At 39.4% G+C, this 288,358-nt stretch overlaps 2 protein-coding genes and 2 pseudogenes across 2 annotated transcripts; 1 reads left to right on the top strand and 3 right to left on the bottom strand.

The window, feature by feature from the left end:
* Positions 1-120,753: 120,753 nt before the first annotated feature.
* LOC121484749 (zinc finger and BTB domain-containing protein 14-like) lies at positions 120,754-122,594 on the bottom strand. Its single transcript, XM_041744384.1, has one exon. The coding sequence runs from the start codon at positions 122,428-122,430 to the stop codon at positions 121,081-121,083; it is 1,350 nt and encodes a 449-aa protein (XP_041600318.1). The 5' UTR covers positions 122,431-122,594; the 3' UTR covers positions 120,754-121,080.
* Positions 122,595-126,466: 3,872 nt separating this feature from the next.
* Positions 126,467-131,048, bottom strand: LOC121477041 (annotated as a pseudogene).
* A 19,682-nt stretch (positions 131,049-150,730) lies between these two features.
* On the bottom strand, positions 150,731-284,247 carry PTPN20 (protein tyrosine phosphatase non-receptor type 20). Its single transcript, XM_041731215.1, has 11 exons — positions 284,165-284,247; positions 254,684-254,836; positions 213,250-213,347; positions 210,562-210,665; positions 204,224-204,226; positions 180,543-180,691; positions 177,937-178,027; positions 163,233-163,567; positions 158,734-158,949; positions 152,175-152,237; positions 150,731-150,796 (listed from the first exon to the last, which is right to left on the bottom strand). The coding sequence occupies exons 2-11, from the start codon at positions 254,726-254,728 to the stop codon at positions 150,731-150,733; spliced, it is 1,170 nt and encodes a 389-aa protein (XP_041587149.1). The 5' UTR covers positions 254,729-254,836; positions 284,165-284,247.
* LOC121484870 lies at positions 268,348-268,909 on the top strand (annotated as a pseudogene).
* Positions 284,248-288,358: the final 4,111 nt, after the last annotated feature.

Genomic DNA, 288,358 nt, shown 5'->3' with positions numbered 1-288,358 from the left:
TTTACCCCAAAGATACAGATGCAATGAAACGCCGGGACACCCGTACCCCGATGTTTATAGCAGCAATGTCCACAATAACCGAGCTGTGGAAGGAGCCTCGGTGTCCATCGAAAGATGAATGGATACAGAAGATGTGGTTTATGTATACAGTGGAATATTACTCAGCCATTAGAAAAGACAATTACCACCATTTACTTCGACGTGGATGGAACTGGAGGGTATTATGCTGAGTGAAATAGGTCAATCGGAAAAGGATAAACATTATATGGTCTCATTCATTTGGGGAATATAAAAAATAGTGAAAGAGAATAAAGGGGAAAGGAGAAACAAGAAGTGGGAAATATCAGAAAGGGAGACAGAACATGGAAGACTCCTAACTCTGGGAAACCAACTGGGGGTTGTCGAAGGGTAGGTGGGCAGGGGTGACTGGATGGCAGACACTGAGATGGGCACTTGACCGGATGAGCACTGGGTGTTATTCTGTATGTTGACAAATTGAACACCAATAAAAAATAAATTTATTATAAAAATAATTGATTAAATAGGAGATTAATGAGTATATTTGTTGTGATGATCACCAGGTGATGTATGGAAGTGTTGAAGCACTATACTGGGCACATGGAACTAATATTACACTGCATATTAACCTGGAATTTATATAATAACATTTTAAAAATGTTAAAATTTATCAAAACTTACACAAAACTTGCAGACTATAGTGGCACCATTTAAAATTGAGGGGAGTGTAAAAAGATGTAATGATGCAGTATTAAATCTCAACTGTGTAAGATGAACTGTGGGTCATACTCTAATCACTGTAGGTCATACTTGGCTCTGATAACATTTCTTGCCACCTCCTGTTGCTATTGTCTTGTGCTCCAGTTGTATCTGCTTAGTGGGAGCTAAGTGGGAGCCCCATAATATCTTAGTGGGAGCTGTTCATCTATCCTGGAAATTGCTTATCATCCTAAAAAGTGAAATCTTGCGGTTCTTGAGTACTTCTCATCTTGTTGGGTGCAGTGCCATAAACCCCGAATAACACCATGGAATGCACATTAAGTGCCACTGGTGATGCTGAGAATGCTCCTAAGAAGCTGGGAGAAGTCATGACATTACAAGAAAAACTTGGATTGCTGGATGTGTACTATAGATTGTGTGTGCATTAAAACAATGTTTCTGAATATATCTGTATAAACATTTTTCCTTTGAAGTGAAGTTATGTAGCATAATCAGAGACAGGTTTTTAAAGATTATTTATTTAATTCTTTATTTAAGAGAGATGGCACACATGAGTGGATTGAGGGGCAGAGGGGGAAGGAGAGGAAGGGGGAAAGGTCCTAAAGTAGACTCCATGCCAAGTGCAGAGCCCAATACAGGGCACAATCTTATGACCCCAGAGTCATGAACTAAGCAGAAACCAAGAGTCAGTTGGTTGACTGTCAGAGCCATTTATGTGCCCCCAGATGGTTTTCAAATTTAATTATTAACTATTTATTAATTTTCTTTTTTTAAGATTTTATCTTTTAGTTACACTATTTTTATCACTCATTTTCTATGACATGAATGTAACAGATTCAAAAGTAATGAAAAAAATTCTACCTCTTATTCCTGAAAATATCTGGTCAGACTCCCATGAAGACATATAAGAAGCTTTTCCCAAAGTACGAATTTTGATTAAGTTCTTCAACTTAACTATAGTAGGATATGACCTCATCTGCTCATTTGGTTTTAGAAACATCGATATGATGCTTCCATCTCCATATGAAATTTAGTTTGGGGAAGAAAGCCTACAAACTTGAATAGCTAGTGTAGTAGTAAAAAAAATAGGGAAAAACGATGAGTCTTGGAGTAATTTTCAAGTACTAAATTTTTTTAAAAAGATATTATTTATTTATTTGTGAGAGATAGACAGAGACATAGGCAGAGGGAGAAGCAGGCCCTATACAGGGAGCCCAATGTGGGACTCGATCCTAGGACTCCAGGATCACGCCCTGGGCTGAAGGCAGGTGCTAAACCACTGAGCCACCCAGAGATCCCAATAATAACTTTTTAATTGATGAAAATTAAAATAAGGAATGGAGGAAGTTTAAATATCACTGTTTCAGGTCTTCCTTAGAAAACAGAATCAATCTTTCCAACTCTGAAAAACTTAACTCTTAGAAATAAATAATTAGTGCGTAAGCTATTAACCCTCTGTAGTTAATATAAAGTTAAACCCTAGGAGAATACAAAATGACCAAATTAATTTAATCTTCTGCAAATCTCTTAGTGCTAGATCCTTAGCTTTTATGGAAAGTTACTACCACATGTCACTATATTAAGTCTTCCCTTGCACGTAGTATAAACATATTATCTGCCCATGATAATAAGCCCTATACAGGAAGTTATCTTTAAAATTTAATGCTAAGAAAACTTTGCTTTTTATCATGTGTTGGTATAACATTTTTTTTCTCCAAGAATACAAACAAAATAAAAAAATGCAAAGACTACTTTCCTGTTCAACCTTGATTGTCATACCTTCAAGGAGCATATTTGAAGCTAAACCATAGAAAAGATTCTCAGTAACCTATATAAAGTTTATACTTTCGGGGATCCCTGGGTGGCGCAGCGGTTTAGCGCCTGCCTTTGGCCCAGGGCGCGATCCTGGAGACCCGGGATCGAATCCCACGTTGGGCTCCCAGTGCATGGAGCCTGCTTCTCCCTCTGCCTCTGTCTCTGCCTCTCTCTCTCTCTCTCTCTCTGTGACTATCATAAATAAATAAAAGTTAACAAAATAAATTAAAAAAAAAGTTTATACTTTCATTAGTTTTGTATAATACTGTCATTTTTATTTTGCTGACTATAAACATGAATAGTAGTTTATTGGTTAAAACGGTTGTTTGAAGCCACAATTCCTGGATTAGAATTTGGGCTCCTCCCCTTTATATTAAATTGCTCTGTTTTATCATCTCTACAATGGTACAAATGGTACATAAGCCATAGTGGTCAGTTGTTAAAATTGATTTGAGAAACAAATAATGCAGTCTGTGTAAAAATGCCTAGAAAAGTGTTTGACACTACTTTTGTCAAAATATTTTTCACTACTTTTGTTGTAAGTTACTCCATATTATTTTAGAATAAGGAGATACAAATTCATTCAATCAATAAACAATAAATGGGCATCCATAATGCACACTAATTGCAGTAAATGCTAGAGGGCCTTATAGAGAAATTCATTCCACCTTAAGACAGCAGAAAATCCAGCTGGGAATGTCAGATGATATGCACGAGATAATGAAATTATACTGAGTTACTACAATATATGGGGATAACTATAATTATATTGAAAAAGCATGTGAAGAAATGGTGCCAAAATTGGATACAATAGCAAACAATGGTATAACTTGGACAGATATATACTGAATCTTAGATGTTGGTAAGATTTAGAACTAGACTCAAGGAGAGAAAATTGAGGATAATTCACATCAGCGTGCGAACCCTAGATAGAGCAAGGTGAATGGATGCAAAGTGAGGCAGCCCATCAATTTCATGAGGTCATAGTTTGGAGAGTAGTAGGAAGCCTAATTTGCTGAATATAAATTGAGAACTTACAAAATCTCTTAGAAAAGAATGACATGGCAATGCCTGGGTGGCTCAGCAGGTTGGCATTCAACACTTGATTATGGCTAGGGTCATGATCTCAGTATTATGGGATAAGACCCCATGTCAGGCTCCATGCTCAGCTCTCCATGGAGTCCGCTTGAGGTTCTCTCTTCTTCAGCCTCTACCCCCACTCACACTGTCTCTCAAAACTCTATCTGAAAGCTTGTAGAAAAAGTTGCACATGTCGAGGGAGAGAAGAGCCCATGTTGTGTAACAAAGGAGATGCAGAGATATGATTTTGGGGAGAAGTGGATCACAATCGTGTGGAGGAAGGTGGAATGTCAAATGATATGCACGAGATAATGAAATTATACTGAGATACTACAATATGTGAGGATAACTATAATTATATTGAAAAAGCATGTGAAGAAATGGTGCATAGGAACAAGGAACAAGAAAATGCATGGCCAGTGGTGGCCACCATCACATTACTCACTGTTGAAATAGGAGGTTACAGATCAGCAAAGGAGACAGTGGGGATGAATTGTGTGATACAGGATTAGACTAGGGGACATTGGTATGAACTCATCTTTAGATTAGCATTGATGCAGATGAGAAGATGCAGAGATAATGATAGTTTATGTAAACATACGTGTGTGTGCTTGTATGTTGAGAGTCAAGAGGCAATGACACCTCAGTAGCAACCAGTATACCTAGCAACGTGATTCTGGTTTCTGATCACATTCTCCAGCAAAAGAAAGCAATTTGATTGCACAAATGGCTGACGCTAGGGTTGGGCAGGGAACATTCAAGATGATCGTGAAGAGTCTTCCTATGCCAGACAGTAGGGGAGTCCTTAAAACATAAAGAAAAGCATGGGGCATTTTAAAAGTACACAGGCATCAAATTGAAAGAGGTCCAATGACCCACGGTGGAACCATTTGAGCATAAAATAAAGAATATGGTATTGTATGATAACTCAAAGTGTAAGATAAATAACAAGTACACAATACATAATAATTTGAGAAATAAAGAAATCAGAGGAGACAAATCTTCTGTACAGAATTCCCAACAATCTATGTAGATACCTCCAACCTCAAGAGAGTGGGCTTAGCCACTCGAGTCTGAGATGCCCTAGGTGAAGTGCTGGTAGAGGGTTACGGAAGCTGTGAGGATAGTTTGATAATGAAGGAACCTGAAAAACACTACCTGGGCCCAATGACCACAGTTTATGTCATCCTGTTGCATCCTGTTGATAGTATCAATTTGCCGGTATGAGGTGACAAAAAGGCCACTTTTTCTCTATGAGTTTTCTTCTCAGAACCCACACTCTGTTTAAGGACTTCATCCCTTGAGTTTCCTTGGTTTCTACACAATTATATAGCTGCTTCTCTAGTCTTTTGATCCACTCAGTTTAGGGGGTTAAAGCATCAAAGGAAGCCAAATGGAAGGACATTCTGTAAAATACTTGATCAGTGCCCCTCAAAACATAAGGTCATCCAAACAAGGATTGAGGAATTATCCTCAATTTTAAGGAAATTGTCTGAGTGTAGCAATGCCTGGGAGAGATGAGAATTAATGTAGTATCCTGAATAGAATCTTGGAACAGCAGAAGGACTTTAGAGGAAAAAATGTTTGTGAAATCTGAATTAAGTGTGGAGTTTAGTTAGTGGTAATATACCATCCTTGCTTCCTATGTTGTGGCAAATATTCCATAGTGATGCAAGGTGCTAACAATGTAGGAAACTTAACAATGGATATGTAGTAATGCTCTGTACTCTCTTTGTTGTTTTTTTCTAAATATAAAACTATCATAAAAGAAAAAGTTTATTTAAATAATGAGGGGCACCTGGCCGGCTAAGTCAGTAGGCATGCAACTTGTGGTTTGGGGGTTGTGAGTTCAAGCCCCAAATTCAGGATGGAGCTTATGCAATAGAGAGATGATGATGATGATGATGATGATGATGATGATGATGATAGATAGATAGATAGATGATAGATAAATACATAGATAGAAGATAGATAAATGATATAAACATATCCTTAGGAAGGGGAAATTAACATCAAGAATATTAAATTAAAAAAGAACCAGTCCAGCCCACTACTCTCTTCTGAAACATGTATTTCTGCTTCTGACACCCAGCAATCAATCTCGGGACTGTCAAAATCAAAAACAAAATAAGAACCCTTCAACTCTTTGTAAAAAGAGAAAAATATTTTGCACTTCCTACATTCAGAATAAAGTCAGAATTTTTGGATAAACCTACATGTTTCTCTAATTGCATTTGGCACCTACCCTGACATATTAGCATCTGTGGAATAGATGGTAAATTTAACTGCCATTTACACATACCGTGAATAGAAGGAAAAATGAAGAGGAAAGAAGATATATGGCACAACAAATAATGAAAATTAGTAACTATACCATTTTAATATTTGTAATTGATCTGGAGTCCAGTGCTTGACTTTGTCCAGGTTTACTGGGATATTCTGAGACTTCTAAGATTGGTTTCAGTCACTCATGCTAATGTCTTATATCCATCGGTGTCCAATGTCCATTGTGTCCAGTATCTCGTTCACTAACCATTATGATTCGATATAATAATAGAAAAGAAGGTAACTTAGATCACATTTAAAAATCCAAAATTTTTCCTTCTCTACCTTGTGGCAACTTCTCTATTCCCTTTATATTCAGTTAATCATCTCAAACACTTCATCTAGTGGCATTTAGAAAATAAAATGAGTACACATGTGAGTTGTTGCCTTTAATTCAACTGAAATGCATTATGTCTCTTGGTAGGAGTATTTCTTCAGTGGGCCCTAAAATCTCTAGAGGCCTCCCTAGACATAAATCTGATATTTTTAGTGGATCTTTTGGTATAAATGAGAGGTACCACCAATAACTCTACTCTTTATTCCTCAGAATGATATATTCTGCTTATCAATGTAACAGCATGATGTCTGGTCATAGAATCAGAGAAAATAATTGGACAAAGATCTTACTCATAAAGATGTGTCTCTTAGCTGAAGCAGTAGTGGTAATTCAACAGATGCTTCCATTTTGTAAAGTTATTTCTTCTGAGCAGTTAGGTACTTGAGAAAACAAGGCATCTGGAAAGCAAGCTTGATTTTTTCCTCACTAAGTTTTTCATAAAAAGTCTCTCAAAGAGCCATAGATGTGTGTTAATAAAGGTCCAGCCCTGAGGCAGATGCAGGGAAGTTGGTAGTGTGACTACCCTGTTAATAGAAAGTGCTTATGATGTCAGGATCTGTTAGATTTCAGTTCCACTAAAAAACATGTGTGATTATAGAGAACTTTTGTAAATGCTCACTTTAGAGTTCAGCTTAAAAAATACCGTATAAGTGAGGAGCTCATGTTCCAGGGTTGCCTGGTGCATTATGACCAGGCATTCAGACTCCACTAGAGCCCAGTTGAAAAGAAGATTTTTTCTCAAACTACTACTTGAGTTTTGAGGAATAAAGAGCTTTATTCAAAATATAAAGTTCTTTTCATTTGAAATCTTTTGGAGGGCATATTATTGTTTCTATGGGGCAAATTGATCTACAATGAAAAGTTATAGCTTTACTGGACTTACAAGACCAGAAGAGCCATAGCAGAGCCTGTACCACGTGCTAGCTCATTAGAAAACATATTCAGGTAGGTCAAGCCTTTTTCTAGACACCTCTTAGTGAAGATCACAGGAAACAGTTTGCTTTCAACTGGAAAGCCCAGCAGTACAGGTTCAACACTGTCCTACCTCAAGGGTTTATCAAGTCCAGCCCCTTGTCATAATTTAGTTTGCATCTCCCATTCTGGGGATGTCAGTCAGCATATTTGCCCAGGCTCTCCTGACTTTGGTACAATGGCCAACGTGACACAATAGCCATGGTAGCAGGGATAGAGGTTATGCATGGGCTCAGCCACACAGACTTCCACTCACCCGGGTAGCTCTGTACCAGCAGCAGAGACCAAGACTGAGCTCCCCATAGGGCCTCAGTCCCCTGGGTGGTCAGCCAGCTGGTATCTAGAGGCCGGTTGAGTTCACTGGCCTGCTTTTGTCATGGAAGGGGCAAAGTTTTGTTCTTACCGGAATAGACAACCTGCATATGAATTTACGTCCCCTGAATGCAATGCATCTGCTACAATACCAGTCATGGAGAAAGAGAGGAGCTTGTCCACCACCCGGCATCACATACAGCTTTGCTTCCGATCCATGAACTCGCTTCATAGCAAAAGGAGCCTGCAATATGTCCATCCTCGGTAATTATCTGGTCTTCCTGTTTCCCACCATTCCGAAGCAGCCAGTTGGATCGTTGGAATGGCCTTTTGAAGACCTCGTAATATGAACAGCTGGGCGACTAAAACTTGCAGGGATGGGGTAAGCAGCTTCCAGAAGTTACCTATGCTGAGGCAGCCTCCAGTGAATGATGCTGTTTCTTCCATAGCCAGGTTCATGCTTCCAGGAATCACTGAGTGGAAATGAGAGTGACATTGGTCATTATTGCTCCAAAGAACCTTCCAGAAAACTTTTAACTTTCTGTTCTTGTGGTTATATGATTGCTAGTGTGTAGGTCTTCAATCACTGGGCATGTTTGGGATCCTGTGGCCTTGGAGGTGGGCAGAAATCTGACTCAGCCTCAGGATTCTACACTAGAAGTCCACTTTGTTGTCCTGTGGTCTGAGCCTCCTGGGAGGCTTTAGATTTGTGCCCAAGTGTGTGTTCTGGCCTCATGGGGTCCCCCAAGCTGCAGTCTTTGGATCAGAGCCCTTTTCTTAAGCCTGGCCCAGCCACTTGGGAGAGGTTCTGCATGTGGCAATGCAGGAAAGAGTTGGCAACTTGGGGGAAATGACCTACGGACTGATGGGCTGTTTGATGTAGTCAATCCATGTTTAGTCTGAGACGCAAATGTCTTGCAACATTTTTCATTGGGGAGCAGTGTTTCTGGCACTAACTTTGTTGTCTAGGAGTGAAGCTAGACCAGAGGTGTGGAGAGGGAGAGGCCAGCAGCAAAACAGACCCTTGTCCTGAGTTTCTACCTGGTTCCACAGCAGAACTGGAAATGATACTGTCCTGGAATGTGGGTAAGACTCAACACAAACAGAAAGTAAAAGAAAGAGAAACTTGTGGGGTCGGGGCAGTAGTTACAGTGAAGCAGGCAAATTGATGGTGAGGTGACAAAGTTGTATGTTTTGCTGGTGGATTAAGTGAAGCCCTTTGCTTATAAGAAGGTTCCTACCAGGCACATGCGGTGGCTCCATCAGTGAAGCATCTGAGACTCCACTTAAATGTATCATAGAGCTATTGACTGAGCCCCACACATCCCTTAGCCTCATGTTTTTATGTTCTGTCTTGATTTTGGGCACCCATTGTGTGCTTGTCTTCCAATCTATATTTCCAGGTTTCAGCTGCTGGAATGATTTCATGATTCCATATTATAATGTGCTTACATTGAGAGGTAGTGGCTATTTCTGTTAAGCTCATTTATTCTTTTGTGCTGCTTTCAGATATCTATTGTAATTACCTGTACTCTGGTTTCTCTTCAGATCGCATAAATCTTTTGCCTTTTACTATTGTAATTACTATAATTTCATCATTTTATTTACTTTTCTATTCCCTTGAACATACCATTTATAATAAATGTGATCATAATATCATAACTCTAATTTCTATATCATTTATTATTTTTTCTCTTGTCTTTCATTGGTGTTATAACTATTCTTTTACTTATGTGTTCATATTGAATGTCAGACATTTTTTTTTTAAATCCTTGTGTGTTTCTGATAAGTTGGTGTTTTCTTTGCTATGAAGGTAGAGGTGAGGCTGATTGGCTTAATCAAAGAGGAATAATTGCCTTGAATTGAAGCTGGTTTTATTTCGATAGACCCAGGTCACTCTCATAGCTAGTAGGTGACTCTCCAAAAATTCCCATTAATACTGTGAGCTGGCGTTGGGGTGCATCACTTTTTAGCACACAGAATCTGTACACATATCAGAAATGTAGAGATTAGGTTCTTATGAGTCTCACTCTAGTCATCTTCAAACTTTGGCAAATAATTTGAGGAAGAAACTGCTCGATTTACTTAACTCACTAGTCCTCCCACACAGCTTTAGAGATTAGCACAGGTCTTTAGGAATAAAATTTGCCATTTTTTGGAGGTCCTCAATTTTTCAAATTTTCACTCTATCTTGCACTACCAAGAGTGTCTTTGATTTGACACTCTTTGATTTGAGCACAAAAGTGCTCCTCTACTTTGGCTAAACCCTCATTCTTATCTTTGACCAAAGGTTGGATGTAGCAAACAATCCACGTGAAAAACACCTGTACACACCGGTCTTTCTCTGAAAGTTTCTTTTCTTTGTGGAATTTTAATTTCCACGTTGCTTCTGCAGAAATCTGTCTCATTTAAAAGTAGTATTTCCCCTTGTCTCACATCTGGCTTTCTTCAGAACTGCCTGCTTTCCTCCTACAATGTCTGGGTACCACCAGAAACAGAGGAAGAAGCACGTATATATAGATAGATGAACTTTTTTTATAAGTTCCATAGTTGTATATGGTCAACTAGGATTATTCTTAAACATTTTATGGAGGCACCTGAGTGGCTCAGTTGGTGAGTGTCCAGATCTTATTTCTGTTTAGGACAAGATCTCAGGGTCCTGAGATTAAGCCCTGGGTAAGGCTCTGCACTCAGCGTGAGGTTTGCTTGGGATTCCTCACACACACACAAACACACACTGCATTGTGGCTATTGCAGTAGGGGAAAGAGAACAAAAGTCAGTCTGACTTTAACTCTGCTGAAGCAGGGGTGATAGAACAGGAGGCGAACTAGGGGTGGTGGAAGGCGAGGAGGGCGGGGGGTGGGGGGGAATGGGTGACGGGCACTGAGGGGGACACTTGACGGGATGAGCACTGGGTGTTTTTCTGTATGTTGGTAAATTGAACACCAATTAAAATTAATTTATTAAAAAAATAATAAAATAAAAAAAGAACAGGAGGCAGAGAGGTGATAGAATTTGTTTAAAGATTTTATGTATTTGAGAGAGAGAGAAAGAGAGAGCATGAATGGGGGGAAGGGCAGAGGGAGAGGGAGAAGCAGACTCCCCGCTGAGCAGGAATCCTGACCTGGGGCTGGATCCCAGGACCCTGGGTCATGACCTGAGCCTAAGGCAGATGCTTAACCGACTGAGCCAAACCAATGTTTTTTTATATTTAAACTGAGGTTACTGATCATTCATTTTAATTGCTTTTCTCAATTCAGTCTGATCACATTTATCTCTAGTTTTTGTTTTTCAATAACTGTTACACACTGTTCATCATAGTTTAACGTATGATTTTCTTTGAATCTCTTTGCCTTTTTATCATCCATCAATTATCTAGCATATGCCTATCATCTGTGATCTATCTATTTTTGTAATTATAGTTTGCTTGTTCACATGGAATATCCTGGGAGGTATCTGTCTTCTCCTCCTCTCCATTGCTTACTTTCTCTACTGCTGCACCTGTGCTCCAACATTGTAAACTCTCTATTATTTGTTTTCCACATCTATTAAATTATTTCCTGACATTTAAAATCATTCTGAATTTTGAAGAAGCTCCTTTATGTGTACTCCATTAATTACAGCTTAGAAATGACATAACATCAGAATGTTGGGATTTTTTATTCATTTGACTTGTTCTTCTGTATAAGTTTATATTTTGGTGTAACTTTCTTGTACTACTAGTCTTTACAATTATTTCTTATATTCTTGGTTGGTTTTACTTTTTAGTATTGTTTTCATGATTACATTGTTCTTTGTTGCATGGCTTAATATTTAACTTTTAAGTAAACCCTGTGTGTTTGTGTGTGTGTGTGTGTGTGTGTGTGTTAAGACACCGAAATTTCCAAGCTGTCTTTCATACTTTATTACAGATTCATGATTTTTCAGAAGTTGCTTTTCCTTTTATTCTCTTCTACTTGTTACTTTTTAAAAACTTTTTCTTTTTCTCTTTTCTCCTTTCTTTTCTGTCCTTATTTCCTTTGACCTTTATTTTTTACTTTTGCATGTGTGGGATGATAATTAGTTTTTTTTAAACCTAATAAATTTATTTATTTATTTATTTATTTATCTATCTATCTATTTATTTATTTATTTACTTTAATAATAAATTTATTTTTTTATTGGTGTTCAATTTGCCAACATACAGAATAACACCCCGTGCTCATCCGTCAAGTGCCCCCCTCAATGCCTGTCACCCATTCACCCCCACCCCCCGCCCTCCTCCCCTTCTACCACCCCTAGTTCATTTCCCAGAGTTAGGAGTCTTTATGTTCTGTCTCCCTTTCTGATATTTCCCACACATTTCTTCTCCCTTCTTTTCTATTCCCTTTCACTATTATTTATATTCCCCAAATGAATGAGATCATATAATGTTTGTCCTTCTTCAGTTGACTCATTTCACTCAGCATAATACCCTCCAGTTCCATCCACGTTGAAGCAAATGGTGGGTATTTGTCATTTCTAATGGCTGAGTAATATTCCACTGTATACATAAACCACATCTTCTTTATCCATTCATCTTTCGATGGACACCGAGACTACTTCCACAGTTTGGCTATTGTGGACATTGTTGCTATAAACATCGGGGTACAAGTGTCGCGGTGTTTCATTGCATCTGAATCTTTGGGGTAAATCCTCAACAGTGCAAAGGCTGGGTCGTAGGGCAGGTCTATTTTTAACTCTTTGAGGAACCTCCACACAGTTTTCCAGAGTGGCTGCACCAGTTCACATTCCCACCAACAGTGTAAGAGGGTTCCCTTTTCTCCGCATTCTCTCCAACATTTGTTGTTTCCTGCCTTGTTAATTTTTCCCCATTCTCACTGGTGTGAGGTGGTATCTCATTGTGGTTTTGATTTGTATTTCCCTGATGGCAAGTGATGCAGAGCATTTTCTCATGTGCATGTTGGCCATGTCTATGTCTTCTTCTGTGAGATTTCTGTTCCTATCTTTTGCCCATTTCATGATTGGATTGTTTGTTTCTTTGGTGTTGAGTTTAATAAGTTCCTTATAGATCTTGGAAACTAGCCCTTTATCTGATACGTCATTTGCAAATAACTTCTCCCATTTTGTAGGTTGTCTTTGAGTTTTGTTGACTGTATCCTTTGCTGTGCAAAAGCTTCTTATCTTGGTGAAGTCCCAATAGTTCATTTTTGCTTTTGTTTCTTTTGCCTTCGTGGATGTATCTTGTAAGAAGTTACTGTGGCCGAGTTCAAAAAGGGTGTTGCCTGTGTTCTCTTCTATGATTTTGATGGAATCTTGTCTCATATTTAGATCTTTCATCCATTTTGAGTTTATCTTTGTGTATGGTGAAAGAGAGTGGTCCAGTTTCATTCTTCTGCATGTGGATGTCCAATTTTCCCAAGACCATTTATTGAAGAGACTGTCTTTCTTCCAATGGATAGTCTTTCCTCCTTTATCGAATATTAGATGACCATACATTTCAGGGTCCACTTCTGGGTTCTCTATTCTGTTCCATTGATCTATGTGTCTGTTTTTGTGCCAGTACCACACTGTCTTGATGACCACAGCTTTGTAGTACAACCTGAAATCTGGCATTGTGATGCCCCCAGCTATGGTTTTCTTTTTTAAAATTCCCCTGGCTATTCGGGGTCTTTTCTGATTCCACACAAATCTTAAAATAATTTGTTCTAACTCTCTCAAGAAAGTCCATGGTATTTTGATAGGGATTGCATTAAACGTGTACATTGCCCTGGGTAACATTGACATTTTCACAATATTAATTCTGCCAATCCATGAGCATGGAATATTTTTCCATCTCTTTGTGTCTTCCTCAATTTCTTTCAGAAGTGTTCTATAGTTTTTAGGGTATAGATCCTTCACCTCTTTGGTTAGGTTTATTCCTAGGTATCTTATGCATTTGGGTGCAATTGTAAATGGGATTGACTCCTTAATTTCTCTTTCTTCAGTCTCATTGTTAGTGTATAGAAATGCCATTGATTTCTGGGCATTGATTTTGTATCCTGCCACGCTACCAAATTGCTGTATGAGTTCTAGCAATCTTGGGGTGGAGGCTTTTGGGCTTTCTATGTAGAGTATCATGTCATTGGCGAAGAGGGAGAGTTTGACTTCTTCTTTGCCAATTTGAATGCCTTTAATGTCTTTTGTTGTCTGATTGCTGAGGCGAGGACTTCCAGAACTATGTTGAACAGCAGTGGTGAGAGTGGACATCCCTGTCTTGTTCCTGATCTTAGGGGAAAGGCTCCCAGTGCTTCCCCATTGAGAATGATATTTGCTGTGGGCTTTTCGTAAATGGCTTTTAAGATGTCGAGGAAAGTTCCCTCTATCCCAACACTCTGAAGTGTTTTGATCAGAAATGGATGCTGTATTTTGTCAAATGCTCTCTGCATCTAATGAGAGGATCATATGGTTCTTGGTTTTCTCTTGCTGATATGATGAATCACATTGATTGTTTTACGAGTGTTGAACCAGCCTTGTGTCCCAGGGATAAATCCTACTTGGTCATGGTGAATAATTTTCTTAATGTACTGTTGGATCCTATTGGCTAGTTTCTTGTTGAGAATTTTGCATCCATGTTCATCAGGGATATTGGTCTAAAATTCTCCTTTTGGTGGGGTTTTTGTCTGGTCTTGGAATTACGGTGATCCTGGCCTCATAGAAGGAATTTGGAAGTACTCCATCTCTTTCTATCTTTCCAAACAGCTTTAGTAGAATAGGTATGGTTTCTTCTTTAAACGTTTGATTGAATTCCCCTGGGAAGCCATCTGGCCCTGGACTTTTGTGTCTTGGGAGGTTTTTGATAATTGCTTCAATTTCCTCCCTGGTTATTAGCCTGCTCAGGTTTTCTATTTCTTCCTTTTCCAGTTTTGGTAGTTTGGGCTTTACAGAAATGCATCCATTTCTTCTAGATTGCCTAATTTGTTGGCGTATAGCTGTTCATAATGTTTTTTTTTCATAATATGTTTTTAAAATCGTTTGTATTTCCTTGGTGTTGGTAGTGATCTCTCCTTTCTCATTCATGATATTATTAATTTGAGTCTTCTCTCTCTTCTTTTTAATAAGGCTGGCTAATGGTTTATCTAACTTATTCCTTCTTTCAGAGAACCAACTCCTGGTTTTGTTGATCTGTTCCACAGTTCTTCTGGTCTCGATTTCATTGAGTTCTGCTCGAATCTTTATTAACTCTCTTCTTTTGCTGGGTGTAGGATCTATTTGCTGTTTTTTCTCTAGCTCCTTTAGGTGGAGGATTAGCTTTTGCTTTAGAGTTCTTTCCAGTTTTGAATGGATGCTTGTATTGCAATGTATTTCCCCCTTAGGACTGTTTTTGCTGCATCCCAAAGATTTTGAACGATTGTATCTTCATTCTCGTTAGTTTCCATGAATCTTTTAAAACCTTCCTTAATTTCCTGGTTGACCCTTTCATCTTTGAGCAGAATGGTCTTAACCTCCCCGTGTTTGAAGTCCTTCCAAACTTCTTGTTGTGATTTAATTCTAATTTCAAGGCATTATGGTCTGAGAATATGCAGGGGACGATCCTAATCTTTTGGTATCAGTTCAGACCCGATTTGTGACCCAGTCTGTGGTCTATTCTGGAGAAAGTTCCATGTGCACTCGAGAAGAATGTGTATTCCATTGAGATTGGATGTAAAGTTCTGTAGATATCTGTGAAATCCATCTGGTCCAGGGTATCATTTAAAGCTCTTGTTTCTTTGGAGATATTGTTTTTAGAAAATCTATCGAGGGTAGAAAGCGCTAGATTGATGTCACCAAGTATAAGTGTATTATTATCTAAGTATGTCTTAACTTTGGTTATTAAATGATTGATATATTTGGCAGCTCCCACATTTGGGGCATATATATTGAGGATTGTTAAGTCCTCTTGTTGGATAGATGCTTTAAGTATGATATAGTGTCCCTCTTCATCTCTCACTACACTCTTCGGGGTACATTTTAGTTTATCTGATATAAGGATGACTACCCCTGCTTTCTTTTGAGGACCATTTGAATTTTAAATGGTTCTCCAACCTTTTATTTTCAGGCTGTAGGTGTCCTTCTGTCTAAAATGAGTCTCTTGTAGACAGCAAATAGACGGGTCCTGCTTTTTTATCCAGTGACACCCTGTGCCTTTTGATGGGGTCCTTAAGCCCATTCACGATCAGAGTTAGTATTGAAAGATATGAATTTAGTGTCATCATGATATCTATTCAGTCCTTGTTTTTGTGGATTGTTCCACTGCACATCCTCTTAAAGGTGAATTTGAAGAGTCCCCCTTAAAATTTCTTGCAGAGCTGGTTTGGAGGTCACATATTCTTTCAGTTCCTGCCTGTCTTGGAAGCTCTTTATCTCTCCTTCCATTCTGAATGAGAGCCTTGCTGGATAAAGTATTTTTGGTTGCATGTTTTTCTCATTTAGGACCCTGAATATATCCTGCCAGCCCTTTCTGGCCTGCCAGGTCTCTGTGGAGAGGTCTGCTGTTACCCTAATACTCCTCTCCATAAAAGTCAGGGATTTCTTGTCTCTTGCTGCTTTAAGGATCTTCTCTTTATCTTTGGAATTTGCAAGCTTAACTATTAAATGTTGAGGTGTTGAACGGTTTTTATTGATTTTAGGGGGGGATCTCTCAATTTCCTGGGTCTGAATGCCTGTTTCCCTTCCCAGATTAGGAAAGTTTTCAGCTATGCTTTGTTCAAATACATATTCTGGACCTCTGTTCCTTTCGGCGCCCTCGGGAACCCCAATTAAACATAGATTTTTCTTCCTCTGGCTGTCACTTATTTCCCTTAATCTATCCTCAGGGTCTTTTAATTGTTTGTCTCTTTTTTCCTCTGTTTCCCTCTTTGCCATCAACCTGTCTTCTATGTACTCACTTGTTCTTCCACCTCGTTAACCCTCGTCGTTAGGATTTCTAGTTTGGATTGCATCGCATTCAATTGATTTTTAATTTCTGCCTGATTAGATCTAAATTTTGCAGTCTTGAAGTTTCTTGAGTCCTTTTTGCTTTTTTCTAGAACCACCAGTAGCTTTATAATAGTGCTTCTGAATTGGCTTTCTGATATTGAATTGTAATCCAAATTTTGTAACTCTGTGGAAGAGAGGACCGTTTCTGATTCTTTCTTTTGAGGTGAGGTTTTCCTTGTAGTCCTTTTGCTCAGTGCAGAGTGGCCAAAAACAAGTTGTATTGGGAAAAGGAGAAAAAGAGAGAGAAGGAAAGAAAAGAGAAAAAGAAAAAAGAGAAAGAAGAAAAAAAGGGAAAAAAGAAGAAAAAGAGAAAGAAAAAGAAAGAAAGGAGAAAAAAAGGGGGGTGGGGTGGGGGAAGCAATCAGAAATCAAGGAGAAAGAAAAAAAACATAAAACAAAAGAAAAACAAAAAAAAAAAAAACAAAAACAAAATAACATGGGGGAGAATCTTCCGATTCTGTATACTTTATTTTATTTTTTAAATTTTTTTTATTATTTATTTATCATAGTCATATATATATAGAGAGGCAGAGACAAGGCAGAGATAAAGGCAGAGGGAGAAGCAGGCTCCATGCACCTGGAGCCCGACATGGGATTCGATCCCGGGTCTCCAGGATCGCGCCCTGGGCCAAAGGCAGGCGCCAAACCGCTGCACCACCCAGGGATCCCCGATTCTGTATACTTTAAAAGTCCCTTGACTTCCCCTGGAACTGGTCCTTCTAGCTGGTCTTCTGGGGGAGGGGCCTACTGTGCTGATTCTCAGGTGTTAGCACTTGGGGGAGCTGCTCTGCCCCTGCCTGGTGCAGGGCTCAGTGGGGGTTGTTTACCCCGTGGGGCCCCGGGAGGAAGCCACAGTGGCGGGGGCAGCTCTGGGACCCTGGAGTCAGCTCCCGCAGTAGCTCCGGGGCTCTCCGTCTGCAGGGCCTGGGGCTCCCGGCGGGGCCGCTGATCTGTTCAGTTCCAAGCAGGAGCGTCCTTGCTGACCTGGGCCCTCCCGGCCTCTGCCTGTCCCGGGGAGGCCAGATCCTGGGCTGTGTCCCGGCGCCCTGTGCTCCGGGGCCTGCGCTGTTGGATTCGCGCTCCCGCCCCGCAGCCCCCTCCGTGGAGCCGCCGCCCGAGCCCCTCCGAGCTGTTCCCGGAGCCGCGCTGCCCCCTCCACGCGGAGCTTCTTCCTCCGCCCGAGCCGCCGCAGCTGAGCTGTTCCCGGAGCCGCGCAGCCCCCTCCGCGGAGCCGCCGCCCGAGGCCCCCCGATCTGCTCAGGGTCCCGCCAAGCACTGCAGCCCTTAGGGAGCTCGGCGCATCTCCCCGGGCGCAGTTCCTCTGTTACTGTCCCAGGGAGCCCGAGGGCATCCCCGCCTTTCTGCGGATCCTGCTCCAATTCCCCGGGAGGCCTTTCCGCGGGGAAGGTTGTGCAGCTCCTGCTCCTCCGGGACGGGGCTCTCCTGTCCTGGGGACACTCGCCCCGGCCTCAGCCTGGCTCCTCGCGGGGCCCCTCCCCCTTGGAGGCCTTTTGTGTCTTTATTTCTTTTTCCCCGTCTTCCTACCTTGATAGGAACTCTTCTCACTGTAGCGTTCCAGCTGGTCTCTCTTTAAATCTCAGGCCGAAATCGTAGATTTTCAGGATGATTGGAAGGTTTTCTAGGTAATTTGTTGGGGACAGGTGATTTGGAGACCCTACTCTTCCGCCATCTTGCCCTTCCTCCCTCTATTCGAGTATTTTCGATTTGATTCTAGTATTTTCATTTCGATTCGATTTGATTGAAGTATTTTCGATTCGATTCGAGTATTTTCGATTTGATACGAGTGTTTTGAATCCGATTCGATTTGATTCGATTATTTTCGATTCGATTCGAGTATTTTTATTCGATTCGATTATTTTCGTTTTGTTTCGAGTATTTTCGATTCTATTCCACTCGATTAGATTATTTTCGGTTTTATTTGTTTCGATTCAATTATTTTCCATTTGATTCGATTATTTTTGAGTCGATTCGAGTATTTTCAATTTGATTTGAGTATTGTCAATCCGATTCGAGTATTTTCGAGTCGATTCGAGTATTTTCGATTTGATACAACTATTTTCTATTCGATTTGAGCATTTTCGAATGGAATCAATTAATTTTCATTCGATTTGAGTGTTTTCGATTCGATTAGATGTTTTTCAATTCGATTCCACTCGATTCGATTATATTCGATTTTATTCAAATATTTTCGAGGCTATTCGAGTATTTTCAATTCAATTCGATTATTTTCGATTCGATTTGACAATTTTAGATTCGATGCCATTCGATTCGATTATTTTTGATTTGATTCGAGTATTTTAGAGTTGATTCGAGGATTTTTCTATTCGATTAGAGTATTCTCCATTCAATTAAAGTATTTTCGATTTGATTCAATTATTTTGGTTTCAATTCCATTCAATTAGATTTTTTTCGATTCGATTCCTGTATTTTCCATTCCATTCGATCATTTTCGATTAGATTCGAGTATTTTCGTTTCGATTTGAGTATTTTCGATTCGATTCGAGTATTTTTGATTCGTTTCGGGTATTTCGATTCTGTTCCATTCGATTCGATTATTTTTTATTCGATTTGAGTATTTTCAATTTGATTCGAGTATTTCCGATTCGATTTGAGTATTTTTGTGTCGATTCGATTATTTTCGATTCGAATCTATCATTTTTGATTAGATTCGAGTATTTTCGATTCGACTATTTTCTATTTGATTCGAGCATTTTCGATTTGATTCGATCATTTTCCATTCGATTTGAGTATTTTTAATTCAAATCGATTATTTTCTACTCGATTCGATTTGATTCGATTATTTTCGATTTGATTCGATTATTTTCGAATCGATTCGAATATTTTTGATTCAATTCGATTATTTTCGATTCGATTTGATTATTTTCGAATCGATTCGAGCATTTTCTATTCGACTCGATTACTTTCGATTCAAGTATTTTCGATTCGATAAGACTATTTTCTATTCGATTCGAGCATTTTCGATTCGAATATTTTCATTTCATTTTGAGTATTTTCATTTCGTTTCATGTATTTTCAATTCGATTCGATTCTTTTCGAGTATTTTCAATTCGAGTATTTTCGATTCGATTTGAGGATTTTCATTTCAATTCGAGTATTTTCCATTAGACTCGAGTCGATTCAATTATTTCTGATACGATTCGATTATTTCGACTCGATTCGAGTAATTTCGATTCTAATCGAGTATTTTCAGTTCGATTCGAGCATTTTCGATTCGTTTTGAGGATTTTCGATTCGATTTGAGTATTTTAGATTAGATTCGAGTTGATTCAATTATTTTCGATATGATTCAATTATTTCAATTCGATTCGAGGATTTTCGATTCGATTTGAGGATTTTCGACTCGATTCGAGTATTTTCGATTAAATTCGAGTCGATTCAATTATTTCCAATATGATTCGATTATTTCGATTCGATTTGAGGATTTTCGATTCGAGTATTTTCAATTCAATTTGATTCGATTCGAGTATTTTTGATTCGATTCGATTATTTTCGATTTGTTTCTAGTATTTTAGATTCGATTCCAGTATTTTCGATTCGATTTGAGTATTGTCAATTCGATTAGAGTATTTTCGATTCGATTAGATTTTTTCGATTCAATTCCATTAGATTCGATTATTTTCAATTTGATTCGAATATTTTTGAGTCAATTCGAGTGTTTTCGATTCGATTCGATTATTTTCAATTCAATTCGATCATTTTCTATTCGATTCAATTATTTTCCATTCGATTTGAGTATTTTCGATTCGATTCGAGCATTTCCGATTTTACTTGTGTATTTTCGATTCGATTCGAGTATTGTTGATTCCATTTGCGTATTTTCGAGTTGATTCGATTATTTTCAATTTGATTAGAGTATTTTGCGTTCAATTCGATTATTTTCAATTCGATTTGTTCATTTTTGATAAGATTCGAGTATTTTCGATTTGATTTGAGTATTTCTGATTCGATTTGAGTATTTTTGAGTCGATTCGATTATTTTCTATTCGAATCTATCATTTTCGATTAGATTCGAGTATTTTCGATTCAATTCGACAATTTTCTATTTGATTTGAGCATTTTCGATTCAATTCGATCGTTTTCCATTCGATTCTTGTATTTTTAATTCGGTTGGATTATTTTCAACTCAATTCGATTTGATTCGATTATTTTCGATTCGATTAGAATATTTTTGATTCGATTCAATTATTTTCGATTCGATTAGATTATTTTCGAATCGATTCAAGCATTTTCGATTCGATTCGATTATTTTCTATTCGATTCGAGTATTTTCCATTCGATAAGACTATTTCCTTGTCGATTCGAGCATTTTCGATTCGATTATTTTCATTTTGTTTCAAGTATTTTCAATTCTATTCCTCTCGATTCGATTATTTTTGGTTTTATTTGTTTCGATTCAATTATTTTCGATTTGATTTGATTATTTTCGAATTGATTTGAGTATTTTCGTTTCGATTGGATTATTTTTGATTCGTTTCTAGTCTTTTCGATTCGATTCGAGTTTTTTCGATTCGATTTGAGTATTGTCGATTCGATCCGAGGATTTTCTATTCGATTCGAGTATTTTCAATTTGACTTGATTATTTTTGATTCCATTTGAGTATTGTCAATTCGATTTGTTTATTTTCAATTCGATTAGAGTATTTTTGATTTGATTCGATTATTTTCTATTCGATTCGAGTATTCTCAATTCGTTTCGTGTATTTTCGATTTGAGTCGAGGATTTTCGATTCTGTTTCAATCAATTCGATTATTTTTGATTCGATTTGAGGATTTTCGATTCGATTTGAGTACTTTCATGTCGATTCGAGTATTTTCGATTCAATTTGAGTATTTTCGATTCGATTCGAGTATTTTCGATTCGATTTGAGTATTTTCGATTCGATTTGAGGATTTTCAATTTGATTTGAGGACTTTTGAGTCGATTTGATTATTTTTGATTCAATTCCATTAGATTCGATTATTTTCAATTTGATTCGAATATTTTCGAGTCGATTCAAGTGTTTTTGATTCGATTCGATTATTTTCAATTCGATTCGATCATTTTCTATTTGATTCAATTATTTTCCATTCGATTCGAGTATTTTCGATTCGATTCGATTATTTTCGATTCTATTCCATTCGATTAGATTTTTTTCAATTTGATTCGAGTATTTTCGATTCGATTTGAGCATTTCCAATTTTACTTGTGTATTTTCAATTCGATTCGAGTATTGTTGATTCGATTTGCGTATTTTCGAGTCGATTCGATCATTTTCAATTTGATTAGAGTATTTTGCATTCAATTCGATTATTTTCAATTCGATTTGATCATTTTCGATAAGATTCGAATATTTTCGATTTGACTCGAGTATTTCCGATTCAACTTGAGCATTTTTGAGTCGATTCGATTATTTTTTTATTTGAATCTATCATTTTCGATTAGATTCGAGTATTTTCGTTTCGATTCGACAATTTTCTATTTGATTCAAGCATTTTCAATTCGATTCGATCATTTTCCATTCGATTCTTGTATTTTTAATTCGGTTGGATTATTTTCAACTCGATTCGATTTGATTCGATTATTTTCAAATCGATTTGAATATTTTTGATTCGATTAGATTATTTTAGATTTGATTCGATTATTTTCGAATCGACTTGAGCATTTTCGATTCGATTCGATTATTTTCGATTCGAGTATTTTCCATTCGATAAGACTATTTCCTTGTCGATTCGAGCATTTTCAATTTGATTCGATTATTTTTGTTTTGTTTCGAGTATTTTCAATTCTATTCCTCTCGATTCGATTATTTTCTGTTTTATTTGTTTCAATTCAATTATTTTCGATTTGATTCGATTATTTTTGAATCGATTCGAGTATTTTCGTTTCGATCGATTATTTTCGATTTGTTTCTAGTATTTTTGAGTCGATTCCAGTGTTTTTGATTCGATTTGAGTATTCTCAATTCGATTTGACTATTTTCAATTCGATTGGAGTATTTTCGATTCGATTCGATTTTTTTCGATTCAATTCCATTAGATTCGATTATTTTCAATTTGATTCGAATATTTTCGATACGATTCGAGTATTTTCGATTTGATTCGATTATTTTCTATTCGATTCGAGTATTCTCAATTCGTTTCGAGTATTTTCGATTTGAGTCGAGGATTTTCGGTTCTATTTCAATCAATTCGATTATTTTTGATTCAACTTGAGGATTTTCAATTCGATTTGAGTACTTTCATGTCGATTCGAGTATTTTCGATTCGATTTGAGTATTTTCTATTCGATTTGAGGATTTTCGATTCGATTTGAGGACTTTCGATTCGTTTCGATTATTTTCGATTCTATTCGAGTATTTTCCATTCAATAAGACTATTTCCTTGTCGATTCGAGCATTTTCAATTCGATTCGATTATTTTCGTTTTGTTTTGAGTATTTTCAATTCTTTTCCTCTCGATTCGATTATTTTCGGTTTTATTTGTTTCGATTCAATTATTTTCGATTTGATTCGATTATTTTCGAATCGATTCGAGTATTTTCGTTTCAATTCGATTATTTTCGATTCGTTTCTAGGCTTTTCGATTCGATTTGAGTTTTTTCGATTCGATTTGAGTATTGTCGATTCTATTCGAGGATTTTCTATTTGATTCGAGTATTTTCGATTTGATTTGATTATTTTTGATTACATTCGAGTACTGTCAATTCGATTCATTTATTTTCAATTCGATTATAGTATTTTTGTTTTGATTCGAATATTTTCTATTCGATTCAAGTATTCTCAATTCGTTTCGAGTATTTTCGATTTGAGTCGAGGATTTTCGATTCTATTTCAATCAATTCGATTATTTTTTATTCGATTTGAGGATTTTCGATTCGATTTGAGTACTTTCGTGTCGATTCGAGTATTTTCTATTAGATTTGAGTATTTTCGATTCGATTCGAGTATTTTTGATTTGATTCGAGTATTTTCGATTCAATTCAAGATTTCTCGAATTGATTCGAGAATTTTCAAACGATTCAATTATTTTCGAGTCAATTTGAGTATTTTCATTTCGGATCGATTCGATTTGAGTATTTTTGGATCGATTTGAGTATTGTCGAATCGATTAGATTATTCTCAATTCAATTCGAGTATTTTCGATTTGATTCAATTCGAGTATTTTCAATTCGATTTGATTCAATTATTTTCAATTTGATTTGATCTATTCGATTACTTTCATTTCGATTTGAGTATTTTAGTTTCGATTTGAGGATTTTTGATTCGATTCGAATATTTTCCAATTGACTGGAGAATTTTCAAACCATTCGATTATTTTCGATTCGATTTGAGGATTTTCATTTCGGTTCCATTCGATTCGAGTATTTTCGATTCAATTCGAGTAGTGTTGATTCGATTCGATTTTTCTCGATTCGATTCGAGTATTGTCGATTCAATTCGAGTATTTTCGATTCGATTCGAGTATTTTTTATTCGATTTGATTATTTTCGATTTGATTTGATTATTTTTGAGTCGATTCTAGTATTTTCGATTCATTTCGAGAAATTCATTTCGATTTGAGCAATTTCGATTCGAATCAATTATTTTCCATTCTTTTCGTGTATTTTCGATTTGATTCAATTTTTTTCTACTCGATTCGATTATTTTCGATGCGATTCGATTATTTTCGGTTCAGTTACATTCTATTCGGTTATTTTCTATTCGATTCAATTATTTTCCATTCGATTCGAGTTGTTTTGATTTGATCGAGTATTTTCCATTCGATTTGATCATTTTCGATTCAATGCCATTCAATTCGAATATTTCGAGTCGAATATTCTCGAGTCGATTCGAGTATTTCGATTTGATTCGATTATTTTCGATTCGATTTGAGTATTTTCGATTCAATTATTTTCCATTATATTCGAGTATTTTTGAATCGATTTGTGTATTTTCCAGTCGATTCGAGTATTTTCTAGTAGATTCGATTATTTTCAATTTCATTAGAGTATTTTTGATTCAATATGATTATTTTCGATTTGATTCGATCATTTTCGATTAGATTCGAGTATTTTCGTTTCGATTCGAGAATTTTCGATTCGATTCCATTTGATTTGATTATTTTTTTTGATTCGAGTATTTTCGATTTGATTCCAGAAATTCAATTCGATTCGAGCATTTTCGATTAGAATCAATTATTTTCCATTCGTTTTGAGTATTTTCGATTCAATTCGATTTTTTCAACTCGATTTGATTATTCTCGATGCGATTCGATTATTTTCGATTCGATTACATTTGATTCGATTATTTTCGGTTCGATTCGATTATTTTCTATTCGATTCAATTATTTTCCATTTAGTTCAAGTATTTTCGATTTGATTCGAGTATTTTCAATTCGATTCGAGTATTTTCTAATTGATTTGGGTACTTTCAATTCGATTTGAATATTTTTGAGTCGATTCGGTAATTTTCTATTCGATTCAAGTATTTTTAATTCAATTCGAGTATTTTCAATTCTATTTGATTCGATTCGATTATTTTCGATTCGATTCAAGTATTTTCGATTCCATATGAGTATTTTCAAGTCAATTCGATTTTTTTCAATTTGATTAGCGTATTTTTCACTCAATTCGATTATTTTCGATTCGATTCGAATATTTTCGTTTCGATTCGAGTCTTTTCCATTCGATTCCTTTCGATTCTATTATTTTCTATTCGTTTCGAGTATTTTCGATTTGATTCCAATAATTTTTTTTGATTCGAGTATTGTCAATTCGTTTTGAGTATTTTTGATTCGATTCGAAGATTTTCGATTCTATTGGATTATTTCGGTTCGATCTGATTTGAATTTTTTTGATTCGATTCGTGCATTTTCATTTCGATTTGAGTACTTTCGAGTCGATCCGAGTATTTTCGGTTCGATTTGATTTGATTCGACTATTTTCGATTCGATTCGAGTATTGTCGATTCAAATCGAGTATTTTCAATTCAATTCGATTCGAGTATTTTCGATTCGATTCGAGTATTTTCAATTTAATTCGAGTATTTTCAATTCGATTCGATTCGATTTGAGTATTTTTGATTCGATTCGAGTATTTTCAATTCTTTTCGAGTTTTTTCAAGCGATTCAATTATTTTTGATTCGACTCCAGTATTTTCAATTCGATTCGATTATTTTCGATTCGATTCGATTCTTTTCGATTCCATTCAAATATTTTTGATTCGATTGGTGTACTTTCGATTCGACGAATGTATTTTCGATAAGATTCGATTATTTTTGATTCTATTCCATTCAGTTCGCTTATTTTTAATTCGATTCGAGTATTTTCATTTCTATTCGAGTATTTTCGATTCATTTGACTATTTTCGATCTGATTCAAGAACTTTCCATTATTTTCAATTCGATTAGATTCAATTCGAGTATTTTTGATTCAATTCGATTAATCTCGATTAGATTCGAGTATTGTTGATTCCATTCGAGTATTTTTTATTCCATTTGATTCGAGTATTTTCAAATCGATTCGAGTCGATAATTTTCAATTTGATTTGATTGGATTCGATTATTTTCGATTCAATTCGAGTATTTTCGTTTCGATTCGAGTATTTTCGATTCGATTCGAGTATTTTCGAATCGATTCGAGAATTTTCAAACGATTTGATTATTGTCGATTTGATTTGAGTATTTTTATTTTGGTTTGATTCGAGTATTGTAGATTCGATTCGAGTATTGTAGATTCGATTAGATTATTCTCGTTTCGATTTGAGTATTTTCGATTCAATTCGAGTATTTTCGTTTTGATTCGATTCGAGTATTTTCCATTCGATTCGATTCGATTATTTTCAATTTGATTTGAATCGATTTGAATATTTTCGTTGAGATACGAGTATTTCCCATATGATTCGATTATTTTCGATTCGATTTGAGTATTTTCGATTAGATTCTAGTCAATTCAATTATTTCTGATTCGATTCGATTATTTTCGATTCGATTCGATTATTTTCGTATCGATTTGATTATTTTCACTTCGATTCGAGTATTCTCGATTAGACTTGAGTCGATTCAATTATTTCCGATACGATTCTATTATGTTCGATTCGAGTATTTTCGATTTGATTCGAGTATTTTCGATTCGATTTGAGTATTTTCGATTCGATTCAAGAATTTTCAAACGATTCGATTATTTTCTAGTTGATTTGAGTATTTTCATTTTGGATCGATTCAATTTGAGTATTTTTGGTTCAACTCGAGAATTGTCGATTCGATTCAATTATTCTCGATTCAATTGAAGTATTTTCGATTCGATTCAATTCGAGAATTTTCAATTCGATTCGATTATTTTCAATTTGATTTGGTTCGATTCTTTTACTTTCATTTCGATTCAAGTATTTTCGATTCGATTCGAGTAATTTAGTTTCGATTTGAGGATTTTCGATTTGATTCGAGTATTTTCGAATCGATTGGAGAATTTTCAAATGATTCAATTATTTTCGATTAGATTTGAGTATATTCATTTCGGTTCGATTCGATTCGAGTATTTTCGATTCGATTCGAGTATTGTTGATTTGATTCGATTTTTCTCGATTCGATTTGAGTATTGTCAATTCAATTCGAGTATTTTCGATTCGATTCGATTCGAGTATTTTCAATTCGATTCGATTCGATTATTTTCAATTTGATTTGATTCGATTCGATTATTTTTGTTTCAATTCGAATATTTATGATTCGATTCGAGTATTTTCGATTCGATTTGAGGATTTTCGATTTGATTCGTGTATTTTCGATTAGACTCGAGTTGATTCAATTATTTCCTATACTATTCGATTATTTCCAACGCGATTCGATTATTTTCAATTCGATTCAAGTATTTTGAATTCGATTAGAGTTTTCAATTCGATTTGAATATTTTCGATTCTATTTGATTCGATTATTTTCAATTTGATTTGAATCGATCGAATATTTTCGTTTAGATACGAGTATTTCCGATACGATTCGATTATTTTCAATTCGATTCGATTATTTTCGATTTGATTCGAGTATTTTCGTTTCTACTTGAGTATTTTCAATTTGATGTATTTTCGAATCAATTTTAGTATTTTCAAACGATTCGATTATTTTTTATTCGATTTGAGTATATTCATTTGTTTCGATTATTTTCTTTCGATTTGATTATTTTTGATTCGATTCGAGTATTTGATTTATTCGATTTTTGATTTCGATTCGATATTGTTATTCGATTCGATTCAGTTATTTTCGATTCGATTCGAGTATTTCATTTGGAATATTCGAGTATTTTCGATTCGATTCGATTTTGATTTCGATTTCATTTCGAGTATTTCAATTCGATTCGATTATTTTCTGATTCGATTCGAGTATTTTCAATTCATTCGAGTATTTTTGATTTTTCGATTTATTATTCTTGATTCATGATATTTTTTCGATTCGATTTCATTCGATTATTTCGATTCGATTCGAGTATTTTCGATTCAATTCGATTTATTTTCATCGATTCGATTCGATTTCACGTTCTATTATTTTCCATTCGATTCGAGTATTTTATATTCGATTTTCGATTCGATATTTTCGATTCGTATTCGAGTATTTTCATTCGATTCATATTTTCGATTCATTCAATTTTCTGATTCGATTCGAGTATTTTCGATTGATTCGATGATTATATTTTCGATTCGATTCGATATTTTTTCGATTCAGTATTTTGATTTATTTCGAGTATTTCGATTCGAATATTTTCGATTCATTGATTATTTCATTGATTCGATTTCATCGATTCGATATTTTTGATTCGATTCGTAGTTTTTATTTCGATTCGATATTTCGATTCGATTCGATTATTTTTATTCGATTCGAGATTTTGATTCGATTCGATATTTTCGATTCGATTCGAGTATTTTCGATTTCGATATTTTCGATTCGATGTTCGAGTATTTTCGATTCGATTCGAGTATTTGTTCGATTAGATTTCGATATTTTCATTGATTTTGATTTCGATTCGATTTTTGATTCGATTCGAGTATTTCATTCGATTCGAGTTTTTTCAATCGATTCATATTATTTTTCGATTCGATTATTTTTATTCGATTCGATTTTTTGATGATTGATTATTCGTATTTTTATTCGATTGATTCGATTCGATTGATATTTTCGTATTCAGATGTTTCATTATTCGATATTATTCGATTCTATTTCATTCATTCGATTATTTTTGATTCGATTCGAGTTTTCGATATTTCATTCAGTATTTCGATTTCAATTTTGATTCTTTTATTCGATTTCGATTCGATATTTATTCATTCGATTTTTCGATTCGATTCGATATTTTCAATTATTCGATATTTTCGATTGATTCGAGATTTTTCGATTCGATTCGAGTATTTTCGATTTGATTCGATATTTTCGATTCGATTCGATATTTTCAATGATTGATTCGATTCAGATTTATTTCGATTCGATTCGAGTACTTTCAATTCGATTCGAGTATTTTCGATTCGATTCGATTCGATTCGAGTATTTTCGATTTGATTTGAAGATTTTCGAATCGATTCGATATTTTCAATTTGATTCGAGTAATTTCGATTCGATACGAGTATTTTCGATTCGATTGAGAGTTTTATTCGATTTGATTATTTTCGAATCGTTTCGAGTATTTTTGATTCGATTCAAATATTTTTAATTTGATTCGAATATTTTCAATACGATTCGATTCGAATAGATTCTTTACAATTCCATTGGAATATTTTCGAATCGAATGGAGTACTTTCGATTCAATGTATATATTTTCAATAAGATTCGATTATTTTTGTTTCGATTCCATTCAATTCAATTATTTTCAATTTCATTCGAGTATTTTCGTTTGGATTCGAGTATTTTCCATTCATTTGACTATTTTCGATTCGATTGGATTATTTTCGATTTTTTTCAATCAATTCGATTTGATTCGAGTATTCTCAATTCAATTAGAGTTGATTCGAGTATTTTCGATTCGATTTGAGTATTTTCGATTCGATTCGAGTATTTTGGAAAGGATTTGAATATATTCAATTCGATTTGAGGATTTTCGAATCAATTCGAGTATTCTGGAATGGATTAGAGTATTTTCGATTCGATTTGAGGATTTTCGATTCGATTTGAGTATTTTCTATTTGAATTGAGTTTTGTCAATTCGATTCGATTGGATTCGCGTATTTTATATTCCATTTGAGTATTTTTCGATTCGATTCGATTATTGTCGATTTGATTCGATTCGAGTTTTTTCGATTCGATTCGATTGTTTTCAATTTGATTCGAGTATTTTCAATTCAATTGGATTATTTTCGATTCGATTCGATTCGATTCTATTTGAGTATTTTCGATCGATTCGAGTATTTTCTATTCTATTCGAGTATTTTCGATTCGATTCGAGTGTTCTCAATTTGATTTGATTCGATTCGAGTATTTTCTATTTGATTCAAGTATTTTCGATTCGATTCAATTCTATTTGAGTATTTTCGACCAATTCGAGTATTTTCAAATTGATTCGTTTTGATTCGAACATTTTAGATTCGATTCGAGTATTTTCCATTTGATTCGAGTTTTTTCAATTCAATTCGATTCGATTCGAGTATTTTCGATTCGATTCCAGTATTTTCTATTGGATTTGAATATTTTCGATTCGAATCGAGTTTTTTTGATTCGATTCGTGTATTTTCGATTCAATTCGAGTGTTCTCAACTCTATTCAATTCAATTCGAGTATTTTCTATTCGATTTGAGTATTTTCGATTCGATTCTATTTGAGTATTTTCGATCGTATTGAGTATTTTCTAATAGTTTCGATTATTTTCAATTCGATTCAATTCGATTTGAGTATTTTCAATTCAATTCGATTCGACTATTTTCAATTTGATTTGATTTGATTCGATTATTTTCTATTCGATTTGATTATTTTCAATTTGTTTCGAGTATTTTCGATTCGATTCGAGTATTTTCGATTCTATTCGAGTATTTTCAATTCAATTCGATTCGACTATTTTCAATTCAATTCGAGATTTTCGATTTGATTCGAGTATTTTCAATTCAATTCTATAAGATTCGTGTAAACTACACGAATTCGAGTATTTTGGATTCAATTCGAGGATTTTGGAATGGATTCGACTATTTTCTATTCAATTCGATGATTTTCTAAGCCATTAGAGTATTTTCGATTGGATTCGAGTATTTTCGATTGGATTTGAGTATTTTCGATTCGAATCAATTTTTTTCAATTCGATTCGAGAATTTTCGATTCGATTTGATTCTATTTGAGTTTTTTCAATCCTTTCGAGTATTTTCTATTCTATTCGAGTATTTTCAATTCGATTTGAGTGTTTTCGATTCATTCGAGTATTTTCTATTCAATTCGATTCGAGTATTTTCGATTCGATTCGATTTTATTTGAGTTTCTTCCATCGTTTCGAGTATTTTCGAATAGTTTCCATTATTTTCAACTCGATTCGATTCGATTTGAGTATTTTCAATTCAATTCGATTCAAGTATTTTCAATTCGATTTTAAACGACTATTTTCAATTTGATTTGATTTGATTCGATTAATTTCAATTCGTTTCGAGTATTTTCGACTCGATTCGAGTATTCTCTATTTGATTCGATTTGATTCGACTATTTTCTATTCGATTCGAGTATTTTCGATTCGATTCGACTATATTCAATTCAATTCGATTCGATTCAAGTATTTTCAATTCGTTTCGAGTATTTTTGATTCGATTCGAGTATTTTGGAATGGATTCGAGTATTTTCTATTCGATTCGAGGATTTTCGATTGGAATTCAGTATTTTCGATTCAAATCAATATTTTTCTATTCGAGTATTTTCGATTCGATTCGAGTATTTTCTATACGATTCGAGTATTTTCGATTCAATTCGAGTATTTTCAATTCGATTCGAGTATTTTCAATTCAATTAGATTCGATTCGAGTATTTTTTATTTGATTCGTTTATTTTCAATTCGATTCGATTCGATTCGAGTATTTTCTATTCCATTCGACTATTTTCGATTCGATTCGAGTATTTTGGAATGGATTCGATTATTTTCGATTCGATTTGAGGATTTTCAATTCCATTCGAGTATTTTCGATTCGAATGGAGTACTTTCGATTTCATGAATGTATTTTCGATAAGATTCGATTAATTATGATTTGATTCCATTCGATTCGATTATTTTCAATTCGATGCGAGTATTTTCGTTTGCATTCGAGTATTTTCAATACATTTGACTATTTTTGATTCAATTAGTCTATTATCGATTTTTTCAATTTATTCGATTTGATTTGAGTTTTTTCAATTCGATTCGAGTGTTTTCAATTCAATTCGAGTATTTTTAATTCAATTCGAGTATTTTTGATTGGATTCAATTCTCTTTGAGTATTTTCAATCGATTCAAGTATTTTCTATTCGATTCAATTATTTTATATTCGATTCGAGTATTTTCGATTCAATTTGTGTATTTTCAATTCGATTCGATTTGCGTATTTTCTATTCCATTTGAGTATTTTTGATAAATTTCGAGTATTTGGAATGGATTCAAGTATTTTCGATGCAATTTGAGGATTTTCGATTCCATTCGAGTATTTTCGATTCAAATTGATTCTTTTCAATTCCATTCGAATATTTTCGATTCGAATGGAGTACTTTCGATTCGATGAATGTATTTTCGATAAGATTCGATTAATTTTGATTCGATTCCATTCTATTCTATTATTTTGGAATGGATTAGAATGTTTTCGAAGCCATTTGAGCATTTTCGATTCCATACGAGCATTTTCTATTCGACTTGAGTACTTTCAATTCAATTCGAGTATTTTTGATTCATATCGATTTTTTTCAATTCGATTCGAGTAATTTCGATTCTAACTGTGTATTTTCGATTCGATTCGTGTATTTTCAATTCGATTCTATTTGATTCGAGTATTTTCTATTCCATTCGAGTATTTTCGATTCGATTCGAGCATTTTGGAATGGATTTGAGTATTTTTAATTCGATTTGAGGATTTTCGATTCCATTCGAGTATTTTCTAGTCGAATCAATTGTTTTTGATTCCATTCGAATATTTTCGATTCGGATGGAGTACTTTTGATTCGATGAATGTATTTTAGATAAGATTCGATTAATTTTGATTCGATTCCATTCGATTCGATTATTTTCAATTCCATTCGAGTATTTTCGTTTGGATTCGAGTATTTTCGAATCATTTGACTACTTTCGATTCGATTCGCGTATTTTCGATTTTTTTCAATCGATTTGATTCTATTCGAGTGTTTTCGATTCAATTCGAGTATTGTCAATTCGATTCGATTATTCTCGATTCGATTTGAGTTTTTTTCGATTTGATTCAAGTGGTTTTAATTCGATTCGAGTATTTTCAATTCAATTCCAGAATTTTCTATTCGATTCGATTCGATTTGATTATTTTCGATCGATTCGAGTATTTTCGTTTCGATTCGAGTATTTTGGAATGGGTTTGTGTATTTTCGATTCGATTTGAGGATTTTCGATTCCATTCGAGTATTTTCAATTCGATTCGAGTATTTTCTATTGGATTTGAGTATTTCCGATGCGAATCGAGTTTTTTCAATTCGATTTGTGTATTTTCGATTCAATTCGAGTGTTCTCGATTCTATTCGATTCGATTCGAGTATTTCTACTCGTTTCGAGTATTTTCGATTCAATTCGTTTCGATTTTAGTATTTTCCATCGTATTGAGTATTTTCGAATAGTTTCAATTATTTTCAGTTCGATTCAATTCGATTTGAGTATTTTCTATTCAATTCGATTTGAGTATTTTCAATTCATTTCGATTTGACTATTTTCAATTTGATTTGATTTGATTCGATTATTTTCGATTCGATTCGATTATTTTCAATTTGTTTCGAGTATTTTCGTTTCGATTCGAGTATTTTCGATTCGATTCATGTATTTTCAATTCGATTCAAATCGATTCGAGTATTTTCGAGTCGATTCGAGTATTTTCGATTCGATTCAAGCATTTTGAATGTATTCGAGTATTTTCGATTTGATTTGAGGATTTTCATTTCCATTCGAGTATTTTCTATTCGATTCGAGTATTTTGGATTTGATTCGAGTATTTTCATTTCGAATCGAGTATTTTCAATTCAATTCGATTCTATTTGAGTATTTTTGATCGATTCAAGTATTTTCAATTCGATTCGATTATTTTCGATTCGATTCGAGTATTTTCGTTTCAATTCGATTCTATTTGAGTATTTTCGATCGATTCAAGTATTTTTGAATAGTTTTGATTATTTTCATTTCAATTCGATTCAATTTGAGTATTTTATTTCAATTCAGTTCGAGTATTTTCGTTTCGATTCGAGTATTTTGGAATGGGTTTGAGTATTTTCAATTCGATTTGAGGATTTTCGATTCCATTCGAGTATTTTCAATTCGATTCAAGTATTTTCTATTGGATTTGAGTATTTCCGATGCGAATTAAGTTATTTCGATTCGATTCGTGTATTTTCGATTCCATTCGAGTGTTCTCGATTCTATTTGATTCGATTCGAGTATTTTCTACTCGATTCGAGTATTTTCGATTCAATTTGTTTCGATTTTAGTATTTTCGATTCGATTTGAGGATTTTCGTTTCTATTCGATTATTTTGGAATTGATTAGAGTATTTTCCATTCGATTTGAGGAGTTTGGTTCCATTTGAGTATTTTATATTCGATTCGAGTAATTTCTATTCGATTCGAGTATTTTCTATTCGAATCGAGTTTTTTCAATTCATTTGGAGTTTTTTCAATTAGATTCAAGTATTTTTGATTTGATTCGTGTATTTTCAATTGTATTCTATTCGATTCGAATATTTTCTATTCGATTCGAGTATTTTCGATTCGATTCGAGTATTTTGGAATGGATTCGAGTATTTTCCATTCGATTTGAGGATTTTCGATTCCATTCGAGTATTTTAGATTCGAATGGATTCTTTTTGATTCCATTCGAATATTTTCGATTCGAATGGAGTACTTTGTATTCACTGAATGTATTTTCGATAAGATTCGATTAATTTTGATACGATTCCATTCGATTCGATTATTTTCAATTCCATTGGAGTATTTTCATTTGGATTTGAGTATTTTCGATTCATTTGACTATTTTCGATCGATTCGAGTATTTTCGATTCGATCCGAGTATTTTGGAATGGGTTCAAGTATTTTCTATTGGATTTGAGGATTTTCTATTTGAATCGAGTTTTTTCGATTAGATTTGTGTATTTTTGTTTCAATTTGAGTGTTCTCAATTCTTTTCGATTCTATTCGAATATTTTCTATTCGATTCGAGTATTTTCGATTCGATTTGATTCTATTTGAGTATTTTTGATCGTATCGAGTATTTTCAAATAGTTTCAATTATTTTCAATTCAATTCGATTTGATTTGAGTATTTTCGATTCCGTTCGATTTGAGTATTTTCAATTCATTTCGATTAGAATATTATCAATTTGATTTGATATGATTCGATTGTTTTCGATTCGATTCGATTATTTTCAATTCCTTTCAAGTATTTTCAATTTGATTCGAGTATTTTCGTTTCGATTCGAGTATTCTCAATTGCATTCGAGTGTTTTGGAATGGATTTGAATATTTTCGATTAGATTTGAGTATTTTCGATGCCATTCGAGTATTTTTGATTCGATTCAAGTATTTTCAATTGTATTTGAGTATTTTCGATTCGAATCAATTTTTTTTCGATTCGATTCGAGTATTTTCGATTCGATTCGACTATTTTTGATTCGATTCAAGTATTTTCAATTCGATTCTATTGAATTAGAGTATTTTCTATTCAATTCTAGTATTTTCGATTGCCTTCGAGTACTTTCATTCGGTTCGATTCTATTCGAGAATTTTCGATTCGATTAGAATATTTTCAATTCGATTCGAGTATTTCGATTCGATTCGAGTATGTTCTATTCAATTCGATTTGATTCGAGTATTTTCGATTCGAATCGTGTATTTTCAAATTGATTCGATTCGATTCGAGTAGTTTCGGTTCAATCCGAGTATTTTCAATTCGATTTGATTCGATTCGAGGATTTTCGAGTTGATTCCAGTATTTTCATTTCGATTCGAGTATTTTGGAATGGATTCGATTATTTTTGATTCGATTTGAGGATTTACGTTTCCATTCGAGAATTTTCGATTCAATTTTAGTATTTTCAATTGGATTTGAGTACTTTCGATTCGAATCGAGTTTTTCGATTCGATTTCTAGTATTTTCGATTCGATTCGTGTATTTTTAATTCTATTTGATTTGATTCGAGTATTTTGTTTTCTATTTAAATTTTCAAATCATTTCGAGTATTTTCAATTCGATTCAATCCAATTCGAATATTTTCAAGTCAAATCGAGTATTTTAGATTCGATTCGAGTATTTTGGAATGTATTCGAGTATTTTCAATTCGATTTGAGGATTTTCATTCCATTCCAGTATTTTCTATTTGATTCGAGTGTTTTCGATTCGATTCGAGTATTTTCGATTCGATTCAATTGTATTGGAGTATTTTTGAGTGATTCGAGTACTTTCGAATAGTTTCGATTATTTTTAATTTGATTCGGTTTGATTTGAGTATTTTCGATTCAATTTGATTGGAGTATTTTCAATTAGATTCGATTAGACTCTTGTCAATATGATTTGATTCGATTCAATTATTTTCTATTCGATTCGAATATTTTCGATTTGTTTCCAGTATTTTGGATTCGATTCGAGTATTTTCAATTCGATTCGAGTATTTCCAATTCGATTCGATTCAATTAGACTATTTTCGATTCGATTCGAGTATCTTCAAATAGATTTGATTCGAGTATTTTTGATTTGATATGAGTATTTCCGATTCGATTCGAGTATTTTCGAATGGATTCGAGAATTTTCCATTCGATTTGAGGATTTTCGATTCCATTCGAGTATTTTCAATTCGAATCGATTCTTTTCGATTCCATTCAAATATTTTCGATTCGAATGGAGTACTTTCGATTCAATGAATGTATTCTTGATAAGATTCGATTAATTTTGATTCGATTCCATTCGATTCGATTATTTTCAATTCCATTGGAGTATTTTCATTTGGATTCGAGTATTTCCGATTCATTTGATTATTTTCGATTCGATTCGAGTATTTCGATTTTTTCAATCGATTCGATTCGATTCGAGTATTGTCGATTCTATTCGAGTATTGTCGATTCGATTTGATTCGATTATTCTTGATTTGATTCGAGGGTTTTGATTTGATTCGAGTGTTTTCAATTCGATTCGAGTATTTTCAATTCAATTCGAGTATTTTTGATTCGGTTCAATTCTATTTGAGTATTTTCGATCGATTCGAGTATTTTCGATTTGAATATTTTGGAATGGGTTCGAGTATTTTCGATTTGATTTGATGATTTTCGATTCCATTCGAGTATTTTCGATTCGATTTGAGTATTTTCTATTGGCTTTGAGTATTTCCGATGCGAATCGAGTTTTTTCAATTCGATTCGTGTATTTTCGATTAATTCGAGTGTTCTCGATTGTATTCGATTCGATTCGAGTATTTTCGATTCGATTCGATTCGATTTGAGTATTTTCGATCATATCGAGTATTTTCGAATAGTTTTCATTATTTTCAATTCGATTCAATTCGATTTGAGTATTTTCTAATCAATTCGATTTGAGTATTTTCAATTCATTTCGATTCGACTGTTTTCAATATGATTTGATTAATTTGATTATTTTGGATTCGATTCGATTATTTTCAATTAGTTTCGAGTATTTTCGATTCGATTCGAGTATTTTCGAATCGATTCAAGTATTTTCGATTCGATTAGAGTATTTTGGAATGTATTCGAATATTTTCGATTCGATTTGAGGATTTTCATTTCCATTCGAGTATTTTCTATTCGATTGGCGTATTTTTGATTCGATTCGATTATTTTTGATTCGAATAGAAAGTTTTCGATGCGATTCAAGTATTTTCGATTCGATTTGAGTATTTTGGATTCGATTCGAGTATATTCAATTCGAATCGAGTATTTTCAATTCAATTCGATTCTATTTGAGTATTTTCGATCGATTTGAGTATTTTCTATTAAATTTGATTATTTTCGATTCGATTCGAGTATTTTCATTTCAATTCGATTCTATTTGAGTATTTTTGATCGATTCGAGTATTTTCAAATAGTTTCGATTATTTTCAATTCGATTCGATTCGATTTGAGTATTTTCGAATCAATTCGATTCGAGTATTTTCAATTCGATTCGATTCGTCTATTTTCAATTTGATTTGATTCGATTTGATTATTTTCGATTCAATTTGATTATTTTCAATTCGACTCGAGTTTTTTCAATTCAATTCAGTCGATTCATGTATTTTCGATTCGATTCATGTATTTTGGAAGGGATTTGAGTATTTTTGATTCAATTTGAGGATTTTTGATTCGATTCGATTATTTTGGAATGGATTAGAGTATTTTTGATTCGATTTGAGGATTTTCGATTCCATTCGAGTATTTTCGATTCGAATTGATTCTTTTTGATTCCATTCGAATATTTTCTATTCGAATGGAGTACTTTCGATTCCATGAATGTATTTTTGATAAGATTCGATTAATTTTGATTCGATTCCAATCGATTCGATTATTTTCAATTTGATTCAAGTATTTTCATTTGGATTCGAGTATTTTCGACTCATTTGACTATTTTCGATCGATTCGAGTATTTTCGATTCGATTCGAGTATTTTGGAATGGGTTCGAGTATTTTCGATTCGATTTGAGGTTTTCGATTCCATTCGAGTATTTTCGATTCGAGTATTTTCTATTGGATTTGAGTATTTTCGATTCGAATCGAGTTTTTTCATTTCGATTCGTGTTTTTTCGTTTCAATTCGAGTGTTCTCAATTCTATTTGATTCGATTTGAGTATTTTCTATTCGATTCGAGTATTTTCAATTCGATTTGATTCTATTTGAGTATTTTTGATCGTATCGAGTATTTTCTAATAGTTTCAATTATTTTCAATTCAATTCGATTCGATTTGAGTATTTTCGATTCAGTTCGATTTGAGTATTTTCAATTCGTTTCGATTCGACTATTTTCAATTTGATTTTATTTGATTCGATTATTTTCGATTCGATTCGATTATTTTCTTTTTTTTATTATTTATTCATGAGAGTCATACAGAGAGAGAGAGAGAGAGAGAGAGAGAGAGGCAGAGACACAGGCAGAGGGAGAAGCAGGCTCCATGCACCGGGAGCCCGACGTGGGATTCGATCCCGGGACTCCGGGATCGCGCCCTGGGCCAAAGGCAGGCGCCAAACCGCTGCGCCACCCAGGGATCCCCGATTCGATTATTTTCAATTCCTTTCGAGTATTTTCGATTCGATTCGAGTATTTTCGATTGGATTCGAGTATTTTCTATTCAATTCGATTTGATTCGAGAATTTTCGATTCGAATCGTGAATTTTCAAATCGATTCGATTCGATTCGAGTATTTTGAATTCAATTCGAGTATTTTCGATTCAATTCGATTATTTTCAATTTGGTTCGTTTCGATTCGAGTATTTTCGTGTCGATTCCAGTATTTTTGTTTCGATTTGAGTATTCTGGAATGGATTCGATTATTTTCGATTCGATTTGAGGATTTATGTTTACATTCGAGAATTTTCGATTCAATTTTAGTATTTTCAGTTGGATTTAATATTTTCAATTCGAATCGAGTTTTTCTATTTGAATCGAGTATTTTTGATTCGATTCGTGTATTTTCAATTCTATTCTATTCGATTGAGTATTTTCTATTCAATTCAAAATTTTCCTTTCGTTTCGAGTATTTTCAATTTGATTCAATCTGATTCGAGTATTTTCGAGTTGATTCGAGTATTTTCAATTCGATTCGAGTATTTTGGAATGTATTCGAGTATTTTCGATTCGATTTGAGGATTTTCATTTCCATTCGAGTATTTTCCATTCGATTCGAGTGTTTTCGATTCGATTCTACTCTATTTGAGTATTTTTGATCGATTCGAGTATTTTCGAATAGTTTCGATTTTTTTTAATTCGATTCGGTCTGATTTGAGTATTTTCGATTCAATTCGATTCGAGTATTTTCTATTCGATTCGATTTGACTATTTTCAATTGATTTGATTCGATTTGATTATTTTCTATTTGATTCGAATATTTTCGATTCGTTTTGAGTATTTTGGATTTGATTCGAGTATTTTCAATTCGATTCGAGTATTTTCAATTCGATTCGATTCGATTCGATTCGACTATTTTCGATTCGATTCGAGTATTTTCGATTTGACTTGACTTTTTTCAATTCAATTCGAGTCGATTCGTGTATTTTCGATTTGATTCGTGTATTTTGGAATGGATTCGAGTATTTTCGATTCGATTCGAGGTTTTTCAATTCCATTTGAGTATTTTCTATTCGATTCGAGTATTTTCTATATGATTCGAGTATTTTTGATGGGAATCAAATTTTTAATTTTGATTGGAGTATTTTCGGTTCAAGTATTTTCAATTCGATTTGTGTATTTTCAATTCAAATCAATTCAATTCGAGTTTTTTCTATTCCATTCGAGTATTTTTGATTCGATTCGAGTATTTTCGAATGGATTCGAGTATTTTCGATTCGATTGGAGAATTTTCAATTCCATTAGTGTATTTTCGATTCGAATCGATTCTTTTTGATTCCATTCGAATATTTTCAATTCGAATGGAATACTTCCGATTTCATGAATGTATTTTCAATAAGATTCGATTAATTTTGATTCAATTCCGATCGATTCAATTATTTTCAATTCGATTCGAGTATTTTCGTTTGGATTCGAGTATTTTCGATTCATTTGACTATTTTCGATCAATTCTAGTATTTTCCATTCGATTCGAGTATTTTGGAATGGGTTCGATTATTTTCGATTAGATATGAGGATTTTCTATTCCATTCGAGTATTTTCGATTCGATTCGAGCATTTTCTATTGGATTTGAGTATTTTCGATTCGAACTGAGTTTTTTCTATTCGATTCGTGTATTTTCGTTTCAATTCAAGTGTTCTCAAATCTATTCGATTCGATTCGAGTATTTTCGATTCGATTCGATTATATTTGAGTATTTTTTATCGTATCGAGTATTTTCGAATAGTTTCAATTATTTTCAAGTCAACTCAATTCGATTTGAGTATTTTCGATTCAGTTCGATTTGCGTTTTTTCAATTCGTTTCGATTCGACTACTTTCAATTTGATTTGATTTGATTCGATTATTTTCAATTCGATTATTTTCAATTCGTTTTGAGTATTTTCGATTTGATTTGAGTATTTTCGATTCGATTCGAGTATTTTCGATTGTATTCGAGTACTTTCATTCGGTTCGATTCTATTCGAGAATTTTCGATTCGATTCAAATATTTTCAATTCTATTCGAGTATTTTCGATTCAATTTGAGTATTTTCTATTCAATTCTATTCGAATCGAGTATTTTCAATTCGAATCGTGTATTTTAAAATCGATTCGATTCGATTCGAGTATTTTCGATTCAATTCAAGTATTTTCAATTCAATTCGAGTATTTTCAATTCGATTCAATTCGATTCGAGTATTTTCGAGTTGATTCCACTATTTTCGATTCGATTCGAGTATTTTGGAATGGATTTGATTATTTTCGATTCGATTTGAGGATTTACGTTTCCATTCGAGAATTTTCGATTCAATGTTAGTATTTTCAATTGGATTTGAATATTTTAGATTCGAATCGAGTTTTTCAATTCGATTCGAGTATTTTCGATTCGATTCGTGTATTTTCAATTCGATTCAATTCGATTCGAGTATTTTCTATTCAATTCGTAATTTTCGATTCGTTTCGAGTATTTTTAATTCGATTCAATCCGATTCGAGTATTTTCGAATCGATTCGAGTAAATTGGAATGTATTCGAGTATTTTCGATTCGATTTGAAGGTTTTCATTTCCATTCGAGTATTTTCGATCGATTTGAGTATTTTCGAATAGTTTCGATTATTTTTAATTCGATTCGTTTTGATTTGAGTATTTTAGATTCAATTAGATTCGAGTATTTTCCATTCGATTTGATTCGACTATTTTCAATTTGATTTCATTCGATTCTATTATATTCCATTTGATTTGAATATTTTCGATTCGTTTCGAGTATTTTGGATTCGATTCGAGTATTTTCAATTCAATTCGAGTATTTTCAATTCGATTTGATTCGATTAGTCTATTTTCTATTCAATTCGAGTATTTTCGATTCGTTTCAAGTATCTTCAATTAGATTCGATTCAATTCAAGTATTTTTGATTGATACGAGTATTTTCGATTCGATTAGAGTATTTTGGGTTTTTTTTTGTTTTTTTTTTTCGATTCGAGTATTTTGGAATGGATTCGAGGATTTTCCATTTGATTTGAGGATTTTCGATTCCATTCGAGTTTTTTCGATTCGATTCGAGTATTTTTGATTTGATTCGAGCATTTTCGATACTATTCGTGTATTTTCAATTCGATTAGATTCGATTCAATTATTTTCTATTCGATTCGTATATTTTCTATTCGAATCAATTCTTTTCGATTCCATTCGAATATTTTCGATTCAAATGGAGTACTTTCGATTCGATGAATGTATTTTCGATAAGATTCGATTAATTTTGATTCGATTCCATTCGATTCGATTTTTTTCAATTCAATTCATGTATTTTCTTTTGGATTTGACCATTTTCGATTCGTTTTGATTAGTTTCAATTTGATTGCATTCGAGTATTTTTCATCTGAATCGATTCGATTATTTTCAATTTGATTTGATTCGATTCGAGTATTTTGTATTCGATTCGAGTATTTTCAATTCAATTCGATGTGATTCGAGTATTTTTGATTCGATTCGAGTATTTTTGATTGGAGTGTTTTCAATTCAATTTGATTCAATTTGAGTATTGTCAAATCGATTCGAGTATTTTCAGTTAGATTCGAGTATGTTGAATTACATTTGATTTGATACGAGTATTTTTGTTTCGATTAGAATATTATCAATTTGATCATTTCGATTCGATAATTTCAATTCAACCCGATTATTTTTCATTCGATTTGAGTATTTCCGATTTGATTCGGTTTTTTTCGGTTCAATTCGATGATTTTCGATTGGATTCCATTCGATTCGATTATTTTCAATTCGATTTGATCATTTTGGATTTGATTCTAGTATTTTCTATTCATTTGAATATTTTCGATTCGATTCGAGTATTTTTTATTATTTTCATTCGATTCTATTCAATTCGAGTATTTTCGATTCAATTCGACCATTTTCAATTCAATTCGATTATTCTTGATTCGATTCGCATATTGTCTATTCAATTCGAGTATTTTGATTCGATGCAATTCAATTTGAATATTTTCAATTTGATTCCATTCGATTCTATTATTTATTAATCAATTCTAGTATTTTCATTTCGATTTGAGTATTTTCGATTTGATTCAATTATTTTCAAATCGATTCTATTCGATTAGATTATTTTCCATTCCATTCCATTTGATTCAATTATTAATGAATGGATACGATATTTTGTTTCGATTGGAGTATCTTCGATTCGATTTGATTCGAGTATTTTTGATTCGGTTCAATTCGATAATTTATTTTCCATTCGATTGGAGCATTTTCGATTCGATTTGAGTATTTTCATTTCAATTTGAGTATATTCGATTCGATTCAATCGATTATTTAAGATTCGATTCGACTATGTTCGATTCGATTCGAGTAGTTTTGATTCGATTCAATTATTTTCGTTTCGATTCTAGTATTTTCAATTTGATCTTTTATATTTGATTATTTTCAATTCGCCCTGAATATTTTTAATTCCATTCCAGTATTTTCTATTCAAATCGATTATTTTCGATTTGATTTGATTATTTTCTATTCAATTCCATTCGATTCAATTATTTTCACTTCGGTTCGAGGATTTTTGATTCGATTCGATTATTTTTGATTCATTTGAGGATTTTTGATTCGATTCGAGTACTTTCGATTTTTTTCGATTTAATTCGATTCGATTCGTGTATTTTCCATTCAGTTCGACTATTTTCGATTCAATTCGATTCGGTATTTTCAATTTGATTATTCAATTCGATTTTTTTTATTCGATTCGAGTATTTGATTTGATTCGATTCGATTCGATTATTTTCAATTTGATTAGATTTGATTTGATTATTTCGATTCGATTCTAGTATTTTCAAATGATCCGAGTATTTTCAATTCGATTCAATTCGATTCGTTTCAAGTCTTTTGATTGGATTCGAGTATTTTCGATTCGATTCGATTCGATTTGAGTACTTTCGATTGGATCCGAGTATTTCCGATTAGATTCGAGTAATTTCGAATGGATTCGACTATTTTCAATTCGATTTGAATATTTTGAATTCAATTCGATTTGATTGGGATATTTTCGATTCGATTCGAATATTTTCGATTTGATTCGAGTATTTTCATTTTGTTTCGACTCGATTTAATTATTTTCAATTTGATTCGATTATTTTTGATTCTATTCTATTCGATTATTTTCAATTTGATTTGATTCGATTCGATTATTTTCAATTTGATTCGAGTATTTTCGAATCGATTCGAGTTTTCGATTACTTTCAATTCGATTCAATTTGATTCGATTCGAGTATTTTTTTATTCGATTCGATTATATTCAATTTGATTTGATTCGATTCGAATATTTTAGATTCGATTTGAGTATTTTCTATTCGATTCGAATATTTTCAATTGAATTCATTTGAAATCAAGTATTTTTTATTCGATTCGAGTACTTTTGAATGGATTCGAGTATTTTCAATTCGATTCTAGTATGTTGAATTTGATTCGATTTGATTCGAGTATTTTCGTTTTAATTCGAATATTTTCGATTTGATTCGAATATTTTCATTTTGGTTCGATTCAATTCAAGTGCTTTCTATTTGATTGGATTATTTTCAATTCTATTCGAGTATTTTCGATTTGATTCAATTATTTTCGATTGGATGCGAGAAGTTCGATTGGAGTACTTTCTTTTCAACGAAAGTATTTTGATAAGTTTCGAATATTTTCGATTCGATTCAGTTATTTTCAATTCGATTCCATTCAATTCGGTTATTTTCAATTCAATTCGAGTATTTTCAATTTGATTTGAGTATTTTCGATTTATTTGAGTATTTCCAATTCGATTCGAGTATTTTCGATTCGACTGGTGTACTTTCGATTCGATGAAATATTTTCGATAAGATTCGTATATTTTCGATTCGATTCCATTATTTTCTGTTCGATTCCATTTGATTCGATTATTTTCAATTCGATTCGATTATTCTAGATTTGATTCGCATATTGTCGATTCATTCGAGTATTTTCGATTCGATTCGATTCAAGTATTTTTGATTCGATTTGATTCGGTTATTTTCAATTTGATTTGATTCGATTCGATTATATTCAATTCGATTCGAGTATTTTCTATTCGATTCCAACATTTTCGATTCGATTCGATTATTCTCTACTCGATTCGAATATTGTTGATTCGATTCAAATATTTTCGATTCGATTCAATTTGAGTATCTTCGATTCAATTTGATTTGATTATTTTCAATTTGATTCAATTATTTTAGATTTGATTCGAGTATTCTCGATTCGATATGTGTTTTTTCGATTCGATTTGAGTATTTCCGATATGATTTTTGTTTTTTCAATTCGATTTGAGTATTTCCGATATGATTTATGTTTTTTCAATTCGATTTGAGTATTTTCATTTGATTCAATTTTTTTCAAATCGATTAGATTATTTTCGATTCAAATCCATTCGATTCGATCTTTTTCAATTCTATTCGAGTATTTTCGATTTGATTTGAGTATTTCCGGTTCGATTCATTTTTCTTCGATTTGATACGAATATTTCCAATATGATTTGAATATTTTCTATTCGATTTGAGTATTTGCGATTCGATTCATGCATTTTCGATCCGATTTGCGTATTATCATTTCGATTCGAGCATTTTCGTTTCGATTTGAGTATTTTTAATTCGATTTGTTTTGAGATTTTTTCGATTGGATTCGAGTATTTTTGATTGGAATTGAGTGTTTTCGATGCAGTTCAAATCAATTCGAGTATTTTTGAATCGATTCGATCATTTTCGATTCAATTCGAATATTTTCTATTCGGTCGATTAGATTCGATTATTTTCGATTTGATCCGAATAGTTTTAATTCGATTCGATTCGATATTTTGCGATTCGAATACATTTGATTCGATTATTTCAATTCGATTCGAGCATTTTTGATTCAATTCGATTATTTTTTATTTATTTGAGGATTTTCGATCGATTCAAGTATCTTGGATTATTTTCGATTTGATTCAATTTGATTCTAGTATTTTCGATTCGTTGGGAACATTTTCGATACAATTCGATTATTCTCGATTCAATTCGCATATTCTCAATTCAATTCGAGTATTTTTGATTAGATTCGAATTTATAATTTTCAATTTGATTTCATTCAATTCGATTATTTTAGATTTGATTCAATTCGAGTATTTTCGATTTGATTCCATTCGAATATTTTCAATTAGATTCGATTCGATTCGATTATTTTCTATTCGATTCGAGGATTTTCAAATCGATTCGAGTATTATCAATTCGATTCAATTCGATTAAATTCAAAATGAGTACTTTCGATTGGATTCGAGTATTTTCGATTCGATTCAAGTATTTTCGAATCGATTCGAGTATTTTCAATTTGATTAGAATATTTTGGATTCGTTTCAATATGTTTGGAATACTTTCAAATCGATTCGAATATTTTCAATTTGATTAGAGTATTTTCATTTCGTTTTGATTCGATTCGAGTATTATTGATTCGATTCAGTTATGTAAGATTTGATTCGATTAGTTTTGATTCGATTCGATTATTTTCAATTTGATTTGATTCGATTAGATTATTTTCCATCGATTCAAGTATTTCCGATTCGATTCGAGTAATTTCAATTTGATTCGATTAGATTCGAGTATATTGATTCGATTCAAGTATTTTCGATTCGATTCAAGTTTTCGATTGTTTTCATTTTGATTCAATTTGATTGATTACAGTATTTTTTATTTCATTCAATTCCATTATATTCATTTGATTTGAATCGATTAGATTATTTTCTATTCAAGTATTTTCTATTCGATTCGAATATTTTCAAATCGATTCGATTCGAGTATTTTCGATTCAATTCGAGTTTTATCCATTCGATTCGAGTATGTTGAATTCGATTCAATTTGATTCGAGTATTTTCGTTTTGATTCGAATATCATCGATTTGATTCGAATATTTTCATTTCGGTTCAAATCGATTCAAGTATTTTTAACTTGATTTATTTTCAATTGGATTCGAATATTTTGGATTCGATTCAATTATTTTCGATTGGATTCGATTATTTTCGGTTCCATTGGAGTAGTTTCGATTCGATGAAAGTATTTTCGATTCAATTCGATCATTTTCAATTCTATTCCATTCGACTCGATTATTTTCTATTTCTTTTGAGTATTTTCAATTAGATTCGTGTATTTTTTATTTATGTATTTTTGATTCGATTCATGTATTTTTGATTCGATTGGTGTACTTTCGATTCGACGAAAGTATTTTCAATAAGATCGAATATTTTCTATTCGATTCGATTATTTTGGATCGATTACATTTGATTCGATTATTTTCAATTCGATTCAAGCATTTTCGATTCGATTCGAGTATTTTCGATTCATTTGCGTATATTCTATTTGATTTAAGTATTTTTGATTCTTTTTATTTCGATTAATTTTTATTCGATTCGATTCGAGTGTTTTCCATTCAATTCGACCATTTTCGATTCAATTTGATATATATAGATTATAGAAAAATACTTGAATCGAAAATGGTCGAATCAAAACGAATTGAATCGAAAATACTCGAATCGAATACAAAATACTCAAATCGAATCGAATTGAATTGAGAACACTCGAATCGAATTGAAAATAATCAAATCGAATAGAAAATACTCGAATCGATTCAAAAATACTCAAATTGAATTGAAAATACACGAATTGAATAAAAAATACTCGAATCAAATCGTAAAAACACGAATCGACTCGAAGAAACTCGACTCAAATAGAAAATACTCAAATCCAATCGAAAATACGCAAATTGAATCGAAAATTTTCGAATGGAAACGAAAATTCAAATCGAATAGAAAATAATCGAATCCATTCCAAAATACTCGGTTCGAAAAAAAATACTGGAATCGAATTGAAAATACTCGAATCGAATCGAAAATACTCGAGTCGAATCGAAAAAAATTGATTAAAATAGAAAATACTCGAATCGAATCGAAAATACTTGATTGGCATCAAAAATCCTCGAATTGAATCGAAAATACTTGAATCCATTCCAAAATACTCGAAAAGAATAAAAAATACTCGAATCGAATTGAAAATAGTCGAATCGAATAGAATTGAATTGAAATACTCGAATCGAGAATACTCGAATCAAATCGAAAATAGTCGAATCGAATCGAATAGAAAATACTTGAATCGAATAGAAAATACTCGAATCGAATCAAAAATACTTGAATGGAATCAAAAATCCTCAAATCAAATCGAAAATACACGAATCCATTCCAAAATACTCGAATCGATTAAAAAATAGTCAAATGAATTGAAAATACTCGAATCCAAACGAAAATACTTGAATCGAATTGAAAATATTGGAATCAAAAGGATTCGAATCAAAATTAATCGAATCTTATCGAAAATACATTCATCGAATCGAAGGTACTCCATTCGAATTGAAAATATTCGAATGGAATCGAAAAGAATCGATTCGAATTGAAAATAATTGAATGGAATCGAAAATCCTCAAATCGAAACTAAAATACTCGAATCGAATCGAAAATACTCGAATCAAATCGAAAATACTCGAATGGAATAGAAAATAATCGAATCGAATCGAATCGAATTGAAACTACTCGAATCGAATCGAAAATACACGAATCAAATTGAAAACACTCAAATTCAATAGAATCGAATTGAAAATACATGAATCTAATCGAAAAAACTCGAAACGAATAAAAAAAAATGGATTCTAATCGAAAATACTCAAATCCAATCGAAAACACTCGAATCGAATAGAAAATACTCGAATCGAATCGAAAATACTTCAATTGAATTGAAAATACAAGAATCGAATCGAAAATACTCGAATGGAGTCGAAAATCCTCAAATCGAATAAAAAAAACTCGAACCCAGTACAAAATACTCGAATTGAATCGACTTGAATTGACAATACTCGAATCGAATCAAAAATACTCGAATCGAATCGAAAATAGTCGAATCGAAACGAATCGAATTGAAAATACTCAAATTGGTTGAAAATACTCAAATAGAATCGAACTGAATCGAAAATACTTGAATCGAATCAAATCGAATTGAAAATACTCGAGTTGAATCGAAAATACTCAAATTGAATACAAAATACTTGAATCGAATCGAAAAAACTCGATTCGAATCGAAATACTCAAATCCAATAGAAAATACTCAAATCGAATCGCAAATACTCGAATCAAATCGAAAATGCTCGAATCAAATCGCAAATACTTGAATCGAATCGAAAATACTCGAATGGAATCAAACATCCTCAAATTGAATAAAAAATACAGGAATATATTCCAAAATGCTCGAATCGAATGGAAAATACTCGAATCGAATCGGAAATACTCGACTCGAATCGAAAATACTCGAATCGAATCCAATTGAATTGAAAATACCGAATTGAATAGAAATTACTCGAATCAAATAGAAAATACTCGAGTCGATCGAAAATAATCAAATAGAATCGAATTTAAAATACTCGAATTGAATTGAAAATACTCGAATCGAATTTAAAACACTTGAATCAAATCGAAAAAAATCGAATCGAATCGAGAATAATTGAATCAAATCGACAATACTCGAATCGAATCGAAATACTCGAATCGAATCAAATCGATCGAAAAGATAGAAAATAATCGAATCGAATCGAAAATAGTCAAATGAATCGAAAATATACGAATCCAAACAAAAATACTCGAATCGAATTGAAAATAATCAAATCAAAAGGAATCTATCAAAATTAATCGAATCTTATTGAAAATACATTCATCAAATCGAAGGAACTCCATTCGAATTGAAAATATTCGAATGGAATCGAAAAGAATCGATTCGAATCGAAAAGAATCGAATGGAATCAAAAATCCTCAAATGGAATCGAAAATACTCGAATCCATTCCAAAACACTCGAAATGAATCGAAAATCCTCGAATGGAATAGAAAATAATCGAATCAAATCGAATCGAATTTAAAATTCATGAATCGAATCGAAAATCCTCGAATCGACTCGTAAATACTCAAATCAAATTGAATCGAATTGAAAATGCTCGAATTGAATCGAAAATACTCAAATCGAATAGAAAATACTCGAATTCAATAGAATCGAATTGAAAATACTTGAATCGAATTGAAAATAATCGAATCGAATAAAAAAATTGATTCGAATCAAAAATACTCAAATCCAATCGAAAATACTCCAATCGAAATGAAAATACTCGAATCAAATAGAGAATACTCTATTTCAATAGAATCGAATTGAAAATACTTGAATCGAAACGAAAATACTCGAATCAAATAGAGAATACTCTATTTCAATAGAATCGAATTGAAAATACTTGAATCGAAACGAAAATACTTGAATTGAATCGAAAAAATTGATTCTAACCGAAAATACTCAAATCCAATCGAAAATACTAGAATCGAATCGAAAATACTTGAAACGAATCGAAACTACTCGAATCGAAAAAAAATTGATTCGATTAGAAAATACTGAAATCCAATCGAAAATAATCGATTCAAATCGAAAATACTCAAATGGCATTGAAAATACTCGAATCGAATAGAATGGAAATGAATACCCTCGTATCGAATCGAGAATACTCGAATCGAATCAAAAATACTCGAATGGCATTGAAAATCCTCGAATTGAATCGAAAATACTCGAATCCATTCCAAAATATTCGAATCGAATCGAAAATACTCGAATGGAATAGAAAATAATCAAATCGTATTGAATGAAAATACTCGAAACGAATCGAAAATACTCGAATCAAATTGAAAATACTCGAATTGAATCGAAAATACTCAAATCGAATAGAAAATATTCGAATTCAATAGAATCGAATTGAAAATACGTGAATCGAATCGAAAATACTCGAATCGAATCAAAAAAATTCATTCGAATCAAAAATACTCAAATCCAATATAAAATACTCAAATCAAATTGAAAATACTCGAATCGAATAGAAAATACTCGATTTCAATAGAATAGCATTGAAAATACTAGAATCGAATAAAAAAAACTCGAATAGAATCGAAAAAAAATTGATTCTAATGGAAAATACTCAAATCCAAGCAAAAATACTCGAATCGAATCGAAATTACTCGAATGGCATTGAAAATACTCGAATCGAATCGAAAATACTCGAATTGATTAGAATTGAATTGAATATACTCGAATCAAATCGAAAATACTCGAATCGATTTGAAAATAGTCGAATCAAATCAAATAGAAAATACTTAAATCTAATCAAAAATACTTGAAACGAATTGAAAATAATCGAATACAATCGAAAATAATTGAATCAAATCAAATCAAATTGAAAATAGTCGAATCGAATCGAATTGAAAATACTCGAATAGAATTGAATCGAAAATACTCAAATCGAATCTAATCGAATTGAAAATAATCAAAACTATTCGAAAATACACGATATGATCGAAAATATTCAAATAGAACCGAATCGAATCCAAAATACTCGAATTGAATAGAAAATAACCGTATCAAATAGAATAGAATTGAGAACACACGAATTGAATAGAAAATACACGAATCGAATAAAAAAACTGATTCAAATTGAAAATACTCAAATCCAATAGAAAATACTAGAATCGAAAATACTTGAATCAAATCGAAAATACCCGAATGGAATCGAAAATCCTCAAATCGAATCGAAAATACTCGAACCCATTCCAAAATACTCGAATCAAATCGAAAATACTCGAATCTAATCAAATTGAATTGAAAATCCTCGAATCAAATCGAAAATACTTGAATCGAAAATGGTCGAATCAAATTGAATCAAATCAAAAATACAGGAATCGACTAAAAAATACTAGAATCGAATGGAATCGTATTGAGAAACTCGAATCGAATCGAAAAAACTCGAATCTAATCAAGACTAATCTAATCAAATCGACAATACTCTAATTGAATTGAAAATACTCGACTCAAATGGAATCGATTGAAAAAATCGAAAATACTTGAATAGAACCGAAAATAGTCAAATGAATCAAAAAAATACTCGAATCCAAAGGAAAATACTCGAATGGATTTGAAAATAATCTAATCGAATGGAATCCATCAAAATTTATCGAATCTTAACGAAAATACATTCATCGAATCGAAAGTACTCCATTCGAATTGAAAATATTCGAATGTAATCGAAAAGAATCGATTTGAATAGAAAAAACTCGAATGGAATCGAAAATCCTCAAATCGAATCGAAAATCCTCAAATCCAATCGAAAATATTCGAATCGAATCGAAAAACTCGAATGGCATCGAAGATCTCGAATAGAATCGAAAATACTCGAATCCACGCCAAAATACTCGAATCGAATCGAAAATACTCGAATCAAATAGAAAATACTCGAAACGAATTGAAAATCATTGAATCGAATTGAAAATAATCGAATCAAATCAAATCAAATTGAAAATAGTCGAATCGAATCCAATTGAAAATACTCGAATCAAATTGAATCGAAAATACTCAAATCAAATCGAATCGAATTGAAAATGATCGGAACTATTTAAAAATACTCAATACGATCGAAAATACTCAAATAGAATCAAATCAATTTGAAAATACTCGAATCGAATAGAAAATACACGAATTGAATTGATAGAATTGAGAACACTCGAATTGAATCGAAAATACAGGAATCGAATCGAAAAAACTCGATCGAATCGAAAAAACTCAAATCCAATAGAAAATACTCGAATAGAATCGACAATACTCTAATGGAGTCGAAAATCTTCAAATCGAATCGAAAATACTCGAAACCATTCCAAAACACTCGAATCAAATCGAAAATACTCGAATCGAATCGAATTGAATTGAAAATACTAGAATCGAATCAAAAATACTTGAATCGAATCGAAAATGGTTGAATCGAAACGAATCGAATCTAAAATATTCGAACTGGTGGGCAATACTCAAATAAAATTGAATCGAATCGAAAATACTCGAATCGACTAGAAAATACACGAATCGAATTGAATCAAATTGAGAACACTCGAAACGAATTGAAAATACTCGAATCGAAATGAAAATACTCGAATCGATCGAAAATACTCAAATAGAATCTAATTGAATTGAAAATACTCGAATTGAATTGAAAATACTCGAATTGAAATGAAAACACTCGAATCAAATTGAAAAAACTCGAATCTAATCGAGAATAATCGAATCAAATCGACAATACTCTAATTGAATCGAAAATACTCGAATCGAAACGAATCGAATCAAAAATACTCAAATTGTTCGAAAATACTCAAATAGAATCGAATTGAATCCAAAATACTCGAATCAAATAGAAAATACTCAAATCGAATCGAAAAAACTCGATTCGAATTGAATATACTGAAATCCAATAGAAAATACTCAAATTGAATCAAAAATACGCGAATGGAATCGAAAATCCTCAAATCGAATCGAAAATACTCGAATCGAATCAAAAATACTCGAGTGGAATCAAAAATCCTCAAATCAAATCGAAAATACGCGAATATATTCCAAAATGCTCAAATCGAATGGAAAATACTCGATTCGAATAAAAAATACTGAATTGAATCGAAAATACAGAATCGAATCGAAAATACTCGAATCGAATCGAAAATACTCAAATCGAATCGAAAATACTCAAATGGAATCGAAAATCCTCAAATCGAATAGAAAATACTCGAATATATTCCAAAGTACTCGAATCGAATCGAAAATACTCGAATCGAATCTAATTGAATTGAAAATACTCGAATCGAATCGAAAAATAATCGAATTGAATCAAATCAAATTTAAATAGTCGAATCGAATCAATTTGAAAATACTCGAATCCAATTGAATCGAAAATACTCAAATCTAATCCACTCGAATTGAGAATAATCGAATCGAATGGAATCGAATCAAATTAATTGAATCTTATCGAAAATACTTTCATTGAATCGAAAGTACTCCATTCGAATAGAAAATATTTGAATGGAATCGAAAACAATCGATTCGAATAGAAAATACTCGAATGGAATAGAAAATAATCGAAGCGAATCGAATTGAAAATACATGAATCAAATTGAAAATACACGAATCGAATCGAAAAAACTCGAATAGAAATGAAAATACTCAAATCGAATCGAAAATACTCAATTTGAAACGAAAATCCTCAAATCGAACGGAAAATACTCGAATCCTTTCGAAAATACTCGAATCGAAACGAAAATACCTGCATCAACTAGAAAATACTCAAGTCGAATCGAATCGAATTGAAAATACTCGAATGGAATCGAAAACACTTGTATCGAATAGAAAATAATCGAATAGAAAAAACTCGATTCGAATGGAAAAAACTCAAATCCAATGGAAAATACTCAAATCGAGTAAAAAATACTTGAATCGAATCGAAAATACTTGAATCGAATAGAAAATAATCAAATCGAATCGAAAATACTCGAATGGAATCGAAAATCCTCAAATTGAATCGAAAATACTCACATAAATTCCAAAATACTCGAATCGAATCTAAAATACTGGAATCGAATAAAAAATGCTCGAATCGAATCGAATCAAATTGAAAATACAAGAATCGAATAGAAAATTCTCGAATTGTATAGAAAATATTCGAATCGAATCGAAAATACTTGAATCGAATCGAAAATACTCGAATCGAATCGAAAAAACTCGATTTGAATCGAATATACACAAATCCAATAGAAAATACTCGAATTGAATCAAAAATCCTTGAATGGAATCGGAAATCCTCAAATCGAATTGAAAATACTCGAATCCAGTACAAAATACTCGAATCAAATAAAAAATAATCGAATCGAGTCCAAAATACTCGAATCGAATCGAAAATACTCGAATCCAGTCCAAAATACTCGAATCAAATAAAAAATAATCGAATCGAGTCCAAAATACTCGAATCGAATCGAAAATACTCGAATCGAATCGAAAAACTTCAAATCGCATCTAAAATACTCAAATAAATTCAAAAATATTCGAATCAAATCGAAAATACTCGAATCGGGGAGAGGGGCAACATGGCGGAAGAGTAGGGTCTCCAAGTCACCTGTTCTCAACAAATTACCTAGAAAACCTTCCAATCATTCTGAAAATCTACGAATTCGGCCTGAGATTTAAAGACAGACCAGCTGGAATGCTACAGTGAGAAGAGTTCGCACTCCTATCAAGGTAGGAAGACGGGAAAAAAGAAATAAAGAAACAAAAGCCTCCACGGGGGAGGGGCCCCTCGAGGAACTGGGCTGAGGCCGGGGCGTGTGTCCCCAGGGCAGGAGAGCCCTGTCCCGGAGGAGCAGGAGCTGCACCAACCTTCCAGGGAGGAAAGGCCTCCCGGGAATTGGAGCAGGATCCCCAGAAAGGCGGGGATGCCCTCGGGCTCCCTGGGACAGTAACAGAGGAACTGCGCCCAGGAGAGTGCGCCGAGCTCTCTAAGGGCTGCAGCGCTCGGCGGGACCCAGGGCAGCTCAGAGGGGCTCGGGCCGCGGCTCCGCGGAGGGGGCTGTGGGGCCGGAGCGGGAATCCAACAGCCCAGACCCCGGAGCACAGGGCGCCGGGACACAGCCCAGGATCCGGCCTCCCCCCCCGGGACAGGCAGAGGCCGGGAGGGCCCAGGACAGCAAGGACGCTCCTGCCTGGAACTGAACAGATCAGCGGCCCCGCCTGGGAGCCCCCAGGCCCTGCAGACGGAGAGCCCCGGAGCTACTGCGGGAGCTGACTCCAGGGTCCCAGAGCTGCCCCCGCCACTGTGGCTTCCTCCCGGGGCCTCACGGGGTGAACAACCCCCACTGAGCCCTGCACCAGGCAGGGTCTGAGCAGCTCCCCCAAGTGCTAACACCTGAAAATCAGCACAGCAGGCCCCTCCCCCAGAAGACCAGCGAGATGGACCAGTTCCAGGGGAGTCAAGGGACTTAAAGTATACAGAATCAGAATATACTCCCCCATGGTTTTTTTTGTTTTTTTGTTTTTGTTTTTTTGTTTGTTTTTGTTTTGTGCTTTTTTCTTTCTTTCCTCTTGATTTCTGATTGCTTCCCCCACCCCACCCCTTTTTTTTTCTTTTTTCTCCTTTCTTTCTTTTTCTGTCTCTTTTTCTTCTCTTCCCCCCCCTTTTTTTCTTCTTTCTCTTTTTTCTTTTTCTCTTTTCTTTCCTTCTCTTTTTCTCCTTTTCCCAATACAACTTGTTTTTGGCCACTCTGCACTGAGCAAAATGACTAGAAGGAAAACCTCACCTCAAAAAAAAGAATCAGAAACAGCCCTCTCTCCCACAGAGTTACAAAATCTGAATTACAATTCAATGTCAGAGAGCCAATTCAGAAGCACTATTATACTGCTACTGCTGGCTCTAGAAAAAACCATAAAGGACTCAAGAGACTTCATGAGTGTAGAATTTAGATCCAATCAGGCAGAAATTAAAAATCAATTAAATGAAATACAATCCAAGCTAGAAGACCTAACGACGAGGCTTAACGAGGTGGAAGAACGAGTGAGTGACATAGAAGACAAGTTGATGGCACAGAGGGAAACTGAGGAAAAAAGAGACAAGCAATTAAAAGACCATGAGGATAGATTAAGGGAAATAAAGGACAGCCTGAAGAAGAAAAACCTACGTTTAATTGGGGTTCCCGAGGGTGCCGAAAGAGACAGAGGGCCAGAATATGTATTTGAACAAATCCTAGCTGAAAACTTTCCGAATCTGGGAAGGAAAACAGGCATTCAGATCCAGGAGAAAGAGAGATCCCCCCTAAAATCAACAAAAACCATTCAACACCTCGACATTTAATAGTGAAGCTTGCAAATTCCAAGATAAGGAGAAGATCCTTAAAGCAGCAAGAGAAAAAAAGTCCCTGACTTTTATGGGGAGGAATATTAGGGTAACAGCAGACCTCTCCACAGAGACCTGGCAGGCCAGAAAGGGCTGGCAGGATATATTCAAGGTCCTAAATGAAAAGAACATGCAACCAAGAATACTTTATCCAGCAAAGCTTTCATCAAAATGGAAGGAGAGGAAAAGAGCTTCCAAGACAGGCAGGAACTGAAAGAATATGTAACCTCCAAACCAGCTCTGCAAGAAATTTTAAGGGGGACTCTTAAAATCCCCCTTTAAGAAGTTCAGTGGAACAATCCACAAAAACAAGGACTGAATAGATATGATGACACTAAACTCATATGTCTCAATAGTAACTCTGAACGTGAACGGACTTAATGACCCCATCAAAAGGCGCAGGGTTTCAGACTGGATAAAAAAGCAGGACCCATCTATTTGCTGTCTAAAAGAGACTCATTTTAGACAGAAAGACACCTACAACCTGAAAATAAAAGGTTGGAGAACCATTTACCATTCAAATGGTCCTCAAAAGAAAGCAGGGGTTGCCATCCTTATATCAGATAAATTAAAATTTACCCCGAAGACTATTGTGAGAGATGAAGAGGGACACTATCTCATACTCAAAGGATCTATCCAACAAGAGGACTTAACAATCCTCAATATATATGCCCCGAATGTGGGAGCTGCCAAATATTTAAACCAATTAATAAGCAAACTGAAGAAATACTTTGATAATAATACACTTATACTTGGTGACTTCAATCTAGCTCTCTCTATACTAGAAAGGTCTTCTAAGCACAACATATCCAAAGAAATGAGAGCTTTAAATGATACACTGGACCAGATGGATTTCACAGGTATCTACAGAACTTTACATCCAAACTCAACTGAATACACATTCTTCTCAAGTGCACATGGAACTTTCTCCAGAATAGACCACATACTGGGTCACAAATCGGGTCTGAACTGATACCAAAAGATCAGGATAGTCCCCTGTATATTCTCAGACCATTATGCCTTGAAATTAGAACTTAATCACAACAGGAAGTTTGGAAGGACCACAAACACGTGGAGGTTAAGGACCATCCTGCTAAAAGATGAAAAGGTCAACCAGGAAATTAGGGAAGAATTAAAAAGATTCATGGAAACTAGTAAGAATGAAGATACAAACGTTCAAAATCTTTGGGATGCAGCAAAAGCAGTCCTGAGGGGGAAATACATCGCAATACAAGCATCCATTCAAAAACTGGAAAGATCTGAAATTCAAAAGCTCACCTTACACATAAAGGAACTAGAGAAAAAGCAACAAATAGACCCCACCCCCAGCAGAAGAAGACAGTTAATTAAAATTCGCGCAGAACTAAATGATATCGAGACCAAAAGAACTGTGGAACAGATCAACAGAACCAGAAGTTGGTTCTTTGAAAGAATTAATAAGATAGATACAAGTTTAGCCAACCTTATTAAAAAGAAGAGAGAGAAGACTCAAATTAATAAAATCCTGAATGAGAAAGGAGAGATCACTACCAACACCAAGGAAATACAAACGATTTTAAAAACATATTATGAACAGCTGTATGCCAATAAATTAGGAAATCTAGAAGAAATGGATGCATTCCTGGAAAACCACAAACTACCAAAACTGGAGCAGGAAGAAATAGAAAACCTGAACAGGCCAATAGCCAGGGAGGAAATTGAAGCAGTCATCAAAAACCTCCCAAGACACAAGAGTCCAGGGCCAGATGGCTTCCCAGGGGAATTCTATCAAACGTTTAAAGAAGAAATCATACCTATTCTACTAAAGCTGTTTGGAAAGATAGAAAGAGATGGAGTACGTCCAAATTCATTCTATGAGGCCAGCATCACCTTAATTCCGAAACCAGACAAAGACCCCAGCAAAAAGGAGAATTACAGACCAATATCCCTGATGAACATGGATGCAAAAATTCTCAACAAGATACTAGCCAATAGGATCCAACAACACATTAAGAAAATTATTCACCATGACCAAGTAGGATTTATCCCCGGGACACAAGGCTGGTTCAACACTCATAAAACCATCAGTGTGATTCATCATATCAGCAAGAGAAAAACCAAGAACCATATGATACTCTCATTAGATGTAGAGAAAGCATTTGACAAAATGCAGCATCCATTCCTGATCAAAACCCTTCAGAGTGTTGGGATAGAGGGAACTTTCCTCGACATCTTAATATCCATTTACGAAAAGCCCACAGCAAATATCATTCTCAATGGGGTAGCACTGGGAGCCTTTCCCCTAAGATCAGGAAAAAGACAGGGATGTCCCCTCTCACCACTGCTGTTCAACATAGTTCTGGAAGTCCTTGCCTCAGCAATCAGACAACAAAAAGACATTAAAGGAATTCAAATTGGCAAAAAAGAAATCAAACTCTCCCTCTTTGCTGATGACATGATACTCTACATAGAAAACCCAAAAGCCTCCACCCCAAGATTGCTAGAACTCATACAGCAATTTGGTAGCATGGCAGGATACAATATCAATGCCCAGAAATCAATGGCATTTCTATACACTAACAATGAGACTGAAGAAAGAGAAATTAAGGAGTCAATCCCGTTTACAATTGCACCCAATAGCATAAGATACCTAGGAATGAAACTAACCAAAGAGGTAAAAGATCTATACCCTAAAAACTATAGAATACTTCTGAAAGAAATTGAGGAAGACACAAAGAGATGGAAAAATATTCCATGCTCATGGATTGGCAGAATTAATATTGTGAAAATGTCAATGATACCCAGGGCAATTTACACGTTTAATGCAATCCCTATCAAAATACCATGGACTTTCTTCAGAGAGTTAGAACAAATTATTTTAAGATTTGTGTGGAATCAGAGAAAACCCCGAATAGCCAGGGGAATTTTAAAAAAGAAAACCATAGCTGGGGGCATCACAATGCCAGATTTCAGGTTGTACTACAAAGCTGTGGTCATCAAGACAGTGTGGTACTGGCACAAAAACAGACACATAGATCAATGGAACAGAATAGAGAACCCAGAAGTGGACCCTGAAATGTATGGTCATCTAATATTCGATAAAGGAGGAAAGACTATCCATTGGAAGAAAGACAGTCTCTTCAATAAATGGTGCTGGGAAAATTGGACATCCACATGGAGAAGAATGAAACTGGACCACTCTCTTGCACCATACACAAAGATAAACTCAAAATGGATGAAAGATCTAAATGGGAGACAAGATTCCATCAAAATCCTAGAGGAGAACACAGGCAACACCCTTTTTGAACTCGGCCACAGTAACTTCTTGCAAGATACATCCACAAATGCAAAAGAAACAAAAGCAAAAATGAACTATTGGGACTTCATCAAGATAAGAAGCTTTTGTACAGCAAAGGATACAGTCAACAAAACTAAAAGACAACCTACAGAATGGGAGAAGATATTTGCAAATGATGTATCAGATAAAGGGCTAGTTTCCAAAATCTATAAAGAACTTATTAAACTCAACACCAAAGAAACAAATAATCCAATCATGAAATGGGCAAAAGACATGAAGAGAAATCTCACAGAGGAAGACATGGACATGGCCAACGTGCACATGAGAAAATGCTCTGCATCACTTGCCATCAGGGAAATACAAATCAAAACCACAATGAGATACCACCTCACACCAGTGAGAATGGGGAAAATTAACAAGGCAGGAAACAACAAATGTTGGAGAGGATGCGGAGAAAAGGGAACCCTCTTACACTGTTGGTGGGAATGTGAACTGGTGCAGCCACTCTGGAAAACTGTGTGGAGGTTCCTCAAAGAGTTAAAAATAGATCTGCCCTACGACCCAGCAATTGCACTGTTGGGGATTTACCCCAAAGATTCAGATGCAATGAAATGTCGGGACACCTGCACCCCGATGTTTCTATCAGCAATGGCCACAATAGCCAAACTGTGGAAGGAGCCTCGGTGTCCATCGAAAGATGAATGGATAAAGAAGATGTGGTTTATGTATACAATGGAATATTTCTCAGCAATTAGAAACGACAAATACCCACCATTTGCTTCAACGTGGATGGAACTGGAGGGTATTATGCTGAGTGAAATAAGTCAATCGGAGAAGGACAAACATTGTATGTTCTCATTCATTTGGGGAATATGAATAATAGTGAATGGGAATATAAAGGAAGGGAAAAGAAATGTTGGGAAATATCAGGAAGGGAGACAGAACATAAAGACTCCTATCTCGGGGAAACGAACTAGGGGTGGTGGAAGGGGGAAGGAGGGCGGGTGTTGGAGGGGAATGGATGACGGGCACTGAGGTGGACACTTGACGGGATGAGCACTGGGTGTTTTTCTGTATGTTGGTAAATTGAACACCAATAAAAATTAATTAAAAAAAATAAAAAAGAAAAAAAGAAAAATACTTGATTCAAATCGAAAAAACTCGAATCGAAAAAATGCGATTTGAATCGAAAATACTCAAATCCAATGGAAAATACTCTAATCGAGTTGAAAATACTCGAATCGAACCAAAAGTACTCGAATGGAATCGAAAATCCTCAAATCGAATCGAAAATACTCGAATATATTCCAAAATACTCAAATCGAATCTAAAATACTGGAATCGAATCGAAAATACCTGAATCGAATCAAGTCAAATTGAAAACACTCGAATTGAATCGAAAATACTTGAATCGAATAGAAAATACTTGAATTGAATCGAATCAAATTGAATATACACGAATCGAATCGAAATGATCGAAACGATTCGAAAATACGCGAATCGAATCGAAAGAAAAGATTTGAATTGAATATACTCAAATTCAATAGAAAATACTTGAATCGAAACGAAAATAATCAAATGGAATCGAAAATCCTCAAATCAAATCGAAAATTCTCGAATCCATTCCAAAATATTCGAATTGAATCGAAAATACTCGAATCGAATCAAATCTAATTGAAAATAAGCGAATAAAATAATAAATACTCGAATCGAATCGAAAAAACTCGATTCGAATAAAAAATCATCAAATCCAATGGAAAATATTCAAATCGAGTCGAAAATACTCGAATCGAACCTAAAGTACTTGAATGGAATCGAAAATCATCAGATCGAATCGAAAATACTCGAATATATTCCAAAATACTCGAATCGAATCTAAAATTCTTGAATCGAATCGAAAATACCTGAATCGAAACGAATCGAATTGAAAATACTCGAATCGAATCGAAAATACTCTAATCGAATAGAAAATACTTGAATCAAATCGAATCGAATTGAAAATATACGAATCGAATCGTAATACTCGAAACGAATCGAAAATACTCGAATCAAATCGAAAAAACTCGATTTGAATCGAATATACTCAAATCCAATATAAAATACTCGAATTGAATCGAAAATGCTAGAATGGAATCAAAAACCCTCAAAACGAATCGAAAATACTTGAATCCATTCAAAAATACTCGAATCGAATCGAAAATACTCAAATCCAATAGGAAATACTTGAAACGAATCGAAAATACTCGAATGGAATCGAAAATCCTCAATTCGAATCGAAGATAGTCGAACCCATTCAAAATACTCAAATCGAATCGAAAATAATCGAATCGAATTGACGTGAATAGAAAATACCCGAATCGAATCGAAAATACTAGAATCGAATAGAAAATACTCGAATCGAATCAAATCGAATTGAGAACACACGAATCGAATTGAAATTACTCAAATCGAATAGAAAATACTCAAATCGATCTAAAATACTCAAATAGAATCGAATCGAATCAAAAATACTTGAATTGAATTTAAAATACTGGAATCGAATTGAAAACACTCGAATCGAATCAAAATAACTCAATTTGAATTGAGAATAATCGAATCAAATCGACAATACTCGAATCGAATCGAATCGAAAATACTCGAATCAAGTTGAAAATAGTCAAATGAATCGAAAATACTAGAATCCAAACGAAAATACTCGAATCGAATTGAAATTAATCAAATCAAAAGGAATCGAATCAAAATTAATCGAATCTTATCGAAAATGCATTCATCGAATCGAAGGTAATCCATTCGAAATGAAAATATTCGAATGGAATCGAAAAGAAACGATTCGAATCGAAACACTCGAATGGAATCGAAAATACTCGAATCCATTTCAAAATACTCGACTCGAATCGAAAATACTCGAATGGAATAGAAAATAATCGAATTGAATCGAATAGAATTGAAAATACATGAATCGAATCGAAAATACACGAATCGACTCGTAAATACACGAATCGAATCGAATAGAATTGAAAATATAAAAATTGATTCGAAAATACTCGAATCGAATCGAAAATACTCGAATGGAATCTAAAATCCTCAAATAGAATAAAAAATACTAGAATATATTCCAAAATACTCGAATAGAATCGAAAATACTCAAATCCAATAGAAAATACTCGAATCAAATCGAATCGCATTGAAAATACACAAATCGAATCGAAAATACTCGAATCGAATCGAAACAACTTGACTCGAATCGAATTGAAACAACTTGACTCGAATCGAATATACTCAAATCCAATTGAAAATACTCAAATCGAATCCAAAATACTCGAATGGAATCAAAAATCCTCAAATCGAATCGACTTGAATTGAAAATACTCGAATCGAATCGAAAATACTCGAATCAAATCGAAAATGGTCAAATTGAAACAAATCGAATTGAAAATACTCGAATTGGTTGAAAATACTCAAATTGAATCGAATCGAATCGAAAATACTAGAATCGAATAGAAAATATTCGAATCGAATCAAATCGAATTAAGAATACACGAATAGAATTGAAATTACACGAATCAAATAGAAAATACTCGAATCGATCGAAAATAATCAAATAGAATCGAATCAAATTGAAAATACTCGAATTGAATTGAAAATGCTCGAATCGAATTGAGAACACTCGAATCGAATCGAATCGAAATAACTCGAATTGAATCGAGAATAATCGAATCAAATCGACAATACTCGAATCGAATCGAAAATACTTGAATCGAATAAAATCGATCGAAAAGATCGAAAATACTCGAATCGAATTGAAAATACTCAAATGAATCGAAAATACTCGAATCGAATTGAAAATAATTGAATCGAATGGAATTGAATCAAAATTAATCGAATCTTATCGAAAATACATTCATCGAATCGAACGTACTCCATTCGAATTCGAATGGAATTGAAAAGAATCGATTTGAATAGAAATACTCAAATGGAATCGAAAATCCTCAAATAGAATTGAAAATACTCGAATCAATTTCAAAATACTCGAATTGAATCGAAAATACTCGAATGGAATAGAAAATAATCGAATCAAATCGAATTGAAATACATTAATTGAATCGAAAATACACGAATCGACTCATAAATACTCGAATCAAATCGAATCGAATTGAAAATACAAGAATCGAATCGAAATTACTCGAAAAATAGAAAATACTTGAATCGAATCAAATTGAAAATACACGAATTGAATCGAAAATACTCGAATCGAATCAAAAATACTTTAATGGAATCGAAAATACTCGAATGGAATCGAAAATCCTTAAATCGAATCAAAATTAGTCACATCCATTCCAAAATACTCGAATGGAATCGAAAATCCTTAAATCGAATCAAAATTAGTCGAATCCATTCCAAAATACTCAAATTGAATCGAAAATACTCGAATCGAATTGAAAATACTCGAATGCAATCAAAAATCCTTAAATAGAATCAAAAATTCTCGAATAGATTCGAATCGAATTGAAAATACTCGAATTGAATTGAAAATACTCAAATTGAATAGAAAATACTCAAATTCAATAGAATCGAATTGAAAATACTTAAATCGAATCGAAAATACTCGAAACGAATCGAAAATACTCGAATCGAATGAAAAAACTTGATTCGAATCGAATATACTCAAAAACAATCGAAAATACACGAATCGAATAGAAAATACTCGAATCCGTTCCAAAATACTCGATTGAATCGAAAATACGCTAATCGAATCAAAAATACTCAAATCGAATCGCATTGAAATGGAAATACTCGAATCGGATCTAAAATACTCGATGGAATGGAAAATCCTCAAATCGAATCGCAAATACTAGAATGGAATCGGAAATCCTCATATCTAATCGAAAATACTCGAATCCATTCCAAAATACTTGAATCGAATCCAAAATCCTCGAATCGAATCGAAAATACTCAAATCGAATCGAAAATACTCGAATCGATCGAAAATACTCAAATAGAATTGAATCGAATTGAATATACTCGAATCGAATAGAAAATACTCGAATCGAATGGAATTGAATTGAGGACATTCGAATCAAATAGAAAATACTTGAATGGAATAGAAAATATTCGAATAGATTCAAAAATCCTCAAATCGAATCGAAAACACTGGAATATATTACAAAATACTCGAATCGAATCTAAAATACCGGAATCGAATGGAAAATACTCGAATCGAATAGAAAATAAACGAATAGAATTGAATGGAATTGAAAATACACGAATTGAATAGAAAATACTCGAATCGAATAGATAATACCCGAATTCAATAGAATCGAATGGAAAATACTTGAATCGAATCGAAAATACTCCAAACGAATCAAAAATACTCGAATCGAATCGAATTGAAAATACCCGAATCGAAGCAAAAATACTTGAAATGAATAGAAAATAGTTGAATCGAATTGAATCAAATTGAAAATACTCGAATTGAAGAAAATACTGGAATCGAATAGAAAATACTTGAATCTAATGGAATCGAATCGAATCGAATTGAAAATATTCCAATCGTATTGAAAATACTCGAATCGAATCCAAAATACTCAAATCGACTCGAAAATACCCGAATTGAATCGAAAAACTCAATTCGAATAGAAAATACACGAATCGATGAGAAAATACTCAAATCGAATCTAATTGAATAGAAAATACACGAATCGAATGGAAAATACTCGATTCGAATCGAAAATAGTTGAATCGAACCGAAAATTCTAGAACAGAATCGAATCGAATTGAAAATACTCGAATTGAATAAAAAATACTCGAATTGAATACAAAATACTCGAAATCTATAGAATCGAAATGAAAATTCTTAAATCGAATCGAAAATACACGAAACAAATCGAAAATACTCGAATCGAATCGATAATACTCGAATCGATCGAAAATACTCAAATAGAATCTAATCGAATGGAAAATACTTGAATCGAATAGAAAATACTCAAACCGAATCGAATCGAATTGAGAACATTCGAATCGAATTGAAAATACTCGAATGGAATCGAAAATCATCAAATCCAATCGAAAATACTCGAATATATTCCAAAATACTCAAATCGAATCTAAAATGCGGGAATCGAAGCAAAAATACTCGAATCGTTTAGAATCGAATTGAAAATACAAGCATCGAATCGAAAATACTCGAATCGAATAGAAAATACTCGAATCGAATCGAATCGAATTGAAAATACATGAATCGAATCGAAAATACTCGAATCGAATCGAAAATACTCGAATCGATTAGAAAAAACTCGATTCGAATCGAATATACACAAATCCAATAGAAAGTAGTTGAATGGAATCGAAAATACTCAAATGGAATCGAAAATCCTTAAATCGAATCGAAAATCGTCGAATCCATTCCAAAGAACTTGAATCGAATTGAAAATACTCAAATCGAATCGAAAATACTCGAATCGAATCGAAAATACTCAAATGGAATCGAAAATCCTCAAATAGAATCGAAAATACTCGAATATATTCCAAAATACTCAAATCGAATCGAAAATACTGGAATCCAATAGAAAATACTCGAATCGAATCTAATTGAATCGAAAGTACTTGAATCGAATCGAAAACACTTAGATCGAATCGAAGAAACTAGATTTGAATAGAAAACACTCGAATTGAATTGAATCGAATGGAAAACACTCGAATCGAATCGAAAATACTTGAATTTAATCCAAAATACTCGAATCAAATCGAATCGAAAATTCTTGAATAGAATCGAATCGAATGAAAATACTCCAATTGAATCGAAAATAATCGAATCAAAAGAAAATACTTGAATCGAATAGAATCGAATTGAAAACACTCGAATCGATTAGAAAATACTCAAATTGAATAGAAAATACTCGAATCGAATCAAATCGAATCGAATTGAAAATACTCAAATCTAATTGAAAACACTCGAATCAAATCCAAAATACTTGAATCGAATCCAAAATACTCAAATCGAATCGAATCAAAAATTATTGAATAGAATCGAATCGAATGAAAATACTCGAATCAAATCGAAAATAATCGAATCAAAAAGAAAATACTCGAATCGAATCGAATCGAATTGAAAACACTAGAATCGAATTGAAAATACTCGAATCGAATAGAAAATACTCGAATCAAATCGAATCCAATTGAATCAAATTGAAAATACTCAAGTCGAATTGAAAATACTCGAATCGAGTCGAAAATACTCGAATCGAATCAAAAATACTCGAATCGAATCGAAAAACCTCAATTCGAATAGAAAATACTCGAATCGAATAGAAAATACTCGAAATGAATCTAATTGAATTGAAAATGCACGAATCGGATCGAAAATACTCGAATCGAATCAAAAATACTTGAATCAAATCTAAAATTCTAGAATAGAATCGAATTGAATTGAAAATACTTGAATTGAATGGAAAATACTCAAATTGAACAGAAAATACTCGAATTCAATATAATCGAATTGAAAATACTTAAATCGAATCGAAAATACATGAAACCAATCGAAAATCCTCGAATCGAATCGAAAATACTCGAAACGATCGAAAATACTCAAATAGAATCGAATCAAAAGGAAAATACTCGAATCGAATAGAAAATACTCGAATCGAATGGAATCGAATTGAGAACACTCAAATCGAATCGAAAATACTCGAATGGAATCAAAAATACTCAAATGGAATCGAAAATCCTCAAATCGAATAAAAAATGCTCAAATAGTATCGAGTCAAATTGAAAATAATCGAATCAAAAAGAAAATACTCGAATCGAATCGAATCGAATTGAAAACACTAGAATCGAATCCAAAATACTCGAATCGAATAGAAAATACTCGAATTAAATTAAATCGAATCGAATCAAATTGAAAATACTCAAATCGAATAGAAAATACTCGAATCGAATCGAAAATACTCGAATCTAATGGAAAATACTCGAATCGAATCGAAAAAACCTCAATTCGAATAGAAAATACTCGAATCGAATAGAAAATACTCGAATCGAATCTAATTGAATTGAAAATGCACGAATCGGATCGAAAATACTTGAATGGAATAGAAAATACTTGAATCGAATCAAAAATTCTAGAATACAATCGAATCGAATTGAAAATACTCAAATTGAATTGAAAATACTCGAATTGAACAGAAAATACTCGAATTCAATAGAATGGAATAGAAAATACTCGAATTGAAATGAAAATACATGATACCAATTGAAAGTACTCGAATCGAATCGAAAATAATAGAATCGAAAACGAAAATACTCGAATCAATTCAAATCGAATAGAAAATACTCGAATCGAATCGAAAATACTCAAATCGAATCGAAAAAACCCTAATTGAATCAAAAACACTCGAATCAAATAGAAAATACTCGAATCGAATCGAAAAAATTCGAATCGAGTCTGAAATAATCAAATCGAATCGAAATTACTTGAATCAAAAATACATGAATCGAAACGAAAATACTCGAATCGAATCAAAAAAATTCGAATCGAGTTGGAAATAATCGAATCAAGTCGGAAATACTCGAGTTGAAAATACTCGAATCAAATCGAAAAAATTCGAATCGAGTCTGAAATAATCGAATCGAATCGAAAAACTCGAATTCAAAATACTCGAATCGAAATGAAAATACAGGAATCAAATCAAAACTACTCAAATCGAAACGAAAATAATTGAATCGAATCGAACCAAATCGAAAATACTCAAATCTATTAGAAAATACTCATATGGAACCGAATGTAATCGAATCAATTTGAAAATAATCGAGTCGAATTGAAAATAATCAAATAGAATCGAATTGAAAATACTCGAATCAAATCGAATATAATCGAAATGTATCGATAAAACTCGAATCGAAAAGAAAACACTCAGATCCAATTGAAAATACTTGAATTGAATTGAAAATAAAGAATAGTATCGAAAATAATCGAATCAACTCGAATTGAATAGAAAATACTCGAGTCGAATCGAAAATACCCAAATTGAATAGAAAAAATTCGAATCGAGTCAGAAATAATCGAATCGAATTGAAAATAAAAGAATCGTATTGAAAATAATCGAATCAACTCAAATCGAATAGAAAATACTCAAATCGAAAATACTCGAATCGAAATGAAAATACTCGAATCTAATTGAAAGTAATTGAATCGAATCGAAGATAATCGTATCGAATCGAAAATAATCTAGTCGAATCAAAAATAATTGATTCTAATTGAAAATACTCAAATCGAATTGAAAATAATCGAATCGAATCAAAAATATTCGAATCGAATTGAAATATTCGAGTCGAGTCGAAAATACTTGAATCGAATTGAAAATACTCGAATCGAAAATACTCGAATCGAAATGAAAATACTTGAATCGAATCGAAAGTACTTGAATGGAATCGAAAATAATCGAGTCAAATCGAAATTAATTGAATCAAAACGAATCAAATTGAACATACTCGAATCTAATCGATAATAGTCAAATAAAATTGAAATCCTCAAGTCGAATCGAACCAAATCGAAAACAATCGAATTGAATCGAAAACACTCGAAACGAATCAAAAATATCTCGAATCGATTTGAATCGAATCGAAAATACTTGAATAGAATCCAAAATAGTCTAATCGAATCTAAAATACTCCAATCGAATCGAACATACTCGAACTGAAAAAAAATACTCGAATTGAAACGAAAATAATCGAATCGAATTGACTATAATCGAATCGATTCGAAAATAATCGAGTCGAATTGAAAATAATCGAATCGAATCGAATCAAAAATACTCGAATCAATCGAGAATAATCTAATCGAATCGAAAATGCATGAATAGAAACGAAAATGCTCGAATCGAATAGAAATTAAATGAGTCGTATCGAAAATAATCGAATCAACTTGAAACGAATCGAAAAAACTCGAATCAAATCGAGAATAATCGAATCGAAAATACTCGAATCAAATCGAGAATAATCTAATCGAATGAAAATGCTTGAATCGAAAGGAAAATGTTTGAATCGAGTCAAACATAATCGAATTGAATCGAAAATACTCAAATCGAAAATACTCGCATCAAAACGAAAACACTGGAATCGAATCGAAAGTACTCGAATGGAATCGAAAATAATCGAATAGAATCGAACCAAATCTAAAATACTCGAATCTAATCGAAAATACTCGAATCGAAGCGATAATATTCGAAACAAATCATAAATAATTGAGTCGAATTAAAAATAATCGAAGCCAATCGAAAATACTCGAATTAAATTGAGAATAATCGAAAAGAATCGAAAATGCTAGAGTCAAAACGAACCAAATGGAAAATACTCGAATCTGATCGAAAATACTCAAATCAAATCGAAAATATTCGAAATGAATCAAAAATAATCAATTCGAATTGAAAATATTCAAATCGAATCAAAAATACTCGAATCGAATCGAAAATAATCGAGTCGAATTGAAAATAATCGAATAGAATCGAATCAAATCCAACATACTCCAATCTAATTGAATATAGTCGAATAAAATCGAAAATAGTTGAATCGAATCGAACCAAATAAAAAATACTCGAAACGAATTGAAAATACTCGAATCGAATCGAAAATATCTCGAATCAATTCGAATCAAATCGAAAAAACATGAATAGAATAAAAAATACTCCAATCGAATCGAAAATACTCCAATCGAATCAAACATACTCGAACCAAAACAAAAATACTCGAATCGAATTGAAAATAAACAAATTGTATCGAAAATAATCATATCAACTCGAATTGAATAGAAAATACGCAAATCGAATAGAAAATACTATAATCGAATCGAAAATACTCGAATTGAATCGAAAAAACTCGAATCGAATCGAAAATACACGAATCGAATCGAAAAAATTCGAATCGAGTCGGAAATAATCGAATCGAATCGAAAATATTCGAATTGGAACGAAAATAATCGAATTGAATCGAAAGTGTTGAATCGAATAGAAAATAATCGAGTCGATTAAAAAATACTCGAGTTGAATAGAAAATAATCAAATCGAATCGAAAATACACGAATCGAATCGAAAATAAAGAAATCGTATCGAAAATACTCGAATCGAAAATCCTCGAATCTAAACGAAAATATTCGAATCAAAACAAAAGTACTCGAATCGAATCGAAAATAAATCAAATCAAAAATAATCAAGTCGAATTGAAAATAATCGAATCGAATCAATACAAATCGAACATACTCTAATCTTATTGAAATAGGTCGATTAAAATAGAAAATAATCAAATCGAATTGAAACAAATCGAAAATACTCGAATCGAATTGAAAATATATCTAAAATACTCAAATCTAATAGAAAATACTCGAATCGAAGCGAAATATTCGAAAAAAATAAAAAATAATCGAGTTGAATTGAAAATAATCCAATCGACTTGAAAATAGTCGAATCAAATCGAGAATAATCAAATCGAATAGAATCAAAAATGCTCGAGTCAAAACGAAAATACTCGAATCGAATACAAAGTACTTGAATCGAATAAAAAATAATCGAGTCGAATTGAAAATAATCGAATAAATTGAAAATACTCCAATCAAATCGAACCAAATCGAAAATACTCGAATGTAATAAAAAATAATCGAATTGAAAACGAAAATACTCGAATCGAAACGAAAATACTCGAATCGAATCAAAAGTACTCGAATCAAATCGAAAATAATCGAATCGAACTGAATATAATCGAAAATAATCGAGTCGAATTGAAAATAATCAAATCGAATCGAATCGAAAATAATCAAATCAAATCGAGAATAATCGAATTGAATAGAAAATGCTCGAATCGAAATGAAAATACTCAAATCAAGTCGAAAATACTCGAATCGAATCGAAAAAACTCAAATCGAATCGAAATTACTAGAATCAAATCGAAAATGTCTCGAAACAATTGCAATCGAATTGAAAATACTTGAACAGAATCGAAACTACTCTATTTGAATGAAAATACTTGAATCGAATCAAATATAATCGAATCGATTCTAAAATAATCGAGTCGAATTGAAAATAATCAAATCGAATCAAATCGAACAAAATCAAATGAATCGAATCAAATAGAAAATACTCTAATTGAATTGAAAATACACAAATCGAATCGAAAATACTCGATTAGAATCGAAACAACTCGAATTGCATCGAAAAAATTCAAATCGACTCAGAGATAATAGAATCGAATCAAAAATACTCGAATCGAAAATAATCGAATTGAAACGAATCAAATCGAACGCACTTGAATCGAATTGAAAATAATCGTATAATATCAAAATACTCGAATCAAAACGAACCAAATCAAAAATACTCGAATCTAATCGAAAATACACGAATTGAATTGAAAATATTCAAAACGAATCAAAAATCATTGAGTCGAATGGAAAATAATCGCTTAGAATCAAAAATTCTCGAATCGAAAATACTCGAAACGAAAATAACTGAATCGAATCGAAAGTACTCGAATCGAATTGAAAATAATCGATTCAAATCGAAAATAATCGTGTCGAATTGAAAATAATTGAATCTAATAGAAAATAATCGAGTTGAATTAAAAATAATTGAATCGAATCGAATCAAATCGAACATACTCGAATCTAATAAAAAATAGTCGAATAAAATAGAAAAAACTCGAATCCAATCAAACCAAGTCGAAAATACTCAAATCAAATCGAAAATACTCGAATCCAATTGAAAATATCCCGAATCAATTCGAATCTAATCAAAAATACTTGAAGAATCAAAAATACTCTAATCGAATTGAAAATAGTCTAATCGTATCAAACACACTAGAACCAAATCGAAAATACTCGAATAAAACGAAAATAATCGAATCGAATCAAATATAATCAAAAATAATCGGGTCGAATTGAAAATAATCGAATTGAATCGAATCGAAAATACTCGAATCAAATAGAAAATAATTGAATCAAATCGAAAATGCTCAAATCGAAACGGAAATCTCGAATCGAATAGAAAATAAATGAATCGTATCAAAAATAATCGAATTAACTCATATCGAATAGAAAATACTCGAATCGAATAGAAAATACTCGAATCGAATTGAAAAAACCCGAATCGAATAGAAAAAAATTGAATCGATTCAAAAATAAACGAATCGTATCGAAAATAATCGAATCCACTCAAATCGAATAGAAAATACTCGAATCGAATTGAAAATAATCGCATCAACTCAAATCGAATCGAAAATGCTCGATCGAATTGAAAAAACTCGAATCGAAATGAAAATGCTTGAATCGAATTAAGAAAACTCGAATCGATTCTGAAATAATCTAATCGAATCGAAAATAAATGAATCGTATTGAAAATAATTGAATCAAATAGAATCGATTAGAAAACATTCTAATTGAATCAAAAATACTCAAATCGAATCGAGAATACTCTAATTGAATCGAAACAACTCGAATCGAATCGAAAATAATCGAATCGAATCGAATATCATCGAATCGATTCTCAAATAATCGAGTCGAATAGAAAATAATCAAATCAAATAGAATCAAAAATAATTGAATCAAATCGGGAATAATCGAATCGAATAGAAATATTCGAATCGAAACAAAAATACTCAAATAGAGTCGATAATGCTCAAATCGAATCGAAAATACTCGAATCGAATCGAAAAATCTCGAATAGAATCAAAAATACACGAATCGAATCGAAAAAATTTGAATCGACTCTGAAATAATCGAATCGAATCAAAAATAAACGAATCGTATCGAAAATAATCGAATCATATCGAATCGAATATAAAATACTCTAATAGAATCGAAAATACTCAAATTGAATCGAAAACACTCTAATCGAATCGAAAATACTCAAATCAAATCGAAAAAACTCGAATTGAATCGAAAATACTCGAATCGAATCAAAAATACTCGAATCGAATCGAAAAACATCGAATGGAATCGAAAAAATTCGAATCGAGTGAAATAATCGAATCGAATCAAAAATAAATGAATCGCATCGAAAATAATCGAATCAAATTGAATCGAATAGAAAATATTCTAATCGAGTCGAAAATACTCAAATCGAATTGAAAACACTCTAATTGAATCAAAAATAATCAAATCAAATCGAAAATACTTGAATCGAATGGAAAAAAGCGAATCGAGTCGGAAATAATCAAATCGAATCGAAAATACTTGAATCGAATCTAAAATATTCGAATCGAGTCGAAAATATTCGAATTGAATCGAAAATAATCAAATTGAATAGAAAATACTCGAATCGAATCGAAAATATTCGAATCAGAGTCGAAAATAATCGAATCAATTAAAAATACTCAAATCGAATTGAAGATAATCGAAACGATTCGCAAATAAATGAATCGTATCGAAAATAATCGAATCAACCTGAATCGAATGAAAATACTCGAATTGAATCGAAAATATTCTAATCGAGTTGAAAATAATCGAATCGAATCAAAAATACTCGAATCGGAAATACTCGAATCGAAACGAAAATACTCGAATCGAATCGAAAATAATCAAGTCGAATCGAAAATACTCGAATCAAATCGAAAATAATCGAGTTGAATTGAAAATAATCGAATCGAATCGAAAATAATCGAGTCGAATTGAAAATAATCGAATCGAATAAAATCGAACATACTGTAATCTAAATGAAAATAGTGGACTAATATCGAAAATACTGGAATCGAATCGATAATACTCAAATTGAATCGAAAATACTCGAATCCAATCGAAAATATCTCAAATCAATTCAAATCGAATCGAAAATACTTGAATAGAATCGAAAATATTCTAATCGAATTGAAAATACTCCAATCGAATCGAACATACTCAAACCGAATTGAAAATACTCGAATAAAACAAAAATAATCGAATATAATGGACAATAATCGAGTCGGATTGAAAATAGTCGAATCGAATCGAATCAAAAATACTCGAATCAAATAGAAAATACTCGAATAGAATCGAAAATGCTCGAATCGAAACGAAAATACTCGAATCGAAACGAAAATACTCGAATCGAAACGAAAATACTCGAATCGAATTGAAAATAATCGAATCAACTCAAATCAAATAGAAAATACTCGAATCGAATCGAAAATACTCGAATCGAATCGAAAAACCCTTAATGGAGTCGGAAATAATCGAATCAAATCAAAAATAGTAAAAAAAAATACTCAAATCGAATCGAAAATAATTGAATCGAATTGAATATAATCGAATTGATTCTAAAATAATTGAGTCGAATTGAAAATAATCAAATCAAATCGAATCAAAAATAATCAAATCAAATCGAGAATAATCAAATCGAATAGAAAATGCTCAAATCGAATAAAAAATAATTGAATAGAATATAATTAAATCGATTCTAAAATAATTGAGTCGAATTGAAAAGAAATGAATCGTATCGAAAATAATCGAATCAAATCGAAAATAATTGAATCAAATAGAAAATGCTCGAATTGAAACGAAAATACTCGAATCGAATCGAAAATACTTAAATCGGATCGAAAATATTCAAATCGAATCGAAAAAACACGAATCGAATAGAAAATACTCGAATCGAATGGAAAAAATTCGAATCGAGTCTGAAATAATCTAATCGAATCGAAAATAAACGAATCGTATTGAAATAATCGAATCAAATTGAATCTAAAAAAAATACTCTAATCCAATAGAAAATAGTCAAATCGAATCGAACACACTCGAATCGAATCGAAAAAAAACGAATCGAGTCGGAAATAATCGAATTGAATCGAAAATACTCGAATCGAATCAAAAATATTCGAATCGAGTCGAATATATTCGAATCAAATCGAAATAATCAAATTGAATAGGAAATACTTGAATCGAATCGAAAATATTCGAATCGAGTCAAAAATAATCGAATCGAAACGAAAATACTCGAATCGAAAATCATCAAATCAAAACGAAAATACTTGAATTGAATTGAAAGTACTCAAATCGAATTGAAAATAATCGAATCGAGTCAAATATAATCGAGTCAAATTGAAACTAATCGAATCAAATCGAATCTAATCGAACATACTTGAATCTAATTGAAAATAGTAGAATACAATCAAAAATACTCGAATTGAATCGAACCAAAACGAAAATATTCGAATCGAATCGAAAATACTCGAATCCAATCGAAAATATCTCAAATCAATTCGAATCTAATTGAAAATACTTGAATAGAATCGAACATACTCGAATCGAATCGAAAATACTAGAATCACATCGAAAATAATCGAATTGAATCAAATATAATCGAATCGATTCTAAAATAATCGAGTCGAATTGAAAATAATCTAATCGAATTGAAAATACTCGAATCAAATAGAAAATAATCGAATCATAAATGCTCGAATCAAAATGAAAATACTCGAATTGAATAGAAAAAACCCGAATCAAATCGAAAAAACCCGAATCGAATAAAAAATAAACGAATCGTATTGAAAATAAATGAATCGTATTGAAAATAATCGAATCAACTCGAATCGAATAGAAAATACTCGAATTGAATAGAAAATATTCGAATCGAGACTAAATAATCGAATCGAATCCAAAATAATCGAATCGAGTCGAAAATAATCGAGTCGAATTGAAAATAATCGAATCGAATCGAATCAAAAATACTAGAATAAAATCAAAAATACTCAAATCGAATCAAACCAAATCGAAAATACTCGAATCCAATCGAAAATACTCAAAACCAATCGAAAATATCTCGAAACAATTCAAATCGAACTGAAAATACTTGAATCGAAAATACTAAATCGAATCGAAAATACTCTAATCCAATAGAACATGCTCGAATCAAATTGAAAATACATGAATCGAATCGAAAATAATCGAATTGAATCGAATATAATCGAATAGATTCTAAAATAATCGAGTCGAATTGAAAATAATCAAATCGAAATGAAATGAAAATAATCGAATCAAATCGAGAATAATCGAATAGAATAGAAAATGCTCGAATCAAAACGAAAATACTCGAATCGAATCGAAAATACTAGAATCGAATTGAAAATATCTCGAATCAATTCGAATCGATTTGAAAATACTTGAATAGAATCGAAAATACTCTAATCAAATCGAAAATACTCAAATCGAATCTAACATACTCGAATCGAATCGAAAATACTCGAATCGAATCGAAAATAATCGAATGGACTCAAATATAAGCGAATCAATTCTAAAATAATCGAGTCGAATTGAAAATAATCAAATCGAATAGAATAAAAAAAATTACGTGGGAGAAGTGGAAAGGAATTATGTTAAATGAACTCAGTCAGAGAAAGAAAGATACCAAATACCATACAATTGCATTCACATGTGAATTTTAAGAAACCAAACAAACTGGCAAAGGGGCGGAGGGGGGGATGAGAGAAGCAAACCAAGAAACACACTGTTAACCACATAGAATAAACTAATAAATACCAGAGGAAGGTGGGGGGGGGGATGGGGAAACAGGGGATGGGGATAGTGGAGGGAACCTGTGACCAGTACCAGGCGTTGTATCCAAGGGTTTAATCACTATGTGGTAAACCTGAAACTATATCATACTTGGTTTACAAACAGGAATTCAAGTAAAACTTTAAAATAATAATTGGTAGTATTGATGAAACATGTGCGCACAAGAGATAAAATCAGAAAGGCAACTGAAAAATCCAAATAAAGAGTATTTAGAGCCACAAATCCCCTCCTTAGCTCAGCTCAGGAGAAGCCTGCCATGTCTATTCTCACCCCAGCAGAAGCCTGGATTTTGATTCTCTGGGCAGGCCACTGACTTGGTGGAGTCAGGCTATCTTTGAATCCAAAACCTAAATAGAGTGCATAAAACTAAACTGCCGAAGCTACTAGGAGTCCCAGTGCAGGCACATGCCAAGACCCAAACTCTAACCATACACAGACATAACCCTAACCCTACACTTAAGCCTAATGTTACCCTAACCCTTAAACAAGACCTATCACTAATCGAAAACCAAACACAAACCCCAAGACCGTAACACATTCACTGAACCTTCCTGCCAACCCTCACCCTAACTCCTAAACCTATTCTAAACCCTTAACCCTGGCCCCTACCTTAAATCTAACCCTAACCCTCACCCCTTATCCTAACCTTAACTTAATTTACTCAAATCCTATTCCTAACCTTAACCTGTACCCTAACCCTAACCCTCTAATACTAACCCTATCTCATACCCCAAACTGTACCCTAAACCCATACCCTAAAACTAACCCCTAACCCACTCCCTAACCCTATCTCTTACCCTTTTCCAAAACCGTACCCTGACCCTGACCCTGACCCTGACCCTGACCTGACCCTAACCCCTAACCGAACACTACCCCTAACCCTAGCCCTAACCCCTATCCTAACCCTAACCCTCACCCTAACCCTAAACCTAGCCCTAACTATAACCCTAACCCCTAACCCTAACCCCTAACCCTAACTCACACCCTAACCTCTAACCCTAACTGCAAACCTAAGCCCAACCCTAACTCTAACCATAACCATAACCCTAACTCCTAACCTCCTGCCCTAATCCCTAAAGCCTAAACCCTAACCCTAACTCTAAATCCTGTGCCTAACCCTAACCCTCACCCCTTTCCCTAATCCATAACCCCCATCCTAACTCCTAACCACTGACCTTTACCCTTTTCCCTCACCCTAACCTCTAATCCGTAACCATAAGCTTAATCACTAACCCCTGACGTCTCACCTAAGCCTAACCACCAACTGCCCCCCCTCCCCTGACCCGACCATTCATTCTACCCATTGACTTACCCTGTGGTTCTGAGGAGTCCCTTCTGATGTGGACGTGGCCCCCAACGGGGCCTTCAGAGTCCTCCAGGGGGTCGGGAGGAAGCCGGGCTCCTGTGAGGGCGGACGTGGCCCCACGTGATCCTGAGTCATCGTCAGCGGGTCCTGAGGACGCCGGGGGCTCCTGTTACTGTGGACTCTGCCTCACATCCTCTGGAAGCCTCACAGCAGGTCCTCAGTGTCAGCCTGGACATGGCCCCACGTCCCCCGGAAAACTCACCGCGGGTCCTGAGGAGGCTGTGGGCTCCTGTCAGCATAGACGCAGCCCCGTATGTCCTGAAGCCAAAGTGCAGGTCCTGAGGAGGACGGGGGTCCTGTCAGTGTTGACGTGCCCCACATTGTCCTCAAGCCTCACCATAAGACCTGAGGAGGCTGGGGGCTCCTGTCAGCACGGACGCGGCCCCAAGTCTTCCCAAACCTTCACAGTGAGTCCTGAGGAGGCCGGAGACGCCTGTCAGTGTGGATGCGGCACCCACATCTTTCTTAGGCCTCACCACGGGCCCTGACAAGGCTGGGGTCTCTGTCCGCATGGACGCATCCCCATATTTCCTGAAGTCTACACCGGGGGTCCTGAGGAGGTCAGCGTCCTGTTGTGTGGACGTGCCCCATGTTCCTACCCAAAGCGAAACGCGGGTTCTCAGGTGGCCGCGGGCTCTGTCACGTGGACGCGGCCCGCCAGCGTCCAGAAGCCTCAACTTATGTCCTGAGGCCCACCCCCTCGGACCCGGTGCTCCTGCCAGAGTGGATGCGGGCCCACATCTTCCTGAAGCCTCCCCGCGGGTCCTGAGGCGGCCCAGGGGCTCCTGTCAGCCTTGACGCGGCCCCCGCGTCCCAGATGCCTTCATCTTATGTCCCTGAGGGCCCTGGAGCTCCTGCCAGAGTGGACGCGGCGCCACATCTTCCTGAAGCCTCCCCGCGGGTCCTGAGGAGGCTGCGGCTCATCAGCGTGGTCGCGTCCCCACATCCTCCTCAGGCCTCCCCAGCACAGGCGGGCTCCTGTTAGTGCAGGTGGATGAGGCCTATTGCGCATGCGCACCCCATGGGCGGGCCGGGGCTGGGGGCGGGGGCGCCCTGCGGGACGCTCAGGCGCTGCAGGAGACCGTGCAGGAGGCAGCTTCCCAGAGCCTGGCACCGCACCTGCCTCCTTCCAGGCTCCAGCTGAGGCCTGTGAGCTTCGGAAACATCTCACTGAAACGGAGCCCAACACCCGCTTCCCCAGAAATACTTAAGGACAATGAATGGAGCCCACAGGACGCGAAATGAAATGTGGACCAGACTTTTACCACATCCTGCAAAACTCACTCAACCCTCTTCCACTGTGGGCGGGACCGCGGGCTGGTGCAGCCGCCCTGGAAACAGTGTGGGGGCTCCTCAGGAAGTTACAAATAGAGCCGCCCTGCGACCGGCAGGTGCACGGCCTGGAGCTCACTCCGAAGATACAGATGCAGTGAGACTCGGGGACACCTGCACCCCAATGTCCACAGCAGCCGGGTCCACAGTAGCCACACTGTGGGAGGAGCCTCGGTGCCCACGGGCAGATGATGGATAAAGAGAATGGGAGATAGATGATTGTCACCAATGATAGACAGATAGATGATAGGAATGGTACTATCATTAGTACTATCATTAGTACTATCAATAGTACTCAGCTATCAAAAAGAAGGAAATCTTGCCATTTGCAATGACGTGGATAGAACTAGAGGGAACATGTTAAGTGAAATAAGTCAGTCAGGTAAGAAAATTACCGTATGGTTTCATTCATAGGTGAAATTAAAGAAGCAAAGCAGATGGGCATCTGTGAAGGGAAGGAAAAACAAAGAAGATGAAAACAGAGATGGAGGAAAAAGAGACTCAATCACAGGAAACAAACTGAGGGTCGCTGGAGGGGAGGGGAGTGGAGGGACAGGGAAACTGGTAGATGGGAATGAAGGAGGGCACGTGATGTCATGAGCCCTGGTGTTATCTTTAATTGGTGAATCCCTGAATTCCACCTCTGAAAGTTTAATACACCATACTGTTAATTAATTGGGTTTAAATTAAATTAAGTTTAAAAAATCAGTTGACTGTATCAGAGTGCATTTTCTTCCAGGCTCTCTATTCTGCTCCTTCAGCTTATGCCAGAACCACACCCCTGTGGGTTTGGTTTGTTTAAGTAGGCTCCATGCCTCCTCCACAGCCCAGCACAGGGCTAGAACTAATGACCCCAAGATCAAGACCAGGGGTGAGGTCAGGAGTCGGATGCTTAACCAACAGAGCCAGCTGGGGGCCTGAGAACCACACTGCTTTATCCTATGTCTCTGTGTCATCGTTTGAAATAGGAGAGTGCTGCATCCCGCTCTTTCCTGCTTCTTCTATACTGATTGGAAGTCCAGGGTCATTTGTGGGAGCAGCGAATGTTATGAGTGCTTTTTCTATTTCTAAAATCGGCCACTATGATTTTGATAGGAATAACACTGGAACTGCGGGTGGCTTCTGGAACTGTGGACATTTTAACAAGATGAAGGCTCCAACCCCACAAGCCCAGGATGTCCTCCCAAAGTCTTGTAATTTTCAGTGTACAAGTCTTGCACTCCCTTGGTTCAGACTAATTATTTTGTTCTTTTGGATGCTCCTGATAAGGGAGTCATGTCCTTAATTTCCTTTCTGAGTGCTCATTGTCGGGACACAGTAAGGCTACTGATCTCTGTTCACTTTGTGTCCCACAACTTTACTGAATTCACTCATTAGTTCTAACAGTTTTTGGTGGAGTCTCTCGGGTTTCCTGTTTCTAATGCCACATCTTCAGCTAATAGGGACAGTTTGAAGTCCCCCTTACAGGTGTGGAACCTTTTCTGTTTCCTGTCTGTTGACTATGGTAGGACTTCCAGTGCTGAGAGGGGACTTCCTTGGCTTATTCCTGCTCTTAGGGGAGACGATTTCAAGTTTTCACCCTTGAGGATGATGTCAGCTGCGGGCCTTCCTACACGGCCTTTATTCTGTTGATATACGTTTCCTCATAACCCACTATGCCAAAAAAAAAAAAAATTAAAAATCCGCTATGCTTTTTATGTTGTATTTTGTCAAAAGCTTTTTCTGCAACACTTGAGAGGATCGTATGTCTTTGTCCTTTCTCTTGTTTTTGTTTTTAAGATTTTATTTATTTACCCATGAGAGACAGCGAGAGAGCAAGAGAGAGAGAGAGAGATGCAGAGACACAGTCAGAGACATAGAGGGAGAAGCAGGCTCCATGTTGGGAACCTGACGTGGGACTCAATCCTAGGAATCCAGGATCACGCCCTGGGCCAAAGGCAGGCGCTAAACCGCTGAGCCCCCTGGGCTGCCCCATGTCCTTTCTCTTGTTAATGTGATGGATCAATGTGACTGATAGCCAGAGGGGACGCAGGTGGGAGATGGGCAAAATAGATGAAGCATATTAAGAGCTATAAAGCATCTGGTTCTCATATAAATAATTCACAGATATTTAGAAAGTACAGCCTAGGCAAAAGAGTCAGTACTATTGTGACAACTTTGTATGGGGACAGATGGTGATGACACTTCTCGTGGGGAGATCTGAGTATGCACAGAATTGTCATATCACTAAGTCATAGCCCTGGAACTACTGTAACATTGTGTGTTGACTGTACATCAATAATATCAAAGAAAAGGGGTTTCTGATGGGACTCACGGTGGGTCCATGAAAGGCATTAAAATGGTCATTACACATATGAAGGTACCTCTGAAGAGGGGGATAAAGATGCTCACATGTCTTGATGTGAATTTTCAGAAGATTTACTTGAGAGAGGGTGCAGTGGGGAGGTGTGGAGGGAGAGGGGGAATCTGGAGCAGACTCCTCACATACAAGTCACCAGATCTGGGTGAGGACCACATGAGGACCACAGTCAGCAGGTACAGGTGAGCCCCATGTGGGACCCAGAGCCACCAGGACCAGATGAGGCTCAGGTGGGGACCAAAAAGACCAGGTCCAGGTTGAGGCCCAGGTGGAGCCCAGAGGCACCAGGTCCAGGTGAGGCCCAGGTGGCAACCAGATTCACCAGGTCCAGGTGAATCCCAGGTGGGGACCAGATTCACCAACTCCAGGTAAGGCCCAGGTGGGGACCAAAGTCACAAGGTCTGGGTGAGGCCCAGGTGGGGACACAGTATCCAGGTCCAGATGAGGCAAAACTGAGGACCAGAGTCAACAGGTCCAACTGAGGCACAAAAGGGGACCAGAGTCACCAGGTACAGGTGAGGCCCAGATGAGGATCAGAGTCACCAGGTCCAGGTGAGGCCTAGAAGGAGACCACAGGACCCAGGTCCAGGTGAGCCCCATGTGGGAACCAGAGCCACCAGGTCCATTTGAGGCCCAGGTGGGGACCACAGTCACCAGGTCCAGGTGAAGCCCAGGTGACCAGATTCACCAAGACCAGGTGAGGCCCAGGTGGTGACCAGAGTCACCAGGTCTGTGTAAGGAACGGGTAAGGACCAGATTCACCAGGTCCAGGGGAGGCCCCGGTGGGGACCAGAGTCGCTAGGTCTGGGTGAGACCCAGGTGGCAACCACACTCAGCACGTCCAGGTGAGGCCAAGCTGAGGACCAGTGTCACCAGGGCCAGGTGAGGCCCAGATGGGGACCTCAATCTGTTCCACACCTGGGCCTCACCATGTCCAGGTTAGGCCAGAAGGACACCACAGGTACCAGCTCCAGGTGAGGTCCATGTGCATACCAGAGTCACCCGGTCCAGGTGAGGCCCAGGAGGGGACCAGAGTCACCAGGTCAAGGAGTGGCCCAGAAGGGGACCAGAATCCCCTGATCCAGGTGAGGCCCAGGTGTGGAACAGATTAACCAGGTCCCAATGACACCCAGGTGAGGACCAGAGTGACCAAGTCAAGGTGTGGCCCAGATCGTGATCAGAGTCACCAGGTTAAGGTTAGGCCAAGAAGGGGACCACAGTCACCATTTCCAGGTGAACCTGATGTGGGAACTAGAGTCACCAGGTCCAGGTGAGCCCAGGTGGGAAACAGATTCACCAGGTCCGGGTGAGGCACAGGTAGGGAGCACAGTCACCAGGTCCAGGTAAGGCCAAGCAGAGGACCAGAGTCACCAGTTCCAGGTGAGGCCCAGGTGGGGACCTGAGTCACCAGGTACAGATGAGCCTAAAAGGAAATGAGAGACACAAGGTCCAGGTGAGGTCCATGTGGGAACCAGAGTCACCAGGTACAGGTGAGGCCAGGTGAGGACCAAAGTTAACAGATCCATGTGTGTCCCAGGTGGGGAACAGAGAAACCCTGTCCTGATGATGCCTAGATAGGTACCAGAGACACCAGGTCCAGGTGAGGCCCAGGTGGGGACCAGTTACCAGATCCAGGTGAGGCCAAGCTGAGGACCAGAGTCACCAGGTCCTGTAAGACTCAGGTGAGGCCCAGGTGGGGATCAGAGTCATCAGGTCCAGGTGAGGCCCAGGTGGGGACCAGAGTCACCAGGTCCGGGTGAGGAACAGGTAAGGACCAGATTCATCAGGTCCAAGTGAGGCCCACGTGGGGACCTAAGTCACCAGGTATGGGTGAGCCTCCAGTGGGGACCAGAATCACCAGGTCCATGTGAAGCGCAGGTAGCAACCACACTCACCAGGTCCAGGTGAGGCCCTGGTGGGGACCAGAGTCACCAGGTACATGAGAAGCTAGAAACACTACAGCCACCAGGTCCACATGAGGTCAATGTGGGAACGAGAGTCACCAGTTACAGGTGAGGCCCAGGTGCAGACCAGATTCACCAGGTCCAGGTGAGACCCAGGTGGGAACCAGTGTCACCATGTCCAAGTGTGGCCCAGGTGAAGACCAGAGTTAACAGGTCCAGGTGGGTCCTAGTTAGGGAACAGTGTAACCATGTCCTGATGCTACCCAGGTGGGTACCAGAGACACCAGGTCCAGGTGAGGCCCAGGTGGGAACCAGAGACATAAGGTCCAGGTGAGGTCCCGGTGGGAACCACAGTCACCAGGTCAGGTGAGGCCATGCTGAGGATCAGAGTCACCAGTTCCAGGTGAGGCCCAGTTGAGGCCACAGTCACCAGGTACAGAATAGGCCAAAGTCTAGACCAGAGTCACCAGTTCCAGGTGAGACCCAGGTGGGGTCCACAGTCACCAGGTCCAGATTGAGGCCCAGGTGGGGCCCAGAGTCATCAGGGCCAGGTGAGGCCAAAGTGTGGATCAAAGTTATCAGGTCCAGGTGAGTCCCAGGTGGGGAACAGAGTAACCATGTCCCAATGATGCCCAGGTGTGACCAGAGTCACAAGGTCCAGATGAGGCCCAAGTGAGTAGTAGATTCACCAGGTCCAGTTGAGGCCCAGTTGAGGCCCAGAGTCCCCAGCTCCGGGTGAGGCCCAGAGGGGGACCAGAGTCACCCAGTCCAGGTGACATCCAGGTGGGGACCAGAGTCACCACGTCAGGGTGAGGCCTAGAGTCACTAGGTCCAGGTGAGGCCCCCATGTGGAACTGAGTAACCAGGTCCCATGATGCCCATGTGAGGACCAGATTCACCAGGTCCAGGTGAGTCCCAGTGGGGAATAGAGTAACCATGTCCCGATGATGCCCAGGTAGGGACCAGAGTCACCAGGTCCAGATGAGGCTCAGGTGGGGAGCATATTCACTAGGTCCAGGTGAGGCCCAGTTGAGGCCCAGAGTCACCAGGTCTGGTTGAGGCCCAGAGGGGTACCAGATTCACCTGGTCCAGGTGACATCCAGATGGGGACCAGAGTCACCAGGTCAGGGTGAGGCCCAGAGGGGTTCCAGAGTCATCATGTCCATGTGAGGCTCAGGTGTGGAACAGAGTAACCAGGTCCCAATGATGCCCAGGTGAGGACCAGAGTCACCAGGTCTGGGTGAGGCCCAGATAGGATCAGAGTCTCCAGTTCCAGGTGAGGCCAAGAAGGAATCCACAGCAATCAGGTCCATGTGAGGCCCAGGTGGGGACCAAAGTCACCAGGACGGGGTGAGGCCCAGATGAGGACCAGATTCACCAGGTCCAGGTGAGGCCCAGGTGGTGACCTGAGTCACCAGGTACTGGTGAGGCCCAGGTGGCAACCACACTCACCAGGTCCAGGTGAGGCCAACCTGCAGGCCAGAGGCACCAGATCCAGGTGAGGCCCTGGTGGGGACAGAAGTCACCAGGTAAATGTGAGGCTAGAAGGACACCACAGTCACCAGGTCCAGGTGTGGTTCATGTGGGAACGAGAGTCACCAGGTCCAGGTGAGACCCAGGTGGGGACCACAGTCACCAGGTCCAGATTGAGGCCCAGGTGGCGCCCAGAGTCATCAGGGCCAGGTGAGGCCAAAGTGTGAATCAAAGTGATCAGTTCCAGGTGAGTCCCAGGTGGGGAACAGAGTAACCATGTCCCAATGATGCCCAGGTGTGACCAGAGTCACAAGGTCCAGACGAGGCCCAAGTGAGTAGTAGATTCACCAGGTCCAGTTGAGGCCCAGTTGAGGACAAGAGTCCCCAGCTCTGGGTGAGGCCCAGAGGGGGACCAGAGTTACCCGGTCCAGGTGACATCCAGGTGGGGACCAGTCCCCATGTCAGGGTGAGGCTCAGAGGGGGACCAGAGTCACTAGGTCCAGATGAGGCCCCGATGTGAAACTGAGTAACCAGGTCCCATGATGCCCATGTGAGGACCAGATTCACCAGGTCCAGATGAGGTCCATGTGGGAACCAGTCACCTGGTCCCGGTGAGACCCAGGTGGGACCACAGTCACCAGGTCAGGGTGAGGTCCAGGTGTAGAAGAGAGTAACCAGGTCCCAATGATGCCCAGGTAAGGACCAGAGTCACCAGGTCCAGGTGAGGCCCAAATATGGATCAGAGTCACGAGTTCCAGGTGAGGCAAAGAAGGAGACCACAGGAACCAGAACCAGGAGAGCCCCATATGGGAACCAGAGCCACCAGATCCAGGTGAGGCCCAGGTGGGGACCACAGTCATGAGGTCCAGGTGAGGCCCAGGTGGCAACAAGATTCATCAAGTCCAGTGATACCCAGGTGATGACCAGAGTTACCAGGTCCAGATGAGGACCAGGTAAGGGCCAGATTCACCAGGTCCAAGTGAAGCCCAGGTGTAGACCAGAGTCACCAGGTAAGGGTGAGGCCCAGAGGGGGACCAGAGTCCCAGGCCAGGTGACGCCCACGGGGACCAGAGTAACCAGTTAAGTGTGAGGCCCAGAGTGGGACCAGAGGTCCCTGTTCAAAGTGAGGCCCAGGTGTGGAATAGAGTATCCAGGTGCCAATGATGCCTAGGTGAGGACCAGAGTCACTAGGGCCATGCGAGGCCTAGATGGGGATCAGAATCACCAGGTCCTGGTGAGGCATAGGGACCACAGTCACCAGTATCAGGTGAGCCTCATGTGGGAACCAGAGCCACTATATCCAGCTGAGTCCCAGGTCCATGTGAGGCCCACGTGAGGACCAGATTCATCAGGTTGAGTTGAGGCATAGCTGGGGACAAGAGTCACCAGGTCTGGGTGAGGCCTAGGTGGGGACGAGATTCACCAGGTCCAGGTGAGGCCAAACTGAGGACCAGAGTCACCAGATCCAGGAGAGGTCCATGTTGGAAAGAGAGTCACCAGGTCCAGGTGAGGCCCAGGTGGGGACCAGAGGCAACAAGTCCGTGTGAGGCTGGCTGAGGACCATGTTCACCAGGTCTACGTGAGGCCCAGGTGTGGAACACAGTTACCAGGTCCAGGTGAGTCCCAGGTGGTGACAACAGTCACCACATCCAGGTGAGGCCCAGGTGGGGACCAGAATCACCAGGTACAGGGGAGGCCCTTGAAAGAACCAGAGTCAACAGTTCGAGGTGAGGCACAGTTGGCAACCAGAGTCAGCAGGTACAAATTAGGCCAAAGTGAGGTTCACAGTCACCAGGTCAGGGTGAGACCCAGAGGGGGACCAGAGTCACGTGGTTCAGGTGAGGCCCAGTTGTGGAACACAGTAACCGGGTCCCAATTATGCCCAGTTGAGGACCAGAGTCAACAAGGCCAGGTGAGGCCCAGATGGGGATCAGAGTTACCAGGTCCAAGTGAGGCCCAGGTGGGGACCACAGTCACCAGATCCAGGTGAGTCTCAGGTGCAGACCAGAATCCCCAGGTCGGGGCAGTCCCAGGTGGGGAACAGAATAACCATGTCCCAATGATGCCCACCTCACTACCAGAGTCACCAGGTCCACTTGAGGACCAAGTGGGGACCAGATTCACCAGGTCCAGGTGAGGCCCAGGTGGAGACCAGAGTTACCAGTGAAAGGTGAGTCTAGAAAGACAGCACGGTCACCAGGTCTAGGTGTGGTCCATGTGAGAACCAGATCACCAGGTACAGGTGAGGCCCAGGTGGGAACCAGAGTCAGCAGGTCCGGGTGAGGCCAAGGGGGGGACTACAGTCACCAGGTCCAGGTGAAACCAAGCTGAGGATCAGAGTCGCCAAATCCAGGTGAGGCCCGGGGGGTTGGGGGGGGGACTGGAGTCACTAGGTACAGGTGAGGCTAGAAGAACAGCAGAGACACCAGGTCCAGGTGAGGTTCATGTGGGAACCAGTCACCAGGTCCAGGTGAGGCCCAGGTGAGGACCAAAGTTAAATGTTCCAGAGTCTCACTTGGGAAACCGAGTAACCCTATCCCAATGATGCCCAGGTGGGTACAAGAGTCACCAGGTCCAGGTGAGGTGCACGTGAGGACCAGAGTCACCAGGTCCAGGTGATACCCAGGAGGGGACCAGATTCACCAGGTCCAGGTGAGGCCCTGGTGGAACAGAGTCACCTGGTCTGGGTGAGGCCCAGGTGGGGACAAAAGTCATAAGACCAGTTGAGGCCCAGGTGGGAACACAGTCACCCGGTCTAGGTGAGGCCAAGCTAAGTACCAGAGGTACCAGGCCCAGATGAGGCCCAGTTGGGGGCTGGAGTGACCAAGTATAGGTTAGGTTAGAAGGACACCACAGTCATAAGAACGCAGCTAGTTGAAAGCTGGCTTCTAGGGATGCTTCCTTGTGAGAGCTGAGCTCAGGGCAAGACCCTCCCGCATCCTGACTGCCTGTAGACATAGCTCCTATCATCCTTAAGTGAGGTGCTGGAAGAGGTTGTGTGAAAAGCATGTGGAAGTGTCAGGCCTGTACTCACGTGTATCTGAGTTCAATACAGGGATTTCAATCAGCCTTGTTCAATTAGAGTCATGCTAGGTTAACTCCCATAAATAAGTGGCAAGCAGACATCTGCCTGGAAGGCATACACATTTCTGAGAGTTGAGCTTATGGCCTGTACCTCCCACATCCTGCCTGCAGGTACACTTCACTCCTCACAGGCCTAGGTTCATGCGTGATGGAAGTGTTGTGAGAGGTAAGTGGAAGGTTCAGGCCCACAAGACTAGTCTCTCCAAGCTCAATCCAGCGATTTCCTAGGAATTCCTGTCTTAGATTGGTGCTACATATTAAGTTCCATACACGAGAAGCTAGTTGAACGCAGTGTCCAAAGGGAACTTGCTTCTGAGAGTTGAGCTCACACCCAGTCCTTCACAGTTCCACACTGCCTGCAGTTTGAGTTTCGAACATCCTCACCAGAGATGTTTGTCAGAGGCTCGTGAGACGCAAGTGGAAAAACGCAGGCTTGGAAGGTGTCTGCAGGTGCAATGTCGCGCACGCTGGGGGCGACAACCGTCCAGGGCTGAGGGTAAGGGAATGAGGAAAAGAAAGGAGACATAAACAGAGTGGGAGCAGGAGGGACATATGGCCAGATTCAGCCACAATGCAAACTTTATTTGTATTATTCACTCTTTTATAAAGCAGGGTTGTTTAACAAGCAGGATATTTTAAGCTTAGTTCCCCAGACATGTCCTTTCACAGTAGACAGCAACAGTATGCGCCCTTGAATAGATAGCAATAGTATGCGTCCTTGAGCCACAAGCCTTCAACAACAAGGGTGAGACAGGTGGGCCGCGGTTGGAAGAGTCAACAGAGAGCCCTTTTGCTCGATCCATTAACCCCTTCCTGGCACGCGGCTCCCAACAGTGCAATAGAGAGGTATTCATGGAACCACCCGACATAGAATGCTGCTAGGTTCTCACTGCCATAAGAATGCAGCTAGTTGAAAGCTGGCTTCTAGGCATCCCTCCTTGTGAGAGCTGAGCTCAGGGCAGGACCATCCTGCATCCTGACTGCCTGTAGACATAGCTCCTATCATCCTTAAGTGAGGTGCTGGAAGAGGTTGTGCGAAAAGCATGTGGAAGTGTCAGGCCTGTACTCACGTGTATCTGTGTTCAATACAGCGATTTCCAACAGCCTTGTTCAATTAGAGTGTAGCTAGGTTCTAACTCCCATAAATGAGTGGCAATCAGACTTCTGCCCCCAAGGCAAACACTTCTGAGAGTTGAGCTTATAGCCTGTACCTTCCACATCCTGAATGCATGTCTTCTCTTCTAACAGGCCTAGGTTCAATGCATGACAGAAGTAGTGTGAGAGGCAAGTGGAAGGTGCAGACCCACAAGACTACTGTCTCTAAGCTCAATCCAGTGATTTCCGAGGAATTCCTCTCATAATTGGCGCTACATACTAACTTCCATACATGAGAAGCGAGTGGAACGCAGTGTCCAAGGGAACTTCCTTCTGAGAGGTGAGCTCACACACAGTCCCTCACAGTTCCACACTGCTTGCAGATGAAGTTTCGAACATCCTCACTAGAGATGTTTGTCAGAAGCTCGTGCGATGCAAGTGGAAAAACGCAGGCTTGGAAGGTGTGTCTCCAGGTGCAGTAGTGCGGTATTCATGGAACCTCCTGACTTAGATTGCCGCTTTATTCTCACTACAATAAGAACGCAGCCAGATGAATGCTGGCTTCTAGGCATGCTTCCTCGTGAGTACTGAGTTCAGGGCAGGACCCTCTTGCATCCTGACTGTCTGTAGACATAGCTCCTAACATTCTTATGTAACATGCTGGAAGAGGTTGTGTGAAAAGCATGTGGAAGTGTCAGGCCTGTACTCACGTGTATCTGCGTTCAATGCAACGATTACCAATGACTTTGTTCAATTAGAGTGGTGCTAGGTTCTAACTCCTGTAAATGAGTTTCTAGGGGACATCTGCCTCCAAGATATACACACTTCTGAGAGTTGAGCTTTTGGCCAGTAGCTCCCACATCCTGACTTCTTGTACGGTTCCCTTCTTGTTGGATAGATCCTTTAAGTATGATATAGTTTCCCTCTTCATCTCTCACTACAGTCTTCGGGGTAAATTTTAGTTTATCTGATATAAGGATGGCTACCCCTGCTTTCTTTTGAGGGCCATTTAAAAGGTAAATGGTTCTCCAACCTTTTATTTTCAGGCTGTAGGTGTCCTTCTGTCTAAAATGAGTCTCTTGGAGACAGCAAATAGATGGGTCCTGCTTTTTTATCCAGTCTGAAACCCTGCGCCTTTTGATGGGGTCACTAAGCCCGCTCATGTTCAGAGTTATTATTGAAAGATATGAGTTTACTGTCATCATGATATCTATTTAGTCCTTGTTTTTGTGGATTGTTCCACTGGACTTCTTCTTAAAGGGGAATTTTAAGAGTCCCCCTTAAAATTTCTTGCAGAGCTGGTTTGGAGGTCACATATTCTTTCAGTTCCTGTCTGTCTTGGAAGCTCTTTATCTCTCCTTCCATTCTGAATGAGAGCCTTGCTGGATAAAGTATTTTTGGTTGCATGTTTTTCTCATTTGGGACCCTGAATATATCCTGCCAGCCCTTTCTGGCCTGCCAGGTCTCTGTGGAGAGGTCTGCTGTTACCTAATACTCCTCCCCATAAAAGTCGGGGTTTTTTTGTCTCTTGCTGCTTTCAGGATCTTCTCTTTATCTTTGGAATTTGCAAGCTTCACTATTAAATGTCAAAGTGTTGAACGGTTTTTATTGATTTTAGGGGGGGGGATCTCTCTTTCTCCTGGATCTGAATGCCTGTTTCCCTTCCCAGATTAGGAAAGTTTTCAGCTATGATTTGTTCAAATACATATTTTGGACCTCTGTCCCTTTTGGCACACTCGGGAACCCCAATTAAATGTAGGTTTTTCTTCCTCAGGCTGTCATTTATTTCCCTTAATCTATCCTCATGGTCTTTTAATTGTTTGTCTCTTTTGTCCTCAGTTTCCCTCTTTGCCATCAACTTGTCTTCTATATCACTCACTCATTCTTCCACCTCATTAACCCTCATCGTTAGGACTTCTAGTTTGGATTGTATCTCATTCAATTGATTTTTAATTTCTGCTTGATTAGATCTAAATTCTGCAGTCATGAAGGCTCTTGAGTCCTTTATGCTCTTTTCTAGAGCCACCAGTAGCTTTATAATAGTGCTTCTGAATTGGCTTTCTGACATTCAACTATAATCCATATCTTGTAACACTGTGGCAGAGAGGACTGTTTCTGATTCTTTCTTTTGAGGTGAGGTTTTCCTTCTAGTCATTTTGCTCAGTGCAGAGTGGCCAAAAGCAAGTTGTATTGGGAAAAGGAGAAAAAGAGAGGAGAGAAAGAAGGAAAGAAAATAGAAACGGAAGAAAAAAAGAAAAAGAAAGGGAAAAAAAGGTGGGGGAAGCAAACAGAAATCACAAAGCAAAAACAAAACAAAACAGAAAAAGCACCAGGGAATATCTTCTGATTATGTATACTTTATGTCCCTTGACTTCCCCTGGAACTGGTCCGTCTAGCTGGTCTTCTGGGGGAGGGGCCTGTTGTACTGATTTTCAGGTGTTAGCACTTGGAGTTGCTGCTCAGCCCCCTGCCTGGTGCAGAGCTCAGTGGGGGTTGTTGTTTACCCCGTGAGGCCCCAGGAGGAACAACCACAGTGGCAGCAGCCAGATCTGGAGCCCTGGATTCAGCTCCCGCAGCAACTACGGAGCTCTCCATCTGCAGGGGTCTGGATGCTCTGGGGCAGGGCCGCTGATCTGGTCAGCTTGGGGCAGGAGTGTCCTTGCTGTCCTGGGCCCTCCTGGCCTCTGCCTGTCCCAGTGGGAGATCGGATCCTGGGCTGTGTCCATGGCCTGGGCTCCAGCGCCTGCGCTGTTGGATTTGTGCTCCTGGCCGTGCAGCCTCCTCCACAGAGCCCCCGCCCGAGCCCCTCCGAGCTGCTCCCGGGTCCAGCTGTGTGCATGGTGCAGCCTGTTAGAGAGCTCAGCTGTGGGGTGTGGTGTGCTCTCCCCAGGGCACAGGTGTCTGTTAGTGTCCCAGGGAGCCTGAGAGCATACCCACCCATCTGGGGTCCTTCTCTAACTCCCTGCCAGCACCTTTCCACGCGGGAAGATTGGTGAAGCTCCTGCTTCTCTGGGATGGAGCTTTCCTGTCCTGGGGGCACTCGCCCCTGCCTTAGCCGGCTCCTCATGGGAACTTCGCCTTGGATGCCCTTTGTTTCCTTTTTTCTATTTTCCCCATCTTCCTACCTTGATAGAAGCGCGAACTCTTCTCACTGTAGCATTCCAGCTGTTCTCTCTTTAAATCTCAGGCCAAATTCATAGATTTTCAGGATGATTTGAAGGTTATCTAGGTAATTTGGTGCAGCCAGGGGATTCGGGGACACTTCCTTTCCCCAAACTTGCCCCTCTTCTGCAGATGGAGTTTTGAACATACTCACTAGAGATGTTTGTCAGAAGCTCGTGTGACGCAACTGGAAAAATGCAGGCTTGGAAGGTATGTCTCCAGGTGCAGTAGAGCAGTATTCATGGAACCTTCTCACTTAGAATGCTCCTACATTCTCACACCAATAAGTACTCAGCTAGTTGAGATAGCTTAACCCCAAACCCTAAGCCCTGACCCTAACCCTAACCTTAACTCTCACCCTAACACTAACCCTAAACATAAACCTAACCCTAACACAAACCCTAACCATAACCCTAACCTTAACTCTCACCCTAACCCTAACCCTAACCCCTAACACTAACCCTAACACCTAACCCTAACACTAACCCTAACCCTTACACATAACCCTAACACCTAACCCTAACCTTAACCCTAACCACTAACCCAAACCCTAACCACTAACCCTATCCCAAACCCCTAACCCTAACCCTAAAACTACCCTAACCCCTAACCCTAACACTAAATCTTAACCCTAACACTAACCCTAACCCCTAACCCTAACATATAACACTAACCTTAACCCTGACCCTAACCCTAACCCCTAGCCCTAACCCTAACCCTAACACCTAACCCTAACCCTAAACCAAACCCTACCCCTGACACTTAACCCTAACCCTAACCCCTAGCCCTAACCCTAACCTTAACACCTAACCCAAAACCTAACCCTAACCCTAACCAGCTAAGCCTAAGCCTAAGCCTAAGCCTAAGCCTAAGCCTAACCCTATTCCTAACCCTAACCCTAAACACCCTAACCCTAACAACCCTAACAGTAACCCTAACAACCCTAAACCTAACCCTAACCCTAACCCCTAACCCCTAAATCTAACCCTAACACTAACCATAACCCCTAACCCTAACCCTAACCCTCCATCTACCCCTAACCATAACCCTAACGCTCACCGCTAACACTTACACTAACACTAAACCCTAAACCCTACCCTAACCAATAAACCTAACCACCTAACACTAATCCTACCCCTAACTCCTAACCCTAACCCTAACCCAAACCTAACCCTAACCATAAACCTAAACCCTAACCCTAACCCTAACCATAACCCTTAACTCTCACCCTAAACTTCACCCTAACACTACCCCAAACTCCTAACCCTAACACCTAACCCTACCCTAACCCCTACCCCTAACCCAAAAATCTAACCCTAAACCTAACAAATAACCCTAATAACCCTAAGCCTAACCTTAACAACCCTACCCTAAACCTAACCCTAACCCCCTAACCCTAACCCTAACAACCCTAACCCTAACCCTAACCCTAAAAACCCTACCCCTAACCCTAACAATCCTAACGCTAAGCCTAACAACCCTAACCCTAACACCCTAACCCTAACAACCCTAACCCTAACACCTTAACCATAACAACCCTAACCCTAGCCTTAACAACACTACCCTAACCCTATCAACCCAAAACCTAACAACCCTAACCCTAATCCTGACCCTAACCCAAACCATAGCCCCTAACCGTAACATGTAACCCCAACCCTAACCCAAACCCTACCCCTACCCCTAACCCAACCCTAACCCCTAACCCTAACCCTAACACCTAGCCCTAACCCTACACAACTTAGGGTTGTGATGATGGATAAAGAGGATGGGAGATAGATGATTGTCATAGAGAGAGGAATGGTACTCAGCTATCAAAGAGAAGGAAATCTTGCCATTGCAATGATGCGGATAGAACTAGAGGGATCATGTTAAGTGAAATAAGTCAGTCAGGTAAGAAAATTACCGTATGGTTTCATTCATAGGTGAAATTAAAGAAGCAAAGCAGATGGGCATCTGTGAAGGGAAGGAAAAACAAAGAAGATGAAAACAGATGCAGGAAATACAGACTCTTAATCATAGGAAAAAAACTGAGGGTCGCTGGAGAGGAGGGAAGGGGGGAGGGGATAACAGGGGACCTGCATGAAGGAGGGCACGTGATGTCAGGAGCACTGCTGTTATCTCCAACTGGTGAATCCCTGAATTCTTCCTCTGAAAGTATAATACACTATACGTTAATTAATTGGGTTTAAATTAAATTAAGTTAAAAAAATCAGTTGTATCAGAGCAAATTTCCTTCTGGACTCTCTGTTCTGCTCCTTCAGCTTATGCTGGGACCAACCCCCTTGGGTCTGGTTTGTTTAAGTAGGCGCCACGCCTCTTCCATGGCCCAGCCCAGGGCTAGAACTCACGACCCCGAGATCAGGACCGGAGGTGAGGTCAGGAGTCAGATGCTTAACCGACAGAGCCAGCCGGGGGCCCGAGAACCACACTGCTTTCTCCTGTGTCTCTGTGACATCATTTGAAATAGGAAAGTGCTGCGTCCCGCTCTGTCCTGCTTCTCCAATACTGATTTGCTGCCCGGGGTCATTTGTGGGGGTGGACGGATGTTAGGTTTTTTTCCCCTATTTCTAAGATCTGCCACCATGATTTTGATAGGAATGACATTGAAACTGAGGGTGGCTTCAGGAATTGCGGACATTTTCACAAGATGAGGCTCCCACCCCACGAGCCCAGGATGGCCTCCCAGAGCCTGGTATGGCTCAGTGCACAAGTCTTGTGCTCCTTTGGTTCAGTCTCATTAGTTATTCTCTGTGATGCTCCTGAGAAGGGAGTCACGTCCTTCATTTCCTTCCTGAGTGCTCATTGTCGGGACACAGCAAGGCTACTGAGCTCTGTAGGGTCAGTTTGTGTCCCGTGACTTTACTGAACTCACTCCTTAGTTCTAACAGGTTTTGGTGGAGGTTCTCGGGTTTCCTGTTTCTAGTACCGCATCTTCAGCAAATAGGGACAGTGTGACGTCCCCTTTCCAGGTGTGGAACCTTTCCTGTCTGTTGACTACATTAGGACTTCCAGCGCTGAGAGGGGACCTCCTTGGCTTGTTCCTGCTCAGGGGAGACGATTTCAGGTTTTCACCCTTGAGGATGACGTCAGATGTGGGCCTTCCTAGAGGCCTTTATTCTATTGGTAGACATTTCCTCAAAACCCACTATGCTTTTGATGTTGTATTTTGTCAAATGCTTTTTCTGCAACTCTTGAGAGGATAGTATGCTTTTTGTCCTTTCTCTTGTTTTTCTTTTTTTAAAAGATTTTATTTATATATCCTTGAGAGACAGAGAGAGAGAGAGAGAGAGAGAGAGAGAGGCAGGGACACAGGCAGAGGGAGAAGGTGGCTCCATGTAGGGAACCCGACGTTGGACTCGATCCTGGGACTCCAGGATCACGCCCTGGCCCAAAGGCAGGCACTAAACTGCTGAACCACCTGGGCTGCCCCATGTCCTTTCTCTGGTTAATGTGATGGATCCTGCTGACCGATGGACACAGGGACCGTGGGTAGGACATGGGCAACATAGATGAAAAATAGTAACAGCTATAAGCATCTGGTTCTCAAATAAATAAGCCACAGAAATTTAGAAAGTACAGCCTAGGGAATAGAGTCAGTACTGTTGTGACAACTTTGTACGCGGACAGACGGTGACACCACTTCTCGTGGGGGGAGCTGAGTAAGGCACAGAATTGTCAAGTCACTAGTTGTAGCCCTGAAACTACTGTCACATTGTTTGTCGACTGTACTTCAATAAATATCAAGTAAAAGGGGTTTCTGGAAGGACTCCCAATGGGTCTGTGAAAGGCATTTACACGGTCGTTACACACATGAAGGCACCTCTGCAGAGGGGATAAAGATGCTCACATGTCTTCATGTTAATTTTTAGAAGATTTACTTGAGAGAGGATGCAGTGGGGAGGGGCAGAGGGGAGAGGGAGAACCTGGAGTGGACTCCTCACCAACCAGAGCCCAAGCCCCACGCGAGGCTCCATGCCACAACCTCGAGATCCTGACCTGAACCAAACTAAAGAGTCGACCTGGAACCGACTGAACCACCCAAGAGCCCCTCAAATGTTCTTAAGTGCAACCCCATGCTGTGAACTCTGGGGGTCGGGGGGACATCTGTGACCCTCAGTCTGCCTAGAAGGGCGGAAGGCCTGCAGGGCCCGAGGATGGGAACTGAGGATGTGGGTGGGTGCCTGCATCCCCTTCCCACCTGGCATGGGGACAGGACCCTCCCCCAGGACCCTCAGCCTTCAGGGTGAAGGGCTACGTGCTGATTGGACCCTGCCTGCCCACAGTCATGATGCAGGGACCCCACTGTGGGCGGAACTGTGCCACCCCCGGGTTCCACTGCTTCCTGGTGCTCACTGTGCATCCGCAGACCTTCAGAAGCACTCGTGCTCCGGATCTGGCTCACAGAGACCCGACTCTCCCGCTCTCCCCAGTAGCTCAGCACTCCCACTCTCCTCAGTACCCCAACTCTCCCACTTTCCCCAGTACCACGGTGCATAAAGAGGAGACGCTCACACAGGGACAGGTCACAGGTGAGTGGCCGCTGATGCCTGCTCCCCACGGGCCACTCTGGGGCCTGTGGGTCCGGATGGGGGCGCTGGCCTCCCGGGCTGGGGTCCAAAACACCCCGAACCAATGCGATGACCGTGAGCAGCTCCTGCAGCCCTTCCACAGCCCCACAGGGTGAGGGCGGCCCCCTAAGGCCCTGTCCAGGGAAGGAGGCTGCAGTTGGATTTCGGCAGCTCCCTCAGGAACCGTGCTCCCCTGTAAGCCCTGTGCTGTGCAGGAAGACCCAATACATGACCTTTCTAGCCCATCCTAGACACATGGACCGTGACAGGGGTGACACCTCCCCACCCCACCCTGTGTTCAGGAAAGGACGGTCAGGACCTGATGGGTCCCCCTGGCCAGTGAGCAGGCTTGCTCCTCACGCACTGGAACGTGGAGTCCCTCGTGTTCCCACCAGACCGCCCTCAGTCTATTCACGCATCATTGCCCTCAGGGTGGGGACTTTGGTCACACTTTTGCTGGTATCAGGTTTTAATTTTGATGAAGTCCAGCCCATTGCTTTCTCCCCTTGGTCATTTTGCTTGTGGAATCTAAGAGAAACCTTCGGTCTCCCCCGGGCTGAGAGACATCACCCCGAGCATCAGATCGGCAGTTCCCCAGAGCCTCCTGGGTCCCTTGCTCATGTGCTCCTCATACCGGTGTGGGAGCGCTCTGTGATCCCAGCATGATAGCGTGTCCTGGGACAGTGGCTGGGAAGGTGGGCGAGCGACAGACAGGCAGTGAGGGCCTGTGTGTGATGTTCCAGCCCAGCCTGTGCCCCTCAGGGCTATGGGGTTGTCTCCGGCTCCAGTCAGACGGAGGGGGACCTGCCCATGGGGAACACCCTGACCCATGTGTCCTTGGAAGGTTCTCATGTGCCATCATTCTTGGATGTGTTTGGATTGCAGCACCATGCAGGAGGACTTGGAGACCCTGCTGGCCTTGCAAAGGGCCAATATCGTGGCCCAGTACCATCAGGTGAGGCCCAGAAAGGACCATAGACACTACACACCCACGAGAGTGGGGGGACCATACCTGCAAGAGCAGGGGAGGCCCAGGAGAGGATCAGAGCCAAGGATGAGCCAGATCAGCCCAGACAAGGACCATAGTCACCAGGAACAAGTGAGACCCTGGGGATGGTCCCGGTGTCAGTAGCAACTAAGGGTCCATCCTGGATCCTAGTCATTTGTAGCTGAAGAGCCCAGTCACCAGGTACAGTGAGGCCCAGGTGAGGACTACAGGCACCAGGTCCAGATGAAGTCCATAGCTACCATGTCCAGGTGAGGCCCAGGTGGGGACCAGAGTCACCAGGTCCAGGTGAGGTCAAGGTGGAGACCAAAGTCACCAGGTCCAGGTGAAGCCAAGGTGGGGACTATAGTTGCCAAGTCCACATGAGGCCCAGATGAGGACCAGAGTCACTAGGCCCAGGTGAGGCCCAGGTGGAAACCACAGTCACCAGGTCCAAGTGAGGCCCAGGTGGGAACGGCCTTGATAGAAATGCAAACTCTAGCTGTTCTCCTTTAAATCTCAGGCCGAATTCATAGATTTTCAGGATGATTTGAAAGTTAGCTAGGTAATTTGGTGGGGACAGGTGACTTGGGGACCCTACTCTTCCGCCATCTTGCCCCTCTGACAGGAATATTTTTAGCAGTGAACAGTAAAGTCCGTTTATTAAAAGTTGTTATTAATTTGTGCAAACAAACTTCTGTCGGCTTAAAGCACTATGAATCACACATATCCACACTGGCTAGAAAATTTTGTTAACCTGAGTTTCTAGATCATTTTCATTATGTGAGTGATTTCTTTCCAAAACTAATTCCCAAAGGAAGTAGGGCAATGTGACAAGAGTAACAGCCAAGCAACATGAGAAAAAAGAAACCAACAAAAAAATGCTAAGCACTGTTATTGGGATCAGAGAAATCCTGATCATGTAAGGTTTCTTCACCCTGCCCTGAGAAAAAACAATTCCCTGACTCAGATGCTTCAGGAGAGAACTGGGTTTCTGATCCAGTAAATCGTGACTGCCTCTGGCACTTGGTTACCACAGTTGTGGATGTGGCCTCAGACCAGCTTGGTGGTTTCCAGGCTGCACTTGGAGGAGTTGGAAGGGCTCTGAACATGCACCTTAGGGGCAGCCTGGGATCCATACCCTACAGCTTTTAATTGATAGGTACACCAACTCACATAAAACTTTGCTAGAATGAAGTCGAATTGTGTGTTTTAAGAAGACTTGAAAAAGGGCAGCCTGGGTGGCTCAGCCGTTTAGCACTGCCTTCTGCCCAGGGCGTGATCCTGGAGACCCAGGATGGAGTCCCACTTTGGGCTCCCTGCATGGAGCCTGCCTCTCCCTCTGCCTGTGTCTCTGCCTCTCTCTCTCTCTCTCGCTTTCTCTCGCTTTCTCTCTCTCTCTCATAAATAAATAAATAAAATATATTTTTAAAAAGTATATTGCAGGGCAGCCCCGGTGGCTCAGTGATTTAGCGCCGCCTTCAGCCCGGTGTGTGATGCTGGAGACCCAGGATCGAGTCCCACGTCAGGCTCCCCGCATGGAGCCTGCTTCTCCCTCTGTCAGTGTCTCTGCCTCTCTCTCTCTCTCTCTCTCTCTCTCTCATAAATAAATAAATAAATAAATAAATAAATAAATAAATAAATAAAAAGTATATTGCAGCTATATTGGTAGCTATATTAATAAAGTGTGTTGTTTTTACATTTTATGGTGACTGGACCTAGCAACTCTTTACATCAACAGCCATCACTTCTAGTCCTCACAACAGTGTTGCGGGACAGGCGGTGTTATTTCCTTTTTACAGATGAAATTGATGACCTCGAGCACATGCGGTTCCTTCCCTTTCTTTTTTTCTGTTCAGAATATACAAGCTATAAGTGAGTAGATTGCAAGAAACCCATTTCCATGATCAACACCTCCACTTTCCTCACACGATTTTAATATTTTTCTCAATTCTGAACTCCTTATCTATCTTACTACTCCTTTTCAAATAACTTAGGATACATTTTCCCAGGACTTGTTCAGAGAACCATTCCCTGGATTAATGTCTCTCCCTAAGTATGAATCAGTGACCTGAGACAGACCCGGCATACACAGATTCCTATTTATTCAACACCCATTCATTCCAAAAAGACGTCTATTCAGCCTTCTATATGGCAGGCACAGAGACAGGCTCTGTCCCCACCGGGTTTCGATCTATGTCCCCGGAGTACTACCTGCAGTCTTTTGAACTTCCTATCAGGAGCCTTAATGCTGATTTCTGAAAGCAAAACAAGCAAGTCCACAGTTCTCCTTCATACTTCCCCAGCAGACCCTTGGGTTCTCTCCACAGAGTTGAACTGTTGTCATACTTACTGAGTCATTGATTGTGTAGGTCAGTCACAGAGAAGCATTGCCATCCAAAACAAAAAGGAGGAAAAAGGAGTTTGGAAGTAATTGGGTCTCACAAATCATGGGGAGGGAATATTGAAACTGTGAAAATATTTCTTAGTGCACCTTTTCTCAGAGCCACATCTCTCCTGTTCTTGACTGAGGGATAGGAGAGTCTAGGTAAGGAGGAATAGGTAGGGGGCTACAGATTCAGGCTCACAAAGATCCTAAAGATGCTGAGATGTAAGGAAACCAGAAATAAAGAAACAAACAAGACCACCCTGCCCTAGGTATGGGTGGAGAGGGTCTTTTTTATGACAGTCCTCTGTGCCCAACAAAGAATAACCAGACTCTAAAAAGAAGTAAACCATTAAAGATGTTATCACTAGTCCTTACTCAATCCAAGACATCCCAAGAATGAGAAGGCCACAAGCTCCCTGATCAGTTCTAAATGAAAAACTGTCAGTGGAGGCCCATGTGGGCAACCCAGCCTGGGCCCCTCCCACTCCTGAGAGCTTTCTCCGTATCCTTGCTTAATAAACTCCCATCGCTTTACTCACTCTTCTTTGTCCACCAGATTCATTCTTCGACTCCATGAGACAAGAACCTGACTTTCTCACTTCATTCCGCCTGCTGCACTTCTCTTACCCAAGCTCCCTGGGAAATTACTTCATTGGCCTAATCCCATCTCACTCTCCTCCTGCCTCATATCCTTTGGATTCTTCACCACCAAAGGCCAACGAACCAAGAGATGCAGGGAGGGAGAGAAGACCCAGGTGATAGGGGGAACTAAGGCCAAAGAAATATAGATTAAAATTACATCTGCTTTTTTAAAAAAAGATTTTGTTTATTTACTCATGAGAGACACAGAGAAAGAGAGAGAAAGAGAGAGAGGCAGAGACAGAGACAAAGGGAAAAGCAGGCTCCCTGCAGGAAGCCCAATGTGGGACCCCATCCTAGGACCCCAGGATCATGCCCTGAGCCAAAGGCAGATGCTCAACCACTGAGCCACCCAGGCATCCCTACAATTACATTTCCTAACAAACTTGCAGTCCATAAACAAATACTTGAAACCGACAGAGTGGGACATTCTTCAAAGAATTCACAGCTGCCTGAATGTTAATGCTTTGCAAGAGGCCAAAAGCAACATTTGTTTGCTGATAGCCAGACCTCCAGGATCCTGTAAATCTTGCATGTGTGAAAATCCTTTTGGAAACTTCTTTTATCTCTAGAGTCCCCACCCCACACAGCAACTTTAAAGTTTATAACCAAGGATCCTCATAATCCTGGTGAAGCTCTTCATGCCCAGGGGTCCTGTCCCCATACTTTAATAAAAACACCTTTTTGCATGGAAAATGTCTCAAGGATTCTCTCTGACCACTGGCTCCTGGCCCACAGTACATCACAAGTACACCTCTGAGTTAATTGCATCAGCACATCAGGAAAGTACAGAAGATTTTTGCCTATCTTCTTGTATGACAAATTCTGGAGGGGGACATTCCCATCTGTTCGATCTGGATTTTTCTATTCCTGGGATATAGCTAGCTAGCTAGGTAGATGATGGAGTGATAGATCTACTGATAGATCAATCCCAGGAACATAAATAGATGTTTATATAAACAAACATATAAACATAAATCTATGTTTCCACTTAATATATTTATTATTAAATGTATTACTGATAATATAATAATTATTATCTATAAACAGAATTATATATTTATATTTAAATATGCATAATAAATATTTCTATATCTAATCTCTATAAGTCCATATATAGATCTCCCTATAGAGATAGAGACAAAATGGTTAGAAATAGATGTGTGCAGAAAGAGAGAGAAATAGATATAGACCTATAAATATGGAGAGGATCTGCTTTAAAATTCTATCCAACAACCTCTCCTCACAGGCACAGGCAAACGCACACACACATACTCAAGAGCCTTCTGGTATGTGGCCATGACAGGAAATAACACTCCTTGAGATGCCATCTCTTCTCCAACTTAAAGGTACCAGCCGTTTCTCCAAAGAAGACCTACACAGAGCGAGCAAGCACATGAAAAAATGCTCCACGTCACTTTTCATCAGGGAGATAGAAATCAAACCCACAATGAGATACCACCTCACACCAGTGAGAATGGGGAAAATTAACAAGACGGGAAACAACAAATGTTGGAGAGGATGTGGAGAAAGGGGAACCCTCTTGCATTCTGGGTGGGAATGTGAACTGGAGCAGCCACTCTGGAAAACAGTGTGGAGGTTCCTCAAAAAGCTGGAAATGGAGCTATACTACAACCCATCAATTGCACTACTGGGTATTTACCCCAAAGACACAGATGTAGTGAAATGACCGGACACTTGCACCCCAATGTTCACAGCAGCAATGTTAATAGCCAAACTGTGGAAGGAGCCTTGATGTCCTTCAACAGATGAATGGATAAAGAAGATGTGGTCTATATATACAATGGATTATTATTTAGCCATCTGCAAGGATGAATACCTACCATTTTCATGGACATGGAACTGGAGGGTATTATGCTGAATAAAATAAGCCACTTGGAGAAAGAATTATCATACGTTTTCACTCTTATGTCGAATGTAAGAAACAGTGAAGAGGATCATAAGGGAGGGGAGGGAAACTGAGTGGAGAAAATTTAGAGAGGAAGTGTTGTGCCCAAGATTGCGAATCCGAGAAACCACCAAGGAGCCGACACTGGTGCAAACACACGAGGGTTTATTTACAAGCTCGAGCTTGGGTCCAAGTGCACCTGACACAGCGGAGCAGGGACTTGGATCCTGAGACTAAGAGGCGTAGCAGCTTTATAGGGGCCAGTGGCCCATGGGACACGCAGAAAGTTGCACAGTCATGTCGGTCCACACGCAGGTGGCCGATTGAATTACATCTTACCCTATAGTATCCATTTGAGCTGGCCTATTACTGTGGTCAGAATCGGCACGGCACGCAGTTTTGGCGGGCACAAGACAGGGTTACATTGTTATGAGCCGATTTCTGATTAAGGTGTGCCCAGTGGCTTGACTAGGGTGGGGCCGTGCCTTAAGCAATAAGCAGGTTATGTGGGGGTCATACAGGAGGTGGCAGGTTATGTGGGGGTCATACAGGAGGATTCCACAAAATGGAATCAGTCCTGCTCTCCTTGTCCAGGGGTAGGGGATTTTTGTTAAATTTCCTGGGTCCCACAGAAGATAAACTATGAGAGACTCCTAACTAGGGGAAACAAACAAAGGATTGCGGAAGGGGAGGTGGGTGGGAGCTTAGTGTAACTGGGGGATGGGCATTAAGGAGGGCATGTGATGTGATGAGCACTGCGTATTATACTACATGTTGACAAATTGAACTTAAATAAAAAAATTTTTTAAATTTAAATTTAAATTAAAAAATGGTACTGGACAGCTCAGCCGTCCTCAGCAATTCATTTATGAAATGGCCTTCAGTAGATCATAAAAAAGTTACGAATGTGAATGGAAAATGACCTGAAACTCTTCCCCAGTTCAAATAAATAAGTATTCTGAAAAGGAAATCAAAGTTCCAGAATGGAAAAATGTAAAAAAAGAGGGAGAGGAAGAAAGAGAAATGAATTCACTTTTTGTGATATTTATTAGTGATGGTCCAATAATGACAAATCCATGATTGTCATTAAAAACAAAGAGTTAATGAATGGTATAGAAACCGATCCCCTCAACTAACAGATAAGGAAACTGAGAAGACAAGAGAAGTAATGCACACTGCTCAGGGTCACACGGGTGTCAAGGGACAAAGCCAAGACTTGATTCTGGTCCAGAGTTCTTTAAACGACCACAAAATGTTCACGTCACAGCTTCAGGCTCACCTAGAATTAGTGTCATTTTAGCTCAATAAAACATTCAACCAAAGTAGTCTTTCTTCTGCCAGCTAGTTACATTTCATGAAGCATCCTAAAAGACCTCGAATTAGGTCTCCAAGTGCGGCATCAGAATACTGCTTGATGAATTAATTAAAGAAAGGTATTCCCCAGTAACACCTCAGCCGTGAGACCTTGCCTTGAAGACCCATGTCAGCTAGCCTCTCATTTCAGCAAATTAGAAATTAGCTGCATTCCGCTTGAGCACGTTCCTGGGAAATCCATGTCTTGACCTTGGATGTACCATGTCTCATGGGCCCGCGAAATCCACATGCTTTCACACACCATCTGCCAGCATTGAAACAAAGGATGTTTGCACCTATGCCTACGCGCTGTCAGGACGCGGGAGGCTCCTGCAGGAAGCTCAACTACCAGAAGTAAGTATGTGGTGAAGTCAGCTTTCCACTAGCTTCATTCTTACTAGAGTTGGAACCCAGCTCGATTCTGGCTGAAGCGGTGCCATGGATGGGCTGTAGTGTTCTCGCAGAAAAAAGCCATCCAGGCCTGCAGCCTGCTACTTGTGTCTCATGCACCTTCTGACAGGCATCCAAATGCAGATGGTCGAAACACTATCCACAGGAAGTGTAGCAGTGAGAGGGGCAGCACCTCGGCTCAACTCTCACAAGTGAGGGCGCCTTGAAGACACATCTCAGCTAGCCTCTCATTTCGGCGAATTGGAACCAAGCTGCATTATGAAAGAGCGTGTTCCTGGGAAATCCTGGTCTTGAACTCGGATACACCAAGGCTTCTGGCCTTGCAACATCCACATGCTTTCACACACCATCTGCTGGCATCTAATCTAAGGATGATCGAGGCAAAGCCTACAGGGGTCACGATGCGGGAGGGTCCTGCAGGAAGCTCCACTCACAGAGGTTAAGTATGTGGTGAAGTCAGCTTTCCACTAGCTTCATTCTTCTTTGGGTGAGAACCAGGCTCGATTCTGACTGAGGCGTTTCCATGAATTGCACTGTACTCTACGAGGAGAAACAAGCCATACAGGCCTGCAGGCTGCTCTTTGCCGCTCATGCTACTTCACACAGGCATCTAATGCGGATGGTGGAAACACAATTGCCATGCAGTGTGAGGGACAGCAGCTCGGCTCAACTGTCAGAAGTTAAGTACGCCTTGAAGAACCGCTCAGCTAGCCTCTCGTTTTGGCGAATTAGAAATTAGCTCCATTCCGGTTGAGCATGTTCCCTGGAAATCATTGTCTTGACCTCAGATACACCATGGCTCATGGGCTCGGGACATCCACATGCTTTCACCCACCTTCTGCCAGCATCGAAACTAAGGATGTTGGCAACTACGCCTACAGACTGTTAGGATGCGGGAGGGTCCTGCAGGAAGCTCATCTCACAGAAGTAGATACGGCGTCAAGGCAGCTTTCCACTAGCCTCATTCTTCTTAGTGTTAGAAGCCAGCTTGATTCTGGGTGAGGCGGTTCCACGATATGCGCTGTACCGTACTCGGAGCAACAAGCCATCTAGGCCTTCAGCCTGCTATTTGCCTCTCATGGTCCTTGTGAAAGGCATGTAAATGCAGGTGGTCGAAACGCTATCCACAGGCAGTGTAGCAGTGTGAGGGACAGCACCTCGGCTCAACTCTCACAAGTGAGTAGGCCTTGAAGCCAAAATCAGCTAGCCTCTCATTTCTGTGAACTACAGCTCAGCTCCACTCTGATTGAGGATGTTCCTGGGAAATTATAGACTTGAAATGGATACACCAGCATTCTGGGCCCGAAAAATCCAAATGCTATTATACACCTTCTGCCAGCATCTAAACTATGGATGTTCACAGCTATGCCTATGGCCAATTAGAACCTAATTGAATTCTGAAAGAATTCTGAAAGAGATTGTTCCTGGGAAATCCCGGTCTTGAACTCGGATACACCAAGGCTTCTGGCTTTGCAACATCCACATGCTTTCACACACCATCTGCTAGCATCTAAACTAAGGATGTTCGCAACTGTGCCTTCGGCCTCTCAGGATGTAGGAGGGTCCTGCAGGAACCTCCCCTCACAGAAGTAAGTATGTGGTGAAGGCAGTTTTCCACTAGCTTCATTTTTCTTCGAGGTAGAACCTAGCAGCTTTTCTGGGTGAGGCGGTTGTATGAGATACGCTGTACTGTCCTCGGAGACCCAATCCTTCCAGGCCCACTGGTTGCCGCTTGTCTCTTACACTGCTTCTGACATTCATTTAAAATGAGCATGTTAGAAACTAAATCCCCAGGCAGGGTAGAACTGAGAGGGACAGGTATTGTGCTTAACTCTCAGTCATAAGGATGCGTTTGAGTAAGTTTTGGACTAGCCTCTGGTTGATGGGACTTTGTATTTAGCTCCATTTTAAATGAGTCAATTTCTATGAAATCACTGCCTCTCATGCTAACTTGGAGATACAAGACTTCTTTCTGTGCTACTTTCACTTGCCTCTCACACAGGTTTTGTCAGGCATGGATTATAAGGATTTTAGAAGCAGAGTCTATAGGGAGTCTGGTCGAGGGAGAGTCCGGCCATAAGCTGAACTCATGCAGGAAATGTGCTTATAAGCCAGGCTTCCACTAGTCTCTCATTTCTGGGACTTAGAAACTAGCTCCATTCGAAGGGACAATGTTCTTTGGAAATGGCTGAATGGCACATGAAGACACCAGATCTCTTGGCTTGAAACATTCACTTGCCTCTCACACAACTTCTGACAGACATGTCCTATACGGGATTTGGAAGATAATTACACATGCAGTGTTGTACCTTGAGGGATAGGCCCATTGCTCAACACTCAGATGTAATTATGCCTCGAAGCCAGATTTCAGCTAGATTCCTTATTATGGGAGTTAGAACCTAGCAGCTTTCTAGGTGTCTTCCATGGAAAGCACTCCAGAGTAACAGAGGGTAAAACCTTCCATGCTTGGAGCTTGCCACTCGCCTCTCCTGCAGCTTCTGACGATCATCTAAAATGAGGATGTTAAAAATGGATTGCACTGGCAGGGTGGAGCTGTGAAGGACAGTACTGGTGTCCAACTGTCAGAAGGAAATATGTCTTGAAGCCAGCTTTTACCAGCCTCTCATCAATGGGATTCAGAATCTAGCTCCATTCCTAGGGAGGAGGGTCCTAGGAAATCGCTGTACTGAGCATGGAGACACAAGTCTTCTGGACCTGTAACTTTCACGTTCGTCTCACATGGCTACTGTCATGCTTTAAACATAAATATGTGAGACGGTAACTGTACAGGCAACCAGGATGCCAGAGGTCCAGGCCATAAGCTCAACCCTCAGAAGGTAGTACGCCTTGAAGCCAGCTTACACGTAGCTTGATCCTCTGGGAGGTAGTGGCTGACTTCATTCTGCCCTAGGATTTGCCTTGGCAAAAGCTGTATCGACATTGGAGACTCAAGGCTTCCAGAAATGCAGCGTGCTATTTGCCTCTCATGCTCCTTCTGACAGGCATGTAAATGAGGATGGTGGAATAGCAATCTGCAGGGAGTGTGGCAGTGTTAGGGACAGTACCTCACCTCAAGTCTCAGAAGTAACTAGGCCTTGAAAACAGACTCCAGCTAGCCTCTCATTTCAGCAGATTAGAACCTAGCTCCATTCTGATTGAGGACGTTCATGGGAAATACACGTCTTGAAGTTGGATACACCAGCCTCCTGGGCCTACAAATCCACATGCTATCACACCCTTTCTGCCAGCATCTAAATTAAGGATGTTTACAGCTATGCCCATGGGCCATCAGGATGCGGGAGGGTCCTGCAGGAAGCTCAACTCACACAGTAAGTATGGCGTGAAGACAGCTTTCCACTAGCTTCATTCTTATTGCAGTTAGAACCTCGCACCTTTCTGGGTGAAGCTGTTCCATGAAATGCACTGTACTGTACTCAGAGACACAAGTCTTCCAGGTTTGCAGCTTGCTATTGGCCTCTCATGCTCCTTCTGACAGACATCTAAATGGGGATGGTGGAATCGCAATCCACGGGGAGTGTGGCAGTGTGAGGGACAGCATCTTGGCTCAACTCTCAGAAGAAAGTAGGCCTTGTAGTCGGAATTCAGCTAGCTTCTCATTTCTGCAAATTAGAACCTTGCTCCATCCACGTGCTTTCACACACCGTCTGCTGATATCTAATCTAAGGATGTTCGAGGCAAAGCCTATGAGGCGTCACGATGCGGGAGGGTCCTGCAGGAAGCTCAACTCACAGAAGTAAGTATGTCTTGAAGCCAGCTTTCATCTAGCTCATCCTTATTGGATATAGAACTTAGCACCTTTCTGGGTGAAGTGGTTCCATGAAATGTGCTGTACCATACTTAGAGACACAAGCCTTTCAGCCTATAGCTTGCCAGTTGCCTATCATGCAGGTCCTGAGAATATTCTAAAGTGAGCATGTTAGATACTAAATCCCCAGGCAGAATAGAACTGCGAGGGACAGGACATGTGCTCAACTCTCAGAAGTAAGGATGCGTTGAAATCAGTTTTTGACTAGCCTCTCATTGATTGGACTTCGTATTTAGCTCCATTGTAAGTGAGTGAATTTCTAGGCAATTGTTGCCTTGAACTTGGAGACACAAGACTTCTATCCCTGCTACCTTCACTTGCCTCTCACATAAGTTCTGCCAGGCATGGACTCTAAGGATTTTAGAAGCAAGGTCTACAGGGAGTCTGCATGCGGGAGGGAGTGGCCATGCCTTGATCATGCACAAGGAAGTATGCCTTGAAGCCAGCTTTCTGCTAGCTTCTGATTTCTGGGACATAGATTCTAGCTCCATTTGAGGGGATGATGTTCCTTGGAAATGGCTGTATGGCACATGGAGACATCAGATCTCTTGGCTTGAAACATTCACTTGAATCTTTGGGGTAAATCCCCAACAGTGCAATTGCCGGATCATAGGGCAGGTCTATTTTTAACTCTTTGAGGAACCTCCACACAGTTTTCCAGAGTGGCTGCACCAGTTCACATTCCCACCAACAGTGTAAGAGGGTTCCCTTTTCTCCGCAGCCTCTCCAACATTTGTGTTTCCTGCCTTGTTAATTTTCCCCATTCTCACTGGTGTGAGGTGGTATCTCATTGTGGTTTTGATTTGTTTTTCCCTGATGGCCAGTGATGCAGAGCGTTTTCTCATGTGCATGTTGGCCATGTCCATGTCTTCCTCTGTGAGATTTCTCTTCATGTCTTTTGCCCATTTCATGATCGGATTGTTTGTTTCTTTGGTGTTGAGTTTAATAAGTTCTTTATAGATTTTGGAAACTAGCCATTTATCTGATATGTCATTTTCAAATATCTTCTCCCATTCTGTAGGTTGTCTTTTAGTTTTGTTGACTGTATCCTTTGCTGTGCAAAAGCTTTTTATCTTGATGAAGTCCCAATAGTTCATTTTTGCTTTTGTTTCTTTTGCCTTTGTGGATGTATCTTGCAAGAAGTTACTGTGGCCGAGCTTTCTGACATTGAAATGTAATACAAATTCTGTATCTCTGTGGCAGAGAGTGCTGTTTCTGATTCTTTCCTTTGTGGTGAGTTCTTCTTTCTAGTTATTTTGCTCAGTGCAGAGTGGCTAAAATCGAGTTGTACTTGAAAAAGGAAGAAAAAAAGAAAAAAATGAGGGGTATCCTCTGGTTTGTAAATCCCTCAACTTGCTCTGGAGCCTTCCAGTGCTGCTCAGTCAAGAACTTGCTCTTCTCCATTTGGTCTTCTGGAGGAGGTGCCTGCTGTACTGATTCTTAGGTATGTGCACCTGGGGGAGCTGCTCTGCCCCCTGCCAGGTGCATGGCTCAGTGGGAGTTGTTTATCCTGTGTGGCCCCTGTTCCCTGGTGGCCCCTGCTCCATCCCAGGCACATGGTGACACAAGGAGGAACAACCACACTGGCCGCGGCCAGCTCTCCAGCCCTGGAGTCAGCTCCCACAGTAACTACTACAGTCTCCCAGTCCACACTGGCCTGGATGATCCGGGGGCAGGGTTGCTGATCTGCACAGTTTGGGGGTGTCCAGCAGGAGGGGTATCCTCGTTCTCCTATGTCCCTCTCACCTCTGCCTGTCCCAGGGGGGAGTGCAGGATCCTAGGCTGTGTTCCCCCGGTGCCCTGGGATCCAGGGCCTGTGCTGCTGGAATTGTGCTCCCAGAGTGCGGCTCCCAAAGCAGCAGGATGCAGCCCCCTCCATCTGGAGCCACCACCTGAGCTGCTTCCGAGCCCCTGCCAGGCGCGCTCTAGCCCTTTACCGAGCTGGGCCCCACGCTGTGTGGCATGCTCTCCCCCAGTGTGCCCCTCCTCTGTTAGTGACCCTGGGAGACTGGAGGCTCCACTGCCCCTCCTGCAGTTCTGCCTGAGTTCCTTGCAAAGTGCCTTTCTGTCCGGGAAGAATCTGGTTGCAATTTTTAAGGTTCCTGCTTCTCCTGGGCTGGGCTTTCCTGTCCTGGAGGCTGTTGCCCCTTCCCCACTGAATTCTTTTTTTTTTTTTCACCTTCCTACCATGTTAGAAGTGCAAACTCTTCTCTCTGTAGGGTTCCAGCTGTTCTCTCTTTAAATCTCAGGTGGAATTCATATGTTTTCAGGATGCTTTTGAAAGTTATCTAGGTAAGTTTGTGGGGACAGGCGTCTTGGGGACCCTACTCCTCCACCATGTTGCCCCACTCCCCAGTGGAGGTTCAATTGGTCTTTCTTCCTACCCCCCCACCCTCCAAAAAAAGCCAGTTTACCATCTATTTGTAAATTTCAGCATTGATGTGTAGTTCTTTGACTTTTCCTGTGATACAGCAATGGGTTCCTCATTAATTGATGAGTTAAAATTTTTGGCTTGTTTATATTTAATACTACGAGGGTAGTAATTACACTTTCTTTTATTTTTTTTAATTTTATTTATTTATGATAGTGAGAGAGAGAGAGAGAGAGAGAGAGAGAGGCAGAGACACAGGCAGAGGGAGAAGCAGGCTCCATGCATCGGGAGCCCGACGTGGGATTCGATCCCGGGTCTCCAGGATCGCGCCCTGGGCCAAAGGCAGGCGCCAAACCGCTGCGCCACCCAGGGATCCCTACACTTTCTTTTAAAATTATCTTGTAACAGTTTGTTTCTGGATTCAATTTGCTGCTGTTTGAAGATGCATGCAGAGATACTCATAAGTGAAATTAATCTGTCATATTCTCACAGTTCCCTTTTGGGATTTTGGAATGGATGCTATGCCAATCTAATTCTTTTTCTCTTGTTGTCGCTTTGGCAGCACATATACTAATTCCTTTTCTCTCATATAATTTTTTTTTTGCAATGCAACTGAGATAAACCCTTTTATTTATTTATGCTTCTCCATTTTGTTTAAAACAACAACAACAACCACCTTAATATAACTGACAGCCCTTCCTCCTCACCTTTCCTTGGTCTAGGGGGTGGTTAGTGGGGAAATGGCCCCCAGGGGTGGGGCGGATCATAAGAGCCCCACAGGGAGGTAATGGAGCCCAAATCCCCTGCCCAGGGGATGGAGCATCTGTAGTGTATGAACTAGAGAGTTAACAGGACTCTTGAACCTCTTTTTGTACCAACGTATATGCTCTTGGCCATCAAAGGTCAGGAAGCACGTGGGGGAGGGTTTCCTACCGCTTCTCTACCTCCCAGCCCAGCCACAATTTCATGCACTAGGGGCTGGGGAGCAAGAAGAGCCTCGGTGTCCATGGAAAGATGAATGGATAAAGAAGCTGTGGTCTATGTATACAATGGAATATTACTCAGCCATTAGAAACGACAAATACCCACCATTTGCTTCAACGTGGATGGAACTGGAGGGTATTATGCTGAGTGCAGTAAGTCAATCGGAGAAGGACAAACATTATATGTTCTCATTCATTTGGGGAATATAAACAACAGTGAAAGGGAATAAGGGGAAAGGAGAAAAATGAGAGGAAATCTCAGAAAGGGAGACAGAACATGAGAGACTCCCAACTCTGGGAAACGAACTAGGGGTGGTGGAAGGGGAGGTGGGCAGGGGGAGGGGTGATGGGTGACGGGCACTAGGGGGGGCACTTGACAGGATGAGCACTGGATGTTATTCTGTATGTTGGCAAATTGAACACCAATAAAAAATAAATCTATATAAAAAAAAAGAAGAAGAGTGGAGAAAGAGCGGGGCAGGGTGTCTCACACGAAGGAGTACTGATATTCATGGCAACGGGGTGGCTCCTTCTTCTCCATCACCCCCTAGTGGTAACTACTGCAGCTGCACCATTGGGGTGGCTCCCTGGGCCCCACCAAATCCAGTCTCTCCCTGGGCTTCTGGGTCCGGTGCGACCGCCTCTTGCAATTCAACCACGGGAACCAGAATAAGACTGAAATAATTTCCATTTCATTACTTCAGAGAAGTTGCCACTGAAGCCACCTTGCTTGAAGTTTTTATTTTGAAATGTTTTTGATTATGAATTTGTTTCCTTGAAATTTTGCACGTATTACAAGTTTTCTATTTTTTAAATAAATTAATTTTTTTGGTGTTCAATTTGTCAACATAAAGAATAACACCCAGTGCTCATCCCGTCAAGTGCCCCCCTCAGTGCCTGTCACCCAGTCACCCCCACCCCCAGCCCACCTCCCCTTCTACCACCCCTAGTTCATTTCTCAGAGTTAGGAGTCTTTCATGTTCTGTCTCCCTTTCTGATATTTCCCACTCATTTTGTCTCCTTTCCTCTTTATTCCCTTTCACTATTTTTTATATTCCCCAAATGTGGCTTTTTAATTCCTTGAGGAATCTCCATGCTGTACTTTATGACCACTGCCTGGTCTACATTCCAGGAACAGTGTACAAGGGCTCCAATGCCTCTATCTCCTTGCAAACACTTATTTTTTTTGTTGTTTCTTTTCTTTTGTTTCTTTTATAACAGCCACCCTAACAGTGGATAGTCTTTCCTCCTTTATCGAATATTAGTTGACCATAAAGTTGAGGGTCCACGTCTGGATTCTCTATTCTGTTCCACTGATCTGTGTGTCAGGCTTTGTGCCAGTACCACACTGTCTTGATGACCACAGCTTTGTAGTACAACCTGAAATCTGGCATTGTGATGCCCCTGGCTCTGGTTTTCTTTTTTAAAATTCCCCTGGCTATTCGGGGTCTTTTCTGATTCTATACAAATCTTAAAATAATTTGTTCTAACTCTCTGAAGAAAGTCCATGGTATTTTTATAGGGATTGCATTAAAAGTGTAAATTGCCCTGGGTAGCATTGGCATTTTCACAATATTAATTCTGCCAATCCATGAGCATGGAATATTTTTCCATCTCTTTGTGTCCTCCTCAATTTCTTTCAGAAGAGTTCTGCACTTTTTAGGGTATAGATCCTTTACCTCTTTGGTTAGGTTTATTCCTAGGTATCTTATGCTTTTGGGTGCAATTGTAAATGGGATTGACTCCTTAATTTCTCTTTCTTCAGTCTCATTGTTAGTCTATAGAAATACCACTGACTTCTGGGCATTGATTTTGTATCCTGCCACGCTGCCAAATTGCTGTATGAGTTCTAGCAATCTTGGGGTGGAGGCTTTTGGGTTTTTAATGTACAGTATCTATGTCATCTGCAAAGAGGGAGAGTTTTACTTCTTTTTTGCCAATTTGAATGCCTTCTATTTCTTCTTGTTGTCTGATTGCTGAGTCGAGGACTTCTACTACTATGTTGAATAGCAGTGGTGAGAGTGGACATCCCTGTCTCGTTCCATATCTTAGGGGAAAGGCTCCCAGTGCTTCTCCATTGAGAATTATATTTGCTGTGGGCTTTTCGTAGATGGCTTTTAAAATGTTGAGGAATGTTCCCTCTATCCCTACACTCTGAAGAGTTTTCATCAGGAATGGATGCTGTATTTTGTCAAATGCTTTCTCTGCATCTATTGAAAGGATCATATGGTTCTTGGTTTTTCTCTTGCTGATATGATGAATCACATTGATTGTTTTACGAGTGTTGAACCAGCCTTGCATCCTGGGGATAAATCCTACTTGCTCATGGTGAATAATTTTCTTAATGTACTCTTGGATCCTATTGGCTAGTATCTTGTTGAGAATTTTTGCATCCATGTTCATCAGGGATATTGGTCTGTAATTCTCCTTTTTTGGTGGGATCTTTGTCTGGTTTTGGAATTAAGGTGATGCTGGCCTCATAGAACGAATTTAGAAGTACTCCATCTCTTTCTAACTTTCCAAACAGCTTTAGTTGAATAGGTATGGTTTCTTCTTTAAACGTTTGATAGAATTCCCCTGGGAAGATAACTTGCCATCAGGGAAATACAAATCAAAACCACAATGAGATACCACCTCACACCATTGAGAATGGGAAAAATTAACAAGGCAGGAAACAACAAATGTTGGAGAGGATGCAGAGAAAAGGGAACCCTCTTACACTGTTGGTGGGAATGTGAACTGGTGCAGCCACTCTGGAAAACTGTGTGGAGGTTCCTCAAAGAGTTAAAAATAGACCTGCCCTACGACCGAGCAATTCCACTGTTGGGGATTTACCCCAAAGATTCAGATGCAATGAAACACCGGGACACCTGCACCCTGATGTTTCTAGCAGCAATGTCAACAATAGCCAAACTGTGGAAGGAACCTCGGTGTCCATCGAAATGGATGTCCATGAATGGATAAAGAAGATGTGGTTTATGTATACAGTGGAATATTCCTCATCCATTAGAAACGACAAATACCCACCATTTGCTTCAACATGGATGGAACTGGAGGGTATTATGCTGAGTGAAGTAAGTCAATCGGAGAAGGACAGTGTATGTTCTCATTCATTTGGGGAATATAAATAATAGTGAAAGGGAATATAAGGGAAGGGAGAAGAAATGTGTGGGAAATATCAGAAAGGGAGACAGAACATAAAGACTCCTAACTCTGGGAAATGAACTAGGGGTGGTGGAAGGGGAGGAGGGTGGGGGGTGGGGGTGAATGGGTGACGGGCAGTGAGGGGGACACTTGACGGGATGAGCACTGGGTGTTATTCTGTATGTTGGTAAATTGAAGACCAATAAAAATTAATTTATTAAAAAAAAAAAAAGAATTCCCCTGGGAAGCCATCTGGCCCTGGACTTTTGTGTCTGGGAGGTCTTTGATGACTCCTTCAATTTCCTCCCTGGTTATTGGCCTGTTCAGGTTTTCTATTTCTTCCAGTTCCAGTTTTGGAAGTTTGTGGTTTTCCCAAAATGTGCCCATTTCTTCTAGATTGCTTAATTTATTGGCGTAGAGCTGTTCATAATATGTTTATAAAATCGTTTGTATTTCCTTGGTGTTGGTAGTGATCTCTCCTTTCTCATTCATGATTTTATTAGTTTGAGTCTTCTTTCTCTTTTTTTAAATAAGGCTGGCTAGTGGTTTATCTAAAGATTTATTTATCTATTTATGTTAGACATAGAGAGAGAGAGAGAGAAGCAGAGACACAGGCAGAGGGAGAAGCAGGCTCCATGCCAGGAGCCCGCCGCAGGACTCGATCCCAGGACCCCAGGATCACGCCCTGGGCCAAAGGCAGGAAAAAAACCGCTGAGCCACCCAGGGATCCCCTGGTTTATCTATCTTATTAATTCTTTCAAAGAACCAACTCCTGGTTTTGTCGATCTGTTCCACAGTTCTTATGATCTCGATTTCATTGAGTTCTGCTCAAATCTTTATTAACTCTTTTCTTCTGCTGGGTGTAGTATCTGTTTGCTGTTTTTTCTCTAGCTCCTTTATGTGTAAGGTTAGCTTTGTATTTGAGTTCTTTCCAGTTTTTGAATGGATGCTTGTATTGCGCTGTATTTCCCCCTCAGGACTGCTTTTGTTGCATCCCAAAGATTTTTTTTTTGAATTAATTTTTATTGGTGTTCAATTTACCAACATACAGAAAAACACCCAGTGCTCATCCCGTCAAGTGTCCACCTCAGTGCCCGTCACCCATTCCCCTCCAACACCCGCCCTCCTCCCCTTCCACCACCCCTAGTTCGTTTGCCAGAGTTAGGAGTCTTTATGTTCTGTCTCCCTTCCTAATATTTCCCAACATTTCTTCTCCCTTCCTTTATATTCCCTTTCACTATTATTTATATTCCCCAAATGAATGAGAACATACACTGCTTGTCCTTCTCCGATTGACTTATTTCACTCAGCATAATACCCTCCAGTTCCATCCATGTTGAAGCAAATGGTGGGTATTTGTCGTTTCTAATTGCTGAGTAATATTCCATTGTATACATAAACCACATCTTCTTTATCCATTCATCTCTCGATGGACACCGAGGCTCCTTCCACAGTTTGGCTATTGTGGCCATTGCTGATAGAAACATCGGGGTCCAGGTGTCCCGACGTTTCATTGCATCTGAATCTTTGGGGTAAATCCCCAACAGTGCAATTGCTGGGTCATAGGGCAGGTCTATTTTTAACACTTTGAGGAACCTCCACACAGTTTTCCAGAGTGGCTGCACCAGTTCACATTCCCACCAACAGTGTAAGAGGGTTCCCTTTTCTCCGCATCCTATCCAACATTTGTTGTTTCCTGCCTTGTTAATTTTCCCCATTCTCACTGGGGTGAGGTGGTATCTCATTGTGGTTTTGATTTGTATTTCCCTGATGGCAAGTGATGCAGAGCATTTTCTCATGTGCATGTTGGCCATGCCCATGTCTTCCTCTGTGAGATTTCTCTTCATGTCTTTTGCCCATTTCATGATTGGATTGTTTGTTTCTTTGGTGTTGAGTTTAATAAGTTCTTTATAGATTTTGGAAACTAGCCCTTTATCTGATATGTCGTTTGCAAATATCTTCTCCCATTCTGTAGGTTGTCTTTTAGTTTTGTTGACTGTATCCTTTGCTGTGCAAAAGCTTCTTATCTTGATGAAGTCCCAATAGTTCATTTTTGCTTTTGTTTCTTTTGCATTTGTGGATGTATCTTGCAAGAAGTTACTGTGGCCGAGTTCAAAAAGGGTGTTGCCTGTGTTCTCCTCTAGGATTTTGATGGACTCTTGTCTCACATTTAGATCTCTCATCCATTTTGAGTTTATCTTTGTGTATGGTGAAAGAGAGTGGTCCAGTTTCATTCTTCTGCATGTGGATGTCCAATTTTCCCAGCACCATTTATTGAAGAGACTGTCTTTCTTCCAATGGATAGCCTTTCCTCCTTTATCGAATATTAGATGACCATACATTTCAGGGTCCAGTTCTGGGTTCTCTATTCTGTTCCATTGATCTATGTGTCTGTTTTTGTGCCAGTACCACACTGTCTTGATGACCACAGCTTTGTAGTACAACCTGAAATCTGGCATTGTGATGCCCCCAGATATGGTTTTCTTTTTTAAAATTCCCCTGGCTATTCGGGGTCTTTTCTGATTCCACACAAATCTTAAAATAATTTGTTCTAACTCTCTGAAGAAAGTCCATGGTATTTTGATAGGGACTGCATTAAACGTGTAAATTGCCCTGGGTAACATTGACATTTTCACAATATTAATTCTTCCAATCCATGAGCATGGAATATTTTTCCATCTCTTTGTGTCTTCCTCAATTTCTTTCAGAAGTGGTCTGTAGTTTTTAGGGTATAGATCCTTCACCTCTTTGGTTAGGTTTATTCCTAGGTATCTTATGCTTTTGGGTGCAATTGTAAATGGGATCGACTCCTTAATTTCTCTTTCTTCAGTCTCATTGTTAGTGTATAGAAATGCCATTGATTTCTGGGCATTGATTTTGTATCCTGCCACGCTACCAAATTGCTGTATGAGTTCTAGCAATCTTGGGGTGGAGGCTTTTGGGTTTTCTATGTAGAGTATCATGTCATCGGCGAAGAGGGAGAGTTTGACTTCTTCTTTGCCAATTTGAATGCCTTTAATGTCTTTTTGTTGTCTGATTGCTGAGGCGAGGACTTCCAGAACTATGTTGAACAGCAGTGGTTAGAGTGGACATCCCTGTCTTGTTCCTGATCTTAGGGGAAAGGCTCCCAGCTTCCCCATTGAGAATGATATTTGCTGTGGGCTTTTCGTAAATGGCTTTTAAGATGTCGAGGAAAGTTCCCTCTATCCCAACGCTCTGAAGTGTTTTGATCAGGAATGGATGCTGTATTTTGTCAAATGCTTTCTCTGCATCTAATGAGAGGATCATTGGTTCTTGGTTTTTCTCTTGCTGATATGATGAATCACATTGATGGTTTTACGAGTCTTGAACCAGCCTTGTGTCCCGGAGATAAATCCTACTTGGTCATGGTGAATAATTTTCTTAATGTGTTGTTGGATCCTATTGGCTAGTATCTTGTTGAGGATTTTTGCATCCATGTTCACCAGGGATATTGGTCTGTAATTCTCCTTTTTGGTGGGGTCTTTGTCTGGTTTCAGAATTAAGGTGATGCTGGCCTCATAGAACGAATTTGGAAGTACTCCATATCTTTCTATCTTTCCAAACAGCTTTAGTAGAATAGGTATGATTTCTTCTTTAAACGTTTGATAGAATTCCCCTGGGAAGCCATCTGGCCCTGGACTCTTGTGTCTCGGGAGGTTTTTGATGACTGCTTCAATTTCCTCCCTGGTTATTGGCCTGTTCAGGTTTTCTGTTTCTTCCTGCTCCAGTTTTGGTAGTTTGTGGCTTTCCAGGAATGCATCCATTTCTTCTAGATTTCCTAATTTATTGGCATACAGCTGTTCATAATATGTTTTTAGAATCGTTTGTATTTCCTTGGTGTTGGTAGTGATCTCTCCTTTCTCATTCAGGATTTTATTAATTTGAGTCTTCTCTCTCTTCTTTTTAATAAGGTTGGCTAATGGTTTATCTATCTTATTAATTCTTTCAAAGAACCAACTCCTGGTTCTGTTGATCTGTTCCACAGTTCTTTTGGTCTCGATATCATTTAGTTCTGCGCGAATTTTAATTAACTGTCTTCTTCTGCTGGGGGTGGGGTCTATTTGTTGCTTTTTCTCTAGTTCCTTTATGTGTAAGGTGAGCTTTTGAATTTGAGATCTTTCCAGTTTTTGAATGGATGCTTGTATTGCGATGTATTTCCCCCTCAGGACTGCTTTTGCTGCGTCCCAAAGATTTTGAACAGTTGTATCTTCATTCTCATTAGTTTCCATGAATCTTCTCAATTCTTCCTTAATTTCCTGGTTGACATTTTCATCTTTTAGCAGGATGGTCCTTAACCTCCATGTGTTTGTGGTCCTTCCAAACTTCTTGTTGTGATTAAGTTCTAATTTCAAGGCATTATGGTCTGAGAATATACAGGGGACTATCCCGATCTTTTGGTATCGGTTCAGACCCGATTTGTGACCCAGGATGTGGTCTATTCTGGAGAAAGTTCCATGTGCACTTGAGAAGAAAGTGTATTCAGTTGAGTTTGGATGTAAAGTTCTGTAGATATCTGTGAAATACAAAATTAACAAACCAAATATAAATCTAATACCATTCTGCAATTCTGGAACTTGTTTTCATATCCACGGGGGTGTTCTTGGTCAACCACCCATCAGTATTTTCTGCATCTACAAGAAGTACTTTTATTAAGTTATTAAAAATGCTGTTTTGACCATAAGTCCCATATAAGCGTGATGATTAGGAAATCAATTTTCTCAATTATCACTCTGTGCAGTACACATGCCGGTGCAGCAAGCGTACAGAGGAATTAAAAATGGAATAGAAGTCTCTCACTTCTGAACTGGACACAGGAGTTCTCAAATTAAAATCGTAAAAAAGAGAGGGTGGGGGAGGGCTTACTGGCAACATTACTACTAGACACCAGACGGGACAGTGAGACTGTTTGGTCAGAACCAAGGAACACTATTTCCTTGCAAAGTTTTAAAAATACCTAACCAAGCACTGCCTTAAGTCCAGTGAGTACAATGCTCCATAAGTTTCCACAAAAGTACAGTGACTGGCGTTCATGTATTATGAACAATGCAGTCTCCGGGGCTCAGGCAAAATGGTCCTGTCCCATCACCTCTAGCTACAGGCGATTGTTTCCAACTGCTGCTCCGCTTCGGCGGCCATCGCTGCTGCCTGCAACTGTTCTGTCTCACTCTGGATGGCACTGGGGGTAACCTGCTTCCGTTCACTGTGCATATTGTTCTCATGCCTTTTCAGATCCGATGCCTTGGCGAACGCCTTGGTGCAAGAGCCACAGACAAAAGGCTTTTCCCCTCTGTGTCTTTGTTCATGATCTTTGAGGTGGGACTTGTGTTTGAAGGCTTTGTCACACATGTGGCACGCGAATGGTCTCTCGGTACTGTGAACTCTCTCGTGCTTCTTTAAGTCTGGGGCACGGATGAAGGATTTTCCACACACCTCACAACTATAGGGCTTATACCCCGTGTGGATTTTTAGGTGTTCTTTCAGGTGGGCCTGTGTAGTAAAACCTTTTGTGCACATTTCACAAACAAACAGCCTATCGGCCGTGTGGAGTTTCTCGTGCTTCCTCAACCTGCCCTCGTCAGAGAAGGTCTTCCCGCACGCCTGGCAGGCAATCTGCTCCCGATGGTGGCCATAAAGTAAATATTCGAACTTCATGTCACTGGCAGCCGTCGTCCAGCCCGGTGTCTGTTCGTCCTTCACTTCACTCATTCCATCGTTAAATGTTAAGGCTTGAGGAGTCTGGGACCCCAAATCTTTCGATTCTGGGGTCTCCATGGATTCTACTTCCTGGCCGTAGCAATTTACTTTTCGAACTTCCTCACTCCCCAGCTCTTTCAAGATTGCCTCCTGAACCCTGAGCGTCGTTGTGGGCGACTTGCCGTCCTCCTGACTTGGGGGGGTGCCTTCTACTGTGTCATCAGAGGGACTGTCATCCTGGTCTCCAATTTCTTCCACATCGTCATCCTGAGCGTCAGCAGCATCTCCAATGGGGCGATTTATTTTGAGACAATACTTACTTTTCGACTGGCCATTATTTTCATCAGGACTAGATACGTCACGCTTCTGAGAACAGAGTTTATCCAAAAATCGGATACCAAGAATCTGACCTGATGACATCATTAAGTTAACATCTTCTTTTTTCACCGAAATCTTTGCTGTATACATGTAGTTCAGGACCTCTTCGAATATATCAGAACAAAGAAAATCTATTTCTATTACTGAAGAGCTATCAACCTCAAGCTTCTTGAAAAGCTTCTTAAAGTAGGTGCTGCAGGCAGCAAGAACACACCGGTGTGCTCTGAATTTCACATCTTCAACCACAATAGCAATATCACAGAATTCTCCTTCCAGGCGTTGTTCATTTAGCGTTTTCAGAAACAGAGTTTTATGATCATCGTCATTATATTTAATGGTTTCAGACATACTGATGAAAAACTCCATGAACAACTCAGGCTATTATCTTAATGCTTTAAACACCAAATTCTTCAGATCAGAATAACTCTGATCAGGGGCACGCCAGTCCTTTCTTGTCCTGCCACTTGCACATGTACCCATTTTCAGGTTGGGAACAGAGAGGAGGGTGACTGGCAGCGTCAGGTCCAGCTCTGGGTAGGTCCAGCTGCTCGTCCGCGGCGGGGCTGCGCGGTGCCGCGGCTCCCCAAGCGCCGCCGTTACCGGGCGGGCGGCAGCGGCCCCCGCCAGGGCAGACTTACATAAGCGGCGGCCGCCGCCTCCCCTGCCCCGGAGCAGCCGCGACAATGGCGGCGGCACGACTTCCCGGCGGCAGGCTCGCGCGGCCGGCATGGGCGGGAGGCGGAGGGCCCAGCGCCAGACCCCGGCGGGCTCGGGAGCCCCTGCGGCCTCGCTCTCATCTCTCCGGGCCCGGGAGGCGGGGGGCGGACGGGCCGTCTGCAGCCCTCCCCGAACAAAAGCTCCAGCCTCGGAGCCCGGAGGAGGAAGGGCCGCTTGTTCTTTCCTAATCGGAGTCCGGCGCAGAGTGGGGCCCGCCGCTCCCAACCCGAGCAGGAGCGGGAGCGGGAGCGGGAGCGGGAGCGGGCGTGCGGCCCGGCTCCGCAGCCCCGCGCCGCGCCCCGCGAGCCCGGAGCTCCGCATCCCAAAGATTTTGAACGGTTGTATCTTCATTCTCATTAGCTTCCATGAATCTTTTTAATATTCCTTAATTTCCTGGTTGACCCTTTCATCTTTTAGCAGGGTGGTCCTTAACCTCCATGTGTTTGTGGTCCTTCCAAACTTCTTGTTGTAATTTAGTTCTAATTCCAAGGTATTATGGTCTGAGAATATGCAGGGGACGATCCCAATCTTTTGGTATCGGTTCAGACCTGATTTGTGACCCAGTGTGTGGTCTATTCTGGAGAAAGTTCCATGTGCATGTGAGAAGAATGTGTATTCAGTTGAGTTTGGACGTAAAGTTCTGTAGATATCTGTGAAATCCATCTGGTCCCGTGTATCATATAAAGCTCTCGTTTCCTTGGAGATGTTGTGCTTAGAAGACCTATCGAGGGTAGAAAGAGCTAGATTGAAGTCACCAAGTATAAGTGTATTATCATCTAAGTATGTCTTAATTTTGGTTGTTAATTGATTGATATATTTGGCAGCTCCCACATTCGGGGCATATATATTGAGGATTGTTAAGTCCTCTTGTTGGACAGATCCTTTAAGTATGATATAGTGTCCCTCTTCATCTCTCACTACAGTCTTCGGGGTAAATTTTAGTTTATCTGTTATAAGGATGGCTACCCCTGCTTTCTTTTGAGGACCATTTGAATGGTAAATGGTTCTCCAACCTTTTATTTTCAAGCTGTCGGTGTCCTTATGTCTAAAATGAGTCTCTTGTAGACAGCAAATAGATGGGTCCTGCCTTTTTTATCCAGTCTGAAACCCTGTGCCTTTTGATGGGGTCATTAAGCCCATTCACATTCAGAGTTACTATTGAAAGATATGTGTTTAGTGTCATCATGATACCTATTCAGTCCCTGTTTTTGTGGATTGTTCCACTGGACTTCTTATTAAAAGGGAATTTTAAGAGTCCCCCTTAAAATTTCTTGCAGAGCTGGCTTGGAGGTCACATATTCTTTCAGTTCCTGCCTGACTTGGAAGCTCTTTGTCTCTACTTCTATTCTGAATGAGAGCCTTGCTGGATAAAGTATTCTTGGCTGCATGTTTTTCTCATTTAGGACCCTGAATATATCCTGCCAGCCCTTTCTGGCCTGCCAGGTCTCTGTGGAGAGATCTGCTGTTAATCTGATATTTCGCCCCATATAAGTTAGGGATCTCTTGTCTCTTGCTGCTTTAAGGATCTTCTCTTTATGTTTGGGATTTGCAAGCTTCACTATTAAATGTCGAGGTGTTGAACGGTTTTTATTGATTTTAGGGGGAGAATCTCTCTATTTCCTGGATCCGAATGCCTGTTTCCCTTCCCAGATTAGGAAAGTTTTCAGCTATGATTTGTTCAAATACATATTCTTGCCCTCTGTCCCTTTCAGCACCCTCAGGAACCCCAATTAAACGTAGGTTTTTCTTCCTCAGGCTGTCACTTATTTCCCTTAATCTATCCTCATGATCTTTTAATTGCCTGTCTCTTTTTCCCTCAGTTTCCCTCGTTGCCATCAACTTGTCTTCTATGTCACTCATTCTTCCACCTCGTTAACCGTCATCGTTAGGACCTCTAGTTTGGATTGCATCTCATTTAATTGATTTTTAATTTCTGCCTGATTAGATCTAAGTTATGCAGTCATGAAGTCTCTTGAGTCCTTTTTGCTTTTCTCTAGAGCCACCAGTAGCTTTATCATTTTTGTGCCCAAGATTGCAAATCTGAGAAACCACCATGGAGCTGACACTGATGCAAACACACGAGGGTTTATTTAGAAGCTCGAGCTTGGGTCCAAGTATACCCGACACAGCGGAGCAGTGACTTGGACCCCGAGCCTAAGAGGTGTAGCAGCTTTATAGGGACCAGTGGCCAATGGGATATGCAGAAAGTTGCACAGTCATATTGGTCCACAGGCAGATGGCCGATTGAATTACATTTTACCCTAAAGTATCCATTTGAACTGGCCTATCTCTGAGCCGATTTCTGATTAGGGTGTGTCCTGGGCTTGACTAGGGTGGGGCAGTGCCCTAAGCAATAAGCAGGTCAGCACAAAGCAGGTGCAGCACAAAATGGAGTCAGTCCTGCTCTGCTTGTCCAGGGGTAGGGGATTTTTGTTAAATTTCCTGGGTCCCACATTCCCCCCTTTTTCAGAGGATCCTATGAGGGACCCAATCATGAGTCCAGGTTGCTCTCAGAGTGAGCCAGGGGGAATTATTAAAACAGGATTCTCACCAACCTTGTTGCTGTTCTCGCTCTTATTTACATTTAAGGCAGCAAATAACCCCCCCGCCACCCTTTGTTGTAAGAAGACCAAGTCTAATCCCCTTCTGTTTTAGAGGACAACCTCGGACTAGGGAGTCTTGGAGGTGGGAAATAAGTGAGATCCGTGCAGTCTTAGCTTTAGGGGATTGTCCTTGTCCAGTTGGCTTTTCAATTCTGGAACAAAGTCCTTGAGAATGGTGTGTGGGTCAGCTGGCCGGACGTTGGTGTAGTGGACCCAGGGAGTAATCCCATCAACCTTGAGAGCAGTGGGAGTGGTCAGGATCACGATGTAGGGTCCCTTCCAGCGAGGTTGAAGTGTCTGGTGTTGGTATCTCCACACGTATACCCAGTCACCTGGCCGATATCGATTGGGGTCCGGGGGTAGCCCAGTCTCATAGAGGGCCCTCAGCTTAGGCCACACCTGCTCATGGGTTATGGAGAGTCTGTTCTTAAACCTTAGGGTTTCTTCAATGTTGGTAACTAAAAATCCCCTGGTCCAAATTTACCATGTCTCTGAAGGCCTTAACTGAAGAAATGAAATGCACACTCGAGGAAAAAATTGGGCCTTTGTTGTGACTAAATAGTTTCAGCTCAACAATATCAATGGAGTTAGTTTTTCAAACAGAAGAAAACAAAGGACTCTGGAGCACCAAAGCCAAGGAGACCATGCGAGCTTTCCCAATACCTTGGTTTTATCGGCCTCAGCGAACCTGGGGACACTTGTCTTCTCACATTATCCCTGGTGGGATGGCTGGTCAGCAGGACCCAGGGGAATCCGCAGGGGCACTAGAATGGATCACAGATCAGCCTGGGGCCAGGAAAAAGCCTGAGTACAAGGAGGGCAGAGAGCAGGCTCATGAGAGAGATTTCAACAATATCAATGGAATTAGGATTCCACACACAGGAAAGCCAAAGGGTCTGAAGTGCCAAATCTAAGAACAGCATGCAAGCTTTCCTAGAAGTCTGTTTTCATCTGCCAAAGTGAACTCGGGGATGGGGCAAATTGCCCTGACTGTACCAAAAAGTTTATTTTCACATCAACCTTGGGAGAACAAGTGACTCCATGGGACTCCCCTGGAAGCACAGCCATGTCCACAGGTCCGGTCAGGAGCAAGGAATCACCCTCGGGATGCTGTGACCAAAGAAGAACACCCTCTTTGGCCACACAAACGCGCGAGCCTTTGGAGTGGCCAAGAATGTGCAGGAAGGACAAAGCCCCACAGCTCTGAGTTCCCACAGCTTTCTCCGGAAGGGGGACAGGGTGCTGGTGGTGGTAGTGGTGAGTGCCTCATCATCATCAGAGAAGGCGTCGATAACAGATCCTCTCTGCAGTGCCTGCCTGGCAGCAGGCGTCCGAACACAACCATCTTGGGACACCAGGCTGGCCTTCCCAGAGAGCCTCTCCTCTTGCAGAGGTTTGAAGACCACTCACGCACTGTGTCTGCAATGAGTTTACTGCTGGGCTGGCCCTGAGGGCCGGCAGAGGCCCTGAAGCTCCTGGCAAGCGGCCCAAGGCAAAGGGAAATGTTGTCTCGTCCCCTTGCCTCCTGAGCTTGGCGAAACCCCTGGGAGGCCGGCAATGGCTGGCACAGGCTCTCTGCCCCATCTTGCTGAGCCTCAGCCCGTTGACATCGCCTTGTTGAGTGAAGGGCCAATGGCTGCAGCACCACTTGTGGCCAGATCCTCTGGCAAGAAGTGAAGACACTCCACTTCACAGGAGGGGAGCGTGCAAGTCCCCAACTTCTGCTTTTGGCCATGGCAATCTCAGGCCAGATGCCAACGTGGAGGAGCTGCCACTTTCAACATCCACTCATATGCAGGCTTCCGGGCATACGACTGACCCATGAGACCTTCACTCATGAGGCCTCTACCTGCACGCAACCCCCAAGGCCATCACATCCTTTCTGAGAGGGGACCACAAAGCAGTGCACTGTTGTGGCCTCAGGGTGACCTCAGACAAGACGCCGCCCCACCTGGGAGGACATGGACCAGGCAGCATCTCTGCGTGCCGGGAAACCTCCACTCTATCCCACCCAGGAGCATGGGTTCCGGGTCCCGGCTCTCCAGGTCCCACTCAGACGTCTGACACTTCTTTGTCCTGTGGCCTACACAAAGTCCTTTCAGACCCTCAGTTGCCAGCACTGCGGCATGGGGACTAGTTGTATACCTGGCCCCTGAAGAGAAACATGCCATGGGCAATCCACAGGGCCTTCGGCCATCCTGTAGTTGGAGGCACCACAGTAGGCGACGTGAGTCTTTCCATCATTCTAGGAGACCTCGGGGAGCGTGGCGTACCTCTGCCGAGCCCTGCCCAGCCCTGCCACCAACTGGCGGTGTGGCCTGAAGAAAATCAGGTGTTTGCGATCCTCGGTTCCCTTCTTGCAAGATGGTCACATGCTCATACCTTGCCCAGGCTCTGAAGCTAATCAGAAGCATGGAGGGATGGCTGGAGGCAACGTGGTTCTGCAAGAAGCCCTCCCAGGAGGCCTTGAGAGCCAAAGTTGGAGAAAACTACTCTCTGCATTGCTTCCTTTTGGGAATCTCAACATTCAAACCGCATGAGATTCGGCTTTCCACTTTTTGAAGAAGGGCATCAGAAATGCCTTGATCAGGCCAGCACAAAGGGAGCAGGCTGCTAAAGAGGCCAGGACGCCAAATCCAGAAGAGGCATGTCATGTACATGAACGGAATGGGGATACCAGATACACGAAAGAAGGGTCGTTTCCATCAGCAAAGCCAGCAAGTACAACTGCTCTTCCTGAAGCCTGTGGGTTCTGCTGCCACAGGGAACATGGGGACGGGGCAAAGGGACTGCCAAGTGTGCACGTGCTCACATATGCCAGGTGGACACACCACATGAGGCAGGACCCACGGGACTGCCCCAAGAGCCCTGCACTCTACAGATCAGTCTGCCGGGGGCAATCGGCCTGCAGAAAGGGGGCTAGGCCATAGCTCTCATAGCTTCACGTCAGATAGTTCAACAATATGGATGGAAATAGGATTCCAAGTATGGAAAACAAGGGATTATGGCATAGCAAAGCCAAGGAGAAAGGCATGGTTTCCAAACAATTTGCTTTCATCGGACACTGTTGCCTCTCAGACATTTGTATGGAATAGCAAAACAGATAAACTCCTAACCAGACAAAATACACTTACATGTGTTTATGTTCACTTGCTTAGAGCTGTACCATTGGTAAGCATCACCCCACAAAATGAAAATGTTTGAAATCCAACTGTTCAAACATTTCTATAGTGTTTGCTGGACAATGGTCTGGAATTTGATAAAAGCAGCTGACAACAAAGAAGCATTTTGGCCATCTTAGTAAAATAATCATAGTTCTTAACTCTTCTGGGTCACAGCCCCCTTTGAAAACTTGCTGGCGATGGATCTTCATTCCCCAAAAATGCACACTCTCACTATTTCTGCATACAATTTCAAGGAGTTTAGGGGGATCTCCAACTTCAATCCAAGGTTCCCAGGTTCAAAATCCAAGAACTGGGCAATTGCTAATTTTTCTTACAACAACAACAACAACAAAAAAACCCCGTTTACAAACAATAATCATTCCTTATGTACATACCGACGCTTTATACTTCACAAAGTGCTTTCAACCCCACAAACATTGATAGGCAGAGGAGGAAACTGAGGCGCTGACAAATTACAGAGTGATTTGCCTAAGGTCACTCGGCCAGCTGGTGGCTAGGCCCCGAAGCAGACCCAGCTCTTCCTACTCCGGGGCTTGTCTCCTCACCGCGGAGCTGCCGCCAGAGCTCCCGCCCCTCCCTAAGGGGGCATAAAGAGAAAAAGGCAAAGTAGAAAGCCTACCACCAACCATCCCCCAGCCCTCTTGCCACCCCCAAATGGGTCTGGGCTCGAGTGGCCAGGAGTGCATTGAGGTACTGCAGCCACGTGACCTTGATGAGCTGCAGGTTGGAGAGGGCCCTCACGGTGTAGTCAGGACAGTATGCAGACAAGCGAGCGCCATCGGCTGGCTCTGGCTGCGGGTCGTGGTGGACGGACTGGAGCGAGGACACTGGGGACTGGTGAACCGAGGACGGCGCTGTCAGGGCAGACACTCCGTAGTAGAAAGGCTCCATTCTCGAACTTAGGCCCTCTTTCCCGATCTCCACCTCAACCCTGCCCTGCAGGATGAGAATGAAATAATCCACTGGCTGGCTGCGCTGGTACAGGTAATGGTGTGCAGCCACACGTTGCTCTCGTCAAACCTCACTTCCTGGTTGACGCTGGGATGCTTCAGCAGGTGCAGCAGGACCTTCTCGGAGATTCGCAGGGGGCTGAATACATCCACCTCTCCAGACAGGAAGCGCTGGGTGGCCAAGAGCAGCTGAGGCGAGATTTTCACTTTATATTCATCTTGAACAAGAATTCCTCTTTTCGCCAGAGAGGGGCACTCAGAGGAGCAGGCTTCTTCCTGCCGGTGGCATGTAGGTAGTCCTCAGACTCATCCAGGATCTCAGACTTGATGTTCTCCTCAATGACGTCCTCCAGGGTGACGACGCCCAGCACCTCGTAAAAGGGGTCACCTTCACCCTCCTTGTTCACCTTTTGCACGATGGCCAGGTGAGACTTCCCTCATTTGAACTCCTCCAGGACGGCGTCCAGCTTGGTGTCGTTGAAGACAAAGTGGAGCGGATGGTTGTAAAAGCGGGTGATGGTGCTGAGCAGCGTGCAGTCTTCGGGATCCACGAAGGCCAAGTCCTTGAGGTACAGCATGTCCACAATGTTGGAGAGCTCCTCCTCGTACAGCAGAATGCGCGTGTGGCCGCTCTGCATGATGCTGGCCAGGGCGCCCAAGTCCAGCATGAAGCAGTCCTCCAGCGGCGTGAGCACATCCTCCAGGGTCCGACAGCGCAGCACGCCCTGCTGAGGTCGCTGTAGGGTCGCCGCCGCCACGGGCCAGCCCCAGTATGCGCTCGCGCAGCCGCCCAGGCCGCGCCGCCAGCTCCAGCAGCTGGCCCACGGGCAGCGCCACCGGCAGGGTCAGCAGCACCGCCAGGCGGCTGAGCAGCAGCGCTCCAGGCGGCCGGCACCACCTCGCCCACGAGGAACACGAGCCCGCGCGGCCCAGCAGCAACAGAGCGCCCAGGGCCCGCGCGGGCTCCAGGCGCTGCGCCCCGCACCCTCGGCGTCCGTGCCGCTCTGGCGCAGCGCCTGCACCTCGGGGGGCCGGCGCCAGTGTGCTCAGCTGCAGGCCCCTCGCCGGCGCTGCCAGCGCCAGCAGCCCCGCCGCCCCCAGGCCCAGCGCCCAGGGCGAGGCGCCTCCTCCGGGGCCGCGCCGCCCGGCTCCACGCGCCCGGCCGGCAGCGCCGAATGCGGGCGCACGGCCTCGGCGGGCAGGCGCAGCATCGCGCGCCACTTGCCCGCGGGGGCCGCCGCCGCCTCCGCCGCCGCCAGCCGCCCGCCGCCCTCCCGGGCGTCGCGGCCGGCCCGCCCCCTCGGGGGCCGCCCAGGACCAGGAGCTGTTGGCCAAGCCCAAGCCGAAGAGGCGCAGGTGGAAGGCGGCCTCGGGGCGGCCCGCGCCTCTCCTCCGCACGGCCACCCCGCGTCCGCGTCTCCGTCTTCCTCCAGACAGACGCCCAGCACTCGCGGGCCCGACGCGGCTTCCCCGGCGGCGATGCCCAGGCACAGCGCGGCGAGCAACCAGCCTAGACGAGCCGTCGCCATCGCCTGCTGCCCCCTCTCCTTAGGCAGACAGTTATGACAGTTAAAGACACAGTAATACAGACAAGCGCACAAAACAGGTAACAAGAACACAATAACACAGGCAAACGTTCCAGGGCGGCTGCGGAGACTAAACAGAAGGTAACCCGAAGAGCTGGCAGCCGGCCCTCCTGACACAGGACCTCCGTCCTCCTTACAGATGAGGACCCTGCCCTCTAGGCAGGGGCAAGGGACGTCTCCTCAAGACCCCCAGTCGACAGCCCGCCAGCGCCCCCTTAAGCCAATGCCGACCCAATACAGATTGGAATTCCTACAGGTAAAGTACAGTTTAGAGCTCTCAGAATATGCACGCAAAAGGTGGAAAAGTTGAGAGCATTCACCACGCATGAAACCCTCCGGATGGGGTCCTGGAGGTCTCTCGGATCCCGGACGAACCCCCAAATGTTGTGCCCAAGATTGCGAATCCGAGAAACCACCGAGGAACCGACACCGATGCAAACACACCAGGGTTTATTTACAAGCTCGAGCCTGGGTCCAAGTCCCTGCTCCGCTGTGTCGGATATACTTGGACCCAGGCTCGAGCTTGTTAATAAACCCTCGTGTGTTTGCATCGGTGTCGGTTCCTCGGTGGTTTCTCGGATTCACAATCCTGGGCACAAAATAATAGTGCTTCTGAATTGGCTTTCTGACACTGAATTGTAATCCAAATTTTGTAACTCTGTGGGAGAGCGGGCTGTTTCTATTCTTTCTTTTGAGGTGAGGTTTTCCTTCTAGTAATTTTGCTCAGTGCAGAGTGGCCAAAAACAAGTTGTATTGGGAAAAGGAGAAAAAGAGAGAAGAAAAAGAAGGAAAGAAAAAGAAAAACAGAAAAAAGAAAAAAGAGAAGAAAAGAAAAAAAGAAAAAAAAAAGGGAGGGAAGCAAACAGAAATCAAAAACTGAAAAAACAAGGGGGAGTATCCTCTGATTCTGTATACTGTAAGACCCTTGACTTCCCCTGGAACTTTCCAGTGCTGCATGGTCAATAATTTGTTTTTCCCCTGTCCGTCTAGCTGGTCCTCTGGGAGAGGGCCTACTGGGCAGATTTTCAGGTGTTAGCACTTGGGGGAGCTGCTCAGCGCCCTGCCTGGTGCAGGGCTCAGTAAAAGATGTTTAAGCTGTTTATCCTGTGAGGCCACTGTGAGGCTCAGTAGGGGTTGTTTATCCTGTGACGCCCCAGGAGGAACAACCACAGTGGCGGAGGCCAGCTCTGGAGCCTTGGATTCAGCTCCCGCAGTAACTACGGAGCTCTCAGTCTCCAGGGGCCTGGAGGCTCCGGGGCGGGGCTGCTGATCTGCTCAGCTTGGGGCAGGAGCGTCCTTGCTATCCTGTGCCCTCTTGGCTGCTGCCTGTCCCAGGGGGAGCACTGGATCTTGGGCTGTGTCCCAGGCGTTCTGTGGTCCTGGGCCTGTGCTGTTGGATTCGCGCTCTGGCCTGCGCAGGCCCTCTCCGAGCTGATCCTCTGGCTGAGCCCCTCTGAGCTGCTCCTGGGTCCATCTGGCACGCGCTGCAGCCCTTTAGGAGCTCGGTGCACTCTTCCCGGGGGCAGGTGTCTGTTAGTGTCCCTGGGAGCCTGAGGGCATCCCCGTCCTCCTGGGATCCTGCCCGAGCTCCCTGCGAGGCCTTTCTGTCTGGGAAGATTGGTGCAGCTCCTGCTTCTCCAGACCTGGGCCTTACTGTCCTGGGGACACTCGCCCCGGCCTTAGCCCAGCTCCTCGCAGGGTCCCTCCCCCTTGGATGCCTTTTGTTTCCTTATTTCTTTTTCCCCATCTTCCTACCTTGAAAGAAGCGTGAACTCTTCTCACAGTAGCATTCCAGCTATTTTCTCTTTAAATCTCAGGCTGAATTCGTAGATTTTCAGCATGATTTGAAGGTTGTCTAGGTAATTTGGTGGGGACAGGGGACTTGGGGACCCTACTCTTCCGCCATCTTGCCCTGCCCCCCAAGTTTTCCATTTTGATTGTGTTAATTTTAGTACTATTCCAGGAATATGTCCATTTCAAATTTATTGGCATAGACTTATAGTATTCTTTCATTTTGTCTTTTTAGTATTTTACTCTGGAAAACTGTGTGGAGGTTCCTCAGAGTTAAAAATAGATCTGCCCTACAACACAGCAATTGCAGTGTTGGGGATTTACCCCAAAGATGCAGATGCAATGAAACGCCGGGACACCTGCACCCCGATGTTTCTAGCAGCAATGTCCACAATAGCCAAACTGTGGAAGGAGCCTCGGTTTCCATCGAAAGATGAATGAATAAAGAAGATGTGGAGGGAGGGGCAAGATGGCGAAGAGTAGGGTCCCCAAGTCACCTGTCCCCACCAAATTAACTATATAACCTTCAAATCATCCTGAAAATCTACGAATTCGGCCTGAGATTTAAAGAGAGAACAGCTGGAATGCTACAGTGAGAAGAGTTCGCGCTTCTATCAAGGTAGGAAGACGGGGAAAAAGAAATAAAGAAACAAAAGGCCACCAAGGGGGAGGGGCCACGCGAGGAGCCAGCCAGAGGCCAGGGCAAGTGTCCCCAGGACAGGAAAGCCCCGCCTGGAGAAGCAGAAGCTGCACCAACCTTCCCGGACAGAAAGGTGCTTGCAGGGAGTTGGAGCGGGACCCCAGGAGGGGCGGGGATGCCCTCAGGCTCCCTGGGACACTAACAGACACCTGCACCGGGGATCCCTGGGTGGCGCAGCAGTTTGGCGCCTGCCTTTGGCCCAGGGCGGGATCCTGGAGACCCAGGATCGAGTCCCACGTCGGGCTCCCGGTGCATGGAGCCTCCTTCTCTCTCTGCCTGTGTCTCTGCCTCTCTCTCTCTCTCTCTCTCTGTGTGTGTGTGTGTGACTATCATAAATAAATAAATAATTAAAAAATAATAATAAAAAATAAACAGACACCTGTGCCCCCGGGGGAGAGTGCGCTGACCTCCCTAAAGAGCTGCAGCGGGCACACGGCTGGACCCGGGAAGCAGTTCAGCTTGACCCAGGAGCAGCTCGGAGGGGCTCAGGCGGCGGCTCCGCGGAGGCGGCTGCACGGCCGGGAGCACGAATCCAGCAGCGCAGGCCCCAGAGCACAGGGCACCGGGATACAGCCCAGGATCCGCCTCCCCCCAGGACAGGCAGAGGCCGGGAGGGCCCAGGACAGCAAGGACGCTCGTGCCCCGAGCTGAGCAGATCAGCGGTCCCGCCCCGGAGCCTCCAGGCCCTGCAGACGGGAGAGCCCCGGAGTTACTGCAGGGGCTGACTCCAGGGCTGCAGAGCTGGCCCCGCCACTGGGGTTGTTCCTCCTGGGGCCTCACGGGGTAAACACCCCCCCCCCCACTGAGCCCTGCACCAGGCACGGGGCAGAGCAGCTTCCCTAATTGCTAATACCTGAAATTCAGCACAACAAGCCCCTCCCCCAGAAGACCAGCTAGATGGACAAGTTCCAGGGGAAGTCAAGGGACTTAAAGTATACAGAATCAGAAGATACTCCCCCGTGTTTTTTTTTTTTTTTGCTTTTTCATTTCTGTTTGCTTCCCCCACCCTTTTCTTTTTGCTTTCTTTCTTTTTCTTCTCTCTTTTTCTTGTTCCTTTTTTCTTTTTCTCTTTTCTTACCTTCTTTCTCTCCTCTCTTTTTCTCCTTTTCCAAATACAACTTGTTTTTGGCCAATCTGCACTGAGCAAAATGACTAGAAGGAAAACCTCACCTCATAAAAAAAGAATCAGATATAGTCATCTCTCCCAAAGAGTTACAAAATTTGGCTTACAATTCAATGTCAGAAAGCCAATTCAGAAGCACTATTATAAAGCTACTGGTGGCTCTAGAAAAAGGGATAAAGGACTCAAGAGAATACATGACTGTACAATTTAGATCTAATCAGGCAGAAATTAAAAATCAGTTGAATGAGATGCAATCCAAACTAGAAGTCCTAATGACGAGGGTTAACGAGGTGGAAGAACGAGTGAGTGACATAGAAGACAAGTTGATGGCAAAGTTGGCAAGTTGATGGCAAGTTTTTTGTTTTTTGTTTTTTTTTTACTGTTTCAATACTTTATTAACAACTGGAAACAAACCCAATAAACTGGAGGTGATGACATCCCAGAAGCCCAAGAGGCAAGGGAAATAGTTTTGCATTTTGTTTTTTTTTGTGTATTTTTTCATTAAATGCGTTTTAGCAAAAGTAGATTAAAAAAGAAAGGGTCAAAGCCCCAGATGTCAGCAGGGAGGAGGAGCAGACTCAGAGAGGCAGCCACCCCCTCACCCCCACTTTCTAGGGAAGAGCTCAAAGGAGCTGCTGTTGCACCTTCACACCCAGGCCTGAAGGCTTAGCCAGCACCCAGGTTCCTGGCCTGAAAGCCTCCCTGCAGGCATGCTTTGGTCGCCTAAGTACCCCCTTTGCTGCACAACTTGAATTCTGGGTCAAGCCATAATAGTACCATTACCTTGTTTTTTGTGTATTTTTTATTAAATGCATATTAGCAAAAGTAGACCAGAAGATTTCCCAGAAGGGAAACTGAGGAAAAAAGACACAAACAATTAAAAGGCCATGAGGATATATTAAGGGAAATAGATGACAGCCTGAGGAAGAAAAACCTACGTTTAATTGGGGTTCCCGAGGGTGCCGAAAAGGACAGAGGTTCAGAATATGTATTTGAACAAATCATAACTGGAAACTTTCCTAATCTGGGAAGCAGAACAGGCATTTGTATCCAGGAAATAGAGAGATCCCCCTCTAAAATCAATAAAAACCGTTCAACACTTTGACATTTAATAGTGAAGCTTGCAAATCCCAAAGATAAAGAGAAGACCTGTAAAGCAGCAAGAGACAAAAAAATTCCTGACTTTTATGGTGAGGAGTATTAGGGTAAGACCTCTCCACAGAGACCTGGCAGGCCAGAAAGGGCTGGCAGGATATATTCAGGGTCCTAAATGAGAAGAACATGCAACCAAGAATACTTTATCCAGCAAGGCTCTCATTCAAAATGGAAGGAGAGATAAAGAGCATCCAAGACAGGCAGGAACTGAAAGAATATGTGACCCCCAAACCAGCTCTGCAAGAAATTTTAAGGGGTACTCTTAAAATTCTCCTTTAAGAAGAAGTCAGTGGAAGAATCCACAAAAACAAGGACTGAATAGATATCATGATGACACTAAACTCATATCTGTCAATAGTAACTCTGAACGTGAATGGGCTTAATGACCCCATCAAAAGGCACAGGGTTTCAGACTGGATAAAAAAGGCAGGACCCAAATATTTGCTGTCTACAAGAGACTCATTTTAGACATAAGGACACCAACAGCCTGAAAATAAAAGGTTGGAGAACCATTTACCATTCAAATGGTCCTCAAAAGAAAGCAGGGATAGCCATCCTTATATCAGATAAACTAAATTTATCCTGAAGACTGTAGTATGAGATGAAGAGGGACACTATATCATACTTAAAGGATGTATCCAACAAGAGGACTTAACAATCCTCAATATACATGCCCCGAATGTGGGAGCTGCCAAATATATCAATTAATAACCAAAGTTAAGATATACTTAGATGATAATACACTTATACTTGGTGACTTCAATCTAGCGCTTTCTACACTCGATAGGTATTCTAAACACAACATCTCCGAAGAAACAAGAGCTTTAAATGATACACTGGACCAGATGCATTTCACAGCTATCTACAGAACTTTACATCCAAACTCAACTGAATACACATTCTTTTCAAATGCACATGGAACTTTCTCCAGAATAGACCACATACTGGGTCAGAAATCAGGTCTGAACCAATATCAAAAGATTGGGATCGTCCCCTGCATATTCTCAGACCATAATGCCTTGGAATTAGAACTAAATCACCACAAGAAGATTGGAAGGACTTCAAACACGTGGAGGTTAAGGACCATCCTGCTAAAAGATGAAAAGGTCAACCAGGAAATTAAGGAAGAATTGAAAAGATAATGGAAACTAATGAGAATAAGATAAAACCATTCAAAATCTAAGGGATGCAGCAAAAGCAGTCCTGAGGGGGAAATACATCGCAATACAAGCATCCATTCAAAAACTGGAAAGAAATCAAACACAAAAGCTCACCTTACACATAAAGAAGCTAGAGAAAAAACAGCAAATAGATCCTACACCCAGCAGAAGAAGAGAGTTAATAAAGATTTGAGCAGAACTCAATGAAATCGAGACCAGAAGAACTGTGGAACAGATCAACAAAACCAGGAGTTGGTTCTTTGAAAGAATTAATAAGATAGATAAACCATTAGCCAGCCTTATTAAAAAGAAGAGAGAGAAGACTCAGATTAATAGAATCATGAATGAGAAAGGAGAGATCACTACCAACACCAAGGAAATACAAAAAAATTTAAAAACATATTATGAACAGCTATACGCCAATAAATTAGGCAATCTAGAAGATATGGACGCTTTTCTGGAAAGCCACAAACTACCAACTGGAACACAAAGAATAGAAAACCTGAACAGGCCAATAACCAGCGAGGAAATTGAAGCAGTCATCAAAAACCTCCCAAGACACAAAAGTCCAGGGCCAGATGGCTTCCCAGGGGAATTCTATCAAACGTTTAAAGAAGAAACCATACCTATTCTACTAAAGCTGTTTGGAAAGATAGAAAGAGATGGAGTACTTCTAAATTCGTTCTGTGAGGCCAGCATCACCTTTATTCCAAAACCAGACAAAGACCCCACCAAAAAGGAGAATTACAGACCAATATCCCTGATGAACATGGATGCAAAAATTCTCAATAAGACACTAGGCAATAGGATCCAACAGTACATTAAGAAAATTATTCACCGTGACCAAGTAGGATTTATCCCCATGATGCAAGGCTGGTTCAACACTTGTAAAACAATCAATATGATTCATCATATCAGCAAGAGAAAAACCAAGAACCATATGATCCTCTCAATAGATGCAGAGAAAGCATTTGACAAAATACAGCATCCATTCCTGATCAAAAGTCTTCAGAGTAGGGATAAAGGGAACATTCCTCAACATCTTAAAAGCCATCTACAAAAAGCCCACAGCAAATATCATTCTCAATGGGGAAGCACTTGAAGCTTTTCCCCTAAGATCAGGAGCAAGACAGGGATGTCCACTCTCACCACTGCTATTCAACATAGTACTGGAAATCCAAGGCTCAGCAATCAGACAACAAAAAGAAATAAAAGGCATTCAAATTGGCAAAGAAGAAGTCAAACTCTCCCTCTTCGCCGATGACATGATACTCTACATAGAAAACCCAAAAGCCTCCACCTCAAGATTGCTAGAACTCATACAGCAGTTTGGCAGTGTGGCAGGATACAAAATCAATGCCCAGAAGTCAGTGGCATTTTATACACTAACAATGAGACTGAAGAAAGAGAAATTAAGGAGTCAATCCCATTTACAATTGCACCCAAAAGCATAAGATACCTAGGAATAAACCTAACCAAAGAGGTGAAGGATCTATACCCTAAAAACTACAGACCACTTCTGAAATAAATTGAGGAAGACACAAAGAGATGGAAAAATATTCCATGCTCATGGATTGGCAGAATTAATATTGTGAAATGTCAATGTTACCCAGGGCAATTTATACGTTTAATGCAATCCCTATCAAAATACCATGGACTTTCTTCAGAGAGTTAGAACAAATATTTTAAGATTTGTGTGGAATCAGAAAAGACCCGAATAGTCAGGTGAATTTTAAAAAAGAAAACCATGGCTGGGGGCATCACAATGCCAGATTTCAGGTTGTACTACAAAGCTGTGGTCATCAAGACAGTGTGGTACTGGCACAAAAACAGACACATAGATCAATGGAACAGAATAGAGAATCCAGACGTGGACCCTCAACTTTATGGTCAACTAATATTTGACAAAGGAAGAAACACTATCCACTGGAAGAAAGACAGTCTCTTCAATAAATGGTGCTGGGAAAATTGGACATCCACATGCAGAAGAATGAAACTAGACCACTCTCTTTCACCATACACAAAGATAAACTCAAAATGGATGAAAGATCTAAATGTGAGACAAGATTCTATCAATATCCTAGAGGAGAACACAGGCAATACCCTTTTTGAACTCGGCCACAGTAACTTCTTGCAAGATACATCCATGAAGGCAAAAGAAACAAAAGCAAAAATGAACTATTGGGACCTCATCAAGATAAGAAGCTTTTGCACAGCAAAGGATACAGTCAACAAAACTAAAAGACAACCTACAGAATGGGAGAAGATATTTGCAAATGACATATCAGATAAAGGGCTAGTTTCCAAGATATATAAAGAACTTATGAAACTCAACACCAAAGAAACAAACAATCCAATCATGAAATGGGCAAAAGACATGAAGAGAAATCTCACAGAGGAAGACTTGGACATGGCCAACACGCACATGAGAAAATGCTCCGCATCACTGGCCATCAGGGAAATACAAATCAAAACCACAATGAGATACCACCTCACACCAGTGAGAATGGGGAAAATTAACAAGGCAGGAAACCACAAATGTTGGAGAGGATGTGGAGAAAGGGGAACCCTCTTGCACTGTTGGTGGGAATGTGAACTGGTGCAGCCACTCTGGAAACTGTGTGGAGGTTCCTCAAATAGTTAAAAATAGACCTGCCATACAACCCAGCAATTGCACTGCTGGGGCTTTACCCCAAAGATTCAGATGCAATGAAACGCTGGGACACCTGCACCCCGATGTTTCTAGCAGCAATGTCCACAATAGCCAAACTGTGGAAGGAGCCTCGATGTCCATTGAAAGATGAATGGAAAAAGAATTGTGGTTTATGTATACAATGGAATATTACTCAGCCATTAGAAATGACAAATACCCACCATTTGCTTCGACATGGATGGAACTGGAGGGTATTATGCTGAGTGAAATGAGTCATTTGGAGATGGACCAACATATCTCTCGTTCATTTGGGGAATTATTTAATATTAAAAGGGAATAGAAGGGAAGGGAGAAGAAATGGGTAGGAAATATCAGAAAGGGAGACAGAACATGAAGACTCCTAACTCTGGGAAATGAACTAGGGGTGGTGGAAGGGAAGGAGTGTGGGGGGTGGGAGTGAATGGGTGACGGGCACTGAGGGGGGCACTTGACGGGATGAGCACTCGGTGCTATTTTGTATGTTGGCAAATTGAACACCAATAAAAAATTTATTTTAAAAAAAAGATGTGGTTTATGTATACAATGGAATATTACTCAGCCATTAGAAACTACAAATACCCACTATTTGCTTTGACGTGGATGGAACTGGAGGGTATTATGCTGAGTGAAGTAAATTAGTTGGAGAAAGACAAACATTATATGGTCTCATTCTTTTGGGAAATATAAAAAATAGTGAAAGGGAATAAAGGGAAATGGAGAAAAATGAGTGGGAAATATCAGAAAGGGAGACAGAACATGAAGACTCCTAACTCTGGGAAATGAACTAGGGGTGGTCGAAGGTGAGGTGGGGGGGTGGGGGTGACTGGGTGTCAGGCTGAGGGGGGCACTTCATGGGATGAGCACTGGGTGTTACTCTTTACGTTGGCAAATTGAACACCAATAAAAAAAATAAATTTATAAAAATTTGAGATATATGTGACAAAACAGCATAATAGTTTCAGATATACATAATGATTCAGTATTTGTATATCCTGCAGAACAATCATCACAGTAAGTTCCGTTAACGTCCATCCCCAAACATAGTTAAATATTTTTTCTTGGATTAGGACTTTTAAGATCTACTCTTTTAATGATTTTCAAATGTGTAACACAGTATTATTAACTCCAGTCACTCTGCTGTACATTAAATCGCCTAGACTTCTTTTATAATGGAAAGTTTGTACCTCATTTGATCCCCTTTACCTATTTCGCCTACCTCTAACCCTCCCTATAACAGCCACCAATCTGTTTTCTATGAGTTTGGTTTTAGATGAGTCCATATCGTATTAATAGATGTATAGATGAGTATATATACTCATATATATATATATATATATGTATATATATAGATGTATATAGATGAGTCCATATCGTATTAATCTTTCTGACTTATTCCACTTAGCATAATGCCCTGAAGGTCCATCCATGTTGTCACAAATAGGAAAATTTCATTTTATGTGTCTGTATTGTATTCGTGTGTGTGTGTGTGTGTGTGTGTGTGTGTGTTTGTGTGTGTATCACATCTTTATTCATTCATCCATTGATAATCACTTGGGTTGTTTTCATACCTTGGCTATTACAAATAATGGTGTCTTTTCTATATATGTATTTAAGATTCTAAATTCTCTTCTAAATACTGCTTTAGCGGTCTCATAAGTTTCTCAATGTAATATTTTCATTACCAGTTTAAGAGTGATTTGATTATGATTATTCTTTTGTTCTATTATTTGAAAATACATTTCTTAAGTTTCAATTATATGGAGCCTTCCCAGTTATCAGTACTAATGTCTAGCATAATTGCATTTCATTTAGAAAATGCCTATGATTTCAATATGAGTTTTGGAATAAATTGGAACTTACATTATGTTCCAAGGTATGGTCATTTTGGTGGGAGCATACTATATGAGTCACAAGGGTTTGAAAACATTTACATTCTGCAGTAGTTGTGTGCAGCTACTCTATATGTTCTTTGGTTGGCTAAAGGTCCAAGAACAACGTGCCGGTAGGATTGATTTCTTTGAGGTTTTCTCTTTGGTGTGTAGAGGTCTATCTTCTCTCTGTAGTTTCAATATATTTTTTAAAGATTTTATTTATTTATTCATGAGAGACATAGAGACGCATAGGTAGAGGGAAAATCAGGCTCCCAATAAGGAGCAGGATATTGAACTAGATCTCTGGACCCCAGGATCACACCCTGAGCCAAAGGCAGATGCTCAACCAGTGGGCCACCCCAGGCATCCCTGTAGTTTCAATAATTTTTGTTCACTTGTTCTATTACCTACTAAGAGAGACTGGTGAAAATCTCCAACCATTATTTGTACTTGTCTATCTCTTTAGAATTTTCTAGTTTTAGAGAGAGGAGTTAAGATGGGACACACACACACACACACATGCACACACACATGCACACACACAGACCCTATGCTTGTCTCATACCTCCAACACAGCTAGATAGTTATCAAATAATTCTGAAGCCCCCAAGAAATCAGAGATATGAAAGAACAAAAACTGTAAGTCTACATGTAGAATTTTCTTTTTTAAAATTTTATTTATGAGAGAGAGAGAGAGAGAGAGAGAGAGAGAGAGAGATAGGCAGGGAGAGAAGCAGGCTCTATGTAGGAGCCCGAGGTGAGACTTGATCCCGGACCCTGGGATCACACCCTGAGTCAAAAGCAGACGTTCAAAAAAAAAAACAAAAAAAAAAAAAAAGAAAAAACAAAAAAAAAAAAAAACAAAAAAACAAAAGCAGACGTTCAACCACTGAGCCACCCCGGCATCCTTACCTGTAGAATTTTGTATATATGCTTTATGTATTTTAAGGTCCTGTTATTAGGCATATGCAAATTTAGAATGGTCATATACTTCCAGTGAACCTCTCTAATAATGCCTTTTGCCTGAATTCCATGCTGTCTAAAAGTAGCATACTACACCAACTTTCTTTTGGCTGGTGTTTGCATCATTTTTTTTTTTACTTTTATTTTCAGTCTTTTCATGTCTTTGTGTTTTAGATTTGTCTCTTGATGTTTTTCATAATTTACCTTAAGCACTTGACCCACATATCACTTATTGTAATAACTGATGTCTTTGGGCTTCAAGCTATTCTCTTACATGCTTTTTATTTGCACCACCCTCTATCTTTCTTTTCTTTTTTTTCTGTCCTGCCCATTGTTATTCTTCTTAGTAGATTACATGCTCTTTTTCTATTCTTTTAGCAGCTATAATAGATATCATAAAAAGCTTTTTAAAGTTATCAAAATGTAACACTAACTGGTAAATTTACCCTTCTCTTGAAGAATGCAAGGACCTTAGAATGTTTTATTTTTATTTATTTTTCTTTTTTAAATTTATTTTTAATAATAAATTTATTTTTTATTGGTGTTCAATTTGCCAACATATAGAATAACATCCAGTGCTCGTCCTGTCAAGTGCCCCCCTCAGTGCCCGTCACCCAGTCACCTCCACCCCCCGCCCACCTCCCCTTCCACCACCCCTAGCTCGTTTCGCAGAGTTAGGAGTCTTTCATGTTCTGTCTCCCTTCCTGATATCTCCCACTCATTTTTTCTCCTTTCCCCTTTATTCCCTTTCAATATTTTATATATTCCCCAAGTGAATGAGACCATATAATGTTTGTCCTTCTCTGATTGACTTATTTCACTCAGCATAATACCCTCCAGTTCCATCCACGTCAAAGCAAATGGTGGGTATTTGTCATTTCTAATGGCTGAGTAATATTCCATTGTATACATAAACCACATCTTCTTTATTCATTCATCTTTCGATGGACACCGAGGCTCCTTCCACAGTTTGGCTATTGTGGACATTGCTGCTAGAAACATCGGGGTGCAGGTATCCTGGCATTACATTGCATCTGTATCTTTGGGGTAAATCCCCAGCAGTGCAATTGCTGGGTTGTAAGGCAGATCTTTTTTTTTAACTCTGAGGAATCTCCACACAGTTTTCCAGAGTGGCTGCACCATTTCACATTCCCACCAACAGCGCAAGAGGGTTCCCCTTTCTCCACATCCTCTCCAACATTTGTGGTTTCCTGCTTTGTTAATTTTCCCCATTCTCACTGGTGTGAGGTGGTATCTCATTGTGGTTTTGATTTGTATTTCCCTGATGGCAAGTGATGCGGAGCATTTTCTCATGTGCTTGTTGGCCATGTCTATGTCTTCCTCTGTGAGATTTCTGTTCATGTCTTTTGCCCATTTCATGATTGGATTGTTTGTTTCATTGCCATTGAGTTTAATAAGTTCTTTTTTTTAATAAAATAACTTTTTATTGGTGTTCAATTTACCAACATACAGAATAACACCCAGTGCTCATCCCGTCAAGTGTCCCCTTCAGTCCCCGTCACCCACTCACCGCCACCCCCGCCCTCCTCCCCTTCCACCACCCCTAGTTCGTTTCCCAGTTAGGAGTCTTTTTTTTTTTAATTTTTATTTATTTATGATAGTCACACACAGAGAGAGAGAGAGGCAGAGACGCAGGCAGAGGGAGAAGCAGGCTCAATGCACCGGGAGCCCGACGTGGGACTCGATCCCGGGTCTCCAGGATCGCTCCCTGGGCCAAAGGCAGGCGCTAAACCGCTGCGCCACCCAGGGATCCCCAGTTAGGAGTCTTTATGTTCTTTCTCCCTTTCTGATATTTCCCACACATTTCTTCTCCCTTCCCTTATATTCCCTTTCACTATTATTTATATTCCCCAAATGAATGAGAACATACACTGTCCTTCTCCGATTGACTTACTTCACTCAGCATAATACGCTCCAGTTCCAACCATGTTGAAGCAAATTTGTCGTTTCTAATGGCTGAGCAATATTCCATTGTATATATAGACCACATCTTCTTTATCCATTCATCTTTCAATGGACATCGAGGCTCCTTCCACAGTTTGGCTATTGTGGACATTGCTGCTAGAAACATCGGGGTGCAGGTGTCCCGGGGTTTCATTGCATCTGAATCTTTGGGGTAAAGCCCCAACAGTGCAATTGCTGGGTCGTAGGGCAGGTCTATTTTTAACTCTTTGAGGAACCTCCACACAGTTTTCCAGAGTGGCTGCACCAGTTCACATTCCCACCAACGGTGTAAGAGGGTTCCCCTTTCTCCACATCCTCTCCAACATTTGTAGTTTCCTGCCTTGTTAATTTTCCCCATTCTCACTGGTGTGAGGCGGTATCTCATTGTGCTTTTGATTTGTATTTCCCTGATGGCAAGTGATGCGGAGCATTTTCTCATATGCATGTTGGCCATGTCTATGTCTTCCTCTGTGAGATTTCTCTTCATGTCTTTTGCCCATTTCATGATTGGATTGTTTGTTTCTTTGGTGTTGAGTTTAAGAAGTTCTTTATAGATCTTGGAAACTAGTCCTTCATCTGATACATCATTTGCAAATATCTTCTCCCATTCTGTAGGCTGTCTTTTAGTTTTGTTGACTGTATCCTTTGCTGTGCAAAAGCTTTTTATCTTGATGAAGTCCCAATAGTTCATTTTTGCTTTTGTTTCTTTTGCCTTCATGGATGTATCTTGCAAGAAGTTACTGTGGCCAAGTTCAAAAAGGGTGTTGTCTGTTTTCTTCATTTCTTTTGCGGTGCAAGAGCTTCTTATCTTGATGAAGTCCCAATTGTTCATTTTTGCTTTTGTTTCTCTTGCTTTCATGGATGAATCTTGCAAGAAGTTACTGTGGCCAAGTTCAAAAAGGATGTTGCTTGTGTTCTCCTCTAGGATTTTTCAAATCTTGTCTCACATTAAGATCTTTCATCCATTTTGAGTTTATCTTTGTGTATGGTGAAAGAGAGTGGTCTAGTTTCATTCTTTTGCATGTGGATGTCCAATTTTCCCAGCACCATTTATTCAAGAGACTGTCTTTTTTCCAGTGGATAGTCTTTCCTCCTTTGTCGAATATTAGTTGACCATAAAGTTGAGGGTCCACTTCTGGATTGTTTCTTTAAAGATTTTATTTATTCATTCATGAGAGACACAGAGAGAGAGGAGACACAGACAGAGGGAGAAGCTCCCCTGAGGGGAGCCTGATGCAGGACTGGATCCCAGGACCGGGGATCTCCACCTGAGCCAAAGGCAGATGCTAAACCAGTGAGCCAGGCAGAAGCCCCTATGTTATAGTTTTAATCTGCTTTTTGGTCATGTCTTTCTGCTGTACCTTCGTTACCTAGAGGGATGCTATTTTAGTAATTTGTATGGAATTTAATCATGATACTTTTCTAGTGCTATTTTTATGTGAATTTAATTCTCCTGAAATTTTAGGTGGTTTGTCTGTATAGCTCTGGTAACTTCATTGAGCTTACCTTCTGAGGTTTTCTGCCTCTGTTCCCCTGTTCACTTTTTTTTTTTTTCCCCTGTTCACTTTTATATGGGCCTTCTCTTCATTTCACCAATATTACCCCTGTTTTGCTCAATCTTGATTCCACAGTTTCTCCTCAGTGTGGGACTTGGTTATGGAAGGGAGTTTAGCTGATGAGCTTTTAGAATAGATAAAAGTTAGATTATCTCAATCCCTGTAGTCTTTACCAAGTGCTCCTGACACTTACTCACTTTTGAAGTAGACAATCATCTAGCTTCAGCTTCTATCCTCAAATTAGCCCACCACATTTCCAGTAAATATCTGATGGGTATTTTGGCTGTTGGGGGTCCATCTGTTTGTAAATAAAGTGAGTTCTTTATGACAGAGTTTGAGAAACACTGATGAAGGAATCAGAGGAAGGAGAGATGAGTATTAGGAGGCTTCATGGAAGAGGTGGCTTTTAGGCTGGGCCATGAAGGGCAGTCAAGGAATGAATGTTGACATGCTCCAGGACTCTGCCCTTGGTCTCCATCTCACTTTCTTTGGGGAGCTCATCTATTCCCATACTTTCAAGTATTGCTTTCAAGGCAAACATTGTTCAGGATCTAGGTCTTCAGGCCAGACTTATAGAGCCATTTGGAGGTCCCTCCATAAGCATAACAAATTCAGCATGGCCTAAGTTAAGCAAATGACTCTCTCCAAAATAAATGAAAATATGTCACTGCACTCCACATGTTCTGTTTTTATTTTCATTTATTTCAAAATATTTTCTAACTTCTCTTGTGATTTTTTTCTTTGACTCATAAGTTATTTAGCAGTATACTGTCTAACTTCCAAATATTTTGGAATTTTTGAAATATCTTTATGTTATTGATTTCTAGTTAAGTCCATAAGCATACTTCTATAGTTCCTTTCCTGTGAATTATATTGAGGTTTATTTTATGACCCAAATATATAATCACTCTTGGTGAATGTCCCACATGCGCTTGAAAAAATGTATATTCTGCTGTACTTTGGTGCAGTGCTCTAGAAATGTCAATTAGTTCAAACTGGTTTAGAGTGTTATTCAAATCTTTTATATCTTTACTGAGGTTTTTTTTTTTACTTAGTCTATCAATTACTAAGAAAGGAATGGTGAAATCTCCAAATACAATTGTGGCCTTGTCTATCTTTCTAGTTTTATCAGTTCTATCAGTTTTTGCTTCATAAATTTTGAAGCTCTGGATTTGAAATGCTACCTTTAGCATACAATAGATTCACAAATATATATGAGTCTGTTGAGTCTCCTTCTTGACTATTTCATTCCATTGATCCATTTGTATATCCTTGAGCCAGAATCACATGGTTTGAATTAACTGTGCCTTTAGATAATACTTTGATTATTGCTCTCTCCCGCAATTACCTTCGCTTTTTCTTTTCTTAAAAAAATTTAAAATTTAAATTCAATCTACTTAACCTCTTCTTTTTCAAAAATATCTTATATCTTTTCATGTATTTCCTGTTCATTTAGAATGCGAGCACCAAGGGGTCAAGGTCTTGGAAAGTTAAGTCTTAAATCTTAAGTATTTTATATATTTTACATCTTCCTGTTGCTCAGAGGCATTTTTCCTATTGAAGATATAGAACAGAGGGTGGCTGACTTTTCCTTTAAAGGGCCAGATGGTAAAGAGTTTTGGGCTTTATGGGCCATATGATCTCTGCCACTGTTAACTGGCCATTGCCACTATAGCACAAAAGCAGCCATAGACAACATATAAACAAATGGGCATAAAACTTTATTTACAAAACAGGCAAAAAGTCATTGTCAGATTTGACATGTAAGCCATAATCTGATGACCCTGATATAGAAAAAGATTAATTTTTACAGTCATCTTGTCTCCAGATATCAGAATGATATTTCCAATAACACATTTTAGTTGAGTCTATTATTTCTATGTGCGCAAATATACAAACAAAAGATCATTCTGTTCTAACTTTCCAATATTTATACCAGTTATTACTTTTTGTAGTTCTTCTGCAGTGGCTATCCAACTCTAGAGCAATCCTATAGTGCTAACAGGAGTTACTGTTTTGCTAATGAGAAGGCTCTATTTTTTTCACCTCCCAATATGATGTTGCTATTAGTCTATTTTAAAAAATGTTCTTTATCACGTTCAAGTTTCAGATACAGTAGTTACATTAGGTATGTTTTAAGATCCCTTGTAATTCAAATTGTTTCATGATGAGGTTACTCACTGCTTTTTGATTATTATAGTTGTAGACAAAGGGGGTACTCCACTGAGTGCCACTGACCTGTTTCTACTTAATGAATACTTTCCAAATTTTCTGGTTCCATTCCTTAATCCTCAAGACAACATATAAGAAAAGTAATTCTTCCCAGGGATTATGAAAAAATAAGTCAGAAATGAAACCGTTATGTTTTAGAGTTACTTAAGGGATTTTCATTTAAGATTTTTCAGTAAGAATAAATCACTAAAATGACCTTTGAGTAGTAAATGTAAAGTTAATTGAAAATTCAATAATGTTCTAGATAGATTAGGGGTGAAAATCCCAGGTAAAAATAAATTACCAAGACTTATATGAGAATAAAACCTACAATGTTTATTTCTGAAAAGCTTTGGCCCAACATGTAAGTCCATCAAGCATATGCAACTTTAAAGATATATATTTAAAGTTGAAAGTTAATAAATGCATATATGCTTTTATTTAAATAGTTTAAAAGTTCATCTAAATAAGCTTTCATATACTCACAAAGGTGTCAGTGGGAGTTTCATATTCATATCCTAGGCTAACATTGATTTATTATTGGTAGGAAACTTAGTATTTCAATTAGTCAAAAGTTTTCAATTTGGAGTTCACTTTCCAAAAATTAAATAAAACAAGTGCAATCAGTATTTCCACATTATCTTATTTAATTTACCTGAAAAGCTAAAAATTATCCCAGCTATAAAAATATGAGGCACACATTAAAGAAGAAACATGTTTACCATCAAAATTGTGGCATTTTTCTTTACAAGAACATTTCAAGACCTAGATAATAAAAATACTTCAGGCAATACATAGTAAGTCTCTTCATTTAAATAACAGCATAGAACCTTCTCAGGAATACATTATATCTATTATTTTACAGTAACAGAGAGAAAATAAAATTTGGTATACAAATATTAAGGGCCAATCATCAAAATGAAATTAATGTTTAGCATAGACTATTATTTAAATGAACAACATAAATAGGTAGAATTATCAATTTGATTTAATATAAAATACATTTCTGGATTTCTAAAATGAAAATTATCAAGTTTAATTCAACAAATTCAAATATTCATTCAGCCAAGGGAATAAAATAAGCCTCTTAAAAATTCAAGATTTACATTAATATTAGAAATTTTCTCAATATAATACAGAATATTCTGATCTCCACTGAATTACATTGTACAAAGACATGTAGCAAATGCTTTATAGCTTATAATCAGGTATAACTGATCACTAAAATTCCTTGACCAAAATATCACTGTAATTATATGAGGCAAAGTTCTATAATAATATGGATGTAATAACAGCCACATATTTTCAATAAGAGAATATGGAAGTTTTCATTTTCACAACTATGACTTTGGTTTTCCAAAACCTGCCTCCCAAAGCCAACTTCTAAATGTTACAGCAGAGGTGGGGCAGTAATGGAAAGGAATGACTTCATGGAACTCTGAAAAAAAAAACTATTATAGATCTTAGTTTGAGAAATATATCTGGTGTAAGAGATACACAGAATTATGTAATAATGCTTATATCAAAGTTTATTGGTTAGATAAAGGGCAAAGAGTAAGAAGCAAGTAAAATGTAATATGTGTTTTTAACAAAGCAGACTGAGTAATATGTCAGGTGTTAGGGTGGGATAGGAAAGAGCTCAAGCTGAGCAAAAATCTCCTCTTGGACTTTTCTATATAAACATCTATTTTAGTTTTGGACTGTTCATCAGTGAGCTCATGTGATGGAGCAGAGGAACTCTGCCCACCCATGAAATACTTCCCAGACCAACAGGTCCTTGTGCAGCTGCTCTAACAAGGCAGCTTGTCCTCTGAGGTCCCTGGAACCCCCGCTCCCCCCCCCCCGCCCCACCCTAAGAGCATGAAACTATAGGAAAATGGAATTCAATGTGTGTAGAAAGTCAATCCATCCTAATTAGGGAACTGAGTTATTCAAATACCGGCTAAAAGTAGAGACTCTAGCTAAAAAACATGGAGAAGTATCCATCTTGAAAAGGCCTGTAAGACCTTGTGATGTGATCCTGCATTTATTGGCCCTGTATTTCCCCCAGATTACGGGCTTTATAAGGTCCTGGAAACTCTCAGTTCCCTTTAGCTGCCTGTCCAAATAACATATTAATGAATATAGTTTAAGTCCTTTATTGGGTTCCATAATCCCTGCAGCCAAATAGGCTGCAGTTGTTTTATGTAACTTTTGTTTCACTGGAAAATGTGGGAGGGTATTTTGATATTATCTAAGTAAGATTAATGGATAAACACTGTTCACCCCAAACCAAATGATGCTGCCCTCAGGAAGTTGTCAAAAAGAAAGTCAAATGATACACCAAAAAAGCACATTGTGTGCATCAGCAAAGCCCTTCAGCACAGCTAGAACATGTCCTTTATGAGGCAGCTCCAAGTCACTGGGTAATTTCAAGAGTGAGGCAACAAAAGTCTTTCTTAATCGAAAGTCAGAAGCTTCTGAAGAACTTCAAGCACAACTTTATAACAAAAGAAATACTGCTCCTAAATACATATATATGAAAAATAACAGAATGTTAAGTAGTTGAATACTAATATCCATTTTCAGAAGACATAGCTGTAATTTTCAACCATAAAGGAAAGCTCCTAAAAAGAGCAAATGTTTAACGAAGAACTTATTCATGAAAAAATATATTTTACATGTGTTTATTTAAATTCAATTTGCCAACATATAGTATAACATCCAGTGCTTATCCCATTAAGTGCCATCTTCAGTGCCCATCACCCAGTTACCCCATTCCCCCCACCCACCTACCCTTCCACAACCCCTTGTTGTTTGTTTCCTCGAGTTAGGAGTCTCTCATGGTTTGTCTCCTTCTCTAATTTTTCCCACTCAGTTCCCCTCCTTTTCATTATAATCCCTTTCACTATTTCATATACTCCCCGTATGAGTGAAACCATGTGATTGTCCTTCTCCAATTGACTTATTTCACTCAGCATAATACCCTCCAGTTCCATTATGAAAAAAAATTTTTTTCTAAATATCAGGAAGAAACTGATTATGATATAGTGCTTGGTCTAGAATGAGTTAACTCAAGGTTTAACTTAAGAGAGGGGAAACACCCTCAATCTCAACCTCCTTATATTTCCCTGGATAAGTTACATTAAAACCTTTTTTTTCTAGGTGTAGCCTCAGGTCTCTCAGGTGACCCAAGTTCAAATAAAATGCTTATCATTTAACATTGGCCTAAAAAGAGGTCAACCTAAAGATTTAGGAGTTCTTGTTTGTTTTCATTATCCATACTCTCTTGATTCCCCCTCCCAATGATTAATTAATAACTAATCTGTAACATAAATGCTATCTTTTTTATGACAAGCCTATGACTTCTATAATTTAGAGGCTATCAGAAACCTATGAATAACTTTAGATATATTACTTAAATAACATGGCATCATGGACAAAGCATTTGGGCATCAGGAAACCTGTTTCCCTCCTGACTCCTCTACATGCTATATGAATAATCCCTCAGAACAGGCTTAATTATTCTGAACATGAAGGTAATATTAGAAAAAAATTAATGTCTACCCTAAACAGTGAGAATTCAATGACATCCTGCAGGTAAAAGAGATTTACAAATTGTAACATGCTATACATGTTAATCTTTATATTCATTATTCTTTTTATTAGAATTTATGTAGCAAGGGGATCCCTGGGTGGCGCAGCAGTTTAGCGCCTGCCTTTGGCCCAGGGCGCAATCCTGGAGACCCGGGATCGAATCCCACGTCGGGCTCCCGGTGCATGGAGCCTGCTTCTCCCTCTGCCTGTGTCTCTGCCTCTCTCTCTCTCTCTCTCTCTCTCACTGTGTGCCTATCATAAATAAATAAAATTTTTTAAAAAAGAATTTATGTAGTGAGAGCTTACCTTTGTTTGAATCATGCCATAACGCTGTTCTCTCATTTGGGCCACTATATTCCTGATGTTGAACTGCAACAGGATGACAGTGATTTTGTATTATTCACATAGGTGGAAAACACAAACCCACAGACTGCCAAATGAGTACTCCATAATTCTTTCCAGTAAAAGAGATGTCAAGATTTAACCAGAAAGCTGTCATTTTCAGCTATAAGAAAATGTACTATTTTTAACCTCATCTAATGGATAAGGAAGACTTTAGTTTAAAATGGTTTCCAGGAAAAAGCAGGAAGCAATAATTTATGATGAGAAATGCTCTCCAAAGAAATAACAACAAATTTGCCCCTGTGTCTACTTTTCTGTTCTCCAAAGGGAAAACCTAAAGCAGCACTATAATTCTGGAAAAGGGGAAGCCTGGGTGGCTCAGCGATTTAGCACTGCCTTTGGTCCAGGGCATGATCCTGGAGACCCAGGATCGAGTCCCAAGTCAGGCTCCCTGCATGGAGTCTGCTTCTTCCTCTGCCTGTGTCTCTGCCTCTCTCTGCCTCTCTCTCTCTCTCTCTCTCTCTCTCTCTCTCTCTCTCTCTCCCCCCCTCTTTCTCTGTGTGTGTCTCTTATGAATAAATAGATTTTTAAAAATCTTTTTAAAAAATCTTGAAAAGTCTGAAGCATAGAATACTTTTTTTCTGGCCACAATAGTAATACAGCTATTTCTCATTTGAAGAGCCCTCTCAACTCAAGAGAGACTCCGAGCACTGTTAGCCTAATACCAGACTCTGCAGCTGTGCATGGAGACCAGCTTACCCAGTGAGGTTGCTAAACTGGTGCAGGTGTGCACCAGTTACTATTCCACAGTAATATGAGTCCAGAAACTGGTAGTAAGTGTTTAGAAACTCTATGGTAATCTGACAGTGGCGCAGCATCAAGGAGCATCACCAGTGGAACAGGATAATAGACCAGCTCAGGTGTTGCTGAACTTGCCTGGAGAGTCACAAGTGGTGCAAGCTGAGGACCAGTCATGTTCAGCAAGATCACATCTCTCTTTCCCTGTGCCCCTACCCCTACCTTGCACTTGTGCACTCTTTCTCTCTAAAAAAAGAAAAGAAATTGTAAAAATATTTTCTAGAATGGGTACATACTATTTTATATTCCCATAAGCAACAAATGATTAATTCAGTTTCTTCATCTCTTACCCAGTGTTTGGTGGTATCATTATTAGTCTTTCTGACAGATGTCTAGTGATATTTCATCATAGTATTAAATAGTTTTAATTTCATTTTCCCAAAAGCTAATGAAGCTGAACATCTTTTCATATGGCAATTTGTCATCTTTTAATCCTCTTTGATGAAATGTCTGTTCGTATCTTTTACCCATTTTCTTCTTTTTTTTTAAGGTGATAGCTGGTCTGGAGTAGAGAGAAGCAAAGGCCTTTAACAAAACTTTTTGGGTACCACTTTAGGCAGAATTTTCCTGGGCTGCCTTGGGTCACTCTACATGTGGCAAATGAGGAAAATGCATCCTTGCTAATACTCATTTATGGCATGTATGTTCCCACCCGTCCCTCTGGTGACTACAGATGAGGGGAAATAGGATGTTGCAGCTTCCATATAAGGCATTTGGGAGGAAAGTACTGCAGGTGATTTTTTTTCTTTTACCCATTTTCTAACTGGGCTGCCTTTTTGTTTTTTGTTCTTTACTACAGAGTTTTGAGGATGCTTTTTATTTCTAAATGTAAGACCTTTGTTGGATATGTGATTTTGCAGTTTCTCCAAATCTGCAGTTTGTCTTTTCATTCTCTTCAAAGGTCTTTCACAAAATGAATTATTTTAATTTGCTTTCCCCCTAATATTAGTGATGGCAAGAATTTTTGCTTTCAGCACCTGTATTTAAACTAATACTTAAAGTTCTAGGTAGCTTAATAAGGCCAGAAAAATAAATAAGAGGCATACATGTTGGAAAGGAAGAGATAAATCTGTCCCTATTTGTAACTAGATTATCTACATAGAAAATAGCAAGGAATCTAGAAACAGAAAAAAATAGAAACACCCTCCCCCCAAAAAACCCCTCTTAGAACTAGTGAGTTCAATAAAATCACAGCATACAAGATTAACACAAAACATCATATTTCTATATACTAACAAAGAATATGTGGAAGCTGATAGTAAAAACACAATACCATTTACAATTGCTCCAAGAAAATGAAATATGATAAATATAACAAAACACATATAGAATCTATATGCTAAAAATGACAAAATGCTGATGAAAGAAATCAACGAAGATGTAAATAAATTGAGAGACATACCATGTCCATGGATTGGAAGATTCAACATAGCAAAATGTCAATTCTCCCCAAAATGATCTAAAGATTTGAAGCAATTCCTATCAAAATCCCTGTAAGTTTTTTTGTAGCTGTAGACAAGCTAATTCTAAAATTTATATGGGAAAACACAGAAACTATGAGTTAAAACAATTTTGAAAAACAAGAATAAAGGAATTACTCTACCTGATGTTAAGACTGTATACAGGAATCTATGGAGTGGTATTGGCAGGATACCAAGATCAATGGAACAAAATACAGAACCAGAAAATGGCCCATACAAACATACCCAGTGATTTTTGACAAAGTGCAAAAGCAATTTGGTGGAGGAAGAACAGCTTTTTCAACAAATGGTGCTAGAAAATTAGACATCTGTAGGCAAAAAATAAAGTAAACCTTGACTTAAACTTCACATCTTATACAAAAATTAACTCAAAATGGATTATGGACTTGAATGTAAAACATAAAACACAGAAAAAATACAGTTAAAACACCATTTTTTCTTCCACACTGTGCTCACAGCCCACTGGTGGAGAGGCTGGGCAATGGTTCAGGGCTGCATGCTCCACTGGCCTGGATAAACTGGGAGAGGCCACAGAAAGTATCATTTCCTAATGATATGGCAGCTTGACAAATTCAGGGACTGGGTAATGATACTAGCTTATGAAGCAAATAAAAGTATCGAAGTATTTACCACTGCAACTTAGTGAATACAGAGATATTGCCAACATTGATTCTTTCTGTATATGTGTTATTTGAACATGATTACTGACTAACTAGCTCCTAACTGTGTAGAAATGCAAAGTATTACATTATTAATAAATGTGATTTGGAGCTTGTGTTTTGTGTAGGGATTATGTTCTGGTAGCAGAGCTGCAGTGACAAGAAAGCAGTCTGAGGTATTACACAGATCAAGGAATTTTTGCCAGAAGATAAATCATATGGCTTCATCAAGAGAATCTTGCTACAAAAAAAACAAAAACTAACAAAACACAAAACCTGCCAGGTAAATTTGGTAGTGTGCATAGTGGCTTAGTAAGATTTTTTCATTATATAAAGGCTAATGTGCTAAATTTTGGAATATTCACTTCATTATATGGTAATATGGTAACTGATAATGAACAATTCTTCATGCATGCTAGACTATTAGAGGGGAAAGGTTGATTGAGAATGTTTCAAATACAGAGCAATCTCAGTGTTTCTGCAAGATAATAGCCAGTTTGTTTCTAATATTTTAAGAATTTTTAAGTGGACATGATTAAAAATGAAAATGGCAGATGTGGTTTATGTATACAATGGGATATTCCTCAGCCACTAGAAATGACAAATACCCACCATTTGCTTCAACGTGGATGGAACTGGAGGGTATTATGCTGAGTGAAGTAAGTCAATTGGAGAAGGACAAACATTATATGGTCTTATTCATTTGGGGGAATATAAATAATAGTGAAAGGGAATAGAAGGGAAGGGAGAAGAAATGGGTAGGAAATACGAGAAAGGGAGACAGAACATGAAGACTCCTAACTCTGGGAAACGAACTAGGGGTGGTGGAAGGGGAGGAGAATGGGGGGTGGGGGTGAATGGGTGACGGACACTGAGGGGGGCACTTGACGGAATGAGCACTGGGTGTTACTCTGTATGTTGGCAAATTGAACACCAATAAAAAATAAATTTATTATTTAAAAAATAAAAATAAAATAACATGTAGAAAAAGAAAAAATGAAAATGGCTATAAAAATGACAATTAGACAAGAAATAAATGGTTACATATTTTTAGCTTTTCATATCCTTTAGAGTTGTAATCTTGCAATGCTGCAGGTCACAGCTGTCTGCCTAACATAGCTGGTATGCAGCTTGCTGCAATATACACCTCCTTATGTGAGTTCCACAACACACAAACTGGTCTACACCCTATTTGCTAAGACCAATCCACTGGTCATGCTCTTGGATATCATAGCAATACAGCAAGCTGCTTTGGAAGTTTCTAAATGCTTACTCTCAAATTCTAGGAACTTATCTTACTGTAGAAAACAAACATCCACAGATTGGTGCTGGTCCAAGACTACACTCTTGAGTAGCTATGGTGGACAAAATTTCTGAAATGAATAGAAAGGGGCATCAGTAAGGACATTTAACAGTTCAAATGTCTATGGAAAGCCAGTTAGGAAAAAAATGGATATATATTCTATTTTTTAATTACTCTGTCAAATCTAAGCATCCTTAATTACCACATGCATCATTATTTTCTGTACTACTAAGAAAAGCATTGTCAATTAAGCTGACAGATGACTTATTATAAAACACATTATAAAACAACAAGGCAATGTTTCTGGCAGCAATGTCCACAATAGCCAAACTGTGGAAGGAGCCTTGGTGTCCATCGAAAGATGAATGGATAAAGAAGATGTGGTCTATATATGCAATGGAATATTACTCAGCCATTAGAAACGACGAATACCCACCATTTGCTTTGACGTGGATGGAACTGGAGGGTATTATGCTGAGTGAAATAAGTCAGTCAGACAAGGACAAACATTATATGGTCTCATTCATTTGGGGAATATGAAAAATAGTGAAAGGGAATAAAGGGGAAAGGAGAGAAAATGAGTGGGAAATATCAGTGAGGGTGACAGAACATGAGAGACTCCAAACTCTGGGAAATGAACAGGGGTGGTGGAAGGGGAGGCGGGTGGGAGTTTGGGTTGACAGGCACTGAGGGGGGCACTTGGCGAGATAAGCACTGGGTGTTATGCTATATGTTGGCAAATTGAACTCCAATAAAAAATATATACAAAAAACAATTAAAAAAATAAAACAACAAGGTATAATGAAAAAGAAAACAGTGTTCCTTAGGATCATGAAGTATAATATTTAGAGTTTTTACAAGAAAATAAGGACAAACATAAACCAATTATTTAAGAAATTATGTTGGGGAATATATAAAAGAAAATTATACTAACACATTTTCTGCTAAAATGATCAAACAACGTTACATATGGGAATGGATAGTATCAGACTTATACTACTTAAATTTTCAGCACACTGGTCTTTTTGTGTGGGTAGCGGGGGCTCTCTAGTTTACATTCATTCTCTGAGTTTGCTTTGGAAAACCATTCCTCTCTCACTCTCAGCCTTGTGCCTGGAGTAGTCCTGACTGGCTTAAATAGACCAGCGTCTCCCACAGTGATTAGTTCAGGGGAAGGGGCTGCAACTCAGAAGCAGTGAAATGCTGGGAGGTATTGAATGCTCAAACTTCTGACAAAAAGAAATTCCCTCTGTCCTCCAAGGAGTTACTGGGAGAGGCCCTCTTCCCACCTGCCCACATAATATGGCCTGAGGATGGTAAGTTCTAGAACCATTCTGCTGCCATAGGAGAGCCCCTGCCACTGTTAGGGTTTAATTATGGAAGACCCAAGAGAGCAGACATTTAACTGCTGTGATAATAAAGTAACTACGCATTTTGCCTGGCAGGGCAAATGCCTGGTAGCCCATTTTCTCAGGCACCTGCTAATAAGCAGATGTCTTCCCCTTTGCACTTCCGCAGCACAGGAAAAACAGTTCAGTGAGTCAGCTGTTCTGGCCACAAATCTCAGCTTACATCCCCTAAGCAGTTTAATCAACAGTAAAGGTAATAGTATAATCAATATCTGTCTAATGCTTGGGTCTATCTCTCCAAAATTGGTTCCAAATTTAGGAGGAAAGCAAAGAATTGTTAATGATGGATGCAAACCATCATAACAATGTTATTATACTTATTTTACAAATGTGAAAATTGAGTTTCAAAGATGGTGAGCAGTGTGCACAAAGTCACCAAAATTATGAGGCAAAACTGGCAGGCAAAGCTAGGGACCTCTCATTAAAACTCTAAGGCCTACATTTTTTTTTTGACAAGCTCATGTGCATGCATTTGTATTCATTAAAAACAGGCACACTTCATCAACATTCTTTAACAAGACTTAAAAATCTGTCTCTGTGGGTAGAAGGAAGGAAAGGGAAATGAACTCGCATTCACTGTGCCTCTACAGTGTTCCCAAAACTGTTCCATGCCATTCATTCGCATTCTGTAATCATCACAGCCACCTCCAGGAACCTGCAGCACTGAATTTAGAAACAGGTCCCCAAAGTTCACAGGCTTTCTCTTTACTGAGTTCTCCTGAAGGTCAAGTCATGGTCTCCAGGTATTAGAAGGCTGTTACAAGTAGAGTGTTTACTAACAGCATCGGTTATCTGTTTAATTCACACACTTACGGGAAAGTTCTTTTCAATGGCACAGAACACAACATCCACACATAGGAACACTCCCGTCCGGCCCACGCCAGCACTGCAGTGAACAAGGATGGGTCCTGTAAGGTGGCTCTTCCGCACGAAACGCACGTACTTTATGAAGCCATCTACTGAGGCAGGAGTGCCATGGTCTGGCCAGTTGGTGAACTGCACATGTTTTACAAAGTGACTAGTTCCTGTCTGTTGAGAGAGAAGGGGAGGGAGAGAAGGGGAGAGAGAAAGAGGGAGAGGGAGGGAGGAGGAGGGAGGGGGAAGAGATTTATCAATTTCTTATATTAAAGATCTCAATTCAATTTCTAATATACTACTTATATACTACTACTACTACTACTAATAATAATAATAATGGTTCTATGGTCATACAACAATGAAAATTACAATAGTACCAGGTAGCATGAATTAAGTGCTCACGGCATGCCAGTTACCATGTAGAGACATTACATGCATTCTTTCATTTAATCCTCACATCAACTCTGGGAAGTAGGTATTGTTTTATTCCCATCTTTTTTTTTTAATTTTTTTTTTTATTATTTATTTATGATAGTCATACAGAGAGAGAGAGAGAGGCAGAGACATAGGCAGAGGGAGAAGCAGGCTCCATGCACCGGGAGCCCGACGTGGGATTCGATCCCGGGTCTCCAGGATTGCGCCCTGGACCAAAGGCAGGCGCCAAACCGCTGCACCACCCAGGGATCCCTGTTTTATTCCCATCTTACAGATGATTAAGGATTACACGATGAGTAAGGATTAGGGTGATTGGGAGATGTATGCCAGGTCAGAAGGCTCACATGTTTAGAGCTGGGACCATAATGTGGGCCTCCTAAAGGCAAATCTACCTTTTTTTTTTTTTTTGGGGACCATGGTACTGCAGAAAAACCAAGAGCCCAAAAACTCAGAGTGAAAGATGGTGTAACATGTCAAGAAAAACATTCTCCTAGCTTAAATATTATTATATAAAATTTCATTAGAATAAGTCAGTACTGCCAGGTTGCTTGACCAGCGGGACCGCAACCTCTTCTGGTGATGAGGACAGGGTAGGTAGGTGATGACCAAGTGAGTGAACTGTGACCCTACTCTTGTGCTAAGCCCCCTGAGAGTACAGTCATGAGACTCTCCTCAGTGTTGACAGATAAAGCACTTTGAGTTTACCCATCATACCTTCCAAAGGGACCATGCTTTCCCAATGTGGAGTGCTCATTTTACTTCACTGGGGACCCTTGTTGGAAAACTCAGGTTGGGTTTCTGACTCCTACCCTGCTTCTCCCTAATGCACCCCTTTTTCCTGAGTTCCAAACAGAAATGAAGTTATCCTAAGTCCCAAATAGAAAACTCAAGTTTGAATCATTGGTACATGAAATTGAGTAATACAAACAATCCTTGCAAATCTTGTGAAGGCCCCAGGTTGAGGGCAGCTCTAACCCTACCACATATTTCAGGGGTTAAATCTCTCCTGCCACTGGTAACCACTAATAATCTGCACAAATGTGGACCTCACCACGTTTCTGACCTAATACCATTTGGACAGAAACGCTGATGCAGATTCTTCAAACATGAAGCTTGTGGGCCTCAGCCCAAAGGCCACCAACCCCTTGACAAGGCTCCACAGCAAACAGATCATTTGAGTCCTTGCAAACAGATCATTCCTCTGTGCCTCACACTTGCCTATTCTCTCCAAGCAGGCTGTCTTTCTTCTGCCATAACATGTGCCTCATGTGTCAGCTGGAACTTCCTTTCCCACTAGACCCTAAGTACTCTAAGACTTGAGACTGTGTCTGTGTTTTGTCTCCAGCACCCTGCACAATACCTGGCTAATATAGGAGGGAATCAACAAGTGTTAGGGGAGTGAGGGCTGAGGCGAGTCTCCAGATGCACGACCAAGTGCAATGCCTAGCACACAGCCAGCAAGCCATCAGTGTCAGCCATCATTCTTGGCCTCCCTGGTCACCATCTATGTGCCAATCCTCATCCTTTTCAATTCCATCTTTCCCTCCCACCCTATTCCTTTATCTCAACAACTTCTCCCTTTGCACTCAGGTGCCACATCCCCCAGTGAACTCTTCGAAACTCTCATTATTTCCCTAAAGGCTTCTTCCACTTCCTTCCTTGCCTCCCAATAGCACCTCACTCTTTACAGCCTCCTTACGGAGGCCATCTATTCTCCCATTCCCCAGGTCTCATGGAGCAGAGAGATTAGGTTGCACACTCCTTGCTGCCCACTCCTTTTTCCAATCCATCATTTCTTCTGTGTAAAAACCCCCTCTTCCTACAGTTCCATATCTTTTAGCTTCAACTTTTCATTGCTATCACCCAGTGGCTTTAGCTTCCTGTGCATCTGCCACATTCACTGAAGGGCCTGACATTCTCTCTCCCACAGACGCTGACATCATCCAGGGCAAATCTGGGGTCTCAATAACCCAATGGATGCTCTAACCTCATAGCATTTGTATTTCTCTCTTGCAGGGGATACTAGTCCTCACAGTGATGGTCATTCCTTGAACTTACCACTACCTATAATGTCTAGTATCAAAAATCTTTTAGTTCTTAAATTCCAACATCACTTTCTGACCAGAAGCTCATGTTCTACCACGCCATCTGTGCTTCACTTCCACTCTAGCAACAATGTGACCAAATGGAGCTCCTCTGTCCTTTATGCTGTCCACTTATTCCTACTTGACTGGCTCCTGGTTCCATCTGTCCTCCTAAAGTTAGACTTCATGGCTGATTATGGGAATAATTCTCCTACCAAATTGTTAACTCTTTACATCCTTTGAATTTTAGCACACGTAGTGGACAACATCCCACCCTGGGTCAGTCCATGAGCCTGTGCTCAGGAGCCCCATACTTAGGCTGCTGGGAAGAAAATCATCATGTAGGTACATATTTATTTTATTGCTATAGAAAATTTATGGGTTCCAACTTCAGCATTTCCAGCAATTCTTTTCCCAGTTACTGTTTGGACTCCAATCAACTTCTTTGGTGATGACTCATCAGTCAGGCTTCCTGTTTAACTCCCATTCCTTTTATTCCTGTTGAACACATGTATCACCTGCCTACTAATAAAATCCACTTAGAGTAATGTCACTCATCACCTTCTCCTGTAAGCCATTTCTTTTCTATTTTTGAATCTATTAAAGTTATGAGGGCAGCCCGGGCTGCCCGTGGCGCAGCGGTTTAGTGCCGCCTGCAGCCCGGGGTGTGATCCTGGGGACCCGGGATCGGGTCCGTGCATGGGACCTGCTTCTCCCTCTGCCTGCTTCTCCCTCTGCCTGTGTCTCTGCCTCTCTCTCACTCTCTGTGTCTATCATGAATAAATGAAATAAAATCTTAAAAAAAAAAGCTATGAGTTATTCTAGATCAACACTTCCCAACAGAACTTTTTACAATGATGCAAACGTTCTACATCGGTGCTGCCCAATGTGATAGCCACTAGTGACATGTAACTAAACACTAGAAATGTGGCTACTGCAAGTAAGACACTGAATTTGTTGTTTCATTTAAGTTTAAATAATTTAAATTTAAGCTTAAATAGCCACATGTGGCTGTTGTATTGGATAGCTTAATTTTGACCACTCCTTCTGGTCACTTATAAGTCACAAGTCATAAAAAAAGTCACAAGTCACACAAATGTCTGCCAACTTTATATAAAAAGATACTAAAGTCTCTGCTTTCCATCTCAATGTCAACTGCCCTGGTTGATCATGGCACCTGCTTATGGAAATTCTTCAATGTCTCCCAATTATCTTCATGATAAAGTTTGTACTCCTTAACCAAAATCCAAGATATTTTACATTTTGATTGGTCTCTGCTTACTTTCTATAGCCTCGTATCCCCTCTCATTATTCCCTGACATTAAACTTTTACATTCCTGAAACACTTAACTGCCTATAATTTTCTATCCATATCCCATGATATTTTGAATTTTATTACTTGCTTTTTCTTTCCATCTTTCTCATTTGGGTAGTTCTCCACCAAGATGTTCCGTCCTCCAACAAACCTTCCCCCAAACCCTAAGTGAAGCTACGTACTTATATTCCAGGCCCTAAAAGTATCCCACATTACCATGGAGCACAGTAACTGGATGTATCAGTAAGCATACCCAAATCTCCACTAGTTGGTAAGGTAGTGAGTGCCTGGCACAGTGGTTAGAAGTATACCTTAAAGACTCAATACATATCTCTCACACTCAGCAGAAGCAGCCAAAGGACATCCCAGGATTAGGAAACTTCTAGTACTGATGCTTCCCACCCCAACTCTTCTATTTAGGTTTTTCATTTCTCCAGTCAGAGTTTGGTAAAGCAGAAACAGACACAGTGGTGTCTTAGCTTCTGGTACCAGGGAGAAATAAAAGCAAGTTACTCAAAAAGTACCCCCAGTCTATAACACATCCTAATCCTAACTTCTCATCCTGACGTGTGGCTTATCTAATGAAATATATATCTCATACTGATTTTTTAAAAACTTACAGACTTCCTCACAACTTGAAGTATTCGGATGATGAAATATTGAAGTATCTGGTAGTTCTCCAGGAAGACACGATAGTTTTTCAATTCCAAAGGCTTCTTCATAGAAATGGGCCAGTAATGGTGGCATTTGATAACTCCACCTTCTATCTCTCTGGTTATCATGACAATAACATTAGAGTTATTCTCTAAAACCATTTGCCAAAAGTCATCTGTAGTACTTGGCAGTGGTCCTTGAGAAGCAATATAAAAATATTCTTCTCCAGAATTGACTATTCTAATATAGCTAGCATTGATGTAGTCCTTGTTTTCTCCAAGAGGAACGCGTGTTGAATCATCTATCATAAAAACAGAAATATCTGGTTGATAAAGGAAAAGTAGGAGATACAATACACCCTGGATTCATGAACATATTCCACACTGGTAAATCCATTTCTCTCTTTGACCAGTTGAGAAGATGGCATAGGAGGAGTTATATGAGTCCATGAATTTAAATTCTTCCCTCTTCCAAACCTATTGGCATGACCTACAAAATATACAATGAGGAGTATTATTTGTTTCCATCTTTTTCTACTGATCAGAGAAGGATGCCATCAGTGTCCAGACACTTTGGGAGATTTCTGTTAGGTATGGCACAGATAGGATTAGGCCAAGGGAGTTACCTACTAGTCTGCAACTGAACACAGCAAAGGAGGAGTCATCTGAGGGAGCAAGTGAATGCTATTCTCCTACAATTGCAGAGAACCTGCAAGCCCAGAGCAGTAGAGCCCAGAATAAGAAAAAATCAACCATGATAGTTGATCAGACACAAACTCTAGGATTAATGGAATTCTACCAATGCCCAAAATATATGGCAGCCAACTTTTATGTCCATCCTCAGCATTCACTGGGTGAAGCAGCATGCTAATCAAAGCAAAGTTGGCAAAATGTTGCTATGGAGGGGATATGCTCCAAGTAACATGGAAATTACCTAACATGGACTCCTGCAACAAATATGAAAAAGGATGCCTGCTACTTGGCCTACTTATAAAGTTCACTGGCCCTGGAGCTCTTTCTTCATTTTACATAGACAGCTGGACCTGTGGCTCAAACACTGCTCCCACAGAGATAATAAATGCCTTCAGCAAAGGATAGAGCTTTCCTGCCATGCAGCAGTCTCACTAATAGCCCCTCCCTACTACTCAAGAGGACCACTTATCTGGCCAATAGGGTATAACAAAGATAACTGAACAGGACCTTATACAATTTCTGACGAACCCTTCTCAGATCCCAACATAGTAAACATAAACTTCCCCTTGTAAATATGAATAAATTGGAAAAACAATCACTAAATATATAAAGATAGCCAGTAGTTCATAAAAACAGAGACAATTTTTAAAAATCATAGCAAATATTCTCCTTTCTATGAGGGAAGAATATTTTTTAAAAACTTCTATTTTTATTTAAAATGAAATATGGGGAGTGCCTGGGTGGCTCACTCAGTTAAGCATCTGCCTTTGGCTTAAGTATGATCCCAGGGTCCTGGGACTGAGCCCTGTGTCAGGTTCCCTGCTCAGTGGGGAGCCTACTTCTCCCTCTTCCTCTCCCTCTACTTGTGCTCTCTTGCTGGCTTGCTCTCTCTCTCTCTCTCTCTCTCTCTCTGTCAAATAAATAAATAAAATATTTTAAAAATGAAATATGAGAACATTATTTTATTATAAAAGAATAACATATCTACAGTTATTGATACATTATATTTTTAAATTATACAGGAGATAACAAAAATATTATAGTGCAATCTTCCATCATATATACAAATCATACATATATGTCATATATAAACATATAATAATAGTAATAATAATAATAATAATAATAATAATAAACCTGGCAAGTATTCACCAAAATGTTAATAGTGACTATTTTATTATCTAAATTTTTGTAGTGAATATATACTACTTTATAGCAGAACAGCATTTTTATATGTAAACAGAGACAAAATGTGTGAAAATTAAACAATATAGAATAATAAAAGCTTGCTTTCAATTTTATAATTGAGAAATAATTTCATTGTTCAGTTGCATTCCACTTATTAGTGACTTTCCCAAATCTATTTATTGATTTTTGGATCTATTGTGTGCCATACAAAGCACCACAAATTAGGTGGCTTAAAACTTTAGAAATGAATTTCTCCTGTTCATATACAGTTCAAAAGTTTGTAGGGCCTTCCATACGACGTTCTGTCTGGAACCTGCAGAGAAATCCTTGCTTCTCCGTGGCTGTGAGAAATTTGAGGACAAAATTTGGGGTTCCCATTTGGTGGTTTATAGAGGCAGGCCATCATCGTGGGAGGTGGGTGCCTCCACCCTCCCACGAAGCCCTCCATGTCTCCATCTGACTATCTTATTACAAGCACACCAGTCAGTTGAATTAGGAGCTACCCACCCCATCATCATCTCATCTTTACTAATTACAACTGTAGTGCCCCATTCCTAAATAAGGTCACTTTCTTAAGTCCTAAGGTCTACAACTTCAAGGTATGTTCTTTTGGAGGATACAATTTAATCTAGGATATAGAAGAAGAAGAATCCTTTCTGAGTTGCTTATAATTGTTAACATTTTTAAATATGCAACATAGTTGCTTTGCACTGAAATGAATCCTAATAAAGTAAACATTAAGGCAATAAAAAAAGCTTGCTTTCAAATAAAATCCACAATGACTCAATTAAAACGTCTAAAATGAGAAGTGTATGGAAAAAAATCAGTGATTTAGAAAAATGGCTTAGGAATTTTCCCAGAACTCAGAAAAAAAAAAAAAAGATGAAAAACATGATGATAATGATTAGAATGTTAAAGGGTACAGAACATGTAAAGAAAATACAAAAAAAAATAATTTCAGAAGCAAGCTATGGAATACACAGCAGAAAAGAAATAACTCAAGTGATCATAGGAGAAAGGTTCCCCAAGAGAAGACACAACTGTAGAATTCAGTGCAAATATGCACGCCAGGTCCAAGCAGTATTTATGCACTCTGTATATATATATCACCTCATCTGAACTTAAAAACAATCCTTTGAATGAATTACATTATTCTTTCTTTTCAGATGTGAAATCTTTATTCAAAATGGCTAAGTAGTATGCTCCATATTATACAGCAATTCTTCTAGACTCCACAGTCTACAACTAAGTCCATCAACTGATGCCCCTCAAGGAAGACTCAAGTTTGAAGATGGAAAGACCACATCAAATACCAGACAACATTATTGAAGACAGCCACTAAGACCTCAAGACTAGCAAAGCATAAGGTCATAGACACAGGAAGCAAAAGTTTGCTACTATATCACTAGCTTAATGAGTTGCACCACTCCCATTTCCAGTCCTCGATTCCTGAATCCTGGCTATGGCAGAAATAGCAACATATACTGGATGCTAATTTGGAGCATATACAACCTCCGAGAGAACACTGCCCCAGCCCTTTGAGATACCGCCACCTAGCTGGCACTGTAACTGAGTCTTTGAAGAAGAAGCCATTTCATGGCCAGCTGCTTCAGGAGGATGAGGAATGTGTTAAGACCAGTGAATTCCATGAGCATGAGCCCACTGTCACAAATCATTTGCCTCAAGGTGAGCTCCTTGGACACAAGCAATGCTGTGTGGACTAATGATGTTACATAAAGCATTCTGTGGGTCCATGGATGGTAGATTTGGTAGAAGTACTGCATGCAAGGGATGCAAATCCACATTGTGTCCATTCTGAAAAAAAAAAGTACTGAAAAAAGCACTGTTCCTTCTATTATAGCAGTAGTTCAATATAATCAATCTGCTGTCAGGTATTGGTTGAACCCCCAGGGAAGTAGTGCCATGCTGGGGCCTCAGCATTGAGGTCTGCAGCTGGCAAACTGGGCCCCCAGCAGTGACCATAGCAAAGTCAATCTGGGGGACTAGAAGTTCATGTTGCTGAGCCTATTTATTCATAACTTCTATTCCCACTAGCACATCCACTTTGGTCATTAATCCATTGGGTAATGACAGGATTGGCTGGGAAAGAGACTGACTGGTATGTACAGAATGGATCATTCTATCCACCTGATTATTAAAATCCTCTCCTTGAGTCACCTTTCAGTGAGCATGGCCATATGGCACAAATATGTTCATGTTTTTTGCTCATTCAGAGAGGTCTATCAACACACCTCTTCTTCAAACCTCCTTGTAACCAACTTTTCAATCATGTTCCTTCCAAGTCCCTGACCACCCAGCTAAGCCATTGGCCACAGTCCCTGAATTAGCACAGATTTGCACCTCTGGCAAATCTGCTCCTTCTAAGCAATTTTCTCCTTCTAAGTAAAATGGACAATCAAGTATACTGCTCAAAGTTCTACCAACTAGGAAGATTTCCCTTCATCACTGTCTTTTGGGGATGTCCCCTCCAAAAGGCTGCAGTGTTCCTGCTGTCTGTTTCTGAGTGGTGCCTGCATACGGTGCAAAACCATCTGTAAAACACATCATAGTTTTCTCTTTCTTGGTCAACTAATAATAGGGAACTCCTCTTGAGGCCACAGATTCAGGCTGGAAGAGAGAAGGTAATGCAGCAGGAAAGGGGACCATGCACATTTTGGCTCCTTCATCTAACTTACTTGTGCTCTCAAATTCTCTTCAAACCCAACATTGTATATACCACTTGCATTTTATGACAGAATGCTGCTGTCCACAGTTTACTTTCTTGTTTGATGGCCTATGGTTAAATGTCCAGTCTCTAATACTACCTCATAGAAGGGCAAAAACTGTTCCTTAAAATTAGAGTAGTAATACAGAGATTGGCAGGGGTTTGTTCTAAAAGCCCATGGCATGAGCTATGATTCATTCACTTGTAGGGGCCTGCCACAGGTTCCAAACGGTATCCCTAGATACCACTGACATTGTATCTACTGGATCATATGGTCCAAGTGGCAGAGCAACTTGCACAGCACCATGGACTTGCTGTAAAGCTTTTTTTTGTTCTGGGCCTCACTCAAACTAGCCTTAGTAAAATGAGCCAGGGTAACACACTGAAATGAGGAATATGTTGTCTCCAAAGTCCAAAGAGGTCATTAGGCATTGTACGTCTTTGGGCTATAGGAGGAGTCAGATGCAACATCTTATCCTTCTCCTTAGAAGGGATTATTTTGGCATTCCCCACACCATTGAACCTCTAGAAATTTCAATGAGGTAGAATTTTTGTTGGGCTAATTTTCCCCTGTGACTCACAAATGTCTTATTGGTAAGTATGGATAAGTTAATTGCTACTTCTTATTCCCTAGATTCAATCAGCATAATGCCATCAATAAAGTGGACCAGTGTGATGTCTTAAGTAAGGGAAAGGTAATCAAGATCCCTGGGAAATATATGATATATAGGTCTAGAGAATGGATCTATTCCTGAGATAGGGCAGTGGAGGTATACCACTGGCCTGGCCTGCTGAAAACAAGCTGCTTCTGGTGGTCTTTACATGGAGAAAAAGCACTTGCCAGATAATATACACTAGGTACAAGGGGATGTACTGATTTTCTAAAGCAATGAAATCACATCTGGAACAGGTTATAGTCACCACCTGCTTAAGTTTATAATAATCTACTGTCATCCTCCAAGATCCATTTGTTTTCTCCACAGGTGAAATAACTGAGATGAATGGGAATGTGGTGGTACTCACCACACTTGCACTTTTCCAATTCTTGATGGGGACACTAATCTCTGCATTCTCTCAGGAATCCAGTATTGTGTCTGCTTTACTATTATCCCAGATAGGAGCATATCTACAGGCTTCTACTTTGACCTCACCACCATAACTGGCCATCCTCCACAGGTCAGACACCTGTGTGGGGATTCTGCCAGTTGCTGAATATGTCTATTCCAGAACTGTAGAAATAACCACAGTGGGTCAAAATCCACTGGACCTGTGAAATGGACCCAAGCTAAAACTCCATTGCTTATCTGACTTCTATAATCATTACCCTTACTGGTGGATCAGAGTGACACTTTTGGTCTCCTGGAACTACTGTCAGATTAGTGTCAGTGTCAGTAAGAAATGGCAAAGAAGAGCTTCAGTGTTCAGGGGTTTGATGTGCCCATCTTCATCAGGATCTTCCCATATGTTTCCATTCTAATTTTCAGAAACCCAGTCCTTCTCAATCAATGCCCTCCCTTTAACAGCAAACACCTTGCAAAGTGGGGAATTTGACTTACATAGTAAGGCAGGCATTTACAGGATGAGACTGTGGGTTTGATTTTGAACAGTCTCAGCTCCATGGCTATAGGAGATAAAGGTTTCTTTCAAGGAAAACATGAAAACTTTTAGGTCATTTATGTGGTGCTTGGGCTGGAAATTCAAATCCCTGAGATCATTCTTTACTTTCCTACTTTGACTAGCACAATTAGAATTAACCAGCCAATCTCATTATACTTGTTAGTTTGACAAAAATGTTCTAAGGTATGGAATATAGAGTCATCCAAACCTTGCTTCTTATAAGTATTTGAGAAGGAATACCCGGTGGTGAGATTCTGTGTATTTGTATTGCCATTATCACACCATGGATTACCATTGCTCTACTATTGGAAATAGAGTCATTAATGCCCTTAAGTTTTATCAGAGTAGGAAACCAATTCATAAAACTCATCCTTAAGATTCTGTTCCTGTAGAATCACTCTTGGTACCAAAATTTGTATTGGTCAGTGTTCTCAGAGAAGCAGAATCAATAGGCTACACACACACACACACACACACACACACACACATATATATATATATATATATATATATATATATATATACAGTGAGAGATTTATTTTAAGGAGTTGGTTCCCATGACTGTGGGGACTAGCCAGTCTGAAATTTGCAGGGTAGGCTGTTAGGCTGGAGAATCCAGCCAAGAATTGATGTTACAGTCCTGAGTCCAAAGACAATCTGGCGACAAAATGGCTTCTTTCTTGGAAGACCTTAATCTTTTTCTCTTAAGGCCTTCAATTGATTGGATGAAGTTCATCCATATTATAGAGAGTAACCTGAACTACTCAAAGTCCATGGATTTTAATGTTAAATATATCTACAAATACCTTTACAGCAACATCTAGACCAGTGTTTGACCAAATATCTGGGTAGTGTAGCCTAGCCAAGTTGACATGTAAGAGTAAGCATCACACAAGCTATAAATTTTAGTAGATGATTTGAAGGAGGAAGATCTTTCTTGAAACTTAATTTAGTTCCCTAGAAGACCAAGTGAAAAAAAAAAAACAATAAAAAACTAGACGGGGGGGGGGGGGGAAGTATGTGCAAAACTACAAAGAGGCAAAAGTAAAGAAATAATTAGAGAAAAGATGAAAGCCTTAGAAGACAGATCCAAGAGGCTAGCCCTATAAATCATAGGAGCTCCAGAAGAAGAAAAATGGAGCAGGGAAAGGAAGAACAATTACTAAATAACTGAACAAGCTTTCCTATAGCTAATGGAAGACTGAGTCTTCAGATTAAAAGGCTCTATGGATTCTAGGTAAGACCAATGAAATGAAATATACATAGTAAGGTTCCTAAGCTTCAGGAAAAAATTAAAATGTTATCAGGTTTCAGAATGAAAGAATATGTTTCTTATAGAATAAGATGACATTATCATTATATTTCTCACCTAAAACACTAGAAGCTGGAGGACAATGAATTAACACTCAGAAAAACTTAGAGAAAAGGACTGGAATCCCACAATTATAAAATAAACAAAGATATTCACTTGTCAGGGAAAAAAGGGAGAGAATGCATGCACATGTGAGAGAGAGGGTGAGAGAGAGAGAGATGCAGATTGAATTTGAGGCAACTATATCAACTATATAGCCTATCTTTAACCAAACAACTAATGAATCAGAACAGAGACCTCAAATTAAGGGAAAAGGGAAAGAAAGAAAAAGTGTACAGAGTAACAAGCTTTGCAAAACATAGTTTTATATCTATATAAAGAATGACTGAGAATCTATCATTTAAGTGCTAAAAATGGTTCTTGAAATAGAAAATAACATACAGCACAATAAAATCTTTTTGTAATCTAGAAAAATATAGAGAAGCACTATTTCATAGTGGTTAAACCTAAGTTTGAATGCCAGACCTCTCTTATTTGCAGTGTGACTATGGGGAAGGTAATTTATGTTAGACTTTTTGTAAAACAAAGATACTGTTAGTATGGATATCATAGCATTGTGGTGAGAATTAAATGAGTTACTGTGAAGGACTTAGATAAGCCCTGAGAACATACAAACATATTACTACTACTACTACTGGTGGTAGTGATGTTGGTAGTAATAGTAACAAACATAGAGGGGTGCCTGGTGGCTCACTCGGTTGGGTGTCTGACTTAATTTTGGCTCAGGTCATGATCTCAGGATCATGAGACTGAGTCCCACTTTGGGCTCCATGCTCACTGGAGAGTCTTCTGGAGGTTCCCTCTCTCCTTCTGCCTCTGTCCCTCCCCTCCCCCACTCTCTCTCAAATAAATGTTAAAAAAAAAAAACATGCAGTGAGCTCACTAATGTATGGCACATGGATACTTGTTAAATCTCTCCCTTAGATAGCCGGTATTTTTCCAGCTATGTATATAATGGTAAACTGTACAAAATATTAAAAGTGTAATACATCTTTTGCACTCACTATCTTTTTAAAGTGTATTGAGGTATAATTGTCATACATGCACACCCATGAAACCAATACTATCAGAGAGATAACCAAATACCTCCATCACTGCTACAATGTTCTCATGCCCTTTAGTAATCTATCCTACTTGCTCTACTCCTGCCCTCAAAGCAACAAATGATGAACTATGAATTACTATGAATTTTCTAGAATTTTATGTAAATGGTGTGATACAGTATATCAGTCTGATCGATACCACAGGCTGGGTAGCTTAAATAACAGACATTTATTTTCACAGTTCTGGAGGCTAGATGTCCAAGATCCAGGCGTCAGCAGAATTGGTTTCTTATATGGCCTCCCCTTGGCTTAACCAGGCCTGCCTTTTGTAGTGTCCTCATGTGGGCTCACATTGTTCTGTCCTCATACATTCCTGGTGTCTTTGGAGTGTCCTAACTCCTCTTCAGTCAAGATTGCATTAGGGAACACCCAAAGAGCCTCATTTTGTTTTAATTACCTCTTTAAAGGCCCTATCTCAATCTGACTCCTGGGAGCAGGGCAAGACGGCAGATGAGTAGGGTCCTCAACTCATCCAGCCTCACCAACTAACTTTCAAAACATCCTGAACACCTAGGAATTCAACCAGAGACTTATAGAAAGAACAGCTGGAACACTACAGAGAGAAGGATTTCTACTGCCAACAAGGTAGGAGGCAGAAAAAAATAAAAAAGAATCAAGTGGAGCCCTGCAAGGAGCCAGGCTAAGGCCGGTTGTTGAGACCCTCTGGGACAGAAACGCCTGGCCCCAGAGAAGGGGGAACTTTAAAAATCTGCACCAGATTCTTCCCAGACGGAAAAGTGCTCAGTAGGAAAACTGGGCAGAACCGCAGGAGGGGCAGGGAAGCCTCCAGATACCCAGGGTCACTAATAGAGGAAGTGCGCCCCAGGGTAAAGTGCACCTCACACCACGGACCCATCTTGGTAAAGGGCTAAAGCGTGCAGCCAGTGGGGCCTCAGGGAGAAGCCAGTAGGTCAGACGGGGGCTCCGGGTGGAGGGGTCTGTGCCCTGCTGCCTTCGGGAGTCATGGACCCGGGAGCAGATTCCAGCAGTAGAGGCCCGGGATCCCAGGATTCCAGGAAGACACAGCCCAGGATCCTGTGCTCCCCGCAGGATAGGTGGAGGCAGTGAGGGCACAGGACAGCAAGGACTCTCTTGCCACCAGGTTCCCCCAGCTGTGCAGGTCAGTACATCTGCCCCAGGAGCATCTAGGCCAGACTGTGGTTGTTACTGCAGGGAGCTGACTCCAGGGCTGGAGAGCTGGCTGCCACCAGTGTTGTTCCTCCTTGTGTCACCTTGTGCCTAGCCGTTGGGCGGGCAGGGGGAGGGGGGCAGTGCCATGGAACAGAGGCCTCATGGGGATAAATAGCTCCCACTGAGCCTGGCACCTGGTGGGGGGCGGGGTATATCCCCAGGTACACACCTGAGAATCAGCACAGCTGGCCCCTCCCCCAGAAGACCAGCTGGAAGGACAGGGGAAGAGCAAGTTCTTGACCAAGCAGCGCTGGAAAGCTCCAGGTCTGTGGGAAAATAGTATACAGACTAAAGGGTCCCTTTTTTTCTTTCTTTTTCCATTACAACTCGTTTTTATATCAGACTAAAAATATCCAATATTTTTTCTTTTTCCCACCTTAACAACAATATTTTACCACCTCTTCATTTTTAAATCTTTTCCTTTCTGACTTTCATATTTCTACAATTACATGTCTTAGATATATTTTCCACTTCTGGATTCCCTTCAATGTATTCAATTTAATTTTTATAGATATACAAGATATGGGCTTTTTTTTTTCTGCCTCATTTTGTTTTACAATAATGGAAGTTAGTACTTTCTAATGCACAACCAACATACAACCAGAACCAAGTGGAACACCTTGTTGGTTCATTCTGTGAGATTATATTCTCTCTTCCTTCTCATTCTGCCCCCCTCTCTTATCTTCTTTATGTTTTGGTGGTCAGTGTTGGGGCTTTATCTAAGTTGCTGGTTTATATAAATTTGGGACTGAACATCTTCTAACATAGAGAACAAAATACACTCAGAACCAAGAGGATCACTCTCTAGGCCCCTCAGGTAGACTACATTCTCCCTCCACTACAACTTCGTCACCACCACCATCCGCCCCCCCCCTTTCTATTTTTCCTCTTTTCTTTACATTTTTTTCTTTTCCTTTTTTCTTCTTTGTTTTTGGTTTTTGGGGTTTTATTTTTACTACTTTGTTTTAAAGTTTTTTTTTTTTCACTTTAAGTGGTCCTTTTGTTTTATTTTGTTCTGTTCTTTTTCTTTTATTTTCTGGCCTCTGACCTCTTCAGAATCATCTGGGGTGTATTTTACTTAGGTCATGGTTGATATTTTTGACTCAGCCCACTCATACAGCCACACTGCACTGCACAAAATGACTAGAAGTAAGAACTCACAACAAAAGAAAGAACCAGAAACAATACTCTCTGCCACAGAGTTACAGAATATGGATTTTAATATTATATCAGAAATTCAATTAGAAGTAGAATTATAAAGCTACTGTTGGCTCTGGGAAAAATCGTAAAGGAGTCTAGAGACTGTTACTGCAGAATTGAAATCTAATCAGGCTGAAATTAAAGGCCCTATCTCCAAGAACAGTCACATTCAGAGGTACTATGGGTTAAGATTTTAATACATGAATTTTGAGGGAAAACAATTCAGTATACAATGTACAGTATACACCCTTTTGATTGGCTTTTTTTACTCCACATAATTATTTTGAGATTCATCTATGTTGCTACATATATCATTAGTTTACTGTTTTTTAGAGCTGAGTAGTACCTGCTGAATGGACATACCAGATTTGTTTATTCACTCTCCTGTTGATGGATACTAGGTTGTTTTCAGGTTTTTCCTTTTGCAAATAAAACTGATATGAGTATTATTCCTATGGATGTCTATATGTAGATACATGCTTCAATTTCTCTCAGGTAAATACAGAGGAGTAGAAATGTTGAATCATATGCTTAACACTATAAGTTAAACCCTTCTGTAACTGGTGTGAAATGTATCTTATTAAAGTTTTAATGTGTGCTTTCCTAATGATTAAGAATATTGAGCATCTTTTCACATATTTGTCACCCATATATCTTCTTTGAAGTAGCCACTCAAATCTGTTCACTTATTGTTGGGTTTTTTTGTCCTCTTATTGAGGTATAGAAATTCTTTAGATATACTAAATACAAATCCTTTGTCAGATAAATGTTTTGAATGTGTTTTTCTCCCAGTCTGTTGCTTGCCTTTTCATTTTCCTAAGAGTATACTTTGAAGAGCAGTTTTTTATTTAAATCAAAGTGTAATGTGTTTTTTTCTTTTACAGTTTAGGGTTTTTGTGTCCTATTCAGAAAAATTATGCCAAATTCAAGGATTTTTCTCAAGTATTTCTCAATACTTTCTTCAAGTATTCTTCAGAAGTTTTATGGTTTTAACTAAAATTGGGCCTATGATCTATTTTGAGTTAATTTTTATATAAGGTATGAGATAAGAGTACAGTTCATTTTTAACATATGAATAAGCAATTGCCCAGAACCATTTGTTAAAATTATCCTTTCCTCATCACTTGCATCCTTAAATTCAGATATTATCATCTGCACTGCCTTCCTTGCATGACTCTAGACAGCACTCAATATGTTTAAACATGCTCTGTAAAGTGGAGAACTAGTAGAAATTTAAGTTACTATCATTATTAGTTAGTTCTGAGTAGATCCTGACCCAGAGACAAGTAACAGAAAAAGTATTAGGCCACAAATCAGAGAATATGACTTGTGGTATGGCCCCACTCATTCATTCACCTTCAAAACACCTTTTAACTCAGGGCTTATTCACTCTTCTGTGAAGTAGGAATTATGGAATCCAATAGTCTACTTCAGAGATATTTTAGGAAGAATATATATGATTATGCATTTTAAAATGCTTTGCAAATTGTAAAGCACTATAGAAATGCAAGATGTTGTCTTTATATCTAAAAATCTCCAGACTACATAATGAGATACATTCTTGCCTTGCATAGTAGCATAGGGCCATAAATATGACCATGCAAGCTGAAGCCATACAAAAGATTTTAATAATCAATTAGACAAACTATGATTGTTCAGCAACCTTTTCCAGGGCAAGCTATTTTTTTCTATAACACTATTCACATTCAATTAGGATTTCACTCCCAGTATTACTACTTTTATTTTCTTTTTTAAATAATAAATTTATTTTTTATTGGTGTTCAATTTGCCAACATACAGAATAACACCCAGTGCTCATCCCATCAAGTGCCCCCCTCAGTGCCCATCACCCAGTCACCCCCCACCCCCCGCCCTCCTCCCCTTCCACCACCCCTAGTTCGTTCCCAGAGTTAGGAGTCTTCCATGTTCTGTCTCCCTTTCTGATATTTCCTACCCATTTCTTCTCCCTTCCCTTCTATTCCCTTTCACTATTATTTATATTCCCCAAATGAATGAGACCATATAATGTTTGTCCTTCTCCAACTGACTTATTTCACTTTTACTTTCTTTGCTTCAATTTTATCTCTGTTGACAAATCAACTTTTGATAATCCATTTTTGTAAAATGTGATATAGACTTATCACTGAAAAATAAGGAGGTGACACAACTACATGCTTTGGTATCTGCATGAGCTGAATAACAGGTGCATAGTACCAACTGCAGACATATTTTAAAAGAAGTAAAAAAAGAAAAAAGAAAAAAAGTGACATGATTAGTCAGTGATCGTGATGAGCATCTGTTATTAACATAGTAATTTGCAGACCAAGAATTAGATGTGAAGTTTGTACTTTATGCAATTACTCACAGTTAATATATTGTGATTACTGAAATCTGAATCATGTTAATACCTCCAGAACCCTCCCCATCTCTCAGTTCCCACTGCTGCTAACTTAGATCAAGCCTGTTTCATCTCTCAGCTGGTCTGTCTGTGTCACTGCCTCCATGCCCATCTACTCACAGCAGCAACTGAAATGATTTTCCTAACGTACAAATCCCTTCAAAGCTTTTATTTGGCTCTCTGCTATTACCATGGTAAAGCACGACTTTATAATTATAAAAGTAATGAGTATCTTCCCAGATAACTAAAATAATTTATTCTGCTATCTTCTGTGGGAACAAGAACCTTGATGAATATTTCTGAAATCACAGTAATGAACCACTATTATAGACATTTTAAGAGATAATGCCAACAATTTGGTGCTACTCTGAGAGATCAAAGGTCCCAATTATATAATTCCTGTCCCTACCTGTGCAATTGGAGGTATTAAGGAAGTAGACTCAAAAGGACTTTATGACCACTTTTAAATATTGCAGGTGACTCAAAGTTTTTTGGCTTGGACAATGGGGTGGCTATATTAAATAAGTGAGAGAATAAAGGAGGAAGGTCAAGATGGAGGAGGAAGAAGGGTAAAGTACTTAGAAAATTTTTTATTTTGAAAGGAATGTGAGGCATAGAATGCGATTTCCTAAGATTGAAAATGTGCTGTATTTTGTTTCTGCTCTTTGGATGGCCTGAGATAGAGAAATCATGTGAGTAGGGAGGTGAGGGACACTAGCTTCACCAAACACAGGGCCCTTAGAGACAAACAAAGAGCAGCCTTCTGTTGGAGGGCAGACTGGCAGCTTTATTGCCCAGGACAAAGGATATAAATAGTTCCATTGTATTTGAGTGTCTAGACAAAACAAATCAAGGCTTGGATTACCAATAGTGACAGATGTCTCAGACTATTAGGCTTAATATTTTAGATGGTTCCTGGCCTGAGATGTAGAAGGTGAATAAGGATGAGTCTGAAGGACTTCTATAAATAAACCTATGATAGTTGCTGGAAGAAGTACCTGAAATGGAATACTTGAAATTCATCATGTATTCTAGGATGTTCAAGAATATGCCTAGGCTACCCATTACTAGCTACCAGAGCTCTTCATCATGGTCACAAGTCACAAGGCTGGTACTGAAAGCCATACAATCCACTTTTTATCTTTTCCAAACATAAACAGGAAAATAATCATTTTTTAGCTTACATGGAAGAATATCCCGATATCTGTTTTTATCTCTGTTGCGTAGTTCATTTCCAGAGTTGAACGCACCAGGTAGGCTCTTAAAATCTAAAGTCTTTAAAAGGTAAGAAATATAAGTCATGTATTTACTATAACAAGAAAAAGAAAAAAATCTGCCCTGTTTAGTGTTCATGATTCTTAAACCTCTATATGGCATGACCCGATGTTAAATGTATTGTATGATAAGTGAAGTCAGAATCCCATTAAAAAGTACTATATAAAATATATCATAGTTGAGATGTCATTCAACAAGCTGCTTGATAAGAAAATGTTAATCTCTCTGGAGGTACTTTTTCCCTTGAACTTCAGTGTTTTTCCTTTTCATAAAAAAAAAAAAACCAATATAGTACATTCACTTCTTAGGACCTATTCATTAATCTACCATTTTGTAAACAAAAAAAATAACATCCAGAAAAATATATAAACATATAAACAAACAAATAAACAAAAACCAGTCTCACAATTTATTCCCTGCCCCATGAAAGAATTACAGCTAGGATACCAATTAAAGAATTCTTCCTTTCAAAAAAATTTCATTACCAAATGTGAATTCAGTAAACATTTACTGAACATTTAGTACATACTAAGCATTTTTCTAGATTGGAATAAAAAGATGAATCTGAAAATGGCCCCATCCTTAAGGAGTTATCAAAGCAGTCAGAGGTGTGATCAATGTACAGAGATGTGAGTATAATGGTAGTGCTGATGACCACTAGTCATCATATGAAGTTAGTCATATGAAAGTGTATGTGTGTGGAAGAAAAGGAGAGCAGAGGTGAGCAGGTATCACTCCAGGGGGAAAGGACAGGAATAAAGGGATGGGGGCATACATCTCCCCTTGCGGAAACAGTGAATATGGTAACAACAGCACAGAGAACATGACCTAGCCCAGAGCGAAACTAAAACTACCTAGGAAGGCCTTGTTTCATATATAAAAGAAGTGGAGACGTATCCAGTTCTACACTATTAGGATATTTGTGGATAAAGCCTGAGAGTCTGTACTTTTCAAAAGTTTTTCAGTAACTCTTGGGTAGCCAACTTGGCACCACCAGTCTTTAACTAAGTGTTGGCAACTATTGGTATGGCGAATGAGAAGCCAGTGAAATTTTTAAGCCATAGCATAATATGATAAGATTTTTACCTTTGTTACTCAAGCCAATTATAAAATTAACTTGGAAAAATATCTATTGGAAAAACTAGAACGATTCTGTAAAAGAAGACTAATGAGAGAAGACTAGTCTTCACAATCAGAAAAGAGAACATAAAGTTATACTAATTTAAAAAGTTTGGTACCAGTATATGAATTTAAAAAATCAATGGAAGAAGTTCAAGAATAAGTTAAAATTTATCTAAAACTTCAGTATATAATAAAAATGGCCTTTTACATCACTGAAGAGCATTTCAAGAGGATCTTGAGACAACAGGATAGCTATATAATGCCAGGTCCCTACCAGATACCTTTTAACAAATTAAATTCTAGCTGGATCAAAGATTTGCACATTTTTTTTAAAAAAATCACAAAATATTAGAAAAAGACATGAAGTAATTATTATGATCCTAGAGTAAAAAGGGCATGTAGTGGATATGGAAAATCCTGGAGTCCCAAAAGACTGTCATATCTGACCATGAAAAATTAGCTATTTCTTCCTACTAAATGTGTATGTGTGCGCCTGCACATGTGTGTGTGGCACAAACAAGGGGGGAAATTTCCATATACAGCACATACAAAAAAGACAATTTCTTCACTATATAAAATTATTAATTGACAAGAAAAAGAATAAATGGAAAATTTGGCAAAGAATCAGAACTAACAGTTCACCAAAAATAAATATAAAAAAGGCTTTAAAACATATATTCCTTTGTTTTCAAATCAATGTCAGTATACAACAAAAAGGAATCATCTGTCATATAAGAGATAAGCAAAGATCCAGACAGGATGAAATGCTAGTTGTCTTTCTAGTAACTTGTTCTAAAGAATACTCCTACATATGCATAGGCATATGAAGAGGGGTAACTGCTGTTCATAAATAACAAAGACTAGAACAATCAATACAGGGAACCACTTAAAGAAAAGAAGGTCTTCATCTATATAATTAATTATACTATGTAACACTTAAAAATAATGAGATAAAAAATGAAATAGAGCTATATGTACTGATAATAATTTGGAAAATTATTTCCTATGTGAAATATTTTTCTCTAAAAAAAAGGAAAGAAAGGGTAAAATAGTAAAGTACATGCTAACACTTTTCTGGACCTTATACAACAAACTTCATAGTGGCAGTGATCTAGGAACTCAAGAGAAAAAAAAGAGACATTTTTTATGATCTTTTTATAAAAGAGATTTTTTTATAAAAGAGATTTTAAATCTCTTTTTATAAAATGAGACTCTATAATCTTTTATACTACTTGACCTTTTTTTTTTTTTTACTATATATACCTATTCCTTTAAAAACAAACAATATTTAAAAAGAAAAACTAAGTACTCAATCTAAAAGGAAAAGAAAAAAACCCTCTATTAGTAATGTGGAAAATCACATGTAGACTTTTGTTAAGACCAAAATATTTACCATAAATTCCTGGAGGATTTCATATTCTGCTACTTTTTTCTCAAGCATTTTAAAAGAATCCTTGATGATTGATTGCTCATGAAAACTGAATTCTAATGGTCGAACCTGAGCCAACTGAGCTAGCTCCCTTTCAGAAACAATTTGTATACCTAAGAAAAAGAAAAATTCACATTTGTAAGTTACTAATACGTATGTGAAGGGAGATTTTATTTTTGTTGTGTTTTCTCTTAAGTAAAGGCACAACCACTTAAGATTACTAGAAACTTATTTTTCCAGAGTGAAGAGTCTATTACTTTGAAAGGAAGTATCCTTATTTTAGAAAAATCATGATTATGTATCTTAAAATTACACAAAGCCCACTATTCTTAGAAAATATTGTTAAGTGCTATAAATATAACAAATGCTATAGACTGAAAAGTGTTCTGCTTTATAGTGTGAATTAAGTGAAAAAGTAAGAACTTTTGCCCTCCCTTAGACCAAGTACTTGAAGTCCCTGGAATCTGAGAGGGGAGGAAGTGGAGAGTCTAACACATCTCTTACTCTAAAACAGATCAAGCACACATATGCACACACAGACACAAACATAACACACATACACACCCCCCAAGGATAGGGAGGCAGATATGATATAATTCATAAGCTAAAAAATACATATAATATGCAATATAATTATATATAATTATATATTATATAAAATTATATAAAATATGCAATATAATTATATAAATATTTTGATATATATTATATAGTTACTCATGCATAACCAATAATAGAAGTGAGTGCATGTTATTTAATAGTACACATGGAGATTTTTTTATTTTAATGATGATTTTTTAGACCATGTTGACGGTCTAGATTCCAAATATCTGAAATTTTACAGGTCATGTCCACTAACCAAAATGCAATAAATTAATATTACAAGAATATTTTTTTTAATTTCAGAATTTTGAGGTAAAATGCTCAAGTGAAGCAGTTCTCAAAATCTCTTCCAAAGCCAACTAATATGAGTTAATACTAGGAAATCAGTTAATACTAGGAAAAAATATACAAGAAGCAATTCTACGAAAGAATGGACAAAATTCCATCAAAATCTTAGAGGAGAACACAGGCAACACCCTTTTTGAACTCGGCCACAGTAACTTCTTGCAAGATACATCCATGAAGGCAAAAGAAACAAAAGCAAAAGTGAACTATTGGGACCTCATAAAGATAAGAAGCTTTTGCACAGCAAAGGATACAGTCAACAAAACTAAAAGACAACCTACAGAATGGGAGAAGATATTTGAAAATGACATATCAGATAAAGGGCTAGTTTCCAAGATCTATAAAGAACTTATTAAACTCAACACCAAACAAACAAACAATCCAATCATGAAATGGGCAAAAGACATGAACAGAAATCTCACAGAGGAAGACATAGACATGGCCAACACGCACATGAGAAAATGCTCCGCATCACTTGCCATCAGGGAAATACAAATCAAAACCACAATGAGACACCACCTCACACCAGTGAGAATGGGGAAAATTAACAAGGCAGGAAACCACAAATGTTGGAGAGGCTGCGGAGAAAAGGGAACCCTCTTACACTGTTGGTGGGAATGTGAACTGGTGCAGCCCCTCTGGAAAACTGTGTGGAGGTTCCTCAAAGAGTTAATATTAGACCTGCCCTATGACCCAGCAATTGCACTGTTGGGGATTTACCCCAAAGATACAGATGCAATGAAACGCCAGGACACCTGCACCCCAATGTTTCTAGCAGCAATGTCCACAATAGCCAAACTATGGAAGGAGCCTCGGTGTCCATCGAAATATGAATGGATAAAGAAGATGTGGTTTACGTATACAATGGAATATTACTCAGCCATTAGAAATGAAAAACACCTACCATTTGCTTCGACGTGGATGGAATTGGAGGATATTATGCTGAGTGAAATAAGTCAATTGGAGAAGGACAAACATTATATGGTCTCATTCATTTGGGGAATATAAATAATAGTGAAAGGGAATAGAGGGGAAGGGAGAAGAAATGGGTATGAAATATCAGAAAGGGAGACAGAACATGGAAGACTCCTAACTCTGGGAAATGAACTAGGGGTGGTGGAAGGGGAGGAGGGCGTGGGGTGGGGGTGACTGGGTGGCGGGCACTGAGGGGGGCACTTGACGGGATGAGCGCTGGGTGTTATTCTGTATGTTGGCAAATTGAACACCAATAAAAAATAAATTTATTACTAAAAAAAAGAATGGTCATAAAAAAGACAGGAGTTTCTAAAAATATGCACAGCCTTGTGAAATTCTTCTTGTCTTGGAACCCTACTTTACCGAAAACTCTTTATAAGGGTGGGAGAAAGGGACTGTTGGTTTGGAAAGGCAGTCACAGAAATCCTAAAATGTCTCACAAATATCTCTAACCTTAGTATGAGAGGAGGTCTAGGAAGCCCAGAGGGGGAGATAAAATTCCACAAGCGTAGAAGCCATTTTGATCATCTCTGATCTCCAACAGAAAAGTCCTTAGAGCTTCCCATGTGTTCCAGCCTTGCTAGAACAGAAGCTGAGAGCAGGGAAGGAAGAGAGGAATGAAAAGGTAGAATGATTGTAATGGACACTGTCATTATCTTCTCAACACTGATTCTAACCTGATGGTTAGAGCCATAGAGGATCATTCCACAAGAATTCCCTTGCCAGTGAATAATTCAGCAATAGGTAGGTGATTTGAGCCAATGGAATGTAAGGAGACATTTATTCAGGGCTTATGGGCAAGAGAAGTAAGCCTCTCTCCCATCTCCATCCACTGGCCAGACACAAGTTAAGACATATAAGGCCCGATTATTACAAGCAGCTCCACTGTGACATAAAAGGAATGAACTGAATATTGTAAACATGAAAATAAAAACATGAAAAACATAAGAAAAATCTATGGTGTTAATGACATCACTGAGCAATTGATCAGATTGAACTTGGAATACTACCTACCTCTGTACTTCCATTATGGAAGAAAATGTATTTCTTTATTGTTAACATCATTTTGAATTTGGATTCTTTTTATTGCAGCCTGGTCCAACAATTCCAATCAAGGTGAACAGGTCAGGCTTCAGCTACAGATCAGGGCAATCTTCACAGAAAGGGATTTTTGTAGAAAGGCAGTTTACAGAAAGGGATTTTATCTAGCTATCTGGTGCTGACATCATTGGATAGGTTAGAGGAGCAGATGCTTCCCCCCATCATGGTCTGAAAATAACACCGCAGGCCCAAGTCTCTGCTCTGCTGCGTCGGGTACACTTGGACCCAAGCTCAAGCTTGTAAATAAACCCTCATGTGTTTGCATCAATGTGGGCTCCTCGGTGGTTTCTCGGGTTCACAATCTTGGGCACAACATTTGGGGGCTTGTCCGGGATCCGAGAAACCCCCAGGACCCCATCCGGAGGGTTTCACGTGTGGTGAGTGCACTCAACTTTTTCCACCTTTTGTGTGCATATTTTCTGAGAGCTCTAAACTGTACTTTTACCTGTAGGAATTCCAATCTGTATTGGGTTGATATTGGCTTAGGCGGATGCGCTGGTGGGCCGTCGACTGGGGGTCTTGAGGAGACGTCCCTTGCTCCCGCCTGGAGGACGAGGTCCTCATCTGTAAGGAGGATGGAGGTCCTCATCTGTAGGAGGACAGGAGTCCTCGTCTGTAAGGAGGACCGGGGTCCTCATCTGTAAGGAGGGCTAGCTGCCAGCCCTTCGGGTTGCTTTCTGTTTTGTCTCCACCGCCGCACTGGAACACTTGTCTGTTACCCTGTTCTTGTTATCTGTTTTGCACACTGGTCTGTGTTACTATGTCCTTCTCAACTTTTTGTGCATTTGTCTGTGTTACTGTGTCTTGGTTAACTGTCATAACTGTTTACATAAGGAGACGGAGATTTCAAATTTATTGCATATCAGAATGGCCAACCTTTGACGTGGGATGGCCCCGAGAAGGAACTTTCCACCTACCTACTATCTTACAGGTTAAGGCCGTGACCTTCAGGGCAAACCAGACGGCCACCCTGACCAGGTGCCCAACATCCTGGCCTGGCAGGACATGACCAAAAATTCCCCTCCTTGGCTAAAACTCTTTTTACCCCCCCAAAATGCACAACTCGGCTGACGTTAAGGAGAGACCCCGGGTCCACTGCCAGACTCTAGGGGCAGGTCTCCAGGCTGCCGCATGCAAGCCTACCAATCTGGCCAAGGTGTATGATGTGAGACAGGGTAAGGATGAGAGTCCAGCAGCCTTCTTAGAATCATAGAGGCTTTTAGGCATTATACCCCTATGAACCCAGAAGCCCTGGAAACAAAGGCTGCAATTATCATGGCTTTTGTTAACCAGGCCACTCTGGACATTAAAAAGAAATTGCAAAGGGTAGAGAGACTTGGAGAGAAGAGCTTGCAGGACTTAGTGATCATAGCAGAATAAGTCTATAATAATAGAGAAAGTCTGGAAGAACAATAAACCAAACTAAGTGACCAGCAGACCTGAAACCTGGCCAAGATCCTGCTGGCCACAACCATGGATGACCCACAGGAAAGACAGAGGCACCTCAAGAAGCTGGCTTCAGGGACAGGTAAGGAGGATGGCCCTGGTCCCCCTCAGGAGTGCCCTAAGCTGAACAAAAACCAATGTGATTATTGCAAAGAAGAGGGCCACTGGGTAAAAAGCTGCCCTAAAAAGATCTAAGGCCCCTGCCGAGATCTTGAAAATGGAGGACCTGGATGATTAGGGGAGTCGGGGTTCGGGTAACTCTTGTACCAAGGGTACAAGCCCAGGGTAACTCTTAAAGTTGAGGGGCAATCTGTTGAATTCCTAGTGGACACTGGGGCACAACATTTAGTTTTATTACAACCCCAAGGGAAATTGGCAAATAAGACTTCATGGGTGCAAGGGGCCACGGGCACCAAACAGTACTTATGGGCTACCCGAAGAACTGTGGATCTCGGCATGGGCCGGGTATCTCACTCCTTTATGGTCATCCCTGAGTGTCCCTACCCATTGTTAGGTCGGGATTTGCTCACCAAGATGGGGGCACAAATTCACTTCCTCCCCGAAGGGGCAAAAATCCTAAACAAAGAGGGGCACCCGATTCAGGCGCTTGTCCTGAGTTCAGAAGACAAATATTGTCTCCACCAAACACCCTCAGCCCTAATGACTGACACTGACTGTTGGCTGCAGGAATTTCCCCAAGCGTGGACAGAACCTGGGGGAATTAGGCTGGCCCAGCACCAACCGGCCATAACTAAAGCCGGGGCCGATGATGTCAGGGTCCGCCAATACCCCATGCCTCTCGTCTCCCTAACCCAGACTGGGAACCCCCCTCTGCATGACTGTCAAGACATTTTGGCACAGGTGCATGGAATCAGAGCTGATCTCCAGGACCAGCCACTGCAGAATGTAGACGCCACCTGGTACACAGACAGCAGCAGTTTCATCTGAGAAGGAATCGGATGCACTGGCAGCTGTAACCATGGAAACGGAGACCCGATCTGGGGGCACCGACCCTGCCTGACACCCCCAACTATACTGATGCTGATTTACACTGGATCAAACGCTTGCCCATGACTCAGTGCTTGCGTGGCTGGTGGAGGGCCACAGACTCCAGCATCATCTTGCCAGAGGAACTAGGACGGCGAGTCCTATCCAAAATATATCAGAGAGAGGAGGGGCAAGACAGTGGAAGAGTAGGGTCCCCAAATCACCTGTCCCCAACAAATTACCTACATAACCTTTAAATCATCCTGAAAATCTACGAATTCAGCCTGAGATTTAAAGAGAGACCAGCTGGAATGCAACAGGAGAAGAGTTCGCGCTTCTATCAAGGTAGGAAGACGGGGAGAAAGAAATAAAGAAACAAAAGGCCTCCGAGGGGGAGGGGCCCCGCGAGGAGCCGGGCTGAGGCCAGGGCAAGTGTCCCCAGGACAGGAGAGCCCCGTCCCGGAGGAGCAGGAGCTGCACCAACCTTCCCGGGCGGAAAGGGGCCCGCAGGGAGTTAGAGCAGGACCCAGGAGGGCGGGGATGCCGTCGGGCTCCCGGGGACACTAACAGGCCCCTGCGCCCCAGGAGAGTGCGCCTAGCTCCCTAAGGGCTGCAGCACACACGGCGGGACCCGGAGCAGCTCGGAGGGGCTCGGGCAGCGGCTCCGCAGAGGGGGCTGCGGGGCGGGAGAGCGAATCCAACAGCGCAGGCCCCGGAGCACAGGGCGATGGGACACAGCCCAGGATCCGGCCTCCCCCCGGGACAGGCAGAGGCCGGGAGGGCCCAGGACAGCAAGGACGCTCCTGCCCGGAGCTGAGCAGATCAGTGGCCCCGCCCTGTAGCCTCCAGCCCTGCAGACAGAGAGCCCCGGAGTTACTGCGGGGGCTGACTCCAGGGCTGCAGAGCTGGCCCCGCCACTGTGGCTGTTCCTCCTGGGGCCTCACGGGGTAAACAACCCCCACTGAGCCCTGCACCAGGCAGGGGGCAGAGCAGCTCCCCCAAGTGCTAACACCTGAAAATCAGCACAGCAGGCCCCTCCCCCAGAAGACCAGCTAGACGGACCAGTTCCAGAAGAAGTCAAGGGACTTAGAGTGTACAGAATCAGAAGATACTCCCCCGTGTTTTTTGTTTTATTTTGTTTTGTTTTGTGTTTTTTTCTTTCCTTTTGATTTCTAATTGCTTCCCCCACCCCCCTTTTGTTTCACCTTTCTTTTTCATTCCTTTTCTTCTCTTTTCTCCCTTTTTTTCTTCTTTCTCTTTTTTCTTTTTCTCTTTTCTTTCCTTCACTCTCTCTCTTTTTCTCCTTTTCCCAATACAACTTGTTTTTGGCCACTCTGCACTGAGCAAAATGACTAGAAGGAAAACCTCACCTCAAAAGAAAGAATCAGAAACAGTCCTCTCTCCCACAGAGTTACAAAATCTGGATTATACTTCAACATCAGAAAGCCAATTCAGAAGCACTAATATACAGCTACTGGTGGCTCTAGAAAAAAGCATAAAGGACTCAAGGGACTTCATGCCTGCAGAATTTAGATCCAATCAGGCAGAAATTAAAAATCAATTAAATGAGATGCAATCCAAGCTAGAAGTCCTAAAGACGAGGATTAACGAGGTGGAAGAACGAGTGAGTGACATAGAAGACAAGTTGATGGCAAAGAGGGAAGCTGAGGAAAAAAGAGAGAGACAATTAAGAGACCATGAAGACAGATTAAGGGAAATAAACGACAGCCCAAGGAAGAAAAACCTATGTTTAATTGGGTTCCCGAGGGCGCCGAAAGAGACAGAGGGCCAGAATATGTATTTGAACAAATCCGAGCTGAAAACTTTCCTAATCTGGGAAGGGAAACAGGCATTCAGATCCAGGAAATAGAGAGATCCCCCCCTAAAATCAATAAAAACCATTCAACACCTCGACATTTAATAGTTAAGCTTGCAAATTCCAAAGATAAGGAAAAGATCCTTAAAGCAGCAAGAGAAAAAAAGTCCCTGACTTTTATGGGGAGGAATATAAGGGTAACAGCAGACCTCTCCACAGAGACCTGGCAGGCCAGAAAGGGCAGGCAGGATATATTCAGGGTCCTAAATGAGAAGAACATGCAACCAAGAATACTTTATCCAGCAAGGCTCTCATTCAAAATGGAAGGAGAAATAAAGAGCTTCCAAGACAGGCAGCAACTGAAAGAATATGTGACCTCCAAACCAGCTCTGCAAGAAATTTTAAGGGGGACTCTTAAAATTCCCCTTTAAGAAGAAGTTCAGTGGAACAATCCACAAAAACAAGGACTGAATAGATATCATGATGACACTAAACTCATATCTGTCAATAGTAACTCTGAACGTGAACGGGCTTAGTGACCCCATCAAAAGGCGCAGGGTTTCAGACTGGATAAAAAAGCAGGACCCATCTATTTGCTGTCTCCAAGAGACTCATTTTAGACAGAAGGACACCGCCAGCCTGAAAATAAAAGTTTGGAGAACCATTTACCATTCAAATGGTCCTCAAAAGAAAGCAGGGGTAGCCATCCTCATATCAGATAATATAAATTTACCCCAAAGACTATAGTGGGAGATGAAGAGGGACACTATCTCATACTCAAAGGATCTATCCAACAAGAGGACTTAACAATCCTCAATATATATGCCCCGAATGTGGGAGATGCCAAATATTTAAACCAATTAATAACCAAACTGAAGAAATACTTTGATAATAATACACTTATACTTGGTGACTTCAATCTAGCTCTTTCAACCCTCGATAGGTCTTCTAAGCACAACATCTCCAAAGAAACGAGAGCTTTAAATGATACACTGGACCAGATGGATTTCACAGATATCTACAGAACTTTACATCCAAACTCAACTGAATACACATTCTTCTCAAGTGCACATGGAACTTTCTCCAGAATAGACCACATACTGGGTCACAAATCAGGTCTGAACCAATACCAAAAGATCAAGATAGTCCCCTGTATATTCTCAGACCATAATGCCTTGAAATTAGAACCAAACCACAACAAGAAGTTTGGAAGGACCTCAAACACGTGGAGGTTAAGGACCATCCTGCTAAAAGATGAAAAGGTCAACCAGGAAATTAAGGAATAATTAAAAGGATTCATGGAAACTAATGAGAATGAAGATACAACCGTTCAAAATCTTTGGGATGCACCAAAGCAGTCCTGAGGGGGAAATACATCACAATACAAGCATCCATTCAAAAACCGGAAAGAACTCAAATACAAAAGCTCACCTTACACATAGAGGAGCTAGAGAAAAAGCAGCAAATGGACCCCAAGCCCAGCAGAAGTAGAGAGTTAATTAAAATTTGACAGAACTAAATGAAATCAAGACCAAAAGACCTGTGGAACAGATCAACAGAACCAGGAGTTGGTTCTTTGAAAGATTAATCAGATAGATAAACCATTAGACAACCTTATTAAAAAGAAGAGAGAGAAGACTCAAATTAATAAAATCATGAATGAGAAAGGAGAGATCACTACCAACACCAAGGAAATACAAACGATTTTAAAATCATATTATGAACAGCTTTACGCCAATAAATTAGGCAATCTAGAAGAAATGGACGCATTCCTGGAAAGCCACAAACTACCAAAACTGGAACAGGGAGAAACAGAAAACCTGAACAGGCCAATAACCAGCGAGGAAATTGAACCAGTCATCAAAAACCTCCCAAGACACAAGAGTCCAGGGCCAGATGGCTTCCCAGGGGAATTCTATCAAACGTTTAAAGAAGAAATCATACCTATTCTACTAAAGCTGTTTGGAAAGATAGAAAGAGATGGAGTACTTCCAAATTCGTTCTATGAGGTCAGCATCACCTTAATTCCTAAACCAGACAAAGACCCCACCAAAAAGGAGAATTACAGACCAATATCCCTGATGAACATGGATGCAAAAATTCTCAACAAGACACTAGCCAATAGGATCCAACAACACATTAAGAAAATTATTCACCATGACCAAGTAGGATTTATCCCCGGACACAAGGCTGGTTCAACACTCGTAAAACAATCAGTGTGATTCATCATATCAGCAAGAGAAAAACCAAGAACCAATGATCCTCTCATTAGATGCAGAGAAAGCATTTGACAAAATACAGCATCCATTCCTGATCAAAACACTTCAGAGTGTTGGGATAGAGGGAACTTTCCTCGACATCTTAAAAGCCATCTACGGAAAGCCCACAGCAAATATCATTCTCAATGGGGAAGCACTGGGAGCCTTTCCCCTAAGATCAGGAACAAGACAGGGATGTCCACTCTCACCACTGCTATTCAACATAGTACTGGAAGTCCTTGCCTCAGCAATCAGACAACAAAAAGACATTAAAGGCATTCAAATTGGCAAAGAAGAAGTCAAACTCTCCCTCTTCGCCGATGACATGATACTCTACATAGAAAACCCAAAAGCCTGCACCCCAAGATTGCTAGAACTCATACAGCAATTTGGTAGCGTGGCAGGATACAAAATCAATACCCAGAAGTCAGTGGCATTTCTATACACTAACAATGAGACTGAAGAAAGAGAAATTAAGGAGTCAATCCCATTTATAATTGCACCCAAAAGCATAAGATACCTAGGAATAAACCTAACCAAAGAGGTGAAGGATCTATACCCTAAAAACTATAGAACACTCTGAAAGAAATTGAGGAAGACACAAAGAGATGGAAAAATATTCCATGCTCATGGATTGGCATAATTAATATTGTGAAATGTCAATGTTACCCAGGACAATTTATACGTTTAATGCAATCCCTATCAAAATACCATGGACTTTCTTCAGAGAGTTGGAACAAATTATTTTAAGATTTGTGTGGAATCAGAAAAGACCCTGAAGAGCCAGGGGAATTTTAAAAAAGAAAACCATAGCTGTGGGCATCACAATGCCAGATTTCACTTTGTACTACAAAGCTGTGGTCATCAAGACAGTGTGGTACTGGCACAAAAACACACACATAGATCAATGGAACAGAATAGAGAATCCAGAAGTGGACCCTGAACTTTATGGTCAATTAATATTCGATAAAGGAGGAAAGACTATCCTTTGGAAGAAAGACAGTCTCTTCAATAAATGGTGCTGGGAAAATTGGACATCCACATGCAGAGGAATGAAACTGGACCACTCTCACCGTACACAAAGATAAACTCAAAATGGATGAGAGATCTAAGTGTAAGACAAGATTCCATCAAAATCCTAGAGGAGAACACAGGCAACACCCTTTTTGAACTTGGCCACAGTAACTTCTTGCAAGATACATCTATGAAGGCAAAAGAAACAAAAGCAAAAATGAACTATTGGGACTTCATCAAGATAAGAAGCTTTTGCACAGCAAAAGATACAGTCAACAAAACTAAAAGACAACCTACAGAATGGGAGAAGATATTTGAAAATGACATATCAGATAAAGGGCTAATTTACAAAATCTATAAAGAACTTATTAAACTCAACACCAAAGAAGCAAACAATCTCATCATGAAATGGGCAAAAGACATGAAAAGAAATCTCACAGAGGAAGACATGGACATGGTCAACATGCACATGAGAAAATCCTCTGCATCACTTGGCATCAGGGAAGTACAAATCAAAACCACAATGAGATACCACCTCACACCAGTGAGAATGGGGAAAATTAACAAGGCAGGAAACAACAAATATTGGAGAGGATGTGGAGAAAAGGGAACCCTCTTACACTGTTGGTGGGAATGTGAACTGGTGCAGCCACTCTGGAAAACTGTGTGGAGGTTCCTCAAAGAGTTAAAAATAGATCTGCCCTACGACCCAGCAATTGCACTGTTGGGGATTTACCCCAAAGATTCAGATGCAATGAAACGCCGGGACACCTGCACCCCGATGTTTCTAGCAGCAATGTCCACAATAGCCAAACTGTGGAAGGAGCCTCAGTGTCCATCGAAAGATGAATGGATAAAGAAGATGTGGTCTATGTATACAATGGAATATTACTCAGCCATTAGAAACGACAAATACCCACCATTTGCTTCAACATGGATGGAACTGGAGGGTATTATGCTGAGTGAAATAAGCCAATCGGAGAAGGACAAACAGTGTATGTTCTCATTCATTTGGGGAATATAAATAATAGTGAAAGGGAATATAAAGGAAGGGAGAAGAAATGTGTGGGAAATATCAGGAAGGGAGACAGAACATAAAGACTCCTAACTCTGGGAAACGAACTAGGGGTGGTGGAAGGGGAGGAGGGCGGGGGGTGGGGGGGAACGGGTGACGGGCACTGAGGGGGATACTTGATGGGATGAGCACTGGGTGTTATTCTGTATGTTGGTAAATTGAACACCGATAAAAATTAATTTATTAAAAAAAAGAAAACAATAAATAAATGTTAGGTATTATTTTGACAACTAAAAAAAAAAAACCAAAATACATCAGAGTACTCATATGGGAACAAGGAAGATGGAAGACCTCATACGACATGCAAAGATCACTATTAAGGACTCTCGAGCAAAGATCGAGCAGATTGAGGAGAGCTGCCCTGCATGCCAGTTAACTAATGCCACCGCCCATGGATCTAACCCAGGCACACGGCTCCAGAGGGACCACCCAGGAGCCTACTGGGAAGTGGACTTCACTGAGATAAAACCTGGAAAATAAGGATACAGGTATTTATTAGTGTTTGTAGATACTTTTTCAGGATGGACAGAGGCATTTCCCACCAAACATGAAACAGCACAGACCGTGACCAAGAAACTGCTGGAAGACATCTTACCGAGGTATGATTTTCCTGTTAAGATTGGGTCAGACAATGGCCCAGGATTCATCTCTAAGGTAACATGGGGAGTGGCACTAGTACTTGGGGCAGATTGGAAATTATATTGTGCATATAGGCCCCAGAGCTCAGGACAGGTAGAGAGGATGAACAGAACATTAAAGGAGACCTTAACTAAATTGGCCCTGGAGACTGGCGGGGACTGGGTGACTCTCCTCCCCTTTGCCCTATATAGGGTGAGGAACTCCCCATATAAGATAGGACTGACTCCCTAGGAGATCATGTTCAGTCTTCCTCCACCTATTATCCCCAATTTAAAACCTGAGGTGCTTGCTAAGTTTGATGATCACCAACTTCTTTTCTCCCTCCAAATGTTACAATGAACTCATGAGCAGGTGTGGCCTAAGCTGAGGGCCCTCTATGAGGCTGGGCCACCCCTGGACCCTGATCGATATCCGCCGGGTGACTGGGTGTATGTGCGGAGATACCAACACCAGACACTTCAACCTCACTGGAAGAGACCTTACACCGTGATCCTGACCACTCCCACCACTCTCAAGATTGACGGGATTACTCCCTGGGTCCACTACACCCACGCCCGGCCAGCTGACCCACATGCCGTTCTCAAGGACTTTGTTCCAGAATGGAAAAGCCAACCAGACAAGGACAATCCCCTAAAGCTAAGACTGCGCTGTTCTCACTTATTTCCCACCTCCAAGACACCCCAGTCTGAGGTTGTCCTTCAAAACAGAAGGGGATTAGACTTAGTCTTCTTACAACAAAGGGTATGGGGGAGGGGTTATGTGCTGCCTTAAGGTAGGATGTTGCTTCTTTGCTGGAATGTAAATAGGAGCGAGAACAGCAACAAGGTTGGTTAGAATCCTGGTTTAATCATTCCCCCTGGCTCACTCTGAAAGCAACCTGGACCCATGATTGGGTCCTTCCTTAGGTTCCTCTGAGAGGGGGAAATGTGGAGGCTGAGAAAATTAAGGCCATTCCACTTTAAGTTCAGCGTTAGCACAAGTACAGCCATCCCAGGCCCCTGTGAATAAGAGCTGAACTTTACCTTACTTCAGTTACAGGAAGAAAACAGCTTACAGCTTCTAGGCTTACGTCCTAGAAAGCCCTATATTAGAATAAAAACAGAGCCCAAGCCAGTGGCAGGAAGCCCCTATTATAGTAAGAACAGAGCTCAATGCCCTTGAAGGCCCCATATCAAAATGTAAACAGAACTTGAGGAATTGCTCCACCCCTTCTGGAGATCCCCTAGACCAGCCCTTAAAACTAAGCTAAAACCCACCTCGGGGTCCAAGTCCCTGCTCCGCTGTGTCGGGTATACTTGGACCCAAGCTCAAACTTGTATATAAACCCTAGTGTGTTTGCAAAATTAAAAAATAAAAAAAAATAAAAATAACACCGCAGAATGGTCTGCCACAAACAGTGCTAGCTTTGCCATAATGAGGAACCTGAGGGAGCTGGACACCACTGCTAAAATCACTAGCTCTGGATAACACAACTTTAGCAACCATGGAAGAATTAGAAAGTCACCACTACAACTGCTGGCTCAAGTAATGTACCACCTAAGATACTAGGAATGCCGTGCCTGTTATGGTATGGACCAGCGACATGGGTGCTTCTCTACACATTTAAGCTTTGGCTAAGTGCAATGTGATTTGTCAAATACACACTTACTACTAGAATTCCTGAGAGATGTAATTTTTAGTTTTCTTGCTTGGACCATAGAGAAAGACACACTAGGATGAGAATGTGATTGATGCTGAGTAAACTAGTCTATAATATCTGCAACACAACTCATTGACACTCTTTGAGTTTTCTGCTCTTTTCCCCCAACGCTTCTGCACACTTGTTATCTTCTCAGGCAAAATCCAGCCCTCAAAGTATAGTTTATAATGGAAGATATCAAATCAAATCAAATAGAATGGAAGTCAACAAGAATTTATTCGTGCTCAAACAGCAAAATCAAAGAGATGCAGGACTATACGTATTAGTGAACAAGATGGAAATAAAACACAAGATGAAGAAAAAATTAGTAATACACAATATGGTATGCAAAAAAATTTAATCCATTCCAAATAGAACATAACCTAAATTGCAGATCCATCATCTGTAGGAAGAAGTAATAAGAATATAAATTATTTTATTATATTGTTGTATGTTCCCCAACCAGCATGGAGCCCAATGCAGGGCTTGAACTCAGGACCCTGCAATCAAGACCTGAGCTGAGTTCAAGACTCAGATATTTAACTGATTGAGCCACCTAGGCACCTTCAGAATATAATTTTTTTAAATGAATTTAAAAGTAAGATTAGAAAACAGAATGGGGGTGCTTGGGTGGCTCAGTGGTTGAGCATCTGCCTTCAGCTCAGGATGTGACCCCAGGATCCCAGGATTGAGTCCAACATTAGGCTCCTCACAGGGAGCCTGCTTCTCCCTCTGCCTATGTCCCTGCCTCTCTCTGTGTCTCTCATGAATAAATAAATAAAATATAAAATTAAAAAATTAAAATAAAAAAAAAAAACAGAATGACCTCTTATGTGAGGTTCCTAGAGTAGACAAATTCGTAAACAGAGAAAGTAGAATAGTGGTTGTCAGTGGATAGAGGGAGGCAGAATGAGGAATTAGTATTTGATGGGTACAGAACTTCAGTTAAAGAAGAGGAAAAAGTTCTGGAGATGGATGGTGGTGTTGGTTGTACAACAGTAAAAATGTACTTAATACCACTGAACACTGTACATTGAAAAATGGTGAAGATGGTAAATTTTATGTTCTGTATATTTTGCCACAATTTTTAAAAATGTCACCAACAACCCAGATTCTTTGCACCACTATACTCTGTTATCCAGGGATCATCTGCTATTATAAGGGGCAATTCTCCTCAAGCCCATGAGAAAATTGTCAACAGCAATTGGAGCTACATATTTTCTTGCTTATAATCTCTTAATAAAGCAAGGACGAAGTTTCCCAAAGGATTCTAACAAACCTTAATTTGAATTTCAAGCAAGTTGAGTGTCTGAACCATAGCTGGCAAAAGGTATAGGTTTATTCTCAGTCCAATCAAGTTCACACCTCAGGTTAAAAGTGGTTTCTCAACTTACCTTGCTGTAACTCAATGGAAAAAGAGATGACAGGAGTGTTGAAGAATCAGCCACAGTGACCACTACTGCCACTATACAATGCTTGCAGCAACCTCAAGTCAAGTGCATAGACTAGGGTGAAAAATCTTGTGCAAAATTCAAGCCATCCTTCCAGTTCCTCCCCAGTTGGCCACTCTCAGTGCCAGCAACACACTCCTACTACATCTCAGTTCTGGTGCCTCCTCCTGTCTTACACTTCAGTAGTAGTGGAGGTCACATTTTTGGGGTACAAGGGAATAGATGGAGAAGTCATCAGAAAAAAGGCCACATTTATATATGTAGCAATATGGGCCTTGAAAACAGGGATTCCTAGGTCCAAACCAAGAAATGCTGAATCAGAACCTTAAATAAAAATTAAATTTAAAAAACCAGAATGAACCACGTCTTCTTTATCCATTCATCTTTCGATGGATAAAGATGTGGCTTATGTATACAATGGAATATTACTCAGTCATTAGAAACGACAAATACCCACCATTTGCTTCGATGTGGATGGAACTGGAGGGTATTATGCTGAGTGAAATAAGTCAATCAGAGAAGGACAAACATTATATGGTCTCATTCATTTGGGGAATATAAAAAATAGTGAAAGGGAATAAAGGGGAAAGGAGAAAAAATAAGTGGGAAATATCAGAAAGGGAGACAGAACATGAAAGACTCCTAACTCTGGGAAATGAACTAGGGGTGGTGGAAGGGGAGGTGGGCGGGGGGTGGGGGTGACTGGGTGGCAGGCACTGAGGTGGGCACTTGATAGGATGAGCATTGGGTGCTATTCTGTATGTTGACAAATTGAACGCCAATAAAAAATAAATTTATTAAAACAAAAAACAAAAAAAACAAAATAATAATATAGATACAATAAAAAAATAAAAAATAAAAAATAAACAGAATGAGGAAAAAAAACAGAATGAGGTGAAAAATAAGCTTATAGACCTAAGAAAATAAAGGTCAAAAGTACATGATTATAGAAATAATTAAATAAAAAACTACAAGAAACAAAGTAGACAGCTGAAAATGAACTTACTCATAGGACAAAGATGTGTACATAAATTAATGAAGAGAAGAAAAGACAAAAAACGGATAGTGCATGTAAGACATAGGGGCCTCATCAGAGGTTCAGAAGAAAAACTTAAGACAGGTTGGGGAACTCAAGAAATCTTCCCCTCATGGTATAAGCTTGGAGAGAGAAGCAGCAGCTTCTGTAGGAAAGGTATGAAGCCTCATTCAGTTCCCTTTCTTCTATCTCCCCTAAGGATCAAAAGCATAAGCAGTTGGGAAAATGGCGGCAAACCCTATTATCTACAAAGCACAGGTTAAGACACAATAACATTGGGAATTGGGAAGAAGGGAAAGTATCCTCGTTAAGGCCGTAACATATCCTCTACACCTAAAGAAAGGACAGGTAACTGAAAAGGCACCATCCCTAAGAAACAGGGACACTTCACCTGCCTACAACTGATGCTGAACAAGGACAAGAGAGAATGCACTCCCACCCCCAATTAGGTTAACAAGTAACACTATTACAAAAAAGATCACTCAATATTTACAGCAATAAGATTATTCTGTTTGACACTATAATGGTGGATATATGTCATTACACATTTGTCCCAATCCATAGAATTTACACACCAACAGTGAACTCTAATATAAATTATGGATTTGGGGTGAAGATAAGTCAATGCAGATTCATTGATTGTCACAAATATACCACTCTGGTGGGGAATACTGATAGTGGGGGAGGCTACACATATAGGAAGGCAGTAAGGATATGGGAAATCTCTGCACCTTCTGCTCAATTTTGCTGCAAACTTAAAACTGCTCTAAAAATTAATCCTATTTTTAAAAAGATAATTACTAATTATAAAGGGGTCAAATCACAAAGAAGACATAACAATGCTAAGTGTGTATGTACCTAACAGAATTTCAAAATACATGAAGAACTGATAGTGCTAAAAGAAGGAAGAATAGTCACAATTATAACTGAAGTCTTCAATACTCTTCATTCATGAATCAATGAAACAAGTACACAGAAATTTAGTAAGGACAGAAAAGAAATGAACAGCTTGATCTAACTGACCTTAATAAAACACTCTGTCCAGGGAACCCTGGGTGGCGCAGCGGTTTGGCGCCTGCCTTTGGCCCAGGGCGCGATCTTGGAGACCCGGGATCGAATCCCACATCGGGCTCCCGGTGCATGGAGCCTGCTTCTCCCTCTGCCTGTGTCTCTGCCTCTCTCTCTCTCTCTCTCTCTCTGTGTGACTATCATAAATAAATAAATAAAATTTAAAAAAAAAAATAATAAAACACTCTGTCCAAAAACATTATAAAAATTCTTCTCAACTGCACATGGAACCTTTCCCAGATAGACCATATTCTAGGTCAAAAATTAAACCTTAACAAATTAAAAAGAATTAATATAAATTATATCCTTGGACCATAATGAGATTAAACTAAAAATCAACAACATATCTGGAAAACCTTCAAATATTAAGAAAGTTCAAAGCATATTTCTAAATAACCCATGGACCAAAGAAGTCACAAGAGAAATTAAAGAACACACAAACACAAGAGAAACCTCCCCACCAAAAAAACCAAAAAACAAACAAAAATAACACACGAAAACCGACTTTAGAGTAGATTTGCGTTTACAAAAAAAAAAAAAAAGTAGAAGTACAGAGAGTTCCCATATATCTCCTGCTATAGTTTCCCCTATTTCCCCTATTATTAACATTTTATATTAGGATAATACATTTGTTAGAATTAATGAACCAATAATAATACATTATTGTTAACTGAGTCCATAGTTCATTCAGATTTCCTTAGTTTTTCCTTAATATCCTTTTATTGTTCCATAATTCCATCTAGGAGTCCTTATTACCTTTAGTTCTTATGTCTCCTTAGGCTCCTCTTGGCTGTGATGCTTTTTCAGACTTTCCCTGTGTTTGATGACCTTGGCAGTTTGAGGAGTAATGATCAGATATATTTCTAGGATGCCCCTCTATTGGAATTTTTCTGATGTTTTTCTCATGATTATACTAGGGTTATCAGTTTTGGGGAAGATCACAGAGGTAAAGTGCCATATCCATCACAACATATCAAGGGTACCTACTATCAACATGATTGATGATTATTGATGTTGACCTTAATCACCTGCTGCAGCTGTGTATCACGTTTCTCTACTATACAGTTACTCTTTTCATTCACCTTTCTGAACTGTACTCTTTAGAAGAAAATCACTATGCACAACCTACACTTAAGGGGTGGGGAGTTATGCTCCATCTACTTTAGAGTGGAATATCAACACAACTTATTTGGAATTCTTCTGCATGGGAGGTTTGTTTCTTCTTCCCATTTACTTATCTATTCAATTATTTCTTTATATTAGTAAGGACTCACAGATATATTTATTTTATATTTTGAGCTATAATCCAACACTACATTGTATTGGTGCTCAAATTGTTCCAGCTGTGGCCAATGGGAATGTGAAAGCATTCTTAAGTGAATGTAAATTAAAAGCACATTAAACTTTGGGGGGTATTGCTAAAGCAGTATTCACAGAGAGATCTGTTGTATTAAATGCTTATATTAGATCAGAAGAAAGAACTTATATCAATGAAGAAATCAATCAAATCAATAGGAAAAATACTAAAAGTACTAGTGAACTTAAAAGCTAGTTTATGGGGGATCCCTGGGTGGCGCAGCGGTTTGGCGCCTGCCTTTGGCCCAGGGCGTGATCCTGGAGACCCGGGATCGAATCCCACGTCAGGCTCCTGGTGCATGGAGCCTGCTTCTCCCTCTACCTATGTCTCTGCCTTGTCTCTGCCTCTCTCTCTCTCTCTCTCTGTATGACTATCATAAATAATAAAAAAATTTAAAAAAAAAAAAAGCTAGTTTATGGAAAAGATCAATAAAAAGACATATACCATATGGTTTCACTCACATGTGGAATTTAAGAATAAAAGAAAAAAAAGGGACAAAATAACAAACTCTTGAATAGAAAGCACAAACTGGTGGTTTCCAGAGGGTGGACAGTTAAATAGATAAAGGGGCTTAAGAGGAACAAACTTCCAGTTATGAAATAAGTAACTTACGGAGATAAAAAGTAAGCATAATGTAGCCCAATAAGATGGTAATAACATTGTGTGGAGACACACAGTGACTATACTTAGTGCGGTGAGCACTAAGCAATATACAGAATTGTTGAATCTCTATATTGCACACCTAAAACTAATATAACATTGTATGTTAAGTATACTTCAAATGAAAATAATAAAGAGAAATAAAATCGCATTGAATTTCAAAAATTAATAAATCTCTAACCAAACTTACCAACAAATAAAAGAGACAAAGCACACTTTACCAAATCAAGAATAAAAGAGAGGGCATCAATTCAGATATTACAGACATTGCAAGGTTAATAAGGAAAAATTATGAGCAATTCTAATTCCATAAACTAGACAACTTATATGAATGAGACAAAATGCCAAAGCTCATTAAAGGAAAGAGATTGATAGTCCTTTATCAATTAAAAACATTGAATATTGCAATAGGCTGAATTGTATCCCCGCCAGAGTTTTATGTTAAAGTCCTACATATTTGGATATAGGATCTTTAAAAAGATAACTAAATTAATGAAAATTCTAATCCATTATATAAAAAAAAGAATAGGACCAAGATACTACACAGGGAAAGATGGCCATCTGCAAGACAAGAAGAGAGGTCTCAGAAGAAATAAAAACTGCCAACACCTTGATCTCGGACAATAGCCTCCAGAATTGTGAGAAAATACACTTCTGTTTTATAAGCCAATCAGTAGCTAGTTTGACTAGCCAATCAGTCACTTTTTTAATGAAAGCCCTAGAAAATGAATACAAATATGTATTTTAAAACTTTACAAACACAGTTCAAGGACTAAATGGTTTCACTGAATTCTACCAAACATTTAAGAGAGCAGTAAGAGCAATTTTGTACAAACTCTTCCGGAATATAAAATAGGAGGGATCACTTCCAGACTAATTTTATGAGGGCAACTTTACCCTGATACTCAAACCAGAAAAAGACATCACAAAAAATAAAATCACAAATCAGTATCTATCATGAATATAAATGCAAAAATCCTCAACAAAATACTAGCGAATCAAATTAAGCAACATATAAAAAAGATAATACACAAAGTTAGGCTTATCCCAGGAATACAAAGTAGGTTCAACATTTGAAAATAAATCATATCAACAAAGAAGAAAAACTATGTGATCATCTCAGTAGATACAGAAAAAGCATTTTAAAAATTCAACATGCATTCATAATGAAATTCTTGGGAAACTAAAATTAGAAAGAATTTCCCTAATATGATAAAAGACATCCACAAAAATCCTACAACTAACAATATACTAAATGATGAAAAACAGAATGTATTCCCCCTAAAATGGAGTACACTCTCTTTTTTCTTATTCAGCATTGTACCAAAGGTCGCAGCTAGTGTAGTAAGTTAAGGTGGGGTGGGGGGTGGTGGTGGTAGAGAAAGCATACACATAAGAAATGTTGAAAAATAAAACCGTGTCTATTCACAGATAACATGAGTGTCTACATAGGCAAATTCCAAAAAAAAAGAATATACAAAAACATTTCTAAAATTAAGAGAGAATTTAATAAGGTAAAAGGATATAAGGACAAATCAATCATATTTCTTTTTTGTATATTTTTATTGGAGTTCAATTTGCCAACATATAGCATAACACCCAGTGCTCATCCTGTCAAGTGCCCCCCTCAGTGCCCATCATCCAGTCACCCCGTCCCCCACCCACCTCCCCTTCCACTACCCCTTGCTCATTTCCCAGAGTTAGGAGTCTCTCATGTTCTGTCACCCTCATTGATATTTCCCTCTCATTTTCTCTCCTTTCCCTTTTAATCCCTTTCACTATTTTTTTTTATATTCCTCAAACGAATGAAACCATATAATGTTTGTCCTTCTCTGACTGACTTACTTCACTCAGCAGAATACCCTCCAGTTCTATCCACGTTGAAGCAAATGGTGGGTATTTGTCATTTCTAATGGATGAGTAATATTCCATTGTATACATAAACCACATCTTCCTTATCCATTCATCTTTCGATGGACACCAAGGCTCCTTCCACAGTTTGGCTACTGTGGACACTGCTGCTATAAACATTGGGGTGCAGGTGTCCCGGCATTTCATTGCAACTGTATCTTTGGGGTAAATCCCCAGCATTGCAGTTGCTGGGTCATAGGGCAGATCTATTTTTAACTCTTTGAGGAACCTCCACACAGTTTTCCAGATTGGATGTACCAGTTCACATTCCCAAAAACAGTGCAAGAGGGTTCTCCTTTCACCACATCTTCTCCAACAATCATATTTCTACATACCAGCATGAACAATGGAAGTTAAAATATTTTTAAGTCCCATTTATAATAGCACCAAAACATAGAAGATACTTAGTTAAAAATCTAACAAAACATGTACAAGATCTGTATGTTTAAAACTATGAAACCCTAATTACTGATGAAATAAATCAAAGCAGACCTAAACAGAGTGAGGGAGAAATACTTCCATCAGGGAACACAACAATGATCCTATTGAGTTAGAACTTGAGAATGCCACCAGGGCATATTAGGTTCCTCATGCTTACTTGAAATGACAGGCAAAGAGGAGTTACCATAATGCTTGGTACAATTAAGTCTAATTTTCAAGGGGAAATTGAGTTTCTATTAAATAGTAGGGACAATAAGGAGTACGTCTAGAATGCAGGTGATCTTTTAGAGTGACTTTACAGTAATTAAAATCAATAGGAAACTTTAACAATTAAATTTAGAATGACTGCTACTAGGTTAGACCAGACAGGGAAGCACAACCCACTGAGGTGCTTGCTGAGGTCAAAGAGAATATGGAATGGGTAGAAGACAGTTCTACCAGATACAACTTTGTGACCAGTTGCACAAATGTGGATGTAATAGTTTTGAGTAAATATTCCTTTTTCAATTTAAATATGATTATATCTATATCATTATATAAATATATTTATATCATATATATTTAAATTTATAAATTAGCCAAATACTTTTGTTTTTATTTAAGGATATTAAAGGGGAGTGTTAATCAGCTTAAGAAGAAAGACATCACTCAAAGACCCAAAAGATTTTTATATCCTATTTTGAGGACCAGGTGAGACTGTGTTTTCAGTTGCCCACAGGTTAACTGTATGATCATAGATGGAACCAAAATGTTTGTATTTGGAGATTAGGTATGGCTTAAAAAGATGTGTATGGGTGGCCAAGTTAACAAAAGATTGACTGAGGTCACTTTGCAATGTCAACATGGCAAGGCTAAACTACTACTTCTCTGAGAATTCTCTTTCCCAAATATTTTCAGTTAAGATGGCTGACAAGAGAGATTCTCATGTGAGATTTTGGAAGGTCAATGTGAAGCAACTGCCTTTTTATAGTTTACAGGATAGCTGATCTCTTGACACACCTTATTCTTTACATAGAGAGGAAACTTAATATCATTGTAAATCTTTCCCAAATGAATATGTCAGGCCACTCTAATCTGAATTTCAAAAGGGTTAACATGGGTATACATGTACCCCAATGTTTATAGCAGCATTATCAGCAACAGCCAAATTATGGAAAGAGCCCAAATGTACATTGACTGGTGAATGGATATAGAAGATGTGAGATATATATATATATATATATATATATATATATATATATATATACACATACCACAACAAACAAAAAGGTTTATGTGGGAATGAACAAAGTAATCTAAAATACCATATGTAGCAATAACCCAAATAGCCCGTAAAGTTTTTTGATTCAAGTACAATTGACCTATAAATATCCTATTAGTTTCAGGTGTACAGTGATTTGATGTCTTTATACATTGAGATAATCCCCACAACATGTCTAGTTACCGTCTGTCACCAAAGTTACAATATTATTGTACAATATATTGCCTATCTTCCCTATGCTTTACATTACATGACTTGTTTATTTTATTACTGAAAGTATGTACCTCTTAATCCCCTTTACGTTTATTTTTTTTAAGTTAAGGGAAATATTTGCATTTCTAGATATTACTTAGAACTACTATAATCAAAACAGAATAATATGCCCACAGGAACAAACAAGACAATCAGTGGAAAAGTCTGGATGACAGAAAAAGATCCAAACATTTTTGGGAACTTAATATGTGATACATGTATATGTAAATTTAAATGGGAAAAGTGGCTTAGTGAATGGTACTAGTATAACTGTCTAGTACATTTTCTACAGGTCTACCATACTTAGCAATTAGCAGCAGATAGATTAGTGATCTATATAAAAATGAATGAATGAATGAATGAATGAATGAATGGAAATTCTGGGGGAAATTTAAAAGCATACTTGTACATACTTCCAGTAAAGAACTTTCTAAACATTTTAGGAACTCAGAATACTTATGAAGGTGTCCCTTCTTAGGTATGGAGCAAGGGAAGAATTTTTATTTGTCTGACAGACAAGATGTCAGCATTTCCAAAATATAAAGAGTTCCTACAAAATAGTTAGAAAAAAATGGCAGAGGATACAAATATGCAAATGAAAAAAGCTAATAAGCATACAATAAGGTACTCATTCTCATTAGCCATGAGAATAATGTGAATTATAGTAACAAGGGACCGCTATTTTTCATTCATCAGATTGGCAAAAGTTAGGAAAAGAGCTATCTAGTGATTATAAAAATATGGAAATTGGACCCTTCAAAACAGCTAGAGCAAAAATAAATTGCTCAAACTTTGGAAAGGAGTCTGATATTATCTATTAAAATAAAAATTAATATATACTTTGACCTACTAAGGAAATCTAACAAAAAAACAGTAGTACATAGGAAATATGTACATGTTGCAGGTTAGTAGTGGGAAAAAAGTCAACAGGAGAATGGGTTATAGTATTTCCATAATATGGAATATTACGCAGCTATTAATATATGATAAACTATATACACAATATGGTTTAGGTCTAAAAAATAAAGTTACAGAGTAACTTACAGCACTTTTTTTTTATCTAAACTTTAAACAGAAAATCTATGTTTTTATGTCCTTTTGTGTTCATAGAGAAATTGTTACCACTGGTCACATCTGAGTAACAATTTCAGATGATGGGAAGAAATTAACTTTTTCTCTATCTCTTTGTATTGATTTTTATTAATATACACATAAGTTGTTTGAAATTAAAATTTCTTGAACTTTATACTTTTAAAATATTTTATTAAGTATTTAGTAGATATAAAACAATAGTTAAGGAGCACCTGGGTGGCTAAGTTGGTTAATATCCAACTCTTGCTTTTGGCTCAAGTCCTGGGGTAGAGACCCTGTGTGGGGCTCTGTGCCCTCAATGTGGAGTTGGCCAGAGATTCTGTTTTTCTTCTCCCTCTGCCTCTCCCTGCCCTCCCCCCACATACTCTCCCTCTCTAAATAAATAAAATCTTAAAAAAAAACAAACACAAAACCAAACAACAAATAAAACACCGTTAAGGTATTTATACCTCTAAGGTATAAAAATAGTAACAGTATACTACCCAATGAAAAGGAGAACACTATCATCACCTCTGATGTCCCCATGTGTCCTTCCCCTGCTCCCTCAAGAGTGACCATTGTTCTGAATTGAGCTATCCCTCCTTCAGCTTCATTTGTTTTGTCTACCACATAAGCTCTTTTGCATATTCTGCAGATTTATATAGATGGAATCATATTTTCTTTTAAATCTTGACTTTTATCCTTACACTATATTTAAATGAGTCTGTTCATTTTCAGTTTATACAAATATACTACACTAATTCATCTATTCTAGTATTGAAGGATATCTGGGTTATTTCAGTTTAAGGCTATTACAAATAAGGACAGTGATAATATTCTTGTATGTGTCTTCTGGTGCAAAAGGAGGTACCTCCAAGCTAAGTAACTAGGGCAACTGCTAGGGCATTGGGTATGTACATATTTAAATATGCTAAATTGTTTTTCGTTGTGCACCATACTCACCAATATTGATTATTGTCATACTTTTTAATTTTTAACAATTTAGCCAGTGTAAATTGTTATTTCACTGTGGTTTGATTTTCACTTCCTTGATTAAAAATTAGGTTGAACACCTTTTCGTATTTCCTTTTCCGTGAAGTGCCTACTGATGTCTGTCTGGTCAGTTTGTGCTGCTACAACTTATAGACCGTGGGGCTTAAAAAACAAATATCTATTTCTCATAGTCTTGGAGGCTGGAAGTCTGAGACCAGGGTGCCAGCATGGTCCAGTTCTCCCTGAATGCCCTCTCCCAAGTTTGCAGATGGCTCCTTTCTTCCTGCCTCCCCATACAATGGAAAGAGAGCTCTTGTTCCATTGTTCCCTTATACAGGCACCAATCCAATCCCATTATGGGGCTTTGCCCTCATGACCTCATTTTTAACTCAATTAACTCCCCCAAGACCCCATCCTGAAATGCTATCACACTGGAGATTCAATATATTAATTTGGGGGTTGAGGGTAGAAAAGTAGTCTGTAGTATTGCTCAGTTTTCTCCTGTTTTTACTTATTAATTTGTAGCTCTTTATGTTTTCTGGCATTAATTCTTTATTAGCACAGACCTCAGTAACAGGCCCCAGGAGGAACCTAACCCTGAAGTAAAAATGCAGAGGAGGGGACTGGGAAAAACAAAGAGGCTATGGTCTGCTTTCCTGGGGGAACTGGCCTTACTTCCAGAGCTGGGCTAAGCCATTCTCTTTTCTTACAGAAACCAATGCCATATGGTATTGACATTAGTTGTCACTGGGAGACTGGAATAAAGTGAAACAAAATCATCTAATCATCATATCTGAACACAGATAGAACTCAAAGGAATAACCCTCCATATATACCAATGGTAAGTTCCTTGTTCTTCCTGCTGTTGCTGCAGCAGTTTGAATAAAGCTTCTTTATTTTTTTCACCTCAATCTACGAATATTCCCAAAGATTCAGTTCCACAGATGTTTACCATATTACTTTACATTATAATGATACTTATAAAAGAACTACCCTAAATGATAGACAAGAAGAGATGGACTATAAAGGTTATCGTGCACTCATATAATGGAATTTTAGCTTCTAAAAACTGTAGTGTCAATATGTGTTTGTTAAAAAGACATGTTTACAAAGGAATATGCTCATTTTTATTTTAAAAATATATTTGTATTCAAAATTCCACTTCTGGGATCCTTGGGTGGCTCAGCAGTTGAGCGTCTGCCTTCGGCCCAAGACATGATCCTCGGGTCCCGGGATCGAGTCCCACATTGGGCTCCCTGTGAGGAGCATGCTTCTCCCTCTGCCTGTGTCTCTGCCTCTCTCTCTCTGTGTGTCTCTCATGAATAAATAAATAAAATCTTTAAAAAATTCCACTTCTGCCTAAAATGTAGAAAGCTAGTGTGAGCATCACTAACAATATAAAAAACTTGAAAAACACAAAATAAAAACAGGAGAGTTGTGATTGCAGAACAATCAAGTAGTCTGAAATCAAAGGAAAAGAAAGACTCCTCCAAGGAGAGACAGGTCACCAACACTGGCTCACTTATAGCGATCAATGGAAGAAAGAGATGCCATATACAATACAAGTGGAAAAGAAGAATTGAGATTAAAAAAACAATATATTGTTGAAGGCTGAATGTGGCCTAGTGTAAGAGCACAGAATTCCAGGAAGCCACAGACACTAGAGAGTTTGCAGCACCTGCATAGACTCAACAGGCCTCTAATAGTTGCTCATGAGAAAGAACTGGACACAGAGTAGGAAATGGAAGAAATCCTTTCCTTGGTGGCACAGGGTTAGAGAATAGTTTATACACTGCCACTGTGGACCTACCTCTCTGCATAGAACAAGTCTTCAGCTGAAGGAGGAAGTACAGCAAATGCTATTGTTCACAGGTGAAGAACCAATGCAGTTGAAAAAGGCTAAAGAAAAATCCTTTACTCCTGGAGGAAAGGCAGGAAACGGTCCTGAGCTCAAGATCTTACACCGGTACTATCACAGTCTCCTACCTGCTAAGCAAGGACCAGGAAACCTTCTCCCATAGTAAACTTGCCAAAAATACAAAGCAGAATTTGCACGCCATAGTAAGGAGGGGAGCATCACTGATCAAGCCTTTGCCCCCCCCCCCCATGACAACCAGGAACCGAGAACCTGCTAAGGCTGAGACTGGACTATGACCACAAAGAACAACTCTGCCCTGCTATCCAAGCCAGCCAGCACCAGGCCACCACCAGAGCAGGAGCATGAGTATAGGGAAGAGCCCTTCTGAAGCATTGGTATGCAGGGTAGGCTTAAAGCTGAGGACAGAACAGAAATGTGAAAAGAAACTCTCTAGCATTGCAGTTGCCTCCTTAAGTACAATTCAAATCTTAAGAAGTTTTAAATCAATAGTCCACTGTAGGTAATGACAGCAACACAAAACCAAAATCCAGCTCATGTCCCAAATACACTAAATTAAGAACCTACACTAATGGCCTGGCAGAGGAACAGGCATGACTATTTCCAGGCATAAATTCTATTTAGCTCAATCTCTACTTTTCTACCCCCAACATCAACACTATCAAAATTTACAAGACATACAAGAAGCAGCAGAGCAATGACAAAAATCACTGTCCAAAAAACAAGGCAATCTCAAAACAACAACAACAACAACTTAGAAATGACTCATATGTTAAAATCATGAGAGAAGAAGTTCTAAATAACTGTGATTAATATGTTTAAGATCTTATGAAAAAGGTATATAAAATGTATGAACAGATAGGGAACTTGAACAGAGAAGGAAACTATAAGATAAAGTCAAATGGAAGTTTTCTCAATAAAAAGCTTTGTAAGAGGGGTGCCTGGGTGGCTCAGTCGGTAAAGCATCTGCCTTCAGCTCAGGTAATGATCCCAGGGTCCTTAGATGGAGCCCCACCAGCATAGGGCTCCCTGCTCAGCAGGGAATCTACTTCTCCCTGTCCTTCTGCCCCTCCTCCTTCTCATGCTCGCTTATGCCCAACCACACATGTGCTCTCTCTCAAATAATTAAATAAATTAAAACTTTGTAAGAGAGCTAAAGAATGTTTTCACATGGGCTCATTAGTAGACTAAGAGCAGAGGAAAGAGTCAATAAACTTGCAGATGAGTTGGTAAAAATTACCTTAGACTAAAACACGAAGAGAAAAGAGTAGAAGGAAAAAAGAGAAAAAGCATATAGGCACAGCCCCTTTGGGAAACAGTTTGTGACTTGTGACTCAGAAATCCCACTCCTAGATATATTTACCTTAAAGAAATGGGATCATTGATTTACACAAAAACTGGTATGTGAATGTTTGTAGTGCTTTTGTCCATAATTGTCAAAATGTGGGAACACCCAAATGTCCCTCAACTGCCAAATAGATAAACAAACTAGTATAGTCATACAGTGGAATATACTCTTCAGAAAAAAAATTAAATACCAATAAAAGCAATGATGGAGACAAATACAAACAGGGTTACTCTAAGTGAAAGAAGTGGCACTCAAAAGGCAGGATATTTATGATTCTATTTATACCACACTTTGGAAAAGACAAAGCTAACAAGAATGAAAACAGATTACTGGTTGTCAGGTACTGGTGGTGGGGTGAGGGGATGACTGACTACAAAAGAACAGAAGAGAAATATGAAGAGTGAAGGAAATGCTCAGTATTTGATGGTGGTGGTAGACCTCTGTCTAATCTCACAGAACTGTATGCTAAAAGGATGAATTTTACCATATGTAAATTAAACTTTAGTATTTAAAAAGTATTTTCTTATAAATTAGTTTTGTGTCAGATCTTTATTTTAATAATTACACAGTGTGAGATTGCCTGAATTAGATTTGACTTTTTCCAAATTTAAAAAAGTCAATGGAGATGATTCCAGCACTTGAACTAAGGTTGAAATGAGTGATCTCTATAATCCTCTCTAACTCCAAGGTTTTTTGAAGTATGGGATTCCTCAATCTCACACTTACAGATTTTACATATATATCAATTTATAAGTTCTATATTTATAATTTTTATAACTTATATACATGTAAATATATGTTCATGTTTACATTTATGTTTATATTATATACAAATGTAAATACATATACACAATTTTGAATATTGAATATTACGATTTATTTTTTAAACATATTTGTATTTTCTTTTTTCCTTACAGCATGATTGTGTGTAATCAAAAAAAAGTTACTATTTGACTTATAAAATATATGCTGTGGAACAAATTAAGAAAATGAGGAAGCAGGTCATATGTAAGTCTATATAAATCTGTCATGCCTAGTATAAGAAAATATAAATAGTTCATTTTATTAAATTGACATGTTTGATATATTAAGATATTTAAATAAGAGAGAAATTTGCCTTTACAAAGGTGGAGTGTGGAGCATTTTCTTCATTCTCAAAAAAAAAATCCTAAGAAATCATGCATTCCCCACCTAAAAACGTTTCTCCTAGCTTTTTCCTGCATTTATAACAGAAAATTCTTTGTTCATACCTTTGAAATAAAGACTCTTCAAAAAAAAGTCTCTTCAAGAATGTGGTAATAAAAATAGGATCAAGTCATACCAGAAAGCTGAGGAGGGACAGTCTGCGATGGCCCTGCAAGCTCTTCATCCTCACTGCTCGACTTGTCTCTTAGAAAGGAGCCCCTGGTGGCCCATATGCTCTCACTATCGCCAGAAAAGAAATTTATATATTTTTTCATGGTTTAAAAGAATATATACATTTATGAAAAAATCTCTGATCATCTATATGAATTACTCAGTTGACATTCATCTCCATTTTGGTTCAGCCATGTACTTCTGTTGTCAGCACATGGAACTGGCCCACTTCCACAAAGATCACTCCCAAGTCCCAACATCTGATCACAAACTCCACCTCTTCCCACATTTACCTGGCTTGCAAACTAGCTATCTTGGGCCAATCAATCCATCTATTCCCCTTCTTTCCTCCTTTACCTAGGCTGTGGGAGAAAAGACTTGCAGTCACTGGGATTTCCAATATCAACAGAAAGCCACCTGGAAAACACTGGTATGTCTCTGTTGAGTTTCCTCTACTTTCTTTCACGGCATCTAATTCTGAACCACTGTCTTAATGTAAACCCTATCTTAATTCTCTGCCTTAGTAACAATATAGGCCCTTCTAGAAAAGCCAGAAAGCAAGAACACATTCAACTTACTGTCTTAAAATGTGTACTTACATACATCAACATTTCTAATTATTCCTTACTTTCTCCCTGATCAGAATTAATCCTTCTACATTCAATTCCATGCCTTCTGTCTCCTAAGACTTTTTTCTAAAATTATCTTTTTATATATATAATTAATCTCCCCCACGTACAAATAAATTCTTCCATAACATGAGAATACTTGACTCTCCCTGATCTTAAAAATAGAAACCCTTTTCAACTTTTTGTACCTTAACATTTTTTCAAATACTAGCCACATTCTCTTTCTGTTCCTTTCCAGCTCCTCATCACTCCATTTACTTGTTGCACTTTGATTTGCAACCCCACTTAACAGAAGTCTCTTAATGTGATTTCTGGTTCTAATCTTTGATGTCTAGAAAAAAACTCTCCCTAAATTCAAATTTAGTTCTACCCACCCACCAACTTCAGATAAACTCAAGCCCCTCACAGAAGTCTAAATACTGGCAATCTGGCCCCTTCCTATTTTTTCATCATCATCCCTACTAATCTCCAACATGCATCTTATGCTTTAACCTTAACAAAATAAATGCCTTTTTCTTTTGCTTCTGTGAGTCATTTCAACTTTCTTATTCTTTCTCCTTCTTATCTTTTTTTTAGATTACTATAAATATCTCATTGTTCCCCATTTCTTGCCAGATATCATCCACTTTGCTACCAGCCTTCCTCTTCCTAGAGGTAGACAGACAGACATATGCATGAATCCACAAAGAACAATTCCATCTGTACTTTCTTTTCATTTTAACAAACTGACTAATGTACATACTCCTTGGTTTCACGTATATCAAGTTCCTTTGCACTCTGGCCCATATTATATTATTGGCTCTACTTATTATCTTCTCAAGCTTCTTGGCATTCCAATTCACAGGTACCCTACAGCTCTTGACACTAACATCTCTCACCATTAATAAGATATTTCCACAACTTACCTTTGTTCAAACTTCTTCCCCCAGCTTGAAATTTTTCCCCTCCTCTTCCTCCTGCTATACTGCTACTTATTTAAGATCCTAAATTCAAATTAAATATCTTCTATTGAAAGAAGCTGGTGAGAAACTGCCCCCATGCATATTTCTCTGTCTTCTGTATTCACAATTCTTGTACTTTGGCTTTATAATGCTACAATACTATATTGTAGTTAAATTTATCTTTTACATATGTTTCCCTAATTAAACTATAATTAGGATTAAACTATAAACTAAACTATAAACTAATTAAATTAAACTATAAACTAATTAAACTATAAACTAAAGGGCAAGAACTGTGCAATATTTTGCTTTTGTATACACTGCTTACTATATACTTAGTCTAATAATTGATATATACTATTAACATATAACAGGATATCAAAACATCTTTTTAATTATTTGCTCACTTAATGCACTTTGGGAAGTTGTATATACAAGTTCTATGCCATACACACTATTATGCAGTACTATTTCAATGACTGTAACTAATATTACTTATAGGGATCCCTGGGTGGTGCAGCGGTTTGGCGCCTGCCTTTGGCCCAGAGCGCGATCCTGGAGACCCGGATGAAATCCCACGTCAGGCTCCCTGCATGGAGCCTGCTTCTCCCTCTGCCTGTGTGTCTGCCTCTCTCTCTCTCTCTCTCTCTCTCTGTGTGTGTGTGTGTGTGACTATCATAAATCAATAAAAAAGTATTACTTATAAGTCTCTATGGAAATATGCTCATTAAAATGTTCTCTTATTTGATATGATTTTGCATGTAACACCTAAATTTGCCCTCTCCACAGCTCCTAACACATTTACAAAGACTCTGGAACTGTATAATTGTTGGAGATGACAAATTAAATTTTTTAGGAGTATCTTTTTCTTGTGTTGATATCATCTTTATGAAATCATAAATACATCCTATTTCTAGCCAAATTGGGTTGTACTTACTACAAAGTACAAGTTATCTCTTGTACTACAAGTTCAAGTTATCTCTTGAAAAACTAATCAAACATTTGAGGGCCATTATTCAGTCTCCACTAAGAGGGCTACCTATGAGCATGAATAAAAAGAAAGCTCACTAAATGAGGCTGTACCTTTCTGTAGCATCTTTGAAAAGATCTTCATAATTACTGGGTTGGAAGTTCTGAACAGAGAGTTTTACCTTCTCTGAGCTATCTGCATTTTCTAAATCCTAAGAAAGAAGAAAGAAAACAAAATTATGGCTGTGATTTTAGGAATGTATAGTTTAAAAGAAATATGATTTATATAGTTTAAAAAGCTATATAAGCTTCTTAAGAGAAGACCAATAAAGTCTTCAGTAATATAATTAAAACCACAATCACAGTCAGTGTATTTTTCCCCTTAGAAAAATCACTTGAAATGTATTACTCCCTATATTATATATTTTACAATCTGTCAAAACAGTATAAAGTACTATGCATATACAAGTGAGTTTTTACTGAATCATTCAAGTTATTTTCTAAAAGTTGATAAAAATATAAGCTTCATTCTCAATAAAGAAATCACTGTAGCCCAGAGAAAACTCATGAGTGCTTATCACATTCAATTTACTGTAAATACAAAATTCTTAGCATTGTATTTATATTTTAGTGCTTATATAATCTAAACCAGTAATTCTGTCTCTACCATGAGATTCTGTATTGTCCTATAAACTTTAGTTCATTCTGTTGCATTCAGAATCCTTATAGAAAAAAAAGTTAGATGAAAAAAATCACATTAAATAAAGATTCAGTAATCAATATTTTAGCCTTCAATTCTGCTTCAGTTAATCCATTCATTTGACAAATTCTTTTCTGAAGACCTGGTATATGCAGATACTCTCCTTAGTGCTATAGATAAAACCATGAACAAGAGAGGTGTGTGTTCTGCCTTTGTGGAACATATATATTCTCACGAGGAGAAAGAAAATACATGAGCAAACGTACAAATTACAGCTGGTGGTGTTAATGCAGTAGCAGAGTATGGTGACCCATAACTGCCATTTACCTAAAAGATGAAAGGAAGAGCAAAGAGAAAGGGAAGCATCCTGAGTAAAAGAAACAGCAGATCCGAAGTCCAGGAAGCCTTCCATGGTCTAGCCTCTGCTTAACTCACCACCCTCATTCATGCCTATTTCTCATGAAGCATCTCAAGCCATAGCCGATACTATGTCTTTTCATCTTTTCTGAGGTTATCTTTCAATGGCCTCAATTGTATAGAACTTCTTCATCTTCCCCTCTTGCTAATATGTTTATGTGTGTATGTGTGTGTGTTTTACTTATTCCATGAAATTTCTTAGACCTGGAATACCTCTTGTGGGCATACGTACAGACATCATTTCAGAACATAGACTCAAACACAATCAATTTTAGAAACAAGCATGTTAATGGAAAGATGTAAACAAATGCCTAGCACTCTTATCAAGCATATTCATTTTGCTGAACAAATCAAAATATAACTTACTAATATGGATAAGGATTGCTTGAGATATAAAGTTAACTTATATTTTAGCAGTTGTTTGGTAAATACATTAAATTCTACTGGATTAGCTAATTGCTATTTTGAATAACATATAAAACATAAAAAGTCCTTCCTTGTGGTAAGCATAGCAAAAGGTACAGAGTTGTTGCAATACTATGCTGGACACCAGAAACTAATGTAACATTGTGCATCAACTATACTCAAATAAAAATAAGTAGAAAAAGAAAAATTAAAAAAAATAATTAAAAAGCCTTCCCTATGCAAGTAAGAAAAATAAAAACCCTCAAATATTTTTACAAAATTTCTTAACATTTGCTTTTAATATTTTGAGATTAAATTCACCTAGAATCAATTTCAGTGTAAAGTGTACCTTGCTCACTCTGCTCAACCACCAACAGTGATCTTGCACTCAACTGGACATTCACAAGATCCAATAGGCCACACCTGGTACCAGATGAGCTTTGCAAAAAGATATAGGTGAAGAGCCACATGTCAACAGAAAAGCCTTAGGCTTGTCCCCATCAGAAGTCCTAAGAGCATTCTAGTGTAAGCTCAGGTGAGTGGGTACCTAAGTCTCCCGGCTTAGAAATATCAAGCTACACAGGAACCAGTATCTCTTACAATAATTCATGAACCCACATTAACCCCTATTTGTACTCTTCATAAGACATTATCATCCTAGTCATAATCTTTCCAATCCAGGGGTCATTTTTACCATAACCAATGCCACCTGGTAACACAGCTGGTAGTCCATCTTTATCAAGTTTTCAGAGAAACAGGATGCTGGAAGGCTAACAGAAGATCATTTCTTCAGTGTGAATAATAAAAGGTTCTGCTTATATTTATTCAAAGGTAGTATTTTACTTTTCCTATTGGAATAAGGAATTGTACCACACCACTAATTGAGCAGACCACTATAGAAATCTACAATGTCACCTGTCACATAAAAAGTTCCCATTTGTATATGGGTCTTTTTCTGGAACTTCTACGCAGTTTCATTGGTCTTATTTGCTACTTCCTATACTACTACCATATTTCTTTAATTTCTGTAGCATTATAATAAGCTTTGACAACCTGCAGTGCCAGTGCCACATATATACTTTTGCTTCCTTTCCTAATACTGTCTTGCCTATTCTTGACCTCCTGTTTTCCCAAAAGTATTTTAATCAGCTGATGAAATTGCACAATACACACACATACAAAAAAAAACTTTGAAATTTTAATTGAAAGTAAGTTAAACTATTTTGTAGTTTAATATAACTGAGGTGTCTGGGTGGCTCATTTGGTTGGGCCTCTGACTCTTGATTTTGACTCAAGTCATGATCTCAGAGTCATGAGACTGAGCCCCAGGTCAGGCTCCACATTCAGCAGGGAGTTGGCAGGAGATTCTCTTTCTCCCTCTCCCTCTGCCCCTCCTCCTGCTCTCCCTCTCTAAAATAAATAAATCTTCAAAAATATAAATAAGTTAGAGAAAACTGCTTTCTTCATTAGGTCTTATTATACAATAATAAAATATAGCTATATACCAAAATAGTTTAAAATATTCTCAAGAAAAGTAATTCATACCTTTTCTTAGATTGACTCCTACATACTTTATAGTCAGTACCATTGTAAATGTAATGGTATAATCTATCATGGTAGATAATTTGATATTTGGTATACATGTGCTAACAACCAGTAATGAGCAAACCACAGTATATTGTAATTCTATATTTATTCTATTATAAATATTTTAAATTTCCACTATGATTTCTTCTTTGACCCATGAGTTTTAAGTATGTCCTTGATTTTCAAATGTGTGTTTTCTCTATTTGTGGTTGACTTCTAACTGCATTTCTTTATGTCAGAGGCCACAGTCAATACTATGAAGATTATTTGAAATTGAGATATTTTTTGATTTGGTTCATGGTAAATTTTTTTAAAGATTTATTTTTATTTATTTATGATAGACATAGAGAGAGAGAGAGGCAGAGACACAGGCAGAGGGAGAAGCAGGCTCCATGCCGGGAGCCTGATGCGGGACTCAATCCTGGGACTCCAGGATCATGCCCTGGGCCAAAGGCAGGTGCGAAACTGCTGAGCTACCCAGGGATCCCCGGTTCATGGTAAATTTTTATAAATGGTCCATGTATGCTTGAAAAGAACATATGTTCTCTAACTTTTGTTTTTTGTTTTAATATTTTATTTATTTATTCATGAGAAACACAGAGAGAGAGAGGCAGAGACACAGGCAGAAAGAGAAGTAGGTCCCATTCAGGGAGCCTGACACAGGACTCAATCCCCGGTCTCCAAGATCAGGCCCTGGGTGGAAGGCAGGCGCCAAACCGCTTAGCCACCCAGGGATCTGCCGTATTCTCTAACTTTTGGATGAAATTTCTATAGATAATTTCATTCTATCTTCCTAAATTTTTTATAATTTCTATACTCTTAAATATTGTATATTCTTTTAATAAAAGAGATGTTTTTAAATGGTGATATCATAGTGAATTTAACAATTTCTCCTTATAATTCTGTTCAATACTGATTTATATATTCTGGTGCTTATAAATTTAGAATTTTATATCTTCCTTGTGAACTAAACCTTTTAGTATTACATAGTGACCTCTCAAGCCTAATACTTTCTGCTTTTAAGTCTATTTGTCTGATATTACTATACCTTCATTGGTTCTCTTTTCTAAGTGTTGCTCTGTGTATTTTAATTCTTTTACTTTAAACATCAAGGGAAAATGTCCCCCAAATATTTCTTCTCATTAAACTACACAAATGACCAACAAATTAAATGAGTTCTACCAAGCTGGCCAACTCCTGAAACTAGGTTATCAACACTTGTTGGTAAAACAACTCCCTAACATTAATTTCAGGAAAATTAAAAAGTAATATGAGGATTGGAATTAAGGTGATGCTGGCCTCATACAACGAGTTTGGAAGTATTCCACCTCTTTCTATCTTTCAGAACAGCTTTAGTAGAATAGGTACGGTTTCCTCTTTAAACGTTTGATAGAATTCCCCAGGGAAGCCATCTGGCCCTGGACTTTAATTCCAAAACCAAACAAAGACCCCACCAAAAAGGAGAATTATAGACGAATTTATGCATGGATGCAAAAATTCTCAACAAGATACTAGCCAATAGGATACAACAATACATTAAGAAGATTATTCACCATGACCAAGTAGGATTTATCCCCGGGATGCAAGGATGGTTCAACACTCGTAAAAACAATCAAAGTGATTCATCATATCAGCAAGAGAAAAACCAAGAACCATATGATCCTCTCATGAGATGCAGAGAAAGCATTTGATAAAACACAGCATCCATTCCTGATCAAAACTCTTCAGAGTGAAGGGAGAGGGAACATTCCTCAACATTTTAAAAGCCCTCTATGAAAAGCCCACAGCAAATATAATTCTCAATGGGGAAACACTGGGAGCCTTTCCCCTAAGATCAGGAGCAAGACAGGGATGTCCACTCTCACAACTGCTATTCAATATAGTACTAGAAGTCCTAGCCTCAGCAATCAGACAACAAAAAGACATTAAAGGCATTCAAATTGGCAAAGAAGAAGTAAAACTCTCCCTCTTTGCAGATGACATACTGTACATTGAAAACCCAAAAGACTTCACCCCAAGATTGCTAGAACTCAAACAACAATTTGGCAGTGTGCCAGGATACAAAATCAATGCCCAGAAGTCAGTGGCATTTCTACACTTAACAATGAGACTGAAGAAAGAGAAATTAAGGAGTCAATCTCATTTACAATTGCACCCAAAAGCATAAGATACCTAGGAATAAACCTATTCAAAGAGGTAAAGGATCTATACCCTAAAAACTAAAGAACACTTCTGAAGGAAACTGGGGAAGACACAGGAGATGGAAAAATATTCCATGCTGATGGATTGGAAGAATTAATATTGTGAAAATGTCAATGTTACCCAGGACAATTTACACATTCAATGCAATCCCTATCAAAAGACGATGGACTTTCTTCAGAGAGTTGGAACAAAGCATCTCAAGATTTGTGTGGAATCAGAAAAGACCCCAAATAGCTGGGGGAATATGAAAAAGAAAAACATAGCTGGGGGCATCACAATGCCAGATTTCAGGTTGTACTACAAAGCTGTGGTCATCAAGACAGTGTGGTACTGCCACAAAAACTGACACATAGATCAGTGGAACAGAATAGAGAATCCAGAAATGGACCCTGAACTTTATGGTCAACTAATATTCGACAAAGGAGGAAAGACTATCCATTGGAAAAAAGACAGTCTCTTCAATAAATGGTGCTGGGAAAATTGGACATCCACATGCAGAAGAATGAAACTAGACCATTCTCTTACACCATACACAAAGATAAACTCAAAATGGATGAAAGATCTAAATGTGAGACAAGATTCTATCAAAATCTTAGAGGAGAACACAGACAACACCGTTTTTGAACTTGGCCACAGTAACTTCTTGCAAGACACATCCATGAAGGCAAAAGAAACAAAAGCAAAAATGAACTATTAGGATTTCATCAAGATAAGAAGCTTTTGCACAGCAAAGGATACAGTCAACAAAACTAAAAGACAACCTACAGAATGGGAGAAGATATTTGAAAATGACAAGGGCTACTATCCAAGATCTATAAAGAACTTATTAAACTCAACACCAAAGAAAAAAACAATCCGATCATGAAATGGGCAAAAGACATGAACAGAAATCTCACAGAGGAAGACATAGACATGGCCAAAATGCACATGAGAAAATGCTCCGCATCACTTGCCACCAGGGAAATACAAATCAAAACCACAATGAGATAGCACCTCACCCTAGTGAGAATGAGGAAAATTAACAAGGGAGGAAACAACAAATGTTGGAGAGGATGCGGAAAAAGGGGAACCCTCCTGCACTGTTGGTGGGAATGTGAACTGGTGCAGCCACTCTGGAAAACTGAGTGGAGGTTCCTCAAAGAGTTAAAAATAGATATTCCCTACGACCCAGCAATTGCACTGTTGGGGCTTTACCCCAAAGATACAGATGCAGTGAAACACCAGGACACCTGCACCCCGATGTTTCTAGCAGTAATGTCCACAATAGCCAAACTGTGGAAGGAGCCTCGGTGTCCATCGAAAGATGAATGGATAAAGAAGATGTGGTTTATGTATACAATGGAATATTACTCAGCCATTAGAAAGGACAAATACCTACCATTTGCTTCTACATGGATGGAACTGTAGGGTATTATGCTGAGTTAAATAAGTCAATAGTAGAAGGACAAATATTATATGGTCTCATTCATTTGGGAAATATAAAAATTAGTGAAAGGGAATAGAGGGAAAGGAGAGAAAATGAGTGAAAATATCAGTGAGGGTGACAAAGTATGAGAGATACCTAACTGTGGGAAATTAACAAGGGGTAGTGGAAGGGGAGGTGGGTGGGTGTTCGGGTGACTGGGTGATGGGCACTGAGGGGGGCACTTGGCGGGATGAGCACTGGGTGTTATGCTAAATGTTGGCAAATTGAACTCCAAAAAAACAATTTAAACAAAGTTACTCTTCTAAAACAAAACTTTAAAGCATATCAAAATTCATCCTAGATAGATCAAGCCATAAATTATAGGAGAGAAAAGCAAACAATAAAATGCTTTTAGTTCTAGAAGGGAGTCAAGTATGGTTTTAAAAAGGATCTACTCAGGACAGTCTATGAAGGTGTTCACTTTGACATGAATTGTCCTTCAAGTACAAAATCATTCTGATCAGAGAAAAGTATCAACAGTGGACTAAGACCTGAGCAGCACTCTAAGAATCAGAAACTGCCAGCCAGAAATGTGACGGTAGTTGGTTTCAATGCAGCCAACTTACATGTCACAGAGGAATGCATAGATTCCTAACCACAGTATTGTTTTTCAAAGCAGCAACATGACTGTTAGCCTTGGGTGGAGACAGCAGCCATACTGGAAAGCAGGGCAAGCATTGTCTGTTCTTGGTACTTACTTTGATCTCTAGTAATGCTGAAACTTAGAGAATGTGAATCTGAGGACAGCAACACAATAGCAGCCCCAAAGCTCCAGTAGATAAGGGAAAAAATGGAAGCCACCCACATGGTGAAAAGGCATTTCTCTTTTTGTGCTCTAATGCTAGCAGTTATCTCCCAAGGAAGGAGACACATGTCAAGGTTGGAATGTTGCCCCATATTTTTCCCAACCCTCTACCTTTCTAGAGTTTGGAGACATTTCACCATGCTGTCTCTATCAACTAAAAATTCCATCAATCACTATATCTAAAGGTGCTTCAAATTTTATATGAAATTTATTTTGTATCTCTATTAGCAGCACAAAATGAAATAGATGCCAAAATAAGTAAAATTTCCAGAATAGTACCAAACAGGTTTTCTTTAGAGTTGTAAAGAGTAACATTCTTTCAAACCACTATTTTGGAGGTCTTCAACATCAGAGTGACAGAGAAAATTACTGTGCTGAGAAGAAAAAATAGACACCTGTGCCTTAGAGCTTACTCCATGGTTACATAATAGCCACAATCAATTAGCAGAAATCCCTCTTCTAGTTTTACCTTATGAGTCACTGATCTAGGTGTCTTTTTCTGACTTGATGAAGGCAAAGTCTCCCTGGAAATCACGTCTTTCGAATTATAGTTATCTCCCTCATCTTCTCCTGAACAAAGAGAAGGGAAGAATTGATCAAATGCAAAGGGCAACACAGAGAAAGGTTGTGCCTTAATGAGAAAACCCAAGCTACACAAGAGGAATGTTTACCTACTTTTCCCATTGTACAGTCATCTCATCCTTATCTCCTAAATTAACCACTTTTCTCCCTGCTTAAAAAAAAAATAACATAGCAAACATGATCCTACTTCTAGGACCATCCTCAGAAAGTTAATTTTTGAGCAGTCTCTTTGTTGCTACTTCTGTATTACTCTTCGGGTAAATCCTAATTATACACATCTTCCAGAACCCTTGAATTGGGTGTCACAGAAGATAATTCTTCTGTATTTCAGGGTCTACTTCTTGGATAAAGAACAGTGTGTTACACAGTCTCACTTTAACCTCTTGAATTATTAATAATAAATAAATTAGCAATATGTTAATGTATACAGAGAGTCATTTCAGGCTTTATTGAAGAATATAATATGAATTCTCCCTAGGAAAGTCATTGTTGGTTTTATTATACAATCTTGCTAATATCCCTGTTACTTTCACTGCACAGAATATATTTTTTTAGGATTTTATTTATTTATTCATGAGAGACACAGAGACAGAGAGAGAGAGAGGCAGAGACACAGGCAGACCAAGAAGCAGGCTCCATGTCTCCAAGATCATGCCCTGGGTTGATGGCAGGCGCTAAACCACTGAACCACCCAGGGATCCCTGCACAGAATATTTCAGATAGAAGTTAAAGGAGACATTTTTCTCTTATCTTAGAATTGAGCATTCAGAGTACTATTTCCTATATCATGGCAGCCCTAAATATGAATTAGAAATTCTGTGACAATGGCATATTACAAAATCAACAATATAAAATATAGTAAAAAATATAGTAAGTAAATACTTTGGAAACAAAAAAGTTTATTCATGAATGTGTTAAAAAGGAAATCAAACAGAAATTGTGAACTATTATAACATGAATTAATTTTATATGTACTTATGAAATATCAATGAAAAAGCAACATATCAAAACTAACATGAAAGCTAAAGCAGTGTCTTAGTGGAAATGTATAGTTTTAACTACATTCGTAACAAAAGCAGGAAAAAAGGACAAAAATGAGTTTTATATTCAATCATAAAGGCTAAGTAAAATTGAGAAAACCCCCAGTAGAGAGTAAAACATCATAAAGAAACATAGTAAATAGAAAATAATTTAAAACAATAGATCAACAAAATCAAAGACTAGTTCTTTGAAAAAGGACTTAAAAATATGCAAACCTCCTTTACTACTCAATTTAATTAACATTAAGAAGGAAAAAGAGCACAGCCACAGATCCAACTATCATTTTTAGATGTAAGTACCTTTAGACAAATTTGATGTAATGAAAACTTTTACAGAGAATTATAAATCATCAAAATCTACCCAAGAATATGTAGAAAGCATAAATAGTATAATAAGCATTTAAAAAGTTAAACCAGGGATGCCTGGGTGGCTCGCAGTGAAGCATCTGCCTTCAGCTCGGGCATGATCCCAGAGTCCCTGAGATTGAGTCCCACATCAGGCTCCCCGCATGGAGCCTGCTTCTCCCTCTGCCTATGTCTCTGTCTCTCTCTATGCGTCTCTCATGAATAAATAAAATCTTTTTTTAAAATAAAAATTAATTTAAATATCAGAAAGGGAGACAGAACATGAAAGACTCCTAACTCTGGGAAACGAACTAGGGGTGCTGAAAGGGGAGGTGGGCGGGGGGTGAGGGTGACTGGGTGGCGGGCACTGAAAGGGCACTTGACAGGATGAGCACTGGGTGTTATTCTGTATGTTGACAAATTGAACACCAGGAAAAAATAAATTTATTTAAAAAATAAATTAAAAAAATAAAAATAAAAAGTTAAACCAATAATTAAAAATCTCATTCCCAAGGGGTAGTAGACATCTGGGCCCAAAGAGCCTTCCAGATGAGATTTTATCAAACTTTTAATGAACAAAATCTCTTTCTTATACAAACTACTTTAGAGAATTTTTTAAATGTAAAGTTATCTCATTTATACTAAAAGTTTAGCAAAATCATTACATAAAAACAAAATATGTATGATACAAGAAAAATTATAAGCCAAACAAAAATGTACCTCGATGTAAAAATCCTAAGTACAATATTACTAAATGGTGCAATGAAAGAAATGTGTAGACTAGTTTAGATTTATCAAAAGAATTCAACTTATGCTCAGTATTATAAAACTTTATCAGTGTAAATTGTTATAAAATAAATGTCAACTAAAGGTCAGAAATCATATTTTCATCTGAACATATAAGAAAAATCATTTGAAAAATTCAATATCCTTTCAAGGTAGAAATAAAAGAGAACTTCTTTAACTTATAGAAAAGGTCATCTTTTCAAAATATTGAGCCAACATTAAACTTAATGGTAAAACTTTAAACACATCCTCATTTATTAAGAAAAACATAAAAATGCCTGCTACCCTATCCTTATTTAACATTGTATAATACACAGGGCCCAAGCAATAAAACAAAAGAAGAAAGAAAAAAAAACCTTAAGGACTGGAAACAAAGCAAGTAAATCATATTTGCAAATACTCTAATTGTCTTACACAGAAAATTAAAGAGACTCTATGTCAAACTACTAGAAATAATAAGAAAGTTTCACAGGATAGCTGACACAATAAATGAGAAACATTCCATCAACCAACAATAACCAGCTAGACATTGCAATAAAAGAAAATATATCATTTACAATACAAATAAAATATAAGGTATCTAAAAATAAACCAAGTATATTTGGTAAAAATTGCAAAAATCTTTTTTTATATACATTTATTTTTTATTGGTGTTCAATTTGTCAACATACAGAATAACACCCAGTGCTCATCCTGTCAAGTGCCCTTTCAGTGCCCGCCACCCAGTCACCCCCACCCCCCGCCCACCTCCCCTTTCAGCACCCCTAGTTCGTTTCCCAGAGTTAGGAGTCTTTCATATTCTGTCTCCCTTTCTGATATTTCCCACTCATTTTTTCTCCTTTCCTCTTTATTCCCTTTCACTATTTTTTATACTCCCCAAATTAGTGAGACCATATAATGTTTGTCCTTCTCTGATTGACTTATTTCACTCAGCACAATATCCTCCAGTTCCATCCATGTCAAAGCAAATGATGGGTGTCGTTTTTAATGGCTGAGTAATATTCCATTGTATACATAAACCACATCTTCTTTATCCATTCATCTTTTGATGGACACCAAAAATCTTACTGAAGTTTACAAAAAATAGAATAACTAAAGAACCCATATTTATATAGGAGAGAACTCAGTATCATAATAATGGTAAGTAGCCACTTATTAATCTACAGATTCAATGCAAATCCAATCAAAATTCAAATAGGATATGTGTGTGTGTGTGCATGTACACAAACTAGAGAATACAAGTCCAAGAACAGCAAGGACAGCCTGGACAAGGAAACCAGATCAGGGCATTTGTCCTATAAGATATCAATATTCATTATAAGCTAAAGTAATCAATAGTGTGAATTGGTATAGAAATAGAAAAATAGATGAAGAAAGGAGAACAGGGATTCAAAAACAATCTTAAGTACATATGAGTATTTACTATTAGATAGTGGTGCCATTGCAGGTCAGTAGGGAAAACACTAAAATAAAGGGGGTTGGGATAACTGGCTTCCCTACCAGGAAAAAGATTATGTCAGAGCATGATAAGATCAAAGATCAAAGTATACAAAATAAATAAATAAATAAATAAAAGATGCTATTTTTATTCTCTCCGGGTAGGAATGTATTTTTTAATTATAAAAGCACAACTTATAGAAGAAAATTTTGATAAATTTGAATATTCAATTAAAAGATACTGTCAATGGGGTGCCTGGCTGGTTCATTTGGAAAAGCATGAGACTTGATCTCAGGGTTGTACTTTTGAGCCCCAGGTTGATTACAGAGATTAGAGTTTAAAGCATTCACCAGGAAGAAGTGATAAGCATCTAGGATACATATAGAATTTTTGAAATTCAGTAAGACAAGCCAATAGAAAAAAATGAGTCAAGTATATTAAACCAGCTGATATTCTTAGTTGGAAATAAGAACAACCAATTACTGCTGATTTGAGATTAAATAAAATTTATTGCATATCCTCTGGGCAATTCCTCTAATCACCAAAGGAGCTGAGCAAAAAGACATGGGTCTCCTGAATGCTGAGGGTGCACATCAAACACTCCTGATACTGAATGCTAAAACTATACCATATCCTCCCATAATCCTTGACATTAAATATTACTGCCACTATTGCTTCACACCAAGATTCAAAGAACAGGGAATTCTACAAACTTAAAAAGGAGCTTCATATGCTAGGGAAGCAAATTAAAAGAAAAAATATCTGTAAGAATTATAAACAAGCAACTCACAAATAGGAAAACTTAACAGGCCAATAAATGTATTAAAAAAATCCAGTCTCACCTAATAAACAAATGAAAATTAAAATAACCCACCATCGACTTTCACTTCTGCCTCTGAGGAATTTATCATTGCAGGACTTAATCACAACCATAAAATAGGACAAAAGACATTGAAATAACAATTTTCAGACATTGCCCAACAAACTATGATCTCAGAGAATAAAGAAACAAGTGAGGTGAGCCTTACTTAGTTAAGGTGGTATTTGCCAGAGGTGTTAAAACCTCAAGGAGTTTCCATGCCACAGATCAGGGAGAAAATGGAAAAAGTCCAGTGACCTCACTGAGTTGAAAAGAAAGAGATCAAAATTCAGAGAGGCTGAGTTAAGTAGAATTTGCAGCACAGAATATCAAGAGAGGAAGTAGCTGTACAGAACAAGAGAATCTGATTATCTGCAAAGAAATCCTCTCTTATCCTTTACAGAATCAGAATAGGAGTCTGCTTATATGGAGGACAATTCCTGACATGTTTGAAAATCATTGGAAAGTAGCAGAGATTAGTAAAGGCTAGAAAAGTTTGTGTTCTTACAAGCCAGAATGAGGAAATCTCAAAATACATGGGGCACTGGGGAGAGTTCACAGAAGAGACACTTCTTCAGTAGCAAAACTAAATTATCCCCAGGATAAAGGCTACCCTGTATCACCTTTAAAAAGCTTAATAGCAAGCCTCAAAAAGAATCAAGTTCAATTTGAACTTTAAGTAATATAACTGCAAGGCAGAAAATACCAAACACTTTCTTAAAGGAATTTAAAAAAATCCGGCACCGCAAAATAATTTAATTCGCAATATCCAACATCTAGTAAACAATTAACAGGCATGCACAGAAGCAAGAAAATATGTCCTATGACCATAAAAGTCAGTCAATAGAAATAATAAGCTCCATGCAGGGAGCCCGACATGGGACTCGATCCCGGGTCTCCAGGATTGGGCTGAAGGCGGTGCTAAACCGCTGAGCCACTCAGGCTGCCCCACGTGATTACTTTTCAATCTGTTAAAAAGAACTATCCAGAGGCCAGAAATAATGATACTATAGTAGCAACAAACAGGTCCAGTGTCCAGATCTTGGTTCCTAAATACCATTTTCCAAGAAAAGAAAACAAATCTCTTTCAAGAAATGGCTGAATCTAGAGCCAGACCCGGGGAAAATGCAAGATAAGCCTGCAATATCTTGTAATGCAATGAAGTAGTGAAGTGCTCAAAAAACTAAAGGATGGGATATGTGAAAGGATGGGATATATGACACAGGAGTCAACCTGAAAGACCTTCCAAGGGCCAGGGCCAGAACAATTTGAACAACAAAACAAATAACTATATTATAATGAAGTATAAAAAATATAAACAAGTCCATACTCATAAAAATGATCAAATAAATAAGTAGGGGAGAAGAGAATAATACAGAATAATCCCCCAGAATGTACATATACTCCCTTCTCCAACAGGTAGAGCTTGATTCTTGCTCCCTTCCCCACCTAGGAGGGCAGGCTACATGTAGTGATTCATTTTTAAAGAGTGAGACAAGGGAAGTACAGTACAGTAACTTTACAGCAGAGACAACACCTCTGGCAAATACCACCTTAACCAAATGACTAGCCTAAACAGTATCAGTTGTTTCATGTGGATGTCATGTGCCTCCTGATATAATGTGACAAGAAGGGAACTTCACTTCTGTGGTAGTCCTCCCCCAAACCCATAACTCCAGTGTAATCATTTTAAAAAATCAGGCAACTGTAAGTTGGGGGACATTCTACAGGATACCTGATCATGACTTAGCCTGTCAAGGTCACAAAAAACAAAGACAAAGAAATTATCACAGACCAGAAAAAAACTGGGGAGACATACCGACTAAATGCAATGTGATATCCTGCATTGGATCCTGAAACAGAAGAGAACACGAATGGCGAGAAAATGGTGAAATTCAAATAAAGTCTGGGATTTAGTTAGTATTCATATACCAAGGCTAGTTTAAGGCCAGATGTTGACAAATATACCCTGGCAATATAAGATGCTAACAAGAGGGGAAACTAGACGAGGGGTACTGCAGATGTTCTGTAATATCTTCACAGTTTATCTATAAATCAAAAATTATTCTAAAATAGTTTTTATGCCACCAAACTTAACAATTTAGGGAAATAAATTTCTTCAAAGACACAAATTATTTTTAAAACTTTGGACACGTGCATTTTAATAGAACATAGTCCCTCTCTTCCACTGTTCTTGTCTTTAATAGTATACTCCTTATTTCAGTTTGCTCTCAGGTCTCTTCATAATTAAATTCAGATTATTCATTCTCAACTGAGATACTGAGAAAGTATTTCACATCTGAAAGCTTACACTGTCCATTTTTCCCTCATTTGTGACATTAATTTTGACTGATTAAAGTCCAATTTATATCCTATAAACGTTTTTATTTTATCCTAATTTGCAATTAATGCACAATCTATAGGGAGACACTTTGTGACTACACACATCCTGCTCTTTATTGAAATTTTCACCTAGATTTAGCATACATTGTCACTTTCAGCCTGACTCAGTCTTTGGGATAGGTACAAAATGATAATTTTCCAATCCTAAGCACTCCCTCCACTTTTTTTTTATTGTGGCAGAAAACACATACAATTTACGATAATAACCATTTTTAAGTATACAGTTCAGTGGTGTTAATTACATGCATATTATTGTGAAACAGATTTCCAGAACTTTTCCATCTTGCAAATCTAAAACTTAATACCCACTAAACAACTACTTCATTTTTCCTGCTCCCCCCAGCACCTGGTAACCACCATTCATTCTACTTTCTGTTCTATGAATTTGATCATTTTAAATACCTCACATAAATGGAACCATACAGTATCCGTCTTTTTGTGACTGGCTTATTTTATGTAGCATTAATATCCTCAAGGTCTATCCATGTTGCAGCATGTGACAGGATTTTTTCTTTTTCATTGTCAAGTAATAAAACGTATGAAAATACCACATATTGTTTATCTCTTAAGCTACTGCTCAATTCCCAGTTTTACTCAGGTAAAATTGTTTTTCAAAGATTTTATTTATTTAATCATTTTTTGTATATTTTTATTTTTATTTTTTAAACTTTTTTTGTATATTTTTATTGGAGTTTGATTTGCCAAAATACTATAACACCCACTACTCATCCTGTCAAGTGCCCCCGTCAGTGCCCATCACCCAGTCACCCCATCTCCCCACCTGCCTCTCTTTCCACTACCCCTTGTTCATTTCCCAGAGTTAAAACTCTCACGTTATGTCAGCCTCCCTGATTTTTCCCACTCATATTCTCTCCTTTCCCCTTTAAACCATTTCACTATTTTTTTATATTCCCCGAATAAATGAAACCATATATTGTTTGTCCTTCTTTGATTGACATAATACCCTCCAGTTCTATCCATGTTGAAGCAAATGGTGGGTATTAGTCATTTCTAATGGCTGAGTAATATTCTATTGTATATATAGACCACATCACTTTATCCATTTGTCTTTCGATGGACATCAAGACTCCTTCCACAGTTTGGCTATTGTGGACATTGCTGCTAGAAACGTTGGGGTGCAGGAGTCTCAGTTTTTACTGCATCTGTATCATTGGGGTGAATCCTCAGCAGTACAATTGATGCAGAGCATTTTTTCATGTGCTTATTGGCCATGTGTAAGTCTTCTTTGGTGAAATGTCTGTTCATATCTTTTTCCATTTCATGATTGGATTGTTTGTTTCTTTGCTGTGGAGTTTCATAAGATCTTTATAGATCTTGGATACTAGCGCTTTATCTGATGTGTCATTTGCAAATAACTTCTCCCATTCTGTACGTTGTCTTTTAGTTTTGTTGACTGTTTCTTCTGCTGTGCAGAAGCTTTTTATCTTGATTAAGTCCCAGCAGTTAATTTTTGCTTTTGATTCCCTTGACTTCATAGATGTATCTTGCAAGAAGTTGCTGTGGCCAAGTTGAAAGAGGGTGTTGCCTGTGTTCTCCTCTAGGATTTTTTTAAATAAATTTATTTTTTATTGGTGTTCAATTTGTCAACATACAGAATAACACCCAGTGCTCATCCTGTCAAGTGCCCACCTTAGTGCCCACCAACCAATCACCACCACCCCCCACCCACCTCCCCTTCCACCACCCCTAGTTCGTTTCCCAGAGTTAGGAGTCTTTATGTTCTACCCCCCCTTTCTGATATTTACCACTTTTTTCTCCTTTCCCCTTTATTCCCTTTCACTATTTTTTATATTCACCAAAAGAATGAGACCATATAATGTTTGTCCTTCTCTGATTGACTTATTTCACTCAGCATAATACCCTCCAGTTCCATCCACATAAAAGCAAATGGTAGGTGTTTGTCATTTCTAATGGCTGAGGAATATTCCATTGTATACGTAAACCACATCTTCTTTATCCATTCATCTTTCGATGGACACCGAGGCTCCTTCCACAGTTTGGCTATTGTGGACATTGCTGCTAGAAACATCGGGGTGCAGGTGTCCCAGGGTTTCATTGCATCTGTTCCTTGGGGTAAAGCCCCAGCAGTGCAATTGCTGGGTCGTAGGGCAGGTCTATTTTTAACTCTTTGAGGAACCTCCACACAGTTTTCCAGAGTGGCTGTACCAGTTCACATTCCCACCAACAGTGCAAGAGGGTTCCCTTTTCTCCACATCCTCTCCAAAATTTGTGGTTTCCTGCCTTGTTAATTTTCCCCATTCTCACTGGTGTGAGGTGGTATCTCATTGTGGTTTTGATTTGTATTTCCCTGATGGCCAGTGATGCAGAGCATTTTCTCATGTGCGTGTTGGCCATGTCTATGTCTTCCTCTGTGAGATTTCTCTTCATGTCTTTTGCCCATTTCATGATTGGATTGTTTGTTTCTTTGCTGTGGAGTTTCATAAGATCTTTATAGATCTTGGAAACTAGCCCTTTGTCTGATACATCATTTGCAAATATCTTCTCCCATTCTGTAGGTTGTCTTTTAGTTTTGTTGACTGTATCCTTTGCTGTGCAAAAGCTTCTTATCTTGATGAAGTCCCAATAGTTCATTTTTGCTTTTGTTTCTTTTGCCTTCATGGATGTATCTTGCAAGAAGTTACTGTGGCCAAGTTCAAAAAGAGTGTTGCCTGTGTTCTCCTCTAGGATTTTGATCGAATCTTGTCTCACATTTAGATCTTTCATCCATTTTGAGTTTATCTTTGTGTCTGGTGAAAGAGAGTGGTCTAGATTCATTCTTCTGCATGTGGATGTCCAATTTTCCCAGCACCATTTATTGAAGAGACTGTCTTTCTTCCAGTGGATAGTCTTTCCTCCTTTGTCGAATATTAGTTGACCATAAAGTTGAAGGTACACTTCTGGATTCTCTATTCTGCTCCATTGATCTATGTGTCTGTTTTTGTGCCAGTACCACACTGTCTCGATGACCACAGCTTTGTAGTACAACCTGAAATCTGGCATTGTGATGCCCGCAGCCATGGTTTTCTTTTTTAAAATTCCCCTGGCTATTCAGGGTCTTTTCTGATTCCACACAAATCTTGAGATGATTTTTTCCAACTCTCTGAAGAAAGTCCATCATCTTTTGATGGGGATTACATTGAATGTGTAAATTACCCTGGGTAGCATTGACATTTTCACAGTATTAATTCTTCCAATCCATAAGCCTGGAATATTTTTCCATCTCTTTGTGTCTTCCTCAATTTTTTTCAGAAGTGTTCTGTAGTTTTAAGGGTATAGATCATTTACCTCTTTGGTTAGGTTTATTACTAGGTATCTTATGCTTTTAGGTGCAACATTAAGTGGGATTGACTCCTTAATTTCTCTTTCTTCAGTCTCATTGTTAAGTGTATAGAAATGCCACTGATTTCTGGGCATTGATTTTGTATCCAGCCACACTGCCAAATTGCTGTATAAGTTCTAGCAATTTTGGGGTGGAGTCTTTTGGGTTTTCAATGTACAGTATCATGTCATCTGTGAAGAGGGAGAGTTTGACTCCTTCTTTGCTGATTTGAATGCCTTTTATTTCTTTTTGTTGCCTGATTGCTGAGGCTAGGGCTTCTAGCACTATGTCGAATAGCAGTGGTGAGAGTGGACATACATGTCTTGTTCCAGATCTTAAGGGAAAGGCTCCCAGTGTTTCCCCATTGAGAATATTTGCTGTTAGCTTTTTGTAGATGGCTTTTAAGATGCTGAGGCATGATCCCTCTATCGCTACACTGTGATGCGTTTTGATCAGGAATGGATGATGTATTTTATCAAATGCTTTCTCTGCATCTTTTGAGAGGATCATGTGGTTCTTGTTTTTTCTCTTGCTGATATGATGAATCACATTGATTGTTTTATGAGTGTTGAACCAGCCTTGCATCCCGGGGATAAATCCTACTTGGTCATGGTGAATAATCTTCTTAATGTATTGTTGTATCCTATTGTCTAGTATCTTGTTGAGAATTTTGCAATGGTGTTCATCAGGGATATTGGTCTATAATTCTCCTTTTTGGTGGGGTCTTTGTCTTATTTGGAAGTACGGTGATGCTGGCCTCATAGAATGAGTTTGGAAGTATTCAATCTCTATCTTTCAGGTCAGCTTTAGTAGAAGATGTATGGTTTCTTCTTTAAACATTTGATAGAATTCCCTTGGAAAGCCATCTGGTCCTGGACTTTTGTGTCTTGGGAGGTTTTCGATGACTGCCTTAATTTCCTCCCTGGCTGTTGGCCTGTTCAGGTTTTCTATTTCTTCCTGTTTCAGTTTTGGTAGTTTGTGGTTTTCCAGAATGTGTCCATTTCTTCTGGATTGCCTAATTTTTGGCATATAGCTGCTCATAATAATTTTTGAAATCGTTTGTATTTCCTTGGTATTGGTGGTGATCTCTCTTGTCTCATTCATGAATTTATTAGAGTCTTTTCTCTCTTGTTTTTAATAAGGCTGGCTAATGGTTTATCTATCTTATGAATTCTGTCAAAGAACCAACTCCTGGTTTTGTTGATCTGTTTCACAGTTCTTCTGGTCTCCATTTCATTGAGTTCTGTTCGAGTCTTTATTACCTCTCTTTTTCTGCTTGGTGTAGGTTTTATTTGCCGTTCTTTCTCCAGTACCTTTAGGTGCAAGGTTAGCTTTAGTAATTGATTTTTTCCAGTTCTTTCAGGGATGCTTGTATTGCGATTTATTTCCCTCTCAGGACTGCTTTTGCTGTATCCCAAAATTTTGAACATTTGTATCTTCATTCTCATTAGTTTTCATTAATCTTTTTCATTCTTCTCTAATTTCCTGGTTGACCCTTTCATCTTTTAGCAGAATGGTCCTTAACCTCCACGTGTTTGAATTTCTTCCAAATTTCTTCTCGTGATTGAGTTCTAGTTTCAAAGCATCATGGTCTGAATATATGAAGGGGACAATCCCAATCTTTTGGTATCAATTAAGACCTGATTTGTGACCCAGTGTGTGGTCTATTCTGGGAGAAAATTCCATGCTCACTTGTGAAGAATGTGTATTCATTTGCGTTTGGATGTAAAGTTCTGTAAATATCTGTGAAATACATCTGGTCCAGTGTGTCATTTAAAGCTCTTGTTTCTTTGGAGATGTTCTGCTTAGAACATGTGTCATTTGCAGAAAGCGCCATATTGAAGTCTCTTACTATTAGTATATTATGTAAGTATGTCTTTACTTTGGTTATTAATTGATTGATATACTTGGCAGCTCCTGTATTAGGCACAGAAATATTGATGATTGTTAGGTCCTCTTGTTGGACAGAGCCTTTAAGTATGATATAGTGTCATTCTTCATCTCTTACTACAGTCTTTGAGACAAGCTCTAATATATCTGATATGAGGACCATATCAGATATATCCCTGCCTTCTTTTGAGGACCATTTGAATGGTAAATGGTTCTCCAACCTTTCATTTTCAGGCCGCAGGTGTCCTTATGTCTAAAATGAGTCTCTTGTAGACATCAAATAGATGGATCTTGCTTTTTTATCCAGTCTGAAACCCTGTGTCTTTTGATGGGATCATTTAGCCCATTCACATTCAGAGTTACTACTGAAAGATATGAATTTAGTGTCATCATAATACCTATTCAGTCCTTGCTTTTGTGGATTATTTCTTTGGGCTTCCTTTTTCTTTTACACAGTCCTCCTTAATATTTCTTGCAGAGCTGGTTTGGTGGTAACATATTCTTTCAATTTCTGCCTATATTGGAAGCTCTTTATCTTTCTATTCTGAATGGGAGCCTTGCTGGGTAAAGTATTCTTGGCTGCATGTTCTTCTCATTTAGGACCCTGAATGTATCCTGCCAGCCCTTTCTGACCTGCCAGGTCTCTGTGGAGAGGTCTGCTGTTAATCTAATATTTCTCCCTATATAAGTTAGGGATCTCTTGTCTCTCGCTGCTTTCAGGATTTTCTCTTTATCTTTGGAATTTGCAAGTTTCACTATTAAATGTCAATGTGTTGAATAGTTTTTATTGATTTTGCGGTGGGGGGAACCTATCTCCTGGATCTGAATGGCTGTTTCCCCTCCACATATTAGGGAAGTACTCCACTATGATTTTTTTCAAATATGCTTTCTGGCCCTCTGGCCCTCTCAGCGTTCTCTGGAACCCCAATTATACGTAGATTCTTCCTTCTGAGGCTATCATTTATTTCCCTTAACCTTTCCTCATGGTCTTCATTTTTCTCTTTTTTCCTCAGGTTCCTTCCTTGTCATCAACTTGTCTTCTATGTCACTCACTCTTTCTTCTACCTCATTAACCCTCGTCATTAGGATCTGCGGTTTGGATTGCATCTCATTTAATTGATTTTTAATTTTAGCCTGATTAGATCTAAATTCTGCAGTCATGAAGTCTCTTGGATCCTTTATCCTTTTTTTCCAGAGCCACCAGTAGCTTTATAATTATGGTTCTGAATTGGCTTTCTGACATCGAATTGTAATCCAAAATCTGTAAATCTGTGGAAGAGAGTACTGTTTCTGATTCTTTCTTTTATGGTGAGTTCTTTTTAGTCATCTTGCTCAGTGCAGAGTGGCTGTATGAGTGAGCTGAGTCAAGAATGTCAACACGACCTAAGTAAATTTCACCCTAGATAATTCTGCCGAGGTCAGAGACCAGAAATTGAAAGCAAAGATCAGAACAAAATCAAGCAAAAAAGGACCACTAAAGTGAAAACAAATTTTAAAACAAAGCAGTAAAAAACTAAAGGCCAGGATCAGACAAGATTAGGCATGTTCAGGGTGGTATGGCCGTGAATCCCAAAGAAGAAGAGAAATAAAAAAGAAAAAAGGAGAAGAAAAAAAGTGGGGGCTGGGCTGGGAGATGGTGCTGGTGACGAAGTTTAGTGGAGGGAGAATGTAGTGTACCTGAGGGGTTCTAGAGGGTGATCCTCTTGTTTCTGAGTATATTAAGTTCTGTATGTTAGAAGATTCTCAGTCCCAAATTGATATAAATCAGAAATATTTGCAGACAACCCCAACATTGACCACCAAAACATAAATGAGATAAAAGAGGGGGGAAGAATGGGAATGAGGAATCTCACAGAATGAACCAGCACAGTATAGCACTTGGTTCTGAGTGCATGCTGGTCATGTTTTATAAGGTATTAACTCCCACCATTGTAGAACAAAATGAGGCAGAGAAAACAAAAAACACAAAACAAAAAACATATCTTGTATATATCCCAAAATTAAGTTGAATACATTGAAGGTAATCTAGAAGTAGAAAATATGTCTAGGAACTGTAATTATAGAAATATTAAAGTCAAAAAGGAAGAATCTTGAAAATGAAGAGGTGGTAAAATATTGTAGTTAAGATGGGAAAGGAGAAAAAAAGTTGGAAATTTAGTCTGATATAAAAACGAGTTGTACCTGAAAAAGGAAGAAAAAAAAAATAGGAGCAGTACCCTCTGGTTCTATATACTGTAAATCCCTAGAGTTCCCCTGGAGCTTTCCAGTGGTTCTTGGTCAAGATCTTGCTCTTCCCCTGTTTTTCCAGCTGGTATTTTGGGGAGGGGCCTACTGAGCTGATTCTCAGGTGTGTGCACCTGGGGGGGCTGCCCCGCCCCCTGCCGGGTGCCGGGCTCAGTGGAAGCTGTTTATCCTGTGAGGCCCCTGCTCCCTGGGGCTCAGCCTCTCCCAAGCACATGGAGACACAAGGAGGAACAACCACACTGGCAGCGGCCAGCTCTCCAGCCCTGGAGTCAGCTCCCACAGTAACTACTGCAGTCTCCCAGTCTGCACTGGCCTGAATACTCCTGGGGCAGGTGGGTGGATCTGCACAGCTTGGGGGTGCCCGGCAGTAGGAGAGTCCTCCCTGTCCTGTGCCCTACCCACCTCCACCTGTCCCTGGGAGAATTCAAGATCCTGGGCTGTGTCCACTCTGTGCCCTGGGATCCGGGGCCTTGGCTCCTGAAGGCAGCAGGGCGCAGCCTCATCTCCCCGGAGTCCTTGCCTGACTGCCCAGTTTCTCCCCAAGGCCTCCGTGGCTGCATGCTCCAGCCCTTTAACGAGATCCGCCCACAGACTGTGGTGCCCTTTCCCCCAGGGTGCCCTTCCTCTACTAGTGACTCCAGGAGACTGGAGGCTCCACTGCCCTTCCTGCAGTTCTGCAGGCTCTACTGCCCTCCTGCAGTTTTGCCCGATTTCCCTGCTAACCGACTTTCTGTCCAGGAAGAATTCAGTGTGGATTTTTTAAAGTTCCTGCTTCTCTGAGGCTGGGCTTTCCTGTCCCCGAGGCTCTCAGTGCCCAGCTTTAGCCCAGCTACTCCTGGGGCCCCTCTCCCCACTTGATTCTTTTTTTTCCCGCTTTCCTACCTTGTCAGAAGCAAAACCCCTTCTCTCTGTAGTGTTCCAGCTGTTCTCTCTTTAAATCTCAGGTCAGATTCACAGGTTTTCATATGGTTTGAAAGTAATCTAGGTAAGTTGGGATGACCAGGTGAGGTGAGAACCCCTACTCCTCCGCCATCTTCTCCAACACCCTTATTTATTTATTCACAAGAGACACACAGAGAGAGGCAGAAACACAGGCAGAGGGAGAAGCAGACTCCACACAGGGAGCTCCACACATGTGAGACTCGATCCAGGGCTCCAGGATCACAACCTGAGCAGAAGGCAGGCACATAACCACTGAGCCACCCAGGCATCCCTTATTCAGATATAATTGACATGCAATATTGTATATGTTCAAGGTGTACTACACAATGATTTGAATTATGTATATCATGAAATGATTATCAAATTAGTTTAGTTATTATTCATCATCTCATTTAGATTCTCTTAAATTTCTTAGGTACCACACAGCAGTGTTAAACAGATATACATCATGTTGAACATGACATCCCTAGTACTTTTATGTATCTTACAACTAGAAGTTTTTACCTTTTGACTATCATCATCTAATTCCCCCCCAACCCATCCCCCGTTTTCTGGTAACTACAAATCTGATCTCTTTTTCTATAATTTTGTGCTTTGTGTTTTGTTTTTTAGATTCCACATATAAGTGAGACCATACAGTATTTGTCTTTTTCTCCCTGATTTATTTCCTTTAGCATAATTCCATCAAAGTCCATCCATGTTGGGACACCTGGGTGGCTCAGTGGCTGAGAGTTTGCCTTCAGCTTAGGGGTGATCCTGGAGTTCCAGGATAAAATCTCACATCAGGCTCCCAGCAGGGAGCCTGAATCTCCTTCCACCTATGTCTCTGCCTCTCTGTGTCTCATAAATAAATAAATAAAATCTTTTTTAAAAGGCCATCCATGTTGTTGGAAATAGCAGGAATTTCTTTGTTATGGCTAAATGACACTCCAGTGTGTGTGTGTGTGTGTGTGTGTGTGTGTGTGTGTGTGTGCATCTTCACTTTTTTACATATGAGTACTTAGTTTTCCCAGTACCATTTATAGAAGAGACTGTCTTATCTCCACTGAGTATTCTACTCATTGACATGAGTAGCTCCCATGTCAAATATTGTTGACCATACACATGAGTTTATTTCTGGGCTCTCAGTTCTGGTCCATTGGTCTATGTATCTGTTTTTATGACAGTACCATACTGTTTTGATTTCTACAGCTTTATAATATACCTTGAAAAACAAAGTGTGATGGTCTTTTGTGGTACCATACAAATTTTAGGATTTTTCTACCTCTGTAAAAAAAAATGCCCTTGGATTATCAATAGAGATTGCATTGAATCTGTAGATGACTTTGGCTAGTATACACATTTTTAACAATTTTAATTCTTCCAGTCCATGAACATGGGGTAACTTTCCATTCATTTGTGTCTTCTTTGATTTCTTTCATCAGTATAAAGACACAAATTTTAAACACAGACACAACAAGAAATAGAAAATCCAAATAAAGAACTTGAATTTGGGTCAAAAATCTTTCAAGAGACATACAAACAACTTCTAGGCCTCTATGACTTCAATTATTCTAAGTATTTCAGGAATAAATAATACCAATTCCACATAAAGTATTCCAGAAAATAAAAGACAAAATACTCCTCAAAACCATTTTATGACACCAGAATTACCCTGCTATCAAAAACAGACAAAAGTATTAAAAGAAAATACCAATACCCTTCATGAACATATTTTTTAAAAGTCTTTCAATACCAGGTACTGGTTCATTTAAATATCCATACTCAAAACTCATTCCAGAAGGATCATAGATCTAAATTTGGGGAGTTAAACAATAAGCTTTTAGAGGAAAATATCTTTATGTGACCTTGAGAAAGTGAATATTTCTTAAACACTAGCCATAAAGAAAAACACTGAAACACTGGGCTTCCTTAAAATTAACATCTTCTTTTTATCAAAAGATGCAATTATATAGTAAAAAGGCAGGGGTGCCTGGCTGCCTCAGTTGGAAGAATAGGAGACTCTTGATCTAGGGGTCATGAGTTTGATCCCCACATGAGGTGAAGAGATTGCTACATACATACATACATAACTTTTTTTTTAATTTTTATTTATGATAGTCACACAGAGAGAGAGAGAGAGGCAGAGACATAGGCAGAGGAAGAAGCAAGCTCCATGCACCGGGAGCCCGACGTGGGATTCGATCCCGGGTCTCCAGGATCACGCCCTGGGCCAAAGGCAGGCGCCAAACCGCTGTGCCACCCAGGGATCCCCATACATAACTTTTAAAAAAGGAAAATCAAAAGGCAAACCATAGAATGGGAAAACCTATTTGCAATACATGTATCCTATAATAAACTCGTTTAATTTTTTTTTATTTATGATAGTCATACAGAGAGAGAGAGAGAGAGAGGCAGAGACACAGGCAGAGGGAGAAGCAGGCTCCATGCACCGGGAGCCTGATGTGGGATTCGATCCGACGTCTCCAGGATTGCGCCCTGGGCCAAAGGCAGGCGCCAAACCGCTGCACCACCCAGGGATCCCCCAGTAAACTCGTTTAAATGATATATAAAGAACGTCTACAAATTAAAAGGAAGAAAATCACACTACTCAAAAGAAAAATGGGAAAAATCTTTGAACAGATAAAACAGATAAAAGAACAGATAAGGGAGGATATTCAAGGGGCCAATACTCATGAGAAAAGTACCCAATTTCATTAGTCAACAGAGAAATAAAAATTAAAAGCAAAATGTAATGGTAAAATGAAAAATACAAAAATCCAAATAAGTTTTTATTAGGATGTGGAGCAATTGAAATTTTTGAACACTACTGGTGGCTTAAGCACTTTGGAAAACTCATAGGCAACATCTACTACACCTTAACAGATGCATACTTTATGAACCTCAATTCATTTCTATATATATCCCCAACATAAACAAGTATATATATATTCACCAAAAGACATTTTCAGGGATGTTTATAGTAGTACCATTTGTAATAAGGACTAGTAACACTGTGTTCACCTAAAATAAAATGGATAAATAAACTGTAGTATATTCATTGAATAGAATATTACTCAACAGTAAGAATGAACAAATCACAACTACATACAGCAACATGTTTGATTCTCAAAAATATAACATTAAGTGAAAGAAGTCAGACTCAGGAGAGTACATAAAATGTGATCCCATTTATAGTAAGTTCAAAACATGGTATTAGAAGTAAGGGCAGTAGTTCTCCTTTGAGAAAGGGAAGTGATTGAAAGGGGACTCAAAAGATACACTAGGATTCTGATATTGTTCTGCTTCTTGATCTGAGTGCTAGTTATACAAGGTGCAGTCCTTTTGTCAGAATTCACTGTAAGCTCACAAAGTGAGCTTTAACACTTATGAGTACTTTATTGCATGTATATAAAATAAACTATATTACAATACCATTTTATTGTATTTCAATAAAAATAAAAGAAAATAAAAGATAAGCTGGAACCTGAGAGATCTTTGACTTATGTTGAATACATATCCTGAATACAGGATAACATTACTAGCTATAAAATACAGAAATTTTTTTTAAAAAAAGCAAAAAAAAAAAAAAAGATAAGAACAGAAAATTCAGATGAAATGGAAATAGCCTAATAAAAAACCTAACAACCTTGCTAACTTTCAGGAAAGCGTACATTAAAATAGCATGATATCACTTTAATTCATCAGTTGGGAAAAATTATTAAAATGTATACAATTCACTATTGATGAGGGTTTAAGGAAATAGGCTAAAGAGAAAGTAAATTGTAATAGTATCAATCCCCTTTAAATGTGTATAAAATTTAAAATATAGGAAGTCCTATATATCTCTCATATAGAAATACTCACACATGTAAAAATTGATCAAAGAACAGGATGTTTATTGTAGTACTGTTTGGTACAATAAAAATTCGGGGGGAAAACCAAAATGTCCTTCAATATTGGGACAATTAATAAATTAGGCCATTCATAAAATAGAAATTGACAGACTACTCTAAATTCCCCTGATTACTATCCCACTGCCCTTTTAAAGGGTTTCAAACTTGATAAAGCTGTCCTGGGTCAAAACACTTTGTGAGGTATAGCACAATGAGTTATAAATAATAATCAAATAACCAAAATTGCAGATCATATATTTATATCAGAAGTAAAGTTATTACCTTAATGATATTTTGTTAAGAAGATGGGCACTGAGGGGGGCACTTGATGGGATGAGCACTGGGGGTTATGCTCTCTGTTGGCAAATTGAACTCCAATAAAATGAAATTTTTAAAAAAAGAAGGCAGTCTGACTTAAAAGGTTATGGATTTGATGCCCTGTAGAACATTAATCAGTTTTATTTCTAATTTAGCAAACTGATTTCAAAATGCCTTCCCTAATAGACGGTACATAACCCATTCCTAAAAATACTGTTTCAACCAGCACTACTCCCTGATTATTTAATGAGTTGAATAAATTATTTGAGACAGGGTTTTCTATATTTGTGAGGTTTTCCTCTAATCCAACATAGCTAAATGAAGTGACACATGCAGAGTGATTTTTTCAAGCATATGTGATTTTAACCTTTAGAGAAAAAAGAGACTACATCTACTTGTCTACAAAACTTCCAAAATTTGATTTGAATAAATGAAGAACCCTCAAGTCTAGTAGACCTTGTACTTTTCAAATAACCTTCTTTAAAGAAATTCAGGGTTAAGAACTTTTTTAAAACTAAAACAAAACCGCTAGATTTACTGGCTCACTTTTTTTTTTTTGTGCCTACACCAGATAGCTTCCTCTCTACTAATTAATATACATATTAATTATATATATATGTATATATATATATATAATGATATTTATTGTCATAATCCCATCTCAGGGTCTAGTTAGATTTTATACTTAATGGTCTTGCAATCTCTCAAAGAGATTTCCTTCTACGATTCTATTCAAACTCATATAGGCCTGCCTCTGACAATCATGATTTTATCAGGAAATAGCACAGGGCATTAATAAGTCCGGCCAGTCTCCCTGTGTAATCTTTGACTGCACTCCTGCACTCTGGAGCACTACAGAACGTTTCCCTTCACAACAGCTCTTGGCACGCTGCCAGGGTGGTGTAGCATCTACTGTTAGGTTCTCTTCTCCAGGGTTGACATCCCTACTTCCTTATTCCATTCCCTTCGATTCCTTTGTTTTACACTGAAGATAAATGTGACAACACTTCATGTCTGAGAAACCCTTTCTTGTGGCTTCCACTGAGATAATCTGATAAGCTAATGATATTTGAAGGCGCTTCTCTTTACCTGTGAATTGCTTTATTCTTCCTCACTAGAAACTCTTAGGATATTCTCCCTGTGTTTGGAAATTTCACCAGAACATTCCCTGATGTGGGCGTCTCTTTTGCCTTTCCTTTTGCTGGGACTTGAACTCATTCTTTTTTAAAACTATTTTTATTTTATTGGAGTTCAATTTTCCAACATAATATCATCCAGTGCTCATTCCATCAAGTGCCCTCCTCAGTGCCTGTCACCCAGTCACCCCAAACCACCCACTCACCTCCATTTCTACTATCACTTGTTTGTTTCCCAGAGTTAGGAGTCTCTCATGTTCTGTCACCCTCACTGATATTTTCACTCATTTCTCTCCTTCCCCTTTATTCCCTTTCACTATTTTTTATATTCCCCAAATGAATGAGACCATATAATATTTGTCCTTCTCCGATTGACTTATTTCACTCAGCATAATACCCCCTAGTTCCATCCATGTCGAAGCAAATGGTGGTTATTTGTCCTTTCAAATGGCTGAGAAATATTCCATTGTATACATAGACCACATCTTCTTTATCCATTCATCTTTCAATGGACATCAAGGCTCCCTCCACAGTTTGGCTACCGTGGACATTGCTGCTATAAACATTGGGGGGAAGGTATCTCGGTTTTTCACTGCATCTGTATTTTTGGGGTGAATCCCCATCAGTGCAATTGCTGGGTCATAGGGCAGTTCTATTTTTAACTCTTTGAGGAACCTCCACACAGTTTTCCAGAGTGGCTGTACCAGTTCACATTCCCACCAACAGTGCAAGAGGGTTAACCTTTCTCCACATCCACTCCAAGATTTGTTGTTTCCTGCCTTGTTAACTTTCCCCATTCTCACTGGTGTATCTCATTGTGGTTTTGATTTGTATTTCCCTGGCAGCAAGTGATGTGAAGCATTTTCTCATGTGCGTGTTGGCCATGTCCATGTCTTCCTCTGTGAGTTTTCTCTTCATGTCTTTTGCCCATTTCATGATTGGATTGTTTGTTTATTTGGTGTTGAGTTTAATAAGTTCTTTATAGATCTTGGAAACTAGCCCTTTATCTGATATGTCATTTGCAAATATCTTCTCCCATTCTATAGGTTGTCTTTTAGTTTTCGGTTGACTGTTTCTTTTGCTGTGCAGAAGATTCTTATCTTGATGAAGTCCCAATAGTTCATTTTTGCTTTTGTTTCCCTTGCCTTCATAGATTTATCTTGCAAGAAGTTACTGTGGCCAAGTTGAAAACGGGTGTTGCCTGTGTTTTCCTCTAGGATTTTGATGGATTCGTGTCTCAGATTTAGATATTTCATTCATTTTGAGTTTACCTTTGTGTATAGTGTAAGAGAATGGTGTAGTTTTCACCTTCTGCATGTGGCTTTCCAATTTTCCCAGCTCCATTTATTGAAGAGACTGTTATTATTTTTATTATTATTATTATTAAAGAGACTTCCAATGGATAGTCTTTCCTGCTTTGTCAAAAATTACTTGACCATAGAGTTCAGGGGCCATTTCTGGATTCTCTATTCTGTTCCATTGATCTATGTGACTGTTTTTGTGCCAGTACCATACTGTCTTGATGATTACAGCTTTGTAAGACAATCTGAAATCTGTCATTGTGATGCCCCCAGCTCTGGTATTCTTTTTCAATATTCCCTTGGTCATTCAGGGTCTTTTCTGATTCCACACAAATCTTGAGATGATTTGTTCCAACTCTCTGAAGAAAGTCCATGTCATTTTGATAGGGATTGCATTAAATGTGTAAATTACCCTGGGTAGCATTGACATTTTCATAATATTAATTTTCCCAATCCATCAGCATGGAATATTTTTTTCATATCTTTGTGTCTTCCTCAATTTCTTTCAGAAGTGTTCTGTAATTTTGAGGGTATAGATCCTTTACCTCTTTGGTTAGGTTTATTCCTGGGTATCTTATGCTTTTGGGTACAATTGTAAGTGGGAATGACTCTTTAATTTCTTTCTTCAGTCTCAATGTTAGTGTATAGAAATGCTACTGATTTCTGGGCATTGATTTTGTATCCTGCCACACTGCCGAATTGCTGTATGAGTTCTTGCAATCTTGGGGTGTTTATCCCAAAGACTGTAGTAAGAGATGAAGAGGGACACTATATCACACTTAAAGGGTCTATCCAACAGGATGACCTAACAGTCATGAATATTTATGCCCCTAATGTGGTAGCTACCAAGTATATCAATCAACTAATAACCAAAGTTAAGACATACTTCAATAATAATACACTTATATTTGGTAACTAGAACACAGCGCTTTCTATAATCGACAGATCTTCTAAGCACAACATTTCCAAAGAAACAAGAGCTTTAAATGATACACTGGACCAGATGGATTTCACAGATATTTAGAGAACTTTACATCCAAACTCAACTGAATACACATTCTTCTCAGGTGCACATGGAACTTTCTCCAGAATAGGCCACATACTGGGTCACAAATCAGGTCTTAATTGATACCAAAAGATTCGGATTGTCCCCTGCATATTTTCAGACCATAATGCTTTGAAACTAGAACTCAATCACAAGAGGAAATTTGGAAAAATTCAAACACATGGAGGTTAAAACCCTCCTGCTAAAAGATGAAAGAGCCAATCAGGAAATTAGAGAAGAATTAAAAAGATTCATGAAAACTAATGAGAATGAAGATACAAATGTTCAAAATTTTGGGATACAGCAAAAGCAGTCCTGAGAGGGAAATAAATCGCAATACAAGCATCCCTGAAAGAACTGGAAAAAATCAATTACTAAAGCTAACCTTGCACCTAAAGGTACTGGAGAAAGAACGGCAAATAAAACCTACACCAAGCAGAAAAAGAGAGGTAATAAAGATTCGAGCAACTCAATGAAATGGAGACCAGAAGAACTGTGAAACAGATCAACAAAACCAGGAGTTGGTTCTTTGACAGAATTCATAAGATAGATAAACCATTAGCCAGCCTTATTAAAAACAAGAGAGAAAAGACTCTAATAAATTCATGAATGAGACAGGAGAGATCACCACCAATACCAAGGAAATACAAATGATTTCAAAACTTATTATGAGCAGCTATATGCCAATAAATTAGGCAATCTAGAATAAATGGATGCATTTCCGGAAAACCACAAACTACCAAAACTGGAACGGGAAGAAATAGAAAACCTGAACAGGACAATAACCAGGGAGGAAATTGAAGCAGTCATCAAACCTCCCAAGAGGGGAGGAGGGGCAAGAGAGCGGAAGAGTAGGGTCCCCAAGTCACCTGTCCCCAACAAATTACCTAGATGACCTTCAAATCATCCTGAAAATCTATGAATTCGGCCTGAGATTTAAAGAGAGAACAGCTGGAACCCTACAGTGAGAAGAGTTCGGCTTCTATCAAGGTAGGAAAACGGGGAAAAAGAAATAAAGAATCAAAAGGCCTCCAAGGGGGAGGGGCCCCGCGAGGAGCCGGGCTGAGGCGGGGGCGAGTGTCCCCAGGACAGGAGAGCCCCGTCACGGAGGAGCAGGAGCTGCACCAACCTTCCCCGGGCGGAAAGGGGCTGCAGGGAGGTGGAGCAGGACCCAGGAGGGCGGGGATGCCCTCGGGCTCCCGGGGACACTAACAGGCACCTGCGCCCCGGGGAGATGCGCCGAGCTCCCTAAGGGCTGCAGCACGCACGGCGGGACCCGGAGCAGCTCGGAGGGGCTCGGGCGGCGGCTACGCCAAGGGGGCTGGGGGCGGGAGCGCGAATCCAACAGCGCAGGCCCCGGGCACAGGGCGCCGGGACACAGCCCAGGATCAGGCCTCCCCCGGGATAGGCAGAGGCCGGGAGGGCCGAGGACAGCAAGGACGCTCCTGCCCCGAGCTGAGCAGATCAGTGGCCCCGCCCCGGAGCCTCCAGGCCCTGCAGACAGCCCCGGGGTTACTGCGGGAGCTGAATCCAGGGCTGCAGAGCAGAGCAGCTCCCCCAAGTGCTAACACCTGAAAATCAGCACAGCAGGCCCCTCCCCCAGAAGACCAGCTAGACAGACAAGTTCCAGGGGAAGTCAAGGGACTTAAAATATACAGAATCAGAAGATACTCCCCCGTGTTTCTTTTTTTTTTGCTTTTTGATTTCTGATTGCTTCCCCCAACCTTTTATTCCATTTCTTTCTCTTTCTTTCTCTTTTTTTCTTCCTTTTTTCCTTTTTCTTCTTCTCTTTTCTTTCCTTCTTTCTCTCCTCTCTATTTCTCTATTTGCTGTCTACAAGAGACTCATTTTAGACAGAAGGACACCTACAACCTGAAAATAAAAGGTTGGAGAACCATTTACCATTCAAATGGTCCTCAAAAGAAAGCAGGGATAGCCATCCTTATATCAGATAAACTAAAATTTACCCCGAAGACTGTAGTGAGAGATGAAGAGGGACACTATATCATACTTAAAGGATCTATCCAACAAGAGGACTTAACAATCCTCAATATATATGCCCCGAATGTGGGAGCTGCCAAATATTTAAACCAATTAATAAGCAAACTGAAGAAATACTTTGATAATAATACACTTATATTTGGTGACTTCAATCTAGCTCTTTCTACCCTTGATAGGTCTTCTAAGCACAACATCTCCAAAGAAACAAGAGCTTTAAATGATACACTGGACCAGATGGATTTCACAGATATTTACAGAACTTTACATCCAAAGTCAACTGAATACACATTCTTCTCAAGTGCACATGGAACTTTCTCCAAAATAGACCACATACTGGGTCACAAATCGGGTCTGAACTGATACCAAAAGATTAGGATTGTCCCCTGCATATTCTCAGACCATAATGCCTTGAAATTAGAACCAAATCACAACAAGAAGTTTGGAAGGACCTCAAACACGTGGAGGTTAAGGACCATCCTGCTAACATGAAAGGGTCAACCAGGAAATTAAGGAAGAATTAAAAAGATTCATGGAAACTAATGAGAATGAAGATACAACCGTTCAAAATCTTTGGGATGCAGGAAAAGCAGTCCTGAGGGGGAAATACATCGCAATACAAGCATCCATTCAAAAACTGGAAAGAACTCAAATACAAAAGCTCACCTTACACATAAAGGAGCTAGAGAAAAAACAGCAAATAGATCCTACACCCAGCAGAAGAAGAGAGTTAATTAATATTCGAGCAGAACTCAATGAAATCGAGACCAAAGAACTGTGGAACAGATCAACAGAACCAGGAGTTGGTTCTTTGAAAGAGTTAATAAGATAGATAAACCATTAGCCAGCCTTATTAAAAAGAAGAGAGAGAAGACTCAAATTAATAAAATCATGAATGAGAAAGGAGAGATCACTACCAACACCAAGGAAATACAAACGATTTTAAAAACATATTATGAACAGCTCTACGCCAATAAATTAGGCAATCTAGAAGAAACGGATGCATTCCTGGAAAGCCACAAACTACCAAAACTGGAACAGGAAGAAACAGAAAACCTGAACAGGCCAATAACCAGGGAGGAAATTGAAGCAGTCATCAAAAACATCCCAAGACACAAGAGTCCAGGGCCAGATGGCTTCCCAGGAGAATTCTATCAAACGTTTATAGAAGAAATCATACCTTTCTACTAAAGCTGTTTGGAAAGATAGAAAGAGATGGAGTACTTCCAAATTCGTTCTATGAGGCTAGCATCACCTTAATTCCAAAACCAGACAAAGACCCCACCAAAAAGGAGAATTACAGACCAATATCCCTGATGAACATGGATGCAAAAATTCTCAACAAGATACTAGCCAATAGGATCCAACAACACATTAAGAAAATTATTCACCATGACCAAGTAGGATTTATCCCCGGGACACAAGGCTGATTCAACACTCATAAAACAATCAGTGTGATTCATCATATCAGCAAGAGAAAAACCAAGAACCAAATGATCCTCTCATTAGATGCAGAGAAAGCATTTGACAAAACACAGCATCCATTCCTGATCAAAACTCTTCAGAGTGTAGGGATAGAGGGAACTTTCCTTGACATCTTAAAAGCCCTCTACGAAAAGCCCACAGCAAATATCATTCTCAATGGGGAAGCACTGGGAGCCTTTCCCCTAAGATCAGGAACAAGACAGGGATGTCCACTCTCACCACTGCTATTCAACATAGTACTGGAAGTCCTAGCCTCAGCAATCAGACAACAAAAAGACATTAAAGGCATTCAAACTGGCAAAGAAGAAGTAAAACTCTCCCTCTTCACCGATGACATGACACTCTACATAGAAAACCCAAAAGCCTCCACCCCAAGATTGCTAGAACTCATACAGCAATTTGGCATCATGGAAGGATACAAAATCAATGCCCAGAAATCAATGGCATTTCTATACACTAACAAAGAGACTGAAGAAAGAGAAATTAAGGAGTCAATCCCATTTACAATTGCACCCAAAAGCATAAGATACCTAGGAATAAACCTAACCAAAGAGGTAAAGGATCTATACCTTAAAAACTACAGAACAGTTCTGAAAGAAACTGATGAAGACACAAAGAGATGGAAAAATATTCCATGCTCATGGATTGGCAGAATTAATATTGTGAAAATGTCAATGTTACCCAGGGCAATTTATACGTTTAATGCAATCCCTATCAAAATACCATGGACTTTCTTCAGAGAGTTAGAACAAATTATTTTAAGATTTGTGTGGAATCAGAAAAGACCCCGAATAGCCAGGGGAATTTTAAAAAAGAAAACCATAGCTGGGGGCATCACAATGCCAGATTTCAGGTTGTACTACAAAGCTGTGGTCATCAAGACAGTGTGGTACTGGCACAAAAACAGACACATAGATCAATGGAGCAGAATAGAGAACCCAGAAGTGGACCCTGAACTTTATGGTCAACTAATATTTGACAAAGGAGGAAAGACTATCCATTGGAAGAAAGACAGCCTCTTCAATAAATGGTGCTGGGAAAATTGGACATCCACATGCAGAGGAATGAAACTAGACCACTCCCTTGCACCATACACAAAGATAAACTCAAAATGGATGAAAGATCTAAATGTGAGACAAGATTCCATCAAAATCCTAGAGGAGAACACAGGCAACACCCTTTTTGAACTCGGCCACAGTAACTTCTTGCAAGATACATCCATGAAGGCAAAAGAAACAAAAGCAAAAATGAACTATTGGGACTTCATCAAGATAAGAAGCTTTTGCACAGCAAAGGATACAGTCAACAAAACTAAAAGACAACCTACAGAATGGGAGAAGATATTTGCAAATGACGTATCAGATAAAGGCCTAGTTTCCAAGATCTATAAAGAACTTATTAAACTCAACACCAAAGAAACAAACAATCCGATCATGAAATGGGCAAAAGACATGAAGAGAAATCTCACAGAGGAAGACATAGACATGGCCAACACGCACATGAGAAAATGCTCTGCATCACTGGCCATCAGGGAAATACAATTCAAAACCACAATGAGATACCACCTCACACAAGTGAGAATGGGGAAAATTAATAAGGCAGGAAACCACAAATGTTGGAGAGGATGTGGAGAAAAGGGAACCCTCTTATACTGTTGGTGGGAATGTGAACTGATGCAGCCACTCTGGAAAACTGTGTGGAGGTTCCTCAAAGAGTTAAAAATAGACCTGCCCTACGACCCAGCAATTGCACTGTTGGGGATTTACCCCAAAGATTCAGATGCAATGAAACGCTGGGACACCTGCACCCTGATGTTTATAGCAACAATGTCCACAATAGCCATACTGTGGAGGGAGCCTCAGTGTCCATCGAAAGATGAATGGATAAAGAAGATGTGGATCAAATGGAATATTACTCAGCCATTAGAAACGACAAATACCCACCATTTGCTTCAGTGTGGATGGAAATGGAGGGTATTATGCTGAGTGAAATAAGTCAATCAGAGAAGGACAAACATTATATGTTCTCATTCATTTGGGGAATATAAATAATAGTGAAAGGGAATATAAGGGAATGGAGAAGAAATGTTTGGGAAATATCAGTGAGGGTGACAAAACATGAGAGACACCTAACTCTGGGAAATGAACTAGGGGTGGTGGAAGGGGAGGAGGGCGTGGGGTGGGGGTGAATGGGTGACGGGCACTGAGGGGGGCACTTGACGGGATAAGCACTGGGTGTAATCTGTATGTTGGTAAATTGAACACCAATTAAAAATTAATTTATTTAAAAAACAAAAAAGAAAAGAAACCTCCCAAGACGCAAAAGTCCAGGGCCAGATGGCTTCCCAGGGGAATTCTATTAAACGTTTAAAGAAGAAACAATACCTCTTCTACTAAAGCTGTTTGGAAAGAGAGAAAGAGATGGGATAGTTCCAAACTCGTTCTCTGAGGGAAGCATCACCTTACTTCCAAAACCAAAGATTCTACCAAAAAGGAGAATTATAGACCAATATCCCTGATGAACACAGATGCAAAGACCTCAACAAGATACTAGCCAATAGGATCCAACAGTACATTAAGAATATTCACCATGACCAAGTGGGATGGACAAATACAAGGTGTTGGGCAATGTGGAAAGCTTTTCTGTTGGGATGGTGGGGGAGTGCCCTTTCATCATGGATTCTTGATTACTTCAAAACTATGAAAATCCCTTGGCCAGAAGAAGAGTCCAAATCAGAATCAAAGAAGAAAAACAATAGGTCAGAACTGGAAAAGGTGTTTTAGGCATCAGTTCAAGGAATGAAATATGAAATAGAAAGCAGGAGTAAGTCATACAAGGCATATAAGGCCATAAATTAATGAGGCCCATGAAAAATGAAAAGACATCAGAGACCCATTTTTATGGGTGCTCATGTGTGGCTTAGGCACAGATGTGAATGTTTAAAAGCACCAGGATGGACAGAACATCCGCTGTCCCAACCTACTCATTCCTAGATTCCCTAGCCTTGGGATAAGGCAAGGTGTCCCCTTTTTTGCCCAGTCTGAAATTCCGTCCCTAACAAAGTCTAAGCTTCAAGTTCCTATGCATTCCTTCGGTGCCCAGCCTTTTTCCTTGGCTCAGGCCCTGGAGCAGGCCTAGAGAAGGCTGTTTGTAGAGCATGTCCTGAAAGTGCTGGTGCATGGCAATATCCATGGGCACATGGGGATGGTCAGGAAAAATAAAAGACAGGGAGAATGTGAACAAATAAACTTATAGTAGTAGAGAGGTGGTAACCTTTATTACTTCAGTGATTCAGGAAGAATCCAGAACGTGGTTTCTTGAAGGGTAACATGATAGAGATTTCATGGGAGTTGAGCAAGTCTAGGTTGCTTGTGGGATTTTCCCAATGGTGATCATTGCTTATCAGCTGAGGCCTAGGATCAGCTCCTGGTGTATTTATATCCTATACATCCTTCTTGTGGATGGAGACTCCTCAACCAATGGCCAGGGTAAGGATGGTTCTAGATAGAGAACTAGGAGTGATGGACATAATTACTATAAAAGATACATAGACTGATTTCATAGCCTGCTGTACATTGATTCAGCATTTGGGAGCTATGCAGTCTGTCACTGTATTCACACGAGGCACAAAACCAAAAGTACTTTCCAGTGACTCCTCTAAATACCCTATCTGGCTTATTGATAGGTGGACATGGACTCAGAGGCCTTAAAAAGTACAAAGTACAGATGTTGTTCTTTCTCAGACACATGTGTAGGAAGGTGAGAAAGAAACACCTAGGGAAAGCAGGTATATAGTTCTTGACTACAAGAACTAAAGGTGAACTAGCACAAAAAACCCAGTGTTCTGTTTTGGCATCGACATTTACTCTAATGAGAACTGCGTTCTCTTCTAGGATACATAGGAACTAACAGAGAGTAATATGAACCCTGGATGAGCTAGCTCAGGTCCCACATCATTCTGTATAATGCACATTCTAGTGGGCCTGATGCAACAAGATGACCAGAAATTTCAGGTCACTGTGGTTGGGTTTTAAGGAGCCTAAAACAGGAAGAAGGCTGAGGATCGTCAAACAGACTTTGCCAATGGGACATGTAAATGGCTAGTAAGCTAGTCAAACAAGTAAATGAATCTCCCAAGTACTCTACCACTTGCAGAGTCATAGAAGGATGGCTTCTGACATCAGCAAGCATTGCTAAGTTCAAGTGCCTATTCTGCTTTGCAATGGGATTCCAGGGGAGGTTCTATGGCCACCAGGTGCTCCAAGGAAAGAATTTCCTAGGATTTGGCAGTTTGGGTCATCCTAATCTTAGAGTGGCCAGGAAGAAGAGCATTTACCCTATTGGGATGAGGAAAGCTTCTTCTTGATCCAGGGCTGCTCTAGACTGCTCTAGTTAGAAGCTGGTTTAACCTGTCTTCTTAGTGAAACTCAGTTCTTAAAGATCATCTTATCCTTTCCTAAGGGCTCACAAACTATCTGTTTGGTAATAGAAATCTGCCACAAATCAAATCTGCTAATCTGTCATTTCTTAAAGGACAACATATTATAGAAACTACAGATCAGTAGTACCTCTTCTATTTTCTGCTTTCTTCCACCACTAAAAGCAACTCTGTAATAATGTTTACCAACATTTATTAAACATATACAATATACAAAGCACTGAGTGTGCTTAAGCAGAGAGAAAAGACTCGATTTTGGGGGGGGTGGTTAACGATCATTTTTTATTTTTTATTTTTTTTAACAAATTTATTTTTTATTGGTGTTCAATTTGCCAACATATAGAATAACACCCAGTGCTCATCCCGTCAAGTACCCACCTCAGTGCCCATCACCCAGTCACCCCCACCCCCACCCACCTCCCCTTCCACCACGCCTAGTTCATTTCCCAGAGAAAGACTCGATTTTTATCCTCCAGAAGTCTCTCCTTCAATAGGGAAGCATAGAAATAACTATAATGTGAGAGAATAAAACAAGCACTCTGATAAGGATATAAATAAAGGCTTAAGGAAGCCCAGAAAAGAGAATAAAAATTCCAGCTGGAATTCCATGAAAACTATAAATGCTTTTAATAAGTGATTTTGGGACTATGTCTGTGGCTAAAGATTTTAATTCATTTAAAGTAACCTGGTTCTTGCTCTGTGTCTCTTATTGTGGACTTTAAATCCATCGATAAAGGGGCACCTGGGTGGCTCAATCAGTTAAGCATCTGCCTTTGGCTCAGGTCATGATCTCGGGGTCCTGGGATCGAGTACCACGGTGGGCTCCCAGCTTGGCAGGGAGTCTGCTTCTCCCTCTCCTCTGCCTTTCCTACTGCTTGTGCTCTCTAGCCCTCTCAAATGAATAAATAAAAAAATCTTTTTAAAAAATCCACCAACATGTGTAACTTTTCAGTTTTGTGAAGCATACTCTTTCCTTGAGAAAAGACACCATTGACTAGGTGGCAATAAAGAACAAAGCTATAAATTACCATATATATTTAGAATCTAAAAAGTTCTGCCAAAAAAATATGACAATTGCTACTTTCATTATAATTTCTTTTAAGGAAACCCACCCAGTTTGGTCACTTGCATAATAATTGCAAAGGTCTTAAGTAAATCAGTGCCTCAACTATCTTTTTGTGTACTGTTTTGGCCCTTTTCACAAAATCTAAAATAAAGGAATGGAGTGTTTGGGACATAAAATAGGAAAAAAACAGATTTAAAATTCTATTTAAAAAGACTCCAGTAAAGATTTATAATTTGATCAGATTCTTTTTTTTATCAGATTCTTAAGTTGAAGGTCAGAAGACAGACAATTGATGGAACCATTAGTTCAGAGTTATCTCAAAAAGGAAAAAGCAGCAAGCAGATTTTTTAAAAATCAAGTTACACAAAATGAAATAAATGGTCCTAAGCCGTAATCATAGAAATGGAAGAGAAAAGGAGGCTCAAGATAGCATTTCATAGCAACTAAATTATCTTCTTGCTATAACAACACCAAAGGGGGGTTACAGTTCAACTGGTATACTACTGGTAATAAGATTAACATTTTCTGGAAAATAATGTGGCAATAGAGAGCAAAAGCATTGTAAAATTCAGACTCATTAGCTCAAGGATCCCAATCCTGAAAATTTATCATAAAGACAGAATTCAACCCAAGAATAGAACCTGTCAATGTCAACATATTATCAATAGTAATGTCTATGATAGAAGAAAAAAACTGGAAACAACATATGTGCTGAGATAAGTAGTATCACAATGAGAAATCAAGCAGCTTCTAGGTCCTTCAGGATGTAGACAAGACCAGAAGGACTCCTGGAGTCAGAGCTGCAAGACCAGAGAAATAGCCCAGCAAGGACTGCCCTATGTAGAGCTCTGGCTTAGCCCTCTGAGGGAGGGAGCAACACTGAGGACAAGGAGGGCAGGAGAGAAGAGGGAGCAGCTGCTGAGCTGAACATGGAAAGAATGAGGAAAGGTCTAAGAGAAACTTTGAAAAATCATGGCAAGCTGCTAATGTCGGAGACAAGACAATGACAGTATGGGTCACCTGGAGACAGTGGCATCTCATTAAAACACTGTGTTAGTATTATATACCAAAAGCCTTCCTCCTTGTGTGTTTGTGCTTGTTTGTATTTTCCAGACTATCTGCAATAAATGTTATATTTATTACAATATATACAATTACATTACATGCTGTATATATAACATATCATTTACATAATTGGAAAAATGTTATTCTTTGGAAAGAATAAAATACAACACAAGAATCTCATCCTCACTATTCTAAGTGTGACAGCTTATTAGATGTGCACAATCCTACATTTCTGCACAGACCCAGTGAATCAGAATCTGCAGGTTAACAAGTCACAGGTGGTTCCCACATGTATTTATAGTCTGAGAAGCACTGTACTGCTTCCTCCTGCTCCTCACACCCCCCAAAGTGTACGAGGCATGAGAACTTACCAGACTCTGCTGTAGCCTTCCTGGGTGCAGACATGTTGTCCCCATTCCCAGATGAGATGGGTAAAAGGCTTCTGCAGGTACTAAGCTTTGTGCCCCAAGAGTCAGGCAGAAGGACTGATTAGATCCTGGGGCCCGCACACAACTGTTGTTCACCTGGTTGAACACACAATGCAAATTTCTATTAGACAACTCGAGTTTTCACAGCTTTAACAGATTATTACTGATACTTAATCAGTCACTGTCACTCAGTGTTTTAACTCTTTTAATGCCACACTTATGCTAAACCAGGTGTTGGGGATTCAACATTGAATGGATAAGAACTTACTACAGACCCTGTCTTCAAGTAGTTCATGTTCAAGCTATCAAAAATCCTCAGATAGAATAGCATATTTTTCTCTTCTAATCTTTGTCATAATAGGCCTATAAAATCATGTTATGTTGTTTCCACTGGTTAAAAACCTAGAATATTTTTTGTCCACATCCTCTCCATTAGCTACCTGCAAATGATACTGGATTACTGTAGTTGAAATCTAAAAGTTAATTTTGAAACATATTTTTTAAAACTTTGAGATATAGGATCTTAATAAAGATTATTTGAAACATGTACGTAAGGCAAATAGGTAGTATGTCATCTTAACACGATATGATGATCGTTAACAGGCTCTGCCAAGGATTATTCAGTTATGTAGAGAATTGTACCTTCAACTAATTGTTTAAATCCTAGACTTAGTAAAATTACATGTTTCTGCTAATTAGGTGCCAAAATAAACAATCTTCTGTTTCATTCATGACATAAATTGCTTTGGCACATTACTTCAAACCTCCTCAACATCGGGTCCATCTGCTTGTTCATCTGGCTGTTCTTGCTTTTTATCTTACCTCTTACCTTCCTCTCTCTTTTTAGGAAATATGTCTGTAATTACAAAAGAGTGCCCATTTCAAAATATATAGTTCCTGTACCCTTTAATCAATAGACCTTGGCACTGGAGGGTATTATGCTGAGTGAAATAAGTCAATCGGAGAAGAACAAACATTATATGGTCTCATTCATTTGGGGAATATAAAAAATAGTGAAAGGGAATAAAGGGGAAAGGAGAAAAAATAAGTGGGAAATATCAGAAAGGGAGACAGAACATGAAAGACTCCTAACTCTGGGAAACGAACTAGGGGTGGTAGAAGGGGAGGTGGGCGGGGGGTGGGGGTGAATGGGTGACGGGCACTGAGGGGGGCACTTGACGGGATGAGCACTGGGTGTTATTCTATATGTTGACAAATTGAACACCAATAAAAAATAAATTTATTAAAAAAATAGACCTTGAGTAATATAACCCAAGAAACTATTTATTTAAAGGGTGCAGTCATGAACATACACACATTATTTATGTGTACAGAGAAGAGTTGATGTAGCAGGTCTGAGGCTGCTACATTTAGAAAAACCTACTTACAAGGGTGGCCCTTGGCTGTCATCTGGGAAATTGCTTGGGAAAACTTTCCCTAAATGAGAAGAGTTGGCTTATTGTGCCTACACAGAACAAATGATGTGGTGTACGCTGAACACCTGATTTCTTTATGGGTATGTGGAATTTTAGTGACCACCATCAGTTACACAAATACTGTGTGCTTCCATGACTGACTCCCATGAAAGACCCTCAATTCCTAGCCTCAGGTGAGCTTCCTTGGTAGACAACAAGACAACTTGTTGCTGGGGGAATTAAGTACATTCTGTATGACCTCACTGAGAGAAGACTCTGAAAAGGTTGCACCTGGTTTCTACCTACAAAGGACTGAATTTTTGTGTCCCTCCAAAATTTATACATTTAAACTTTAATTCCAATGTGATGGTATTTGGAGGTGGGGTCTTTAGGAAGTAATTAGGCCATGAGAGTGGAACTCTTGTTAATGGGAGTGGTGCCCTTATAAGAAGACCAGAGAGCCAAGTACAGCTCTCTTTCCAACATGTGAGGGATACAACAAAAAGATGGCAGTCTGCAACCTGGAAGAGTCCTCACCAAAACATGACCATGCTGATACCCTAATCTTGGACTTGTAGCACCCAAAACTATGAGAAATAAATGTTTGCTGTTTAAGCTACTTGGTTTCTGGTATTTTGTTGTAGCAGCCTCAAGTCACCAAGAGGAAAATTGGTACTGAGAAGTAGGGGTGCTGCTACATTGGTAATGTGTGGAGGCTGAAAGAGTCTGAGGTACACACCAGGAAAGGTCTAGACTGCCATGAAAGGACACTTAAAGGCAATTCTGGTAGAGCTCAGGAAGATAAGGAGAGCGCTATAGACAAAGCTTCCACTTTCTTAGAGAACACCTAAGTCTCCATGAAAAGAATTTTGGTAGAAATGTGGATGGTAAAGGTGATTTTGATGAAGTCTCAGACTAAAATGAGGAATAGGTCACTGCACAATGTTAAAGAATCAGTGGAAAAGGGTAGATAACATACATGAGCAGGTGGAAAATTTTAGGAGGGGGGCAGAATCTACTTTAAAAAATCAAATGGAAATACTAGAAATAAAAACAGTATCAGAGATAAAGGATTTCTTAAATTGAGCTATTCAGAAGACTGAACACAGCTGGAGAAAAAAACTAAGCTTCAAGATAGGTAAAAGATAGGTAAATATAAATTACCCAAAATGAAACAAGCAGATGAGTGAAAATCAGATCATTCAAAAGTCATAGAACATTATCAAATGGCCTAATTTCTGTATAATTGAAGCCACCAAAAGAGAATAATTAAGAAATTTCCATAATTAATATGATACAAAAATCACAATTCAAATAAATGCTCAGAACCCCAAGTAGCGGGAAGGGATATGGACTACACATATCACAGTCCAAGTGCTGAAAAACAAAGATATTAAGAAAAAAATCTTAGAGGTATCTAGATAAAAAGGAAAATTGCAAGATACTTCTTAGCAAAAAGGATTCAAGCCAGAAGACAATAGAATGACTTCTTTAAAATGCTGATGGATAACTGTCATCCCAGAATTTCATTTCTGCCACAAGCATCTTTCAATTTTGAGGTCAAAATAAAGAAAAAAAAAAGAAAGAAAATACAGAAAATTAAAGAAAAAATACAGAAATATAAAGATAAATATACAAAAAGAAAAAAGAAAAAATAAACAGAATTCTGTGTCATCATCTTAGCACTAAAAGAAATGTTAAAGGAAGCTCTTCAAGAAGAAAAGGTGTGAGGGACGCCTGGGTTGAGTGTCTGCCTTTGGCTCAGGGCATGATCCTGGGGTCCTGGGATCGAGTCCCACATCGGGCTCCCTGCAAGTAGCCTCCCTCTGCCCGTATCTCTGCCTCTGTGTGTGTGTGTGTGTGTGTGTGTGTCTTTCATAAATAAATAAAATATTTTAAAAAAAGGAGTGTGACACACATGTAAATTTGAAGCTAAATACACATTAAACATGTGAAAAATACTAGAAATGGTAAAAATTCAAAAGAATGTGTGTCTTTAAAAGATCATAGCTAGGAAATCATCACTCCCATCCTCAGAAGAAAAGGCTGAAGAATGTAAAAACCAATGATTTTTCTTAGATCCACCAGAAAATTGAGGAGGCAAAGCAAATTATCACCCCAAATCTGGAGAGAGAGAGGCAAATACAGGGAAGCAAAGCTGAGATCAGCTTACTTACAACAGAAGGTACCAGAGCCAGTAAGGGGTAGGAAGAATTAAACAGTAAGTTTTACAAAGTGTTAGAGGCTGAGTGTGGACCACTTTGGAAGTCAAAAACCCCTGAGGTGAAGGTGGTCAAAAGATACTGACTTGCAATTATAAAATACATAACCCCTGGAGATATAATGTACAGCAGGTAACCAGAGTCAATAATTCTATACTGCATATTTGAAAGTTGCTCAGAGAGTAGGTCTGAAAAGTTCTTACCACAAGAAAAAAATTAGAACTATGTGGTGATGGATATCATTTAATCTTACTAAATGGTGGTGATTTCTCAACATATACAAATATTGAATCATTATGTTCTTCATCTGAAATGAATATAATGTTATAGGCCAATTATATAAATTCTTTAAAAATGGGCAAAATATAGACATTCGCCCAAAACAGGTAAAGAAATTGCCAGTAAACATGTGAAAAGTTGCAACATGAATAAGTAACAGGAAATAGCAAAATAGAGAGGAGGGGCCAGATGGCGGAAGAGTAGGGTCCCCAAGTCACCGGTCCCCACCAAATTACCTAGATGACCTTCAAATCATCCTGAAAATCTATAAATTCAGCCTGAGATTTAAAGAGAGACCAGCTGGAATGCTACAGTGAGAAGAGTTCGGCTTCTATCAAGGTAGGAAGACGGGGAAAAAGAAATAAAGAAACAAAAGGCCTCCAAGGGGGAGGCGAGGAGCCGGGCTGAGGCGGGGGCGAGTGTCCCCAGGACAGGAGAGCCCCGTCCCGGAGGAGCAGGAGCTGCACCAACCTTCCCCGGGCGGAAAGGCCTCGCAGGGAGTTAGAGCAGGACCCCGGAGGGCAGGGATGCCCTCGGGCTCCGGGGAACACTAACAGGCACCTGCGCCCTGGGAGATGCCCCGAGCACCCTAAGGGCTGCAGCGCGCACGGCGGGACCCGGAGCAGCTCGGAGGGGCTTGGGCGGCGGCTCCGCGGAGGGGGCTGCGGGGCAGGAGCGCGAATCCAACAGCGCAGGCTCCGCAGCACAGGGCGCCGGGACACAGCCCAGGATCCAGCCTCCCCCCGGGACAGGCAGAGGCCGGGAGGGCCCAGGACAGCAAGGACGCTCCTGCCTGGAGCTGAGCAGATCAGCGGCCCCGCCCCGGAGCCTCCAGGCCCTGCAGACAGAGAGCCCCGGAGTAATTGCGGGGGCTGACTCCAGGCCCTGCAGACGGATAGCCCCGGAGCTACTGCGGAGGCTGACTCCAGGGTCCCAGAGCTGCCCCCGCCACTGTGGCTTCCTCCCGGGGCCTCACGGGGTGAACAACCCCCACTGAGCCCTGCACCAGGCGGGGGGCAGAGCAGCTCCCCCAAGTGCTGACACCTGAGAATCAGCACAGCAGGCCCCTCCCCCAGAAGACCAGCGTGACGGACCAGTTCCAGGGGAAGTCAAGGGACTTAAAGTATACAGAATCAGAAGATACTCCCCCATGTTTTTTGGGGTTTTTTTTGTTTTGTTTTGTGTTTTTTTTCTTTCTTTTCGATTTCTGATTGCTTCCCCACCCCCCTTTTTTTCACCTTTCTTTTTCTATCTCTTTTTCTTCTCTTTTTTTCCCTTTTTTTCTTCTTTCTCTTCTTTTTCTCTTTTCTTTCCTTCTCTCTCTCTCCTTTTCTCCTTTTCCCAATACAACTTGTTTTTGGCCACTCTGCACTGAGCAAAATGACTAGAAGGAAAACCTCACCTCAAAAGAAAGAATCAGAAACAGTCCTTTCTCCCACAGAGTTACAAAATCTGGATTACAATTCAATGTCAGAAAGCCAATTCAGAAGCACTATTATACGGCTACTGGTGGCTCTAGAAAAAAGCATAAAGGACTCAAGAGACTTCATGCCTGCAGAATTTAGATCCAATCAGGAATAAATTAAAAATCAATTAAATGAGATGCAATCCAAGCTAGAAGTCCTAAAGACGAGGCTTAACAAGGTGGAAGAACGAGTGAGTGACATAGAAGACAATTGATGGCAAAGAGGGAAACTGAGGAAAAAAGAGACAGACAATTAAGAGACCATGAAGGCAGATTAAGGGAAATAAACGACAGCCTGAAGAAGAAAAACCTACGTTTAATTGGGGTTCCCGAGGGCGCCGAAAGAGACAGAGGGCCAGAATATGTATTTGAACAAATCCTAGCTGAAAACTTTCCGAATCTGGGAAGGGAAACAGGCATTCAGATCCAGGAAATAGAGAGATCCTCCCCTAAAATAAATAAACCATTCAACACCTCGACATTTAATAGTTAAGCTTGCAAATTCCAAAGATAAAGAGAAGATCCTTAAAGCAGCAAGAGACAAGAAATCCCTGACCTTTATGGGGAGGAGTATTAGGGTAACAGCAGACCTCTCCACAGAGACCTGGCAGGCCAGAAAGGGCTGGCAGGATATATTCAGGGTCCTAAATGAGAAGAACATGCAACCAAGAATACTTTATCCAGCAGGGCTCTCATTCAAAATGGAAGGAGAAATAAAGAGCTTCCAAGACAGGCAGCAACTGAAAGAATATGTGACCTCCAAACCAGCTCTGCAAGAAATTTTAAGGGGGACTCTTAAAATTCCCCTTTAAGAAGAAGTTCAGTGGAACAATCCACAAAAACAAGGACTGAATATATATCATGATGACACTAAACTCATATCTGTCAATAGTAACTCTGAACGTGAACGGGCTTAATGACCCCATCAAAAGGCGCAGGGTTTCAGGCTGGATTAAAAAGCAGGACCATCTATTTGCTGTCTACAAGAGACTCATTTTAGACAGAAGGACACCTACAACCTGAAATTAAAAGGTTGGAGAACCATTTACCATTCAAATGGTCCTCAAAAGAAAGCAGGGGTAGCCATCCTCATATCAGATAAATTAAAATTTACCCCGAAGACTATAGTGAGAATGAAGAGGGACACTATCTCATACTCAGAGGATCTATCCAACAAGAGGACTTAACAATCCTCAATATATACGCCCCGAATGTGGGAGCTGCCAAATATTTAAACCAATTAATAACCAAACTGAAGAAATACTTTGATAATAATACACTTATACTTGGTGACTTCAATCTAGCTCTTTCTACCCTCGATAGGTCTTCTAAGCACAACATCTCCAAAGAAACAAGAGCTTTAAATGATACACTGGACCAGATGGCTTTCACAGGTATCTACAGAACTCTACATCCAAACTCAACTGAATACACATTCTTCTCAAGTGCACATGGAACTTTCTCCAGAATAGACCACATACTGGGTCACAAACCGGGTCTGAACCGATACCAAAAGATCCGGATAGTCCCCGGTATATTCTCAGACCATAATGCCTTGAAATTAGAACCAAACCACAACAAGAAGTTTGGAAGGACCACAAACAAGTGGAGGTTAAGGACCATCCTGCTAAAACATGAAAGGGTCAACCAGGAAATTAGGGAAGAATTAAAAAGATTCATGGAAACTAATGCGAATGAAGATACAACCATTCAAAATCTTTGGGATGCAGGAAAAGCAGTCCTGAGGGGGAAATACATCGCAATACAAGCATCCATTCAAAAACTGGAAAGAACTCAAATACAAAAGCTCACCTTACACATAAAGGAGCTAGAGAAAAAACAGCAAATAGATCCTACACCCAGCAGAAGAAGAGAGTTAATTAATATTCGAGCAGAACTCAATGAAATCGAGACCAAAGAACTGTGGAACAGATCAACAGAACCAGGAGTTGGTTCTTTGAAAGAGTTAATAAGATAGATAAACCATTAGCCAGCCTTATTAAAAAGAAGAGAGAGAAGACTCAAATTAATAAAATCATGAATGAGAAAGGAGAGATCACTACCAACACCAAGGAAATACAAACGATTTTAAAAACATATTATGAACAGCTCTACGCCAATAAATTAGGCAATCTAGAAGAAACGGATGCATTCCTGGAAAGCCACAAACTACCAAAACTGGAACAGGAAGAAACAGAAAACCTGAACAGGCCAATAACCAGGGAGGAAATTGAAGCAGTCATCAAAAACATCCCAAGACACAAGAGTCCAGGGCCAGATGGCTTCCCAGGAGAATTCTATCAAACGTTTATAGAAGAAATCATACCTTTCTACTAAAGCTGTTTGGAAAGATAGAAAGAGATGGAGTACTTCCAAATTCGTTCTATGAGGCTAGCATCACCTTAATCCCAAAACCAGACAAAGACCCCACCAAAAAGGAGAATTACAGACCAATATCCCTGATGAACATGGATGCAAAAATTCTCAACAAGATACTAGCCAATAGGATCCAACAACACATTAAGAAAATTATTCACCATGACCAAGTAGGATTTATCCCCGGGACACAAGGCTGATTCAACACTCATAAAACAATCAGTGTGATTCATCATATCAGCAAGAGAAAAACCAAGAACCATATGATCCTCTGCAGAGAAAGCATTTGACAAAATACAGCATCCATTCCTGATCAAAACTCTTCAGAGTGTAGGGATAGAGGGAACTTTCCTTGACATCTTAAAAGCCCTCTACGAAAAGCCCACAGCAAATATCATTCTCAATGGGGAAGCACTGGGAGCCTTTCCCCTAAGATCAGGAACAAGACAGGGATGTCCACTCTCACCACTGCTATTCAACATAGTATTGGAAGTCCTAGCCTCAGCAATCACACAACAAAAAGACATTAAAGGCATTCAAATTGGCAAAGAAGAAGTAAAACTCTCCCTCTTCACCGATGACATGATACTCTACATAGAAAACCCAAAAGCCTCCACCCCAAGATTGCTAGAACTCATACAGCAATTTGGTAGCGTGGCAGGATACAAAATCAATGCCCAGAAATCAATGGCATTTCTATACACTAACAAGGAGACTGAAGAAAGAGAAATTAAGGAGTCAATCCCATTTACAATTGCACCCAAAAACATAAGATACCTAGGAATAAACCTAACCAAAGAGGTAAAGGATCTATACCCTAAAAACTTCTGAAAGAAATTGAGAAAGACACAAAGAGATGGAAAAATATCCCATGCTCATGGATTGGCAGAATTAATATTGTGAAAATGTCAGTGTTACCCAGGGCAATTTATATGTTTAATGCAATCCCTATCAAAATACCATGGACTTTCTTCAGAGAGTTAGAACAAATTATTTTAAGATTTGTGTGGAATCAGAAAAGACCCCGTATAGCCAGGGGAATTTTAAAACGACAATGAGATGCCACCTCACAGCAGTGAGAATGGGGAAAATTAACAAGGCAGGAAACAACAAATGTTGGAGAGGATGCAGAGAAAAGGGAACCCTCCTGCACTGTTGGTGGGGATGTGAACTGGTGCAGCCACTCTGGAAAACTGTGTGGAGGTTCCTCAAAGAGTTAAAAATAGACCTGCCCTACAACCCAGCAATTGCCCTGTTGGGGATTTACCCCAAAGATTCAGATGCAATGAAACGCTGGGACACCTGCACCCCGATGTTTCTAGCAGCAATGTCCACAATAGCCAAACTGTGGAAGGAGCCTCGGTGTCCATGGAAAGATGAATAGATAAAGAAGATGTGGTTTATGTATACAATGGAATATTACTCAGCCATTAGAAATGACAAATACCCATCGTTTACTTCAACGTGGATGGAACTGGAGGGTATTATGCTGAGTGAAGTAAGTCAATCGGAGAACAAACAGTGTATGTTCTCATTCATTTGGGGAATATAAATAATAGTGAAAGGGAATAGAAGGGAAGGGAGAAGAAATGTGTGGGAAATATCAGAAAGGGAGACAAAACTTTAAGACTCCTAACTCTGGGAAATGAACTAGGGGTGGTGGAAGGGGAGGTGGGTGGGAGGTGGGGTGACGGGCACTGAGGGCGGCACTTGACGGGATGAGTACTGGGTGTTATTCTGTATGTTGGTAAATTGAACACCAATAAAAAATTAATTTATTTTAAAAAAAAGAAAAGAAAATGCAAAATAAAACTGCAATAAGATACCACTACTTCCCACACTAGAAAGCCCAAAACTAAAATGGCTAAAAATTGGAAGTTTTGACAATGATTTGGAAAAGTTATGTATTCTCATGTATAGTTGGAGAATGTAAAATGATACAAATGCTTTTAAATCAAGTGTGGCAGTTTCTTTTTATATTAAGCATATACTTACCACAGAAGTAGCACATTCACTCTTAGATATTTACAAAGGAAAATTTATTAAGTGAACGGAAAACCTAGATACCCACAGAGACTTCCTCATCCATGTTCATAGCAGAGCTTTTCATAATAATTACAACCTTAAAACAGTCCAGATGCCCCTCATTGGATGAATGTATAATCATATAATGGAACGAAATATAGCTCCAAAATAAAAAAAGGAGTGGGGGAAAGAACTCAATAACTAAGGGTCCCTACTTACAGAGGCCCCAATACTTGTATGGATTTTAGCTCCAGGAACTCCACCAGGTTCTCATGAGGAAAAATATTTTTAAAAATATAATAACCTGTGCTTTAGATGAGAGAGAGGAGAACAGAATAACCATTTTGCATTGTTCCTAAACTCTCCAGGATAATGGCCTGCACTCCTAGGAAAAGTACTTGACTAGAGCCTTACCTGACCTCGAGGAAGAGCAATGGGCAACTCTAGGCTCCTCTAACCACCTGCCTTATGTAAAAAGGAAAAAAGGAGAGACTAAAAACATTTCAGAAAGTTGCAACCCAAGGACTTCACACCCACAAAGAAATGAGATCTAATCATAAGATTAAACAATGCTTTTCCTCCTCAAAACCCTACCATCTCAATTAGGCTTCAGTATGTCAGCAGGGGATTATAACCGAAAAAGTTGCAAGCCACAAACTCTATTTAAGGAGGAATTCTTAGGAAGACCTAAAGAGAAAAAAGGTAGGGAAAGATTAAAAATATATATATATTAGAAGAAACTGCTATCCCTGGCACTTACAGCTTTGGAAACATTACACAGAGTCCAGCTCCTAGCCAGAATGACAAAAACCTCATTCTAAGTACCTACCTCAGTTCCTACTATGCTAATACTACGTCTTGCTTTCAACAAAACTTACAAAACATTCTAAACAAGCAAAAGAAAAATCCCACTATCTGAGGAGACAAAGCAAATATCAGAACTACATTCATACATGACACATATATTGATTGAAATTATCAGGTAGGGATTTAATATAACAAGAGCTCTGACAAAAAAAAGTAAATAATGTACAAGAACAGATGAGTAATGTACACAAAGAGATGGAAATTCTAAAAAGAATAAAAAGGAAATGCTCAAAGCTGAAATCATTACAACATAAATGAAGAATGCTTTTGATGAACTCCGCACAGACTGGACATGGCTGTGAAACGAGCCAAGTGAGCTTGAAGATATGTCAACATAAACTCCCCAAACTGAAAAGACAGAGAAAAAAGAAAGGGTGGGTAGGGAACAGAACAAAATATATAACAACTACTGGACAATTCAAAAAGTATAATGTATGTATAATGGGAATGCCACAAGGAGAATAAAGGAAGGGAAAAAAGCAGGAAAGGAGGGAGAAAGGGAGGGAGGGAAGAAGGAAGGCACAGAAATACTTGAAGAAAAATTAATCAAGAATTCCCCAAAATTAGTAACAGATATCAGACCAAAGACCCAAGAAGCTCAGAGAACACCAAGGAGGATAAATACCCAAAGCATATCATATTAAAACTGCAGAAAACCAAAGACAAAGAGAAAAATCTTGAAAGAAGTGAGAAGAGGGTAAAAATACCTATAGGGGAACAAGAGTAAGAATTACATCAGATTTCTCATCAGAAACCACACAATGAAGACTATAGAGTGGAGTACTTTAAATGTTGAAAGGAAAAAATCCAAATTTAGAATTCTGTATCCAGTGAAATTATCCTTCCAATGTGAAGGAGAAACAGACTTTCTCAAACAAACAAAAACTGGGGGACTTTGCCACTAGCAGATCGTCTTTGCAGGAAATTGTAAAGTTCTTCAAAGAAAAGGAAAAGGAAAAGGAAAGGTCAAAAACCAAGAGGTACAGTAACAAAGGACATCACAGAAGGAATAAATGAAGGTGAAATAGAATTGTTTCTTTTTCTTATTCCTAATTGATCTAATAACTTTCAAAGTAATAAAACCAGCAATGTACTGGGTGATTATAGCATATGGATAAATGAAATGACAACAATGTTATAAGGGATAAGAGGGAAAAACTGAGGCTAGTATGTAATAAGATTATTGGAATGCCTATGAAACAGCATAATCTTATTTGAATGTGGACTTATATTTATTATAAACGTTTACTACAAACACTAGGATAGCAACTAAAAAATTATTTTTTAATTAAGAGAAGAAAAAATGATTTACCATAAATTACTGACCATGAAATGATCAATTAAAATCAGAGAAGGCAAAAAAAAAGTGGGAGAAGATAAAGAAACCAAGAACAAGTATAACAAATAGAAAACAATTATAAATATGATAGACATTAACTCCACTACATTATTATCACTTTACATGTGAATAGTCTAGTAAATACATTAACATGTCAGAGTAGATTTTTAAAAGACCCAAATACAAGTTGTCTAGAAGAATCCCACTTTAGGGGTGCTCGGGTGGCTCAGCCACTTAGGCATCCGACCCTTGATTTTGGCTCACGTCATGATTTCGGGGTCATGAGATCAAGCTCTGCATCAGGTTGTGCTGGGTATAGAGCCTGCTGGAGATTCTCTCTCTCTCTCTCTCTCTCTCTCTCTCTCTCTCTCTCTCTCCCTTCTGTCCCTCCCCTTCACCCTCAAAAAATAAAAAGAGCCCCACTTTAAATATGAAGGCAAATATTAATTTTTTAGAAAGGAAAAGAAATAGATGTAGGATGTTAACACTACTCAAAAGAAAGCTAGAGAGTATCTATAGCAATCTCATGCAAAGACTCCAGAACAAGGAAAATTATCAAGGACAAGGAGTGGTACTACATAGTGATAAGTCATCCATTCTCCAAGAGGATATAACAATCCTTAACTTGTATGTGGCCTAACAAAAGTATCAAAATATGTGAGGCAGAAAGTAAAAGTAATAAAACTACAAAGAGAAATGAACAAATCCACTATTTTAGTTATAGACTTCAGCACCCTTCTATCAGTAGTTGAAAGATCAGTAAGCAGAAATTCAGTAAGGACACAGTTGAACCAATAAACACCAGCAATCAACTATATCTAATTGACATTTATTTATTACATACTTCTTTCACAACAGCAGAATAAAAACTCTTCTCAAGCTTACATGGAACATTCACAAAGATAGGTCATATCTCAAGCCATAAAACATACTTAAATTTAAGAGTACAAAATATGCTCTAAGCCCATTGTGAAATTAAACTAGAAATAAATAATAGAAGGACAGCTGGGGATTAAACAATATGTGATTAGATAACACAGAAGTCAAAGAATTCTCAAGAGAAATTTAAAAATATTTTGAACTAAATAAAAATGGAAATACAACTTAACAAAATTTGTGAGACACAGCAAAAGCAGTGCTTAGAAAGAAATGTAAAGGACTAAATACGTATATTAGAAAAAGAAAGATAAAATCAACCACTAAGCTTCTACCTCAGAAAATAAGAGAAAGGGTGAGGAATGTAAACCCAAAATACACAAGAAAAGACAATAAATATCAGAGCAGAAATAGATGAAATTGATACCACCAAATCAATAAAGAAAATCAATTAAGTAAAAAACTTGTTTTGCAAAGATTAATATAATCAATAAACCAGGATAACAAAATAAGTGAGATGATAGCAATTACTAATATCAGAAATAAAAAGGGGTCATTACTACTGATTCTATGAACATTAGAAGGATAATAGAGGAAATTTGATAACTTAAAGAGATCAATTCTTTATAAAATATAAACTATCAGTATTCACAAAAGAAAAAGTGGATCATCTGAATTGGCCTATGTCTATTAAAATAAATTAAATAGCTCTTCCCCCAAGCGGCCTGAGATGACCTCCAGAGATGGTTCGCTACTCACTGGACCCAGAATACCCTACAAAATCATGCAAGTCGAGAGGTTCAAATCTTTGTGTTCACTTTAAGAACACACATGAAAGTGCCCAGGCCATCAAGGGTATCCATATCTGAAAAGCCACCAAGTATCTGAAAGATGTCACTTTGCAGAAGCAGTGTGTGCCATTCCCTCGCTACAATGGTGGAGTTGACCAAAGAGTGGGGCTGGACACAGGGTTGGTGGCCCAAGAAGAGTGCTGAATTTTTACTGCACATGCTTAAAAATGTGGAGAGTAATGCTGAACTTAGGGGTTTAGATGTAGATTCTCTGGTCATTGAGCACATCCAGGTGAACAAAGCCCCCGAGATGCGACACAGAACCTACAGGGCTCATGGCCGGATTAACCCACACATGAGCTCTCCCTGCGACATCAAGATGATTCTTACTGATAAAGAGAAGATTGTTCCTAAACCAGAAGAGGAGGTTGCACAGAAGAAAAAGATATCCCAGAAGAAACTGAAGAAACAAAAACTTATAGCCCGGGAGTAAATTCTGCATAGAATAAATGCAAATTTAAAAAATAAATTAATTAAATCAATAAAAACCATACCAATTCTCTCCAATCTATTCCACAAAACAGAATAGTAGAGAACTCATTCTATAAAGCTAACATTGCCCTAACATCAAAACCAGATAAAGACACTAAAAGAAAAGAAAGAAAAAACCCTATAAGCCAAAATCACTCATGAACACAGATACAAAAATCTTCAACAAAAATATTAGTAATTGAATCCAGTAACATATACATATAATTATACACCCTGACCAGCAAAAATTATTCCAGGTATGCAAGGCTGGTTCAACATTTGAAGACCAATTGATGTAATGCAACAAAACAAGCTAAAGAAGAAAAATTATACTAACATATCAATACACACAGAAAAAAATATTTAACAAAATCCAAATACATTCACAATAAAAACTCTCAGAAAACTAGGATTGGAGGAGGGGAACTTCCTCAACTTGATAAATAACATCTACAAAAAGTTCTACAGGTAATTTAATGATGATAAACTGGATGCTTTCTTCTAAGATGGGGAACAAGGCAAGGTTGTCCTCTCCCACCACTCCTATTCAAGATCAAATTATAGAAGTCCTACCTAACACATATGACAAGAAAATGAAATAAAAGACATACAGATTGGAAAGGAAAAAATAAAACTGTCTTTCGTCTCAGATCACATGATAGTCTATGAAGAAAACCCCCAAGAATCAACAACAAAAGAACTCCTGGAACAAATAAGCAATTACAGCAAGACTGAAGGGTACAAAGTTAACACACAAATATCAATTCCGTTCCTATATATCAGCAATGAAGAAATGGAATCAGAAATAAAAAAATAAATCATTACAATAGCTTCACCTAAAATGAAATACATAGGTATAAATCTAATAAAATATGTACTGGATATATATGAGGAACTCTACAAAACTGATGAAAGAAAGGAAACATCAACAGTGTAAGAGGCTTCCCTTTTCTCTGCATCCTCTCCAACATTTGTTGTTTCCTGCCCTGTTAATTTTCCCCATTCTCACTGGTGTGAGGTGGTGTCTCATTGTGGTTTTGATTTGTATTTCCCTGATGGCCAGTGATGCGGAGCATTTTCTCATGTGCGTGTTGGCCATGTCTATGTCTTCCTCTGTGAGGTTTCTGTTCATGTCTTTTGCCCATTTCATGATTGGATTGTTTGTTTCTTTGGTGTTGAGTTTAAGAAGTTCTTTATAGATCTTGGAAACTAGTCCTTCATCTGATACGTCATTTGCAAATATCTTCTCCCATTCTGCAGGTTGCCTTTTAGTTTTGTTGACTGTATCCTTTGCTGTGCAAAAGCTTCTTGTCTTGATGAAGTCCCAATAGTTCATTTTTGCTTTTGCTTCTTTTGCCTTCGTGGATGTATCTTGCAAGAAGTTACTGTGGCCGAGTTCAAGAAGGGTGTTGCCTGTGTTCTCTAGAATTTTGATGGAATCCTGTCTCACATTTAGATATTTCATTTATTTTGAGTTTATCTTTGTGTATGGTGCAAGGGAGTAGTCTAGTTTCATTCTTCTGCATGTGGATGTCCAATTTTCCCAGCACCATTTATTGAAGAGGCTGTCTTTCAGGTAAACTGTGTGGAGGTTCCTCAAAGAGTTAAAAATAGACCTGCCCTACAACCCAGCAATTGCACTGCTGGGGATTTACCACAAAGATGCAGATGCAATGAAATTCCGGGACACTTGCACCCCGATGTTTATAGCAGCAATGTCCACAATAGCCAAACTGTGGAAGGAGCCTCAGTGTCCATCGAAAGATGAATGGATAAAGAAGATGTGGTCTATGTATACAATGGAATATTACTCAGCCATTAGAAATGACAAATACCCCCCATTTGCTTCAACGTGGATGGAACTGGAGGGTATGACGCTGAGTGAAGTAAGTCAATCAGAGAAGGACAAACAGTGTATGGTCTCATTCATTTGGGGAATATAAATAATAGTGAAAGGGAGAAGAAATGGGTAGGAAATATCAGAAAGGGAGACAGAACATGAAGACTCCTAACTCTGGGAAACGAACTAGGGGTGGTGGAAGGGGAGGAGGGCGGGAGGTGGGGGTGAATGGGTGACGGGCACTGAGGGGGGCACTTGATGGGATGAGCACTGGGTGTTATTCTGTATGTTGGCAATTTGAACACCAATAAAAAACAAATTTATTATTTAAAAAATAAAAAATAAAAGATTTTGGAAAAAAAAGGAAACATCTAAATAAATGAAGAAATATTTCATGTTCATGGATAGAAAGACTCAAAACTGTTAAGATCTCAATTCTTGCAAATATGTTTTATAGAGTCAATGCAATTTCAATCAAAATCCCAGCAAGTCATTTTGGAGTTACCAATAAAGTCATTCTAAACTGTATGTGAAAAAGGCAAAAGATTCAGAATAATCAACACAATACTGAAGAACAAAGTTGGAGCACTGACACTATGGGATTTCAGAACTTACTATTATTAAGTTACAGTAATCTACACAGCATGGTACTGGTGAAAAAACAGACAAACATATCCATAAAGAGCCCAGACATAGACCTACACCAATTCAGTCAACTGATTCTTGATGAAAGAGCAAATGCCATTCAGTGCAGAAAGAATATTATTTTTGACAAATAGTACTGAAATAACTAGATATTCATAAGCATAAAGAAAGACCTTACATTTACAAAAATTACTCAAAATGGATTATAGGCCTAAATGTAAAGCACAAAACTATAAAACTTCTAAAAGGTAAATGTATTGATGCCCAAGGACTACCATAACAAAGTACCACAATCTGGGTGGCTTTAAAGAAGAGAACTCTTAAAAAGCTCAACAATTAAAAAAAATTTAATGGGCAGGGATCCCTGGGTGGCGCAGCGGTTTGGCGCCTGCCTTTGGCCCAGGGCGCGATCCTGGAGACCCGGGATCGAATCCCACATCGGGCTTCCGGTGCATGGAGCCTGCTTCTCCCTCTGCCTATGTCTCTGCCTCTCTCTCTCTCTCTCTCTCTCTCTCTCTCTGTGTGTGTGTATGACTATCATAAATAAAGAAAAATTAAAAAAAATTTAATGGGCTGATGTAAACTTACACTTCAACAAAGAATATATGCAGATGGCAAATAAGCATATGAAAAAATGCTCAACATCATATGTCATTAGAGAGCTGAAAGTTACAAGGGGATGTCACTACATATCGAAAACCCTGGCCAAACCAAGTGGTGTTAAGGATGTTGATTCATTGCTGGGAATGCAAAATGGTACAGCCACTCTGGAAGACAGTTTAGCACATTTTTTACAAAGCTAAACATAGTACTGCCATATGATCTAGCAATTGTACTCCTTAGGTATTCACACAATTGATTCTAAACTTATATCCACACAAAACCCTGTGTTCAAATGTTGATAGCTACTTTATTCATAATCATCAAAAACTGAGGGGAAAAATGTACTTCAATAAGTGAATGGATAAACAAACTGTGGGACATCCATACAATGTAATATTATTTGGTGATAAAAAGAGCTATCAAGCTATAAAATAGATATGGAGCAACCTTAAATGAATGTTGCTCAGGAAAAGAAGCCAGTCTGTAAAGGCCACATATTGTATGATTTCAACTATGTTGCAAGTCCTCAGATATGTATTTTGCAAACATCGCCTCCAAGTATGAGGCTTGTTTTTATTTTCTAAACAGAACTTTTCACAGATGTTTTTAACTTTAATAAAGACTAAATTATCAATCTTTTCTTTCACAGTGATCCATAAATGATTCCTTTTGGTGTAGTATCCAAAAACTCATTGCCATAACCAAAAGTCACCTATGTTTTCTCCTATATGATTGTTGAGGGCAAACTGCATCCCCAGAAAAAGATATTTTGAAGTCCTAAACCCTAGTATCTGTGAATGTAAACTTATTTGGAAATAGGCTATTTGCAGACATAATCAAGTTAAGATGAGGTCCTAATGCAATGATTGATGTCCTTTTAAGAAAAGTTTGGAGAGATGCAGAGGAAGAAATCCACGTGACAACAGAGGCAAAAACTGGAGTGATGTGTCTAGAAGCCAAGAAGAGCAAGGATTGCTGGCAACCACTAAAACTTAGGAAGAAGCAAGGAAAAAATCCTTCTGTAGAGACTTCACAGAGCATGGCTTTGTGACAAAATTTCAGAATTTTGCATCCAGAACCATGAAAAATTACAACTCTGTTTTTTTTAAAGCCACCCATTTATAGCACCGTGTTATAGCAACCCTAAGAAACTAATACATATGCTGGTACCAGAAAAGTACAGTTTTACTGTGAGAGATACAAAAAAAAAAAGATGGAAGTAGCTTTGAAATTAGGTAATGGGTAGATGAATTAAGAGTTTTGAGGCACACAACAGAAAAAGCTTAGACTGCTTAGAAAGGGCTGTTGGTAGAAATACAGATATTAAAGGTGATTTTGTGAGGGGTCTGAGAGAAAAAAAGGAAATGGTGAAAAAAAGCATCTACAGTCTTAGAGGAAACATACATCATCTTAGAGAAAGAATACATACACTGTCAAGAACAGAATGTTGCTAGCAATATAAACTTTAAAGATTTTCCTGGCAAGGCCTTGAAAGGAAAACATGAATATATTATTGGATACTGAGAAAACCAATCGTTGTCACAAAATGGCAGAAATTGGCTGAATTATGTTCTCCTGTTGGATGGAAAGTACAACTTATAACTACAGTTGACCTTTGAACAAAGTGGCAGTAAGAAGCACTGACATCTCATGTAGTAAAAATCCACCTATAAATTTTGACTCTCCAAAAACTTAACTACTAATAGCCTACTGTTGACTGGCAGCCTTACCAAAAACACAGTCAACTGACACATCACATACTGTATTTTAACAATAAAGTAAGCTATAGAAAAAAATGTTATTTAAAAACCATAAGGAAGAGAAAATACATTTATAGTACTATACTGCTATTTATCTTAAAAAACTTCACATATACGTGAACCCACACAGTTCAAACCTATGATTGATGTTCAAGGGTCAAATGTAATGAACGTGGCTACTTAGCTAAGGATATTTCTAAGCTAGGTGTGGAAGATGTGACCATGGTTTCTCCTTGCTGCCTATAGCAACAAGCAAGAGAGAAAGAAATGGAGAAAGGAATTGTTAAGCAAAAAGGAACAAGCACTTGATGATTTGGAATATTCTCAACCTATCCAATATAGCATACTCTGGAAGTGAGAGTATGTTCTCAGTGAGAACATGGCTTGAACAACTTGACCTCATACTGTAGTTTCCAGAACTATGAGAAAACACATGCATTAGGACACTAAAAGCACTAAATACAAAGGGAAAAATGTATAATTAGACTCATAAAAATTTTAAAATCCTGCTCTACAAAAGATACTGTTAAGAAAATACAAAGAAGAGTCACAGACTGGGAGAAAAACCTAACTGAAAAAAGAACTTGTGTTCCAAACATATAAAGATTTTTATAACCCAAGAAGACAAATAACCCGTTTCTTTTTTTATTTAATTTTTTTATTGGAGTTCAATTTGCCAACATATAGCATAACACCCAGTGCTCATCCCTCCAAGTGCCCCCCTAGGTGCCCATCACCCAGCCACTGCCACCCCCCGGCCCACCTCCCCTTACACTACCCCTTGTTCATTTCCTACAGTTAGGTGGCTCTCATGTTTTGTCACCCTCACTGATATTTTCACTCATTTTCTTTCCTTTCCCTTTATTCCCTTTCACTAATTTTTATATTCCCCAAATGAATGAGAACATATAATGTTTGTCCTTTTCTGATTGACTTATTTCACTCAGCATAATACCCTCCAGGTCCCTCCACATCGAACCAAATGGTGGGTATTCGTTGTTTCTAACGGCTGAGTAATATTCCATTGTATACATAAACCACATCTTCTTTATTCATTCATCTTTCAATGGACACCGAGGCTCCTTCCACAGTTTGGCTATTGTGGACATTGATGCTATAAACATAGGGGTGCAGGAGTCCCGGCATTTCACTGCATCTTTATCTTTGGGGTAAATCCCCAGCAGTGCAATTGCTGGGTCATAGGGCAGATCTACTTTTAACTCATTTTTTATATTTTTTTATTGGTGTTCAATTTGCCAACATATAGAAAAACACCCAGTGCTCATCCCATCAAGTGCCCCCCTCAGTGCCCATCACGCAGTCACCGCCACCCCCAGGCCACCTCCCTTTCTACCACACCTAGTTCGTTTCCCAGAGTTAGGAGTCTCTCATGTTCTGTCTCCCTTTCTGATATTTCCCACTCATTTTTTCTCCTTTCCCCTTTATTCCCTTTCACTATTCATAACTTTTTTATAGATCTTGGATACTAGCCCTTTATCTGATATGTCATTTGCAAATATCTTCTCCCATTCTGTAGGTTCTTTTGAGTTTTGTTGACTGTATCCTTTGCTTTGCAAAAGCTTCTTATCTTGATGAAGTCCCAATAGTTCATTTTTCCTTTTGTTTCGCTTGCCTTCATGGATGTATCTTCCAAGAAGTTGCTGTGGCCAAGTTCAAAAAGGGTGTTGCCTGTGTTTTCCTCTAGGATTTTGATGGATTCGTGTCTCACATTTAGATCTTTCAACCATTTTGAGTTTATCTTTGTGTATGGTGTAAGAGAGTGGTCTAGTTTCATTCTTCCTCATGTGGATGTCCAATTTTCCCAGCACCATTTATTGAAGAGACTGTCTTTTTTCCCAGTGGATAGTCTTTCCTCCTTTGTCGAATATTAGTTGATCATAAAGTTGAGGGTCCGCTTCTGGATTCTCTATTCTGCTCATTGATCTATGTAGTACAACCTGAAACCTGGCATTGTGATGCCTCCAGCTATGGTTTTATTTTTTAACATTCCCCTGGCTATTTGGCTATTTTTAACATTCCCCTGTCTATCCACACAAATCTTGAGATGATTTGTTCCAACTCTGAAGAAATCCATGGTATTTTGATAGGGATTGCATTAAACGTGTAAATTGCCCTGGGTAACATTGACATTTTCACAATATTAATTCTGCCAATCCATGAGCATGGAATATTTTTCATCTTTGTGTCTTCCTCAATTTCTTTCAGAAGTGTTCTGTAGTTTTTAGGGTATAGATCCTTTACCTGTTTGGTTAGGTTTATTCCTAGGTATCTTATGCTTTTGGGTGCAATTGTAAATGGGATTGACTCCTTAATTTCTCTTTCTTCAGTCTCATTGTTAGTGTATAGAAATGCCACTGACTTCTGGGCATTGATTTTGTATCCTGTCACACTGCCGAATTGCTGTATGAGTTCTAGCAATCTTGGGGTGGAGTATTTTGGGATTTCTACGTACAGTATCATGTCATCGGCGAAGAGGGAGAGTTTGACTTCTTCTTTGCCAATTTGAATGCCTTTTATTTCTTTTTGTTGCCTGATTACTGAGGCTAGGACTTCTAGCACTATGTTGAATAGCCGTGGTGAGAGTGGACATCCCTGTCTTGTTCCTGATCTTAGGGGAAAGGCTCCCAGTGTTTCCCCATTGAGAATGATATTTGCTGTGGGCTTTTTGTAGATGGCTTTTAAGATGCTGAGGAATGTTCCCTCTATCCCTACACTCTGAAGTGTTGATCCGGAATAGATGCAGCATTTTGTCAAATGCTTTCTCTGCATCTATTGAGAGGATCATATGATTCTTGTTTTTTGTCTTGCTGATATGATCAATCACATTGATTGTTTTACGAGTGTTGAACCAGCCTTGCATCCCAGGGATAAATCCTACTTGATCATGGTGAATATTCTTCTTAATGTACTGTTGGATCCTATTAGCTGGTATCTTGTTGAGAATTTTTCTGTGTTTATCAGGGATGTTGGTCTATAATTCTTTTTGGTCAGGTCTTTGGTTTTGGAATTAAGGTGATGCTGGCCTCATAGAATGAGTTTGCAAGTATTCCATCTCTTTCTCTCTTTTGGAACAGCTTTAGTAGAAGATGTATGGTTTCTTCTTTAAACATTTGATAGAATTCCCCTGGGAAGCCATCTGGCCCTGGACTTTTGTCTTGTGAGGTTTGTGATTACTGCTTCAATTTCCTCCCTGGTTATTGGCCTGTTCGGGTTTTCTATTTCTTCCTGTTCCAGTTTTGGTAGTTTCTGGTTTTCCAGAAATGCGTCCATTTCTTCTAGATTGCCTAATTTATTTTCATATGGCTGCTCATAATAAGTTTTTAAAATCGTTTGTATTTCCTTGGTATTAGTGGCGATCTCTCCTTTCTCATTCGTGATTTTATTAGAGTCTTTTCTCTTTGTTTTTAATAAGGCTGGCTAATGGTTTATCTATATTATGAATTCTGTCAAAGAACCAACTCCTGGTTTTGTTGCTCTGTTCCATCCTTCTTCTGGTCTCTATTTCTTGAGTTCTGCTTGAATCTTTATTAATTCTCTTCTGCTGGGTGTAGGATCTATTTGCTGTTTTTTCTCCAGCTCCTTTAGGTGAAAGGTTAGCTTTTGTATTTGAGTTCTTTCCAGTTTTTGGATGGATGCTTGTATTGGCAATGTATTTCCTTCTCAGAACTGCTTTTGCTGTTTCCCAAAGAATTTGAATGGTTGTATCTTCATTCTCATTAGTTTCCATGAATCTTGTTAATTCTTCCTTAATTTTCTGGTTGACCCTTTCATCTTTTACCAGGATGGTCTTTAACCTCCACGTGTTTGAAATCCTTCCAGACTTCTTCTTGTGATTTATTTCTAGTTTCAAAGCATCATGGTCTGAAAATATGCAGGGGATGATCCCTATCTTTTGGTATCAGTTAAGACCTGATTTGTGACCCAGTATGTGGTCTATTCTGGAGAAAGTTCAGGGTGCACTTGAGAAGAATGTGTATTCAGTTGCGTTTGGATGTAAAGTTCTGTAGATATCTGTGAAATCCATCTGGTCCAGTGTATCATTTAAAGCTCTTGTTTCTTTGGAGATGTTGTGCTTAGAAGATCTGTCGATTATAGAAAGCGCTGTGTTCAAGTCACCAAGTATAAGTGTATTATTATTTAAGTATCCTAACTTTGGTTATTAGTTGATTGATATACTTGGCAGCTCCCACATTAGGGGCATAAATATTCATGATTGTTAGGTCCTCTTGTTGGACAGTTCCTTTAAGTATGATATAGTGTCCCTCTTCATCTCTTACTACAGTCTTTGGGATAAACTTTAGTTTATCTGATATAAGGATGGCTACCCCTGCTTTCTTTTGAGGATCATTTGAATGGTAAATGGTTCTCCAACCTTTTATTTTCAGGTCCTTAGGTCTAAAATGAGTCTCTTGTAAACAGCAAATAGATGGGTCTTGCTCTTTTATCCAGTCTGAATCCCTGTGTCTTTTGATGGGGTCATTAAGCCCATTCATGTTCAGAGATATGAATTGAAAGATATGAATTTAGTGTCACCATGATACCTACTCAGTGCCTGTTTTTGTGGATTGTTTCTTTGGACTTCCTCTTTCTTTTAGAGAGAAAAGATATTTTATCTTTTATATTTCTTGCAGAGCTGGTTTGGTGGTCACATATTCTTTCAGTTGCTGCCTATATTGGTAGCTCTTTATCTCTCCTTCTATTCTGAATGTGAGCCTTGCTGGATAGAGTATTCTTGGCTGCATGTTCTCCTCATTTAGGACCCCTGAATATATCTTGCCAGCCCTTTCTGGCCTACCAGGTCTCTGTGGAGAGGTCTGCTCTTATCCTAATACTTCTCCCCATAAAGGTTAGGGATTTCTTGTCTCTTGCTGCTTTCAGGATCTTCTCTTTATCTTTGGAATTTGTAAGCTTCAGTATTAAATGTCGAGGTGTTGAGCAGTTTTTATTGATTTTAGGGGGGGATCTCTCTATCTCCTGGATCTGAATGCCTGTTTCCCTTCCCAATTTTGGGAAGTTCTCAGCTATGATTTATTCAAATACACCTTCTGGACCGCTGTCCCTTTCAGCGTTCTCTGGAACCCCAATTAAACGTAGATTTTTCCTTCTGAGGCTGTTATTCATTTCCCCTAACCTATCCTCATGATATTTTAATTGCTTTTCTCTTTTTTCCTCAGCTTCCTTCCTTGTCATCAACTCGTCTTCTATGTCACTCACTCGTTCTTCTACCTCATTAATCCTCATTTTTAGGACCTCCAGTTTGGACTGCATCTCATTTAACTGATTTTTAACTTCTGCCTGATTAGATCTAAATTCTTCAGTCATGAAGTCTCTTGAATCCTTTATGCTTTTTTCTAGAGCCACCAGTAGCTTTATAACTGTGCTTCTGAATTGGCCTTCTGACATTGAATTGTAATCCAAATTTTGTAACTCTGTGGAAGAGAGGACTGTTTCTGATTCTTTCTTTTGTGGTGAGTTTTTCCTTCTAGTCATTTTGCTCAGTGCAGAGTGGCCAAACCCAAATTGTACTTGATAGAAACGCAAACTCTTTTCACTGTAGCATTCCAGCGTTCTCTCTTTAAATCTCAGACCGAATTTCTAGGTTTTCAGGGTGATTTTAAAGTTATCTAGGTAAGCTGGTGGGGACAGGTGACTTGTGGACCCTACTCTTCCACCATCTTGCCCTGCCTCCTACCCAAGTTTCTTTGAATGAGCAAAATATCTGAACAAAGAAAGAAAAACTATGGATGGCAAATAAACATATGAAGAAATGTTCAACACCATTCATCAACAGAAAAATGCAAAAGAAAACAATAATTAGATGCCACTATACACTCATTAAAATGGCTAAAATGAAACACACATGCACATAAACAATATAAAGTGGTTCTGGCAAAAATGCAGAGCAACTAGAATTGTCATGCACGGATGTCGGGATCACTTTACTCATTATCTTGTTTTACTTTTCTTAAAAGCACTTTCTGGGCAGCCCCGGTGGCCCAGCGGTTTAGCGCCACCTTCAGCCCAGGGCATGATCCTGGAGACCCCAGCTGAAGTCCGACGTCAGGCTCCCTGCATGGAGCCTGCTTCTCCCTCTGCCTGTGTCTCTGCCTCTCTCTCTCTCTCTCTCTGTCTCTCTCTCTCTCTTTCTCTCTCGAATAAGTAAATAAAAAATCTTAAAAAGAAGCACTTTCCATTACTCTAAAGCTTACTTATGTCAGCCCTTATGCATCTGTTCACATGTGTAATGTCTCTCTCCCTCAATATAAGTACCATGATGACTTGGTGTCTTGTCACCACTGTGTCACCTCAGCACCAAGACAATGGCAAAAAGTGGGAACTCAATACATACATATTAAAAGGAGCAGAAAGAAATGATACAAAGGTAAGTAAATTTGAGAAGGCAAAGAACCTACTGTCAGCAGTCCACAGATGGGCAACCTGCTGATGTAAAAGAAAATAAATTTAGACCACCAGGGTTGCACACATTCAAATTATCTGGAAAGCACTGCAAAATATTGATTCTAGGCCATACCAAACCAATGAAATCAGAATCTAAGAATGGGATTCAAGTTTTAATCATTAAAGTTCTCCAAGGTGCAGTGTGTGGTCAAGATTGAAAACTACTGAGGAAATGGAACCTAGGCTGTGGAGCTGTATACACTTGGGTAGAGATCTTGGGTAAGTTACTTAACCTCCCTCAGTCCCAAAAATCTAATCTACAAAATGGGAGTAATACACACCTCCCAACGATTGAGATTACATGCAAAGCTCTTAGTAAATGTTGATTTGCCTTTCCAGGTCAAACTTCATTGTTTAGCATGATAGATGATAATTAAATCATCAATTCATACCTTCCACTGTTACCTGATTATTGAACTGAACATTTGCATTGGAGAGTTCAGAAATGCTAACTTTTTTCACCATCCTGATGATATAATGCTGCCTGAAGCTATATCTATTTTAAATCTATGAGTAACTAAACTTTGAAGAAAAATACAGCTGATTATACCAGTGATTCTCAAACCTGGATGCAGATTAGAATCAACCTAAGCTTTGCAAATTTCCAGACTTTGCGCAAGCCAAACCAGAATCCCTGGGGTAGGTCCAGAGCATCAGTATTCTTCTTTTTTTTTTTTTTCATCAGTATTCTTTAAAAAGGGAACTGATCTGTGATTCTAAAACACAGTCAGGGCTGGAAAACACTGATTTGTACTAATGGCATCCCATGCTAACTGCACATCTGAGTCATTCGCAGAGCTCTCAAAAAATAGATTGATTCCAGAATGCTGCCATAAACTTTGAGATTCAGAATCTGTGGACACGGAGCCTGTCGTTTTGCAAAGCATCATAAGACTTCCCCTAGTGATTCTGACAGAAGCCCACAGGGAACCACTACCTTGTATCATACATTTACTCTCCCTTTGTGTACCAACAAAGATCATCTAGAACCTTCACTGGCTTTCCAATGCCAAGCCTGCCCCGTTGCTTTTAATCAGTAACTGATGCAACACATCACAGTAAGTCTACATTTTACAGATCTTTGCAGAACATTTTAATGTGCAGACAAGTGACCCACGTAATTTACCATACACTGTGCCCAGTACCAGCTATGCAGTCTGCTGGCCTTTCTAACCAAATGGCAATTTGAGAATGGCAAAATGGAAGACCCAGGCCTTATTTCCCTTTAAGTGGCATGTAATACCAGGACTAATGAAATTAACCTCATTGGTTAATTGGTCAGATGAGTCTGAATGAAATCCAAGTTGTTGTCTGCACCTAGAGGCAAATTGTTATATGTACTTCCCTCAGAGAGATAACAAAATCTAAGGAAAGGTGATTCCCGAATTAGGAGCATTAAGAGTGCCCTGCAATTTTCATACTCCACTAAACACAGTAGCATAGCAGGGTCCTTAGAGAATGATTTTAGGGAAGTCATTCAATCAGTACAAATATATCACCCTGGTGGCACTACCAGGCAGAGATGATAATAGCATTTAAACAACCAGACATTATTTTAAGCTTATTAGATACATTAACTCATGTGATCCTCACAATAACCCTATCAAGCAAGTACCATTATTATTTGCATTTCATAGATTAAAAAAACAAACAAACAAAAACAAATGCACATAGAAGTTAAATGATTTGCCCTAAGACACAGAGCTAGTAAGCAGCAGTTTTTAAACCCAGGCAATTTGCTTCAGTCCATTACCTTAACCACTACAGTGTAGATGAGTGATGGCCAAGCAGTCTTTAAAAAAATTTTTTTTTAAGTTAGTCTGCATCAGAAACTGGAGATCAGACTGTGTGTACTGTGGGTAAGTTACTTAACCTCTGCAACATTTTTGTATTTGAAAAACAAAGATAATGACAGCCCGGACTCACTGAGTTGGGGTGAGGATTAAACAAAACAATGCATGTAATATACTTAGGACAGTACTGGGCATTTTAAAGAGCTGTCAGTTTCAGTCAAAGTGGTCAAGGAGAAATGACAACCTATTAAACCAAAAACCTCTTCTGGTGATATATAAATTCCCAGTATACCAGATCCAATATGAAACACAAAATAGATTTTTCACAAGAACTTTATAACTGCCACTGTAACAGAGCCCTAACCTATTGGGTCCAAGAGGGAATCAGTCTGCAATGAGAGCCTCATTTGCTACAGTTGGGCCTCTTTCACCAACATCCCCAAACATGAAGCTGCATAAATGTAACCACACCATGAACCACACTTCTAGAGAGCCACAGAAGACTCAGGGTTGATTGGAGAAGACCCTGTCAAGTGGTAAAGGTCAGCCCCCCTCAGTTACATTTGCATAAACAAGGGACAAACAAAATGAGAACGCAAACAAAAATAGATAACATTCATCATATGCTTACCACTCATTAAATGATTTCTGCGTATTACCTCATTTAATCCTCAAAATACACTTTCAGGGTCTAACATTCCCAAAGACAACCACACAAACTCACTGGTTGATTTCACTTTAAATTCATGACTACACACCTCAAACAGGTATTTAACATTGCCTGACAGTTGAATCTCTAGTTTATTTTGCCAGTCTCCAGGAGGACGATGGCACATGTGCCTCCTCTGAGTTCTAGCACCTCTTCTCCTCTCCTCTATGCCCTTCAATGACAGCATCACAGACACACAGTGCCACTACCACCTGTTGGTATCTGCAGCTGTTGTCTCCACTTCCCCTCTAGTTATAATGGAGTATGTGTTCCTGTCAATTCAAAGCCAACTACCCATGTGTTCTGGGGTCTCCTCCCCTCTCAGATATCCAAGGACTTCCCTCCACAATGTTCCCCTCTCTCATCTGCATCATTCCTTCCTTTCTAGGACTTTGATCGCACTGCCATAAAAATATATTATAGTTTCTTCTATCTCGGAAAAAAAAAAAGTCCACTTCACCTCAAGGCCCCTCTACTCCACTAGTCATTCTTTTTAAAATGATTAAAATCCTAATTCCACATCCATCTTACACATTAGCGTTCACCACTGTTAACCACCACCTCCTCCTTTTGTTTGGCTTCCCTGCCTTCTCCTCTTTGTGTACACTCTCAATCTAGGTGTTCAACCAATCCTTCGGTTTAAATACCACTTTTATGGTAGTGATTCCAAAGCCCTTACATCACCCAGAACTTCAGACTCAAATTTTCAATGGCCAACCTGACTTCTCAACTTAAAAACTTGTTAGATTTATGTTATTTGTATTTTACCACAATAAAGAAAAATAAATCTACAAGGTGTTACCTTGTAGATTTATGGAGAGATAAACCAATATACGGAAAACAAAACAAAACAAAACAAAGGTGGCTAGATGTTAATTGTAGGACCCAGGTGACGGATATACAGAGTTCACTGGAAAATTCTTTCCAACTCTGTTGTTTGTATGGTGCATGTTGGGGAAAAACCTTGTAGGCATCTCAAACCTAACACACACTCAAAAGCTAATTCTTCCAAAATGAAACCTACCCCCACCACCACCTACAGTTTTCCTCATGTCATTCAACAGCAAGTGTTGCAGGCAAGGCAAAAACCGAGGACTCAGGACACAGGCTTGACTGGCTATCTCCCACCTGGAATATAACTCCATCGAGGCAGGGCTCAGATATGAGCCCTTAAGCAGGGCTAAGATATGCCTGTCTTGTTCAGATATATTCTCGATTTCCAGAACAGTGCATGAACACACAGGAGGTGTTGAGAAATGGCTGCTGAATTAGCTGAATTCATGCTCCGTTTCTTGCTAGGGCCCTCAGCCCTCACTGGTGCTTGATTGAGGACGGAGGTCTTGGCCTCTAAGCCTCCCCAGCCCTGGCCAGCGAAGACACGTCTTAGTACCTGATTATGGCTTCTTACCAATCATATCAGCTCCATTATCCTCAAAGAGATTCCAAGGCCTTTCTTTATCAACAGAGCCAGAGTTTCCTGCCCCAAACCTGTCACACACAAGAACCACAACTCACGTCACAGTACAGCTGGGTGTCACACAGCCCAGGGTAGGGGTCCCCCCCGGCAGCGGCGGACGCGGGCCCCGCTCCGCCCAAGGCCGGCGGGGAGGCGGCGCGGGCAGGCCGCCGTGTCTGGGGCCACCGCCCGCTCCGTGGGGCCCTGGCCATGCACCGCGCCTCCCGGTGGATCCAAGTCTGCCCCGCACGCTGCTGCCCCGGGGGGATCCAAGTCCGTCCCCCACGCTGCTGCCCCCGGTGGATCCGAGTCCGCCCCGCACGCTGCTGCCCCCGGGTGGATCCGAGTCCGCCCCGCACGCTGCTAACCCGGGTGGATCCGAGTCCGCCCCCCACGCTGCTGCCCTGGGTGGATCCAAGTCCGCCCCCCACGCTGCTGCCCCAGTGGATCCGAGTCCGCCCCCCACGCTGCTGCCCCGGTGGATCCGAGTCCGCCCCCCACGCTGCTGCCCTGGGTGGATCCAAGTCCGCCCCCCACGCTGCTGCCCCCGGGTGGATCCGAGTCCGCCCCGCACGCTGCTGCCCCGGTGGATCCAAGTCCACCCCCCACGCTGCTGCCCCGGTGGATCCAAGTCCGCCCCCCACGCTGCTGCCCCGGGTGGATCCGAGTCCGCCCCTCACGCTGCTGCCCCGGTGGATCCGAGTCCGCCCCGCACGCTGCTGCCCCGGTGGATCCGCCCCCACGCTGCTGCCCCCGGTGGATCCGAGTCCGCCCCGCACGCTGCTGCCCCGGTGGATCCGAGTCCGCCCCCCACGCTGCTGCCCCCGGTGGATCCGAGTCCGCCCCCGCACGCTGCTGCCCCGGTGGATCCGAGTCCGCCCCCCACGCTGCTGCCCCCGGTGGATCGAGTCCGCCCCCCACGTCTGCCCGGGATCGCCCCCGCACGCTGCTGCCCCCGGTGGGTCCGAGTCCGCCCCCCACGCTGCTGCCCCGGTGGATCCGAGTCCGCCCCCCACGCTGCTGCCCCGGTGGATCCGAGTCCGCCCCCCACGCTGCTGCCCCGGTGGATCCGAGTCCGCCCCCCACGCTGCTGCCCCGGTGGATCCGAGTCCGCCCCCCACGCTGCTGCCCCCGGTGGATCCGAGTCCGCCCCCGCACGCTGCTGCCCCGGTGGATCCGAGTCCGCCCCCCACGCTGCTGCCCCGGTGGATCCGAGTCCGCCCCGCACGCTGCTGCCCCGGTGGATCCGAGTCCGCCCCCCACGCTGCTGCCCCCGGTGGATCCGAGTCCGCCCCGCACGCTGCTGCCCCGGTGGATCCGAGTCCGCCCCGCACGCTGCTGCCCCCGGTGGATCCGAGTCCGCCCCGCACGCTGCTGCCCCCGGTGGATCCGAGTCCGCCCCGCACGCTGCTGCGCCACGGCCTCCCCACCCTCCTCGGGTCCCAGCGGCCCCGCCACCCTGCCTCACCTGCCCGGCCGCGCCCCGCCCGGCCCCGCCTGGCCCCAACCGCCCCTGCCCCCCCCCCCCCCCCCGCCCGGGCCCGCCTGGCCCGTTGGGTTCTCGCAGGACCCCGCTGGGCCTTGCAGGGTCGGTGCCATCCAATCCCAGCGGGGCCCGCGAGCCTGCGCACTGGGGCGCCGCCCTGCGCCACAGCCCTGTGCTGGCCTGGCTGGAGCCGGCTGTGCCCTCTGCTGGCCGCCCGGGGCGCTGCAGCGCTGCCTGCAGGCGGGACCCAGCGGCGGCGTCCCTTGGGCTGCTGGTCCGCAGCCCTGTGGTACAGACCCTCGTCCTAAGCTAGGCTCCTGAGGCCCCCCGCGTCCTGAGCCGTGCCCTGATCTTGAACCATGACGACTGTGGTCCCTAGGAGTGGTCACTTGGTTCGTACCTACCCCTGACCGTCTCCCCTACACACTTAGTCGCAGAGGGGCTACGGTGAGGGTGGCTCTGCAGTGTCAGAGCAGAACGGATGGAGGGTGTAGGCGCTTTGGGCAGAACTACTGCAGAAGTCACTAACCTGTGCACATGGTGAGGTCAGTTGGCTACAGGTCAGTTGAGAGTTTCTGTTAGGGTGGTCAGTGTAGAGGGAATTCAGGATGCCAACATTGCCTCATTGCATGAAGCCAGAATCGTTTTAACTTGGTGAGTACATCCCTCTCCATTTGGTCCTGACCACAGCCACTCTGGTAGATCCAGTTCGTTTGAGGTCATGACAAGACCTGCCTCTCTTACCCAGCAGCCTTCAATGTTGGCCTGAGACAGTCATCTCCTCGGGCTGAAGGGAGCCTGAGCAAAAACGGCCACCCTCTGTCCCTGCACGGAAGGTTCTGCTTCCTGCTCTGTGAGTCGCTGTCAATAGCGGGATGCCTTCTCTCCATCAGAGGCCTGGTTTTTCCTCCACAGCCATGGAACCCTCCAGGCAAGCTATACCAGTGCCAGGGTGAGATTTCTCTTAAAGAAGGACCCCACGTCTGATGTCTCCTTTGTTTTTCATAAGTCTCTCATATCAGAACTCTGCACACAAATGGTCACTATTTCACAAATAAGAGCAGCATGGATAAATGGAAATGTTATGAATATAGTTAGGTCCCTAAATAGATTGCTGTCTTAGGAACACACAGAAGAAAGAATTCCTACCCACAGCATCAGAAAATCCCTGAATGGAGACTAAATGGAGACTTGGTTGAAGTAACTCTGAGGCTCCATCCCCCAACTTTATGCAAAACCACACAAGAATCTCAGAGGCCACTGGCCCAAGAGGTTTTTCTTGGCAGCTTCTGTGAACAATTCAAAGAACTATATACTGTGTTATCAAACCTTCTACCGTTCTTTGGAAACCCTTTCACACCCTTGTGTCTAACCAGTTGTCAGTAGTGCATGGAGTCTCCCAGGCCTGGACTTCAGCCCCTGCTTTGCTACTGAATAGCTGGTGACATTGAGCAAGTCACTTCCCAACTTCTATTTCAGTTTCTTTAAAAAAAATAAAATGAAATAAAAAAATAAATAAAAATAAAAAAGGCCATAGGGTTGTAAGTGCTTAATAATACAAAGTACAAAAGCATCCAGCACTGTGGCAATAAATGTTGCTTCCCTTTCCCAGGGGAATGGAGTCACACATTTCCCTAGGGCTGTGGTCTTCAAGAGTTTCTGTGCTCACTGTTTCTATCTCTTAAATGTCTGTTTCTAAGCAAAGGATTCACTGCAGCTGTGGCTTCTGTCCTGTTGTAGTTAAGACTGGATACTCTTCACAAATTAGACCAGACATATTCATGCAGCAGTCATTCAAAACACAGGTCTATAAGACCAGGTTCACTAATACTCCCTTTCCTCTGGGTCCCAGAACTCAACCTCACAGGACTCTCCGCTATACAACCCCAGGCCCTTGCTCCTTATTACAGGCCTGGTCCTTGCTATGGTCTTCCAGCCCAGGCCTCAGTTCTTCCTCTCCTAGTCCATCCCTCCAGGTCCCCTTTCTAGCCTAGCTGAGGAGTCTTGGTTATCCCTTCCTTGCTGCCCCACAGACACCACCTTCTAATGTCTTCCTTCACCCTGGGCTCACTAGTGCATCTCTAGGGACCCTCATACAGGGGAGCAGCAGTGACCAGCACAGAGAGATAATGCTAATTCTGCAATCTCTGTCTGCCTCCCCACCCCTGGTCTGGGTATCCAGGCTCCCTCTTGGATGAACCTGAGGGCCAGGCAAATCCCTGCTCTCTGCTGCGATAGGACCCATCTGCTTCCTTCAAGTGTAATAATTTACTGCCAAAATGGCCCCTCATCTCAAGCCATGTGTCTCCAGACACAGAGAGGAGCCATAAGGGCCTTCCAGACCCCAGTGAACAGCTCACACACAGGACCTTAGAACCCAAAGTCATTTTTTCACAGTTCACAAGGTCCATGGGCGAGTTCAGTTTTCTAAACCTGGCTTGAACCAGGGAAGAACACATAATGAAGAGTAAGAAAAAAAGATTAATTTCAGCAACACTAACCTTTCCTAGGATCTGTCATGATACAGGCCTCTGCTTTGCAGCCTGATTTATTTTTAGATGGCGTTCTTCCCACTCAGCACCACCAAGCATCAGTCGATGGGGATCGTGAGCTTAGAAGAAGCCGTGGGGCATTTCTGTGTGTTTCTTTCTCTCTGCTTA

The sequence above is a fragment of the Vulpes lagopus genome, chromosome 2, assembly GCF_018345385.1.
Source record: "Vulpes lagopus strain Blue_001 chromosome 2, ASM1834538v1, whole genome shotgun sequence".
In the NCBI taxonomy this organism is placed as follows: Eukaryota; Metazoa; Chordata; class Mammalia; order Carnivora; family Canidae; genus Vulpes; species Vulpes lagopus.
The sequence above is the reverse complement of the archived record's forward strand: the minus strand, read 5'-3'. Positions and strand labels throughout refer to the sequence as shown.

Bases quoted from the DNA above. Each gene is read 5' to 3' on its own strand.
- PTPN20 (XM_041731215.1), bottom strand. From the start codon at position 254,728: ATGGGGACAACATGTCTGCACCCAGGAAGGCTACAGCAGAGTCTG. The intron at 210,666-213,249 runs GTACAGCCTCAT...TTCTGGCGATAG, and splicing joins TTCAAAGATGCTACAGAAAG to TGAGAGCATATGGGCCACCA. The intron at 150,797-152,174 runs GTAAGCTCTCAC...ATATGTATTTAG, and splicing joins ATGGCATGATTCAAACAAAG to GAGCAGTATTTCTTTTGTTA.
- LOC121484749 (XM_041744384.1), bottom strand. From the start codon at position 122,430: ATGGAGTTTTTCATCAGTATGTCTGAAACCATTAAATATAATGACGAT.